Source organism: Triturus cristatus, chromosome 2_2, assembly GCF_964204655.1.
Source record: "Triturus cristatus chromosome 2_2, aTriCri1.1, whole genome shotgun sequence".
Taxonomy (NCBI): Eukaryota; Metazoa; Chordata; class Amphibia; order Caudata; family Salamandridae; genus Triturus; species Triturus cristatus.
This window is the reverse complement of record NC_140582.1, coordinates 547155462-547443819: the sequence shown is the minus strand read 5'-3', so window position 1 is coordinate 547443819 and position 288358 is coordinate 547155462. Positions and strand designations below refer to the sequence as shown.

General features: G+C 46.6%; 1 protein-coding gene across 1 annotated transcript; it reads left to right on the top strand.

Annotated features, from left to right (window-relative positions):
- The first annotated feature begins 71559 nt into the window (after positions 1–71559).
- Positions 71560–273967, top strand: PLRG1 (pleiotropic regulator 1). The gene is made up of 15 exons (XM_085641696.1): positions 71560–71696; positions 104978–105084; positions 108086–108210; positions 116045–116098; positions 139312–139405; positions 152881–152944; positions 163458–163559; positions 165369–165461; positions 166449–166598; positions 166731–166832; positions 195556–195658; positions 196367–196475; positions 199101–199240; positions 236240–236433; positions 273780–273967. Exons 1-15 carry the CDS (start codon positions 71658–71660, stop codon positions 273837–273839), a joined length of 1536 nt encoding a protein of 511 aa, XP_085497822.1. The 5' UTR covers positions 71560–71657; the 3' UTR covers positions 273840–273967.
- Positions 273968–288358: the final 14391 nt, after the last annotated feature.

The following is a 288358-nucleotide window of genomic DNA, read 5'->3' as shown; positions in this document are numbered from 1 at the left end:
ATACATAGCCATTTAAACAGAGAAATTCAAAGAATGACCATGAAGCGACTGGCAGTGATTCCTAATCTTGTGAGCTGTACAGGGTGATTAAGTAAACAAAATATACACATTGAATTTCTTCTGCTACAAAAGAAATAAAGGAAAAAAGGACACTCTTAGACTACTTATAAGGTGCTAAACACCACCTTATTGAAAACTAGCATCACTAGGGCAGTCTATGTTATCAGGCCCATCATCGTTTGTAAATTGTACATTGATGAGGCACCTGTTCATCTAAATCTTTAGTTCTGATACCGACTTTTTTGAGCATCAGTATAGAAGTTGGGTATACCAAAAAAAAGCAATGATGGCTCTAAATTCCACTTATCATTGTGCAATGAATCAAGATAGTGGAGTCTTGGGATCATAATACATGACCGCAGTGGAATATCTGCCAGTACAGTGGTGCCATCATACATTTTTGATTAGCGGGTTGCGGAAGGTGGTTCTTGGAGGTGAACCACACAAAATGCATAACATTTATGGGGATTCATAAACATTCTGTGTTTCTATTCCCCCTCCCTGCAAACTCTTGTTAAGTTACTCTCATAAACGTTAGTGTTATTGTGTTTCTTTCTAGGTTCAGATTTGGAAGACAGTCCCCATATTCCATGAGGTGTAGCAGAAGTAGTAGCTCCACAGAGAACATATTTTTCATGAGGAGAATAGCAGAAAAAAGAGAAAAATGTACAAACACATACATATCCGTGCCACATTTAGTGAAATAGATTTTTCACAGAGTGGATAAAACAATATGCCTGAGACAGCATAAAGAAGTTAGAGGAATAATCAACAGGCATAAATTTCCAAGAGTTCTCACAATTTTTTTTAAAACTCATAAGAGTCATAAATCTACTCCAACATAGGAGGAAACTATACATTTAGTTTTTTTAAATGGGTGTGTCAGTCAAGTCCATTGAGAATATCTCCTGCAGTGTCTTGCTTCCCTTTTAATTCCCAAAGGGGATCCCCCTTCCATTCATAATATTTGAATGGTCTCGAATTGTTATAGAAACACCATCTGCAAATTTAAATATTTATGTTTATATATTTCTGTCAATATACATATTTTTCAGAGATGCTGGTGGTTTCGTCGGTTGGATGAATTAAATGTAAACACAAACACAATACATGCTTATTAATATATATAAATATGAATTATTTTATACAAATTCTAAGTCAGCTGCAATTTAAAAAACCTTTTCTGCATCTTCATAGACCATCTGACAGAGCAGAAGAACTATCAGGGCATTATGGCAAGCTTTAGAATGCATCCCAAATCAGGATCAAGAGTGCTTTAAAGGCAACATGTGGAGGAAGCCATGATGGGCAGGGTACAAGTCAGGGGTATGCGCAGGTTGACGGTGTCAACCCACTATTTTCACAGGGTGGAGACTGTACAACTTCCAAGAAGTTGGGCCTCACTAAAATATGCTGAATTCCTCCAGGTGTTTGTTTCAGGCACCGGGACACTTTCAGCAGCACCTGCGCGTTGTCTGCTTTCCTTCTATGCAGCGTGTTACAGCAAACAAATGATGGACGGAATGCTGACAATGCAAACATTCTCCCCCAGTCAAAAGATCTGGGTTCTTTTGCCCACTACGCCACCCCAGTTCAGACATGGTCATATGCAAAACAGTCTGACCCTGTGCTTCATGGGAACATGTTTCCAGTCCAGGGAGGACCTGGCTTGGCAAACAACTATGGATTTAGGCCCAGATTAAGGGGCCATCAGGCAGTGCTTAATTTGTAAAAAAATAGGTACCGGTGCCGAACATTTTGCCAAGGAGGCCACAGCCCACTTCTACCTCCGGTGAGCCCCAATTTCAACACTCGCATTGCTTCAGTCTCTATCTTTCAACCTTGCTTTGTTGTCTGTCCTCTAAGAACGGCATGGTGAGCAAAAAAACGATGGATTTAGGCCCAGATCTCTGTACTAGGGTGAATGTATGACATTGTTCTACATTCTGTCCATCAACTGTTGTTTTTACAATTATCACCCCGAGTGGGAAGGGTAGGCCCAGACGTGGGTCCCGTGCTCTCCATGCCACTGGAATCAAGCTATCCTGGCTGAAGAGTTACAGCAAACAAATGATGGACGGAATGCTGACAATGCAAACATTCTCCCCCAGTCAAAAGATCTGGGTTAAATCCATCGTTCTTTTGCCACTACGCCACCTTCAGACATGGTCATATGCAAAACAGTCTGACCCTGTGCCTCATGGGAACAGTCCAGCCCGAACTGCCAAGCCATGTCTTCCCTGGACTGGAAACAAGCATCCTGGGACCGGTTTCAGGGTATGTCACCCTTCTTCAGCCAGGCTAGCTTGAATCCAGTGGCACAGTGAGGAAGGGACCCACATCTGGGCATACCCATCCCACTTAGGGCGAAAAGTGTTACAGCAAACAAATGATGGACGGAATTCTGACAATGCAAACATTCTCCCCAGTCAAAAGATCTGGGTTAAATCCATCGTTCTTTTGCCCACTATGCCACCCCTGTTCAGACAGGGCCATATGCAAATCAGTCTGACCCAGTGCCTCATGGGAACTGCCCAGCCCGAACTGCCAAGCCATGTCTTCCCTCGGCTGGAAACAACCATCCTGGGACCGGTTTCAGGGTATGTCATCCTTCTTCAGCCAGGCTAGCTTGAATCCAGTGGCACAGTGAGCAAGGGACCCACGTCTGGGCATACCCATCCCACTTAGGGCGAAAATTGTTACAGCAAACAAATGATGGACGGAATGCTGGCAATGCAAACATTCTCCCCCAGTCAAAAGATCTGGGTTAAATCCATCGTGCTTTTGCCCACTACGCCACCCCAGTTCAGACATGGCCATATGCAAATCAGTCTGACCCTGTGCCTCATGGGAAAAGTCCAGCCCGAACTGCCAAGCCATGTCTTCCCTGGACTGAAAACAAACATTTTGGCAGTTCGGGCTGGACTGTTCCCATGAGGCCCAGGGTCAAGACTGATTTACATATGGCTGGGTTCAAATTGGAACGGCATGGTGAGCAAAAAAACGATGGATTTAGGCCCAGATCTCTGTAGTGGGGTGAATGTATGACATTGTTATACATTCTGTCCATCAACTGTTGTTTTTGCAATTGTCACCCCGGTGGGAAGGGTATGCCCGGACGTGGGTCCCTTGCTCTCCATGCCCCTGGAATCAAGCTATCCTGGCTGAAGAGGGGTGAAACCCTGAAACCGGTACTAGGATGCTTGTTTCCAGTCCAGGGAGGACCTGGCTTGGCAGATCGGGCTGGACTGTTCCCATGAGGCCCAGGGTCAAGACTGATTTACATATGGCTGGGTTCAAACTGGAACGGCATGGTGAGCAAAAAAACGACGGATTTAGGCCCAGATCTCTCTACTGAGGTGAATGTATGACATTGTTCTACATTCTGTCCATCAACTGTTGTTTTTGCAATTCCTTCCATGCAGCAGCGCGCTGGCAGGGAGGGTCTTTCTCATTTTAAATCCCTGCTGGCTGAAGACAAAGACCGATCTTAAAGGGCCATCAGGCAGTGCTTAATTTGTAAAAAAAATAGGTACCGGTGGCGAACATTTTGCCAAGGAGGCCACAGCCCACTTCTACCTCCGGTGAGCCCCAATTTCAACACTAGCATTGCTTCAGTCTCTGTCTTTTAACCTTGCTTTGTTGTCTGTCACCCCGAGTGGGAAGGGTATGTCCAGACGTGGGTCCCGTGCTCTCCATGCCACTGGAATCAAGCTATCCTGGCTGAAGAGGGGTGAGACCCCGAAACCGGTCCTAGGATGCTTGTTTCCAGTCCAGGGAGGACCTGGCTTGGCAGTTCGGGCTGGACTGTCCCATGAGGCACAGGGTCAAGACTGATTCGCATATGGCTGGGTTCAAACTGGAACGGCATGGTGAGCAAAAAAACGATGGATTTAGGCCCAGATCTCTTTACTGGGGTGAATGTATGACATTGTTCTACATTCTGTCCATCAACTGTTGTTTTTGCAATTATCACCCCGAGTGGGAAGGGTATGCCCAGACGTGGGTCCCGTGCTCTCCATGCCACTTGAATCAAGCTATCCTGGCTGAAGAGGGGTGAAACCCCGAAACCGGTCCTAGGATGCTTGTTTCCAGTCCAGGGAGGACCTGGCTTGGCAGTTCGGGCTGGACTGTTCCCATGAGGCACAGGGTCAAGACTGATTTGCATATGGCTGGGTTCAAACTGGAATGGCATGGTGAGCAAAAAAAAAACCAATGGATTTTGGCCCAGATCTCTGTACTGGGGTGAATGTATGACATTGTTCTACATTCTGTCCATCAACTGTTGTTTTTGCAATTGTCACCCCGAGTGGGAAGGGTATGCCCAGACGTGGGTCCCGTGCTCTCCATGCCACTGGCATCAAGCTATCCTGGCTGAAGAGGGGTGAAACCCCGAAACCGGTCCTAGGATGCTTGTTTCCAGTCCAGGGAGGACCTGGCTTGGCAGTTCGGGCTGGAATGTTCCCATGAGGCACATGGTCAAGACTGATTTGCATATGGCTGGGTTCAAACTGGAATGGCATGGTGAGCAAAAAAATGATGGATTTAGGCCCAGATCTCTGTACTGAGGTGAATGTATGACATTGTTCTACATTCTGTCCATCAACTGTTGTTTTTGCAATTCCTTCCATGCAGCAGCGCGCTGGCAGGGAGGGTCTTTCTCATTTTAAATCCCTGCTGGCTGAAGACAAAGGCCGATGTTAAGGGGCCATCAGGCAGTGCTTAATTTGTAAAAAAATAGGTACCGGTGCCGAACATTTTGCCAAGGAGGCCACAGCCCACTTCTACCTCCGGTGAGCCCCAATTTCAACACTCGCATTGCTTCAGTCTCTATCTTTCAACCTTGCTTTGTTGTCTGTCCTCTAAGTCTTTGCTCTAAGAGTCTATCCTCTCACCTGTCTAATCATTTTCTATTGTCTTTGTCACACCTGGTGCTTTACCTTATTCCCTGTATTTCTGATTTGCCCTCTATTTATTCTACCCCTGCCCTTTTTCCTCTTCACTTTTATCCATGTTCTGCTCTCTCTCCCCTTGATCTTGCCTATATTGTAGCAGTGATTAGCTGTGTCTCCGTTTGTATCATTTCTCCGCTTTTTTCTTCTGTCCTGTCCTCTACATCCTTTCATTCTATCTTTTCTCTTCTTATTGCTCTCTTCTCCACATCATGTATGCTTTCTCTTTGTCTCTGATTTGCTCTCCTCCTTTTCTTCTACTTCGCTCTGTTTTATCTCTCTCCTCTCTTGTTGTTTCTTTGTCCTCTTTATCCTTGCTCTCTCTCAACAGAACACAGCTGCTGGCAGCCCTGTCTCCAGTCTGTACATTCCCCTGCTATTGTGAACTCCGAGTTTTCTTGTTGTCATTCCTAAAGAAGATGAAGATGACATGGATTTGACTTTCCTACCTATACCGAGTGCAAGAACAAAATGTACACCAAGTGAAAATGCTTTTTTCCCATATATTAATCTGTGCGGTACGACTGGGTTTATTGCGGAACAGGCGGCTGCCCAAGCACAGCAAGTCGTGTCACTGCTAGTGCTGCCTCTAATTAGTAGGTCCAGGGATGACGAGGACATAGTGCCAATATCGGCAACAGTTGTCACAAAACACATAAGTACATAAATAAACCACACGACGCTGTATTGTAAGTGGAGAAATATTGCTGCAGGTTTATTAGCATAACCAATATGCAAACATGGTGGGTTATCTTACGGGCGATCCCAGGGCAGGCCAGCCCCTATGCCGCCTGCCCGTCTGATAAGCTTAAAGTCACCATGGCAACGCCAAATGGTGTATACCAAATATTGGGAGGGGCCACCCCTCCCATCCGTGGACCCCCAGTCCACTTGCTTCACACGCCCCCCCCCCCGTGAGGGGTGGGCGGAGCATACATGGCAGCCCCCGGTTGCTCAGACCCACAACCGCCTGTCGGCTAACGGGGCGCCGTCGTTCTTCCAGGGGACAACGCTAAAACATCCCTGGGTATCCTGGCTTAGCACCCCGCGGTGCTGCTGCATGATGTACCCCTTGGTATGTGCAGACCCTGGATCGCCCTGTAACTCCTCCACAGCCTAGGGAGTGGCCACCGTCACTACCAGGGCCCCCCACCAAGGTAGGCCTTTTTACTTACAACCTGCTGATTGCCGGGCTTCTCCCAGGTCCAACCAAAACAGGTCTTAACCATTACAGGGCCGGAGGCCAGCATGCCCCGTCAGGACAGGGGCCCCCATCCTTTCTAAATTCCCCGTGGAATTTTGGCCGCATTGACCTGAAACCTAAAAAATTAGGCGATGGTCCAATGTTGCCTTTGCCTAGCTGAAGAACAATGCCTATGACAGGCCACTCCTGCCAGGAAGTGCCAATACGGGTGGAGTTAAGAGTTGACAAGCCCGCTCTACTTCCTCTTTCCTCAGTTATCTGAGTCCCGTACTAGTCGGAGTATGACCATCACCTTCCGACAGTCACCACCCTATGTGAAGCCTAGCCCTCCCAAACCTCTGCCAGCATACCAGGGAGCAGACAGGACAGCGTGACCCAGGGGGGGAGACCAAGGCATAAATACCTCTCTATGTTGAATACTGGGAAAGCCAATAGTTCTCCTGCTACTTTGTAGCCCAGATCTATTTCCGAGGAGTTTCCCCCCAATCATATGGACCAAATTGCCCCCGTTGGAAGGCCACTTCCACACCTGCGTAGCTGCCAGCCAGTGCTGGAGGGCGGGAGACGTCACCCGGTACAGGTACTCACACCAATGGTACCTGTTTCGTCGAACTCAAGGACGGGCTACTAAGTAAGCAACCAGGCTCCGCCCTTTTATCCAAAGGTCAAACCCAAGCCCCTCCCAGTTCTGCTGCTTCACCTGCCTGTTAACACGAATCCCAGGGCAGACCACCGGCCTATAACCCAGGCTTGGCCATGCCTGAGCTAAAACACCTCTGAACAGCCTGGCAACAGGCTAACCACCAGCATTGCATTCTGAATGTTCCTGACACTGCCAAGAAACATGCGCATAACTAAAGCAGCTGGCACAATGCCATAAAAGTATCAATTCAGCCTTCTATGAATGCAAAATGCGCTCTTGTGGCGATCCGTATTAGTGCTCCCTCCAAACCAGCAGCCCTACCCAGGCAACCCGCACCCTCTTGGCACTGGCACACTCACACCCCAGCTGCCCTGGAGTGCCTGGTCGTGTGTAGCCACAGCCTGCGTTTTATCACTGACGTTATATCGGGGTATGATGACACACATCTAACTCTACTGCTGAGTGCCCGTTGCACCATCGCAAGTATGTCTTTGCCTACTCAGCGTCTGGCTGCAAAGTTGGATGACATTAGCAGCCCAGACCCGGGCTAAAAATAGCAGCTTCCCAGTTTCTGGTGCTATAGACGGTACCCGTAGCCTGATTGAACAGAATGCCATTCCCTTGCTCCTGTTCAGCACGAACCCACCCAATTGCTCGCCATGGTTCAATACCTTCCTGCTGCTGATCATTTCCTAGCAGAATGTTGACAAATCTATGTTCTGCAATGGCACTACTTCGCAGCCTGCACCATTCTGCCAGTGCCGAAAAGACCTTTGTCATGCTGCCTGGCCTAATCAATCTTGCCCTGTTCTAGAAGCGCCCGCTTCAGCCCTAGAGCAAACAATTCGCCAGTAACCCGAAACTGGCACTGATGCGAGCCAAACCATGCCAAGGCACACAAGTGAGTGTAATAACTAATAACAGCGTCAACAGGCATCCTCAGCTTACAATAGGAGTGATGGAGTAAGGGTATACAGTGAGAATAAAGATGACAGCTTCCCATCTGACCAACCGTGGTGGGAACCACTCCTGTATATTCTAGTACACATGGTCCCAGTTCACTTGTCACTGCCTGATGTACGTGACCTAGGTACATGGTCCCCTTGCATGGCGGCATGCCATTGAGACCAACGTCCAGTCCCCGATAAGTACCACTATCTGCGTACGCTACAATCAAGCCTGGCGTTCTTTCATGCCCAGATATACCATGCGATGATTGCTCTCCTCCGTCGCTTGACCCGACCACACCTAGAAGAACAACACAGCGAGAGGAAGCGGCCTGTGACCTGCCCCAAGACTCTACGAAATCCTCCTACCGAATGATGTGGGAGCTCGCCACCACCTCTGTCCAAGCCTGCCAGCCCCACAAGTATTTGGACCCCTATTGCTCCAAGAATTGGAGGGGGGGGAGGAGGGGAAGTCCTGTCTGGAGATGTGTGTAATGGAGGACATGTGTCCTAGAGTACCTATTGTTTGGGTGCAAATGACAGTACCACGAGTACCTGATGTGTTTAATACTAATAACAGTAGTAACAACTCAATCAGCACAGGGCTAGTTGCCCCCCCCGTTTTGCAACCGTGTGTGGCAGACAGGGAGATAAAAGGAAGGCTAACCTCCAGTCAGACACAGAAAGACCCATCACGTGGCTGTGCCCAAAGACCACTATCCCGCATCAACCGACCCGATGGAAAGACAACAAGAGCCTAACGCTCCACACCCGCGGATGACCCAGGAAATAACCAAGCGTTTAACAATCGAGTAAATAACAACGGACATCCTTTCAGCATCTGAAGGCCTAGCCATTTCAGAAGTAACCTGGGACCCCAATGCCAGGCATCAGGGCAGGCCTCGGCACCTGTAGTGTGAGTGATCTTTGCCCACTTCCGTGTGAGCCAGGGCCCGCGATGCATACTTTCTTCATGATCGCTGAAGCACACGTAAACCACCCTGGCTGTTCCTTGCAGCAAGGTCATCCTACCCTAAGGATCCCCAAATGAACGACCAGGTTACATTAACACTCACTCAACCTTCGGCGTAACTCTTTGCTTAGCCTAGGTGCTGGATGCAGAGTGACACCTCCCCCTGCTCCCGACCTTAGTGGTGAAGCGTCCCAGGGGTGCCCGGCTAATATGAAAGACCCCGACAGAAACGAGGAAGCCCTGCGCAGCTGCCAGTGTTTTCCAGAGTAAAACTGGTCTGCAGGGCTATCCAGCATGCTCAGGCACTGGCTGTGGCCTACAGACCGGCCACCAACACACCGCGCATTTACTAGGTGTTCCAAGTCCACTTGGTCTCATTTGCCAATGAAACAAGCATTGCAACCAAGCCCCCCCAAAACCAGGCCCAGTCCCCCGCTGCGGCAGGAATACTATCAATCAACCTCCCATCTCTCCTCATCAGTACTGGCTTGACTATGCCTCTTTGTTACATAAGATAAATGAGGCCTCATTGTGGCTAACAGGCATATCCTTTTGAAAATGCCTCTGTTCAGGCCTGGTAACGCCGGGTCACCAACACTACTAGCCAAACTTACTAAAGGTTTACACTCCCCAGCCCTTTCAGTGTAAATATTAATTGAATCAAAAAGCACCTGGGATACCTACGGGCCCCGATGTAATTTGAATGACGCTAGCATGCAGGTAACCCAATAACATTCCAAAATTCCATCTGGACGCACATCCCTGCTCTATAATTCTACTCTTCATTGAATTTACTTGTAGTCACGGAAATTGGACGATATGTCACACACACAGCCAAGCTCTTATGAAGGGAAGGGAACAACCGACCAACCTTCCTAATCACACTAATGTGTCCAGCCTATCAACTGCACACCACCTACTAATAGTGCTTCAATGAAAGCGCTGTAACGCAGAGACCCGTGTAGCAACAGTACCCAAGGTAGAATATACCCGGAAATAAGAAAACGTTGATGCAATAAGGCTCAACCATATCCAGGGTTCAGTTCCCGAACATGGCCTCCATCACCATGTCTAGCACATTCGCAGACATTCCCAACAGACCTCTGCTCAGGGGACCAATCCACAGCTGTCTGACCAGTAGGCGAAGATTAGGCCCTAAGGGCTGCCCGCACGCACGTGGCCGAGACCCAAATCACCAGACTCGCTGCATGATGTCCTGACGTTTTTTTTTTTTTTTTCTAACATACCCATGGATGAACTAGTTCGGATATGGATGGCACCAGAGTGGGGTCAAACACATTGAACAATACTGCCAAAGGTAAATTTTGCTATGTGTGACGTTTTCGCCAACAGTGTGAAGAGCGATAGTTACCCAAGTGTGAGTGACACTTATCGCCAGCATAATAAAGCCAATGAGACATACATATCCGAAAAGGCGAACGAGAGGGACAAGTGGGCGAAGAAGGTGCGGAGACCGTATAAATACCCCTGTCCCCTCCCCGCCCCCGCCGGAAGTAGCCATCTGCTGGGGTCTCCCCTGGCGGACCCAGGGACTAGACCTCTCACCCCTGTGCCTTCCTGTGGCACTAACGTTACAACAAACAATTGATGGACGGAATGCTGACAATGCAGACATTCTCCCCCAGTCAAGAGATCTGGGTTAAATCCATCGTTCTTTTGCCCACTACACCACCCCAGTTTAGACATGGCCATATGCAAATCAGTCTTGACCCTGTGCCTCATGGGAACAGTCCAGCCCGAACTGCCAAGCCATGTCTTCCCTGGACCGGAATCAAGCATCCTAGGACCGGTTTCTGGCTATCAGCCGTCATCAGCCAGGATAGCTTGACTCCAGTGGCGTAGTGAGCACGGGTCCCACGTCTGGGAATACCCATCCCACTTAGGGCGAAAAGCGTTACAACAAACAAATGATGGACGGAATGCTGACAATGCAGACATTCTCCGCCAGTCAAGAGATCTGGGTTAAATCCATCGTTCTTTTGCCCACTACACCACCCCAGTTTAGACATGGCCATATGCAAATCAGTCTTGACCCTGTGCCTCATGGGAACAGTCCAGCCCGAACTGCCAAGCCATGTCTTCCCTGGACCGGAATCAAGCATCCTAGGACCGGTTTCTGGCTATCAGCCGTCATCAGCCAGGATAGCTTGACTCCAGTGGCGTAGTGAGCACGGGTCCCACGTCTGGGAATACCCATCCCACTTAGGGCGAAAAGCGTTACAACAAACAATTGATGGACGGAATGATGACAAAAGTGGGCAAAAGAACGATGGATTTAACCCAGATCTCTTGACTGGGGGAGAATGTATGCATTGTCAGCATTCCGTCCATCATTTGTTTGTTGTAACGCTTTTCGCCCTAAGTGGGATGGGTATTCCCAGACGTGGGACCCGTGCTCACTACGCCACTGAAGTCAAGCTATCCTGGCTGATGACAGCTGATAGCCAGAAACCGGTCCTAGGATGCTTGATTCCGGTCCAGGGAAGACATGGCTTGGCAGTTCGGGCTGGACTGTTCCCATGAGGCACAGGGTCAAGACTGATTTGCATATGGCCATGTCTAAACTGGGGTGGTGTAGTGGGCAAAAGAACGATGGATTTAACCCAGATCTCTTGACTGGGGGAGAATGTCTGCATTGTCAGCATTCCGTCCATCATTTGTTTGTTGTAACGCTTTTCGCCCTAAGTGGGATGGGTATTCCCAGACGTGGGACCCGTGCTCACTACGCCACTGGAGTCAAGCTATCCTGGCTGATGACGGCTGATAGCCAGAATCCGGTCCTAGGATGCTTGATTCCGGTCCAGGGAAGACATGGCTTGGCAGTTCGGGCTGGACTGTTCCCATGAGGCACATGGTCAAGACTGATTTGCATATGGCCATGTCTAAACTGGGGTGGTGTAGTGGGCAAAAGAACGATGGATTTAACCCAGATCTCTTGACTGGGGGAGAATGTATGCATTGTCAGCATTCCGTCCATCATTTGTTTGTTGTAACGCTTTTCGCCCTAAGTGGGATGGGTATTCCCAGACGTGGGACCCGTGCTCACTACGCCACTGGAGTCAAGCTATCCTGGCTGATGACGGCTGATAGCCAGAAACCGGTCCTAGGATGCTTGATTCCGGTCCAGGGAAGACATGGCTTGGCAGTTCGGGCTGGACTGTTCCCATGAGGCACAGGGTCAAGACTGATTTGCATATGGCCATGTCTAAACTGGGGTGGTGTAGTGGGCAAAAGAACGATGGATTTAACCCAGATCTCTTGACTGGGGGAGAATGTATGCATTGTCAGCATTCCGTCCATCATTTGTTTGTTGTAACGCTTTTCGCCCTAAGTGGGATGGGTATTCCCAGACGTGGGACCCGTGCTCACTACGCCACTGGAGTCAAGCTATCCTGGCTGATGACGGCTGATAGCCAGAAACCGGTCCTAGGATGCTTGATTCCGGTCCAGGGAAGACATGGCTTGGCAGTTCGGGCTGGACTGTTCCCATGAGGCACAGGGTCAAGACTGATTTGCATATGGCCATGTCTAAACTGGGGTGGTGTAGTGGGCAAAAGAACGATGGATTTAACCCAGATCTCTTGACTGGGGGAGAATGTATGCATTGTCAGCATTCCGTCCATCATTTGTTTGTTGTAACGCTTTTCGCCCTAAGTGGGATGGGTATTCCCAGACGTGGGACCCGTGCTCACTACGCCACTGGAGTCAAGCTATCCTGGCTGATGACGGCTGATAGCCAGAAACCGGTCCTAGGATGCTTGATTCCGGTCCAGGGAAGACATGGCTTGGCAGTTCGGGCTGGACTGTTCCCATGAGGCACAGGGTCAAGACTGATTTGCATATGGCCATGTCTAAACTGGGGTGGTGTAGTGGGCAAAAGAACGATGGATTTAACCCAGATCTCTTGACTGGGGGAGAATGTATGCATTGTCAGCGTTCCGTCCATCATTTGTTTGTTGTAACGCTTCCTGTGGCACTAAGGCGGCCGCCCTTTTAGGAGGGGGGCTGCTGCGCAACCCCCCCCCCCGGGCAGCCTTACATTGGTATCCGCTGCTCAGCTTGCTGTGACCATGCCTGCTACTGTGCTACAGCACAAGCATTGCCCCCCGGCCGTAATGCTGCATGCTGGGAGGCAGCAGCACCGATACTACAGGTGATTCCATGGCGCAAAAAAAGTTGTGGTGGGCCGCATCGAACACGTTGAAGATTTAGCAGCAATGCAGGGCTGCAGCCAGTTTTACAGTCCTTTAGGGGCTGGCATCAGGAAGCTCTGCTCTAACCCCTTCTGGCACTACAACTTGCTACGCTCTTGTCTGTGTAGTCCCTATGGGTGGCAGTGGCCTGTCCATTTTGGTCATCTAAAGCATCGGTACCCCCGTGCCCAGCCCGAGTCTGTGTGAAGTGCCACAGATCCAGAGACACTCCCCAGTGCAGGGGCAGCGCAATCCTGCCTGGATTTGCATCACCACGGGTCGAGCCTGGAGGTTTGAATAAATTAGCATTTTAATGGCCCGCAGTTATCAGTCTTCGACCTATAGTTCAGGCCCATTAGTCCCTTTGGGTCCCAAATTCCCTTCCTATGTCAGTGAGTGAGCTTTTAAATCACGCTTCAAGCCCAGGGCATTTCAGTCGACTTCCTAATCCGTTAAACAGCGCTGCTTCCAATCAGGAATGAAAAGAAACGCGAGGCGCGCGCCTCTTCCGGGCCCCAGGTTATGCTACTCTGCCTGTGCAGCAAGAAGAAAGTCCACACTTACTTTCATTTATTCTTCCTCATGATGAGCCCTCACTCTCAAGTTTCAAATGCGCTCTCGCAGCTTCCTGGCCTCAACCCCGTCATGAGCCAGCTTGCAGCTACAATTATCCAATTGGAGGCTTAGGCTCAGGCAGTGGCGGGGTGCAGCAGACTCAGGGAATAGAAAGCAAGCTATTGTTTGAAGATAACCTCTTGGATACATGACTGCCAGGCGTGATGACATCATCACTAACGTGGTGATACACGATCATGCCTGCCTGGAGAGGCATACGTCGGCCTGCCTAAGAATACATACCAGCCAGCCACCATGCAAGGTATGTTATTTTTTTATTTTATAATTGAACAATCAATATTGAAACCACCACCTGCAGGGTCAGAAATTGTAGCCCTGGCCCTGTGAAATAAGTGCCGGAGCTGAGCACCGGAAACCACCGGCTCAAATTAAGCACTGCCATCAGGCCTTCTTTTGTTTGAGTACCCTGGCTCAGAGCTGTCTGGAGCATCACACCTAAATGTAATGGAGGGTAAACAAAGGCACACAGTTTATCACTTCACAGGTTCTTAAGAAAGACATGCGTTTGACTTTGTTCAGTCCCCGTATATAAGAATTATGCATGCATTGTAAGAATGTAAAATGTGTTGGTCTGTTCCAGTCCTTACACAAATAACAATTTAAATACCAATAGTTTGTTTTATTTCTTTTATAGCGCTACTCATCCCAATGCAGGGTGTCAGAGCGCTTTACATCATATGTAAATATTATACTATGACAATTAATTATATGTGTGTAAATCCATGTACAGGATGTGTTACATACAACAGAGAGGGCTACAAGGAGTCACATGCCCTTCATAGCTCACTGTGCTATATTAGAATGATTTGACCTGTAAATAACAAAAGGATCTTAGTGTTACCAGCAATAACCCACTTACCTAGCTCCATAAAATAAAAATCTGCCATTCGCATATTACATGATATGCTTTGCAGGAGGCTCATTTAGCTTATATGATGCTTTGATTCAAATCTGGGGCTAGACAACACACAGATCTCTCCAGCAAATGTGTTAACCTCCAGAGTTATGTTAGCATTATTATTATTCCTTGAGATTTACTGGGCAAACTAAGATCACTGCAACATGTGCCTTAGCACCATAAGATATTTTTCAAAGCATACGTTGCAATCAATTAAGCCGAACAGATTTACTGCCACATTCATCCTTGCTGCCAATTTCTTGGTAGCAAAGTTTTAAGAAAAAGTATGTATATGTTGAGGCCCAGATTTTGTGTTGTGGTTGCTTCACTTTTTTGGCACAACCACAACGCAAAATCTCACTAGTTAAATCATGTAATGTGCTCAAATGTTCTTGTGATAGAACTGCTAAACATATGTCTGAGGTGTTAAGATCTGATTTCACTTCTTGTGATGCCACTTCTTGTGAGGTCATGGGTTGCGATGCCACTTCCTGTGATGTCACTTCCTGTGATGTCTTGTGCTATGTCACATGTCGTGATGTCATGTGCCATGATGTGACTTTTATACTGCCTAACTTCGGTAGTCCCCCAATTTCCTTTTTTAGGACTTGTGCACTGATGATTGGTGTTTAAAACACCATATAATATTAATTAACAAGCCTTCTTGTTTAAACAAGTGTATTTTTACATGTCTGTGAAGAGTGGGCAGCTGGCGGAAGGTCTGACGTGCTAGAGAATGGAGTGAATACGGTGCAGGTCTAACCACAGGAAGTGGGCAGCCTCCCTTGTAGAACATGTATTTGCAAAGCAATCGGTCTCACATTTGTGAAAGTTAGACCTGTTGGTGTTGTAAATAATACTGTCTTTTTTTGTTGCTTTGGAGTAGATGTATGTTGCTAGTAGTAGAATTATGTGTTTGAATTGGTATCGTTAGTTGGGAAAGTGCGTGGAGTGAAATTGTGTGGTGTGTAGTGTATTTTTGTAGGGGATTTGTATGTGGTATGGTGAATTGATGGGGTGAGAGTTGTAAAAAATAGATAGAAAGTAAAATTGAGAGGGATAGGTAGTTTGTGTATGAAGTGTTGAATGAAGTCTAGATAGAGTACCAGAAAAAGTGTGTGAGAAAGAGAGAAAGAAGGGGAGAGAAGGTTATAGGTGTATAAAGAGGCTTTGTTTGTGTACGCAAAAGAGACCAAAAGAAGAGGAGGAAAGTGTGTGTTTGTGGTTTGCATTTAAAAAAAAAAAGTTATGGTAAAGAAACTGTGCTGAAAGACCTGAAGTGAACTAAGACCTCCAACCATAGGTCTAGGTCCACTCTCTCCCCGCAGCTCTGCTGTGCCGTCTCTAGCCTCCAGACCCCGACCTCCTCCTTGGGAGGTTCGAGACTGCTGTCCGCTCCTGCGCCTGCTCCAACTGGGACCAGACTGCCTGCAACCACCGTAACCTTTCTCAGCTGTTTTGTTTCTTCATTTTTCCCTGTTGTGCCACTGTTATTGTGCCCATCTGTGTCTTGCTCTAATTCCACCACTGTTTTTTTTTTCTCGTGCCTGCCTGACCCTTTCGCCGCTGCTGCCCCCGTGGCCCCTCCCCCAGAATTCCCCCTGGGAATTCCCCCCCCCGGAATTCCCCCGCTCCCGCCTCCCAGCCTCTCCTTCCTCCCACCTCCCCTATGCCAAAGGCAAACCCGTCTGCGCCCGTCCGCGACCCGACCACGGCCAGCGACTGTAACCCTGGACCTCCTACAACCCATCGCTACGACATCACCACCCTCCTCGCACTCAACCCTGGAAGACTTAGAGAATGCCAACAGGCCTTGTTGACCATGACCCACGGCCAGTTCTCCTGCCTCCACTGCCGCCAGACCCTCACCGCCACCCCGGCCTCCAACTCCGCCGACGCCAGCACCGGCGACACCCTAAAATGCATCCTCAACGTACGTTTCGTACACAAATACGCCATGGAAATCTGGAACCTACTCCACTCTCTATCGCCCGACATCACCTTCTTCACAGAGACCTGGACCAACGCATCCTCTACCACCGACATCAGCACCGCCATTCCAGACGGATACAAGATCCAGAGGAAAGACTTCCCCAACCACCCAGAAGGGGGCCTTGCCATCGCCCACAAGAGCACCCTCCACCTCACCACCTCCAGTGAAACCTTCCCCTCTGCTGAACACCTGTACTTCCAGATCCAGACCACCCCTAAAGCCACACACCGAGTAGCCCTCGTCTACAGACCCCCAGCCCCCGAACACCCTTCACCACCACCATCCCCGATTTAATCGCACCCCACGTCATCCTTCGTGACAACCTCACCAGCATCGGACTTAAACAACTCGTCAACACACCGACCCACAGAGCAGGACACACCCTCGACCCCATCTTTGTGGCAGGAAACAGCATCCGATTCAGCCACACAACGCAGCTGCCATGGACCGACCACCACTGCGTACACTTAACTCCACCCTCACCTGAGACATCCACACCTGGGCACCCAACGCAAACGACGCAGCCAGAGAACTCCACACCTGGATCTCCGACTGCGCAGATGAGCTCGCCCCGCTACGCAACTCCGACAGACAACGCTTCAGGAAAGCCGCCTGGTTCACCACCGCTCTCCAAGAAGCCAGACGCACTTGCAGACGCCTGGAGAAGAACTGGAGAAACACCAAAGACAATTGAAAACTACACCACCTACAAGGACGCCATGACGGACTACCAGATCAGAGCCACCAAGAGGAACTTCATCCTCAACAAAATCCTGGCCAACTCCACCAACTCCAGAACTTTTCAGTGTCATTCAAGAATTCACCAACCCATGCAGCGAAGCCACAGACATCACCCCATCCCAAGACCTCTGTGACAAGCTTGGAACCTATTTCCACCTCAAGATCAAAAACCTCTACGACTACTTCATCGACCATCCACCAGGCGCCATAAACAGCCTCCTGCCCCCCAGAAACACCAGCCAGCCCACCATCTCCAACTGGACACCGATCACGGCCGAAGACACCGCCTCGACCATGAAAAGCATCCTCTCGGGGGCCCCCACTGACCCCTGACCCCCTCACATCTACCAAAGAGCCGCGGCTGCCATCGCACCCGAACTACAACACACCATCAACACCACCTTCAAAACAGGCACCTTCCCAGACGACTGGAAGCACGCAGAAGTCAGACCTCTGCTCAAGAAGCCCACAGCTGACCCCACCGACCTCAAGAACTATCGGTCCATCTCGCTCCTTCCCTTCGCAGCCAAAGTTGCAGAGAAACCAGTCAACAGGAAACTGACACAATTCATTGAAGAGAACGCCGTCCTCGACTCCTCCCAATCCGGATTCCGAAGCAACCACAGAACAGAGACCACCCTACTTGCCGCCACAGATGACATCCGCATCCTCCTGGACCAAGGCCACTCTGCAGCCCTCATCCTACTCGACCTATCAGAGGCCTTCGACACCGTCTCCCACCGCACACTAGTCACCACACTACACAACGCAGGCATACAAGGAACAGCCCTCGACTGGATCCGATCATTCCTCACCGGAAGAAGCCAAAGGATCAGACCCCATCCTTCCTCTCTGACCCCATGAAAATCACCTGCGGAGTCCCACAGGGTTCATCCCTGAGCCCCACCCTCTTCAGCATCTACATGCTCCCCTCGCAGCCATCGTCCGACAACACGCCCTCAACATCGTATCCTACGCCGACGACACCCAGCTCATCCTCTCCCTCACCAAAGAACCCACCACTGCCAAACTCAACTTGCAAGACGTCGCAATCTTGATGACCAACAGCTGCTTGAAGCTCAAAGTCGAGAAGACAGAAATCCTCGTCCTCGGTACCACCCCTTCTGCATGGGACAGCACCTGGTGGCTGACCGCCCTCAGAAGCCCACCTATCCCCTCAGACCACACCAAGAACCTCGGCATCGTACACGACTCATCACTCACCATGAACCGACAGGTCAACGCCCTCACCTCCAGCTGCTTCAACACCCTCGCATCCTCTGCAAGACCTTCAAGTGGATCCCCCCTGAGTGAAGGAAGACAGTCACCCACGCACTCATCACCAGCAGACTGGACTATGGAAACGCACTCTACACCACCAACAAGTCCCTACTCCGCAAACCCCAGACAATACAGAACCATGCCGCCAGACTCGTCCTTGGCATCCCCTGACACGAACACATCAGTCAACACCTACGAAGTCTCCTCTGGCTCCCCGTGGAGAAAAGAGTCACTTCAAAATCCTCACTCACGCCTACAAATGCCACACAACAACGGACCGAAATACCTCAATGACAGAATCATCTTCCACGTACCCAAAAGAAACCTTCGATCTTCCAACCTCGCACTGGCCGCAACCCCGCACATCCACAAAGCCAGAGCAGGTGGAAGATCCTTCTCTCACATTGCAGCCAAGACCTGGAACGAGCTACCGGCAGACATCAGACGCACCCCCTCCCTGAACACCTTCAGGAAGACCCTCACGACCTGGATCTTCGGCTAAACAGATCTGTGGACCCCCCCCCCTCAGCACCTTGAGACCCTCACAGGTGAGTAGCGTGCTTACAATTCCCTGATTGATTGAATATGAGAAATGCTGGATTCGTGGGTGAGTGAGCAAGAGTGGTGTGAGAGAGAGTACGAGAGAGCGAGAGAGGGAGTAGTGGGAGGGGCATTTGAAAGTGTGTAGACCTCCCTTTAAAGGGTAGTCTCATAGATTTTGCCAGTACTACTAGTGCCCGGTTCATTTATTCGTAGGTTTGCTTACAAGCACGGGTGAGTAGCATGGAAAACATGAAACATCAATAAATGACAGTAATTGTGCCTCTCAACTACAAAATGGAGCAGAATGTACAAAATCCATTTACATGTAATTAAGGAACAGTTCTGATCTCCGAACAAATAACTGTTTGCTAGTGAAGTGTTGTTTAGATTATTACTCTGCAAAACAGTTAGGCAAGAACAGAAATGGTTGATGCACAGAAGTTCAGCCAGTTATATCTCATATATTCAGAGGCGGACTGGTCACTGTGCCATTTTGTAGCAGGAGCAGCTCCAATTATTGGACCAAGTGAGACTGAATTACAACTACTGTTATCATCCCTCACAACCCATGAATCACTGAGTTGGAACAATTGGCGCTTCCAGTTGGGGCAACACACATATAAAATACTGTGTGCGCTCACCTGACTTTCCAGCTTTCAGAGCGTGCCCATGCAAACACAAAACAAAGTTTTATGGCATGGGGTGGAGGCAAAGGCATGTTCCGGAGAAGGGATAAGAGGTCATTAATGCCAAACATGCCTCCGCATGTGGAATCCCATCAGGTCCCTCACAGGAAAAATTTCCTTGTTAGAAGAAAGGTGGCGATAAAAGTGCTCAAAGTGTTCATTTACTGCACCCTTATAACATGAACGGGCTGCTGTTCTACAACTCAACAAAGTCCTCACCCTGGGAACAGGCAATGACAGTGGCCCCAGTGAATAATGTAGAGATGAGGGTAGGGTGACCAACCGTCCGTAAATTTCATGGACCGTCCGTAATTTGGATCTCACGTCCATTGTCCGTCAGGATCCTTTTTACGGACGCCTTTTCTCCGTAATTTTGGGCATTGCAGGGAACAGCACTGTTCCCTGCATGAAGCCTCAACTCCCTGATGGGGCCGCCTTGCACTCCTCCTTGGAGCACAAGAGCAACCCCACCCGTCCATTGTCATTCTGTATGTGGCAATCAGCCGCATACAGAATGACAATGGGCCAGTCTGGGCTGCAAAGCATGTGGTTGGCCTCCCCAGACTTTGTCTAGGGCAGGGCATTCTGTCAGACAGAAGAAATGTGCAAAAAAACGCCAATGGTGCTACATGAGAATCCAGTTCAAGAAGAGAAGTTGGTGAAAGAAGTTAAAAAGAAGGGGCTAGAGTTCTTTCACAGTCTCGCCATTTTAGAACTGATACATTTTCAATATTTTATTCAAGGAAGCCATGATTGCTACTTTTTTATTTTATGCAACTAACAACCATTGACAAAGCCAATAGTTCTGGCTTGTTGTAGGTGTAACGTTATTTGTTGTTATATATCTGGATACAATGACAGAAGAGGCAAAATACTAGTCAGGCGGTACACCATCCTAAGCACAGATTTTTTGCTTAGGTGTTTTAAGCCACAACCTTAATTAGATCGAACACCCCCTTTGGAGAGACCCCCAGTTTTTTCATCCCACTTAAAGCCCTGGAAACAACACCATTTCACAGGCACCTCATGGCCTGGCACTGTGCATCATGCATGGCTCATGACTAGATTGCCTATGTGCAAGGGCATAGTGAACCCTACCCCCACCCCACCCCTTGCTTTAGGACCTACAGCAATGGTGAAATTCTTGATGAGCCTCTTCCATCTGCAACTCCGCAGACAAAGGCTCAGCTCATAATTAATATGAAAAGGTGGGCGAGTGAGTAAGTGAAGGGATGGGTGGCTGGCTGGATAGATTAGTGAAAGGCTGAATGGATGAATGAAAGGGTGAATGGATGGATAATGAGGGAAAGGATGGATGTAAGGATGGATGAGTGAGTGAAAGGGAGGGTAGATGGACAAAAGGATGGATAGATGAATGAAGGAGTGAAAGGTTGGATGGATGAGTGATAGGGTCAATGGATGGATTCATGAGTGGATGAGTGGATGGATGGGTGGAAGGAAGGATGGCTAAGTGAAAGGGCCGATGGAGAAAGAAAGGGAGGATGGATGGATGACTGAAAGGGTAAATGGGTGGATGGATGAGTAAGTGAAAGACTGGCTGGATGGGTGAAAGGCTAAAAGGCTGGATGGATTAGTGAATGGATGGATGGATAGGTGGAAGAGTGGATGGATGAGTGTCTCGGTGGATAGGGTGAAAGGGTGGATGGATGGATGGATGGATAATGGATGGATGAGTGAAAGGGTGGATGGAGGGATGGATGAGTGAAATGATGGATGGAAGGATACATGATGGATAGGTTTGCAAATGATTGAATATGTTTGGAGATGGATGGGCTTAATTATATTCTATTGTGGGACCTCCTGGACCGAAGTTTTGTCCTGAATTTTGACCTCCTGTCCTGAATTTTTGACTCTTTGTCCTGAATTTTTACACTCACCATCCTGAATTTGCACCCATGCCATTTGGTCACCCTACATGCGGGGAATCCCTCCGCACCCCAAATGCACACGGATATGGATGCCTGCTTTGTCCCCGGGGGCACCGGACAGTGCACAAAGACACGGGTAGGGTGACCAGACGTCCCGGTTTTCCCCGGACGGTACCCGTTTTCAGAGAAGTGTCCCCGTGTCCCGACACTTCTCTCCAAGTGAGTCAAATGTCCCCGTTTTAGAACAGTGTCCGGGTTAAACACAGAAATGTCCCGGTTTTTTACTGTTCCGCGCTCATGCTCTGTTTTCACTGCGTGTGACTTCACTGTGGTGAGCGCCAGAGGCGCAACTAGAGCCAAATTTCGGGGGGGGGGGGGGCTAAGCAAAAATTTCGGGGGGGGGCTAAATCTTTAAACAGTAGGCAGAGTGGCGCTGAATTCGGGGGTGGGGGGGGCTGAATCTAGGCAGAGTGGAGCTGCAGGGGCTCTTAGAAGGGGTGAAACAGCAGCGAGGCCTCATTAAATGCAAATGGTCTTTTTAAAGACCTGTGAAGTGCTCTGGCATGCCCGGGAAGCAGTCTCATCCCGGGCTGTCACACACGAGAGGGGAGCGGGGGGGGGGGGCTGAAGCCCTTTGAGTTCAATGGGTGTTGCACGCCTGGTGAGGGCTGTAGCAGGAAGGGAAATCCTTTGAAGAGAGACATTTTCTCTCGGGATTTCCCTTCTCTTTGTTCACGCAGCGCAACCTATGTCATCATGACGTGGCAGAAAAAGATGAGATACGGTTGCACTCAAATGTAGACTGGAACGAAGAAGTTAATCGAGGTAAACTGCTTTGGTGCTAGTGAGACCACCTCCTAACCTCGGAGGTGTACGAATGAAAGTGGAAACAGCGTCTCATAGGAAAGACGACCTCACGTCAGCACTCAATAGGCGGAGACTCCGCTTTAAAGAAATAGTAAACTGTTTTCGTAACTCTTTGTGATGTCTTTTAATTCATCAGTAATCCAGTATGATACATCTCATACACAAATTAGGATTTCCATGTTAGTAGATCTCAAGGTTGATATTCATAGCATAGTTTTTCAGATGTCCCCGATGCATTTCGGGACTCGCCCTTCGTCAGGGGGGTGTGTTTCTGAAAAGAACTGCCAAAGCTTCTACGAAGTAGACGCGTGAAGAGAAGCTTTGGCAGTTCTTTTCAGAAACACACCCCCCTGACGAAGGGCGAGTCCCGAAATGCATCGGGGACATCTGAAAAACTATGCTATGAATATCAACCTTGAGATCTACTAACATGGAAATCCTAATTTGTGTATGAGATGTATCATACTGGATTACTGATGAATTAAAAGACACCACAAAGAGTTACGAAAACAGTTTACTATTTCTTTAAAGCGGAGTCTCCGCCTATTGAGTGCTGACGTGAGGTCGTCTTTCCTATGAGACGCTGTTTCCACTATCATGACGTGGCAGCCATCGGTCATTGCCTCCATCAGTCTGGCCTGACACCTTATCAAGAGAACACCTTCAGCCCTGCAGTGATCTTTGTTGCTCAAAAAGTTTGGTGCATGCCCGCCATGTTTCTGATGACCGCGGTCCAAACATATTTGTTTATTCGAAACAAACTTCTAAAGTGGAAGATTATTCTAAACAATACAAAAATGCCCCCACACCCTGAGTGTTTTATATCTTGGTGTTGGGTATGATTATTTGTTTTTCTGTTTGTGACCACCAGTTTCTATTGGGCAGTGATGGACGGAAAGAAGGGCACATCATATTGTTCACTCGAAATAATTGAGACCGTTTGATGCCTTTACTCTAACTGCCCATACTCTGCTGGGCGGTCGAAGTGAAATTTCCGTGAGCAGAGCCTGAAGGGGCAATGCCGTTGGAGCGCAGGCAGCCTACTCTAATCAAAATAGAGTGGGCAAGCAGAGGGTTTTGCAGACAAGGTAGTCAGTCAAGTTTCTGATGAAGTACCCTAACCGCAGGACTCTGAATTAGGCCCCTCATGATCTTGCAAGATGTATAATTGCAAGTCTGATGACAATCTTTGTCATTATGTAGCCCACATGAGGTATGACAAAAACTAATATCGTCTGTAATGCTTCATCTAGGTCTGCGGAGGGAGCTGTCCTTGTAGTCCTTTTTCAATGTCTATGACAGCTGTCAAATAGTCCTACTTTTATGTCGATGGTTACGGCAAACCTTAGTCCTACTTCTATGTCTATGACCTGTCCCCGTTTTTTGTTTTGAGAATCTGGTCACCCTACACGGGTGCCCACAACAAGGTCCATGCTTGTGCCCCGGGGGAACAGTGGAGTGCACGCTTGATCAGAGCATGAAACTGACCCGGGCACACACGGTCTGAGCAGCGGAACATCACAGAAAACTGCCTTAAGTGACAAAAGTTCGATTCAAAGGGACTCACGCAGAAGCTTCACAATAGGCTAATTGGGTTGGTATTATGGCGCACAAGCTGCACGAAGAAAAGCTACAAAAAAAAGGAATATTTAGAAAATACATGCACGCTATAGTATATTATTCAAAGAAAGCCATCCAAAACATCACATACAAGCTTCACGAAAACAGTGGAATCCTGAAAAAAAAATGTGCAGGCTGCAACCAAAACAAGCTTCATGTAAACAGTGGCAGCATTCCCAAAACATATTATATATAATATGTATATGCCATAAGGAACAGGAACATTATAAAAAACAAAAAACGTGGAGGCTGCAAATACAAAAAAGAGTGCACAAACACAAAGGGAAAAAGCCTTCACAGAAAAAATACTGGTAATAGGCCAATACTCCAGGGGAGGAGCAAGACACAAGAAGGTGAGACAGATAAGGACAATAAACCATAGAAAAGCAAGCTTTGAGGAGCAACACACACTTGAACAAATGGGCAGCGGGAGCGGAATGAAAGCTCATATACTGAACACAGCATGTCTCAATTAGATAGTGCATGCCCTGCTTAGACGAGACCTAAATAGGAACTTCCGGAACACGTGGCAGAACATAAATGCAGCTTTGGAGTAGGGGAATTGAATTCTGTGAGGAAGGTCGAAGCTGGGTTGCACCGGAACTCATACCTAAGGCAAATGTAAGTTTTCCAAAAACGATACCATGTATAATAGTGCACTAGATCCATCCGATTAATTTGAGCACTAAGCAAATGTATGTAACAGATAGGCACAGTGTAAAGTGGGCCTGCCCATCAGGGCCAGCTTTAGCACTGGTGGCGCCCTGTGCGACAATGTTTGTTGGCGCCCCCCATGGGCACCCGCAACTGATTCCCTCACTACCACCCTTTAACAGTGCCCCCTCAAGTCTGCATATCCACTCTCTCAGATATATTTCATTTTTTATATAACAGCACCTATACAAGTGTAGTGTGTCAGAGCACTTTTCGTCACACACTTTACTAAGAGACCATTAAGCATATGTGTGCAAATCAGTGTATAGGAAATGTTACATAAGCCAGAAGACTACAAGGTGAGTCACATTTCATCCATAGTTTGAGTGCTTTGTCTGAAGAAGCACACACTCAGAATGTAAAACATAACATCATGGTTGGGGGTTACATTTAATAATAAGGATTTTTTTTTACCAGAATGAACGCTTTTTGAAACATTAGAAAAGGAAAGACGGACGAAAAAATCATAATACTCTAATAAATATATATGTAGTTTGCATGTAGCTCTTTGATGACAGTTATTAGCTCACTGTTCCATGTTAGGATTTTCACAGCTACCCTGCTAGTAACAAAAGGATCTCTCTGACAAAGGCACTGACCTATTTAAACTATATGTACTTTGTGATCTGCATGGGACACATTCTTTGCAGCATGCATACTAAACCTCTGTGCTACCATAAAATGAGGAAAAACTTCCACTAGACAAAACTCCTTCTCTCTCCAGTAAGACGATTAATGACTGGAGTTATGTTGACATTTTTATAGTTAACTGAAAATTGCCGGAGGCCAGGAAGGAGCACCAGGTGCTTTTCAAACAATGGTGGAAAACAAGGAGAGAGCAAGGGAAATACGGGGTACGTCCTTATCCCCAATGTAATGCTAGACTAAACAGTATGGACAAACCCACTAGATTGATGCATTACAATCACTACTGTGGTAAGTACATGGACCCATTTGGTGCACTTAAAGGACCCCTCACACACCAACCTAGTTGGTGTCATACTTCATCATTGGGGTCCCAACTGGGTGGCCGAATGCCCCCTGGTTGTGCTACAACGCCTGATTACAGCGGAGCCAGGGAAAGGACGGAGGAGAAGCAATGGCCGGCCAGCAGGTAAGTGTGTTTTTTTAACACCCCTCACCCCTCTTTCCCCCTCCTCACCGCCCCACTGCTGCTTCCCAGGAGCAGCCACCACTTATCCCAATTACTTTTAATTTTTACATCAGTGGTCACTGTATGGGCTGCACCTATCATCTTGCACTTCACATTGCATTTCCACTGTTTTATCTAAATTTTGTTACTCTAGACGACATTTGCATTTCCAAAGACTAAAGTAGGAATCATTCCGGCTACACATAGACAATTTTGGCATTAATTGCATTCTTTTCTGTTGTGTGCAAACAGTTTATCCTTGATTAATATACACAATTCTTCAAATAATTTTCAATTGGAATATTGTCTTTTAAGAATATAGATCTAAGGTGTCATAATATAGAGACTGGGAAAGTAAGCATAGTGAAGTGAGACCTTTGTTTCCCCTGATGGGCTGCTGAGTCTGGAGGCTGTTAAGAGCCATCCAGCACTGATATAAGGCATTGGGACCCCGGCAAGCTGGCAAGGAAAAAAAGGATACTCCAGTCTCACAACTGCCTCCATGAAAGCTGCCGCAGATCACACAATTAATGTGCACAGCTGCCACAACAGCGCTTTCTGCTACATGTGTCAGTGTTCACACATTAATGCACTAGAACATAGAGATAACAAGTCAGGGGACTGTAGCTAAAATTGGGTTCCTGGCCAGAGAATATCTTCCCTGCTCAGAATCAGGATGGTCCCTTCCTTCTGCATTAAGAACAATAACAATTAGGGTAAGAGGGGGTATAAGAAGCTGCCTAATAAGATAAAGGCCAATGGGTGGGGAAAGGAGTTCAGGTAGTAAATGAGCAGGCGTTGCCTGTCCATGGCAGAGCAACTCCATTTAGTCGCGCCACAGGCAAGAGCATACCAGGGGTTTTGCTTCCATCATCCAGGGGTGCCAAAGCAAACAGTGGGGCCTTTAAGAAGGAGGTGGTTCCAGAGTGCTCCCTCTTTGTCCCACGGCCACACGGAGGTCACCATCTCCGGAAGTTCTGGACCGACGGCGAGACCCGCATCGTAAGCAAACAACCATCCACCCACACCCGGAGCATAAGGTGGAAATTTGAGCAGAAGAGAATGGTCTACCTTAGAAATTGGACTGACTGGCTGGCATTGACCGCTTGATGGGGTACTGATCTTATTGGGCACGGGACTGTCTGGAAGGGAACTGACCTGCTGGTGGTCCTGGACCTTCCAACTTACCCTGGGTTGCCTGGAGTGGTTTTTGAATGAGGGATTTGCTTGGAGGACTGTCAGGCCACAGGTACCCCAGCAAGGACGGTGCGTTATGCAGTGCCCTGGAGTTGTTTGCTATGTAGGTAACTCTGTGTACTTTACTACCACCCCTCAGAGGGAAAAGCTTGTATAAAAGATTGTTGATTACATGAACCCCTGGTGGGGAATGAGAATTGTGGGTGCCTAGTGCCTGCACCTGCAGGGGAGGCATATGGAAAGAAGCTGCTTGCCACAATATATGTGTTAACTGGACTGAGGAATCTTGGATAAATGTATTTTGGTTTATTTTGTTTAATCATCTCAAGTCAATTGCTGTACCTGTGTATGGTCTTCCTTGCTTTCCTACCATTTATATATATAGCACTTTATGCCTGTCACTTCATTCGCTGATGTGGTTTTCCTTGATTAAACAGCTACGTCATGGTGATGTGAGCGCTGAATGAGACACAGTTAAGGAGCCAAATGCCAAGATCTAACTGAATGAAACAGATAAGAGGGGGATGAAAGGGACTAGAGCACCAGCAAGCTCCATCACTTTGGCCCAACCTCAAAACCCTCCTACATTTTTAACAGCAAATCACACAACAGCTTCTGCTCCAACCAACACTGTAATCAAGATACTGGGAGCAGACAGTACAATACTGCAGAATGTGGGGTAAGGGGTACTAAGAAAGCGCATCAGTAGGTGGTTGACGGTGGCAAGATCAGGGTGTTGATGGAGGGGGGGGGGGTCGAGTTTTATTATACAAGACCTTTTTATTTATTTTTTTACTTTTAATAATATACTTATTATAAAGGCTTTCAGTCAGCCCTCTTCATCCAATGATCAGTTATTGTGTCAGTGCATCTGCTGCAAAGTGCACGGATGACACAGTTAGCCCTCATTTCATAACGAGGATGAATCTCCTCCACTGCAATGAATGGATCATTCACTATACATTGCAACAGGAGCACTCCTTTTCTTTTGCAACAAATAGATATTTAATTAAATCTACAGAATGTTTGCACCAGCTTCTTCCTGCTGATCAGTCCATTTTTATGAAGGAGATGCAGAAATACCACACCCTGCACTACACTATGCAGCCTTGGCCATTTTTTGATTTCCTCCAACTATCACTCTCACCAAGAAATAATGGTCCTTGTGTAGTGCTGGACATATCACCTAACCCCAAACAAAATTAAGGTTCTCCTTGCAAACCTTGCCCACCTTTCCAACACCTATTCAAGAAACAAAGACCCCTTGGAGCTCCAGCCAACTTCCCGCCAAAAACAAGAGATCACTTCCACCTTCAACCCTCCTCCATCTTAGCCAAACGAGAAGAAATGCACACTTTGCAGCCCCAGCTATCCCTTTTATGCAATGTTTCACAATAGTTTTCCTCGGTTTTTGCCATGATGAACATCTCTTACTGAACTAAGGACAAGAGAAACGTCCGTTTTTTCCAATTAACTATTAAACAGACCGCAAAAATAGCGTACACGTCCATTTTGTTAAATATTAGAGCAACGTTTAGAGGAGAGCAGAAAAAGGCAAAAGAAAAGCCTGGCAAGTCATACAAGTATAATGCAGCCCAACTTTTTTGAGGGTTATGCACATCTATATGCAAACTAAACTGCTAAGGATTATTGATATTTTTTTCCTTCATGGTGCATAGATCAGAGGAACTTTTTGAGATTTTGAAGAGCAATTCCTGATCATGACGCCTGAAAACCTTTTTGGGGTGAAAACAAACTTGTGCGTTTCTCAGCTAAAGCTCATTCTGCAGCGTTTGCACTATTTTCTTCTGTTGAATTTGCCTGATCCGCTCTGTGGTGCAATGACCCCTCGCCGGGCCACGCAGTTCGATATGCCAAGGGCAGGCGGGGGCGAGTGTCAGCACACAGATAAATCTACCGATGGGCACTGGCTGTGTTTTTCAAAAAGTCAACCTTTCCACAGCGAGACAGAGATAAGCTCTGTTTGTTAGATTAAAACGGATTTAGAAATGCATTTCTTTTTTTTTTAAATGGCAGGCATGTTGCAAGCCTCTATTGACCAGTGGACATTTGTGTAAACATTTTGACAATCTCTGGACCGCGCATTGGCGTGTTATTGTTTGCCGCAAATATTTGTTGTGCTGTTCCTAGTGGAGGAAACCACGGGTCGGATGGAGGCTGTAATACACCAGTGGGCAAGGTACCCACCCACACCCGTGCAAACTATTGATCCAGTGTCTGGAATTGGCCACTTTGACGTTTGTGTCACTGCTGGGAAGCAAGGGAAGTTGTCCCTTGGAGCTGTGTGTCTGGACATTTAAATTGGGCCTCTCCTTCCGAATCTTCCGCCTCTCAATTTGACTATCAGGAAGTAATTAAAGATGATGTAGGGTTTTCCCCGCATGTTGGAGGTTTAGGGAAAGAAAAGCACCCATTTTTGGACCTCTGTGTTCAACGAGCCTTGAATGGATAATTCGTTTGCGTGTGTGAGCTGTCGCTTTGGACATAGCAGGGAGGGTCTCACAGATTAATTACCCACTGTTGTCAAACCAAAGCTAAATAACGCTTTGCCCCTGGGTAATCCCAACGGTTATGTCCTTCGGGCACTTCTTCTACCGTACACTTTAGTTTAGCGTCAGTTTGGCAAGCACAGGGGCATGATTCCCTCCAGGCTCAATGCAAGGGAGAAGCTAAGTTGCCAAACAGCTGCCTACTGCGGGCAATGGTTGCCGGGTTCAGCCACTGCTCCTTCGTGCTTCATTATACTGGGAGCAGGAAGGACATACTTCAGAATGGGAGATAGGTGGTGTTCAGAGAGTGCATCAGTAGGTGGTTGGCGGTGGTGAGATCAGGGTTTTGACAGAGGCGAGATCAAGTTTTATTATGTCTGGTGTTAGCCAAGACCTTTGGATTTGAGTACAATATTTATGGCATATTTATTATAGGGACTTTCAGCCCGCCTTCTTCACCCAATGGTCGGTTATCATGCCAGTCACATTGTTTCTGTCCACTACAGCATGTGGCAGTAAATCAGCCCACTTCGGCCATTGACTAACTTCACTGTGAGTGATGGGATTCTGCTTCTTCACGAGGAGCACCTCCGCGCACAAAGAAGCGTCTGGGACAACGATGGGAATGATTACTTTCTGAGATAAAAAAGAAATCTTAGCTTCAGACCAATGTTTTTTTTAACATTGGTGAGGGTCCAGCAGCTTTCCCAAAAATAAAGATTTGAAAACCATGACAAAACAATACAAGCATTACCAAAGCCAAATGTCTGGCAGGTAACTCCAGACCTTTGTTGGTGCTTCTTAAGGTGACAAGCAGTAGTTTGGCTAAACCACTTGAAATTGAAATTTTATTGAAATTGAAATGTGACATTTTTTATTTATTTTTTGAAACCACTTTAAATGTTTTCAATTCCCAAAGGGCACAGTACTCCTAGCAACCTAAGAGGAACTAAGAGAGTTTCATGGATTAAAATATGTTTAGAATACCACAAGGAGTGGTGCTTCTGCAGGAGTATTAAACTGATTGATCGTTTTCACTTGAACATCTCTCTGAGCTCCTCTCTTACTTCCTGTGTCCAGACTGTGACTCTTGAAAACACTTCACTGCATCCTGTTTTATTTTCACATTTGAAAACAGAAGTGGTCAGGGAGAGTCTTCGTTGCAAGTCAGTTAAATAAATAAGGCTTCCATTTTCTTTGCAGCAAATTTGATGAACCAGAGACAGGTCGACCGCGAGTTTAATGCCAGAATGAATTTGATCTGTTACTGGAGTTTGATAACGGCCTTAGCTATATAGCTTGAGCAGTGGTGGTGGGGGGTCGACTGACTTTGAATATATTCAAGCTAAAGGCATGAGAATATAGGGTGAAACTAGAACGGGGTCAGATAGAGAGTGTGGTATTGAGGGGGGAAAGGTGGGAAGTAGCTTGTGTCAATGATACATTCTGCATGAATCAAAAGAAAGAGGTTCAGGGGTGTATAGCTGCTAGGTAGACGGAGGTAGGGGGCAGAGATGAGGAGAAAATGTTGTCATAGAGAGAAATACATGAATGTCGTCATAGTAGAGGTAATAGGAAAAGCCAAATGTGAAGATAATGTTTCCTAGACGTATAGTTTGCAAAGTAGAAGGAAAGGGGCAGCAGAACTCAGCGTTCAAGACACCAATAGATAATAGTGAAGCTGGGACCTATTGGTCCACCCAGAAACCGAAAAGGAAGAAGCTAGCTTAGGGGCATATCAACAAGGGATTTATCTCTGCTTTTTTGGCTTTAAAAGCCAAAAAAGGAGAGATAAAACTAGCGCCCTATCAACAACAGGGTGCTAACACGCAAATTTGCATGTTAGCACCCTTTTACTCTACGCTTCCCCTTGCATCTCTAATGAGATGCAAAGGGAGCGTTCCAGAGTAAAATAATAGGAGAAATGTCGCTAAGCGACATTTCTCCTATTATCAAGAATGTCGCTAACCCTGTTAGAGACAAAAAAAGCAGCGCTAACCGCGGTTAACGCTGCTTTTTTACGTCTGCTAATTTTCAGACTTAGCCATGATATCCTATGGAAGGAGGATATCATGGCTAAGTTTGCCTGTCCCTATCAACAAGGTAACGTGTGATTATCGCTGGGTTTCCAGCGATAATCACACGTTAGCCTGTTAGCGTGTAGATTTTTATCGCTATTGAGATAAGCGTTGCTAATAGCACGCTATCTCAGCGATAAAAATTCACGCTAGCCGGCGATAATTATCCTCACGCTAAGAGCGCTGAGCGATAATTATCGCCGGTTGTTGTTGATATGCCCCTTGGTCTTGTGCCAAAGATGCAAGTGAGGTGAGAGTTGTCAATAGCATTGGATGGACAAGAGTTCCAAATATTGCTGAGAGGGCAGGATGATACAGAGGATAAGTGGTTATGAGAAAGAAGGACAAGAGGGGTAGGGCAGCCTTGTTCTCAAGAAGGAAAGCTCAGAAATCAAACAGGAAGAGGTTTAAGAATTCAAGAGATGAGGGCAACATCATTGAAAGTTCGGGGTTTGAATGCATCAGTAGTTGCACAAGATGGTCTGGCTAGTGTGAGTGGGGCTTTAGCATCACTGTGGATTCTACAAGATTGCATTGGCTTCTAAAGGACTGTACAGATAGGGATAGCCAGTTAGTCCTGCAGGCTACCAGTAATCACTTTCTGCGATCATCTGTAACCCACCTTATACAGAAGGCGTTTCCAAATGTAAGTACTTTATCCTTTTTGGTCGGCACGTAACTGTTTTTCCAGCATCATTTATTGAAACTGTTTTATATCTTTGTCAAATTCTATAAAGCTTTAATGCTGTCATAATGTAAGTAACGAGGGACGAGGGACTTGGAGCATTTAAGAACTGGAACCTTTGTCAGGTTCACAATGGTTGCAAAGTCACAGCAAAAGGTTGCAGAGGAAACATGTTTGCAACTTCGCACACTACTGATTTAAAGCAGTTTACTGTACACCATGGGGCCTACTCACAAACTGCACATTTAACAGTACTACAATAGTACTATGAATGTACTACAAAATGCTGTTCACAAACCTACATTTGGAAACCTCTGCCTCCTTCTCTCCCATCTTTTCGGTAAAGAAAGCTCCACTCCGTTTGTGGAGGTCTCAACACATATATTTAGCAGTAAATGTGGGAGGAGCCTGCGTGTGGCTGTAAAATGAGGAACACTTACTACTAAATGTGAGGGGTTAAGTGGGGACCAGGGGGGTCTTATGGACAGGAAAGGATGGGTTTAGAGAGGAATACCCACAAAAGAATCAGCACATTGCTGTTTACAACCTGTACTTCTAAACTTACTACAGTCAAAATGGATCTAAAAAAGTCATAAATGTACTTCACCCATGCAACACACTCCCATAGAAAACAATGGGCACAGGGACTTAAAAGAACACCCCATACGAAACACAGTTATTTAAAATTTCTACATAAATGTATGTTTAATTCTTAAAAGTTGTATTTTAAAATTAAATAAATTAATAAATATTTCTAAAAAATTAAATAATACATTTAAATGAACAAAGTAAAATTAATTATAAAAATAATTGAATACAGGTCAACTGAAATTTACTACATAAGGATGGGGTGGGAATTAAAACAATTATTGCAAAAATAATAATTTACATTGAATGAATATGTTTTTTTCTTTAATTACTTATAAACCATTTTAAGTTAATGAACTAAAATGCTGTAAAATTGTATTTTGTTAGTTTTAGGTTAATAACAATTATAATAAATTAATTTAGAGTTGTAGCTTAAATTAACACTTTTGAATTGATTTTTTAATTAGGATTAATGTTTATTAATTTTCCCTATACTTTACAATAAGGAGATCTCCACCCCTGCAGCAGAGACCACCGTCAATGGGTGAAAATTTAGTAGTAGCAGCTTTAAACTTGTAAATCGTGTGCAATGTTTTGGTAGTGAAAAACACTTAAATTCATTCTTCTCCATTGCAAGACTTATCTCTCCCATAGGATAACATTGGATTAGACTTTTCATTTTTAGAGTCTCTGGATTCACAATTTAAAATGCAAACTTATCGTGAAGTTTGATTTTAAAATGCAATTCTGAAAATGCTACTTTTAGAAAGTTGGCATTTTCTTACTTTAGCTATTTTGGTGCCTTCTGCCTGTTTCTGATCTGGGGTGGATGACAGTTGGGCTTTGTGTATTCTCCTTAGACATCCGCACACAATGAGAGCTGAGGTGTGACTTAATGGGACATCCTAGAAGGATGGGAAGGAGAAGTTGAACATAGCCTCCCTTACACCTGAACAGGCTGTGTCCTGTCCCCACACAAAGGGCTGCATTCCCCCTTTGGTGAGTCTGGAGCCAGGGCAGGAAGGGATGACCCCTGTTCACTTCAAAGGCCAGTCTTTAAAGTCTCCTCTACTTCAAAGGCACAACTAGATAAGAAGCATTGGTCCTTTGACACCACCACTTGAGTACACTTCTGAACCTATGAAAACTGCCAGGAAGAAGGACTGCAGTCTTGCTGAAAGAACTGCCACTCTGCTGGACTGCTGCTATATTGTACTTCTGCTTTGCTGTGCTGACCTGCTGACTTGCTGCCCTCCTTCCTGGATGAAATGGACTGGACCTGCATCACTTGAACCCAGAGTGACTCCAAGGCTTAGCTGTTTGGCCTACTCATCTGCATTCTCAGGGACATAAAAGACTTACAACCAACCTGCTTCGGCACATAGACTCTGACATCTGTGAGTCTGTCCTGCCAAGTGGCGCCACCCCAGTCTTGGACCTTTGGAAGCAGGGCTAAGGTGTATTTCCATCGGAATTGATGCATCCCCTGTTGAGTGACGCATCCCTGTGCAGAACCGATGCATCTACTTGGCTGAGTGGCACATCTCCAAGCAGAATCAATGCATCACTGCTATTGCGTAGATTGTACTTGTCACAGAAGACTAACATCGCAGCAGCCTCTCGCATCTGCGACTGACACATCACTTTCGGAACTGCCACTGCGCAGCACTTTCCCTGGCTCAAGCTCCTCCCATCGTTCGTTGACAACAGCATCGACGACAGTGTCAACAGATCTGCGCATCGCAGCTTCCACACACATCAGAACCGATGTATTGCCCCTGCTTCGCCTTACATCCTCAACACCCGACTTCACATCGCAAGCCACATTAACAGGATCCTTGATGTTGACGCATCAAGACCTCACATTGCAGCTTCGCCACACTTCAGAACCGACGTACTGCCTCAGCTGCAAGACGCATCTTTGAAGTGGATCTACACAAACACTGTGCAACCAGGATAAAGGTACTTTGTTTCAGAGGGCCTACCTGAGTCCCAGTACTTGGCCCATGCTCCATTGCTGTTGGCCTGAACTTTTGACTTTGTCCCGGTCCGGCACAACCAGATATACCAAATAGCGCTTTTCAATTCTTGGTGATATTTTTACCTAAAAACATTGAAATTCAATATCTTAAGTTATTGGATATTTGTTTTTTTTTTTTTTATGAATGCAAAAAAATGTTTATTATGTTATACTTTGAAATGTGCATTGTATCGTTATCCACAATCAAATACACAAAGTTAAGCAGCATGGAATGGGTTGCATTTCATAGGTGGTGCACACAAGCAGACACTAAAGAGAACGCTCAGTTAGTACCCCAATCATAAGAATTAAAAGGCAGAATATGTACAAAGTCATAAACATAAGACTAATGCAGCCATCTTGGAAATATACTCATTTACATTAATATCAGTTGCCAATTTGCTAAACCTTTTACTATTTGCTCAATGGAAGAAGAAATTGTCTGTTACTAGTAACAATGCACAGGTCAGGCAGACTTTCACTGCATCCCTTTCCAGCTCTCCAATCTATACCTCAGGTGTACAGCACTTCTCAGACAGAAATATGGATTGTGTCGATAAGCACGGCCCATATTCTTATCCCTATTGTGTAGTGAAGGAAAAAAAAGGGGCCCAGACAACACTAGACTTCCTAACCGCATAAATGTATTAATGGTACAAATGCTATGGTACAATTAGCAATCCCGCCGAATGACCCTGTTTATCTATAACACCAGGAGTCGGCTTTTAAAGTGGATTCATTTTTAACATCAGTAAAAATGTCACACTTACATTACATTGTATTTAAAAAGAGCAGCAAAGGTGACCATAGAAGACATTGGATGCCAGAGAGGTGCAGGTTGCCCCAAATAAAGTGGGTTCAAATAATATTGGCTGTGAATCTACACTGGTTGCTCCAGACGTACAAGGATATAAATGAATAGGATTGGCATAGGCAGTGCGTGTGCAATGGATGCTCCACCACCACTACAGTACATCCCACGAACAGCGAGTCCAAAACATTCAAATCAACATTCATTGAGTCACGTTTAACCCTTTCGCTGCGGCGGGAATTCCGCCGCAGCACTGGGGGGTGCGGGGGGGAAGCGCGGTGGCGCTTTGCTCATGACGGAGCCGCTCCGTCACGAGCCACGGCCGAGCCGTGCCCACGACGCAACGGTTCCGCCATGACTCCGCCCATCTGCGCCATCCCCCCGCACAGGCGGGGAAACAGCGCCGCATAGGCGGAGCGGCCGCCAACGGCCTATTGGATATTTGTTGTTTTCGTCTTGTTGTATTAATTAAATTAAGCTCTAGTTGTCTAACCTAGTGTGGATTCTTTTTGTGTGGTGTTTTTACTGTTTTACTGTCTTAAGAGTGGATCAATTACATTACACATTGTCTCTAAGTTAAGCCTGATTGCTCTGTGCCAAAATACTAGAGGGTGAGAACAGGTTAATTTAGGATTTGCCTGCTTATTACCCTGGCTAGGATCGTGGTTTTTGCTTGACTATGGCTCATATCCCATTAAATCCAAGTAAGTGTGCAAGCTGGACTATCCTTCTTGCTAGTGGGAGCACAATTTCATTAACACATAAGTGTTATTGACTATTTTTAGTTCACTTTTCCAAAACGTTTTTAAAAAGTGAACTAAAAATAGTCAATAACACTTGTGTGTTAATGAAATTGTGCTCCCTCTAGCAAGAAGGATAGTCCAGCTTGCACACTTACTTGGATTGACCATACCGACACAAAGGGACAGGGCGTAATAGTGGTTGCAGCACATCATTGGTATTAAAGAAATTTCAGGCCTAAACACTACAAAGTGTGCACGTTGGCAACATAGTTGTATTTCATATCCCAGTAAACCTAAAACCCAATTTCTAATAATCAGTTTAAGTGCAATGTGCAAAAAATCATGAACACAAAGAAAGGATTACCAGACAGACCACAGTTCTCTTATACAATATGAGTACCATCTTGGACTGCCACAGTAAGTTCATCAAATCAATTATCCATAAGGCTCCCAGTTTTCCGTTTAAACGGATGTTTGCATATAAATACAGACAGAAAGATATTTTTCCTTTGTCTGTATTTATAAATATAAACGAAAAAATGCCAGTAAATATGTTTACTGAGATATTTTTTGTTAGCTCCAATAATATCGCATATTTGCCTCTGTGGCTTGCTCGGCCAGGTGTCAGCTAATTCGGATGCTATCTTTTTATTAGGATCCCCTGTGAAATTGCTCTAAAAAAGAAAGAAACACTTTTGCTGGAAATGTCATCTTTTCCGGACATTTTTCGCTTTCAGAGTAGAGTGTCATGACGGAGAAAAAAAAGTTCAGAAATTCAAAAAATTATTAAAGGAAGACACAGTGATCGCAAAGTGGCCAGATTGGTTTTATCCAAACCTAAACATATTAGCACCACTTTACAGAGTTTGCCAGTGAAGCGTTACTTTCGTTTTCTCGTCTTTCTTTCAACAGCAGTTTTCCCTGGGTGGGGAAGTGCACCGTTCCTGGAGTTTCTGAAATAGGTTGTTGCCATAACAAAGGCAGACATTAAGGGGCCATCAGGCCTCCTTATGTTGAAGTATCCTGTCTGGGAGCTATGGGGGAGGGGAGGGGGGATTGCACACCTAAAAGCAATGGAGAGAAAACCAATGCACACAGATGATCACTTCACAGGAACTTAAGAGAGGCATGCGTTTGACTTTCTTTAGTCCCTGTATACAAGAGATGGGCATGCACTGTAGGAATGTTAGATGTGTTGGTCTGTCCCAGTATTTACACAAATAACAATTTCAATACCGGTTATTTGTTTTATTTCTTTTACAGAGCTATAACACTACTCATCCCAATGCAGGGTGTCAGAACACTTTAAACATCACATGTACACATTATACATTGACAATAAATCATTTGTATGTAAATCAATGTCTAGGATGTGTCACAAAAGACAGTGAGGGTTACAAGGTGTAGGAAACACATGTCCTTCAAGCTCACTGTGTTATACTAGAAGGATTACCATTTATGAACTGCAAATAACAAAAGGATCCCTTTGTTAAAAGCAGTAACCTATTTACCCACCTACATAAATCTATCTAAATCTATAACAACCAAGTGATCATTGTCTATTTAAATAAAAGTGAAAAAATACTAGCTGCAGCGTCTTTTTTTGCTTGCGACAAAAATAAATGTGGAAAAATACAGATAAAATTACCCAAAAATAAATATGGATAAATACAGACGTAAATGGTAAAAAATTAAATACCATAAAACCGAGAGCCCTAAGTATCATAAATATCAGAGCTCATTCTTGTCCTGATCAAAGTTCATAATAATAATGCCTAATGGCACTAGCAGCATCAAAATCAGCATAAAAGAGAACTCTTCCAATACATGATAAAAGAAATTGCCTTGTAATGGCAAAAAGTCAGAATTCATCCAAGAAGTCATCTATAGCAACGCAAAACAAGCATTGGCAAAGCAAATAGGTCTCGCCTATGCAAGAGCTATTGGCTTTGCCAATATGTTTCAGCAATGTTGTACACCAGTGTGGTTGCTGTTCAGTGTGGCTAAAAGTTTGTAGGGTAAAGGAGAGTGGAGTGGAGTGTCATAATGGGAGTGGAGTGTTATGGAGTGAGTAGAGAGTCGTAGAGTGGCATTGAGGGACGTGGAGTGGTGTAGAGTGGTGTAGAGTAGAGCTGAGTGGAGTGGCATGAAGTGGATTGTCATAGAGTGGCATAGAGTGGAGTAGTGTAGAGTGTTGTGGAATGTTGTGGCGGTAGTAGCATGTCATAGAGTGGAAGGGCTTAGAGTGGAGTAGAGTTGAGTGCCGTAGGTATGGAGTAGAGTGTCAGAGTGGAGTAGAGTGTTGTAGAGCAGAGTGGCATAAAGTGTCCTGGAGTGGTTTAGAGTGGAGTGACATGGAGGGTGCTGCATAGAGTGGAGGAGGGTGTTGTAGGGTAGAGTGACAGGAGCTGAGTAGATTGTTGTACAATAGAGTGGCATAGAGTGAAGTAGTGCAGAAGAGTGGAATGGCATATAGTGGAGCAGAGTATTGTGTAGCGGGGTGGCATAAAGTGGAGTGGTGTGGCATGGAGTGGAAAGGCATAGAGTGGAGTAGTTTGCCATAAAAAGAGTGAAGAATAGTGGTATGGAGTGGCATAAGGGAGTTGCGTAGAGTGAAATAGTGTTGTAGAGTGGCATAGAGTGAAGTAGAGTGCTGTAGAGGGAATTGACAGAGGGGAGTAGAGTGGAGCAGAGTTCAATGGTGTAGAGCATCATTGATTGGAGTTTCATGGAATGGAGAGTCGCAGAGTGGACTGTAATGAAGTGGCGTAAAGTACGGTGGTGCAGAGTAGATTGGCATAGAGTGCATTGGTTTTGAAAAAGGTGGTGTAGAGTCCATTGTTGTAGAGTGCAGTGACATAGAGTAGAGTGGTGCGTAATAGATTACTGTGGCGTAGAATGCAGTGGCATAGAGTGCAGTGATATAGAGTAGATTGTTTCAGAGTAAAGTGAAGTGACTTAGAGTGAAGTCGTGCAGGGTGGAGTAGAGTGCTGTAGAGAGCAGAGACATAGAGTAGAGTGGTAATGAGTGCAGTGGTGTGGAGTGCAGTGGTACAGAATAGATTAGAGTGGCATAAAGTGGAGTGATGCAGAATAGAGTGGGGTAGAGTGGAGTGCATTAGTGTAGAGGGCAGTAAAGTGGCATAGAGTTGAGTGGTGCAGAGTAGAGCGCAGGGACATACAGTGCAGTGGCAAAGAGCAGCATGGAATAGAGTTTAGTGGCTTTGAGCTCAGTGACAGAGAGCAGTCTTGTAGAGTAGTCATTTCATTTTTGGGCAAACGTTTCATGTGTGAGGGGTTACTCAAGTGCATCCTAACCGACAATGGACCCCAATTCTCCCCTAAAGCATTCAAATCATTCCTTGAAAGAAATTGTATAACTCACAACACCACCTCGCTCTATCATCCTGAAGTAAATGGCCTTGTCGAATGCTTCAATAGAGTCATAAAAGGCAACATACAATTGTCCAGAAATAGCAATCTTAATGGGGAAGCAGACATTTTTAAGCTCATGTGGGCTTACAGAATCGCACCCAGTGCCAGTACTAATGAATCTCCATTTGTCCTCATGAGGAGTAGACAACCCATCAGCAGAGACTTAGGGTGGATGTCAACATAAAAACAAATGTAATGGTCACCTGAAACTATCAGGCGTAAAAAAGGGTATGACAATAAACATGGTGTCAAGGATCATTCGTTTAAGGTTAGTGATATGGTTAAAGTTTGTCTAGAAAGAACGTCATGAAAGGTGAAAGTAGATTCACCTCACCCCTTCACATCTGCAAATTGTACAATAACGCGGCTAAACTCAGTGATGTCAAAGTGTGGCATACGACCAGACTGGCTGAATGCAGCACTGATGGCAAACAGAATAGTCAACAACATGTATGCAGATGGAATAATGATTTATGGGTTGATTATGATGAGCCAAAAAATTTACACAGGTTTATGAATACTTGTGATGAAATGCGTTCAAGAAACATTGACTCCAATGTTGATGACGTCCCTTCTTCTTCTGAGCCAACTGATCATCGCACACCTGACCTCTGTGATGAAATCGATTCACACTCTGATTCGTATGTTGTGGGTGACAGTCATGGTATAACAAGAGGATTCAGTAGACTCATCAACAAACCAAAAAAATTCAACAATTTTGTATGTGACTAACATGCACCTGTTTGTAATGTTTTAAGAGAGAAAGATGTGTTGTATTCACAGTTACTGCCGCATGCCATGACCATGGAACGCACCAATAAGTGACTCGAGGCACACCTGCACGAGAGCAGGCATTACGTGTTCACAGCTTTCCTCCCCATTGGTTCCCCCAACATTCCATGTACACCGTTATTGCCGTCATGATAACAGTTAAATGACAGTTGTCCCCCTGCTGCTGCACTGCGTAGACGTGCATGGGGCTGTCACAATAAAGCTTCATTTTATGCATTTCTACGAACCTGCCTCATTAGTACAGGAAGGAATAGAATTCATATCCAGGTGCTCGTACCTCCACTATGACAGAATGAGGCAAATCTTGCTTACGAGCTGAGAACACGCCCTTGAGGGAACGCACTGCCTTCACCAGGTGGCAGGCGGTGATTGCTCTTTGTGCATGTGTAAGCAACCACCTTTCCATGGCGACACATTTAAAGATATAGGAAATGGACTGTGCCTCCAAATAACGGCACATCAAGTCACTCACGGGCAGGGGCTCACAGTAAATACAACGCACTGCACAAACCAGCCTCCCAAATTAGGTGACACATGCTGCTCTCCCCTGTTATACTCGCTGCCAGTTCACTCACCACCAGGAATGCTGACTGCAAACAGCTCCACCACAAAGATTAAATCAACTCTGCATGTTGTCCAACTGTGTACTATTGAAGTTCAGCGGGTCACTTCGGTATTCGTAGTAAGTTTAGTATCAAACCAATTAAATACGCATCTGACACAGTTCCTACGAGGCACAGCAGGCCTGGCTCAAAACACAGTTACTGCTTGACAGTGTCTTTGTTCATCTATGTATAGTTAAGAAGAACACTCTTTCAGTTTGCAGATTGTCTGGCAGGACACTGGTAAGGACCGGGGCATCTACTTTTCCTCTTCTTGCTTCTCTTTTCTTTGCCTGCGCATTCAATGTTCCTTCACTTCTTTGTTTCATGACTTTTCTTACATGTAGGTTTGTTCCCAGATCATCACCAGTGTTGTAAAAAGATTCCTTCTTGGCAAGCTGGAGTCAGGTAGCCAGGTCATGTAGAATATTTATTGAAGAGGTTACACGTTACATAGTAAAGTACCCCACCAGGAACAGCATCCTCTCTGCCCAGCCTACCCTCTTCTGACACTCCTCAAGGTACTCATCATCATTCCATGACATCACACGCTGGCTGAGCAGCAGGGAACAGAGAATCTATGGAGAGAATGCATTACAACTAACAGCTGGTTGTCACACTGGTCATGGCGGTAGCACGAGTTAAAGTTACTTTTGTGTTCTTGCTCTGGATAAAAGTACGATGAGGGGAACTAAGTGGCGGTCTCCAAAAATGAGTGCAGGTGAGACCCACCAGCCCCCGTTATGATTCTGAATGAATGGGGGAACAGCCTAACGATAAACTCACCTGCGGAGCCCTGCCACGCTACACCATTGCCGCCACCGCCAAGGGTCACACGGACACCAGTATCTTCCGCGTCGCCGCCCCGGGACTACAATTCCCGGCAGCCTCAGCGGCGGCGCGACGTGGTGACGTGCAGCAAGCGCCAGGAGGCGCATAAAAACACAGAGGACCGGCGGAGCGGGGGGGAACAGCCTAACGATAAACTCACCTGCGGAGCCCTGCCACGCTACACCATTGCCGCCACCGCCAAGGGTCACACGGACACCAGTATCTTCCGCGTCGCCGCCCCGGGACTGCAATTCCCGGCAGCCTCAGCGGCGGCGCGACGTGGTGACGTGCAGCAAGCGCCAGGAGGCGCATAAAAACACAGAGGACCGGCGGAGCGGGGGGGAACAGCCTAACGATAAACTCACCTGTGGAGCCCTGCCACGCTACACCATTGCCGCCACCGCCAAGGGTCACACGGACACCAGTATCTTCCGCGTCGCCACCCCGGGACTGCAATTCCCGGCAGCCTCAGCGGCGGCGCGACGTGGTGACGTGCAGCAAGCGCCAGGAGGCGCATAAAAACACAGAGGACCGGCGGAGCGGGGGGGAACAGCCTAACGATAAACTCACCTGCGGAGCCCTGCCACGCTACACCATTGCCGCCACCGCCAAGGGTCACACGGACACCAGTATCTTCCGCGTCGCCGCCCCGGGACTGCAATTCCCGGCAGCCTCAGCGGCGGCGCGACGTGGTGACGTGCAGCAAGCGCCAGGAGGCGCATAAAAACACAGAGGACCGGCGGAGCGGGGGGGAACAGCCTAACGATAAACTCACCTGCGGAGCCCTGCCACGCTACACCATTGCCGCCACCGCCAAGGGTCACACGGACACCAGTATCTTCCGCGTCGCCGCCCCGGGACTGCAATTCCCGGCAGCCTCAGCGGCGGCGCGACGTGGTGACGTGCAGCAAGCGCCAGGAGGCGCATAAAAACACAGAGGGACCCGCTTCGCGGGACGCGTGCGGGACGCGCCGGGCTAAGCCCGGGCAAAGGGCGGGCCGTCTGTGGCCGTCAGGGGCCAAAGGAGGCCGGGCCGGGCTATACCCCTTTCCTCCTAAAAGCAACTAGTCCAGGAAGATGCCCTCTCCAGGACCGTGCAAATCTACTGCCAAGGAAGGGGGCTGCAAGGCAGGGTCGTTGGACAAGTACTTCAAACCTACCAAAGAAGATGTAGGTAAGGAAAAATCACTGGAGAAATGCAGGGCTGAGCGGCGGCGCTCCATTGATTCCATGAAGAATACGCCCCTGCCAGAGATCATCCCGTATCCCATTACCCAAGAGGATGGCACGCCCCCACCTAGTCTAAAACCTCTGACCCCTGAGGACTTTCCTCTCTTATTGCGGGACATCCCCACTTCCCCTGAGTCGGCCCCTGGAAAACTCCCAGATATAACCCCTTCTGGGACTTGTCCTACTCTTGTTAATCTGGTCACCCAAACCCCACCTCCGCATGCAGCCAAGAAAAGCAAGCCCAAACAAAGAGTTGAGGTAGAGTTGCACAGGCCCCCACCGAGTAAACGTAGTAAAAAGTCAACGGGGGGCAGGGGGAAAGCCAAACCGTCGCATCTAGATTTCGGGAAAAAACACACACTTGTACCCCAGCCTGGGAGGGATAATAAGATTGCTCCCACTGCTTTTCTCCCAAAGGTCTCTAGTCCAACTAGAGCTACTATTCTAAACATCCCAGTGGCTGATATACCTAACCCTTCTACAGCTATAGGGAGCCTAGAATCGCTACTGCGTTCTCTTCTACAGCCCATTAGCGATAGTCTGATAAAAGTAGAGAGTAGGCTCACCTTATTGGAAACAGCTTTTACTAATCTGAACATCTTAGTTAGTAAGCAATCCAATAATATGGGACCTTATCCCTCCGCAGGAAACCTTACTAAAAAAGGAACTACGAAGGGTAATAACAAAGTCTCCCCCCAGAGTGCGACTACTGCCCCTCCTTTACAACCATTAATGGCTGTTTCAGACCAGGCACTGCGCTGCAATGTATCCAATAGGCCCAGAGAGACATTGAATTCTGCCTCTCAAAGTTCCCATTTGGGGACTATTGACGGCAATCTAGAAGTTGGTAGTATCTCTCTACCCTCCCCGGGTCGGCCGGCTCCAAGTCCACGGAGACCAGACTTGCCACCAGAGGCTAATAGTCTAACGGTGGTCCTAGCAGGCGTCCCCCGCTTAAGACTAGGGGAGATCGAAGATTACCAATCACTAAAATACAAGGTCATTAAATGGCTGAATTGGAATCGACCCCTACCGTCGCATTTTAACAATGAGATTATTATGGTAAGAAGGGTCCCCTGGTTAGGTAAAACTAGGAAATCAATAATAGGGGACTGTATCCTGACAAGCTTTAAGGACCCGGGCACTGTGCGGCACATTTGTAAAGGAATAAATAGGTCACTGGACTCTACTATCCAGACCATGCCAGTATCCTTTTTTTTCCCCCCTACCCATATGCATCACATCCCGACACAAGATGAGTGGGTGAGGGTGGAACAGAGACATAGATATAGGGATCATGTACAACGCCCAAATTTCCAAGTGCAGGACAGGCCCTACTTCCATTTTAATCGCTTTAATTGCCTGAATGGCTTGGATGGGGTCGATTGACTCTCTAGTCATAAGCCAATGGCTGTGGATTGTGGTGTTTGCAGTTCTCCTAAGTTTCCTACCTCGACTGCTGTCGAATTGGATGGGCCATTGAACAATCGGGCTGTTTTGGATAATTTATTGGCCCATAATGTTACCAACGCCCTTGGAACTTCGATTGACACATCATTGGTGGAGAATGTCCGCAGTAGACCTTTTGATCTACCGGCCCCTACTGTTAGCATCACGTTAGTATCCCCGATTTCAGTGGAGCCCGGAACTACACTTTTTAACACCATCACACCTCAACCTATGGTCACACAGCCTACCACTGTCAAATCCCCAGTTGTATGTGAGGACGTAACATTAACGCCACAAACTAATTACAGGCAGTCCACCTGTGTTAAGCATCTAGGCAGGCCAAGCGGTTATGATCTGTCTATCCTTAGCTGGAACGTTTCAGGCATTGAATCAAGACTGTCTGACCCCCAGTGGGTCCAGCTATTGGACGGCAAAGATATCATTATGTTTCAAGAGACTTGGGCTATAGGGAATGTGTACCTAGAGGGCTATCATTGTTTTAGTGTACCTGCTTCTAAGCCCGCTCACGGTCGAGCAATGGGAGGACTTTTTATTGGGATCAGAATATTGGCTGGTGGCACTTTTAAGGACTTATCATTCGGGAACCCAAACATTCAGGTTCTCGAATATAAACGAAAGACCTTGATTTATTTAATCAATTTTTATAACAATGATTTTAACTCGACACCAAATAGGAATTACGCAGCACTTTCTAATTTATTGGTACACCTTGATACGAATATGAACATAGGCCCAGGCGAGAAGTCAGGGATCCTTATTGGGGGTGATTTTAACGCAAAAATCTCAGGTAAATACCAATCAGAGGACAAAAGTTGCCTCGATCTAGTAGATCGCAGAGGTATTGAGCTTGTTAAGATTTTAAATGAACACATTCTCAGTAATGTTATGGAAGCAAGCCAATCCCCAAGGTTGACCCGCGCCCCCACGTTTAGAGGGAGAGATTCAAAATCGACGATTGATTTCATTTTTACATCCCCCCACCTAACAGACTGTGTTACTGATTCAAATGTGGTAGAGACCCTATATGGAGATCATAATCCCCTTACAGTCACCTTGTATTTGGGCCCTAGTCCAGTATATGCTAAATTCAATGGCGCAAGAGACATCACGCCATCGGGTGACGGTCTCCGTCTTAAATGGAGGAGAATTGACTGTGAAGCCCTACTTGACCGCGTAAAGAACGATCACCTAGCATTGGTAAACTCCTGTCTATCAAAGGATGGGGATTGCCACAGAATAGTCACCGATTTTGGTAAATTATGCGTGGCAATTAAAAACTATTTGTTAGTCCCCATACCCACTGAGACGAAGGACCCTAGATGGTTCGATTCGGCTTGCTCTACGGCAAATAGGGAACTACGTAGGGCATTAACCACCAAACCAAGGAACACAGCGGAGGTACAAACAGCTAGGAAATTTTATAAACAAAAAATAGCTGAAAGGAAGGCGGCACTTTTGATGGAACAGTGGGAGTCCCTGGTTGATAGCGCCAATTTGAAGAGCAGAGGGCAATTTTGGTCCGCTGTTAGGAAAATGCGCGATATGGGTAAAAACTTATCCCCTATTGGCTGCAATATAACTGGCCCTACCTGGGAAGCCCACTTCTCCAATATTTATGCTGCTCCCACTGAAGAAACAATCACCCCGGATTTGAGACAGTTGGGAGATTTACGGTTTGACCTCTCTGAGGTGGCGACAGCCATTAGAGAGAGCCTTGGTAACAAGGCCCCTGGACCAGATGGCCTACCTATAGACTTTATAAAACACAGCTCAGATTTATGGGCACCAATTTTACATAATGTTTTTAATAGTTTGTCAAGAGCGTCCATCCCCGAGACGTGGTCTCTTAGTATTATTGTTCCAATTTATAAAAAGGGCGACAGGTCAGACCCAGCAAACTACCGACCAATTTCGCTTTTGGACAATACTCTAAAAATACTCGGGCGAGTTATTTAAAACAGGGTGGTAGAGTGGGCTGAAGATTCTGACCTATTGGATCCATGTCAGATGGGATTCAGGAGCGGGGTGGGCACGGTCGAGCAATGCTTGAATTTAAAATTAATAATTGATAAGTATACCGTCGCCCGATCTTCTCCTATATACCTCGCTTTCATGGATCTTTCATCCGCATTTGATTTGGTAAACAGATCAAAATTGTGGTCAATGCTTCTCAGTTATGGACTGGACGAGCCCTTAGTACACTTCTTGGCACATCTCCATACCGATCTCAGGGCACAAGTCAGGATTGGGTCGGGAGGAGAAGTTTCTGGTGCTATAAAAATTGGCAGGGGGGTAAGACAGGGGTGCGTTTTAGCACCCCTGTTGTTCATCATTTATATTAATGGTATAGCAAAGGCTTTAAAACAAGTAACTAGAGATGTCCCAACTATTCAGGGGCACCCCTTGCCAGTTCTATTATACGCAGATGATGCGGTCCTTATGGGCCGCACCCCTAATGCCCTCCGTGTGCTTGTGGGAAATTTTGTACATCATATGGAGGGCCTAGATCTGCGCGTGAACTTTAAAAAGTCCTTTGTTATGTCATGCGGACCTGGTAAACGGAAACTTAACACCATCCATATCGGGTCTGACAAACTTGACTCTGTAAATTCTTTTATATATTTAGGGGTGGCCTTCGCTGCGAACAACTCGTGGAGTGGGCATTCTGCCCACGCCACGAGCAAGTTCTCGAAGGCCATCAATTCAATACTGAGTCTCCCACGCCCTAAGAAATTAGGCGCAACCAGTGCTATTTTAAAATTTTTTAAATTACAGTGTGTTCCTGTTGCCACCTATGGGGCCGAAGTTTGGGCTACTGCTAAAAATCCCGGCATCCAACGAGAAGAGACACGTTTTTGCAGAAAAGTTTTGGGTGCCCCAATTTCGTCCTCTGAATTTATCTGCCACAAAGAGCTAAACCTCCCTTACGTCTGTGATTTCATTAGAAGCAGACCAGTTTTATTCTGGTTGAGAATTTGGAGGAATAACGCAGCCTCTCTAACACAAGACATAATTAAAGACTGTCTTAAATGTGATCACGGGCTTTTAATCCCATGGTTAGCTGGAGTTTCAAAATCATTACACGCCGTGAATAAAGGCGATCTCTTTGTAGATCCCTCCAGTATTGGATGTCAAGATAAGGTAGAGGTCAAACAGGCACTATATGCACTTTATGAGGCAGAACGGTTGGAAAGGGAAATATTGAAAGCCACGGTTATCAGATATATTGAGAATGACCTGCCCAGGCAACCTCTCCCACTTTATCTTACTCTTCCTATGACTAGTTGGGAGAGGTCTCTGTTATTTCGATTAAGGGCAGGCTCCATAAAATTCATGTTGGGTTTCCCCTTGGGTTACAATTCTACTGTTGACCACAACCCTTGCCCCTGTGATGGCACCAGTAAGCAGAATGAGTTACATTTTTTATTCTTCTGTAAATTTTATTTAAAATATATTAACTGGTTTTTAACACCCTATTTTAGAAAACACAGACCCCTCTCTCTTATGGAGTCCCGTCAAATGTTACTCTCCCTGGACTCTGAGGAACTGATTTTTCGCACTAGCACCTTTTTAAGATTAATAATCCGTGTACGCAATATGATGGAAAATCCCTGAAAGACTGTTGTCTTAGTTCCTTATAACTTTTAGAGATATTGTGTTGTGTATATTGTAATGATGAATTGTTTTTATGTATGTCTGTACTTTTATGAATTCAAGTAATTCGAATAAAGGTCTTTTGATTGATTGATTGATTGATTCTGAATGTATATATCTAATAAATGATGCTGCATACATTATTCAATTACCTTTTTGGGTTCATAATATTTCTGTATTTGTAAATTCAATTAAGACTTTTCCTTAGACATAATTATGGATACACAGTGATACACGTTCCGCTACATATAAGGAGGTTCTCCAAGTGTTTATGAAAAATGTGAAGGCAAGAATCATTTTCTGAAATACAGAACATAAGTTTCATTCTTGAAAGCTTATAAATAGCGTTCAAATTTTTCTCACCTAGGCTCGCTGCTGCTCTCTGCTGTTCATCACTATTACTGCAACTTATAATTTTTTTTCACTGCTCAAAGCTGGTTCCATCTCTTTAACTCCATGTGCCTATGCTTCTCGGTCTGTGGGGAGCACGCTAAAGCATTTCAAATAAACGCACTGCTTGGCATATCTTTGTTTACTCTCCCCATTTGCCGAAAGTGTGGATATGCACACAAACACTTTCCCCAAACATTCGATGGCAGGAGTTGGAATAATTAGCCATCCTCTCCTCTAGTATTTGTGGCTACCTCTACGACTTCCCTAAGAATTTCGGATGAAGCATACAAAATAGGCACTCCAGGTCGCGTAGACTGACAGCGGAGTTTGAATGCTTAGAACAACGGGTTAAAAAAACCTGGGACCTGGATGGATGGATGGATGGAAGGTATGTAGGTATATGGCTCATTTATTCTATCCTCTCAATCTTCCTTCTGTTGCTTAATGCTCTATGGCTCAGGAGATCCTCTTTTTTAGATGGCATACTAGAACAGGCTACTTGGTCAGAAATGTAGGTCAGCTGACTCAGCCAACAACAGTAGAAAAGTGCCTACAGCTTAGTGTAATATGTTGGATTTTGTTAGACAGTGCGTGGTGCAGCTCGTGTGACATGTTCCATGCTCAAGCTGCACCACCACTGCTTGTGGTATTTCAAATGTAATGTTACTGTTCAACTTAGGCCTGTGCAGGCAAACAGAGTGGCAGGCAAGGATTCCAGTGAACGACTCAGTTCATCTTGGGATGCGAGCCGGCCGGCCACTGCCTGTCGTGGACGAGAATATGGAATAAATCTTCAAACTCATCTCCTGTCTCCCGGGATTTCATTTACAACATTTTGGCGATGACTGGTCCTCGCCCACCGACATCCCTCGTCACTTCACTTTCAGCAGTTGCGGTAGATTTGGGCTTGGAGCGCCCCGGCTGCCTGAATTTCTTCATTTGCCAGGCTGAATATCCGGAGGGTGAACAAAGTGGGGACCTTCTGCTTTCAACGCCACGGAGCACCTTTTGTAGCATTTTATATTGTTTGGGTGCCTGAGTAAGAGTAGGGCAGCGTGGGGTTCAACCAGAGACGCAACGAACCAAATTTCAGGGGAAGGGGGGCTAAAAAAATATCCGGGGAGGCAAATTCTTCCAGCAAAAAGCAGAGTGGAGATGCAGGGGCTCTAAGAAGGGGTGAAAAACAACAAAGCCTAATTAACAAGCAAATGGTCTTTTAAAGACCTGTGAAGTACTCGGGTGCGGCTGTGTGTGTGCCCAGGAAGCTGTCTCAGCCCGGGCTGCCACACACGACGGGGCTCCTTGACAGGGTCCATCCTCTAGGAACCAGGAGATCAGGAAGTAGAGCTCTGCGGGGAAATAAGGGGAATCAGATACCAGCGAGCACTGCACGACCCCAGGGAATACCCTGACCACGTAGCATGGGCGCTTGCAGGAGTGCGTTTCAATGCTTATATGCTCCACTTGTGTTTTCCTTTATCACCTGGCAACTTTTGGCTCACTCCTTACGCTGGGTAAGACGCGGTTGCGTGTGTCCTCTTTCTTTGCATCTGTATTTATTAAGTAAATAAAGAGAGAGCATAATCCGAAGCCTCCGGTCCTGTAATAGAATTTCAGCTACACACGCCAACGTGAACAGACCACTTCACAGTCTTCACCGCTTGGGGCATAAGTGGTCCACAGTGCCTCCACTTGTCAGAGACACAGTTTTCAATTGCAGACCACAGTGATTCTACAAGTTTGTCAACAACTTAAAGTATTTTCAATCTTTCATTTTTAAAACAAGCAATGTTATTGCTATTGGTTTAGTTTTCAGTTGCCATGGCTACTCCTCAACAAATAACACAACCACCTCCCTTCTTGGCTCACCTGGCCAAACCCGCTATCAAATTGGCACAGTGGTTTCGTCTTTTTGAAAATCATCTAATTGCTATGGATGCGGGGAGGGGGGGTGGGTTACAAAGGAAGTTTGCACTTTTATTTGGCAGTTTGGGCCTTACAGCACAGCAAATATTTGACAATTTACCACCTTTTCCCGCCCCTCGAGCGACAGCTGGTGATAATTTGAATATATATGTGGAAGCTATTAAAAGGTTCAAAAAACAATTTGCAGAGGAACCTAACGTCTTGCTTGAAAGACATAATATTGTAAAGTGAAAACAATTAGTTGATGAAGGAGTCAAAGAATATGTAGCTGCGCTTAGAATCAGTTCAATTTGGCTAAAAGTATTGAAGGTTCCTTCAGTTCATCACAAGTATTGAACACTGATGCCACTGTCAGTGTCATTGTTGACTTCACCTCTGCTCAGGAAGTTGACTCAGTGTGCGCTGTGCAAATTAAGGCAACATTTCAAACAAAAAAAGGAAGTGGAAAGAGGAGCTTTAAAATGCATTACAGATGTGGGTCGAAAAATATATTGAGCAACTTTCAAGGTTATGTCTGGCTTTGGGCAAATGTTGTCTTGATTGCAAGAATCTAGGGCACTTTCAGGTGGCGTGCAGGAGCAGAAAAACACTGTTTGCTTTAGCAATGTGGATTTGGAACTTGAGTCTTGCATTGATTCTGTTAACAATGTAGTTTTAACTATTGAATGTAACACCATTCGTACACCAGTTAAAGGTCCCAAATGTGATGCAATTATTGATAATGTGTTGTTAGAGATCATGGCAGACTCGGGTTCGCTGATTTCCATTTGAGGAGATACCACGTTTCATAAAAATTGGGGTTCAAACAAATCGCTGACATCCCCTGGGATCTGTCCAAAAGCTTTTGTTGAGCAACCAATTTCTTCATGGGAAAGGTTCAGTGTATGGGCAGAGAAACATTTACCAATATTTACGTTGCTGTAAAAAGTAAATACATATTTATTTGGGAAGACCTTGTCAGGATGGGTTTATATCTCATTCCTGGTTCCAGCACTCCTATAGTTGTGGGTGAGCTATCTACAAGCTCAGTGTGTAGTGTAGATGAAACCATTGAAATGATTCTGAATAGGCATAAGGAACTATTTTCTGAAGAGATTGGGACAGTAAAGGGTGTTGTACATCACTTTGGGCTTAAGCCCAATGCCCAACCGTTTGTACATAAAGTACAACAAGCTTTTTGGTCAGCCAGAGGGGAACTCAAAGATGTGAAAATATTTAGGTACCCAATGTATCATTCAAGATGTAGAATCATCCCAATGGGTCACCCGATTGTCTTTGCATGCAAAAAGCCTGGCGATATCAGTTTGCATACTGACTTACGCTTGTTAAATTCCAATATTTTCATTGATTTTCACCGCCTGTCCAGAATACATGAAATGTTGACTAACTTAGCGATTGCCAAATGGTTCTCTGTTATGGTCAAGGATGGCATTATTAAAGAGGCTGAGCCATCTGAGTGGGTGAACCCCATCATGATTGTTTGCAAAAAAGGATGGGACATTAGGCTCTGTGCTGGCTTTTGTAGTCTAAGCAAGAACATTATTGTGAAGAACTTTTAGCTAACATTGATGGAGCAAAATCTTTTTCACGTCTAGCTTTAAAATCTACGTATCATCAGATCCCATTGGATGAGGCTTACCAAGAACTCACTACTTTTGTCACGCCTTTTGGGACATTTAAGTTTTCTAGACTGCCGTTTGGCTTGGCTTTGGTGGCCAGACATTGATGGACACCATCTTGGAGGGCATGGCAGGTGTTCAGGCCTTCCAGGACGATGTTCTCAACTTTGCTGAAACATTGGTTGATCACAACAGGATCTTAGTGGAGATCTTTGAAAAGTTTAAAGAATTTGATATTACACTGCGAGTTGATAAGTGCAAATTGAATGCTCAGAATGTTGACTACTTGGGGCATAATATTAGTCCCAAAGGGATTTCTCCCAAATTTTCTTTGATCAAGGCCATTCAGGATGATCAGCCGCCCAGGGACCACGACACTCTTTTTTTTTTTTTTAAAAACCTTTATTCGTATCAGTCGGGTACACAGCTATTCAGCCGACATCCCGGAGGTTCGGCAGCGCATCAATCGACACAGGAAGTCATTCATAGCTCTTATACAGGATAAAGACAAAGGTTTCATTTTTGAAAACTATCTAGAATAAACACAACAAGCAAGGCAGTATACATCGTAAGTTCGTGTCAGTTCCCAGCGAGGGGGCGGCCCCATTTCCAACATCAAGTCAGAGCCAGCGATCGAGAGGATGAGGGAGAAGCAGAGGCGCTAACATTCTAACGGAGGTGCATCAGAAAGACCCAAGTCGGAAGTGAGGCTAGGGGGAAAGTTGCTCCTCTGGTGGTTCAGCGGCAGGGGGCAGACATATGCCGCCCCTATACTGGTTCCAACCTCCCCATACCTTATGCCATTTCTTAGGCCTCCCCCGCGCACTATACACTGTTTTCTCCCGAAACATGCTCCAGTCCATGTTGTCCTTCCATGCATCCAGGGTGGGCGGGCTGTGAGAGCCCCACAGTCGTGCTATATCTCGCTTAGCCACCATGTTGCCTAGGGTCACCCATTGAGTCTGCGCAGCGTCATAATCTGTAGGACCCCACACATTCAAAAGACAGCGCCGCGCCTCTGGATGCAGTACAATACCCGTGACCTCCTGCATCACAACGTGAATCCGCTTCCATAACTCCGCAATCACACCGCACTCCCATATAATATGTAGAAAGGTGCCCACCATCCCGCAGCCCCTCTTACACAGCCCATCCTCGGAAAAACCCATATGGACCAGCCGGGGCCCAGTGACATAAACTCTATGCAGTATCTTAAGCTGGACCAGCCGTAGCCTGGCGGGGATCGCGACCTCCTTAGGAGAGGAGACGGCGTACTGCCAATCCTCATCGTCCAGCTCAAGGCCGTCCCTGGTCCACTGATCCCGCACCCCCAGGAGGAGGTCGGTCCGAACGTTCACAAGCTTTTTGTAGATTAGGGAGATTGTGCTCTCCGGCATATGGCCGTCCAGGATCCGGTCCTCCAAGGGAGAGGACTCAGGCAACTTTTCCCCCTCGACGAGGACCGACCGCAACGCATGGCGCACCTGCGCATACCGGAAATATTCCGTGCCCTCCAGCGCATATTCCGTCCGCAGCTCGTCAAACGACTTAATCCGCCCCTTGGTCAGCATGTCCCCCACCCTGGAGATGCCAATCAGATCCCATTTCTCGAATCCCTTAGAGTGCCAAAGTTTCCCCAGCATGTCGGAGTCATACAACGGAGTGGCGAGGGTGAGCCTGTCCTTCCAGCCCAGCGAGTTCGTGACTGTCTTCCACACATGCACCGCCACCCCGGTCGGCCCCGTAAGGGACCCAGCCGGGGGCCTCGAGTAAAGTGCTCTATAGTAGCCACCCCCACGCAGCAACCACCGGTCCATAGCAAAGCCAGGGCTAAGCGCCGGGCCGTAGACTCCGTGATTGATCGCACTCAGTTGGGAGGCCCAATAGTACCTTCTGATGTCGGGAAGCGCGATACCCCCGTCGTACCACGGGAGAGTTAGTTTTGCTATCGCTATACGCGGCCGGCCGTCCCACAGCAGCGAGCGCTGTAGACTCTCAACCTCCCGAAAGTAGCTGGCCGGAACCAGCTCCTGGGTGTTCTGCAGGGCATAAAGAAAACGGGGAAGAGACATCATTTTGAATAGCACAGCACGGCCAAGGAGGGAAAGCGGCAGCCGCCGCCAGCCCGCCACGTCCCGCCGCAGGCGCGCCAATGGAGGGAGCAGGTTCCTCTCATACCGTACCGTTGGGTCGGCAGAGATATAAATCCCAAGATACATGAAACCCTCCCGGGCGATCTAGATCGGGCAATCCCGCGGGGGAACCGGGACGTCTCCACACAGGGCATACAAATATGACTTCCCCCAGTTAATGGTTAGTCCCGAATTCCTCCCAAAGGAAGTCAAAATGTCGCAGACAACTATGAGGGACTTCCGGGGTGAAGTGAGATAGAGCAGAATATCATCGGCATAAAGGGAGATGCGATCCTCGTGGTCAGGTGACCATCGAATCCCCCTCACATCTGGGTGCCATCGTATCCAGGCCGCCAGCGGCTCAAGAGCAAGAGCGAACAACAGCGGCGACAGAGGACAGCCCTGCCTGGTACCCCTCCCCAGGTCGAAGGGACGGGACGCCCTACCGTTGACTGCGACTTTAGCGAGAGGTCCTTCATATAATAGTCTCACCCAGCCCACAAATCCGGGTCCGAAGCCGAATTTCGCAAGCGCAGCCCACAGATATGCCCACTCTACCGTATCGAAGGCCATCGTGGCGTCGAGCGCTGCCACAATGGCCGGCTCCCGCATCGTCCCCACCCTTGCGATCACTCCGTGGATGCGCCGAAGGTTCAACGCGGTGTTACGATGCGGGATGAAACCAGATTGGTCCGGGTGGATCAGATCACCGATCACCCTGACCAGACGGTTAGCGAGGATTTTGGCGAGGATCTTCGGCTCGGCATTAAGGAGCGAGATCGGCCTATATGAGCTGCACCTGTTCCTGGGCTTGCCATCTTTATGAATGACCACGATTGTTGCCAGGCGCTGGTCGAGCGGGAGGCAGCCCGTCTCCCGCGCCTCCACAAACATAGCTCGCAAATGCGGAGCGATCTTATCCGGCCGGAGTTTGTAGAACTCAATTGGCAGGCCATTCGGGCCCGAGGCCTTGCCCGGACGCAATGAACGGATAGCCCCCGCGATTTCGTCGACTGTGATATCACCATCAAGATCATCCCTGTCTATGTCGGAGAGGCAAGGCAAAGCAAGATCACGCAGGAGTTCACACGAATCCCCCACTGGCCTGTCCGACACGGAGGTATAGACCGTGTGGAAGTAATCCGCAAAGCACTGGACTATGCCATCCGGCTCCGCGACAACGACGCCATCCTCCGTCACGAGGTCCGGCACAACACGATTGACCCGCTCCTTTTTATCCAGCCACGCGATTAATTTCCCGGCCTTGTCCCCGACGTCGTACAGACGGCCCCGCTGTTCCCTACTCAAGGCTTTGGCCGCGTCCGTCACAAGGGCCTTGTACTCCGACTGCTTAAGGCTCAAGTTGTGCAGCGCCGCCGCCGTAACCTCCCCCTCCAGCGCCAGCTCTAGATCCGCGATCTCCGCCTCAATCTGGGCGACCTCCGCGTCTCTCCGACGCTTGGCCGCTGCTATCAGGGAGAGGGCCTCACCCCTAAGCACTGTTTTGAACGCTTCCCACAACGACACCGCAGACGTGACCGAGCCGAGATTTTCCTGGAAATAACGATCGACCGCCTTCAGCACCGCACTACGAGTCGTAGGGTCCCTGAAATACCACGGGTTAATTGGGGCCACCCTACCCCCCACTCCTCTACCAACATCCATACAGATCCACAACGGCGAATGGTCAGAGATACCCCGTGCCATGTGCCTGGTCTCAGAGACAAAGGAGGCGTGTGCAGCTAGGGTAAGCACATAATCAATTCTGGAGAGACTGCCATGCGCCCCTGAATGGAAAGTGTATTGTCGCTGTGTGGGGTGCAACAGTCTCCAACAATCAACCAGACCAAGGGTATCTACAAAATCAGGAAGCCACTTCTGAGCCCCCCCCGAACTCCTTGGCGGGTGTCTGTCAAGCAATCCAGAGCCAACCGCATTAAAGTCGCCACCCACCACCAACATTCCCTCTGGGAGATCCAACAATGTCCTCTCTAAGTCCGCAAGTGTAGAAAGCTGCAGTGCCGGAGGGACATAAACCGACACCAGGACCAGCGTCCTGCCCTCCCACCTCCCCGCTACAGCCGCAAAGCGTCCCCTATCATCAACAGTAGTGGAGTCGACCTCGAATGGCAGAGAGGACCTGACAAGTATTCCCGCCCCTCTAGACCCCGAGGAGAATCCGGAGTGTGCGACAAATTTGTAGCCTTTCCTGTTGAGTGCATAGCACGTGTTACCAATCAAGTGCGTCTCTTGCAATAAGACAATATCAGGGGTACATCGCTTCAGAAATTGCAGGACAATCCCACGCTTAATACGATCCCCCAAGCCATTTACATTCCAACTGAGTATTTTTAGGCCCCTACCCCCCATCCCAACATGTAAGGAGACCACCACCCCCCGCGTGGAACCGCACTCGAGTCACAGAAGCTTGCATCTTTACGCCTTGCATAACCAAAAACAACAACAACCCCAAAAACAACCCCCATCCACCCCCCACCCTGCACCCCTGCGTAAGCTCTAAAATGCCCCCCAACTTGCAGTGTGCCTGTCGCCCCATACAAAGACTAATCTACAAAAAGAACCCCAGAGGAGGAAAAAGCTCCCATACTGCCCCCGCTACCCCCCGTACTATCACCCTCCCGGGGGAACCGGAGTTCTAGTACTTAAGTCCTGGCTCATTGTTCATCCCCACCACCGTCTGCTCCACCGGAGCGTTCCGCGCCAGTCCGTCCTTGGGGCAACGTGTCCAGCCAATCTCCGACCATGTCCGGTGACTCAAAAAAGAAAGTCCGCTCTTCGAACACCACGCGCAACCTGGCCGGGAAGAGCATGGCGTATTTCAGTCCCATCTCTCGTAGCCTTTTCTTGACCGCCAGGAAGCCTTGTCGTTGCTTCTGCACCATCTGGGTAAAGTCCGGATAGAAACTTACAGTAGTGTTCTGGAATGGCATCGGGCCGGACACCCGCGACGCTTGCAGAATGGCATCCCGGTCCCTGAAGTTAAAGATCCTGGCGACAATCGGCCTCGGAGGGACCCCCACCCTGGGCCTCCCGCCAGGGACTCTGTGGGCCCGCTCAACAGTAAAGAACTTACTGAGGCCTTTAGGCGCCAGATGGTTCACCACCAGGTCCTCCACAAACAGGTCCACCGACTGCTCCTCCGAATTTTCCGGGACCCCAATAATGCGCACGTTATTGCGCCTTGCACGGCCTTCGAACTCTTCCAACCGTCGGGCAAAGTGATCATTTGCAGTCCGCAAGGTACGGACTTCCAGCTGAAGGCCGGAGACGTCGCCCAGGAGGCCGGCAGTCTTGAGGTCCAAGGACTGAACCCGCTCATTAGTTTTCCCCAGGTCTGCCCGAATCAGGTTGACGTCGATCGATATGGCGTCCACTTTATGTGCCAGGGTCTCAAATTGTTGCCCGATAGAGGACTTCATCCCTTCAATGGCCCCCATGATATCTTGCAGGGTTGGTTCCGCGGAGGGGGGCGACACGTCCTTCAAGGCCTCCAGTGCCTGGCCCGATCCGCTCGGAGACCCCTTCTGGTGGGCATAGCGGTCCATGTTGTTAGTCTGGGTGCAGCCTCCCCGCCTGGCACTCCTGGGCTTCTGTTTTTCGGCGTCCGATTTGCTCGACATCGCAATCTGCCGCGGAGACAATCTCCTTGCCCATACAGAGTAGACAACCGTGCAACCAGTGACTGGCACTTCTCACTCCCAAGCCCAGGCGCGGTGGAGACAGGAAAGCGAAAGTGAAAGTGAAAGTGAAAACACCCTCCTTCCGACGACTCGCCCCTCGCTCGGCCGCTGTTGTTCAATTAGTGCACGGGCACTGTGCCAACGCAAGTCCCGGGCACCGTTCGGGGAGAAGGCCACAAACTTCCAGGCGGTACAACTTCGGTCTCCAGTGGGCGATTTCGATCCGGACAACGGCTCTCGCCTCAGCAATGGCTCCCCTCCAATATTCCGGGCGTCGAAAGCAGGATAATAGACAGGATAGCTGCCGGAGGGAGCGAGGGTCTCGGGAGCTCTAGGCTCACGCGGCCATCTTGATCACGCGCTAAGCTCCTCCGACCACGACACTCTTAAATCATTTCTTGGGCGGAGTGAGTATTACTCACGGTTTGTAAAAGGCTATGCTGTGATGAAGTGACAGAATCGTTCCATAAAGTAAGCGAGAGGGAAGAGAAAGATGATCCACTCCCTCATTATATTACCCCTCTCCTTTAATTTTAGCCCCCCCTATGCATACCACTTTCTGGGAGAAGGAATCCGTTTCTAAAGAAGACAGCTCCTTAAGGAAGAAGACTTCCTGGGTTCTAAGGTTCTTCCTCTAGTGATGTCACGGAGTCACAAGAGCGAATGCCGATCTTTCCTCACGGGGAGGTCCCTCTTAAAGCTGGAATGGAAGAGAAAGTGCATTGCATCCCGAACGAGGAAGAGAAGCCGCCAAGAGAGGAATGCCGCCGAAAGGACAGTGACCGAAAATCTCCCTCTGAAGAGTTCCGACCAGAAGAGTTGCTTCATCCGGTATCGCTGAAGGAAGAGACCTCCTCTCCGGACTCAGCACTCGAAGCTGCAGGAGCAGCGGCGAGCCAACGATGTCACGAGCTGTCCTGCCACATTCCTGGAAGAGCGTGGCTCTCCCAGGTACGTGCTCGCTTAGGGGGTCTGTTGAGGAGGAAGGAGGAAAGCGCAAACAAATCCGAACTTGGGAGAAATGGAAATGAAATTATTTACTGACAGATAATTCTATCGCTTTAGCAATTAGAATCCTTACATTACTGGTGGATGTATCTTAGTTTGGGTGATGTCCCCACACTCCTAACTCCCTTAAAAGTGTTGAAGGCTAAAAGGGTTAAACACTTATCTCGCTATATATATTATTTCTGGGGGACCGCCACCGTTGGGACCTGAAGGAAGAAGAGGAAACTCTTAAGTCCCTAGAAGAGAGAAGATAAAAAGAGGATTACTTCACTTCCCAAACTCCAGGATTCTCTAATATAAAATAAAAGCAAAATACGCTCTCTGCCTTTTTGTCATTCCACAAAAACGTTACATATGCATATGTAGTGCAACCGTTGAGGAGCCTATTAGGAAAGGGATCCAAATTAATTTGGATGGATAAGGTGTATGAGGCTAACCAAACTATGAAAAGGCATAATATTTCTGCTCCCGCTCTGTCTCCTTTCCTGGCTGGTAAGAAATGTGTGATCACTGTGAATGCCAGTCAGCTTAGGTCGGGCCATTTTGGCTCATTTGATCAGGGCAAAGAGCACACTATCGCCTTTGCCTCAGGTTTACTCAGCTCTGCTGAGTCCAACTATAATATCATTGCACATGAGGCATTGGCATTAGCGTGGGCTGTGGAAAGATTTAACAATTTTATTTGGGGATCGCATTTTGACATGTTCACTGACCAAAAGCCATTGTTGCACTTACTGAATGGAATGGCTAAGGGAGGGCCTCGGCTCATCTGGTCAGGTTACTTCAGAAGTTATAGGAGTATGATTTTTGTCTTAAGTATATTCCTGGTGGGAAGAACATGGGGCAGGTTGTTAATCCAGGCTACCTGTTCTGGGTGATTCTGTTGCAGAATATAGTGGACAAGAATGTGTGGTAGCTTTGGTTGAGGACATTTTACATGGCACTGGGACTATATCACACACACAGTGTGTGGGTTGAGGCTGCCCACAAGGATCCTGTGTTGATAGAGGTGGTATAATTTTTGGACAATGCTTGGCCCGGGTAGAGAAATGTAGAAGCTGCTTTTTAGGCCATGTGTACAAGTTTTCTGAGGAATTGTCTCGTGTTGTGTGTGGATCGGTGTGTGCCGTCAGCATCCCTAAGGGTGGGTTTGAGTAAGGAAGCACATGAAGGGCACCTAGAGGTCAGTAGTACTTGTAAAGCCCTCAAACAATTTCATTTTAGGTGGCCAGCCATGGGATCTCAAATCTCTACATTCATTAATGACTCTACCACTTGTTTACTGTCTGATAAGCATTGAAACATGCATGAAACACCTCTTCAGCCGGTGTCTTTCCCCGAAGAAGCTTGGTCGAAAGCAACATTAGACATTGAGGGCCCATTGAATTGCTCCCATCCTTACAGAGTTACATGATGGTTTTAGTGGATTGTTTTTCCAAGTGGGTTTATGTGGATTGTACGGGTTACTGACAGTGTCACACAAAATGAGGTAATTTGTTGCAGAACATCAGATAGCACACGTTAGAGTAGCACTCTACTCACCAACATCTAATGGTCTCGTTGAGCGCCAAATAGATTTCTCAAGTAAGGTGAACAAATGTCATTGGCTGTTGAATCTGAGGTGAAATCGTTCTTGGATAAGAAAATGTGGTCGTATCTGGTAACACCTCATAGCATACTGGCGCTTCTCCTTTCATTCTTTTGCAAAAAAAGATTTCCCAGGTGCCTTTTCTGTCCTAACTGTGTCACAAGTGTGGGTAAAAGCAAGGCGTTAAGTGGGCCGGGTCTCACCGGGTCTGAGCAACGGCAGTTTTTTAAAGGAGGGCTCAAAACAGGTCTCTATCCGGCTCTGTTTAGTGCCCTGGTACAAGTGGTCCGTTTCTTTTTCTGGACTGCAGTGACAGTAGGCACATCGATGTGCGCCTACTCACACTGCTTACTTCTCACTAGTGGAGATGTTAGGGCCTGAAGTCATGCCGGGTGAGCGTTGTAGGGGAAGGGAAATTCTTTAAAGAGAGTCATTTTCTCTCTGGATTTCCCTTCACTGTTTGAAACGAGGAGCAGCAAAATTGTCCTGGTGTCACCGGGGCTTTAACTGAAAGCTTTTTAAATATTATATACAAGCCATAGTTGCTGCTTATTTATCTTCTACTACTGACAACCATTGATAAAGCCAATAGTCCTGACTTGTTGTAGGTATGATTTTACTTGTTGTATCACATATCTGGATGCAATGACAGAAACAGCAAAATACAAGTCGGGTGGCACACATTGCAAAGCACAGATTTTTAGCTTAAGTGTTTTAAAGCCATGTCCCTAATTACATTGCCCCCCCCCCCCAGCTTTTTCATCCCACTTAAAGCCCTGGGTAAAAGCATGGTTGAAGATCCTGGTTCAGTTGCTGTCAAGGTTGCTGCCAAACAAGGTCAAGTTAAAGAGGTATATGTCAGGAAGAATAGGATGATGATGGTTGGGGAATGGGTACTTGTGAGAGTGCCTACCAGAGTAAGGAAGGGTGAGTCGAACTTTTCCTCACCTGTTCAGGTGGAAAAGGCCTCCAAAAGTTCTGTGTTGTTACAGAATATAGGGTGGTGGAGTAAAAGAAAGTGTGTCTGGGATTTCTGAGGACCAGGCAAAGAAAATTCAGAATGTGAAAGTTGTGAATGTGTGCCTTGAATATGATTTCGTGGGGGGGTCAGCAGGAAATTGTTTTCACTCTGCCGGAGGTTAGTTCCTCTGGTTCCAGGGAGCAGGTTCATGCTGCATCATCCCGTCTGCGCCCGTCCGCGGCCAGAGCCAGGAACCCTGGACCTCCCACTACCCATCGCTACGACACCACCACCTTCGTCGCACTCAACGCTGGAAGACTTAGAGAATGCCAACAGGCCTCGCCGAACACTACCCACGGCCTGTTCTCCTGCCTCTACTTCCGCCCGACCCTCACTGCCACCCCGGCCTCCAACACCGCCGACGCCAGCACCGGTGACACCCTAAAATGCATCCTCCTCAGCGTACACTCTGTACACAAACACACCGTGGAAATCTGGAACCTACTCGACTCTCTCTCGGCCGACATCGCCTTCTTCACAAAGAGCTGGACCAACGCATCCTCCGCCCCCGACATCAGCAACGCCATCCCAGATGGATAAAAGATCCAGAGGAAAGACAGCCCCAACCACCCAGGAGGGGGCCTCGCCATCGCCCACAAAAGCACCCACCGCCTCACCACCTCCAGCGAAACCTTCCCCTCCGCCGAACACCTGCACTTCCCGATCCTGGCCACCTCCAAAGCCACACTCCGAGGAACCCTCGTCTACAGACCCTCCGGCCCCCGAACACCCTTCGCCACCAACATCACCGACTTCATCGCACCCTACACCATCGCCTCAACAAATTACATACTCATTGGAGACCTGAACTTCCACCTCGAAAACCCTAGCGACCGCAACTCCACTATCCTTCTTGACAGCCTCGCCAGCATCGGACTTAAACAGCTCGTCAACACACTGACCCACAGAGCAGGGCACACCCTCGACCCCATCTTCGCGACCACCACTGCGTACACTTCACCATCAACAAACCCAAGGCACCCAAACTAGCCCCACGCCCACCTTGAAGGAACTGGAGCAAGGTTACCAACGAGCAACTTAACTCCACCCTCACCCGAGACAACCACACCTGTACACACGACGCAAACGATGCAAACGACGCAGCCAGAGAACTCCACACCTGGATCTCCAACTGCACAGACGAGCTGGCCCCGCTATGCAACCCCGACAGACAACGCCCCAGGAAAGCCGCCTGGTTCACCACCACTCTCCAAGAAGCCAGACACACCTACAGACACCTGGAGAAGAACTGGAGGAACACCAAGACAACCGAAAACCACACCATCTACAAGGACGCCATGACGGACGACCATAACCAGATCAGAGCCACCAAGAGGAACCTCATCCACAACAAAATCCTGGCCAACTCCACCAACTCAAAGGAACTTTTCAGTGTCATTCAAGAATTCACCAACCCACGCAGCGAAGCCACAGACATCACCCCATTCCAAGACCTCTGCGTCTAGCTTGGAACCTATTTCCACCTCAAGATCAAAAACCTCTACGACAACTTCATCGACCATTTACCAGGCACCACAGACGGTCCTCCGCCCCACAGAAGCACCAGCCAGCCCACCATCTCCAACTGGACACCGATCACAGCCGAAGACACCGCCTAGACCATGAAAAGCATTCACTCGGGGGCCCCCGCCGACCCCTGCCCCCCTCACATCTACCACAGACCCGCGGCCGCCATCGCACCCGAACTACAAGGCACCATTAACACCACCTTCAAAACAGGCACCTTCCCAGATGACTGGAAGCGTGCAGAAGTCAGACCCCTGTTCAAGAAGCCCACAGCTGACCCCACCGACCTCAAGAACTATTGGCCCATCTCGCTCCTCCCCTTTGCAACCAAAGTTGCAGAGAAAACAGTCAACAGGAAACTGACACGATTCATTGAAGGGAACGTCGTCCTCGAACTGTCCAAATCCGGATTCCGAAGCAACCACAGCACAGAGACCGCCCTACTCACTGCCACAGACGACATCCACACCCTCATGGACCAAGGCCCCTCTGCAGCCCTCATCCTACTCGACCTATCAGCGACCTTCGACACTGTCTCCCACCGCACACTAGTCGCCAGACTACACGACGCAGGCATACAAGGAACAGCCCTAGACTGGATCTGATCATTCCTCACCAGAAGAAGCCAAAGGATCAGACTCCCATCCTTCCTCTCCGACCCCAAGAAAATCACCTGCTGAGTCCCACAGGGTTCAACACTGAGCCCCACCCTTTTCAACATATACATGGCCCCCCTTGCAGCCATCGTCTGACAACACGGCCTCAACATCGTATCCTACGCCGACGACACCCAGCTCATCCTCTCCCTCACCAAAGACTCCACCACTGCCAAACTCAACTTCCAGAAAGGAATGCAGTCTGGATGACCAACTGCGGCCTGAAGCTCAACGCCGAGAAGACAGAAGTCCTCGTCCTCCGTACCGCCCCTTCTGCATGGGACAGCACCTGGTGGCAGAACGCCCTCGGAAGCCTACCTACCCCCTCAGACCACGCCAAGCACCTCAGCATCGTACTCGACTCATCACTCACCATGAACCGACAGGTCAACGCTGTCACCACCAGCTGCTTCAACACCCTCCGCCTCCTCCGCAAGACCTTCAAGTGGATACCCCCTGCGTCAAGGAAGACAGTCACCCACGCACTCATCACCAGCAGACTGGATTATGGAAATGCAATCTACGCCGGTATCAACAAGTCCCTACTCCACAAACTCCAGACAATACAGAACACCGCCGCCAGACTCGTCCTCGGCACCCCCCGACACGAACACATCAGCCACCACCTACGAAGTCTCCACTGATTCCCCGTGGAGAAAAGAGTCACTTTCAAAATCCTTACTCACGCCTACAAATGCCTACACAACAACGGACCCAAATACCTCAACGACAAAATCAACTTCCACGTACCCAAAGAAACCTCCGATCTTCCAACCTTGCACTGGCCGAAACCCCGCGCATCCACAGAGACAGAGCAGGAGGAAAATCCTTCTCTCACTTTGCAGCCAAGACCTGGAACGAGCTACCAGCAGACATCAGACGCGCCCCCTCCCTGAACACCTTCAGGAAGACCTTCAAAACCTGGCTCTTCGGCTAAACAGATTGTAGTGGTCTTCTCTATTCTACTCATGTTTAGAATGCCCGCGCCATGATGTTCTGGCTGCGAGTATTCCACTGTAGAATATTGAATTTTGTCTTTTGAATATGCTGGGCAGTTGCTGTTTGGTTGTGGACCAAGCTGGCTGCTGCGCAGCACCTGTGATTTCAAGAAAGCTTTACTTCAAACTTATTCACATCTTTTGGTGTATACCTACTACACCCGATCTTCAGGTAACTGCTGAACCCATGGAAGTTGTTCGCACCTCATTCCTGCTTTGCCTCCGTTGAGGGTATCCAGATTGACAGGAGAAACCAGCTCCGGTGATGTACGATTGATGTTTTACCCCACTGAGAAGCAAAGGATCAAGAGGTACTGTCTGTAGCTTTTATTTTCAATCGCAGCACCGGCACATCGAGGGAAGCAGTTACACCCTCACGACGTCAGGCACGACGTTAAGTCTGCGCACTAGTTTTTCAGCGTAGATCTACTTAGCGCGATCTTTGTAGTGGCTACGCAACGTGGAGGACATTTTAAGGTCAGTGAACCGCATTGCGTTTCAACCTGCATTTGCGGCCATTTTAGAGGTGGTGAAACTACGCACGACGAAACCGCCATCTTGTGTGTGGCGAAAAGTGAACTCTTTAACAAACTTGTTTGTACCACGACAGAGAAGGTGTCAAGTGCTTGTCATCGGTGACACACACACCAAACAAGCATATTATAGTTAGCTTTCAATACGCGCATCACACATCGGTGATACTCACACCAGACGCTCCATTCAATTTACGATCAGCTGTTTGACGTCGGTGGTACTCACACAAGGCATACTATCAGAGCAATTTACAACTGGGTTCGTGCTGATTCTTCATTTGTTTTTCGTCAAAATATAAAGGCATGCCATCTTCACGGTGACATGCACACCAAACCTTTTAAGGACCTGCGAAGAGGTTAATTTTGCTTTGCACTGCGGTGATACGCACACCAGGAGTGTCAGTTGAGTTATTAAACACTCTCCCTTTTCAATGTTCTTGTTTAAAAAACATTTTTTAATTTTGAGTTGTGTTTAAAACATTGGGGCATTATTAGCATCTATAAGATGTATTGTTTTCTGCTTTTTCCTTGTATTACCTATTTGCATATGGTTTCCATTTGTCTTTGGTTTTTCACATTATCTCCTTAGTACTTTACACATCATTTTAAAAGCATACAACTTGTTCCTTTCTTATTTAGTAACCACAATGCAGTCTGTATCTCCACCTCCACCTTTCCTTGAATTACCTGGAGATCCTCCCATTTCATGGAAAAAATTGTATGATGCTGTCATTACCTACCTTGGTGCTATGGGTGCTTCTCGCTACAGGGCTGAAAAAAAAATGTCTGCTTCTGTATGCTCTGGGTTCGAAGGGAGATCGTTGTATAAACATTTGCCTCCTTTAGTACGTGCCGCAGAAGATGAGCATATCGACAAAATTGTTGAGGCAGTCAAGAAGTTAGAGCTGCGTTTTGATGTTCAGCCCAGTCTAGTCGTTGTTAGACACAAGTTTTTCAAACGCGAACAAAAGCATGGTGAAAATGTTTAAAATGTCATATCTGCTTTATGGATGTTGAGCACAGAATGTCAATACGAGGCATTTACGGACCAACTAATAAGAGACCAGTACATTTGTAAATGTTCTGATAAGATCATTCAGCAGAAACTGCTGTCCATGGGTAACCCCTCTCCTGAGGAGACAATCCGCATTGCGAAAAGCATTGAACTTTCAAAGTCTTCTGTAAAGGAATTGGATGAGAAGGTCACAGTCATGAAGGAAGAGCCTGTGACTCTTGTAAGGGCAAAGGATGTTAAAAGCAGTGTGTCGGTACGTCCTGAAAACAAGTTTTTCAAACAGTCTAATATATGTTTTAAATGTGGTAATTTCCCTCACTTCAAATCAGGATGACCTTCTCCTGCTAAAAATGTGGTTTGCAGAACATGCGGGAGGTTGGGACATTTTGCAAAAGTATGCCAGAGTGGGAAGCGTGGTTTTTCCTCTTCAATAGATGGAAAACATGTTTCAAACACTTCTTCTTCTTCCATTGCAAATGTGTCTGTCTCTGAATGCTCTGGTGACAATTACAGCAACATACAAGATGACTTGAGAGACATGGTTGTTGTTGTGAGAGAAATGAATACCATTACAGGTGACATCTCTGAGTGTGTGGATCCATATGTTGATGTTGAGATCGGTGGAAGGAATATATGCCTGTTAGTCGACTCGGGGGCAAGGATAACTATGTTAACTCAGGAATTGTTTAATGAGGTTTGGGGGTCTCATTTTTTAAGCCTCTGGATAGGTCTCCAGTTTTGTACGAAGGGAGGAGCATTGAACTAGCTGGATATTACGAAGACACACTGGAATTTAGGGGTAGGAAGATACTTGGGAAAGTGTATGTGGCGCTTAAAGGTTTAAACATTCGTGGGTGGTTCCACTAGGAAATGTTCAAGAAGGTACTCGAGATCAAGTTTCCATTCTCCGTTCAGATGACTTTGTAGATAAGTTGACAGAACGCTACCCTTCTGTTTTTGGTGAGGGTCTTCGTCAAGTTAAAGGATTTACTCATGTCATTAAGGTCAAAGATGATGCCATACCTGTCAAGCACAGGCTTAGAAATGTTCCGTTCAGCGTGAGGAATCAATTGGAGCAAGAACTTAGCGGTCTTTGCAAGAAAGGTATCATTGAGCCAATTGAATCGTCCCTTTGGCTCTCCCCCTTAGTCGTCGCAAAGAAAAAAAATGGTGAACTTCGCTTTTGCCTTGACACGCATTCTTAACAAGAATATTTGGATAGATTCCCATCCTCTCCCAAAGATTTCTGACATGTTATCGTTAATCAATGGTTCAAAGTGGTTTAGCAAGTTAGACTTGGCATCAGCTTACCACCATGTGGTTTTGGACCCTTCTTCTAGGCATCTTACTGCATTTGTCTCACCCATTGATTCTTTCCAATACTCCCGCATGCCGTTTGGGCTAGCCTCTGCGGCGGCAGTATTTCAAAGAATTATGTTGTCCATGCTTAAGGGGATAAAGGGTGTTGTTGTCTTTCAAGACGACGTGTTGATTCATGGTGAGTCATGTGACTCGCACAATGACACCATTTTTCATGTTCTAGATATTTTGCAAGAAAGCGGTGTTGTCCTAAAGAAGGAAAAATGTGTATTCAGGGTGCAGAAGGTGGAATACTTGGGGCATGTACTTTCTGAGCATGGTGTTGAGCTGAGACCAGGTCTTGTTAAAGCTATTGTCGACAGTCCTGCTCCCAAAGACAAAATTGGCCTTAAATCATTTGTTGGACTGTGTGAGTTTTACTCACGGTTTATACCGGACTATGCTTCTAGAGTTCAACCTTGTCTAACATGCTTAAGAAGAATGTTTCTTTTGTCTGGGATGACCGTTGTCAGGAGGTATTCGAGAGGATCAAGGATCAATTAATTAGCCCTAATGTCCTCAAACCTTTTGATCCCAACGCAATGTATACCCCTACTGTGGATGCTAGTGGCCTTGGCCTAGGTGTTGTTCTCACTCAGAGTATCAACGGGACCGAGCACACGTTGGGTTATGCCTCTAGGGTGCTATGTGGGTTAGAATTGAATTTTGCAGTCATTGAAAGAGAACTATTAGAGTGCTGGTGGGCCATAAGGAAGTTTAGTCCTTACATCTGGGGCAAACACTTTCAATTGCGCACAGATCACAGCCCCCTAGTATCTATTCTCTCAGGAGATAAACTCAAGGAACATACCCCAAGGATTGCTCGTTTGTCCACCAAGTTAATGCAGTATGACTTCGAGGTTTCGTACATTCCCGGAAACAAGAATGTGAGGGCTGATTATTTTTCCAGGTTTCTTGTTGAGGGAGAGAGTGAAGTCATTCATAAAGATGATGGTGATGATGATAGTTTTGTTGCTTCCCTGGTGTTGGATGACATGTGTGCTATGAATAAAACAGAATGGAGGGATGAATTCTCCAAGGATGTGTTACTTTGTGAAGTTGTCAACTGCGTTAAGAATGGTTGGCCAAGAGAGAAGAATGCACACTACTCCATGCAGACTTTTGTTAAAGTCTCGATGGAACTTTCTGTGGAGAATGGTCTATTGGTGTGTAGTGACAGATTGGTTCCCCCTGATGTGATTAGAACTAGGTTAATCAAGGGTGCACATGAGGGACATTTGGGTAAAACTTTTACCAGAAGAGGATTGCGTGAATATTTCTGGTGGCCTCAAATGGACAAAAACGTTGACAAGTTCATTGGTGAGTGTGTGATATGTTCTAATTCTGAGAAGAGTTTCAACGTCAGAACTCCTCCTCTTCAACCCATTGACTTACCTGCTAAGCCGTGGGAGAAGATTGGCATTGACCTTGTTGGTCCCTTCAATATGCTCCCTTCTCCTTCAAGATGTGCGATTGTGGCCATTGGTATTATTCAAAATGGCTCGAAGTATGTTTCATTAGTGAACCTAATTCTAAGAATGTGATTGACTTTTTAAAAGATCTCTTCAATTTGTCAGTCAGGAGTTTGAGTGTTTTCTGCGCCAAAGAGGAATATCACATTCCAGGAGTGCGCTCTATCATCCACAAACCAACGGTTTGGTGGAACGCATGAATAGGGTTCTTAACAACTGTGTACAGTGGGCGTTGGCTGGCAAGTGTAATTTCCAGAATGCTGTCAGGTCCATGTTATGGTTCTATCGCATCACACCCCACTCGTCTACCAAAGTGTCTCCCTATGAACTCTTGCGAGGCAGGAAACGTGTTTTAAAGTTTGTTCTGGATGGATGTCTAAATGGGTGAAGATGGATTCCGTGAGTGATGTGGATGGGTTTGTGAGAGACAATGTGTCTCAAACAAAATTTCGCCAGAAATCTTATTTTCATGCCAGGAAAAGATCTGTTCCACAATCATTTGTTGTTGGTGATGTAGTACGTGTGAAAATCCCTGTTCACAGGAAAAAAGGAAGCTTGAAATTCTCTGAACCTTTTATTGTGGTTAAAGTTTGCGGTAATGCTGTTAGAGTTAATCATAAGTGGTGAAACGTCTCTAGAATTGTAAAAAACACTGGATTTTCTGTAAATCAAGATTCACACTGTGGTCGAGCTGAGGGTCTGCCCTCTCCTCCTTCTTCAATGGTCGGCTTACGTAGAAGTTGCAGACAATGTTTTGTTCATGCTAAGTACCGTTAGATTGTATTTTCTACCTTCTCTGTTTTCCTGCTTTTCTCTACTCTTGTTCTACTTGTTCTACTCTACTTCTCTTCTTTTCCTTCGTCTGTTTATGAGGAGGAGGATAATGTAGTGGTCTTCTCTATTCTCCTCATGTTTAGAAAGCTCGCGCCATGATGTTCTGGCTGCGAGTATTCCACTGTAGAATATTGAATATTTTCTTTTGAATATGTTGGGCAGTTGCTGTTTGGTTGTGGACCGAGCCGGCTGCTGCGCAGCACCTGTGACTTCAATAAAGCTTTACTTCAAGCTTACTCACATCTTTTGGTGTTTACTTACTACACAGATCTGCGGACCCCCCTCACCCCCCCCCCCCCCCCACCTCAGCGCCTTGAGACCCTCACGGGTGAGTAGCACGCTTACAATTCCCTGATTGATTGATTTGTTAAAAGGGGGAAGGTGTTGTAGCTGTGGATTTCTGATGTTTGTTCTGGGGTCGCTCTCGAGTATGTGCACGCGTGCACTTGGGACGAGCAGCTCGGGCCATTCCATATCTTTACAATTGTTATGGTTTGGAGGTCTTATTCTTGTGCATTGTGAACTGTTTTTCACCCGCCTACTGTATATATTTTACTGTGATTTGAAATGTGGAGCTTTCCTGAGTGATGTAGCCAGCGCACAGGTTGAGTCAGTTTTACCTGGCTGTCTGGGGTGGTGGCTGTGTCAGCTGTGGGTTCTGTTACTGTACCACTAAATAAAGAATTTACTACCAATCTGGATCTCATTCGCTTTTATTGGTGGGAAGCGTATTTTCCAATACAAAGGTGCTCATGTGAAGAGGTATGTATACCTTGGCGCTATACAAAACAAAGACTAAAATATTCGTCTTCATTGTTGTTGAAGACAGCAAGCCCGGACACTCTAAAAAGTGTCCATAGAAGTTAGAGGATGAGCGCTTCGGCCTCTGCATCTGGTAGGAAAACGCTTTAATGATACAGGGCACAGAAAGACAGCATCCTTGATCCCATCACTTTCCTTTCGCCAAAAAACAGACTCTAATTTACATCTACTGACGGCATACAGACGTGAATCAGACATAATTGGATCCATTTCTTCCTCCCGTGCAGCAGGTGGCGCTGGAACTAGAGTAGAATTCACAGCCTTTTAATTTTCTTTAAACCGCTTCCGTATTGGGTCACTTCCGGTTCAAGGACCCGGTTGTGAAAAAGAAAGTAGGAAAACGCACAGTGTGTGTACTGTGTTATCATCAGCTGTGGCACCTTTACTATCTCTATGTCTCAGCGCTCGCAGCGGGAATGGATCAATGCAGAGGTGAGAGTCTCGGTAGCACAACTCCCAAACCCACGCTGGGACTCGTATTCATAGCATAAGGTTATAGAGGCATTTCGTAAGCCATTCCACCTGATCTTACCTTTGCTTGACCTAACTACGTAGGGCTTAATCACTGGTACGGTTCTCTATGAACGGCGGGCAAGATATCCCCTGTCTAAACACTATAAACCCATTACGACATTCTCTCGTCTGCCCTGCTTTGACTCTCTTACTCCAATAGCTACTATAGCATCCATATGTATCCTATTTAAAACTGCCCGTAAGTCGTGGCCGTCCAACAAAAGTACCTTCCATTCTGGGGTTTTGTGCCAATACTCAATCTGTCACCTCAACTTGATTAGCGGGTGCCCCCCTATTTTTAGTAATACGCACTTTCCTAAAAAGCAACATACCTGTGTACACTTCCATAAGATCACACTCGTTGGAAGCTTTTATCATCCTAGAGAACTTGTTTCGAAAGCATTTCCACTCAGTAAAATTGAGTAAATCTGCATAGAACACAAATGCTGTTACGAATGGGGTTGTGTCCTCCCCCCACCCCCCACCCCCCCCCCATTTTGACGTCTTTCTAATTACCATTGGTAACATTGAATAGGTTTCAAGCTGTTCGCTGTCGGTGTTTCTATGCCTCCTTAGGGCTTTGAAAAGGGTGAAATGGCGTGTCAGTGTAGAGAAGAAAACATTAATGCACTTAGTGTGCCCTTGTGTTCGTTTTTGTGGACCTACACGTATTTTTCCTCATGTTAGGTTGACCAAGACTAAAGGAAAGAAAGCCAGAAAATGGAGAAAGAAAGAAGGGGTAACAATGACAAAGGGAGAAAGCTAATGTAGTGTGGTACAAAAAAGAGACATGAGGTGGAATCAAAAGTAGGCAGCATTGGTATCAGGCCACCTCCACGTAAAGCAGGCCTAGCCTGGTTGAAGTACTCCTTTTCTGTACAGTGACAGTAGAAGGCATTTGGGAGTCTCTCAGTGCTGAAACCAAAAGGGTGTATTCTGGAAACTCCCCCTGTTGAGACGTTGATTGGGGTTATTTTGAAGAGGGTGAGAGGTCTGCTGTAAATGAGGAAGTTGTCCAGTTCCAAGGTAGGTTAGATAAGTTAATTTATTAAGATAAGATGTGAAGAGCCCCACCAGAAGCAGCCTTCCTGCTGCTCAGCCCATACACCACTGCCAACCTCACTCATCCTACATTCCACAGCATCATCACGCTCCCAACATTCCACACCACATTCATACTGGCTAAACAGGTCGTTCTGTGTGGAATCTTAGTGGCAGTCGACAACATTGTTAATTTCTTCCCACAGACTTGCTCACTTTAATATACATGCTCGGAGTGTCTGTTCTCTCCTCCTGTCTTAGTCGTTGTGTCCTTGCCTTAGTGTCCCGGGGTCAGTGACCTTGTACTTGTTTCAGTGCCTTTTAGTGACCCAGTGTCCCTGTATTCCCATGTCCCAGTGTTGGGTCTCAGAACTAGTATCTCAATGTCAATTCCTGTCACAATGTCCGTCTGTCAGTGTCTCCCTTTCATTGTCCTAATGTCAGCCCTGGATCAGTGCATGTGCCTATGTGTGCCTTTACCAATTTGTCAGTGTCCTTGAGCCAATATCCTTATCTCAATGCCTGTGCCATTGTTCCAGTGTCACCATACCAATGTCGAGTATCAGTGTTGATTTGCCCATATCCGTATCCTAGTGATTCTGTCCATTTGTCAGTGCCCCTGTGTGCATGTCCCATTGTGAGTACACTTGGGTCTGTCCTGTTTGTCAACATGCCACGGCAATGTCCCGTTGTCATTGATGAGTACCTGTGGCAGTGTGGCAATGATGGCGCCCCTTAATCTGTTTATCTTTGTTTTTGTTGGTGTTTCTGTGTCGGTTTCCTAGTGTCAGTGCGGGTACTCTGTGTTATTGTACTAGTCATATTATCTTGCATGATGCCATTGTTTGCCTATAAACGACTTCTAGCTTTCTAAGTCCACTCCAAAGTACTAATTGGATGGAAGAGTGCTGAGGGTAAAGATGGATTAGGAATCTCGTGATATAAAAATGGATTAGGGCAGAGGAGTGTTTGATAACTTGAAAAAAGTTGTGAAAAAAATGTTTGCTCGAAAAAAGCTCACTTCAAAAAATTGGTGCATTGATAAGTAAAACGTGCAGTGCAGTGACTCGTGCAGCCTTACAGGTTATCACCCATTATACTAACTTAAGTAAATGAACTTGATGGATGCAATGTCATTGATAGTTTGTTTCTCAGCGGACTGCTGGTCTAATTTTAGCCTGCATTCTGATGGTATCTAGAGTTTTTGGAAGTGTTAACACGCACTAAGCTTTTGTTTTCAAAGTAATCTCTGGCCAGCTGCCAGTGCCATTTACGGTGGCAAGCATTATTATGAGGGTGCGCAGCCCTAATTGGCCCCCCATTGGCTACCTCTTTGTGTACTAACACATCCCAGACAGGCATGCACTAATTCACACCGACTATTTGTGGAGTGTGTTTGTTCAACCTGCTACAACAAAATATTTAGGTCTGTGCTAATTCATGAAAAGTGTCATTTTCTTTAAGAATTTCTGAGGGCATATTACCAAGGAGTTGCGATAAGTATCGCAAAGCGAGCTTAGCGCTGTTATTTTTATCGCCGGCTATCGCTGGATTTAATCGCCGATATAGCGTTGTATTATCAACGTTTATCTCAAAGGCGATAAGAAATCCAGCGGTAGCGGGGTTTTCTATGGAACATCGCTGGTTTTCCAGCGATGTTCCATGGAAAACGACGATAGGCGTGATAATAAGGCCCTGTGACCTTAGCCTCACAATCCACCCCCCATGTTAGTTATGCCTTAGTCAGGAATTTAACAGACGTTAAATTCCTGCGTTAAGGCAGAGTTAGTGCAATTAAAATTATCGCTGCAACTCGTTGGTAATATCGCGAAGCTGCCTTTGCGATATTTACCTGTGTTGTTTCGACAGCCACGCCTACTTTGCATCTCATTAGCGATGCGATAGTAGGCGTGCTGGAAACGGATGCTAAGTAAGGAAAACACACACTAGCGTGTCCTTGATGATAGTGCAATATAATTTTTGCTGCTTTTCGCCTGAAAACGGACGCTAAAGCGGCGATAATTATATCGCCAGCCCTTGATAATATGCCCCATGGTTTTACTTTTAGCAGTGTTACTTTGCCACACACCCAGAACAGATGGTAATCAGTCTCTAGCTTCAAAGATTGCTATATTGATTTCTTTTGTACCAAAAACTTTTTCAGTCTATTCCAACACCTGGATACCCTCACGGGTGATAAGCAATGCATTACAAATCAACTGATTGATTGCAAAACTGTTTCACATCATGGATCAACTTATTATTTCCTTCAACATAAACTCTCTACTGACATGGCTTGTTTCAGCCTGACAAATAGTCCTTTACCCGGAAATCATATGAGTTACGTCACATTTTGCCTCTGTGTGAGTAGAAGAAATACATTTGTGCTGGGTAATGTTTATCAAATCAATTTGTTTGTCTACATGTTATCCAGTGTTGTTCTCGATCATGTGGTTTACAGTATATGCAGGGCTGTCTATAGAGGAACACTCTCCAACGTGACTCTCTTATCACCCCACCATTAAAGGCTGTCCCACATAGGTGACTAGCTTCCGACTCTTACAAGGACAATGCATGTGTGGCCCACAGTGACACCTGCTGATCACCTGGAGAGTTTTGTTGAACTCAGAATGGAAAATCCACCTGTAACCCTAGCTCGGTTCTAGGTCTCTCTTGAGAATTCCTTTCAATATTTTTGCCAAGTGGTGTATGTTAAAGCACAAGGTCCAGTAACATTTTCCTTTCCATAATGTAATTTCTTCTGTATTGTCTGTTTCCTTGAGTTACTCTTTCTCTAAGTTCATCTGATTGTCTTCCTTTTACTTAATCTCAATTTCTACATTTTACATTTAGTTTTCTTCTCCTTACATCTACTTTTTGTCCTCCCTCTTCTCTCTATACTCCCCTCCCTGTCTACATCCCCCTCTGGTCTTCATTCGTGTTTGTCCTTCCTCTGCTTCACCATCCATCCCTTGCATTATCTCCCTTTCCTCCCCCTCCATATGTTAATGTCTCTCACCCTTTCACTTCTTCTTTCTGTTGTTGCTTATTTTTCCCCATTGTCATTTTGTTCCCCCATTGTTGTTTTCTCTCTACGCTTGTAATTTCCATTCTGCCTCTGTTACTCTCGCCTTCTCCTTTTGTCTCCATTCCATCATTCTACCAGCTCCTCATCTATCTTTAAGTCCTCTCCTTGACTTCCAGTTGTCTCACATATATGACATTTAAAATGCACACAAACTGTATTGTGCTTCTTTCTGCTAGTTATGTATGCCCGTGGTCCACATAATTGCACTCATTCTAGAATAATGTGCAATTCTTAGCTCTACACGATGATGGAAGGCCACCGAGCACTAGATGAGGACACTTTTTTGAAGTAACTTTAACTTACCCCTGACAGCTGGAATTAGTATGCCATGTGCATGTAGCCTGTACAAAAAACAGAATCTGGCACAGCTGAGGGTCTCATAGTTGCCTTTCCTATGTTTGAAGGGCTGTTTTCTATGTATTCCAAGTCCAGAGCACATTCCTCAGTTACAAGCTAGTCCCATAAAATACGAGACTGTTGGTCCCCAAATCCCTTTCTTCTCCAGCTAAAGCCATCTAAGTCCTGGACCTGTCTTGTGTTTCTGGAATTCCTAAATAGGTAATTACTGTACAGTCAACAATTCAACTAATATAACCTCAGTTCCATGTTGATAAACTCTGAACATCCTGTTTACTGTATTAATTGCTGTATATAGCCTTTCTAATATAAACAACAATATATATATATTGAAAAGTAGAAATATAGTATATTTAACACAATTCTAATGTTTCACTTTTGTACTGTTCATATTGTTTCTGGTTGACAAGTAGGTTGCAAAAGAAAAAATGCAATATTTCTGTTAGGTTTTATAAAATGTTCATAAACCCTGAGTTTTTTTTGGTTCTGGTGAGATGTTAGAAGATAACCACAAGCTGTGATCTAATTAATATATTGAAAAGACATTACATTAATGGTGTTTATTTTTTATTATCTGCAAAATTATTGAAGTCTCTAGTTTCATTCGCAGACTGCAAAAATATCGCACATGAAAGGAGTCTTTCATATGTTTCTTTTATCTAGTCAAAGAAAATTAACCATTATTCTCCTTTGGTGGTTAAACAGTGTTCAATAAGTTAACCCATATTCCTGCACTGAACATGTTGTCCCCTTTCCCTTAGGTCCGATACTGATAGTACATTGAATTACTTAACTTATAAAATTAGGTTATTGATTCCAGATCTACTGAGGTGTACACAACCCACAACCCACTTCTTATGAATTATGAAGATTTGTGTTAAAATAATTAAATTGGTGCATATAGATAAGCAGGGAAAGAAGGACATTGAACTGTATGATGTTTATAATGATTCATGACTTGTAATGGGACTGGTGGTACTCCTCAACTAATGATTGATGTTCGCATAGAGGAGGTGGTTGCTTGTTCTACCAGATTAGCATTCTCTAATATACCCTGATTGATATGTGTATTTCATGAAATTTATGTTATTAGAAATTCAGTTGGCATATTCACTAGGTGCTTAGAGCTATGGTAGCTCTACTGAAGTAATTGACTGCATTGGGAAACATGTTCTATTTGGGACATGTGTTGTGTAAATGTATAAAATACAAACAAAGGATGTTGGACCTTATAAATAATGTCACTGAGCTACATGCAATAAAGAACTGTAGTAATATTTGTCAAAAGAATTGTAGAAATATTTGTCAGAAGCAGTTATTTAATAGGTGTACAACCACTTTAACAAATGTCCGTTCCCAAAACTAGGCAATAGATGCTCAAATTTAGTTCATCACAAGTTTCATTGTTCATTATTAGCAGATAAACAAGCCATTTGTTCCTTCCAACATTATGTAACTGCTTCAGACCATTAAATGAATGTAAAGTGCAGTGAAACAATACATGCTTCGGCATTGTAAATATTCTGGTCTGATGATTCAGTCTCAGTCTCACCATTCTGTTCCACTCCTTATGCTGTTATCCTTAAGGGCATGTCTTCCTTGTACCCTAACCAATCTGAGAAGTGGCCAGTAGTTTATTGGCTGTCCAGAGGGGTTGGTAATACGCAGATTTTTATTGCTAAATACTTACGATCAGCTGCGTCTCATGGGTTGGAAGGTCCAGAAAAACATATCATGAAGACTGTATTGTAAGGAACTTTAGACCCACCCCCCTGCCTTTGTTAGGTATTTCCTAAAAAGGATTTCCACCATACAAAGGCTCGATGACCGCCTTAATGACAAATTTGAAGCGTTGCCCATGGGTTTCTTGTATAGGCAAGAGTATTATAGAATTTGGGGTAAGACCCTTTGTATTCCCCCCTGAATCCATTAATGACTTCGATTGGCTTGCAGAGGGTTGGCCTGAGGTAGTTCCTTCTGTCACTCACAATAAAAATGAGATACTTTTAGAGGCAACTAGTTTGGGTCATGTTTACCTGGTTTACCTTAGGCCTCAACCTAGATTAATGATCAGTGTAATACTGAATTTCAGATAATATACTTGCAAGAAACAGTTGATAATTTTCACATTGAGAATTTTCTGGCTTTTTTTACGCCAGCCGTACCATCAAGTGCAGAATAGGCGAAAGAGGGGGGTTGCTACTTGGTTTCTACCTTACTTCTAGTTAAAGTTCGGGAAACAGTTACCGATTCATTATATGATCAATTTTTAATATTGGCAATAGAGGACAGCCCCAATTTGGTTATATTTAACTATTAGCAATTACAATTAACAGTAGATTTGACACTTCAAATGCAGATGTTGTTAATGCTTCTGAGAAGGAATCGGATCAATTCTTACCATCTTTAGACAGAGACGTCTTTTTAGTATGGGCGAGGGGTTTAATTCTAGCAGTTGCTTCGTCCTGCCTAAAAAGATTTGTGAGATATTGGATGCCCAGGTAGAGAGACAATCTAGTTTTTTACAGAATCGGTCTGTTGATACTTTGCACAATGAATGTACTTGTTAGGTTTAATTTGTCAATGGCAAACAACTTATGTTCCTCTGCTCCCAAATTACTACTCACATTAATTGGTAGGTTCAGCACCATTTATTTTTGGGAAAAAAAAAAATATATATTTTTTTGTACTGGTGTACCATAACCAACTAGTATCCATCGTCCGTTTCACAGTAAGTTCTAACTGTAGAAATAACCACAATCCCATAGTGTTAACTATTTATGAAAACATCTCCTAAATTCATTGTTGTGGAAAATATTGAGGTTGTTAGAACAAATGGCATGAGAACACAGTAGGCAGGAGTGGATCAAAGTACTTTTAATACCTCCCAAATTTAAAACAAACATAGACTAGACATTATTTGCCTTTTGGAAAGGGGGTTATTGGCACCCAGAGACTGTCCTGAAGCGAAGGGACTCTGTCTTCCATCGCAACAGGAGGTGATTTTGCTAACACTATGAGAGAGGGGGCGTGGCCTAATCGTGCTTCAAAGCGCTGCTGCAGTCCTGTATTGCGCCTGGATGAGGCTGAGCTGGGCCATCCCTCTGACTACTTCAAGACCAGAAGGTATTTGTGTGTTCTACTGTACATCTGTTTGATATAAACAATGGTACTTGACATGGGAACTTTGTGGGTTGTTTGACCGTTGTCGCCTGTGCAGTTGGGGTGTGACGATTTTTTTTTTTTTTTGCTCCCTACAACTGGCAAACAATAGACTTTGGAGTGGACATCCCACATAAGATTGTGAGGGAACCTATTCACGGTTCTACAGGCGCATCTGGTCAGGTTTAACTGACGATCGAATTCTATCGCTCCCCAAGTTGCCTTCTCCCAGTTTATCTGTATCTGATTGTCGGGAAAACTTGGCCACCCAGCCCTCGCGGCCAGAAGTTTTAGGGCACACAAAGCCGTTGGCCTATTTGGGCATTCTCGGGTGCAACCCAGTAAACCAGTTATCCCGGGGAGTCAGATGTTGCAAGTAGAAAAGACAGTCCAGGACCCTCTCGAGTAGTTCTTATTCTTCCTCCTGCCTTGGCCCCCTATGTTGTGGTACTGACTTTTGTTGCCATTAAGTTATGGGGTAAGAGAAAACTACCACAGCCTAAGAAAAAAAAGTTAGCCACTGGCTTTCCCAAATGGGCGACGAAGGGCAAACTTTGGCCTAGAGGGTGGACTGGTTGGACTAACGCTCAAAACCTTTGATAGGAATTGTGTAGTCATTAATTTTGACTGTCCCAGAGCTGTCTCAATGATTTTGAATCTTGCTAGGCAGCCTATCCATTATTCGGGCTTTTCCTCTCGGATGCTTTTATTGCTCGCTGGCAGTTCTAACTTGATCATGGATTGGGGATAGAACTAATTATTGGGGCTATAAGGCCACCCCAGGTCAGTGACATGGTTATACACACCTGTAATAGATTTGAGGTTCTGGGGGCAGATGTACTCGACTGACTGCACGTTTTGACCTTGAAATGCCCCCCACCTCGGAAGAGCTATTGGTTTCGGGTTAGTAGGGTGTTGACCCAGATAGCTGCACAGGGGTCCTCACAGAATGAAGTACTTTGTGATCCAGATGAGTGCAGCCATGCTGTTGTGATAACAAGAACTCTGGTTATTGCCTCAACAAAGGGCATGGTCTTTGTGGCCAGACAGTAAGTTGTATCAGTAGGGGGACTTGTGGTGGGGTACCTACTGCTAGGAATGTTGAGATGCTAGGTGGAGCCCATCAAATGGTGTAAATCTCACCACAGTAGAGAATAATGCCTGTAGGACTACTGTCACCCCAGAAACTGAGGCCAAACTAATTAGGGTCATTTCTTTTACTATTTATGCCTGCCACATTGCAGGAGACTAACCTGAGGGGGTTAACAGTGGTGTCTTCCTTAGCTATAAGGCAGACAACACTGTTGGCCCCCTAAGGTTAGCCTCCTGGTATGTGGCACCATAAATAGTCAAATAAATTACCCCAGTTGGTTTGGCGTTTCTCAGCTCTTTTTCTATAGTATGCCTACAGGAGATGTGGGGAGCTCCTTTTTTTTCTCTCGAGGGCTATAAATCACATTTCCATCCTGCAGTACCTTTACTTAGGGGACACCATAAGGAGGAGTTTGTTGACTTATGTCTCTCTTTCCCTAAACTGTAGGATCGAGCACATGGCAGTTAGTTCAGCTGATTTGCAAGTATTCAGGCTAACCTCCCCTGCAGTGGATGATCTTGTTTTGTTAAACTTTTATAATACGACTACTAATTTAGCCTTTAGCAGCACACTCTCCACTCTTAGGGATCAATTGTTGAACATGGATACGTGTAGCAATGTAAACGCAGGATTTATTTTAGTGGGAGATTTTAATACTCACCCTTAATCCTTTGCCCCAAGTAATCAAGTGCATAAATAAGATTTCTTGAACCTTGGAACACATTCAAGCGAGTGACTTTTTAGATAAATTACTTTTAGAATTTAACTTGGAATGTGCCATGACCAATACCTTCCATAGCACAAATGGTAGTTTTGCCCTTACTTTTAGTGGATGAGGCTTATACTCCACAATAGATTTTATTTTTACTTCTGTATGTTTGTGGGATTAGATCATTTTGACTGCAGTCTCTGGTTTTAGTGCTCACTATTATGTCTCTGTCCATGTTACCAACTTGTTTATGCGAACCTCGGTTCAGGGTGTTTTTAACCATTTGGAGGGTGTAGCACCTGATCAGGGACGAAGCTTGAGGTGGTCGAAGATTGTTTTTTAACCCCTTCGGTGCTCATGACGGAACGGTTCCGTCATGAGCCACGGTTGAGCTGTGCTCATGACGGAACCGTTCCGTCATGACCACGCCCGCGCAAGATTCCGTCAGCACAGCGGCGGAATCTGCGCAGCATGGAAGGGGTTAAGGACTTGTGAATGCTAGACGAAGAGAATTTGATCTGTGCTTGGGGGACTTATGAGAAGATAGCGTTTTTCTGAATGCTTATTCAGTGACTGGCGCAGATATTAAAGCCAGGCTATCCCTCCCCTCTAAACCAGTAGCATATAGTAATCCCCGTTGCTTTGACGAAGATTGCTCGAAAGCTCATAAATTATTAATGTCTGCGTTCAAAGCTCAGCCCAAAGACCAGTGTAAAATAGCCAATAGACTCGTTGCTTACAAGGAGGTGCTAGACTTAAGACAGAGAGCAATTAAAGAGTAAGCTTAGGCTGATCTCACAGAGGCCTCTCTTACGGCTGATAGCAGTAAAGTCTGGGAGGTTGTTTATTGTCCTTTATTTAATGATAACTGGGCCGACACCACTTCCTCACATATCCTTCCGGACAAGTTGATTTGGCATTTTGAGGTTATCTATAACTATCTGGACATTGGTCTTCAGGATGAGCCATCTTTGTTAACTAGGCATCAATGCAGTCTTACACTTAATGTCGATGATATCATGCTCACCATACAATGCATGATTGGTCATAAGGCTCCTGGACGGGATCCCTGCTGGCTTGGTTAAGATATCACCTGAGCTCGGAGTCCTAATTCTCTAACTCGTATGTTTAACCTGGTAGTATGTAGAGGCCTCCCACATTCCTGGTCCCAGTCCGTCATTTATTCCAGTATACAAATAGGGGTCCAGAGACCAGCCTAGCTGTTACAGGCCTATCTCCCTGATTGATTCGGTAGTCAAGGTGATGAGCAGTATTTTTTGGAAGGGGACATCGGCATGGGTGGAGGACGGCTCCATTCTTTCCAATCTACAATTTGGGTTTCGCCCGTGTTGAGGGATGTGTGACCAGTGCCTGAACATTTTTCTATTAATCAGCAAGAATATTGTGGTGAAACGGGGGTCACTGTTTGTTTATTGCATGTTTGAATCTGTCCTCTCTGCCTTTGACAGAGTAAAAGACCCAAGTTCTAGTCCATTTTGCTGGACATGGGAATGGACATATATATTGTTTATTTCCTCAGCGAACTGCACAGGAATATGATTGCAGTCCGATATAACTCAGATGGGTATTGTACGAGTGCCTTCCCCTTAAAGAGTGTTTTAAAAATTATTTTTATTGATTTTCTTAGCTGTTTGATGCCATTCCAGTAGGGCAATACAACATTTTCGTATACATACAAATCATAAGATTAAAATACAACACACACTTTAAAAAGCACTCCAATCATCTTAAAAAACATACATTTTTCCACTAAAAAACAATTACGTCCAAAAGCCAAGCACCAATCATAAAGATATTCTGAAATCCGTAAAACTGAATTAATCATACAGTTAAACAAAAAGGACATTGTCATTTTGCAAAAAGAAACAACTTATTTTGTACTAGATAGAACCACAGCAGTGATTAACGTACAAAATATAATTATATTTGTGCAAAATGCAATTTTAACTAGAGAGTCCATCCAAATTCAAAGTGGGACACATCCATTAAAACTGGTTTTACATAGATCTATAATTAGCCATCCAATTAAACAAGATAAACATTATCATTGTACAGAATACAGTTCCTTTTGTACAAGATAGAACCACAGCAGTAATAAATGTACAAAATAAAATTATATTTGTGCAAGATGCAGTTATGACAAGAGGGAAGCTGAAAATCAGTTCTCATTACGGTGTAGGCCCAATTCTAATGAATTGCAAATGAAAACAGTGGTGGACCATCCGACTACTAGTTCAAACTGGAACACTATTCCTTGGAACCTATTTCACGATAACCATCCATCATGCCCCATTTTACAAGCCTCAGTGTTCCCATAATATACCTGTCATACGATAAGCCACAACTGATCTGTTAACTGTTCAGCAAAAGCACACAAATTTACGAAATGGCACAGCACAATTGTATACTTTCACATTTTAAAATCACTGTCACTAGATCACATGTATGACAACCCTGTAAGTCTTTTTTTTTTAAACATTTTTTAGTTTAGTAATTTTATCGAAGCTCAAGAATAGTAAGGCTTACAAAGATATAATACAACTTTACCTTATTAATAAATTGTATCATTAGTAAGAACGGCTGAACCAAGAAAACATTCTTAACAATATTGGAATATTAAATTAAGGTATAGAAATAAACATAATGAACAATGAGAAGCGAAATTATACATCTTATTAAACATATTACTTTTTTTATTTACAAAAAGAAGAGCAAGAAAAGGAAGAAGCACAAATAAAGAATAAGGAAAGAGAGAATGGAAATTAAGGAAAGAAGAGAAAGATAATTAGTTATTAGGAGAGTGAAGACTAGAAAATAGTCAAGGGGAGCCAGAGTATATCAGATTTGATTTTCCGAGATGAAGAAGAAACAGTGAATATTCTATGTTCATCACAAATAAGGTTCCACCAAGTCATGGTAGATAATGCAGAATTGTCTTTCCAACATGATAAAATAATTTTAAAGGCAAGAGCAATAAATCAATCAAATAAAACAGGTTTTGGAGATAAGCAATCAAAGTCAGCAGATATGGTACCAAGAAAAACATTCTGAACAGAAAATGGAATAGTACATGAGAAAAACAATAAACATTTTGCCCAGTTAGATTTCCAAATAAAGATTAACTTTAGAACAATAAAAGAGGATGTGACTCAAAGTACCATCAGATTTAAGACATGACCAACAGGAGGGGGGAAACAGATGAGTACATTTTATGTAAAAAAAGAAGGGGTAATTATAGCTCTACTGTTTATAAAAAATAAAGATTGAGTTATATTGGCAGCCTCAGACGTTTTTAATAATTTACTCCATAATAAGTCCCATTGATGGATAGACAATGATTGAGATAAATCACTTTCCCATAATAGTTCCGTAGGTTACTTATGTCTAATAGTAAGAGGGGAAGAGATAGACTTCTAAATAAAGGAGGCTTTAGGTGAGGAATCAGCGGAAAGATCAAATAGAGGTGTCAAAGGAGTAAACTGAGAAATATCAGGTGTAAAATTATTGTTCAATAAATAGTTCAGTAGTAAAGGGATTAATTAATTGTATTGTTGGAGCGAGGAATCAGAAAGGCCGTATTTCTCCTGTAGTTGTTAGAAGGATAAAACAGAATTATGTGAAGTCAAGTGATGGTCAAAAAAAAATACCCTTTTCTTTCCAATGTTTGAAGTAGAATGATTTGTGGCGAAATTGAACACATTTGTTGTACCAAATAGAGGTTGCAAGGAAGGATTGTTGAGAATCAGATCCCTGGTTAAAAAGATTACGTAGTAGAGTATCTAAGAATAGGGTGTTTTGATATGAAGGTACAATTAGAAATAGAAATAAAGTTCCTAAAGGAAAGTTCATTTAACAAAGAATGTTCAAAAGCAATCCATTTAGGTATAGGAGCATCACAATAATCCTTAGAAATAGCAAAATATTGACAAATAATTAAAAAGGCAGTACGACGCAACCTAAAATCAGTTCAGTTTTTGGTCTAATTAGCTTCGATATGGCAATACGAGCACACCTATTATTCCAAAGGAACTTTATACATATAGAATTAATTTGGAAAAAATAATAATTAGGAATTTTAAAGGGTAGCATAGAAAGTAAAAAGAGGACATGAGGGACAATCATCATTTTGATAGTTTCTAATCTTCCCCACCAAGATAAAAAACAGAGGAGACCAGAAGGATAATAACGTTTGGATTCTGGATTTTAGGACAGTAAAATAATTATAAGCAAGTGCATCGGGCATATTAGATGAAAACCAGATTCCTAAATATTTAATCCAAGTAAAATTTGTCTTATGAAACATATAATGATAACAAGAGGCATTTAGTGGTAGGATTTCAGTTTTGGAAAAATTTAATTTATAACCAGAAACCTTGGAGAAGTAAGTTATCATCAAGTGTTGCATCTGATTCGTTCCAGGAAGGGTTCCAAGCATAGGAGAACAAGCATTGGCATAGCCAATAGGTCTCGCCTTTGGGACCTTATAAGTGTTTAGCCATGCAACACTTGATGTTGTTGCACCAAGGATATTGTGCTTGATAACTAAACACTTATTAGGTCCCAAAGGCGAGACCTATTGGCTATGCCAATGCTTGTTTTGTCTGGTATTACCTCCTTAGTGAGCCCTGAACGCTGCCATTCTAGGCTTATGTTGGACACACAGCTGTTCGTAGTGCACATATGATGTGCCTGATAATCTTGCACTGCTGTAACTTGTGAATCACCACAATACGTGTGTGAAGGGAATGCTGCATTACTTACTTGTGTCCATGGCATGTATGTGATATGTGCGTGAGCCCAGCGTGTACTGCTGTAACATGCGATGTACCATTTGTGTGGTCCGTGTACGGGAGGCTGCAATACTTGTGTCAGTGGTGTGAGCGTGACTCGTTTTCACTGGCAACTAGCGATGTTTTAGACTTTGTGTGAGAAAAGTTGAATTGCTACTGTCCGTGTGGTATGTAGGATGTCTGTAGGGGTGAAATGTGCACTTCTGTAACACGCGGAGTTGCTATATATGCTGTGTGTGACGGGAGCTCGCATTGGTAATGTGAGCGAGAGAGAGGGCGAAGCCTGCGACTGACAGGAAAGCCATCCATTCATGAGCAAAAGTTGACTCTGTGGTATTGTATACAATGCAGTCTTCAACGGACAGCTGGATATTTTTGTAGCGAGATCCCAAAAAATAGTCCAGCATCCCAGTGCAAAACAGTCAGTGGATGATGTGGGCTGGTCCATTGCTGTATCGTGAGGTGGGTAGAAGCAAAATGTGAATGATTCTTGAACAGACTAATGGATGATATATTTGCTGCTGTTTGAGATGCTAAAGGTACAATACAGGCTCCGCCTGATGATAAAGTGTGCTGCTTTAAAATAAAAGGTAGTACTTTAGGACCGCACAGGGCAGTAGAAGGAGACGGTGTTAGTGTGGATTGGTTCTTTATGTAGGTCTTCTGTTCTGGGACACTTTGCTGTAATGTTTGCTAGAGCGTGGTGATATAGATTGTGATATGTGCGTAAATAAAAATCTATGTCTGATTAGGGTCTCCTGGCTCGTATTGTCAGTGGCGTAGCCAGTGTGTCCTGGGACCTAGCGCAAGGATTGATATAGGCCCCCTGACCGCTCATTGAACTGTGAAATACACCAATAATCAAGGTTAGTGCGCCCCTCAGTGTCTGGTCCTGGTGTCACTGCACCTGCTTTACCAATGGAAGCCACGCCACTGTGTGTCGTCTTCCAATTTCTTTGCTTCCTGCATAGACTCTTTGTCTCAAGCTCTCTATTATCATTTACCTTGCTATCATTAGATTTATAGTAAACTGCACCTTATTGCAACTGTTAACAAAGTAGTAACCTGGTGGAAAAGTAGCAAGCACAGTACCCAGCACAACATGCATTGGCAAAGCCAATAGGTTTTGTTATGCGAGATCTATTGGCTTTGTTAATGCTTGTATTACTATTGTTTAAGTATTTTGTGACCAGTGCATTGAAATAAACTGCATTTTGAGATTTATTAATAATATAATTCGATATGCGCATGGCTACTCCAGAACATAGTGTTCCAGCGCTAGGGAGCGGACACAATAAGCACGAGATAACCCAGTTTAAGGGGGGTTGTACTCTAAATAAAATAACCAGGTTTAAAAGATTTTTTAAAAAAATTCTAGTACAGGGGGATGAGTAAATTAACAGCGAGGAGGAAAGGAGGTGGTGATTTAAAATTGGGAGATTAGGTTGTTAAAAACAATGGTGGTGGTTTAACACGACTAATGCATGTCGAAGGCAGAGCTGCCGACCTTGGAACTGGGGGACTGGGTTGGAGTCTTGGCGCCGGCTCAACATCCAGTGATCCTGGACAAATCACTTAATTCCCCCTTCACCGTGTGCAATAGGGATAACATAAAATGAAAGTGCCTGTGCTCATGTAAAACACTCAAATATCCAATACTTTCGGGAACATGAGTGAGGAGATTCACTTACAAGAGACTTCTTCCCCATTCACTGAAGTGTTGACAATAAACATTTAATGGAGGCAGCTCCTCGATTGTCTCCAGACAGAGCCAGGAAGCGTTACACAGACCCTGAGCTCAAGCTCCCCTTCAATGACCTCTCCTTGCACCGCCACATTATAACAAAAGGATCAAAAACAAAAAAAAAATACTTTTTCCCCTTTTCTGTAAAACATGCACATGCTCTCAGCTCAGGCACCAGCACCCAGGTCTCTCCAGTCAGTACTGGAAGCCTCCCCGTTTCCGATCACCGTTGCTTAAGAAAATGTTAAATACAGTTAATGCAATATTAATCGCCTTTGGTGATATAAAATGCGATATTTGCAGGCGGCTATCTAGCTTTTGTAGACAGTGAGCCAGTGCAAACAGCCACAGCCCATTAGTGAGGAAGACGAACCCAGTATTTTCAGCTTTTGAGTGGATTTTGGGGAGCTGAGGCCGGTGCAGTCAGGGTAAGACTTTATTCCCTCAGCAGTCCAGCGCCGGTCAGCAGGTGGGCCAGAGAACCTGTCCAGGGCTAGTTAAGAGAGAACCCCAGGACTAATAGTAATTTATGGGGAGGGGGCACACTGGCAGAGAAGGGCACGCTCTGGGCAGGAGGTGGAGGGACGACTTTAGAAAAGAAGTTCGATGCGTATCCTTCCCGAACTTTCGAGACAATGGGAACAGCAGTCGTTTGGTTACTTTTCTGACTCGTTCTAGTTGCCCTGAATGAAAATTATTCGACAGCAATTTGTGGCCCCAAGTCGTACCATATAAGTAGAATCGGGGAATATTTTGAGTTGAAGGCGAGGGAGGAAAGAAGACGGTCTGCAGGTGTCCTCGTATGGAGTGCTCCATAGCAAATAAAAAAAAAATGTATGCCGCGCAGCTGCAAAAGTAAAGTGGCCGGATGAGAAGGGCGGAGGGAGAAAGGAGGGGGTAGTGCAAGCAGAGCAAGGGTTAATGAGATAAGCATGGCAGATGGCTGCACACGTTCACGCACACATGCACGCAAGCGTTGGGCCAGGAAACGCTTGTGGGTAGGACTTTGAAAAGCCCCTTACTAAAAGTCTAGCAACAGTGCATGCGCTGCTGTAGGCTCGACCTAAAAAGTAACGGGGATAAAGGGCAACCTTGTCTAGTTCCTCTATGGAGCTTAAAAAGGGGGGAAATGACCATTAACAAACACAGAGGCACTTGGGTCAGTATATAGCAATTTGATTAGAGATATAAAAATAGGACCAAAGCCAAACCAATGAAGGGTAGAAAACATAAAATTCCAATTCATACAATCAAATGCTTTCTCAGCATCAAGTGACAGAGCTGCTAATGGAGAGGGATATTTTTTCCCTATGGTAAGAATATTCGAAAACATTCTGGAATTATCAGATGCAAGTCTTCCTTAATAAACCCCAATTTGGTCAGATTGATTAAAAAGGGGCATAATATAATTCAGACGGGAAGCTAAAATGTTTGCAAAAACCTTACAATCATTGTTAATTAGTGAAATAGGTTGGTAATTTTTACATAGGGCAGGATCTTTATCGGGTTTAGGAATAATAAAAATAAGGGCTTATAAAAAAGATCCACTGGGCTGAGAATTGGACAAAAAAGAGGTGTAAAGCTCAAGTAATTTGGGAGCAAAAACAGAGGAAAAACACAAGAAAAGTTCAATAGTGAATCCGTCAGGGCCAGGAGCTTTGCCCTTTTTTAGGGATTTGAGGGCCTCAGTAATTTCTGAATGAGAGATGTCTTTTTCTAAGGAAGAAAGAGTTTCGGGAATGGAAGGAGGTGAGGGGAGTCTTTGAAAAAATGATGCCATGTCATCCTCAGTGGGGTCTGTATCTTTAGTATATAGTTGCTCGTAATTGGACTGAAAGTCATTGGTGATGTTGGGATCTGAGTGCAGCATCCTATTACTATGTTCACAATGAATGGGACCAAAAGTTTTCCTTTCTGATTTGATTTTCAAATAATTGGCTAACAATTTACCAGCTTTATTTTGGCCACCATGATACTAAGATTTTATCTTAAGGAGGATATTACAAGCATCCATCTTGACAATTTTGTTCAAGGTAGATTTAGCCATAATCAAATCATGTAAACATGAAGAGGATTTAGTGGTATAGTTAGTGTGTTCTAGATTTTTAATCTGTTTAAGGGTAGAGAGGTATTGAATATTCAATTTTTTTTTCTTTTTGGCCGAGTAAGCAATTGTAAAAGCTCTAAAAGAAGCTTTAAAAGTAGCCCTATTGTTATGAATAGAGGTATCTTTAGGCTGATTAAATTGAAAAGAAAATCATTAATAAATGTGGTCACTTCAGCAATAAAGGTTTGGTCCAATAATAAAGAATTATTGAAGCGCCATCGGCCCGATTTGGGGGAAATGAAGGACACATCCAAGGAAGATAGGACAGGAGCATGGTCAGAGAGAAAAATAGAACCAATCTCAGATGATTGAATAGCGGGAAGTAGGGCTTTGGAAACCAAAATATAATCAATACGAGACATAGTATGATGTACGTTTGAAAAAAAGTTGAATTCATATAAATCAGGATTACAGGTTTTCCCCACATCAAAGAATGGACGAGAGGAAATGGCAGCCTGAAATGCTCTGAGAATTATCAGGTTTGAATTTGCACTTGGATTTTCTATCAGTAAAGGGATCTAACAATTCATTAAAATCACCAGTGACCATTATATTAGGGTTAGAAATTGAAGAAAGTTTAACTTTAATACTATGCCAAAATTCCGGGTCAGCCTTAACTGGTCCATAAATATTTTTTAAAGTTATTTGTTTTTGGAATATAATAGCATCAACCAAAATCCATTGTCCATTCGTATGACATTCAGTGGATAAAATCTGAGTATTCGAGGATTTATGGAACCAAATAGCAACACCGCCTTTACGATTAACAGCAGGAGAAAAAACAACTTGATTAACCCATCGACGTTTAAGTTTGAGAGATTCAATATCATTACAGTGCGTTTCCTGTAAAAAAACCACATGGGAATAAAGTTTTGATAAATGGGAAAATACCTTTTGATGTTTTACAGGGTGACCAAGACCACGGACATTCCACGAGACAACATTAAACATGTTGCGGTTTGAGGAAGGGATAATAGATGTAGGTAAAATGGGCTGTAGAAACAATAAACAAGACAAAAAGACACCATTTAACGACCACTACCACAGAATATAAAGTAAAAATAATAAAATGGCTGAAATAACTATTTAGAAGCACACTCATGTGAGAACAAGAAAGAAGCAAAGAGAAAGTAAAGAAAAAGAAAGTCCAATATAAGATAGGAGGAGAGAGAGGGGAGGAAATAGGAAAGAGACAAAGAGTAGGCAGATCAAGGAAAAAGATCCAGATATGAAGTGAAACAAGCAACAGGTATGAGAGGAACATGTTAACACCGAGAACAAGATGGCGACAAGAGAGAACAAAGAGTAAAATAACAAATAGCCTCTTGAAAAATGGAGATACAATGAATAATGAAAGAGAAAGTTGAATAACAAGTACTAAGAAACAAGGATAATTGGTGAATAATATGTCAAAGAAAAGACGTAAAGGAACCTTAGAAGAGAAAAGAGGAAAAAAAAAAGATTAATCGAGAAAAAAATAGAACTATATTATATGAAAAACATCAACAAACTGAAAAAGGATGTAATCATTAATCTCCATATTACGAGAAGAAATTCTACTTATAAAGAGCTTTGGTTTAGCTGGATCATCAAAAGAACGCGAGTTTCCTTCATGAGTAATCTTGCAGAGACAAGGATGAAGAATTCCATTTTGAATGTTCAAGTGTCTCATCTGGGGGCGAAGAGCAAGGAATTCTTTGCGACGGGCATTCGTTCCATTAGAAACATCCTGTGAAATAAAATGATTATGATGAGACCAGATAAGACGACGTTTAGTTTTAACAGCCTTCAGGACACACATAAAATCAGTAAATTCAAAAAAGACCATTATAATGCCACGTGGCTTATTTGAGTTAGGTTGAAGACGACCCAACCGATGTGCACGCTGTATGTTGAGAGGCGGTGATGATTGAAGATCTAAGAGATCCGGGAGAAACGTCTTAGAAAAGGATAACATATCAGAGCCCTCAATATTCTCTGGAAGACCATAAAGGCGAAGATTATTCTTTCGATTTTCAAGGTCTTCGGTGTGGAGTTTGAGTTTATGAATTTCTTGCTTTTACATAGGTATTTTTGTAGAAATATCATGAAGATCTCCAACATGTTGTTCTTGTTCCAAACACCTTCCCCTCCATGACAATCCAGCGGTCTTCTATTTGTTGTAACTTCTCATTAGTAGCGTTCATAAATGGTTGAAGACTGCGCACTTCATCCAAAGTCCAAAACAGGATTCTGGGAAGATAAAATGGGAGAAGGCGGGTCATTTTTCGCTCGTTTTGGTTTCGTGCCTGAAGATAATGACTTAGAAGATGCGTGTGAGTCACTGGCCATCGTGCTGTGATGAGTAGGACAATGAGCAGGTAATAGAAAAGGACTGACACTGCCCATAAAACAAAAAAGAAAGATTGAAGTACAATGTCCGTCGAAGTGTAGGTAGATTTAAGAGCCTTGAAGTAATCAGGAAAATAGAGGTGAAGTACTTTAAACTGCAAGAAACGTAGACCAATTCACCAGCAGGACGAGATTGATAGCATATCACAGTTAACGCATATCAATGGAATAAAGTCTAGTTGGGGCTAAAAAAGCGCAACAGGAACAATAAATGTAGAAATGTTCTGGTAGACAATCCACATCCTAAATGTCTGATTGTAATAATGACAACAGAATTAGGAGAAGTCACTGCTGCAGTTTTAAAAAACCAAAATATGCCCTTAACAATGAGAAGTGAGACAGGAAACACATGGCTAGAGCCTTAAAAAGGTTTTTAAAAAAAAGCATCAAATTTTATAGCTGTAGCAGCAAAAATATCACAGCAGGCAGCAGTTCTGAACGCGAGCGATTCAGCTCAAAATTGTGTCCACTCGTGTTTCAATGAGGAGAAATCATAGCTGTGGCTCTTGGGTTAGTAAAGGCATCTACGAGGCGCTGAAGCGGCAAGTAGACTTAACTCCGCATTCAAATAAAGGAAGCCGGAACCGGGGACTTCGAAGACTGCTCAGGAGAAGCACAGCATGTCAAGAGGCTCCGCGTCCTCATGGAACTCATGGGAGGTCCGCCATGTTACTACGGCGCCCAAACCACGCCCTCCAAACCTGTAATATTCTAAAAACCAATAACAGGAGTTTTCTCCTAATTTTGTCACAGCATGTGCAAAATAAGAGTAAGTGCTAAAAGGTCAATGAGGCATTTTGGCAGAAGGACCAATTTTCTTGTTCTGCCCCTACCTATATAGCCAACTTCTACCTTATGAAGGCTGGAACCTACCTCAGCCTAACCTTCCATGCCCACCTCCTTATATAACCACTTTTTAGGTCTCGGGACCATCCGGTCGGCAGACCGGAAGTCCGGAGATTTAATGTCTTTGAGAAGAGGGGCTTGCACCCGCCCCTCTTCTCACCTGTTCTCCATTGGCTGGCCTCTTCAATGCTGGCCAGCCATTGGAGAAGAGGTCCCGTCACTCCGATCAGGCCCCGTCCTTTTCGGATCGGGGGGCGTGTTTTTTGCAAGAAGTCTCATTCTCTCCTCCAGCCAATGGCTGGAGGAAAGAAAAGACAAACACGCCCCCGAATCCGAAAAGGACGTTGCGTTTCTCAAAGGCATTTCTACTGCGCCTCGGAGAAAGGCAGTGGTTTTAATGGCGTCCTCTCCCCCTGCTCTTGGCTCCCGTGTTCGGCACATATCTTGTTCTCTCTCCCCCCTCGCTGATATCACCTCTTCTCCTCTCCAGGTTGGCCTTTCATTTTTCTGGCGCCTCCGTTACCCATTCCGCTCTCTTTATCGGCGGATCCTTTAATTTCTTCGATAAAGCCGGCGCAGGGTCCGTTAGTGCGGGTAGGTGGGGCCCCTTGTTTGTTTTAACTATGCTGCCTTGCTCTCAATTCCCTTCCGTGGCTGAACATTGCTTAACAAGTCCCCGAGTCCCCGTGCTATAAATATGACATTTCTTCCAGCTCTTTGTGTCCCCGAATCTCTCGCCCTGTGCCCCTCACTCCGACGGTTCAGAGACGCTGACTGTACGTGTAACGCCCCCACCCCTACAAGCCCCCTGCAGCGCTTTAAAAGTATGTTTCTGTATACACAAGCATCGGACACTTACAGAGGAGCTGAGGTCTGAAGCTGCGGATCGGGGATTTAGTTAAATGAGACATATTCAACATTATAAGTTCACCGCCCTCCGCTAGGCGCTATTAAAAGCCATGTTGTTTGTTTCCTTTAGAAACAAGCCTTTGACATTGACAAACATACGGGGCAGAGGTCAAAAGCTGCAGTTATGATATGAAATTATATTTTATAAATTGATTAACATCAGAACACCAAAAACCGCGCTGAAAAGAGTCCTGTTTTTGCGGCTCTTGTGTACATAAGAGCCGGGAGTCCGAGGCTCCGTTTCTGGGGCCAGCTAGAATTTAAACAGTCCATAATATAAGCACAGCAACTTCCAAAGTAACACAAGGCTCGGATACACACGGGCGACGGGGCCAGCGCTTGGGGGCTGGGGTTGAACTATTATTGAAATACTCCATAAAAAGAAGCGCGCCAACCTCCGCAAGGCGCTATAAAAAAAATTCGGCTCTTCTAACACACGCCTCGGAAACAGACACGGGTTGATGGGTCCAGAGCTTTGGTTCTAGAATGCAATTTTGATTTATTTTGGATATTTACATAATACATTAGAATTTCATCTCAGAAGTATACCGATGCTTGTATTTACTGGAGCCTGGAAACTGGTTTTATAGCGTTTCGCGGAGATCGGTGTTCGTATATTACTGAATATTTAAAATATATTTTCATTTCAGAACCGGAGTGTTGAACTCCTGAGCCCGTGTATCCGTCCGATGCATGTGTTTACAAGAGCCCAGAAAACGTGGCTTTATAGTGCTTTACGGAGATCGGTGTGCTTTTATTACTAAATATTAAAAATATAAATTCATTTCAGAACCGGAGTGTTGGACTCCTGAGCCCGTGTATCAGTCCAATGCTTGTATTTACAGGAGGCTGGGAAGCATGGTTTCATAGCGCTTTGCGGAGATCGGTGTGCTTACAAAGCTTGTATTTACAGGAGCCTGGAAAGCATGGTTTTATAGCGCTTTACAGAGATCGGTGTGCGTATATTACTGAATATTTACATTAAAATGTCATCATAGAACCGGAGAGGGGAACCTCTGAGGCTGAGCCCGTTTATAGTCCAATGCGCACCTCGGGGAGACAAGGGGTGAGTGTGGCTGGGGCCGGGGGTGGCAGAGGCTGATACGGGGTAGTAGGGGCTGTAGGAGCAGGGCCGCGAGTGACGTCACTGGGTTAGCAGTGGGAGTGGAGGCTTCAGTGAGCTGCACTCACCCAGGGCACTGGAGTTCTGCAGCCGCAGCTTTGTCCACGTTATGTTATGTTTACGATGCTCCATAAAGCGCACGCAGACGGTTTCTTGGTGCTAAACCACATACATGTACATTTGCCGAACTGGTGACTGGTCACATAACCCACAATCAGCTGCATAATTAAGATTTCAACACAAACTTGTTTCGAGTACGCAGGTAACCAGGAGTTCGCCTAACGGCTAGGGCGCTAGGCCGGGGAACTGGGTTCGAGTCTCGGCAATGACGCTGAACCTCCTGTGATTCTGGGCAAATCACTTAATCTCCCCGTGCCTAACAAAACAATGAATGTTTGTCCTCATGTAACGCAACGGGTGCTTGTGTAAAGCGCTCCAATACCTGATTGGATTCGGGTCAATATCGCGCTATATAACAAGCATTTACAATGCAATGGTCTCGGCATTGGTAAAATTAGAGCTATTGGCATTGCTCATGACATTATTTTTGTTTATGTTTTTGTTTTTAAAACATATAAAGAAACGGCATTGTCATGAGCAATGCCAATAGCTCTAACTTTAACAATGCCGAGACCGTTGCATTGTAAATGCTTGTTTTATATCCCACAGGCAAAATATGCTCACCAAAACGTGAATCCTTCAGATGATGCAGATTATCTCTATTACATATGTTCTCTCTATCACGCCTCCTGGAGCCCTCTTTTACTCAGTGCTTTAATGTTTGTTTCTGCTGAACAACAGATATTTTTTCAAGTTCAACCCCAGCTGGAACACCCAGGGATGCCTTGAAATGAAGGAAATTAATAGCCCATCAGCCAGTTTGTTTCTCCTCCAAAAAGGATTTTATTATTTGACTTCAGGACCCTCCTTCGCTTTAAGGAGACAAAACCGGTAATTAAGGATCCACTGTTTATATTTAAATATGACACTCGTAAGGCCAAGTCCTAACCTTAGGGCATTTTTTACGGATCCCCTGGGCAGACCAAGACATTTTTTCCCCGGTATTCATTTAAATAGTTTACTACCTCTTCAGGTATTTTACTGGGGGCTGGAGGGTTGGGTGGGTGGTCCTTGTGGGGGGGGGGAGCTAGGGGGGGGGACAGGCAGATGTATTGTCCTCAGGCAGGTGCCTGACAGATCCCTGCGCTGTTATATGCAGATGACACTGTTTTGATGTTGAAAACCATTCTGGGTCTTCAGAAACTGCTTGATGTTTTTGTCACGTATATGAACAGCCTCGGATGATGGTTTTGGGCGCTAGGGAGACAAAGTCAAGATCCTTTCATGTTCAGGGCCACAAGCTATTTCATGATCTAAGTATTTGTTTGATGAATGCTTGTTTCTGTATTTATGAGTATTTTTGCGGTTCAAATCATCAAAAATGCTTACTCTGCGGTCCCCGGATTGCAATAAGGACTCAGTGGGGGTCCCCCAATTCCAATAATTATTCATTGGAAGTCCCTGGATTTCAGTAAAGATTACGTGGGGGGTCTTCAGCAGTCAAAAGGTTAAGAACCACCGACTTAGGACATTACTCACAGATTTGCACCGAGTCGGTGCCCTGGCCCACTCATCTTACTTTACGCAGTGATGCGGTTTTAATGGCCAGGACTGCAAATGGATTTCAACAACTTAGCAACTGCATTCATGGAAACCAGAGACATCAAGGTTAATTTAGACAAATTGTTTAAAATTACTTATTTGGGCTTGTAATTTGATCTCCATGGCAACTGGGAACATCTTCGAAACACTGAACTCTGGCAGTTTACACAATCAGTGGAGCGTGTGTTCAGATTTGTGGAAAAATTAGATAACAAGCCTGTTAAGGAAGTGTGTGTCGTGCACAAAAGCAAATGCTTGTCTGCTGCCATGTATGGGGCTGATATTTGGGGGTTTTCTGTTACAGCTACCCTGCAAAGACACAAGTCTGTTTTTGAGAAGAATCCTTGCTGTCCGACAGTGCACATCCGGGTATATTTTACATAAAGAGTTAAGGTTACCTTAATTTGAGGATGCTATGAAAATAAGGCATGTACTACTATGGCACTCAGTCAAACCAAGGTTGAGATTTCCTTTACTAAGGCCATTATCAAGGACTGACTCGTCCTTGATCATGTATTCAATATCACTTTGTTTGCACAGATTAGAAAGTCATTGTATTTTTAATGATTCCATTGACTTCGACACATAGGAGTCCATAGCTTATTATTAAAAATAAATAAATATTTGCTTAATATTCTATTCGGCAGATTTATAAAGCCCATGGCAACCCTACCAGGGCTTTCCAGCACAGTCTGGACTAGCGAGAGTAGGAGTACCTAAGGGAACTGAGGGAAAAGATGGGGTTTTCATTTCTTTATGAAGCTCAGAAAATTCTCCAAACTCAAGATGATGGGCAAAGAGTTTCAGAGTTTGGAAGCAAGAAAAGAGAAGGAGCGGCCTCCACTTCTAGTTCTTCTAACCCTGGGAACAGTGAGAAGGCACCAGTTATTGGATCTCATAGCTCTATTGGCCAATTGGGGGCTGATCAACTGCTGCAAGATCTGTGGGCCCCCCTTTTAATTTTGCCCGGTGTGCGATGCAGAGTGCCTTCAATTGTACTCTACAGGTAATGGGCAGCCAATGAAGTGAATTAAGAGCTGCTCTAGTTGACTGTGTTTTAGGAAACCTTAACAGTATTCGAGCAGCCGCATTATGAATGGCCTGGAGTTTATGACTGATATTGGACTGCCCAAGCAAAGTGTGTTACCATAATCAAGGTGCAAGAGGATCTGCCCTTGAATAACAATTCTTCTGTGCTCGAGTGGGAGCCATTTCAGGGTTTTTCTCAAAGCTCCGAGGATGCCGAAACAGCTCCCGGCTACCTTTTTTTCTTGAGTTTTAATGAAGAGATGACTGCCTAGGGTATTCCCAAGGCTTTTAACTTCCTGCCAAAGGGATTGTTGCTCTCCTAGGGTGGGAGGCAATCTGATTTGATCGCAGAGTCCAGGGTTGTTGCTTACCACCAGGACATCTGTTTTCTCTCTGAGTTTTAGACAGAAGCCATCCATTTGGGTACCTTCTCTAGGCAGCAGTTAAGACTCTTAGAAATGAGGTCAGTATTAGGTGTTATGGAGCCAATTAGCTGAGTATCATCTGCATAGGATACCTTCTTAAATTCATATGAACTGATGGTCTGACAACAGGCGGACATACACATTAAAAAAAATGGGACTCAAGGAGGAGCACTGTGGTACCCCACAATTCAGCTGATGACTCATTGAATAAAAGGGATCCTCGCTTACTTGAAAACTGCGGTTCTCCAGAAAAGACTCGAGACATTTTAGAGCATATACTGTTATACCCATTTCTTCCAGTCGGAGATGAAGAATAGAATGCGAGACGTGTTGAACGCCCTACTTAGATCAAGGAGGATCCGAGCTGCTGACTCCCCGATCCATGATTCCTTTAAGATCTTCCATGGCCCATAGCAGTGCAGTTTCTGTGCTGCAGCCAGAACGAAAACCCATTTGAGTGGGATGAAGAATGTTATTGACTTTCATATATTTTTGCAGTTACCTGTTTATTATTTTTTCTAGAATTTTGCTGATGCCGATAACTTTAGAAATTAGCAGAGAGCTGCCAAAAGGACAAAAAAACAACAGTAAACTACATTTCTCTCCAACATAGTAGTCGAATTAATTTGTGTCTCTCTTTAGTAGAGAATACGCAACATTGGTATATTGTGACACATTTCCGGTAAAACATTGTACACCATTTGGTTGCTTTCCAAAAATGGGTCAGTGGTGTTAGGATAGGCCTATTGCCCTTGTGATAGATCTAGTCAGACTATGCTGCACTTTGCACTTTTTGGTAATTTTGATATGAATATAAGAAGGTGCTTTTTAAAACCAGCCCTTCTAAAAAAGGAATTCTAATGATCATGGATTGACCTTTTATCCCTGTGTAACGTAGATAAACCAGTTGCTTCTCATACAGTGGTGTCTTTTGTTCTACAAGTGATTTATGAAAGGAAACTTATTAAATACTTGGAAACTTTCAGTTATGAACAAATGGTTTGAAGTGCTTGATTATTGTTTCTATATTTTACAGTTTATTCACCAAATGTACTGTAGTTTCTTTTATGGTTTGTTTTACATATAAAGATATTAAATACTTTTTTGAGAATAAGAGTGTTAGGGTCGGTGGTGGAGCGATCCAGATGGTGGAGTTTTCCACATGTGACATTCATTGGAATCTTTATCTGGTTGGGTAGATGAAAAGGAATTTGAGATAGGAATGTCATAGCCTTCGGGCAGTTCTGTACAGGTATGTATCCAAAGTACTAGCCATGCAAAAGTTCATGGCCCATGCACAAGGTCTTGAATTGCAACATGTATTTAGTTGAAAGCCATAACATGTCTTATTGACCAAATGTTCAAAGCAGTGAAGGCTCAGTAGTCGTTAATCCACAGGCTTTGGGCTTTCCAAAGTTTGAAGAGTGCTTTGTTGGGAAACTATGTGTGAATTCCGGTCCAAAGCCTCCGAGATCATCTGCGGCGTCCCTCAGCCCGACACTGTTCACCATTTACGTGGCCCCGCTCGCACACGTCGCCCAACAGCACGACCTCAACATAATCTCCTACGCCGACGACACTCAACTGATCCTCTCCCTCACCAAGGACCCCATCACCACCAAAGCCAACCTCCACGAAGGAATGAAGGCCGTCGCTGACTGGATGAAGACCAGCCGTCTGAAGCTGAACTCGGACAAGACAGAGGTCCTCATCCTCGGCACCAACCCTTCAGCCTGGGACTCCTGGTGGCTGACGGCACTGGGAGCAGCCCCGACACCCACCGACCACGCACACAACCTGGGAATCATCCTCGACTCAACGCTCTCAATGACCAAGCAGGTCAACACCGTCTCCTCCTCCTGCTTCAACACCCTCCGCATGCTCCGCAAGATCTACAGATTGATCCCGACAGACACAAGAAAGACAGTCACCCAGGCCCTCGTCAGCAGCAGACTTGACTACGGAAACACTCTCTATGCGGGAGCCCCGACCAAGCTCCTCAAACGACTACAACGCATCCAAAACACCTAGGCACGAATGATCCTCGACGTACCACGTCACGGCCACATCACCCCCCACCTGAGGGACCTGCACTGGCTCCCCGTCAGCAAGAGGATAATCCTTCAAGCTCCTCATCCACGCGCACAAGGCACTCCACAAGACCGGCCCAGCCTACCTCAACAGACGGCTCTCCTTCTACATCCCCCAACCGCCAGCTACACCGACCTCTCACTAGCCACCGTCCCGCGCATCCGAAGAACAACCACCGGTGGGAGATCCTTCTCCCACCTCGCCTCCAAGACATGGAACACCCTCCCACTGAGCCTACGACAGACCCAAGACCTGCTGACCTTCAGGATGATGCTCAAGGCCTGGCTGTTCGATCAGTAGCGCCCCCCCTCCCCTCCCCCCGTGCCTTGAGACCCACCCGCGTATGTAGAGCGCTTTACAAATGACTGATTGATTGAATTGTATTGTATTGCAATAGTCTGCTCAGGACATTGCTACCACATATAGCAAGACAATTTGATGAGCTGTTAGTAAGGGTAGAACAACCTGTCATAACTGGCAAAGATAATCAAAGACATTTCTGGATGTGTGATTTACTTGAGACATAGTGTAGACGTTTTTGTCAAACAGAACTAGGAGTTAGATGGAGTTGTGCATGTAAAACCAGGTATTATATGCTCCAGTGAGGTAGTTAAACTGTTAAAGATGGTCGGAGACAGGGATACCTTTTGATGAACTCCAAAGATTATGCTAAAGGGTTTGGACAGGAGGATACATAATTTGACTTGTTGAGTATGATTTTGTAAAAGAGAGATGGACAGAGTGGGAGCTGTCCTTCCAGTTACTGCTAATATAGGTAGTTGTCCCTTGTGGATGAACAGTGGTATCCGTGGCTGCTGAGTGATCCATTAAAGTGATTGTATATGTATGGCCCACAAAACCGGCATTTTGCAGGGTTTTTTTTGGTTTCTGTTCTCCATCCAATGAGTAGCCCATTGTCCTCTAGGTGCTCCATGAGTTGCAATATGATTACCACTTCCATATTTTCCTTATGCAGGCTATGCCTGTAATAAATCTATGGTCAGCTAAGATCTCTGGGATTGCAATTTTTGTTATTCCTCTTGAGAGGACAGAGACTATGACTGGTTTTACTGTCTGACACTTCACATCTGAGGTCAGATCTCCTTGGGGTGACAGCAGTCCCAAAGACCCATCCACGCCCCAGCTTGTGTAAGACGGCATCGCTACGCATTGGTGCACTGCTCACTCTGGGAGCTCCTGACATAAGGAAGCTGAACCAAGCGCTTTATATTTCAAGTCCCATCTGACGACAGTTCGAAATAGAAGCGCTTCTCGGTGCTGCTCGCTCTGGCACATCCTGAATACAGGACAGTGAGTGTAGACGCTTCCTATTTTAAGTCCTGGCTGGCATCAGGTCGAGGTGTTACTTGGTGCTACTCAATCTGGTAGCGCCTAATGAGAGGCGCTGCAAGCCTTTTATATTTCACACCCCGGCTAAAGTCAGGCAGCTTTGCTACCAGCTTCTCATTCTGATAGCTCCTGCACTGAATGTGTTTTACATATCAAGTCCCATCTGGCGGCAGGCTGCGGTACTACTCGATGTCCCTCTGATATCGCCTGACTGCGGGACCGTGCATCAAGCACTTCTTTTTTCCACGTGGATAGTGAAGTCCTGCTCCAGCGAGTGGCTGCTCAGGAGTAATCAAGCAAACCCTCCATGACTGTACAGGAAGCAGTGACCAGGCAGTCAATGACCCAGTGCCAGGAAGGGGGCGGGGGGGGGGAGTGAGTGACCTCCTGAGTGACGGATTGCTAACATTTGCAAAGCGTGCTATATGGTGCAGCATGTGTCGAGCGCTGTGCAGTGCAATTCCGCAGTGACATTTTCATGTCCCATTCATTACACATTGCACTGGGCAAGAATGCAGTGCTGTACCTCCTACTGGGCTACTGCTGCGCCTGCCGGCGCTATCCTCGCCGGGGCGCTTCTTCGGCACTTACTAAAGGACGTGGTGTTTTTTCTGTACTGCGCAGACCTATGTCACAGGCTGCTCTCTGTACACACCTCACAGGACTGTTACCTGAATCTGACACTGCTGCTCCCGCTGTACCTCACAGTGTGCTACTGCTGCGCCTCCTAGCGCTATACTCTGGACGCCTCCTACATGAACCAGTTAGACTCTCATTGGCGGATGCACTCCTTTCTCTGTACCTCACAACACTGCCCTCTGTACTTCACAGAAATGCTCCCGTACTTCCAATGACTGCTGGTAGGCTGAGTTGCTTCCGCTGCCTCATAGCGATATCCTCTCAGTACGGCCTCCGTATGCAATCTCACACATCAGTGGAGGCTTCATTTCTTTCTCTTCCTCACAGTGCTCCTCCGCCTGCCTCTCAGCGCTATCCTCCGAGTACTTCGTCTACGTGCAACTCCTACCTCAATCCTACGCCTCACTGGAGGCCACTCTGCTACCCGCTGTCCCTTTCAGTGCTGCACCATGTATGACACAGGCTCCCTCTACGCACCTAACAGGTGTATTGCATGTACCTCACACCAGTGCTCCCGCTGTACCTCCCACTGGGCTACTGCTGCACTTCTCGGCGCTATCCTCGCCGGGGCGCTTCTTCGGCACTTACTAAAGGGTGTGGTGTTTTTTCTGTACTGCACAGACCTATGTCACAGGCTGCTCTTTGTACACACCTCACAGGACTGTTGCCTGTATTTGACACTGCTGCTCCCGCTGTACCTCACAGTGCGCTACTGCTCCGCCTCCGAGTCCTACATGAACCAGTTAGACTCTCCCTGGAGGATGCACTCCTTTCTCTGTACCTGACAAGAGATGCTCCCATACCTCAGATAACCACTGCTGGTATCCACAGAGCTGCTCCTGCTGCCTCTTAGCGCTAGCGCAGTGCCTCAGTGCCTCCTCCATATGCAAATCTCACAATCAGTGGAGGCTTAATTTCTTTCTCTTCCTCACAGTACTCCTCCACCTTCCTCGCAGCGCTATCCTCAGAGTACTTCCCTCAGATGCAACTCTATCCCTCCCCGGAGGCAGCAGTGTTTTCTCTGTACCTCACAGTAAGATATCCTGTACCTCGCAGCGCTGCCTTCTGTACCTGTCAGTGCTGCTCCCGCCGCCTTTCAGCGCTCCTCACGGTGCCTCATCTATATGCAGATCTCATGCTTCAAGGACGATCTGAAGCTATCTAAAGCACTTCTACGTTTTTGCCTCGGGCAAACGCAGCGGGTCATCCTGGAGGGCGGAAAGAGTGGGTAAGAAGGCAATTTGGACGACAGGCCCTCAGCTCAGGAGTGCCTACAATTGCAGACATGAGGCTGGAAACTCATCTTGCGTTCACACAAGGACTGTGTGCACTTTATGTCTGTGAGTTGTGTCTGTTTAACTCACGCTCAGTACTGAATTTTCTGAATGCAGGTATTTCCATGTTTCCAGGTTTCGTTGCGATTTTGCTCAAAGGGGCAGAGAAAGAACTCCGTGATTTGTTGGATTTTGGGTGCGCGGGAGTAGACAGCCTCTCGCCCAATGCGAACTGTGGCGGCAGTGCCTGGGTACGAGCCCCGCCTCAGCCGCACACAGGCCTGAACTCCTTACCCCTCGCAACTCCAACTCCAGTCAATATCTAACGCTCTGCTCTCACTTGTCCCAGCTCCTACACGTCCCTCCCAACACTAGCGAGTGCAGGCTCGCTCACACATCGTGGTAAGAAATTCAAATATGCTTCAAGTGAAGCCTTGGCTTGTCGAAGTAGCGGTCATTGCTTTCACTGTGTGCAGCGTAGTCCGTGCATGTTCTTGATGGAGTGCCGCAGGCGGGAGAAGGGCGGCGAAGGCCGCAGGGCCTCGGACGGGCTCTGCATCTGTGGCAGCACTGTTTTGTCTCGCATGCGTACGATGTAAGGCATCGTGCGCATGCGAGACAAAGAGTTCAAATCCATCCACCAATCACTCGCCAAACAACCATTGAAAATGCAATAGGACTCGTATTTACAGGAGACCTATTTCATTTTCAACAAAAGTGCGGTTGTGAAAGAAGGCACGGACGAGAGGGAGTGGGGTGAGTCGTGATGGTCCAAGCAATTACGGACTACGGGAGGAAACTGGGAGAGGCAGGGGATCAAAACTGTCTTGGAAGTAAAGGGGCCGATTAGCCTCGGAAGGAGGAAAATGACGACATGGCCGTCAGGAGGCTCGATTAAGTTCCCGAAAACCAATCAAAATGCGGCATTTAGAATTGCGGCCAATGAAAATGATAGGCGGAAAGTGGGCGGAGCTTCCCCCACTATACTGTATACAGCATCTCTCGACGAGACAGCGCATGGGCTGCCTAGCCGAGACCTAAAAAGTGCCTTCCTTGTTGCTGTGAGTTTTTTTTAACCTCCTGAAGTTTTTGTTATATAAAACGTGCTAAGTTATATCCCTTATGTGAAAGTGGATGACAGGCTAGGTTTTTTCTAAACTGAACTGACAGGATGGAACATATCATCACTGAAGAATCATTGTTATGGGTCCATATCCTTTCCTAAAGAGTTCCCTTTGAAAGTTCATCAACACACTTTTACCCCACACTTTAAAAAAAACAAAAAACGAGTTAATTGTAAATGTGAAATAATTCTTAATATTTAATTGTGTGGTTTTTGTTTCCTGCAGGATGTACAAAAGCACTCTGTGCACACACTTGTTTTCAGGTCTTTGAAAAGGACCCATGATATGTTTGTGGCTGACAATGCAAAGTCAGTTGCTGCAGATGAAACCAGGTAAGGCCGTAGTTGTCTTATTTTTTGTACCAAGTGCCTTTTCAGATAGTTTGAGTGTCTCGTTTTGCATGGTTAGCCCCTACTTTTTGCCTGATTTTGATGTGGTTTCATTTGTAGTGCAAAGGGTCCCACCCAACCAGGTCCCCTGTGCCGGTGCTTCATCCCCAAAACATATCCACAATTTGTACTTCTGCGCCCTGTAAGTACCTAGTAAATGGTACCTAGGGCCTGGTAGCTGATGAGGGTCCCCTGAGGCCCTCTCTCACTGGGCCAATACCACTGCCCTTGCAGCTTGCATGTCCCTGAGAGGGAGAAAACAACAAAGTCGACATGGTGCCCTCTAGCACTGTGTGACGGTATAGGTAAGTTGCCCCTCTAGCAGGCCTCACAGCTCTAAGGCAGAGTGCACTATACCACAGGTTAGGGCAGATCTGCATGAGCAGATATGCCCAAACCATATTAGAGTCCATTCCTTAATATTGTAAGTGGCAGTGAAGTCATAGAGAGTACATAGGCTGGAACTATGACAACTCGAGTTCCACACACCATGATTGCTTCACTGAACAAAGGAGTGTTTGGTACCAAACTACTACGCCTCAATAGATCACACTGATGTCAGTGTGGGATTTATTGTACCATTTACTTAGAGGGCAACTCATAGGTGCCCCCTGAAAATCCGCCAACCCTGGTGTGGTCTCTGACACTCTGTAGGCAGCTAGCCACCACCAGACTTGTTTCTGGGCCCCTGGGTAGAGAGCCCCTGCTCTTTGGGACCAGAAACAATGCACATCCTGGGCTGAGGTGTCATACCTCCCCCAGGAAAGGCCAGTGCTTGATGGGGGAAACTTCAAAGGCCTGCCGTCTTTGTAATGCGACCCCCAGCCTCTGCTGCTAGCAACAGATGGCAGCCCCTGGTGTACACCCCCACTTTAGGTTGAAAACGGGTGGAAAATCTTAGGAGAATAGGAGGTGTGCCCACCTCTGCCAACTCCACTCCTATGGTGGGGGAGGCGAGGTTAAACACATCTTTCAGGCCCCATCATCTTGAAGATGGGGGGGAAAGGGGGACCGTACCCTGCACCCATTCACCCCTGTGCCGCTGGCGGTGTAGGTTTGGTGCTGGTTTGTTAGTCCCCTTTGCTGGTCCTAATCCCCAGAGCTTGGCCCCTGCAACTGATCCACTTACCTACTAACAGTGTTGCTCCAGGAATAGGACACTTTACCCTGCACACTTTTACTCCGCGTGCCACCACAAAATCTTTTACAACGCAGAGCTTTACAACACAATCCATTACAACGCATTCCCCATTACAACACAATTTACTATTTTAACTCCACAGCGGCGTTACTTTGGGGAATGCATTGTAATAGTTTGCTGTGTAAAGCCCTGCGTTGTAAAAGATTTTGTAGTGTAAAAAATACGGGTTAATGGCATGCGGAGTAAAGCTTGCGGGGTAAAAGATTTTACCCTTGCTCCAGGCACCCACAGTCTTGATTGAAATGCATTGGGCCAAACTCCGATTTCGACCTCTGTACCTTGTCGCGCCTGTGGTGGTGCTCACCTGACGCTTGCCGACCTTTAGTCCCAAAGACTGGAATTGTAAGTGTATTACTTACCGGTTTAACCGCAATATTGTATTCCCCATAGGATAACATTAAACTGTTCTGAGAAATTTCTAAGTGTCGATTTTTAAATGTGAAAAGTATTTTTATTTAAAAACGTGTTTACCTTATTGCGTAGACCTTGGTCTTAAAATAAAATACAAACAAAGTTTATTTTTCTAAAATTGGTCTGGATCTCCTTCTTGAACCGTGTATCCATTATTAGTCGTTTGTTGTGCATTAAATGTCTTGCTCCCCTATGTGTTAGTCCTAAGTCCGCTCGCCCACACAACCACTAATAGAGCACTTTGGGTTTTACATTGAGTCCTGTACACTTTCAGGGAACCTTTGGGCTGTGTGCACGGTATAACCACCTAGTGACAATACCATATACAGAGCCAGCTCCCTACATTGAGACTTTCTCTTTTGGGGTTGTATGGTGTAGATGGCTGATTAGGCCCTTTCAATTCCTTTAGTGTCTAAAGGGAATTGCCCTTAAGTGCAGTATGTGCTGCTTATCAATTAGTAAAGTACCTTTCCTAGCATTTCTGTTCTAATATACTCGGATTGAAAGTGATTCTCTAGTTACTAAATTCCTGCAGAGCTACAAAAGACTAAAGGAATAACATCTGTCTTCTTGTAGGTGATTTTACATTTTAAAACCACTTTTCTTCTGTTGCTATATTGTAATGTTTAGCTGCTTATTCAAGATACAGTGTGGGGGGGGGGAGGGTTCAGTCGAAACTGCACAACTCTGCAGTTTTGGACTCTTCACCTTGTTGAATTTCACAATTTTATCGAGAAGTTTGCCATATGTCCTTTGTGTTCTGTTTGATAAGTCATTGCATTGTACTGTTGCTCATTACATGCAGGTGTCTGATATTACTTTAATGTCAGTCTCAGGGAAGACCTTCACCTTGCATGCCTCAGAAATAGCTTTCAACCTTGTAGAACACTAGGAAAAAAGTGGGATACAGGGGCAAATCATGTGGCCAAAAGAACGCTTAAGTTGCAGTGTTAAAAGACTAAGTGTAAGTGAGGTTTGCTTACTGCAGTGGTCGGGTGTTATTGTGACTGATTTTCTCTGTAACCAGGGCAAGTGGGCTGCTGTTGCCACATGATCTGAAGAGTATCTGCCCTTTCCTAATTTGCTATAATTTTCACTGTTCTGTATCTGCCCCCAATGGAAGCTGGCGAGAAAAAGCTGAATACTCTTGTCACAAATCTTTAATGGGGGCCTAGGTTTATGCAAATAAACCTCTACAGTACAATCTAAAAGAAAACAAAAACTGACTGCTAGTTATAACTGCTCAAGTGAAAACCTGATGCAGTATTAAGAAATATTTCATTTAACATGACTGTGTACTAACAGAAGAGTGTCTCTTTTTGTTCTCTGCAGTCATAACCTGAAGATGTCCATTAAGATGCGCACAGAGTATGGACCTGTGCTGCACATGCCAGTGGTGAAAGAGACCAGAGAGAAGACTGCTGGGGACCCTTATCCGCAGTATCCCACTAATCAGGGTGCGTTTTTCTTGGTGTATTTGTCATTTTAATTTTTTAGGCCAAGGCCTGTTGATTTGTATTAAAATAATATGTATACTATACTTACTTAAAGGAGCTCTCTGTCTCCTCTCCGTCCATTGGTATGTTCTCATTCCCAGTTTGCTTCCTCCCTCCACAGCATTAAGCATGGGGCAATAGGTCAGCCTACTTAAAACCTCTTGTTACAGCCACCGTAGGAAAGTAGCCCTTTTTGACATGGTCACCCCCACTTTTTGCCTGGTAACTGATGTGATTTCGACTGAACGTGCACTAGGTTCCTGCTAATTGGGTTCCAGTGCCAGAGCTCTTTCCCAATGCTGTACAGTTGTTTTCACCAATTGGCAACACCTTTGGCACCCTCTGTAAGTCCATAGTTAATGGTACCCCTAGTACCTGGGGCCTGAGGTACTAAAGAGGGTCCCTGCAGGCAGCATCACAAATTGTACCCCCCTAAGGGACCACTCACCAAGCACATGCAAGACTGGCATTGTAGGCCGCGTGTTTTGGTGCAGACAAAAGTGAAAACATGAAATGTCACACATCTCTCTGTGGTAAGTATCAATATGAGAGGGAGGAAAGGTACTGGAGCCAGTTCGCTTCCCCTGGCATATGTATGAGTATTAACAAGAACCAGCTCTGGAGTAGGTGCTCCTAGCGTTTGTATGTGATGAGGAGAAAAAACATTGTGTTTTGAAAAAAGCCGTCACTCGCCAACCTAGTTGGTGACATGCTTCATCATAGGGCCCCACCCAAGGTGCCGAGTGCAACTCGGGTGTGCTACGCGAGATTTAATGACTTTGAGAAGAGGGGCTTGCACCCGCCCCTCTTCTCTCCTGTTCTCCATTGGCTGGCCTCTTAAATGCTGGCCAGCCACTGGAGAAGAGGTCCAGTCACTCCGATTATGCCCCGTCCTTTTCAGATCGGGGGGCGTGTTTTTTGCGAGAAGTCTCAGGGAGGAGGCAACAGCAAAACACGCCCCCAAATCCGAAAAGGACGCTCCCTTTCTCCGAGGCATTTCTGCTGTGCCTCGGAGAAAGGCGGTGGTGTCTTTCGGTGCCCTCCATTAAATTCGATCATTTATGTAGCAAAGAAAATAAAAGTAATTGTCGCTTGCAGATTTTAACTCTCAATGTCTTCAGTCTCTCACATCAACATTTGTGCACGCTCTCTCGGCTCGCGGGTCATCGTTACACAATTCAAGCTGTTTTACCGAGCGCCAGGCACGTTTTACGAAAACCACCCCCTCCCTCACGAACATTTATTTTATCGAACTCTGGTTTCTCTGCCACAATGAACCGTGCTTGGACTATGGTCTCCGCTCTGGCAAACAGTACTTTGACCTCCTTAACTTCCTTTTATGTTGTGGTGCTACAACTCGGCGTCTTGCCTCATTTCCGGTTCTAGTTTTGCGTCGAAATGAATTTTGATGGCAAAATGTGGCATGGAACATTCACCACTCCAACTCGACAGATTTGGAGTCTGGGCCACTGGCATTTTGCGATGCTGCGGTGGTGTCTTCCGGTGCCCTGGGCTTGTTTTACACTATCCCGCTTTGTGCTCCTGCGGAGATCCCACATAGGCAAATAACCAAAGATTACGGCCGTGTCAAGCCGTCCTATGTCGACAATCACAGCCATGGCTCGTCTGCCATTTTGCGACGAACCGCGTACTTCCACCACAGCCTCCGAGTGCAATGGCCAATCCGTCCGGGTTATTACATGACTCGGGACCAGCACGTCCCCGCACTGTCCCCTAGTGCACTTCAGTGCGGATCCGACAAGCTCCGCAGTCCGGGTCCGGAATCGGCAGGCCCAGCCGATAGCTTTACATTCGGCCGTTCGAGGCTGTAGAGTCAGTGTTGAATGCCTGCACCTCGAGGTGACTCGGGTAATTTGCTCTCCAGGTCCCGCAGCAACTTCGGTCCTCTGGGGTTGCTGCTGGTACTTCGCTTGTTGTTTCAGGCCGCAAGCACTCGCAAGTTCGTATCCTTTCAAAGTTCCCTTTTCAAACAATCATTATCAACGCCAAGTCTGGCCCTGGCACGGTAGTGCGATTTTTGTTTAGTATTAATAAAATGTGACACTTCAGACAGCAGTATCAGCAGAGAGGACAAAGAAGGAATGGGCATGGAATCCAAATACAGAAACTGAAACTTCTCTATCCAGGGGAAACATCACTGCCAAAGTTCAGAGCTTGTGAAAAAGCGACCAGTGAAATCACTTGCTAGTTAATGTTCGGGGGGGGGCGCTGAATCTTTAAACAGTAGGCAGAGTGGCGCTGATTTAGGGGGTGGGGGGGGCTGAATCTAGGCAGAGTGGAGCTGCGGGGGTTCTTAGAAGGGGTGAAGCAACAGCGAGGCCTCATTAACATGCAAATGGTCTTTTTAAAGACCTGTGAACTGCTCAGGCGCGGCTTTGTGTCTGCCCGGGAAGCGGTCTCATCCCGGGCTGCCACACACGACGGGGGGGGGGGGGGCTGAAGCCCTTTGAGTTCAATGGGTGTTGCGCGCCTGATCACAGGTAAATGCGGGAGAGAACGGGGTTGTTGAGCAGGGCCGGGCTGGCTTGCCCGGGCATCGGGCGTTTCCTGTAGCAAAAGTGCTTCACAGTTAACCTCCCCCATGACCCTGCAGCTGGTCCGACATAATTGCCAGGCCTACTTTGGGGTTCCAGTTCGGCCCTGTTGTTGAGTATCCTACCCAGGGCTTTAAGTGGGATACAAACAAATGGGTGGGGGTGGGGGGCGGTGTTGCGCGGGGTCTATACGACTTGTATTTTGCTGTCTCTTTTGTCATTGCATCCAGGCATAATGATACAACAAGTAACATGATACCTACAACAAGTTAGGACTATTGGCTTTGTCAATCGTTGTTAGTTGCATAAGATAAATTAGCAGTAACTGTGGCTTGTATATAATATTGAAAAAGCATCCATCCACTTGAAGCCCTAGTGACACCACGACAATGTTACTGCTCATGAGTTTCAAAAAGAGACAACAATATAATCATGCAGTGGCTGAACTCGACAGATTAAGAAATATATCCCAAATTATATATAACAGTCGGTAGACGCATGCCTCTACAGTGTTCTCTTATATTTTGAAACCAGAATTGGTCAAGTTTGTATCCTTTCAAAGTTCCCTTTTCAAACCATCATTATCAACGCCAAGTCTGGCCCTGGCACGGTAGTGCGATTTTTGTTTAGTATTAATAAAATTTGACACTTCAGACAGCAGTTTCAGCAGAGAGGACAAAGATGGAATGGGCATGGAATCCACATACTAATCATGCATATTAGTCTGGGCCACTGGCATTTCGCGATGCTGCAGCGTTTTCCTCATAATTATGGATTTGCCAAACTTCCCAAATAATGCTCGCATAATAAATCTCGCTTTTGAGAGTGATTAAGCTATTGACATTGTAAATAACAATGCCGTTTCTTTAAATGTTTTAAAAACAAACAAAAATAATGTCACGAGCAATGCCAATAGCTCTAACTTTAACAATGCCGAGACCGTTGCATTGTAAATGCTTGTTTTCATGCTGCTAGTCTGTGGCTTGGCTCCTTCAGTGCCATGGCTGCCGATCTTTCCTTTCCATGTCCTACATCGCTTGGAGTCTAAACGTCCACTTACCTGCATGGAATTCAGCCTTTTATCCTGCCTGGTGGAGCGGGCGGTTCTGAGGAAAGTGTGGATGAAGCCCATTGCACACAGCCTGGAGTACATGGATCCTTATTCTAAAATATATTCACTTAGGGCTGGCTGCTTGTTTGTATTATTGTGTAAAGTGTTCATCTTTTATGAAGTGGGCTCCCAAACATTTTGGGGCACATGTCAGTTATTATATGGTTTCGAGCAGCTCCTCGACACTCAGAAGTACTATGGCCAAATAAAATATAAGGATTTTCTTCTTAACTGAAAAGAAAAGCAGCAATGTTCACTGACATCAGGTAGATCTCCTGGCAAAACCAGGAGGGCATGCTCAGAACTCCCCTTCTTTTTCCAGCACCAAAGCATCACTCAGCACCACCTCTGACTCGCCCAGCACCACCTCTGACTCGCCCAGCACCACCTCTGACTCACCCAGCACCACCTTTATCGAGAGTTAATTTACCACTTCGTGCACCATCTACCTATCCCTCGCTATCTTCCTTTCTATCGATTCTATGTAGTTCTCACCCTTTCTATGCACAATGTCGCTTAATTCCACTACACAAATACACTAGTCATCACACAATTCTACCTCACACAATTACACAACTAACAATGTCAAATCAACCCACATACTTCCACTCCAAACCACATACATCCATTCCACTCCAAAACAAAACACATACATAAAAGACATTGTCATTTACATTCCCAATAGTTCTAACTCTCATTCATTATAACTTTTCAACATGCAGTACAGCAGCCACAATGCTCTACAGCATAGTTTCCAGACATTGGCACAGCCAATGGCTCTGGCTAAACATGTATAAGGTCCCAAAGCCAAGACCTATTGGCTATGCCAATGCTTGTTATAAATTGGTTTGGAGCTTCTTCTTGAGTTGTGTCTCATTTATTGGCCGTTTTGCGTATTTTTAGATGTCTTGCACTCTTCTGTGTTAAGCCTATGGCTGCTCGACCACACTACCCCTAACAGAGCTCTTTGAGATTTCATAGCAAGCAGCTGTCCCCTCATAAGGGAACCCCCGACTCCTTGCACGGTTTATCAGATTTTTGATATATCACATAAAGAGCCAGCTTCCTACAGCCAGTTTGAGGGACTGCATATTGCTCTTTCACAGGGCGCACGTCCCACACAAGGAGTTCCCTTTAGGGCCAGAATTGCCTGATTTGATAGTAGGACCCATTTGAAGTGAGCACAGGGCTTATTCCAGCTTTATCAGTTCATGCCTCCTTCCGCTGCTGTTGTAAATTCCTTTTGAAGTGGGTTGCTGCTATTTCACAACATACCATAATGTGTTCTTGGACTCTGCTTTACCAATGGTTCTTTGATAAACTTTGCCCAGAAAGAAAACCAAACCTTATGGCGTTTAATTTGCGGCATACTTGTAGCAGATTTATTTAAACATAGGTGGGGTGTAATTTAGTTTTTAATATCTAGTATTATATGTTGTGAACCATCTTTCCTTCCTTCTTTTCCATCTTCTTTCCTTCTTTCCCTTTTCTCTTTTAGTTTTTTGCCTTATTATATCTTAATTCTTGCCTTCTTTCCTTCATTTGTTGCTTCTTTTTTTTCTCTTTTGCCTTTCCCTTTTTTCTTTCTTTCCTTCTTTCCCCCTTTTCTTTGCTTATATTCTTTTTTTCATTAAGTTCTTTCCTTTCTGTCTTTCTTTTTGGGCTTTTATTATTTATAATTGATTTTTGTGCCTTATTTACTTTTCTTCCCTTCTTTTTTCCTTCTTACTTCGTTTTTGCCTTTAATATTTTTTTCGGTTTTGCCTTTTCCTTTTCCTTTCTATTTTTTTTGTCTTTTTTTCTTTCTCTTTTATTTCTGGCTTATATTTCCTTCTTTCCTCCTTCTTTCCCCCCTCCTTTCTTTCCATCATTCTTTCTTTGCCGTCTTTTCTTCTTTCTTACTTGCCTGAATTCTTTTCTTTCGGTCTTCCTTCTCTTTTCCATTTTCCCTCCTTTCCTTTTTTGCCTTTCTTTCTTTCTTTCTTCCTTTCTTTCTTTCTTTCTTCCTTTCTTTCCTTTCTTTCCTTTCTTTCCTTTCTTTCCTTTCTTTCCTTTCTTTCCTTTCTTTCCTTTCCTTTCTTTCCTTTCTTTCCTTTCTTTCCTTTCTTTCCTTTCTTTCCTTTCTTTCCTTTCTTTCCTTTCTTTCCTTTCTTTCTTCTTTCTTCTTTCTTCTTTCTTCTTTCTTCTTTCTTCTTTCTTCCTTACTTACCTTACTTACCTTACTTACCTTACTTACCTTACTTACCTTACTTACTTACCTTACTTACTTACCTTACTTACTTACCTTACTTACTTACCTTACTTACTTACCTTACTTACTTACCTTACTTACTTACCTTACTTAACTTACTTACCTTACTTACTTACCTTACTTACTTACTTACCTTACTTACTTACTTACCTTACTTACTTACCTTACTTACTTTACTTTCTTTCGTTCTTTATCAAATGTGAGGCTAGCAGCCAATGCCATACTGATGAGTTCTTTTAGGTCTGTGTTAGTCAAGACTTTTGATTTTACTGAAAGTATGTTGGACATAGTTACTTATGGAGGTTTACAGCAAGGCATTCTCCATTGTTTGTGATTGTCATTCATATTTCTCCCCCACCCACTCCAGCATGCACCAAGAAGTAATGTTAGCCCACTTCAGCCATTGACTGAACTCAAAATGAGTTACAGCATGCTTCCCTTTCACAACGAGCACATCAACACACAAGGTAGTTTCCTTCGATGCTGGGTGCACCATGGTAAGGTGTAGTTTTTTGAGACAATTGTTTTTTTAAATTTGTTTTGATTTAATGAGGACTGGTACCTTCCTGAACAATAACGTTTTTGCAAAAACCATGACCAAATAAAACAAGAATTGCCAAAAGGCTGGCAGCCAACAGCAGATCTATTGGCTTTGCAAATGCTTGTTTAAATTTTAAAGTTGACAGCTGGCACAGTTTTGCATTCGACTTCCTGAGTCCCCCCCCACCCAAAGGGCCCCCCAACCCCCAAAGAAAACACGATCTTTTGTAGTCTGTGCTGAGCTTTGGTATTCGTTCCTGTCAGTGCTGCAATGAGTTCATAGAAAAGCACTGATAAGGTTTCTTCAGGAGCATGTGTTAGGGTTTTGAATAGTTGCTACAGGTGTGCCCCAGCCCAACTGCTGTAATAAAGCAACGTGTACAGTAAGTTTCTCCACATATTCATGGCATTGTTAATCAGTCCTTCATGCCAGCCTCTCTTTCTTAAGGAATTCATCAGTTTGTACTAATGAAGTTTACTGTGGTGAGTGGAGGTCACTGGAGAATGGTTTAAATCATTGCTTAAGGACAATGGATCAAAACTATGAAAAATGTGGATCATATCTATATGATTTTACAGTCATTTGTGTATCCCGACATAGTTCACTGGCTACCTAGCTGTACAATTGTGCTGAAGATGCACAAACCATTTTTCAGTCTCTAAGATCATTTTAGGATTCGCTTTGTAGCATGAGCTGTCTCTGGCGAGACATATTGTTAACTTACAGAGGCTTGGCGCACCTCCCGTTGTTTAAGCATTGGTTGGCTTCATTGTCACTCATTTGCTTGCTCATGTTTTCCAGCAGTCTCAATTGTCTACTCCTTCCCCCCTGCCAAGCTTGCCTGTGTTGCTCTTTAGCTTCCCCAGTACTTCTCCTCTGCCCTCCTACGTGTACCTTTGCGTGACTATACCATCTGCATCCCTTTTTCGCCCTTGTGCCCCTACCCCCCTCCCCCATGTTGCTGTCTGTTATCCATTTTCTCCTCCGCGTTTCTTGCGCTTTGTTTTGGTCCCTGCCACCCACACTCATTGTTGCACTGCCCGATCAGTGATATTATTTTCTTTAAGTCTTCTCATTATATCCTAATTCTGTTCTACAAACCTAAACAGGGGGCAGGAATAAAAAAAAAACTTTTTAATGTTTGTTTTTGCTTTGGGGTCTTTGTCTGAAATGTATTCTGTACTATGGAGATTGACTGGTAACTGGGAGGGCCTTTTCTTCAGTTTATAAGGATATATTTCATTGTGTGATGTAAATGATGAGTGAGAGCAAGCTGTTGGCTATGCTACAAGCCTCCTCTAGTTGAGGATTAACTAGCTTTTATTTTTTCCTTTTAGGTCAGGAATCTGAGTATGCAGCGACAGGAACCCTTCCGTATCCATCAGGTCCTGGTTAGTCTGACATTAATTTACCTTTGTTTTATATGGTATTTGATTTCGTGACTCAAGATGGAGAAAGGGCAGATGATCTCCTTCTACTGTCTTGCGTCTAATGCCGCTGTGTTGAGAATTACCCCTTTCCTCTTTTTCAGAAAGGACAGTTTGCCTTTCCTCTTTAGCTAAAATAAGAGTTGCATTAGTAAATGTAGATTTGCTCCCTAAAAGAAAATCTGTTGCCTTTATTAAAGTAGAATACATTCTTTCTAACTGTTTGTATTACTTGTAGCATGCAAAAGCATTATTTTTAGCCCTTCTTGAACCTAAACTATTTTGCATTATAATATCCCTTTGCAAGAACAATGGAAATTGCCTTTACAATTGAAGTTGAGAGAAGGCTATTTTGGTCTGCCCCTCTCGATTGATGTACTGCTTGTCTGTCCCTTATGCCCAGTGGACCTTCTCTGTCTTGCCCCTGATTTGAATTGCTGTTTATTTTCTGGTGACCAAGAAGTTGTATGACAGTGCCTATGTTGCTTTTAGTTTGACCACGTTTGTACCAAACTGCTGGCTAACTAGCAGTATTCATATTTTTTCCTTTTATTTATCTTTCCACCTGGCATCTTTGCATAAGTTCCTCTTGAGCAGCATTTAACCCTTTCCTGGTAAAATCCAAGCAGCTGGTCCTTCACAAGTTTTGTTTTTCTACGGGCCCATTTACCAAAACGACTGCGGGCTCCAAAGAGGGGCCTGCAGCTCCGCATTTTGGCTGTGATTGGATGCCCCAGTTGTCTCTGATGGACAGCACTAATCGTCTCGGGGGGGGGGGGGGGTATCTCTTTGTCTACGACACTCCTGTATTGTTAGTGTGCTCAAAAAATGGGGCCTCCTTTTGTTTCCCATGGCTTTCTACTAATGGGATGGGTACGAAAATCAGCACGCTACGCACTAACTCTTATAAAGAGGGTTAAGAGGGCTTTTCCATATGCCACCCTTTCCCCTGGAACCCAGGTAAAGAGGCCCATTTTCATGTTCTTGCCAAGTAAAGAAAATGCCATTTTGGTACCTCTCACTACCTTTGTTTCCTCTGGTAAGGACAGATTTCATCTCTGTTCCACTCATTTGTACTGCTTCTTATCCCTGCTTTCCACAATGCCATGAATAGTCTCATGGTTCCCATCGAGTACACTGTCTTCATTTGTTCTGATACTACAGACTTAAGCAAGGAATGACCCAGACTAAGTCCAATAGGTAGCAATAATATCCCGAAGAGCTGGCCACTAAAGAATGTAGAAGAGACTAAAAATACTACAATTACTTCAGGAGAGTAGATCTGTTCTTTTCTCAGATGAAAAGTTCTTAGAGGGTGGAGTATGCTGTGTTTCTAAAGATGCATTCCCTATTTTTCCAATCAGTGAAGATAGCCCACCTCCCCAATTGGAGTGTTTTTCTTTGGAAATGAAATTGTTGAAAATGCATTCTCGTGAAACAACCATGGAGCTTAGCATTACGTAACTTGTTTAACACAATATCATCTGGTAGTAGTGCGGTACTACTATGTGAACAAAGTCTTTTACAGGTAATTCTGCAGGACCATAAACCATTTATGTTGATGTGTTGCATAGTGTATAAAATATTCGAAATATGAAGGTTGGCTGTGTGGTGGCGATCCCATACGGAGAGCAGTCCGGCAGAGTAGTCCTTGCAGGGCGCTTAGGACGTTTTCTATTATTCCCACCTCCACCCTCTCATGGGATATTTCTAGGATGCTCCTGTGGTATATGCTTATGGACACACCACTAACCTCCTTCAGACGGACCCATCAAGCTTGCTGGTGTTCCATAGTTTTCTGGTAGGTGAGCCGGGCTTCTGTTGCACCAGGAGGTTCTATGCGCTCTCACAATGGCTTTCAAGGGCTGGCTGCCAGAGCTACTGCTGGATCTTGTGGAGTGTAAGCAGCCCCCCACCTGCAAGAAGGTTCTGGAAGTCCATGGCTGATCCACTGCTGAGGGGAAGGCCAGTATTGCCATTTGCAATAGGACACTCGCCTTCTGTTATGTTAAAAAGGTTTCTAAAGCGCTCGAATACCCATGGGTGTCTTGGCGCTATTTGAATGGCAGTCAGGTTAGGGTATTAGGTGCTTAGAAATAACTAGGCACCTAAAAATTGAGAAGCCAGGTTTTTATTAGCTTCCTGAAACCCAGCAATGTTGGAGCTGCCTTGATGTTTATAGGTAAACTATTCCACAGGACAGAGGCCTCATGGTAAAACAACTGCCTCCCCATTTTAATCTCTTGAACCTGGGACAGGGCACTGTCAAGGTATTTTGGGATCGAAATTCTCTATTTGGAACATACCATGAGAGATGTTTTTAGATAACGGGGACCTACATTGTGCAGGGCTTTGAAAATAAGGCATAATGCCTTAAATTTGATACGGTTAGGTACCGTCAGCCAATGCAGTTCCTTGATGGCCGATGATACTGGGTGGAATTTGGTCAGGTGGAAGACCAGTCTGTCTGCCGCGTTCTGCAAACACTGAAGTTTCTTAATGTTTTTGAAGTTTGGCAAAAAGACCATTACAGTAGTCCAATTTCGATAAAATTAATAAAGAGAACTGTTTTTCTGGTGGTTAAAGGGATGAAAGAGAGAATCTTTCTGATAATCCTTAGGGTATTAAAACTGGCCTAAACAACCAAGCTGTGTTTATTAAAGCTTAGTTTGCCCTCTATTATTACGCCCAAATTTCTTGCTTTTTTTATAGGAGTGGGGAGAGTTCCCATCTCTGTTGGCCAGCAAGCCGGGTTCCAAAAAGAAGGATTATTGCCAAAGAGTATCACCTCAGTTTTCTCATCCTTTAGCTTGAGACAGTGCGTTTCCATCCAACCACTGACTGCTCTCATACAGATGTGAAACTAAGAGGTAGTTGCTTCTGTGTTGTTCGAGGCTGCCACCACAATTTGGGTGTCGTCTGCATAAGACATAGGGGAAAAACCAAAAGATCTTATCTGAGGGGCTAGTTCTGAAACATAAACGTTAAAAAGCAGAGGACTCCATGAAGATTCCTGTGGGACCCCACATGGGAGTGAAAAGGAATCCGAAGATACGTTCTCCAACATAACTGAATGATTTCGGTTAGAAATTATTTGAGTAGAGCCAAGGCTTTGTCGGCAATGCCCAATTTACTGAGACAGTTGACAAGGGTGAAATGGTCAACCGTATTGAAGGCTGCCGACAGATCCAAGAGGATGAGTGCTGCAGAGCCCCCTTATCCAGGATAGTTCTTAACTCATCCGTTGTTTTTATTAGAGCCGTCTCGGTACTATGTTTGGCCCTAAAGCCGAACTGAGAAGGATCCAACAGATGATTATCCTGAATAAACTTTGATAGTTGTGTGTTTATCAGTTTTTCCACAAGTTTGGCCGGAAAAGGTAACCTGGAGATGGGACGGTAATTGGCTGGGTTATCTGGGTCTAAGTTTGATTTTCTTTAAGAGTGGTAGGATAGAAGCCCTTTTCCAAAGATCATGAAAGATACCTGTGCTGAACATCCCATTAAAGATGTCTGCTAAAGGTGTTGCGATTGGAACTGGAATTTGTTTTAATACAGAAGGAGAGCATGGGTCAAACGGTGATCCTGACTTCGTGGCATTTAATTAACTTTGAAACTTCATCCGAAGTGATGACTGTGAGTTGTTTGAGGTTGGCAAAATAACTAGTATTATCTACATCAAGGGTATTTGTGGAAGCTTTGCTAATTGGAAGGTCACTGGAGATAGAAAATTTATTATATATTAGTTCCACTTTGTGACCAAAATGTTAGGCAATTTCTTCACAAAAAGATTGGCTGATGTTATTGCTTTTCGTCTCGGGGATTTTAGTCAATTTGTTTATGACCAGAAAAAGTTTTTTAGCAGAGTTTTGTGATGCTTCTATTTGCTGAGTGAAAAAAGATGACTTGTTTCGGATGATAGCTGCTTTGTAGTTGGCCAGGGCATTTTTATATGTTATTTTATCAACGGGTCTGTAGATTAGTCTCAAAGTCCTTTCCAGTTTTCTGCAACTTTGTTTTTGGAGCCTGAGAGCATCCGAGTACCTAGGTGCAGATTTTTTAAGTTTATTTTTATTTGTACCTTTTTTTGGAACCGCTTTTGAAATGGCCAATTTAAGCCAATTGGTGTACGCCTCTGTGGCTTGCGGGTTCTGTTGAACGCACAGAGAGGTGGTTAGCTTCTTGGACTGGGGCACTGCTTCTGGTATGCCACCCTTTGCTTGAGACGAGGTACATTAGAATGAGGATCCTGCTCAATGGCAATAGACTATGACTGGCAATACGGATAAACAAGGCTCCTCCAGCAGTGTCTTGGGGACTGCACTAAACGTAAACAATGAGAGTCCCAATCTTGTGCCAAGCGATGCTATTGACGATATCAAAGAACTATCATAAAGCCTGCCTGGTAAAGATACTGATAATGAGGAAAATAATGCACACATTTTTGAGGCAAATCTAACCGAGATTTCACAAAAATAGGATCACCAAAATAAGTTTTAGAACTCACAGCCCAGTGATCTGAGGAAGGTGCAGGGAGCACAGGTTTTGGGCATTTCATGTCTGTCTGCAAGTTGTATCACCTGTCATAACATCAACCCGTATTCCTACTGGCAGCTCTACAGACCTTGCATGCTGTAGAAATCCTCCATTAAAACCAACTAGTGCCCATGACATTGTTAATACTGTAATGCAGTGGGATATCTACCGAAATAACACACAAACGTAAAATATATACATCTATAACTAGATCTAGTTTCCATAGGAAAAGCATTTTTTTGACTTGCCTATAACTTTGCTGCCTTTTGACGAATCGTCACGAAATTGTCCCAAAAAAGTATGCCGCCGAGTCTTATTGTGCATGGAATGTTTCAGAGTGATCCGTCAGGCGGGGGCTAAGAAAAGGGGAGGGTCAAAAAAAGGGCTTTTCCCATGTTAATTCCTATAGGGATTTTGAACACGACTACAGCCCGAACTGCTGGACGGAATGACATCAAATTTGGCAGAAAGCTAGCTCTTGGTCCAGAAAGAATGATTTTTGTTATTTGGAGTAAATTCGTTCAGTAGTTTTTAAGAAATTAAAGGAAAAACAAATGTGTATAGCTAGCTTAGTGCCCTCTCTGCGAATCCTCCTGATCTTGTGCAGAGATATGATTGACTGCCAACATTTCAACCTGGAAATGTTGTCAGCCATCATGGGACTCTGACATAGCCGAATCCCAAGCAAAGAGATGAAAAAAGAGAAGGGGATAGTGTAGGAATACCCTGTCCCACTAGGCCTAGTGCTAGGACCCCGCCAGTGCCCAAAAGTTTTTTATTTTTTTAATAAACATTCTGGCTCCCGCGCCCGTTTTTGATAACGTCTCCTGTGTGGGGCAGGTCCCACCAGGGGATAATTTAGCCTTCTTAACCTAACTGCATCAGGAGCCTTACATTTCAGTAAGAATAAATGTATCACCTGTAACATGAACACTACCATAGCAAGTGTTTTGGAAAAGATGGCCGACACGTGCTTCCGTTTGCTTGAAGTGGTGCACCCTTGAGAGCTGCATCAGGGTTTAAGGTGTAAGTGTTTCAGCATCTAGTCCAGAACAAACTGTATTTGAAGAGCTTTGTGTTTAAGGCAATTTGCTGCCAGGAAGTGCATCTCCCCCACGCTGCTAAAGTATGCTCTTATGTGTTCACATTTGCACACTTATTAAAAAGAAAAAAAAAAGAAAAAAATTGCTGAAGAGGCTCACAGATGACCAATGAAGGCGCAGCAAGTAACCACAAAATTAAAAAGCGTGTGTTTTAGCTTTCCTGTTTATTCAAAAACATATTGCCAATTTTAGATCAGATGTCTTAATATACAATTAGGCTTTCCTGTTTTCAGTTTCTATTTTTGGTGAATTCTGGTGGTGTTTTTTCAGTGTTTTCCAGTGATTTCAAAACCTCAAAAAAACAGTGCTTTTCAGTGGTTACTCATTTTCGCCCCCAAAAAAACAACTGAAACGGTGTTTTACCGGTGTTTTTGGGACGCTTTGCTTTTATTATTGGTTGCTTTCTTAATTGGTGCATGGAATATAGACAGTCTATGTACAGTGTATAAGAGGTTAAAGTACATCTTTACAAGTCGAATTTATTGTAGTACACCATACAATATTTCTTCAGTGAATCTTTGGTCATTCGCGCTCTCTCTTTCCTACCCATGTACATTTTGATTTGGGAAAAGGCCCTCTCGACATTGGCACTTGAGACTGGCAACGCCAAAACAGACAATGTGCCAACTCTGGCCACTGACTTAGCTTTCCATGCCAGTATTGGTGCACCTCAAGGTTGACATTCTCTGGGCCAGGTTCTACGACATATGCGTTGAACTGGGTGCATATGCCCTCCGAGGTGTCAAAGTGGTCAAAAATGAAGCTGTACTTTGCAAAATCTGGAGAAAATTCCCCTTTACGGAAGGGATCTAACACTTGCGCAGAGTACCAAAGTGAGGCTTCATTGGCTTCAAACGCCATGGTTGGTGAAGGGACATTTCTATGCATCATAGCTAGCCATTTCTCATGCATTGTGAAATAAAATTTCCTGAATTGGTCCTCAACACTTCTCTGCTTACCAAGTGGCAAGCATTCTAACAGGGAACATGTTGCAGTGCCAAAGTCACTAAAAGTGTCACCTAGCCTACTCTCGAGGAGATGTTTGACATCTACACCAATGATGCTGAACACTTGGTAGACCAGGGTGTTTTCTGACTCTAGTTTTTTTATTATGTCCACTACAGCAGTCATATTTTCTTGTAGGAATCTAAGAATGCAGTACAATGTACTTTTTTTTACATCGCTATCAATATGCACCCGAAGATCCTCACATTTCTTGCCTTTTGCATCATCACTAAGCAAAAAATCAGTAAACGGTCGCCACATAGATAAAATTGCATTCACGGCCTCTAGGACTGAGAACCACCGACTAAATGACACAGTTGGGATTACTTTTTCTTTGCTGCCACACAAAACACAAAAAGAGAAATATTTGCGTTTTATTTCCCGCGCATACCGAAACAGTGCACCTGAATGGACTACAAAATCAATAGCATTCTTCATTAGCTCAGAAGATTGGAGAGCTGCTTTCAGCATACCATTTAGCAAATGGCATGGGTCTCTTACAGGGATTAATTATCTTCCTGGAGAGAGCTCGGTGTTTTGTAAAGTTGAGGTTTTGACTTAGGTGAAGTTAGTGCAGAGGATTAATATGCCTGCTGCAAACAACGTGTACCAAGTAGATTACAGAGTGCATATGATGTAAACAGATCAGCAGATCATTGCTTTCCAAACAGACTTGCAACACATATTTTATCCATGCGTGTCAGTGTTGTATGCTGTGTATGTTGCAGGCAAGGGCTAGGGGTAGCAATGCTAAGATGAGAGTGAGTGGACCAGAGCAGCTGAAGCGAGGCACTTCGCAAAGGTTGGCTGATCACGTTTCTGTTGCTTATTGTTATATTTTGGTACACAACTAGTACTAATGTGGTGGGACCTGTGTCCAGACAGGGTTAATGAGCAAAAAATGAATTGAAGTAATACGATCACTAAATGCGAGGCTTTACTCTCTTCCCTGCTGCTCCGGTCAGGATGCGCCTGCTCTCCACCGCCTGCCCCCGAAGTGACCCAGGAGCGCCCACCCCACGGATCTGGACTGCTGGAGCCCGGGATGCGTCGCCTGTCAATTGGAGGATGGCACAGCGCCTTCCATCTATGCGCACTGCCCGCCTCTAGGCGCCTGCCTTCCATCCATAGGCATTGCGGAGCGTGTTTGGGGGAGGCTGGTGCCCCACGCGCCCCCTCTCTCTGCCCGTGCCCCGCCTCCCACGCTCCAGGCACTTCTGCTCCGCCGCACGGAGGGACCCCTGCCCCGGAGGCGGGCACCGTCGGTGGGAGTTGCAGGGGCTCTTAAGGGGTCAAATAACAGCGAGGCCTCATTAAAACTTGCAAATGGTCTTTTAAAGACCTGTGGAGTGCCCGGTTGCGGCTGTATGTGCGACGGTTAAAAGTGGGGAGATTCTCGCAAAAATGAAATACAACGGCAACATTTGCTCTTAAGGGGTCAAATAACAGCGAGGCCTCAAAACTTGCAAATGGTCTTTTAAAGACCTGTGGAGTACCCGGTTGCGGCTGTATGTGCGACGGTTACAAGTGGGGAGATTCTCGCAAAATTGAAATACAACGGCAACATTTGCTCCCTAGCTACCAAATCTAGCCACCACAATCTGCTACACCACGCTGGCTAGTCTTACAAAACAACATGCGGGCACTTTCCACTTACCTGCTGGGCCTTGGAGCACTGGCGGTCGTCGTCTCGTCGTCGTTTCGTCGTCGGGGGGTCTGAAGTGCGCTGCGGTGTGGTGTGTGGGGCCAGACAAAGTCCGGACAGCATTTTCAATCGGACCTGGCCCCACCCACCAACCTTGCCAACCAAGGTGTGTCCCTGAATTTAAGGGGGGTGACACACGTTCCAAACTGCTTCTGTTCCGGGGCTTTGCATCTAACGCTTTGGCTCCATCAAGTGGCCAAGCGGTGCAACAGCAATGAAAATCAGTGACACTCGGTTTAAACCGAGTGCGCTGATTTTCATCCGGTAGGGTAGTGTCGGTTAGATTCGGTTTAAACCGAATTCCGGACAGCCTATATACAATGTATAAGCATACAGTACAAGGGGAAAAAACAAAAAACGTGTGGGTACTAATCATACTTAACAGCCCACGTAATCTTAAAGGGTATGGACAGTAATGGCTTGTTATATAGTTGAAGTTGTCGGTGCTTAATTATCAGCTCATTTAAAAAACTGATTTTACACTTGACATTTCAGCCTTAAATAATGTTCAGTGGCAGTAAAAAGAGAACTAGAATCTCATGCAAACTCAAAAGCACAGTCAATAAAATTGATGAGATGGTTCTGCAAAAGGCGAGGTTATGAGTGGAAAAAGCGATAGGATCCTGTTTTCAGAGATGTGCGAAGATGGAATTTAAAGAAAGAAGCACTGCCAACCTATTTAGTGAGACAGCAACAGCACTTCTCAGCAAGCAGGAACAACACTTTTCAAAAAGTCTTCTTTAGTTAAGGACATTAAATCACTTATCGGTAGGGTTGCTATACCCATATAGGACAGTATCAACACCTATTTATGTAATGGTATTTATTTATATAGTTTTCTATAGCTTGTACTTGGCCCAGTGGAACTAGAGCAATACATAAAGGAACCACGAAGAAAAATAAATGTGGAATGCAAGGGAATAAACCATTATTAGTGAAGTTGCAAGTCATATTCATTGTCGCAGTAAAACTCAACCACAACAACATTTAGGGGGTCAGAGAGTGGGCAAAAAAGATTTAGTGTAGTCTATGCCCACAGTAGTTCCTCGGATACAATCGAAATGGCAATGACACAGTAGAAGTTTGTGTTTCTTTTTGAAAGTTGTAAGACATGTTGAGGTATGGAGCTACACAGGAAGCAAATTACAAATTCTTGCAGCGCTGCTCAAAAATGATTGATTGATACTGCATTCAAGTTTAAATGTTTGGGGCTGTAGGAGAAATGATTGAGCATATCTGATAGACTACTAGCCGCAGATTCCTTAACGTAGAATTATCCCCAGGCGTGAGACTGGACCCGGAAAACTTTCTTGCTCAGCATCTCTGCACGCCGGGGGGCACGCGACTCTGCCCGACGTCATCCACGGGCGTGACGTCAGCGAGGTCACATAAGCCACACCCCAGCGCGCTGACGTCAGTTTTCTTCTTTTCCGCGTGCAACGCGGACCCGGATCGTGTTCCTGTCCTGTTTTCAGGCCTTCTTTTTACGCTTAGCATTTTCTTGGGTACAGTGTGCGAATGCCTTCGGGCATCAAGACGTGCTCGTCTTGTGCGCGCCAGATGTCAGCAACGGATCCTCACCCCATCTGTATGTGGTGCTTGGGGGAGCACCATGACTCCGCGGACTGCGAGGCGTGTCAGCAAATGAAGCCGAAGTCCCGGTGGGAGCGCCGGATATAACTCCTTTCGGCCTGCATGCCCAGGTCGGCGCCGCGTCTGTCCCGTGTGGAGGGCTTCAAGAACTGCCGCTTCCGTCTCCGACATCGTCTCGCTCCACGACCGCAAGGGCGTCGCTCAACTGTTGGTAAGTGTCGCAGTTTGTCCCCGTGGCCCGGTCACCGGCCTGTTGGGGGCGTGGGTTCTCCGCAAGTGGTGCGGCCCCGCACGTCGTCACCCTATCCGCCGACCGGCGACCAGAGCCCAGGTGGAGGCCTGTGCAGCGGCCTTGCAGGCCTTTTTGGCACTTCCCTCTTCTTCTTCTCTTCCTGGGACGCCTGCGGATCCCTTGCCATGTGGGAGGACTCCTGCGGCGTCGCCGGCGCTGACTGGTTCGGATCCAGGTTTGGAGGATGTGGTGCCATCGGAGTGCGGCCCTTCGGGGTTCCCTCCTTTGGACCACGGCGCCTCCGCGTCGCCGCAAACCCCCGTGGGGTCCCTGTGGTGTCACGGGAGGTTGCCGGGGTTGCCGGGGCTCGAGCCTTGTCCGAGGCTGAGGTGACGCTGCTCAGCCGCCGGCGGTTGCTGGCCCTGGCGGTGCCGCAGAGGCCGGCTAGGGGTCAGGCGTGTCTCCGGGCCCCTCTCGTCCCTCCACGCAGGCGGCTACCTCATCTGAGGTAGAGTCGGCGCCGTTCCTTAGCTGCCCCGGCTCCGACCCAGCCCCGGTCCGCCGCGCGTGATTGCGGAGGTCGTTCCGGTGTCCCCTTCTGCGCCGGACGATGTTGACCTGACGCCGGTGGCGGACTGTACGACGCCGGTCCGACGTTTGGTCGTTGATTCGTCTTCGGACACTCCCTCTTCTCCAGAGGTTCGGCAGCTGTTTGTTTCATCTTCTCCAGAGACAGGTCGCCGCGTCGTGGCTTTTTCCCCGGTGTCTTCCAAGGACGGCTCTTCGCCGCGGCCGCAGTCTTTGCCGGAGGCGCCTCAGGTCCACCTTCCCCAGTTTCGAGCTTGGCCTTCCCTTCCTCCGATTGGGCTGGGGCACGGCCGCCTTAGCTTGCAGCCGTCGCCCACGGACGAACTGCTTTCCCCGCCGCGGGGCCCTACGGAGGCGATTGCTGCCTTTGCTCGGGCTGTTTCCACGGCTGCGGGCATCTTGCGCATGGGCGATCCAGTTGCCCATTTCCCCACGATCATCTGCTGGAGGTTCTTCACCAAGTCTCTGGTGCACGGGAGCTGCTTCTTCCCTTCGAGGCTGCGCTCCACAATTCTCTTTTGGGGGCCTGGGGGTGTCCTGTTACGGGGGACCGGGTGCCCCAGCCTCTTCTGTACCACCACTGTCCCACTCTGCATGATCCTGTCTGTCTTTCCCTCCACCCTTCTACCAGGGGCCCTCTTTTACAGACTGCCTTTCCCTCCTTGCCATCAGTATTGTCTCCCCTGTCGTGGGAGGACCGCTGGTTGGATTCCTGGGGGCGCAACATCTTCGCCTCCTCCAGTGTTGCTTTGCGGGCCCTTAACACTCTTTGTGTATTAGCCAGAGCCACCTCTTGCTTATGGGTCTCGGCGGAGTCCCTTATGTCTTCCGCTTTGCAGGAGGGTGCCTGCGTTGATCTGCGGCACCATGTGTTGGATGGCCGAGAGCTGGCGGCGTTTATTCTTTGCTCGGCTCTAGCCGTTTCGGAGGTGCTTGGTCGTTCCATGGCTACTTCGGTGGCCCTTCGTCGCCATGCCTGGCTACGGGATAGTGTTTTCCCTGAGAATGTTAGAGAACGGCTGGTTGACCTCCCCTTTGATGGCGCTCTGTTGTTCCACGCCCCTGCGGATTCTGCCATTCAGAGGTTACTTGCGGGGCTTTGCCCTCCTCCTCCCCCCTCAGTGACTTGACTGTCGGTCTGTGTTTTGGGAGATGTTCTCCCGTTGTTTTCCTGGGGCCTTGTAACGGGTAGCCCAGGTTGTGTGTTATGTCTGGTTGATGTGCCTTGGGGGTCCTTTTGTGGGGCTCTTGGTGCTGGTCCGGCTCTTTTGTCGTCTTGTGGTTTTGGCTGTTGGTAAGCCCGGTAGGTCCTGAGATCAGGCCTTCTGTCTCTTCTTTATTGGCTGCTTCTTAAGCCGTCTGCGGGTATTTTCTGCAGGTCTTTGTATTGTCCTCTGCTGCGGAATTGTTTTCCTAAGAGGTGTTCCCATGGTTCTTGGGACGTAACCTACCCTATGTGGGGTATTTGTAGCTATTAGATAGCTCTGTCATGTGCTGGGGAGGTGTGGTCACCCTTTCGGGTGCCTTGCTCTCCGTGACGTCACGGTATGTCGCAGGTGCAATCTTCTTGCCAATTGTCTTGGTGCGGCTTGCGCTAGGTCCGTCCTTCTCCTTGTTGCCATGCCTCTCGGCCGGTCTGGCCTGCTGTCTACGGCATCGTGTTGTGTCGGTTCCGGACTTATGTCCTGTGTTTTGGCTGGGTCCTCTGCCGTCTGCTCCAGAGGGTTTGGCTTTCCTTGGCCTCTGTGTTCGGATGGCCGGCTTGGGCCATCCTCCGTCTCCCTCTTATTTTCTGCCGGTTTCTCCTCTTCTTCGTGGTCAGTGTGTGGGTGTTCTGTCCCGGCCCCTCCCTTGGGGTGTGTCCTAGTCCTCCCGGGCCTCTTCCTTTGTTTGGCGTCTGTCTTTTCCTGTGTGCGCTGTTCCGTGGTGTTGCCTGTTGCTGGCGACGTTTGCCCGTGCAGGGCTGCTTGTTCTACTCCCAACGTGGTGCTCTTGCTGTGTTTCCTTGCGCCCCTGCCTCTGGTTCAGTTGGGGCTTCGTGCAACGGTGCTTTTCTTCTGCCTGTGCTGTTGGCGGTGGAGCCGTTCTGGCCTTGTCCGCTGCTTGCGGCCACGGTGTTTTCCGGTTCTTCCAGTGGGCCCTGCCTCTGGCTCTGCCTCTTCTCACTGGGTTCGAAGTGACCCTTGTGTTCCTTGAGGTTTTTGGGCGCTGTCTGCCACTGTGGGGTGTTAGGCACTCTATCTTGGTTGGGCTAGGATCTCCTGCCCTTTTTCCTTCTTGTTCTTGTGCCATGTCCCCTACTGGGGCCCGGTCTCTCCAAGTGGGGAGGCTCTATCGCAGGCCCTCCTCCCTTCTGGGTATGGCTAGGGTATCTATTCTACCTTAAGGAATCTGCGGCTAGTAGTCTCTATCAGGTGTACAAGTTACTTACCTTTGGTAACGATGTATCTGGTAGAGACGATTATAGCCGCAGATTCCTTTTACGACCCGCCCTTCCTCCCCGTTCTGCGAGGACCCTCTGCTTGGGTTTCTGCAGTCTCCTCCCTCTGGGTGGCTTGTGTTCTGTGGGTGTCCTCTTTGTTTTCTTCCGGTCAGGCTTTCCTCCAGATGGTTTCTCTCCAGCATGAAGGCCTCCTTTTGCTCTTCCCACTGTTGTTAGAGTTTCTGATCCTCATCGGTCTTCTTCGTTGGGGGTTCTTTTACCTCTCCTTTGACCTCCTACTCCGTTCGGAGGTTATAGCCCTCCTTGGCAATGTAGTCTGCCAATGGATTACCTGTCCTTGCCCTTCTACTCCTTTCAGGAACTATGGCCATCCCTGGCAGTGTACTCTGGGGATGGATTGCTGTTGTTCCTCTGTTCCGGGCTTGGGCCCTTCCCTTAGTGGTTGCGGTTGCCGACCCTCTCTCTCCTTTCTGTCACGGCGCTTTCCCTTGCTTATGCCTCCGGGATGGCTTTCGCCTTGGCTTGCTAGGTGGTTCCATGGAGTGGTGCTCTGAGCTTTTCTTGCTCTGGCTTCGCTGCTCTGGCCTTCTGGTTCTTTACTGCCACCTGGTGCTTTCACCTTGGCTTGCACAGTTGCCCCTCAGGGTGGTGCTCTGCTCTTTTACTGCTCTGGTCTGCTGTTGTCACCTTCTGGTGCCTTGGTGCCACCTGGTGCTGTTCCTCACCTTTTGGTTCTCTCTTGTTTCTCTGTTTTTTTTCGCACACTGTTCCCATGCTCTCCTCAGTTTTGTTGTGCTTCGAAGCAAACTGACGTCAGCGTGCAGGGGTGGGGCTTATGTGACCTTGCTGACGTCGGGGCGTAGTCGCGTGGTACCACCCCCCGGCGTGCAGACATGCTGGGTAAGAAAGTTTTCCGGGTCCAGTCTCACGCCTGGGGATAATTCTACGTTAAGGAATCTGCGGCTAGAATCGTCTCTACCAGATGCATCATTACCGAAGGTAAGTAACTTGTACTTCTCTACCTTGCTTGTTCAATGCCGATTTGTAACTCTTCTGTTAAATAAGAGGGAGTGGATGTGTATAGCAATTTTAGGTGAGGCAGAATGCATGTAGTAGCATATTATGATGTACTAGTAACTGACAGTACCAACACTACTCGGGGAGCTTATTTTACCTTTAATGAGCCAGGACCAAAACTTATTGTCAGGGCTGTTGTATATTTAGGGGACTGATGTAAGTAAGAACAACAAGGGTATTTACGCATATGTCCTTACAAAGACGCTGGAGCCACAACAACGACCTTTTTTGACCATGAGTATGCCTTTACTATGAAAACAAAAGTATTTTACAGGTGTTGGGCCCATACTGCGTTTCCCCCATGTTATATTAATGGGGATTTTTATTTTATTTTACACGACTACAACCCGAACCGCTCAACGGAATTGCACCAAATTTGGCAGAAAGCTAGATGTTTGTCCAGAAAGTGTGCTTTACGTGATTTGGTGTGAATCCTTTCAGTGGGTTCAGAGAAATTTAAGTTAAAAAAATATATAGATATCTGGGAGCCCGAAATCCTACTGAAACCCTACTAAAATTTGATAGGCTGCCAACACTTCAACTAGGAAGTGTTTACAGACATCTTCAAGCAGAGACCCCTAAAAATATTTTTTTGAAGAAAAAAAAAAGGGGTCAGGGTACCCCCCCCAAGGCCTCTTGGCCACACAGGGACCCCTGAAAAGTAAAAAAAAAAAAAGTAGGTGTAGGCTCCCAGACATAGTTTCTAATCTGCCCCGGGTGGCCAAATCCCATGGGCATTTGTGTAATAAGGGAGTGGGGGCGCTTAGTCCCCCTGTTCTGGGGCTTATTGCCCCGAGGACCACCACCTCCCTGGGGTTTATTGCACTAAAACCAGGGGGCTTCTCAGACCCCTCCAGGCCCGGGGACCACCACCTCTCCTGGATCGCATGCCAAATAGAAATAAGGGGGGGGGGGGCTCTTGGACCACCCAGCCCCGGGGACAACCATCTCCCTGGGTCTTTTGACAAATTGAAGTAGGAGGGGCGTCGCGGCTCCCTTCCTGGAGCTATAGATGGCCTTTGGCCCTTGGAAGGGGAAGCACGCAGCTCCCCTTCTGTTAAAAAGGAAAAAATGAATTAAAAAAACCAGTGGCAAGTTGCCAGAGGCCCCGCCCTCTTTCTGCACCACTCTGCAAACACCACTACTAGTTCAAAAAAACCCATAGAAATTCACTGAAAAAAAACAAGGTTACAATGACGTTATAGTTAGTATCAGGTTTCACTTGTACACAACCAGTGAAATTCAGCAATTATAGTTAGCTGAGCTAACTAAAACTCCCTCCCCTGCAATGCACTGCTTATGACCTCACATATTACATCACTCATGACCTGGTCATTGACACCACTGATGACCTATAATTTGTGTAATGGGTTTATACTTACTTATAAAATACTTAAATTTCTGTTGTAAAAGCATGCATGGTAAAGGCATATGTGTGGTAGTGTTCTCTCCCTTCCTTCCTGATTACAGGGAAGTTCTGGTTAGGGTCAGATTTCACACGTACAAAACCATAGAAAATCAGCAGTTCTACTTATCTGAGCTAACTATAACTTACGCCCCTGCAATGTACGGCTTATGACCTCACACATTACATCAATCATAACATGGTCCGTGACACCACTGATGACTGTGTTTCGAAAACGTTTGAGACTTAAAGACAAATAATAAGCTACTGCATAAGTTAAATTGCTATTGTTAGTGTGACTGTCAATGTGGGAGTGCTGTATGAGTGGCTGTATAGGTGAGAGTGACTGTGAGTGAATGTATGGGTGGGTGAGTGGTTTTGTGAGTAGCTGTATTGGTGAGTGAGTGGCTATGTGAGCAGCTCTTTGTTTGAGTACGTGGGTGTGTGAGTAGCTGTATTGCCCAGTCCATGTCTGTATGAGTGGGTGTATATTTGAGTAACTTGGCGTGTTTTGATGTGCAAGAGGGTTTGTAAGTGGTTTTGTGAGAGAGAATGTATATGTGAGTGGCTCTGTTAGTAGCTTTATAGGTGGGTGAGTAGCCGTACAGGTGAGTGAGTGGCTTATGATGGAGTGAGTGGTTAATTATCAGTAGTTTTATGGGTATGTGAGTGGTTGTGTGAGTGGGTATATGAGAGGTTATATGGGGGTGTGAGTGGGTGTGTGAGAAAGTGCTATGCTTAGCCCCCACTTTTCGCCTGGACATTGATGTAGTTTTGATTGTAGTGCACAGGGTCCCTGCCAACCTGGTCCCCTGTGCCAGTGCTTCTTCCCTAAAACCAATTCTGCATGTCCATACTAAACGTGTACCAAGGGCATTGGGGCTGAAGACTGTCCTCTAAGCACCCCTCACCTAGGCCATGTAGTCTGCCACTGAAGCATGTATGGCCTGATACAGACAAAATGACCAAGTCGTCATGGCACACTGCGACAATATTCACTGAAAAAAGCTAAAGTTACAGGGAAGTTATTGTTAGGCTCAGGTTTCACTTGTACAAAACCATTGAAAACCTGGGGTTATAGTTACCTGAACTAACTATAAATTACCCCCCCCCCCCTCCCGCAATGGACTGCTTATGACTTCACATATTACACCACTCATGACATGGTCCGTGACATCACTGATGACATCATCCAGTGAGTGTGCTGCGTAGACGTATCTTGGCTTTACTAAGCTACTGCATAAGTTAAATTACTAATTTTTTCTGTACTACTAATAAGTGATAATATTCTAACATATGTCACCTGAGTGGCTGTGTGACTGTCTGAATCTGTGTGCCAGTAGCTCTGTTACTAGCTGTATGAGTGAGTGGCTGTATTGGTGGTGGGTGAGTGAGTGGGTGTGTGTGCGAGTGGTTGTATGGGTGTGTGAACGGGTATATGAGTGTGTGAACGGGTATATGAATGATTCTGTTGTTGTGTGAGTGGGTGTATGAGAGGCTGTAAGGGGGTGTGTGGTTCTGTGGGTGATGTCATCAGTGATGTCACTGCCCAAGTCATGAGTATATGTGAGGTATAGTTATCTCTGGTAACTATAACTGCTGAATGTCAATGGTTTAGTAAGAATGAAATCTGAACCTAGTTATATCATTCCTGTTGGACTTGGCCCTTTTTGGCAAGTTCACCCCTAGAACTTTTTGCATTTATCCTAGCCTTTTTCCTATGTTGCATTATTGGTTTTATGCCTCTAGGCGCTTTCACACTGTGTCCCAGTGGGAAGTGCGTGCGCTCTGTGTATGTTTTAGTGAGACTGACCTGCCCTCCCATAGGAATGCATGGGGGAATCTGAGTGACCGTGTTAAGTCCTGATGGGAGAGGAGTGCAGGGTCGAGTTTGGTATGTGTGAACTCGTGAGATTGAATGCAGTGCAATGATGTGTGCGGCGTTGCTGTGTCTAGTGTAGAAGGGCCGCTTCTAGAAGCTGGCATGTCTGTGTAATCAATGTGCAGTGACTGTCTGGCTTGTGATTGGCTGGTGTGTCTGGCTCCAGGAGTCAGGATGGGTCTGCCCCGGTGGTGAGTGGAGAGATCTGCATGTTGATGGCAGGGAGGAGTACACCTGGGACCTGAATAGGGCTGGGCTTTCCCTACACAATGCTGGCTCCACCCCCTGTGTCCCTGGCCTGTCCTGTGAATAGGGAGAGGGGCTGAGCAAAACAAAGTGCTCAGGAACCAGTTGCATCTGGTTCGCCCCTTCCCTGCACCTTTGGAGACAAAGGATTTGGTGTATAAAAGAGGGGCTGTGACCCCATGAAAATGTTCTTGTTCATGGACTGGAAACTACCAGGGGCGTGCTGCTGCTGGGGCCCAGAGGAAGGTTTGCCTCCCTGGGCCCTGCTCAGCCCCTGGATGCCTGGAGGACTTCTTCCTGGGACCCTTATGCTTTGCCCCTCTTTATTTCCAGGACCTCTTTCTGCCTCCAGCGCCCTGGGAGCGCTATCTTTAATGATTGGGCCAGCAGGCAGAGAGCGTGGGCGTCGCAACGTGAAGCTGCCACCTGTTATGAGGGAATCCCAACGTAGGGATTCCCCCACACTTTGCCCAAAACCGAGCGGGTGCCCACCCCGCTGGTATGCCTAAATGCTGGAGCCTATCCCGCTTATCGTGGTATCTACATGCGGGTGCCCACCCCGCTTATTTAATTATTTTTGTGCGGGGGTGCCCACCCCGCGACTTTGCCCGTAAACCAAGCGGGTGCCCCCCTTGCTCTCGATTTATACTTGGGAGGGAGCCTACCCCTCATACTCACTGCCGCGGCCACGCCGCAAAAAGCGGAAGTCAGGCAGCGTCGTGGGGCGGGACTTCCACCTTCCAAGGGAAGCCCACAGAGTAATGCAGAAGAAAAGAAGGCGGCGCGGAAGTCTGTGCGTGCCTCGCGGGGCTCCCGTGAGTTGAGGGAGCCCCGCGGCATCAGGAGAAGTGCTGCCGGCCCCGGTCCAGCTCTGTGGAGACCGGAGCAGCACGGCGGGAAGAGTCCGAAGTCCTGAGTCCCAGGAGGGGGCCCAGGTGAAGTCAAAAGGGAGCCCCGTGAGCAGCCCCAGCCGTCCGGAGCCTCGCCGGCTCCAGGTGAAGTCCCGGTGAGTGGGGGCAAGATGGGCAGTTTGGTGCCAGTGAGGGCACCGTGTCTGTTTTCGTGAGCGAACCCGCCGTTGCGGGCCGCTCCAATGCTGGGTGTCAGTTCCTCGTGTGGGGGCATGTTTGTTTTGAGCGCCCGGGCGCTCCAACGGGGGCCATATTGATTTAAAGCGCGAGTGCTTGGGGGGGCCTGATTTGTTTTAAGGCCTTGGGGATTCCATAGTGAGGGCACAGAGGTGCCCAGGTTCCATAGCGGCATTTCGCCCAGCTACCCCGCCCGCAGCGGGCAGCTGCACCTCAGGGCAGGTTTATTTTTAGAGCCTCCGTGGCTCCAACAATTGCATATTTTGATTCCAGAGCCAGATGGCTCCAACGTTTTGCACAGTGATTCCAAGGGCCACTGAGAGCCCAGGCCGCCTTTTCCTCACTTCCAGCTGCCCAGCAAGTAGTGGGCAGCTGCACCGTTTAGGTCTTGTTTTCTTTTATGGGACATGGTTAAGTTAGGAGTGAGATGCACTCCTTTACCCCTGACATTCACAGCTGCGCAGCACTTAGTGCCAGCTGCAACGTTTAGGTTTTTGCGCAGTTTGCGCTTCCTTGACTTTTGCTGCCTTTGCGGCGCGCCTTGACTTTGGGGGACACAGGGCATTTGAGCCCCTTTCTGAGATGGCCAGTTGGCCAAGGGGGGATTGTTAGGTTTATAGGGCCCCAGGCCCTAATGTGATTTAGGTGCTATTGTGATTTATATACTAATGCTTTGGGTGTTAGGAAATGTACCGTGTGAGTATGTTTTGCGCACCCTGTGTTTTATACCTCTAGATATGATTTCTGCATAGGAGGTTGTTTTACCTGTTTAGGTTTATGTTAGGGAGATTATACTTCCCTGTGTGATGTACGCCTCTAGTGTAATTATACTTAGGAGGTAGGGTCTAATGTGTTAGACTTGTGAGAGATTGCATAATGTGTTTATGCCCCTGTGATGTATACAGGATAGGTTTTATACCTGATTCTATTGTGATAATGCTGAGGTCATTATTGCGCCAGTAGTTACTGGTTGTGCTCGACAGTTAAAATTTGTGTTACAGTTGGTATATGTTCTACATTTACAATTGGTGATTTGTGCTAATTCTGACAGTGGTCCATGTGGCCCTGTCTTGTGTAAATAGTCCCCTGTAAAATTCTGCCCAGTGCCAGTTGGCACAGTGTAAATTATGTGATTATCATCTAATGTGTTTATTATAATACAAAGGCTATTTTTTATATATAACCTTGTGTGGAGTTTCTTTTGTGGTGGGCCTAGGGTGTTGTTGCTGTGTGTGCGCGCGCAAACACTTTACACATTGCCTCCGGGATAAGCCTGACTGCTCGTGCCAAGCTACCAAGGGGGTGAGCAGGGGTTATCTTTGGCGTGTAACTCCCCAGCCCTGACTTAGAATGGTGGTCTCTGCCTGGCTTTGGCGCAAGCCTTAGCCAACTAGAGATCCCATTTCTAACAATTCCCATAACGTTTGTTTTTCTCAGTGAATTTCTAAGGTTTTTATTTATTTTAGTTCCTAACTATAAGGTCCCTATAACTTTTTGTTTTTATGTGAATTTATACATTTTGAAAAATTCTATTTCTTAACTATAACATCCCTGTAACCTTTATGTTTTTTTTTTCCTTTCCACTGGAAAAAAATATATATATCATGTGTTCAAGGCCCGTTGGGGTTGAAACACGTCATGCTGGTGGTTGTATTTTGGTGAAATAAATTAATGAATCTGCATCTATTTTGTGGTCCGTGCGCCTGTTCTGGCAAAATTCGGGAGAAGGTCTGATAGCAATTTAGCACCTGAGGCCATAGAGTTTTGGGTACCTTCATCTTCCTAGGCAAGCATACTACGCTGCCAAGTGGAATGGATTTATACACTGTTGCTTAAAAAAACAAGCAATACTTACACACTTCTGTACAGGAATTCATCTGCTATTTGCTTCATGACGAAAAACCAGGTGCTACTTCTATAGGCATCCATTTAGCAGCAGCAGTGGCCTACATGCAAAACAGACAGTATCAATCTTAATTTGAAATTCCTATTGTTAAGGTGTTTGTGGAGGAGATTAAGAGAGTCATTCCATAAAGAAGACCACCGGGTCCCTCATGAGACCTCAATATGATTCTCATCCTGCTCATGGGCCCCCTTTTGAAGCATTACACTCTAGTCTATTCCAGTTTTTGTCATTGCAAGTAGCCTTGCTGCTTGTAGTCACGCTTGCGAAGAGCCGGTGAGCTGCAAGCTCTGACTTTGGAGAGGAACCTTTCTTTCTGGTGCACAAAGATTGGCTCGTTCTTAGAACTAACCCCCACTTTCTCCCAAAGTTCATCTCCACGTTCAATGTCAGTCAAACCATTGACTTACCAATGTTCTTTACACAACTGCAGCCACTTGCAAGAAGAACCTTACACACTTTGTATGTCAAGAGGGTGCTCATTTACTATATTGACTGCACCAAACATAAGTGCACCTCTCTATTGCTATTCCGTTAACTTTTTCTAACATGTCTTTTCTAATTCTGGTGATTTTGACATAATTGGCAGTAACTGTGTTTTGCCCACCTCTCCGGGCCAAGAGTTATATTGCAAGAATTTGGATTAAGATAATTTATGGCATTCAGTTTTTAGTTGCCTTCATACAGTTTTGATAGTAGTTCACTGCTAGAGAAATATATTTTTCAGTTTTCAAAATAATTTAGATATCCGCGTACATAAAAAATGAGTACCCTAAATATTTTCTCAAGTGTGCTAATTGAAGTACATTTAGGTTGAAAAGTAGTCTGAATAATATGGACTCCAGGGGCATCTCTGAGTTGACCGTGTGGTGTGCATTTTAACCTGTTGTGCCCTATCACTCAGAAAATTTTAATTGATGTAAGAAATGTGTCTTGGACACCGAGGCCGCTCAAATTACCCAGAACAATAGATTGGTCTTTGTGTAGAGGGTACTGGAGCTGCAACAGAGTTACTAGAGTGGCAAACTTTAAAGCAGGAGGGGGTCCTTGCCAGATAACCTTGAAGCTATAATTATAGCAAATATATATTGTTGCTTGCTGATTTTCACAATTATGCTGTTGATCTCCGACTGCGTAAGCTGTTTAAACTTAGATAAACATTGATTTATTCATTGCTAGCTGGAAGAGCAATCTTACCTATGTAAAGTTTTAACTGAAGCCTTACAATATTGTTTCAATTGGAGCTAATTTTTCCTGAAGAGATCTGGGAGTCTTGTTCTGATCTGTACAACAATATGGAGGTTTGGCCTAGCTAATTCTAAAACTTTGAGAAGGAACTATAGCCACTTTAGGGTCAGAGAGGATCTTTTTGGTATAAAAGGCTGCATTTGTTGATTTTGTATGTTGTTTTGTAATTGAACCATGTGGTTTTAGTGTCAGTTATTTTATTTAGACCCTATTACATTTTAAAGCTCAGAGTTTTTGTTTTGCAGTTTTGAGGCCTTATAAAAACACCGGTTTGGAGTTTTCTATGAAGAATATCATCAAAGGCAGCAAATTAAGTTATTTTCAAGTATAGCATTAAAATTAGATAGTGAGCACCTGAGGCTTATCCTTGGAAGAACGGGGACATAGCCCAATTGTAGATGCTAGTCTATTAGGGATCAATGTCATCTTACATCTTATAGCTATGATGAAAGGTGGTGAAGCAGAAGGAGGGTCCTTCTCCAGGAAAGCCCAGAAAAAAGGAATGCCATAGTTTAGTCCATTGAAAAGGTTTGGGGTATGATTAGGAATATCATGTGGCTAAAGGAACACATGCTTTTAGGGCAAAGAAAAAAGGATATAAAAGCTGTTTTGCACTTGTAGAACGAATGGGAGAAGACTAGGTATTTAAATTGCTTATTAATATAGTGAGAACTGTCTAAAGTTGAACATAATTGGAGTTCTAAAGAGACACAGTGGTGTCGATGGACTTTAGGTGAGAGGTAAATGAGGTCTAAATTCCAGCAATAGGGTGTTGACAGATTTTCTCCGAGAGGCTTTTTAAGTAACTGCCGGAAGATGCTTCCAGGATTCAAGTTTGTAAAGATATTTTAGCAATGATTTCTAATCCTCTTGCCATTTCCCCCATGAGGTCAGGTTGTGGAAAGACCCGTAGTCACTTGTCAGTATTTAGACAATAACAAGTTGAAAATGCCTAATAAAATCAGTTTTCAGTGTGCGTTATCTCTGTGAATATTTAAGCAGTAGCTTAAGAATCTGTATCCAAATGATGGTTATTTTATTTCACTTAAAGACTTCTAGACTTGCTGTAATGAATGGTGAGTTAAAGTTGCTTGTTTGATGTCATTGTTTCTCTTCTTTCCAAGGTGTGGCTTTAACAGCAGATACACAAATCCAGAGAATGCCCAGTGAATCAGCAGCACAATCTTTGGCCCTGGCTCTTCCTTCCCCTCAATCCAGGTTTGTCTGAATGTGTTTCTGATAAACTCAATGAAAGTTATTTTTGTGTGATCTCCAGTTGGTCACAATTCGGCTCACCGAGTTTTTGGGTGGAAAAATCAACCTTTCATTTTTCTTCAATTTTTTTTCCGTTTACTCATTTGTTGATTTCCGAATTTTATGTTCTAGGTGTAAAGGATCAGGTCCCATTTGACTTGTCATAAACATAAAATCGATTTGTAACATCACAGTAATGCCCTTTTTTAAAGAAGCAGCTGTTTCCTTTGCCTTCCCTTCCATGTGTGGTTTCTCTGAAACCCCATTCCATAGGGGCAAGCCTGTTTATCGGCCCTGACTCCACCAGAAAACCACATTAGTTTTGCTTTTAACTGTGTTCCTCCTCCTACCTTGTTCCCTTTTTTCAGATCACCCTCTTGTATCTCTCAGCCTCTTCCCTGGCACAGTTCCTATCAGAGTGCCTCTTTTTGCATGGTTACCTTCTAACTTTTTGCCAGATACCTGATGCTAACTTGACTGAGTGTGTTCTGGGGCCCTCCTAACCAGCCCCCCCCAGCTCCTGTGTTCTTTCCCAAACCTGGTCCTTTGTTTCCACAATTGGCACACCTCTGGGCCACTTTTAAGTTCCTTGTAAAAGGTACCACTGGTACCAAGGGCCTTGTGACCAGAGAGGGTTTCTGATTGCTGCAGCATGTTTATGCCACCCTCCGAGACGCCTCACCTTCACACCCTCACACTGCCATTGCAGACTGCATGGTTTGGTGCAGACCAAACTGAAAGGTCAACATTGCACACATCCCTGTGTGCCATGCCCTCCACCATTGCCTGTGGCATGGAATAGTCACCCCGCTAGCAGGCATTACAGCACCAAGGCAGGGTATACTATACCACAGGTGAGGGCATAGCTGCATGAGCAATATTCCCCTTAGGGTCTGTGCCATTCACAGACGTAAGTACAGCGAAGCCATTCTGAGTACATGGGCTGGGAGTTTGTAATCACAAACTCCGCAGCTCCATGATGGCTTTACTGAAGACTGAGAAGTTTGGTATCAGACTTCTCAGCATAATAAACCCACACTGATGCCAGTGATGGATTTATTATAAAATGCACTCGGAGGGCATTATTGAGATGCCTCCTGACAAATGACCACTTCCTAGTGTATTGGCTGACCAGTCCCTGCCAGCCTGCCACCACCAGACAGGTTTCTGACCTCATGGAATGAGAGTCTTTGTGCTCTTGGAGCTCAGAAACAAAGCTTTCTCTGGGTGGAGATGTTTCACACCTCCCCCTGGCGAAACAGCAATGCTTGGCGGTGAGCCTCAAAGGCTCTCAACTAGTGATGTGCTACTTTGGGCAGCTCCAACCAGAGGAGATGCTTGCTCCTTTGTCCAAGTCCCACTTTTGGCCGCAGCACAGGCTGGAAAATAAGTAAGCAGAGTAGGAGTGTCCACCCTAGCCTGGCACACCCCTAGGGTCGCCAGGAGCTGAGATGCACCCCTCGTTTAGAAATTCTCCATCTTAAATTGGCGAAATAAGCGCAGTAGGAACAGAGATGTGCCCCTCTCCTCAAAGGGAGGGGCCACCCAGAGGGTGTAATCACCCTAGGGCACAGTAGTCTTTGACTACTGCCTCCCGACCTCAGTAACACCTTTAAATTTAGCATTTAAGAGCTCCCATGAACCTTGTTCCTCAGGTCCGACGACCTACGAAGAAGGACCGAAGTGTTGTACAGCAGTGGAGAAGACAATGACTGACTTGGCCCCAACTCTACCGACCTATCCCCTCTTTCAGCGACCCTGCTCCAAGAAGCTGGAGTGGCCTGTAGCCAGCAACCTCGAAGAACCCCGGGGATCTGCACTGTCTTCAACAAAGACTCTTGTCTCCTGTGGATTTTTCCAGCTGGAAACTAACTCAAGAACTCTGCATCCATGTAGATCTGTGGCACTTACACCACTCTGCACCTGATGCCCATGGCACGAGTCCAGTTGGCCTACCGACCCAGTGAAGTCTCCCCTGCGATCCTGAACTGCGACCCAGCATTGGATAACCTCTCCTGACCTCCCCCTCGATGCCTGCAATCTCAATCTGAAGAGTTTCCATGACCGCGACCGGATCTAGTGAGAAACACCCAATGCCTAAAGACACTCCTGCACTCGCAGCCCTCAGGCCTTGGTCTGCCCAACCGACTGTGTCCCTTCATCCCCCTATCCAATTTACTTCTCCAATTCCCTCCGCCACCCTTCGGAACCGAGCCTGAAGTTGTTTTTTTTCCCAATCGAGGATCTCCATTGGTTTCAACATGGCGCCCGACGCCCCCTTTGCACTCTGCAACCGGCTGCCCCTGTGCCGACGGTGGTGCAGTCTCAGTTCTCTTTGGTGGCCCGTTCGGTGCTTACATCAACCCCAAGGGCTTGTGTCCTTGAACCGCAGTTACTTACCTGTATCAAGGTGCCGCCAGCCTCCATAGGATACCATTGGGCCCAGTGACCTCTGCACCCAGCCGCTGGTTGTGCAGTACCTACCTTGGTCCGACCCTTGCCCAGTGTGACCAAAACCCCCTGAGACTGAATCTCAAACCCGCTTACTTGCCTGCAAGTCACTCACCTGTCTTATCTCCCATAGGATTGCATTGGTCTCTCACTGTATTGTACTGAGTGCGATTCTGAATACAAAGTATTTTTTCTGTAGTGAAAAGCATTTCACGCCTATGTAAAGTGTTGTTTGATGCTATACAAACCTCTTGCCAGTAACCTGAAAGTATTGCATAAAAGTCTACTTACCTGTAACTGAGTTCAACTTGGTTCCTAGAAATAAAAGTAACTAACGTAATTATTTTTTTACAAATATTGGCCTGGAGTCAGTCAATGAGTGTGTGTTCCTGCCTTGTACGTGTATGTACACCAAATGCATTCACACTACCCTCTGATAAGCCTAACTGCTCAGCCCAACTACCACTAAATTCAGAGTAAGGTGTCATCTACTTTAACCTTGCCATACCTTTGGGGACTCTTTGGACTCTGTGCACACTAGTCTTCTTTTTGATAAAGTATATAAAGAGCCAGCTACCTGCAATCACCTGATGCAGTACTGCTTCTTTTGCAGTCACTAATTCATTTCTTAAACCTCCTTGTCCACTGTCTTCCCCCAATACCTGTTGACCTGCTCCTGCCCCTTTCTTTTATAGACCTACTCCCCTGCTTCTGACTTTGTTGCTCTCTAGCTCTCTTCCTACTTTTGCTGTTGCAGTCTTGTTTTCTGTCTGACTGGGTGGTTGTCAGAATGCTTTTTTGTGTGTGTACACCCTAGTATCAGACGTTTGTTTTCCAGGACTCAAAATCACACTTGTTTTCACACCATGTGCTGACAGCCCATATGACCCCCATTTGCTCTTTCACCATTCCGGTCTTTCATGTGTAGCTGAATTGTCATATGACCAGAAATACCTATTGTCGCCATTATTATCAACTGTTGAGCTATGAAATTCTAACTTTGGCAAAGGGTGTACTCTTCAGACACTATTTTACAGCAGCCATCGCTTCTAATTGACTCTTGTTTGTTGAGGCTAGTGAATTTTGGTTGGAGTGAAGAGCATACACGCCTCTCATGTCTGCAAGTCCAGTGCGTGCCAGCATTTTCCCACCTTCCAGTCAGACCACAATATCTCTTGTTGGATTGTGGTTGGTAGCCACTTGAAATATCGGTAGTGGAAGAGGTGAGGATGCTGCCCTACCCCTATTCTTTCTGGGGCGTCCACACAAACACCGATTCTGTTTACCCCTTGCAATTTTCAATGAGCAGGTGGTTCCTTGCGGCTATGCATGCCCATTGCAGCAGTGACATTTGTGTGAAATGGTGCTGAGACTGACATGTCCATAAATAGCACGTTTTGCCCTGTAGTATTTTCAGCCACAGTTTTGTAATTGTGCAGTGTTGTTGGCAGTTGTTAATATCCCTTTATTCAGTGATTCTTGCTTATTAGTTACTCAAAATTCAGTATTGTGATCTGTAGTATATGCCTAGCTTAGAGAAGCATTTTAAAACACACATTTTAGATAGTTCTGACTTTTTGCCGATTATTGTGAGACACACTGGTTTCAGATATTAAATAGCACAGGACGGGTCCTTAATGTGTGTCACGTTTACTACTGCCTTCTATTAAAAGAGATGCTTTGTCTGATGTGTTTGTACTGACTGCTGTTACTACAGCAGTCTGCAGCCCAGAAACGAAATGTGTAATTTTATGTTTCGACTCTTTCAACCACCACCAAGATGTCATTAGCTCAGTCCCTTGCATGATGTGGTCAGGGCTGTCGGAATCATGGTGCAGTGCAGCGGCTGAATTCTACGTTGTGGAATAGATTTATATACTACATGTCTGTCTAAAGGCAATATTAAGCATGTTCTGTTATACTTTTATCAATCATTATATTAAAAACTTGGGTTTTAATAACACACAGGTCTGCATGCCTTATAAAATGCAAATTCATTTAGGATTTTTTTTTTTTACATCCAACAGATTATTAACATTTCTTTCACCTATTTGCTGCGCCTAATTCAACGTAATAGTTCACATACTTTATTTTGACCATGCTGGCTGAATTTAAAAAATTGTCTCTTTGAAGCAAGTTAGAGGTTCAAATAACGTTCACATTGTAGGAAGCACAGCTTTTAACAATAAAATGCTCAACAAAATAGTAAGGCATTTTGTGTTAGTATCACAGAAAGGCGATATAGAACTGCTGAATTTTAGAAAGGGTGTAAAACATTTTCTCTTCTTGTATACTTTTTCTGCCTTCTTGTACTGATTGCTGATGGGCAAAATAGTGTTGTAAACATGAATTTACTTTATAAGGTGTCAATAGAAACGTGAATATCAATATGATATGAAAGTTTACTCAGGCCGGGAAATTGTTTACAATAAATAATTCATTCTACAGTCTTTTTAATGTATTTATTCAGATTTTCCTACTTTTCTTTTCGTTATACCTTTAACAAACAGGCAAAAAGCCAACACTACAAATATAATTGGCTGGTATAAAATTCATACAGATACAAGGCATATCTGTCTACCTCTAGCTTCCTTTTGTGGTTCACAAGAACAGATACATATTCACTGCAGACTTTAACAAGCATTTGCAATGCAATAGGTCTCGCATTAGGAAAGTTTGAGCTTTTTGTATTGTAAATTGACAACTTTTTTATTTAGGTGTTGGTATTGAAAATATTGAAATTACTAGCTTTCTCATGTACAATGTCAATAGTTTTAACTGTTGCAAATGTGACACCTATAGCATTTGTAATGCAATATGTGTTGTATTTACGTGACTTAGATGTATTGATATTACAAATAACAATGGCTTTTAATTTTTGCAAATAATTAATACTTAAATAAAAGTTAATGTAAATTATAATGGCAATCGTTTAAACTTTTGTTAATAACTCTTGTGAAGATTAGGTTTAGTGTATTTAATTGCGCCTAAAATCCAAGAACAGAAGTTAAATATTATCATTTTTTTTGTGCCATTTGTAATAAAGCCTAAATATTGAGAGAACATATTAGAGCCAGTTGTTGTTGAATGGTTGTACAGGATGATACTGTGGTGACAGTGAGTGATGTTGTGGTGGTGTCGAGTGATGCTGTGGCGTTAATTGATGCTGTGGTAGCGCATAGTGATGTAGTGGTGCCCTTGAGTGATGCTGTGGTGGTGCTAAGTGATGCTGTGGTGATGCGATAGATAGATAGAGTGCAATAGTCCGATAGATAGATAGATAGATAAGAAAGATAGATAGATAAGAAAGATAGATAAGAAAGATAGATAGATAGATAGATAAGAAAGATCGATAGATAGAGAGTGAGGGCGATAGATAGATAGCTAGAGTGTAATTATGTAGAATATAATTATGTGGCACTGAGTGGTTTTGTGTGGATTGTATGTTGATTTTAGTGGCGTGTAATTATGTGGCATTGAGTGTTATTTTGAGTGTATCTTGCATTGTTTGCATTGTAATTAATTGGCACTGAGTTTTATTTGGAGTGCATGTGGCATTGAGTGTAGTGTAATTATGTGGTGTGTAATTATGTGGCGCTGAGTGGTATTTGAAGTGTATGTGGCATTGAGCGCTGTGTAACTATGTGGTGTGTAGCTATGTGGCACGGATTGGTTTTTGGAGTGTCTGTTGTATTGAGTGCATTGTAGTTATGTGGCATGTAATTATGTGGCTCTGAGTGGCATTCGGGGTGTATGTTGCCTTGCCTTGTATTTCTATGGTTCCTTAAACCCTTAGAGGCAATTCTTTTATTTTAACTAAAAGGATGGTAGTTAAATGGTGTTTACGGCTGGATGGTCATTAAATGGTGGCTACGGAGAAGCTGTGTGCTGAAAGGCAAAGAGAACACAGGCATGAAAGTGAAAGCGAGGATGACAATGGAATGAGTGTGGCAGGATGTTAGTTAAATGGTGGTTACGGGGAAGCAGAGTGCTGAAAGGCAAAGAGAACACGGGCCAAAGCTGGAAGAAAACACGAGATGCGAGAGGCATGTGTGTGTGGCAAACACTGGTGGGGCTCAGAGCATTCTGTTGCTGCCTTGATGCCTGTCTGTGTGAGCAGTGGGGCTGTGTGTGTGAAGTGCCTAAAGTTGCAAGAAAACATATGGTTATTTAAATCCTTAGACGCAGAATTAATGGAGCTAATGTTATCGACCTTAGAAGGATGAAAAGGGAATGAGCGCGGCATATGTTAACTTTGTAAGCGCAGAAAGCGTGCAGGGCAAACGTATTATTTTGGTTGTTTGAGACTCAGATCTGGTCAAAGCTGCAAGAAAACACAGAGGGGGAGGGCGGGCTGTGTGCTGAAAGGCAAAGAGAACACTGGCATGAAAGTGAAATCGATGGATGGCATGCGTCCGTGAGACTAGCCCTGTGGTGGGGGAGGGACAGTTGTGAGAGGCGCCATGAGGGAACAATCCTTCGGCATGCTGGGGCGGGGGAGCGCATTCCAGGCGGGGGAGCGGACCCTTTGAAGTATGATACCGAGGCTGTGGCTACACGTGCACGCGCCAGTGGGCTGAAGCGCTTCCCCAAACGGATTGCATGGCGGCACGATGCACGTGATTGTGCGCGTGCTCGCCATGCAATCTACTTTTGGGAGCACTTTGAAATGCCCCTCTTACTAGAGTCTCGCATAGCGATTGCCTAAACGCAATAGCTAGGCGAGACCTAAAAAGGTAGGGCGAGAGTTAGCAAGGAACTGTGAGTGACCGAAAAGTCTAACATGTTCCACTGTGAAAATCAGAATACAATTCAGGTTCCAAACATAAAGGAGATGTGATATATTAAGTCATGAACCTCATTCAGAGATAAAGCAGAACATATTTAAAAAATAAGGATCGCATTAAGGTATGTTAGTTTGAGCTCCGTCTCTAACGGACTCCCTAATAATTGTGACTCTCAGCCAAAAGATTTTATATTCGAAGGCAAAGTCTGGGTAAAAAAAACAAATTTATGTGTGTGTGTGTGTGTGCAAGAGAGCATATGGGGGTATGGAGTTTTGCTGAGGCTGTCCATTTTCTAGCATAACGGAACATACTAAACCTAAAAAGGAAAATGTAAACCGTGTTACTGGCTCAAGGAAAGGACAATGTTGTACCCTGCTTCTGACAAATGAGCCGAGCCTGTCCCTAAAATACAGTGGAAGGTATCTAACTGATCTTGCAGATTGTAATTAAGTATCTGCAACAAATGTTGTTATAGGGTGCACTAATCCCCAATCTGATGTTGATTTTGGAATATACAAATAACCAACAGGAGAGGAAGGGATCAACACGACTAGTCCCCTCAAGGAATTATTCAAAAACAACAAAGTCAGTGTAAACCAAGTCTGTAAAAATAAACAAGGCACTACTAATCAGGAGAGCACTGATCCACAAGTTCCGAACAAACCGATATGTTGTTGAGAAGAATGCAGACCTCCATAAATGTTACCCAGTTGGTATAAAAGCCCTCACTCGCCAACCTGGTTGGTGACATGCTTCATCATCGGGCTCCACTGGGATGACCGAATGTCATCCCAGTGTGCTACAACGCCAGGTTACTGCGGAGCGGGGTTCGTGTGAGGTGGTAGTGAATTTTTAAAATTTCCAATTGAGTAAAAAAATAAAGTTTTAATAATTTTGCTAATCGGAAAAGAGTAAAAAGGAGTGAAGGTCAAAAAATAGAAGACCTGTTTCACTCCATGGCGGTCAACATGTTTCTGCCTCAGTGTATGTTTAACAGGCTTTCATCAGGACCAGAGTGGGAGTGCGGAGCCCCGGTGGTATGAACGCGCTAAGGTTCACCCTACCGTGGACTGCTGTGTGAAAAAGTATTTACAGTGAAAAAAATCCGCCACAAAATATATAATGGGGGAGAGAAACGAGTTTATTAAAGAGGCCAATCCGTTTGATGCCTCAAGGATCCCGGGAGGGGGGTGAGAGCAAAATGGCACACCGCCCTTGCTGCTCAGCACCCGTATGTCACCTAATGAGCTTCTTGCTGCCGGGTCCGGAAAGCAAGTTGTTTAATCTTGTACCCAAAACACACAGTGAATCCGGGCATGGCTCCACCTTAAATTAATATTTTTTTAGCCTTTACGTTTGGATCTAAAGGTTGGTGCTCTGTCTTTGAAAAGTGTTTAATGATGAGAAAATTTGGGTTTCAAGCATAGCAACAAAGACTAAATAGGGAATTAAGTAAACCGCATCAGACTCTATTGAGTCTAAATAATATATTGGATTACACATTGACAATCAACAAATCCTGAAGCTTAATGCTCACCTTCAAATTGGACGAGATATTTCTGATGGATACTTCTAACCGCAGATTCCACAACCTTAAGTGCCACCACTATGCACAATGTACACCTTCGAACGTAGACCAGGAGCTCCGCTCTCACTTTTTGTCTTTCAATGGTTTTTATTTACGATATCCAGTATGCAAGGTACCTGTGTCCCCTGCTAAAACTACAGGGTTCAAACCATGGCGTGACTGCAGAAAACCAATGTAGGTCATGAACTCACATGAGATGTGTCTTTGCTGTTTGGGCATGTGACACAACTCCACATTGTTCAATGAGTGTGTAGAAAGCTGGTTCTGTATATGCTATACCAAAGTAAGTTATAGTGTGCACAGAGTCCAGAGGAGCCCCAAAGGTAGGCAGAGGTAACAGTAGATAATACCTTACTCTCTATTTGTGGTAGGGTGGGTGAGCAGAAAGGCTTTATCAGAGGGTAGTGTTAAGCATTTATTTGACACACTCGGGCAAGAAATTATGTCACACACTCAAAGACTGAACTCGGTCCAATTGTTTAGTATAAAAATATAGTTATATTGTATTTTCTAGAACCAAGCCAGGTCTGGTACAAGTAAGTATAATAACACTTTGCAGGAATAATGCAGTTAAATACATTTTGAATGCAGTAGGATTGGTTACAGGTAAGTCATTTGGTTGTAAAGCAGTTTAAATTACTTTTCAGTTATTTTACATATTACTTTTCAAGTTACTTCTTCTATTCAGTGTGATATACCGAGCTATCACAACGGGACATTTCCTAGAGAAAAGGTAAGTAAGTCAGTTTTTGTATATTTGAAGTCTCTAGAATAATTTTCACAAAAAAGCAGTTCAATGCAGTCCTATGGGAGAAAACCATGCTATTGACTTAGCGGGAAGTTCTTAGGATTGGGAGTGGCTTTCTGGGGTTAGAAGCAGGGTTCCTGCGGGTCAAGGATACACTCTCAAAGCACCCTCAGCGGCACTAGGGCGGCCGGGTTCAGAGTGCTGAGGCCCAATGTTATCCAATGGGGGCTAGGGAGCCTCCGGTTGGTGGCTGCTCACAAGCAGGCCACAAGGTTGTGAGAGCAAAGCTCCTGGTTTTAGGCTCAGGGCAAAGAGGGGTCCAGTTTAGCACACAAGCTGCACCCAGAGCAGCACTGGGGCAGCCAGGGGCAGGGTGCTGTTTTGGCATCGGGCGCCCTGTTTTTTACAATGGGGATTGCCGGTTCAGGTCCAGGAAGTCTTCCAGGAGAAACCAACAGCTGGTCAGGTAAGCTGGAGGGCTCAGGGACATAGGTGCGCCTCGTGTTCTCTTCTCCAGGGTGCAGGGCAGCGGGATGCAGAGGTGTCTTTTGAGGTCGGATTTCACCTTGCCGGGCCACTCGCGGTTGGGGGGGGATGACGGGGGTGTCTCAGTGCAGAGGCTGCAGGCAACATCGGGGAGTCCTGGAGAGGTCAGCTCACGGTGGACTCGGACGCTGGAGCACTTGGGGACCTCGCTGGGACTGGTGGGCCACTCAAATTCAGGCTGAAGGCATCGGGTGCAGTGGTGGTTCCAGGCGTTGGTCTTTGTTCTCTGCAAAGTCTGTCTTGGGAGTTTATTTTGCCAGTAGGGCTGGGGCCAAGTCAGTTCTTCTCTGCAGTCCATCTTTTTTCGTCCTTCTCTGTAGGTTGCGGGAATATCCCTTCTTGGTTCAGCGCTGCCCCCTAAAAACTGTATTTAGGTGGCGTTTTAGGGGTTCAAGGTCAGTAGCCAATGGGCTACTGACCGTAGGGTGACTAAACCCTTGGTGTGATCACCCCACGTGGGGGAGTGGGCACAATCCCTGATTGAAGAGTGCCTGCCATCTGAAAGATGGCGGGCACTGAAGAGTGGGCTTCACATTGGCTCCCTCACCTGAGAGGTGGTGTTGGCAGAGGTGGGCACACCATCTGGGCTGTCCTAATGTTTCCCACCTGTCTTCCCTCCGAAAAGGAGGGGAGACTGGAAGGGGGCCTGCTCCTGATAGCAGGAGAGGCTGGGGGTCGCATTACAGAGGCGGCAAGGCATTTGAAGCTCCTGTGCCACAGATGGCTCTTCCTGACCTGTGGGAGGTGTGACCACCACCGCCCAGGAAAGGCTTTGTTTCTGGGCTCAGGGAACGAAGGCTCACACCCCAGGGGTCTAGAAACATGTCTTGTGGTGGCAGGCTGGTGTTTAGCAGTCGAGGAACCCACCAGAGACTGGTCGTTTTTCATGGGGCATATCTAAGATGCCCTGTGAGTGCATTTTACATTACATCACACACTGGCATCCGTACCAAACTTCCCAGGTATTAGTAAAGCCATTATGGAGTTGTGGAGTTAGTAATGGCCAACTTCCAGACCTTGTACTCTTTATGGCTTTACTACACTTACAATGTATAAGAATGAACTTAGACACTGTAGGGGTACAGGGCTCATGACACTGTACCATCACCTGACGGCTAGTGCACCCTGCTAGACGGGTGGCTTACCTAGACCTCAGGCAGTGGGGTGTAGGCATGGCACACACTTTTCTCTGCACCAAAACACGCAGTCTGCAATGGCAGTGGGTGGGTATCAAGGTACAGGGCCTCTACGGGTGGCACAGTAGGTTCTGCAGCCCTTAGAGGCCTTCTATGGTCACTGTGCCCTTGGTACCCATGGTATCTTTAACAAGGGACTTGCATGTGGCCAGAGAGGTGCCAATTGGGAGTACAAAAGTACAATCTTGAGAAAGAACTCCGAACCTGGGAACCGGATTGGCAGGGACCCAGGGCACACAAAGTCAAAGAGCATCAGAAATCTGGCAAAAAGTGGAGGGGTTACTGCCACAGAAACCCAACTTCCTACAGTGTGTCCTCATGCACCTTAATGAGATCCGGCACCTTGAAGCAAAGCTGTATGTGGCTGAACACAGGCAGAAGCCACATGCCTCGCGCAAGTCCCCCTGTTGCTCCAAGTTAAGAGCCATAACAATTTGCAGCTGATCCTGATGTGCCCCAGTCCCCCAACCATCGGTGATGGTGTTGCAGGTTGAGGCTTTAAAAGAGTGCATACTGCGTATCGTTGGTTTCTGTAGAGGCCCTCACTTTAATTACCTCCAGTGGGCGCATCTTCAGCTATGTCTGAACCCCTTGAACCTGTCCTGTATTCAGCAACGACTCCGTGCAAATTTCTACACTGTCTCCAAGACCCACTTTAGTCCCTCGTGCATTGATGCCAGTGCCAGAGGAGAATCTGATACTGGTTTTGATGTCCAACCTGAACAGGCATCTGCTCGGCCCTAACCAAGATCATGCTCCAATTCTACTGAAGCACAACCAGTCTCCACACTACTTGTGTGTGACCCTACGCTTCTACTGCAGAAGTGCCTTCAGAGACTCTGTTGGCTTTTTTGTTCCGACTCCTTCCAGAGCTTGCTGCCACTCGGAGGTGACGGTAGTAGAGATGGGAGATTATTTATTCTCCAATTCAATTGAGGGTTGGATTGGGAAGCCACTAACATCAGACTAAAGGAACAATAGCTGAATTCTATTGGCTTTTAAATATATTTCACCACAAAGGTCCTTATTACATACAAATCTAAGTGGGTGGTGGGGTCAGCTGCTGGGCGGTGACAGCAATGTCCAAGAAGACCATTTTTAGGCCGAGCCTTCCAGACAGTATAGCTGTCTGGTTGCAAAAAATCCATTGTGGGCTTAGCAAGAACCTAGAGCGTCTTGCAGCCCACCCATTGATTACCGTGGTTGGCTTTACTGCCATTCTCATTTGCCTGCTTCGTATTCAGTCGCTTGCCTTTTCCATCTTCTCCGTCCTGCCCCTGGAACATACCCAGTTACTTTCTGTCCTTCCACTGCTCACTTTTAGAGAAATACTTTTTTCTTAAGCACTATACAAGTGTGTTTCCAGCTGCCAGCTGCCTCCCATAATCCCTGCCTTATTGCATGTTGCGCTTATTCGCATGTGTACTTCTCTATGTCCCTCTCTGTTATGCACTCATGTGCTTCTCCCGCAGTTCTGCTTTCTCTCTCATTTGCTTCTCTCCCTGTCTGTATGTTACATTCTCTCTCGCCTGTTTTTTTTTCTTTGCCCTCTAACCCGCTCGGCCAGTGTTGCTTCCAGCCCCCAGTGCTGTCTCTGCAATCCTGTGTTGCTTCCGCCCTACCCGCTTTGGGAAAAAAAATATGCTTTTGCATATCTTTTTTCTTTTAATTTGCAGCTCTAACTGATTGGTTAACAAAAATAGAAAAAAATGTCTGTCATTTTGTAGGCCGTGCGTGTGTGGTTAAATGCCTGCAGATCGATTAGGATCACTGCGTCGTAGGCTTTTTAAAAATTGTATTCTTCTTTAGCCATGCTGCACAGCTTGGGGGATACTGTACTGCATCATTAAAAACAGTTGGCAAAGATAGTGGGTCTCAAAGGTGACTTCTGCTGGATTTGCCATCAGAGGCTGTAGATAAGGGTATTAAGATTTTAATAGCAGCATTCCTTTACGAATATTCATAGCTTCTGATGCTCTATTTTCTTCAATGGGGCTGCTTAAAATTACAATAATTTTACAACAAAAGCCATGCAGGTTAGGTAATCTTGAGTTATTTAAAGTGATATCTGTGTGAATACAGTTGTCTTAAAAGAATGATTTCCTTTTCATTTTCGCAAACAGGATAGATGCTCAGCGAACCACTTCTGGAGTAGGTGAACGTTCTCAGCCTCTTGGGGTGTCTCTGGTGAGTGTCTTAATAATGGAAAGCTGACCAGGTTTCATTTGTCATTTTATAAATTCATTGTTGGTGTGGATATATGTTGCAAAAGTTCAACATTACGTATTTTGAAGATTCTTTGCTGGTCTTACCTGGTTCAAAGCAGGCCGTATTTATTTAAGGTTTGTATATAAAGAATGCAGATATGCCTTCGGTACAATTGGCACTGCAAGCTGTGTTCTTGTCAGGAATGGAACTAACAGTGCTCCAAGAGAGGCAGTTATGTTTATGGGCAGTGGCACATTGAACTTATTGTAGATGATCCATACATTCACATTTACTTGATGAGAGAATCTATTCCTTTTCAGGTCTCCTGTGGAGAGTTGGCTGTCACGCCACCTTCATGTAATAACATGTGTTCGAGGCATATGGGCTGCAGATCACACACTAGGATAGTAGATCGCCATCTGGTGTTGTGCTCGGATGCTTGCAGGTTGTTGTTGTCTTCGGAAGAAGTCTTTGTGGTCACGAGATAGGTGACACCTCCCTTGGACGACAGTGCGCATGGGCATCAACTCCATCGTCAGATTGTTTTTTTCCGCCATTGGGTTCGGATGCAACTTTTCCGCTCCGGTTGGAAATCTCAATTCCAAGCTTTTCAAAGCGCAAAACTTCCACAAAACTTCGAAGCACCTTCATCCTCGACATCGATTTAATCGGCTCGATTCCGGACGTCGACGCGGGCCGCTGGGCCTATCCACGCCGTGAGGCCTACGGCTCATGGAAAGGACGCCATTAAAAAAATGCCCCCAGTGTGGAGCAAAATTTCCGCACAGTGACCACCACAAAGTCTGCAGCCTGTGCCTATCACCTGAACACGACGAGTCCAGCTGTCCAGCCTGTGCATCATTTCAATCCAAAAAGACCATTCGAGATCGAAGGGCTCGAGACACATCATGGCACAAAGAACAGCTCCGGAACCAGAGGACATCTTTGAAAAGGATTCTGAGGATCTAACAAATCATCTCCGAAACAGACAACTCAGACGACCCCATCACTCCTGGGCAAAGTGTGAGTACTATTGCCCCTGCCCCAACCCCTCCAAAACCAAAGTCATTGGTCAAGACTTCGCCTGCTGGCCCCAGTCGAGACCGAAAACATCCTTCAGAAGCCCCGCCTCCGGGCTCGGCTCCGAAGAAACATAAGCCTTCCGGTAGCTTGGGACCGAGCAAACCGCATGTCATTGTTCAACCGGCACCGAAGACAATCGGCACCGAAATCGGCTCCGACGCCTTCGGCCTCAAACACCAAGGCCAATAGATAAACCGGGCACCTAAGGTTCCCAAGCCTAAAGATACAACTTCGGCTCCGAAACCATCATCAACACCGAAACCACCGGCTAAGGACTCTCATACACCTCCTAAAGCCAAAAACTCCACCGATCAACCAAAACTTTGATCGGAACCGAAAAAATCAGCACAAAAAACTGTTCCGGAGGAACAAGAACTTTTTCATCCAGATCCCATTGATCCAAGGCAGAAAAAGATTTATATTAACCCAAAGACTGGACATGTCACCGCGGTGCCATGTAAAAAACGGAAACTGGACACACCACCTGCCCCAGTTCCTATAAACAGAAAGGACTCTGCAACATCGCCTATGCCCCCTTCCCCTCCTATACTGCCTTCTAACCCACCCCCTCTGCCTACACCACCCTTACCTATACCCTCTTCATCACATACACTACCTCCACAGGATGATGATGATGACCTAGGGGGTGGGGGTGACCCTAATGATCCGTTCACAGACCCAGATACCTCACCACTTGATGATTGGGCATTCCCTCTACCAGACATGCCTGACCCTCAGCCATGTCCCTCCAAACCATCGCCTCCAGACGATCACCTGGGGTTTGGCCAATTATTACATAGAGCGGCACTTTACCACGGCGTCACAATGCACTCCGACGCACCTGAGGAAGACTTCCTATTAGATACTTTTGAACAATCTCAAAAGTCTGTACAAATTCTGCCTATGATTAAAGGAGTCATAAAACACTCTGTGCCAGGGTTCTTAACCCACGGATAGAAAAGAAATATAGGTCTGCCCCTGAAGATCCTAGTTACATCAAAGTGCAGCTCCCTTTGGATTCTTTGGTCGTTTCCAATGCTAGGAAACGCGCCAACTCCCAAACCACAGGAGATACACCACCCCCGACAAAGAATCCAAACTGTTAGAAGCCTCTGGCGAAAGAGTAGCAGCATAAGCCGCTAATCATTGGCATATTGCCAACACCCAAGCCCTACTAGCAAGCTATGACAGGGCCCACTACGACCATTTCGAGAATCTATTACAACATCTGCCAGAGCAATATAAAACCCAAGCAAATTACCTTATCCAGGAGGGAAAACTTATTTCAAAAGCGTCAATTAAATGTGTGCTTGACGCCACAGACACCGCCTCTAGAGCAATTAACACCAGTGTGCTCCTTAGACGACATGCCTAGCTACGCATTTCAGGCTTTAAGCCAGAGGTACTAACTACCATACTTAGTCAGCCATTCAACCAGGAACAGCTATTTGGGCCAGCAGTAGACACTGCCCTTGAAAAAATGAAGGAGGACACTGAGACTGCTAAGTCCATGGGAGCATTACAGTCTCCACAAACACGTGGCTCCTTTCGGTGCTCCTTCTACAGAGGAGCCTCCAAAAATATGGGAGCGGACACCTCCTCTCCATTCAAACCCACTACACAAACATCCCCCAGTAGAGGATATTTTAGAGGCGGATACAGGGGAAACAACAACAAGGGGCAAGGTCGAGGTAATAACAATACTCGTACCTCCCCTGCCACAAAACAGTGACTTTCCTCCACTCTCCCCAGACCATTCCACTCCAGTCGGGGGAAGACTAAAACAGTTCCTACCTGTCTGGAACTCCATCACAACAGACAAGTGGGTAAGACAAATTATCCAGTATGGTTACTGCCTGGAACTCACAACTACCCCCCCCACATATACCACCCAAACAGCGTTCCATGTCACCAGACCATCTTACGCTCCTCAAACAAGAGGTTCTCTCATTGCTTCAAAAACACGTAATAGAGCCAGTTCCCTTAGAGCATCAGGGTACAGGGGTATACTCACTCTACTTCCTAATCCCTAAGAAGGACGGGACTCTAAGACCAATACTCTACCTCAGACCCCTAAATCGGTATATAAACTCAGATCATATCCATATGATCACTCTTCAACAAGTGCTCCCACTACTGCAACAAGGCGATTTCCTTGCCACACTAGATCTCAAGGACGCCTACTTCCACATTGCCATACATCCTGCCCACAGGAAGTATCTAATGTTTGTGGTCGACGGACAACACTACCAGTTTACAGTCCTTCCAGTAACAACTGCGCCCAGAGTATTCACGAAATGTCTGGCAGTAGTAGCAGCACATCCCAGAAGACAACAAATTCATGTCTTCCCGTATCTAGACGACTGGCTAATAAAAGCCAAGTCATTCAACAAATGTGTTCTACACACTCCCCAAACCATCCAAATCTTACACAACTTGGGATTCTCAATCAACTATCCCAAATCTCATCTCCAACCCTCTCACATACATCAGTATCTAGGAGCCAGCATAAACACCTCCACAGCCCTAGCATATCCCAGCCCAGCCAGGATAGCCAATATACAACTCTTATCACGAAATTTCACATCCAACACTCTCTTCCAGCAAGAGTGTTCATGCAACTCATAGGCATTGATGGCGTCGTGCATATTCATTGTGCCTTATGCAAGACTTCAAATGCGTCCCTTGAAAGAATGTCTTGCACGTCTGTGGAACCAGGCTCATGGACAACTCACAGATCTGGTGTTGGTGGACAGCCGCACACATCGCTCTCTGTAACGGTGGACCATAACAAACCTGTCCAAAGGGCGGCCGTTCCTAGAGCCCCTTCCACAGATAGTGCGGACTACGGACGCATCACTCAAAGGATGGGGAGCCCATCTCCTCGGACACACCACTCAGGGCACATGGACCACTCAACAGAAAGTGCTCCATATCAATTACCTGGAACTGCTAGCAATGTTCCTAGCACTAAAATCATTCCAACTACATCTCCAAAACAAAACTGTCCTCATCCGGACAGACAACATGACAGCCATGTATTACAATCAAAAACAAGGAGGCACACATTCTCTCCAGCTGTCCCAGCTCGCACAGAACATTTGGAGATGGGCCATTCCTCAGAACATATACCTACTTGCAGAACACCTTCCAGGGGTTCACAATCAGATTGCCGATCTGTTAAGTCGACAAACACAACAGATCCACGAATGGGAACTACATCCCCAAGTCCTACTGCCCTTTTTCCAACAATGGGGCCAACCAGACATAGATCTGTTCGCCACACACGAAAACGCAAAATGCCCAACCTTCGCCACCAGGTTTCCCCACCCGGAGTCAAAGGGCAATGCGATATGGATGAACTGGTCAGGCAGATTTGCGTACGCTTTTCCGCCTCTCCCACTCATTCCATTAGTGGTACGCAAGCTCAGGCAACAGTCTCTCAAACTGATCCTAGTAGCTCCCACATGGGCACGCCAGCCGTGGTTCCCAACACTACTGGAACTCTCGCTAGTTCCACACCAAAAACTGCATCTCTCCCCGTTCTTATTAACCCAGAACCATGGAGAAATTAGACACCCAGATCCAGGTCAACTGAATCTGGCGATCTGGCTCCTGAAGTCCTAGAGTTCGGTTACCTCAACCTGCCACCAGACTGCATGAACATTACAAAAGAGGCCAGAAGACCTACCACTAGAGCTTGCTATGCTGCAAAATGGAAAAGATTCGCCATTTACTGCACTAACAATCATATAAACCCACTGGATGCATCCATCCAGGACATCATTTGCTACTTACTACACTTGCAAAGATGTAATTTGGCATACTCATCCATACGCCTCCACCTAGCAGCATTAGCAGCCTACTTACAAAATCGACAACACTTGTCACTCTTTAGAGTCCCTGCGATCAAAGCCTTCATGGAAGGACTTAAAAGGATTATTCCTCCCAGAATACCACCCTCTCCAGTGTGGAATCTAAACATAGCTCTTACCGGGGTCATGGGACCCCCATTTGAACCTCTGCATAAATGCGAGCTACAGTTCCTCACATGGAAAGTGGCTTTCCTTATCGCTTTCACATCCCTCAGAAGGGTAAGTGAAATCCAGGCTTTAACCATACAAGAACCATTCTTACAATTACACCGTAACAAAGTGGTTCTTAGGACAAATCCGAAATTCCTTCCAAAAGTCATATCGCCGTTCCATCTTAACCAATCAGTAGAGTTACCAGTATTCTTCCCAAATCCAGACTCGGTAGCTGAAAGAGCTCTTCATACATTAGACGTTAAAAGAGCCCTTCTTTACTACATTGACATAACCAAATCATTCCGCAAAACAAAACAATTGTTTGTAGCTTTCTCTCCACCACATAAAGGCAACCCCATTTCCAAATCTGGGATAGCTAGGTGGATAGTTAAATGTATCCAAATAAAGCTAAACGCACACTAACAGTTCCCCCTAGAGCGCATTCCACACGCAAAATAGGGGCTTCCATGGCATTCTTAGGAAACATTCCCTTAGAAGATATTTGTAAGGCAGCCACATGGTCTACAACACACACCTTCACTAAACACTATTGTGTTGATGTGCAAGCGAAGCAACAAGCTTCTGTGGGACAGGCTGTCCTTAAAACTTTATTTCAAACTGCTGCAACCGATACAGGTGACCACCGCTAGGGGAGATACTGCTATATAGTCTATCCTAGTGTGTGATCTGCAGCTCATATGCCTCGAACGGAATATGCTACTTACCAGTATGCATCTGTTCTTGGCATGTAGAGCTGCAGAGCCACACACGCCCACCCACCTCCCCGGGACCTGTATCTGTTCCAGCATTGTCTTACTTAGACATCACACATGGACATCTCTCTCTTTTCTACAAACTCCATCATTTCCCATCATGGCGAAAAACAATCTGACGATGGAGTTGATGCCCATGCGCACTGTCGTCCAAGGGAGGAGTCACCTATCTCGTGACCACAAAGACTTCTTCCGAAGACAACAACAACCTGCAAGCATCCGAGCCCAACACCAGATGGCGATCTACTATTCTAGTGTGTGGCTGTGCAGCTCTACATGCCAAGAACAGATGCATACTGGTAAGTAGCATATTCCTTTCCCTTATATTAAAATAAAATGCATACATCTAGCCATATGTGCCCTCTCCAGCCTTTAGTCTGTTCAGTTGCCATTCACATTTTTCTTCCACCCACCGCTAGAGATCTGTATATGACAGCATGGGGTGACGGCCAACTCATCTTTTTATTTCCATGACATGTTTGCAATATAAAATAGCCTGCTGGTTTTGCCAAAGAGCCTGGTGAAGTAACCCTGAGGGATCGACTGCCTTTTTTGAAAGGAGGTACAAATGTATACTAGCTATTTTGAAAACCATTCAATTATTCATGACTGCTATTGGTAATAAATTCAGCAACATGCAGGTTATTTTTGTCAGTTATAGAGAAATTATATATGCTCTTCTTTAGAATCCCTAATCTCTTATTAAAGAAATTGTTTTATATTAGTCAATTAATGCATGAACTATTTTTTCTTACTACCTGTCTTGTTATTGGGTTTCTTTCAAGCATTGCATCTATAAATGTCTTGTGACACGTATTGAGTTCTATTTGTTTAAAGCTATTCAGTTTCTTCTGATAGGGTGGATATCCAATCTGCAACAGGGAGCTTTCACATCAGCACTCTTAGTGAGTTTGTGTAGTGTAGTGCAGATCAGTGAGGCAGCTAATTTAAGGCCAAACCATATTTTCAATGATGTGACATCTGCCTCCAATCGGAGCAGCCCTCTGATAATCCATTGTCAGCACAGTAGGGCAAACACTTTTTATTTTTATACTATTGTTGCAAAGTCATCCTGTGCCCTGGGCACCTCCTAACTTTTTTCTGACTGATGCTGGTGGTAACTGACTCTGACTGACTCTGGGCTCTGCCTAACCAGGCCCAGGGCCAGTACTATGCTGAAAGAAACACATTAGAATACAGTTAAAACACCTACATACACTAGGGTACACAATGGTATGGTGGGGTACCCCTGTGATTAGCATGACCTACCCTATAAGCCCCTAGTGTATAATAGGGCAGGGGGATTGAAACTACCTAGAAGTCCCTAGTCCCTAGTACGCTGGGTCATGGCAGTTTAAAGGCCAGCAACTCTTTTTGCACTTGCATGTGTGCGCTGCTGAAGCCTGAGGTCAGTTTAAAAGCAGCACTGGGTGCCAGGACTGCTTTTAAAAAGTAAATTGTGCCCAAACTGGACTTTGGTGTTTGGGGCACCTAAAAATGGATAACCTACAATGTTTTGGCATATTAGGGACCCCCAGGGTCTCCCCTAGGTATCCCAGGGGTGGGGGGGGGTCAGGTATTTATAAGGTACGCCCTTATAAAATCATTTTTATATGCCTGGTTAAAGTGAAATTTCACATTTCACTTCCCACATTGTGGTACAGTGCTACTCAAATTTCGACTCTCATGCTAGGAACACTGTAGAGGGAGAATCTGCAATCTTTCTACAGATTCAGTACCCCTAAAGTCTCCCCTAGTTGCACATGGGGTGGGGTCCCTGTAGATATAAGGCAATTACTTATAAAATATGTTTTTGTAAGTCCTACTGCTGGAAAAATGGCCTGTCATTTTCCCCATTGTAAATCCCTTGTTACATAGGTTAACATGGTAGGAAGTTATTGATGAATAACTATTGATAGGAGAGGGATAGAAATGCCATTCAAAGGCTTCCCAGAATGGTATTAATAAATCCAACAATATCATATTGTTGAATTTCTCCTAAAGTGTACATACAAGAGGTTATAAGACTTCCTTGTTTGTAAGTCTAACTTCAGCCTTCCAGTGGTCTGCCCTGATTGGTCAGAGTTAAGTGGATTCGCTCTTTATCACCTCTTCAAGGCTGCCTTGAAGAGGTGATAAAGAGCCCCTGGGGTTAACCAGCTCTGCTGTTAGGGCAGTGTGCTGTTCCATAGGAATGCCAGGCCAGGGGGAGGAGTCGTAAACCATGGTCTTCAAAGGCAGAGGGATGGCCACAGTGTCAGTTTTCACTTTACACTTTTGACACCCACCAGACCCACGATTAGGTAAGGTATGTGCAGATGATAGGGGAGAGTCTATGGAAATAAGCCTTCCTAGGGGGGGTGTTTAGCCAGCTCTTACCTCCTTGCTGGAAAATCAGCCATTATGGATTTGGAAGATTTGATGCACTCTAGGACAAAATAATGCCACACTCTACAGGATGTGGTCATAACTTTAAGGAGTTACCCTGCCCTCCTGCATGACCCAGGGAACTTGGGATAAGTATCTGAGAGGGGCAGAGCCCTCCAAGTCTGCTGCTTGAAACTTACTGAAGCAAGAAGTGCCCTGCTGAGGAGTTTTGCTGTGCAAAGATTTCTAAGGCCTGACCTCTGAAAACTGCACCATCTGAAACTACAGCCCTGTGGATTATTTTGCTGAAAAAGAACTAAAGAGTGGACTCCCTGAAAGCTACAGGTTAAAAGAGCTCAAGTGGAACATCACCAACTAAATCTGCACCTTGGAGAACCATCAGTGGATTTGTAAGGGTTATGTACCAGTGGATTGTGGAAACTGACGTCCTCAACTTTCAAGGACCATCTTGGAGCTTCCAGACCCTTGGAGTAAGTTTGAGACACTTTGGGACCCCTTGAGGAACTTCAGGAAGAAGTTTGGAGAACTTTGGAACAACTTTGAAAAAAAGCTCCATAGAGGGACCGACTCAACCTGGTCAGCAAGGTCACATGCCTTCAACCGCGAGCCGGCCAAGCCATCCAGGTTCTTCCCACAAAAAGCTCCATGGGTCCAACTTCCAGAGATTGACCGGGACTAGAGAAAATGTGAAGCCGGCGTACCCTCACCGTATCCGGCTACATGAGGAGCATCGAGAGACCCGGCGAGGAAAAAGCTTCAGAAAAGTTTCTAAGTCCACTCGTTGAAAAGATGACCGGGAGCAACCGCGAGAGCCAAGCCGCCTGCCTTCCATCACGTGTCAGCCTGGATTCCTGGGTTATCCTGCTGAAGCAATCTTGAAATATTTTCTAAGTCCGCTCCAGGGAAGTCGACCGGAACCTCGTCACAAGTCAAGCCGGCGAACTTTCACCAGATCTGGACTGGCTGGGTGCTTTGTGGACCCTCGGAAGAAAAGCTCCAGAAAAGTTTCGAAGTGTGAGGGTAGAAACTGAGACTGGGAGCTGTAGCTGCTCATGGCTCCATCGCGCCCGGCCTGAAACTTTGACTTTGGTCCTGTCTATCGCGAGCAGGTATCACAATATGGTGCTATAATCTTCTAAGTGCTATATTTTATTAAATCTTTGAAAATTCATATCTCCGGTTCCCTACATTGGATTTTTGTCGTTTTCATGTTATTTTAAAGATAAAAATATTTCCTATGTTTATAAATTGGTTTTGGATTTTTATTATGTGTTGTGTCTTAATTATTTACTGAAATGGTGTTTTTAAATGCTTTACATACCTGTCTTTGAAGTTAAGCCTGTCTGCTCGCAGCTACGTTACCAAGGGTTAAGCATAGGAATAATTTTCTAAGACCTATGCTGAGCCCTATCATGTGTTAGTGGCCTTATTGCCAGTGGCAGACCTACATTTACCCCTACCAATAACCCACTTTCCAACAACCATTGTCAAGCAAATACTGATATTACCCAGGAGGTGTTGTTACAAAGTATAAACGCTAATCTGACTTCACCACTGACCTCACCTGAGAGATCTTCAAGCTGGAAATAATTGGGGTGAAAGGACTGCTTTTCTTTCTTGTTTTCTCTCTAAATATGACTAAACATGGACACGGCTGGCCACATCACAAAGTCCAGGGAAAAGTTGTTATATTGTAGAGAAAATATTACCAATAGGTATGTCCCATAAATTGCTTATCCTGCAATCTGGAGAGGATGCTAACACAGGAGAGTTTGAAATTTTGTGTTGTGTTTCTTTTGACAACCCATTCAATGTCTTATTGTGGCTTAAAAGTTCTTCATAGCATAACTGTAATTGATGTGCATCGGTTTTTTACATTTTACTTCTTCCCATTTCACCTGCTAAGCATTTAACTTTAATATGTGTACAAGGGTAGTAACAGATCACAAACCATTCACATTCCAGCCCCTAAAGAATTTCACATTTCACTTTTAATTCGATGAATCTTTCACATAAAAATTAAGTCGAACTTTCTAAAATTGTTAGGAATTTTTGTAGGCTTTCTGCTGTTACAGCAGTGGAAGATATGCACATACTGTAAAAGTCTGGCAGTGTTTGCTTGTTTAATGTATTTTAGTCTCTTTTAATTAAGTCTTGATAATGCATAGAAAATAACTGATCTGTTTTACCCAACCATTATACACATTCTTGATTGTTTAGATGCCTATGGAATCAGGTGGAACCAAGAATATGGCCTTGATGGTAAAGAAAGCTCAGACTATGCCAAAACCCCAGTGGCATCCACCATGGAAACTTTACAGAGTAAGTTCTGAAATCTCTTTGGTCGAAGTGAGTATACTGAGCTGTATCACATGTTGACCTTTTTAACCTGCTTGTTCTTTATTAAAATCTGCATTGTATTTGCTTGCTACCCCGTGCTGTCTGGTCATGCACAAGCACCTTATTGCTAGCACATTTCTTGAAAGCATCGCCAAATCCAAAATATTTCCCTTGGAGCACATGAAATGTTGAATGCAGGAGAATGTTAACAGAATGAAGATGATGGATGTGCTGATTTTATTTGTGCCATTCTGTTCATAATGTTGTGTGGGCTACTGAAGGTTTTTACAGCAAATGAGGGTACCTGTGAGCCTATTGTTTAAATTGTATTACTATGGTTTGATCCCCATTCTAGCCCAGTAGATGTTTTCATTGGAAAACTATTTAATGTGCTGTAGTGGATGAATAGTTTTCATATGTGCATGTTTTTATGCATTGTAGTTTTATGGTGATGTGATGGTATGTTACAACACTGTTAATATTTCACTGGTAAGGATTCAGTTCATAACGCCAGGGGTTTGTCTTGTTGTATAGTATTGTTCTGATGACATTTGACTGGTTAGTGTGCTATAGGTATGGTAAAGTGTTTGTGCCAGCTTGTTGAGTAGGAGTTATAGTTTGGGACTGTTTAGGTGGATGAAGATGGATTTATTCACTTGTTGGTGTGCTGGAGCTGCACACTCAGATTGAGTATGACTAAATGCTATCAGTACTATAGACCTCAAGCTAACAATGTGTAATAATTTCATCTTAAATATTGTTGATTGCTCTTTCAAAGCTGTAGAGTAATACTATTTTTGTAGGTCTTGGAATAAGAAAAAATTGTTGCTTAGTTACCCTGTATGAAGCCGGTTTTCCATTGTTTGATCAACTTTTCTTCATTGTTTGATCACCTTTTCTTAATTAAAGAATTGGTTGTGACTAACATTTGATAGTTGACGATTGTAACATATTACAGTTCTGCTGCATGATGTTTGTTGTTGTAAAGTTCGATATTTAGGGGCCGATTCCGATCCGGGTCGGTAAGCACTCCGACCGAGTCGGATCCAGAGTGTTTTCCGACCGAGCTCGGTTCGGTGGGACTTCCATAGAAGTCAATGGGAGCCAGTTGTACGACGCGTACATGTGCTCCCATTGACTGAATGGGTACATCTCGAACAAGTGTGCCCCCTACAGTGGGTACGCGTTGGTGCCATCCACACCATACATGCCTGTGTTGGGGAGACCCATAGGTCTCCCCCCTGTGTCCGAGTCGTAGGGCTGCGGGTGTCGGGGGGGGGGGGGGGGGAGGGGGGGTCTGACGCGAACCCCTGAAGTCCGACTCCAGGAGCTTTTGCGAGCCGGACACTGCGGCTCGCACAGGCTGTCCGACGCGTGCATCGTACTGGCTCGGTTGTAAATCTCATCCATTGCACGCCACGTTTAGCTTCCAACCGAGACGTACGGAGCAGTTCGGACCCGGAAACGACTCAGTCAGTGAATCTCACGTAGCTCGCATCGTACTTGCTCGCTCATACAGCTATACGAGTTGGCCGGAAAACATGCGTACGGCTCGTAGTTTTTCCGGCCGGATCGCGTTCGGTGCCCTTCCGACCCGGATCGGAATCGGCCCCTTAGTCTCGTATTCCATGCATAAAAGGCAGGTACTTTGACATTGTTTTGTCACTTATTTCCCCCTGCTTTTGGTTAAAATAACCAAATAAAGGTGCTTAATTTATAATCAACTGTTTGTGGGGTTTTTTGTACTCATTTTGCTTTCTTATGTTTTGCTTTCTTATGTTTTTTTCACAGGTCATCAGTGGCCACCTGGGCTGGGTGAGGTGTATTGCAGTGGAACCTGGAAATCAGTGGTTTGTTACTGGGTCCGCAGATAGAACCATTAAGGTTAGTAAAAGAAATCAATGATACTTGGAATTTAATCATTACAGGAAAGACTTGTACTGGGGAGAAGAGGCGGGGCAGGAGAGGGGAGACTGGGGACAACGGAGGTTAAAAATATTTTACAAAAGAGACTGGGTGAACGGGACAACGAATAAAAAATTAAACTTACCTGCTCCAGCATCGCTTCACGCTCTTCCAGTCCTCTCTGCCGCTGCAGGCAGGCACAGGCTTCCAGCATGCCCTGCGGCCAATCCTGAATTGCTCTCACATGAGACCAGCTTCAAGATTGGCCTGAGCGCCGATGATGTGCCCTCCAGGACAGACTGGGAGGCCGTGCCTGCTCTCCAGCCCCAGCAATGCAGCTGGGGTTGAAGAGGGTCACTGCACATGTTGTTTTCAGCCGCCCTGAGACTGCCGGCCAAAAACCACATGCGCAGTGTAGGTAGAGCCCACCACTCCCTCTCATAACCCTGGCTCGGCTCCAAGCTAAATAAAACTGGTTTTAAACACTTTTTATGTTGTTTTTATTTTTTTATTTTAAATACTGGCGGGGTGGGGGGGGACGCTCTTCCACCATAGCGGAGGAGCCTCAGCTGAATCATTATATCTCTGTACCTCATATTTCTCTCTTTCTAGTTTCATGTTTAACAGAATGTTATGTTTCCGATTTTATTTAGTAAATCTGTTACAGCTGTTGTGGGAACCAATCTCCTTAATGCTTTACCAACAGTACTTGTTGCTTCATGAAAAACCTGTAGAATCGCAAATATAGTTATACCTTCGTTCACTCATTCAAGCTGACATGCCTCCTCTAGTTTTCTAGTTGTGTTCTTTGGTTGCTTCCTCCACTTTGACTGTTATAATAAACCAATCCCATCTTATTACGTAGCTGCTTTGCAAACTTTTCTTTGTTACATACCTAGATTGAGCTTTCTTCTTGCCATACGCTATCTATTACACTGATATTTTTTCTTTCTTGTATCAATTCAGATCTGGGACTTGGCTAGTGGCAAATTGAAGCTGTCTCTAACTGGGCATATTAGCACAGTGCGTGGGGTAATTGTAAGTGCGAGAAGCCCTTACCTTTTTTCTTGTGGAGAAGATAAGCAGGTGAAATGCTGGGATCTTGAGTACAACAAGGTACCTTTCTTTCTTTACTCCGTCATGCAGTGTCTGTGCTCTGTTGTAAACTGACTTTGAACTAGCTGCATTGCAATCTGACATTGTTCAAAACAATTGATTTGACACAGATTGATTTTCTTTATTGTTTAGGTCATTAGGCATTATCATGGCCACTTGAGTGCTGTATATGGCTTGGACTTGCACCCAACTATTGATGTCTTGGTGACTTGCAGCAGAGATTCTACAGCAAGAGTAAGTGGAAAAATTCTAATATAACCTGTAGGGGCCTAATGTGTGTTTCCAAGTATAATGTTTAATTGTGTATGATTAAAAGGCGACCACGTGGGAAAAGCTAAAAAAAAAAAAAAAAAAAAACCCAGGCAGTCGTTGACAAATTTGAATTTGTTTTCATATAGTGATCATTATTTCTGATTTGCTATTTCCTAGTCTTCTAAATAACAAATTATATTCTCCAGGAGATCATTATTCGTCATAAGCATTGGCTAGTCCCACTCACTTGTGGAATCCTTGCTTCCTTTTTTACTAAATATATACATACACTTACTTTTTGAAAAGCCATTTTCAGATTTTAAGTTTATTTTTAGCAGCCTATAAATGTCAGTATTGGCCGTTTTCACTTATATACTGCAAAATAGAAGCCAATTTTGAATGCAGAAAAATGATCCCTAGAAATAAAATATTGACTAAAAACATTTTCACAAACTTTTTTTAAATGGAAATTTGAAAGAAAATAGGGACCATGTCGCCTAATAGACTGAGGCGCGAAAGCCTGTAACGCTGCCACCCCAAACTGGTTCTGAAGCTTCAGACAATATACGCACATTCCCTATCTAGAACATGTGTATAAAAGTGGGACCAAACCACCCCACTTTGTTGCAATTCTTTGTGAACAAGGAAAGGTTTACTTTAAGAACTGCTGTGTGACGAGGCCTGGTATCTTCCTTAAAACAAGTATCGCAGAGATGAGGGACATCACCTGAAGTCTGCAGTTTTCGCTGGAAGAGTGGAGGTTCTGCCTAGCGCCCAGGAGCTTCCTACTTGTTCAGAGAGGGAAGGAGCCTACTTAGCCGTGCAGAAGGACAGCTGTCCAGAAGACCAACGTGTTCTTAGCTTGGGAATCACCCAGAAAAATCAGAGTGCCTTTGCGAGTAAGGCCTCTCCTCAGTTTACTCTGGGAACTACGCCCCAAAAACCTCTGTTATCACTCATATGTCCCCTGAGAATTGCAGCTTGATACTGCTGCTGCCTACTGCTTGGAAAACCACAATACTGGGTGAGACCCTATCTGCTTAAGAATCTTGCAGCTTCCGGATGCATCATTTCAGTGGAGGGATGCAGATACTTTGCCTGAAGTATTTGTGTACTCCGGGCCCAAAAGAGGGCACACTCCTGCATCGGCTTTGAAGAAGGCAGCAACTGCCGACGGTGCTGGGATTTCTAAGCCAAAGCCTACGGAGCTGCATTTGTACTCTCCTGGTAGGCTGCACCTATACCGAGCCTTGGATTTCCACTTGTAGTTCAATGATACTCAGATGGCAGAGTAATAGAAGAGCAAAAGGAATTTGCTTTTGGAGATACGAGGAGGGTTCAGGAGAGTTTAGCTTCCTTTTTGCTTATTAAAGTCATTGTTGATAGATGTATATAGTTATCAACAGTGTCAAGGCTCCTTCCCAGTTGCCAGTGCGGATTGAAAAAGATGTATGTGCCTGTTACAAATTGGTGTTATGAAGCAGAGATGTAAATGCAGGTTGTTTCCCTGTAGTACAACGAGGGGCTTCTGATTGGAGATGATCAGAAATTGTGGGTTACTGTGTTGGGTATACTTCTGAAACTGTTTCTATTGTTTTGGAGAAGGGCTGGCAACTGGATGTTTTTTGGTAAATGTACAGGTGTTGGGTAATATTTATTTTAATGATGTGAACAGCTACTGTTATTATGAAGCATGTGGGGATACATATGTGAGTTTACACAATAAAACTGACTAGATTGTGATTTGAGTTTGCTGTGCGCTTTCAGATTTTTGGGGTTCATTTAAAGGGTTGGAAGAGTCACAGAGAGCAGGCCCAAATAGAGACTATGGTAACTCCCCTTGGAGAAAGGGTGGTGCTAGCTAGTATTGGTAGGGTGCAAGGATCATGGAAGAATCTGACAGGGGACAAGAGGTTAGTTTATATTGTTTATGTTTTGGTAGCGAAACTGGCTGCAAATTGTGATGTAAGATAAAATTTTCTTCTATATGTTGTGCAAGTATAGATTGCAAGATTGTGCCACTATTAATAACTGTTGTAGAGGGATGTGAAGGTTTTGGTTGGTGTCTAATGGATAACTCTAACAATGGATTCCTTATCTGGTGAAGCTCCTCCGGTGCCAGACTGGATCCAGAAACTCTTACAGTAACTCATGTATGGTTCAAGGTAGCGGCATTGAACTTGCATTTCTGGACCATACCTCACCGAGCCAAATGTGGGCACCAACCCTGCACACTGATGCCAGTTCTTTTTCCACACCGTCCGAAGAAGATCTGGAGTCCCACTCTTTCTGATTTATGTTGGTATGGACTCCATTTTGGAGTATTTTGTTTTGGCAGTTTGCAGTGATGTCACTCCAGTAGATGATAAGTTCCAAATCATGTTTCATGTTCTGGAAATGTCAGCTGTGGACCTCATTTGATATCTGCCTGTGTTGCTTTTCAACAAAATGTGCTTCCATGTCCTGTGACAAATGGTTATTGGTGCATTCTAAAGCCAATTGGAATTGAGAAGCAAAAGATTATGTCACCAAGCACAAGAAGTAGGGCACTTTTGAGCCAGATCGTGAAGCTGGTCCTTGTTACATTTGCCGTCTTCATGTAAATGTAAGGCAGAGTCAACCGACTAGTTGGAAAAGAAACATCCAGACGCTCCCACTCTATAGAGATCAGACATGCAGCATCCCAGAATCCTGATGCTGCTTCATCTTCAGACACAGTGCGGAAGTTGATGCTGGTTTGCCCCAGTTTCCCGGGACATCATCAAATCTGCTGCAGGTTAAGGACTTCAGATTGATTGAAGATCCCTCTGGTGCACCATCTGGCTCTAAAGACCCAGTCCGGCCCCTAGTCTAACTTCACTGGTGGGTCCTTCCCAACACAACTGACCCCGAAGGAAGGCAACCTGCTTAAACTTTGGCATTGGGCCATGTATCTACCACTGTTCGACAAGCTTCACCAGTCATTTCTCCATAGTCTCCAGCAGTACCAGCTCCAGATGCAGTTTTGGCTCTGGCTTCGGTACCATTTTTGACTAAAGTTCACCCTGTGCCATGCTCACCCTCTAGTCTCCCCCACTAGTGACTCCCTCCCATTCCTCATACTGGGCTCCTCTATGCATTTCTCTCTTGCTCTGTCAAAGTCTTTAGGGGGATGAATACTATTTTTGAGCCGGACTCTGATGGTATACAATACTTACCCTGGCAACCTGATGAAGATGATGAGAGACTTGCTCCCTCTTGTTATACTGATGATAACTTCTATCTGCACTTGTGTAGGAAACAGAGTTTTTGTTGCAGTACCCCCGCACTTTTTGCCTGGTAATTGATGCAACTTTTACTGAAGAGTACTGGGTTCCTGATAACCAGGTCCCCGGTACCAGAGTTCTTTCCCTAATAACTGTACAATTGCTCCTCCAATTGGCAAAACCTTTAGCACCCTCTGTAAGTCCCTTGTAAATGGTACCCCTGGTACCTAGGCCACTAAAGAGGGTCCCTAAGGGCATCAATACGAATTGTGCCACCCTAAGGGACCCTTTACCAAGCAGATGCAATACTGCCATTGCAGGCTGCATGTCTTGGTGCAGACAAAAGTGAAAACACAACATGCCACACATCCCTGTGTTCCATGTCCCCTGCCACTGCATGTAATATTTGTAAGGCACCCCTTCAGCAGGCCTAACAGCCCTAAGGCAGGGGGCTGAATATCACATGTGAGGGCATACCTGCATGAGCAGATATGCCCCTTATACTGGTCAGCCCTATTATTGCCAGTGCAAGTGGACAGGGATGCAGTTTTTAAAACATGTGCTGGACGCTGGTGAAAACGAGTTCCTCAGATACATGATGGCTTCCTTGAAAATACGAATGTTTGGTATCAAACCTCTTGTATTGGTTAACCCACACAGATACCAGTGTCGGATTTACCAATACATGCGCCCAGAGGGCGCCTTAGAGGTAACCCTTGAAAACCTACCCACCTTTGTTGCACTTGCTTACTGGTTCCTGCCAGCCTGCCACCTGAGACGCTGTTCTGACCTAGGGTGAGAGCCTTTTACTCTCAGGAGACCCAGAAGAAAGTCTGTCCGGGAAGAGGGTGTAACATCTCCTCCCAAAGGATGATCTGCTGATTAACCTCCTTGGGCCGGCGAGCTTCTAAGAAGCTGCCGCCTGTGGAATGTTAATCTGCCCCCCTCACAGGAAAGGAAGAGTCCCCTTGGTACCTGGACAGGCGGGAAAATTAGCTAGTCAGGTAGGTGTGCCACCTCCAGGCTAGTACCACCCCTAAGGTGGGCTACTGTGAGGTGGACACGATTTTTCAGAAGTAGCCATCTTTGTGATGGCATACTTAGGAATTCTGGGGCTGGGTTATGCCCATTTGACACAGGCAGTGGTCATATAGGGGGTGTAGTGACCCCAAGGGTCAGTAGCCTATTGGCTACTACCCTACACTCTAAATTCAGTATTTAGGGGAGCCCATGGCACCAGAGAAGCAGATCCTGACTACCCAAGAAAAGAGGTCATTGAAGAGCCAGAGAAAAAGGAAGAACCAGCTGACCTGGTACCAACCCTGCTGGCCTGTCTGCATCCCTCATCGAAAACGGCGCCAAAGTCGCCCAATCCTGCAGTTGTTACTCCAGAAACATGCAAGGGCAGCCAGCCTTCAAAAAAGACTCAAGACTCCCTGTGAACAGCGGGCCTGTTCTATAGAAATCTCCTAAAGAGACAACCGAGGCCTCCTGAACTGCCAAATCCCAACACTCAAAGCTACCACTGCATCCGTCGCCTCCGGTCCGAGTTGAAGTGGGCCCCCGGTTTTGACAAGGTTCCCCAGCCCTCCAGAGCTCGAGTCCATTGTGGTTTCACCCCTCCTGGACTCCCCAACGTCACCTGCAGCCTCAGCAGGGCAGGCCCTCTTTACCGCGACTGCTCCAGTAAGGAAAAACCAGACGGCTTAGGGCACCCATTGCCCCTGACCTTGGTGAAGAGTACCAAAGGTGCCATCCACCCCGAGCATTGCACGGCCTTAGCCCACTTGCTGGTTCAGCCCAACTGGCCTTCTAGCCAGAGCCTACAGCCTCTTTTTACAGAGACAGATCCTCATTTAAACGCATTGCGCTTGTGGTGCTGATTTGCACACTGCACCTGACTTCCCTTGTGCCGCTGGTGGTGTACTGTTTGTGCCGCTATAGACCTTGCCCACCACTCACCTTAACTTCTCAAGATCGGTCCTGTAAGTCGATGTACTGTACCTGTTTGCGGAACTTGTTCTTCCTTCCATAGGATAACATTGAGAACTCAGAAATTGCACACAGTGTCCACTTTTTGAACTGAAAAGAATTTATATTTAAAAACATACTTACCTAAATAATGTTTCACCGACGCTAAATCATAATCAATCAGCGGAGAGGATGTGGCGCAGTGGCCAGAGCTGCTTACTCGAGAGCTGGGGATCAGGGTTAGAGTCTTGGCGTCTGCGCAACATCCTGTGATTCTGGGCAAATCACCTAATCTCCCGTGCTCATGGACAGCGCCTGGATACCCTCATGGGTGCTATATAAATCTACAAATGAACTTCTATATATAAAGTTACTTGGTATTTCTATAAATTGGTGTAGATCTCGTTCTCGAGTCATGTTGTCATTTATTAATGATTATGTTTGTTTTGCAAATGTCTTGCACTCTTCTGTGTTAAACCTAAGGCTACTCGACCACACTACCCCACTTTGGGATTGCATAGCAAGCCCCTGTTGTAGGAAGCTGGCTCTGTATATACTATACCAAAGTGAGGTATAGTGTGCACAGAGTCCAGTGGAACCCCAAAGGTTGGATAAGGTAATAGCACGCACGCGCGCTATGCTGCTGTAATTGTAGGCTGCAGCGCTGGTCATTTTTAAAATTACCGTTTTTCTATATACTTTTGTTTTAATTTCAATCTTACCCTGTTTTTAACTGTTTTTGTAGCGTCCACACACCTGCATTTTAAATCGGGCCCCTCACCGCGTTTTGAGCGGATTTGTGATCTTTCTGCATTCGTTTTGGCGCGTGGCCGCCATCTTGGGGGTGGCTAGTGTCGACTGTGCCACTTGTTGAGCGCTCTAGCGCTTATTACGACCACAGGTGAGCCCTACTTAATGCTCGCTATACCCGTGCAGCGGTGACGCGCAGCGGCAGCGCCTGACTCGCGCCGGAGTCAAGCCAGAGTCCTGCCCGTCTGCGCCCGTCAGTGTCCCGGAGGCGCTCCGGGCGGCGGGACAGGCTCGGCCACCCAGCATGTGCCATACAGGGCCACTCGCGCTGCGTTATACTGCTGGGGAGCTCCGCGCTCTCCTCACTGCTTCCAGTGGCTGTTGTACTGTCTTTCCTGGGCGTCACCGTGGTAAGTCCATCTGCCCCGGTTGCGGATGGCGTCCCTCCCGTGCTTTGCCTCGTTCCCCTGGCAATAACTTTGCCAGTGTGGGATATCTCTGCATGCTACTAAACACCAGATCGGCGTGCAGACATGCACAAGACGTCTTTGAGCTTCTTGACACGGCTAAGCCACTGTGTCTTATGCTCACCGAGACATGGTGGGGAGAACTTTCGAATCCAGACGTCACCATGGCAATTCCGCCTGACTATAACGTCTTCAGGAAGGACAGAGCGAAGGGAAGGGGCGGTGGAGTGGCACTGGTGGTGAAGAAAGGCACGGCTTGTACTATCTTGCCAGTGGAGGATATTCGTGGCTCGGAGTCCCTCGCTTTTTCTATCGCTTTGGCTCCGCATCAATCAGTCAAGGGATTATTGGTCTATAGACCGCCTGGCCCACCCGGAACGTTCTTTGAAGATCTTGACTCCGTCTTACTGGGACCGGCCCTGAAAGCAGAACACTGCATCGTGGCCGGAGATTTCAACTTCCGGATGGATGATCCATCCGACGCGGCCGCTATTAAAATCTCAGAGACCATGGCACCGCTGGGATTGCTCCCCTATTTGCAGGGGCCGACGCATGACAAGGGGCACACTCTTGACCAGGTTTTCTTGACTTCCCTTTTGGGGTCCTAGAGACTATCCCGGTACTATGGTCAGACCATTCGCTGGCTAAATTTTCGATCAAAGGCACAGTTAAATCGGCTGTTGCCGCCCCACAGCAGCATGGTCGCACCCATAGGGCGTACCATCGAGTGACCCCTGAGATGCTGGCTCAGGCTACCCTGGATCATCCCTGCCCCCTCTCTGGCGACCTGACGAAGGATCTGGAGTCCTTGCAGGCATGGCTTTCTGACAGGCTCAACGATCTTGCCCCGGAACTGGCTCCCCGTTTTACTCCCAAACGAGTTTCCGCCCCTTGGTTTACCGCAGCACTGTCGGCCAGGCGGCAGCAGTGCAAGGTAGCTGAAAGAGCCTGGCGGGTAAAATATGACTCGGATGCTAAGTTGACCTATAAGAGCGCGGTTAAGGAGTATCACCGGGACATTCGCCTGGGTAAGAAAGCCTACTTGGCAGGGAGGATAGAAGCTGCCTCCAACTCCTGTAAGGAGATTTTCTCTATAGTTAGAGAATTTATTTCTCCCCGGACTAACATCTTTGAGGAGAGACCCTCTGACTCTTGGGCCTCTGATCTTGCTAGTTTTTTTACTAGCAAGATCCAACTTATACAGGATTCTTTTCCATCGGCTGTACCCGTGGAGCGAATTAATTCTGAGGCCAACCGATCGCCCCCGGCTTCGCCAGGCTTGACGCTGGGCGTATTTCCACCTATATCTGCGCCCGCCTCTTTAGCACTTTTGGGCAACTTGAAATCGGGCTCGCCCCTGGACCCATGCCCTGCTAAAATTCTGGCGAAATTGGCCGAGGTGGTTAATCCATTGGCTAACCCGCTACTGAATCTCTCGCTGAGCCAGGGAGTGGTTCCGCAGGCTTGGAAGCAGGCAATGGTCATCCCGCTGCTTAAGAAGCCTGGTCTGGATCCAAAGGCCCCAGTCAACTACCGGCCTATCTCTCTGCTGCCGGCTCTCACGAAAGTTGTTGAAAAGCACGTGCAGACGGTGCTGTCCAATTTTCTAGAGTCGAATGAGATTCTGCATGCCACCCAGTCGGGTTTTCGCCCAAATCTCAGCACGGAGACTGCGCTCCTCGAGGTCTCAGAAACTATTAAAGGGGTTCTGGATACTGGGGGCAAAGCCATGCTGGTGATGCTGGACTTGTCGGCGGCTTTCGACACCGTCCCCCATGACGGTCTTCTCACAAGACTCTATGAGATTGGACTACGGGGGACGGTGTTCAGCTGGTTTTCCTCCTTTCTAGCGGGCCGCCGGCAAACGATCTGGGCCTCGCAAGATTCCGCCGTGATGCCGCCTCTGGGAGTCGGGGTCCCTCAGGGCTCTATTTTGAGCCCGACCCTCTTTAATATCTTCATGACCCCTTTGGCGGCGTTGGCGGAGTCGTTTGGGGCCCGGATCGTATCCTATGCAGACGACACCCAGCTCCTCTTCTCGTGCAAGAGAGGAGGAGACTTTGATGGGGAGAGTATCCGGGATTGCCTTGGGGCTGTGTTTCAATGGTTTCAACTGAACAGCCTCAAGTGCAATTCCGATAAGTCCGAGGTACTTTTCTTTGGGTGTGACACGGAGCCAGACTGGCAGGCTTGGTGGCCTACCAATATGTTCCCCCCAACTTGTTCTTCCCAAATGGCTAAGAACTTGGGGGTCAAGATGGACAAGGGGTTGACTATGAAGTCCCAGATCCTGGGGGTGTCGGGCACTTGCTTCGGCCTCCTCAGGATGCTACGGAGGTTTCTTCCCCTCTTATCGGAGGAGCACAGGAAGCTGACTGTGCAGGCCCTGATAGGCTCTAGGCTAGATTATTCAAATGTTCTGTACCTGGGCCTGCCAGAGTACCTGCTACAGCGGCTCCAAATTGTGCAGAATGCTGCGGCGAGAGCGATTTTTGGATTGAATAGACGCGCTAGTGCTGCGGGCTTGCTCCAGACCCTGCACTGGCTCCCAATCCGCAAGCGGATCGCCTTTAAGGCTTTGACCCTGACATACAAGGCCCTCCATGCGACGGGAGCAAAGTACCTCCAAAGGAGACTTGCCTTCTACCGACCGGCTCGCTCTCTGAGATCAGAATCCCTGTTTCTGGTGACCGTCCCGTGAGCGAAGAGAGCGCGCTTGGGAGGTCGCTCCTTTGGACTACTGGCGCCACAGCTGTGGAACTCTCTGCCTCTTACACTTCGGGGAGCCACCAGCTTACTAGCTTTTAGAAAGGACCTCAAAACCTGGTTGTTCACCCAGTAGGTCTTTTTTTGCTCGTTGTTTTCTTTCTGTCTGCGACACTTTCTCTTTTAATGTGTTATGTTAGTATACTGCAGCCTACCCTAAATAAAAGCGCCGGGACACTCTTTTTGAGTAGCCGTGCGCTCTATAAAAGCCATTTTAACATAACATAACATAACATAGTTAGATAGAACCTTACTCTCTTATTTGTGGTAGTGTGGTCGAGCAGGAAGGCAGTATCAGAGGACAGTGTTAAGCATTTGTTGTACCCGCTCAATCAGCAAATGATTTCACACACTCAAAGACTGAACTTCAGAACAATTGTTTTTTTAATAAAAATATTATTTTAGTTATTTTATTTCTAGAACCAAGCAAGCCTGGCACAGGTAAGCAATAAGTACATTACAGTAGTAATGCAATTGAAATACAGTTTGAATGATAATTGTATATGCACTTTGATTTGATTCACAGTATGGATGCAGAGAAATGCAATACTTAGTAAATGCAGTACGTAGACTTGAATAGGCGTTTTAGTAAAATAGCAGGTAAGTAACTTTTGAGATTCCTAGGCTTACACGGAGTACTGTACCTAGATACTACTCTGGAACGTTCCCTGAAAACAGGTGTGTAAAATCGTTTTTGTTAGATTATGCAATTTTAAAGAATTTCTTTAGTTTCTCAAACTCCAGACTTAGAAACTTTTCTCAGAAAAACAGTCAATGTTATCCTCTAGAGGAAAATAGGGTTATCGGTTTGGCGATAAGTAATCGGTCTTTGGAGTTGAGGTTCTGGGGTTAGAACAAGGGTTCCCCCAGGGTCAAGGATGCACTCTTGTTACACCCTCAACGGCACTAGGGCGGCCGGGTGCAGAGTGTTGAGGCCCAATGTTATCCAATGGGGGATAGGGGACCTCCAGTTGGTGGCTGCTGGCAAGCAGGCTACTGGGTTGTGGGAGCAAAGCTCCTGGACCCAAGCTCAGGGCAAATGGGGAAACAAATTGGCACCAAAGGTGCACCCTCAGCGGCACTAGGGCGGCTGGGTGCAGGGTGCTGTTTCGAGGTCAGATGCCCTGTTGTTTCCAATGGAGAACCTCTGCTTTGCAAAAGCACTGCAGGAAGAGGGACGAAGGACTTCGGGTTGCGACCACCACTTCGAGATGTAAGTTGGGAAGTTAGGGGTTGGTTAGGCACCGTTGTTTGGGCACAGAAGGCTGTGGGGCGTTGGGTGTAGGGGTGCCTTTTGGGGGCGGATCTTCTTACCAGCTCCTGGTCGCGGTTAGAGGGGCCTTCTGGATTTAGTCTGCAGGCGTTGGCTGGAGGCTTGAGGCAGGTCAGAGGTCACTGAATCTCAGTTCAGGATCGCCGGGGGAGACCTCCTTGTGGTATTTGCCCACTTGAGCTCGGGCCGTGGACGGCGGGTGCAGAGTGGGGGGGGATTCGCCGTCTCCGGCTGCTGCCAGAGGTTGCAGTTGAACAAATCCGGTGTTCACGGGAGAAGCAGTCTTTGGAAGTGAAGGCAGGCAGGTCCTCCGGGGTTTTTGAGGTTGCTGGTTGCAGGACACAACGGGATTTCGTAGGAGCAGGTTTGAGGGGGTGACAGGCCGGTAGGGCTGGGGCCAAGTCAGTGGGCGTCTTCCTCTTGTTAGCTGCTGCACTGCTGTTCGGTCCTTCTTCTGCTTTTCTTCTTGTTTCTTGTCTGAATCTGAGGAAGCAAGGTACAGGGGTGCCCCTAAATACTAGATTTAGGGGCGTTAAAGGTAGGTAAACGGCAGGGACTAATGGGTCCCCTCCCTGGGGTCGGTTCACCCCCTATTATGCCACCCTCCAGTTGGAGGGGGGCATGAGCCTGTCCCTGGTTGACTGAGTCCTCCCATCTTCAAGATGGCGCGGACTGAGAGTTGTGCTTCACCTCGCCTCCACCACCTCAGGGGTGGAGTTGGCAGAGGTGGGCACACCTCTCTTCCTCACTTGTTTTTCCAGCCGGTTCTCCCACCCAAGGTGGGGGTCAGAACCAGTGGGGATCAGTTGCTGAAAGCAGCCATTGGCCTGGGGAAGCTCCCAAAGGCAGCAAGCCTTTGAAGCTTCCCATTCGTGAACCCTGCCCATCCTGGGGGAGGAGGCTTGGCACTTCCTCCTAGGATGTGTATTGTTTCAGGCCCCAGAGAGCAGCAGGCTCTCGACCCAGGGGTCCAGAAACATGTCTGGTGGTGGCAGCTGAATGCAACCACTCAGCCTGGACACTAGTGGTGGGTTAGTTTTCAGGGGGCATCTCTAAGATGCCCTCCATGTGCATTTTTCATTAAATCCCACACTGGGTTTCAGTGTAGCCCTTATGGTGCTGTTGAGTTAGTAATGGCAAACTCCCAGTACCATATACTCTTAATGGCAGCACTGCACTTACAATGTCTAAAAATTGACTTAGACACTATAGGGGCACAGGGTTCATGCACCTGTACCCTCACCACTGGTATAGTGCACCCAGCTAGAGGGGTGACTGACCTATGCCAGGGCAGTGGGTTGTTGGCAGGGCACACAGAGATGTGCCATGTCGACTCTTCACTTTGTTTTGCACCAAAACACGTAGCCTGCAAAGGCAGTGTGTGAGCGTAGTGGTAAAGGACCCCTAAGGGTGGCACAATAAGTGCTGCAGCCCTTAGAGGCCTTCTCTGGTCACAGAGCCCTGGGTACCTGTGGTACCATTTACCGGGGACTGACCTGTGTCCAGATATGCCAATTGGATTAGTTTTGGGGAAAGAACACAGTCCCTGGAAACCTGATTGGCAGGGACCCAAGGCATATCAATTAAAAGTGCATCAGTAGTTTGCAAAAGGTGTGGGGGGGGTTACTGCAACAGAAACCCACTTTCCTACATCTGTTCACTCCTAAAGGGAACCCCTGAACATTTTTTTACATGGTATAACAACTAATTGATATATGACATAAAGAGCCCGCTTCCTACAACTTGCCGAATGCCAGTGTCCTAGAGACCTCTCAAGAATCCGTCATGCATTTTCATTTGGAGTCTCCAACCAAAGAAAATGCCTCTTTTTGCAGTTGTAGTTAGGAGGGCAGCAGCATATTTGTAACTACACCTTCTACTGGAGAGGATAAGGCTAACCCCTGACAGAGACTTTGAAACCTGGACTTTCTACTTCAGAAACATTTAACAAGGCTGTGGTTGACTTGACTATTGCAACTTGGGTGAAACCATTTTCTCTGCCAGTGGTTTATTGGCAGTGCCTAGTTCCATTATTCTATAAAACTGGCAGCTCTAAACATTTTTAACAATCCGGTACATGATTGCTATGAGAAGTCTGGTCTCCCTGAATTGTAAATGTATCAGCATGATGATCCTTTATCCGAAATGAGCACTCAAATTTGGATGGTTATTTGGTTTCCCCATACCCCTTCCCTACACCTACTTGCATCCTGGACAGAGTGACAAATGTTACTGATGGAGCCAATACAAAGTGGCTCACTGTTCTTTTCTGCGAAACTCACAGAACTGTGTTCAGCTTGATGCTCTTCTTGGCCGTTGCCTGGCACCTCCCCTGAAATGAGTTTAGGCCAAGGACAAGCACACAGCTAAGCCAATTCTTGGTCTGACCTAGACATCGCTGACTCAATTGATTGTGCAGTGAGTACCAGTGTCATTATCAGATACCATAACTGGAAGCTGTCCGCTGGATTTTCCAGTTATGTCCAGGCATCATTAATGGGTATGCCCATTGGAGAGAAGGCCTTTGAGTTCCTCCTGGAGAGTTTCAAAAAGAGTAGGGCACTACGTCACTCATTGAGGATGCTATCTCTGCCCCCCATTCCACCCCCAGTGCAGGAAGTTCAGTGGTTACTCTTTATGCCTTGCCTTTGTTCAGTGGCAGCTGTCTTGACCATCCAACGCCCAGCGCAGAATTTTTGTGACAAAGGGGCTGAGGCAGCACCAAAGGAGGAGTACAATAGCTGCAGCATAATTCCAAACCGTTTTATTTGGCCCTCGAGTGGGCATCTGGTACTCGAAGGGAGCAGGATGTGGCATTGCTTGCCCTACTCGTACTTCAGACCTATTGGTTTTTTAGTTTGTCCAGCTTAGTTTTCCCTCACCTACTGAACACTCTCCTCACATTCCCACGACACCAGTGGCCCACGGCGGTCTCATCTCCCAAGAAGTGTTGCTGTTGCTTGCCAAAGGGTCTATAGAGTTTGTACCGAAGGAGGAAAGGGGTAATGGGTTGTTATTCTAGTTACTTCCAGGCCGCCAAATGGACTTTGGCTTGAGACCATTCTTGGGCCTCAGATTGACTAGCATGTTCCTCAAAAGAAAAAGTTAAAGATAATGACCCTCCTGCAAGTTTTTCTGGCCTTCGACCGTAAGGACTCAGTGGTGTTCCTGGACTTGCGGTATAAATACTTTCATGTCCTGCAGTACCACAAGAAATGTGCCTGTTTGATAGCAGGATCAACCAATTCCATTTCACCTTGCTGCCTTTTGGCTTTACATTGGCTTTTTGGTCTTTACCAAGCTCCTGTCAGTGGTCACAGCCCATCTTTGTGGATCGCTATACATGTATTCCTGTACCTTGATGAATGGCTGTTGAAGGTAGACTCGCCTTAGCTGGTCTTAAACCACCTGTAGAAAAAAAGTGTTTTTCAGTATAAATGTTTTCTGGATTCACATTCTGTGCATTATTCCACCATCTAGGTGTTTGTTGGTTGGGTTTGGAATTGCCTCTTTGTAGTCTCTGTCTATCTTTTTTTTTTCTTGTTTATTCACCTGGGCGTTGTCTGCCATTTGGACTATGCCCCTCCTTGTGGTGCGCCCCAGAAATGTTTTGACGCAATCGCACAGTACCAAGGAAGCGTTCTCGTGCACTTCCTGCAAATGTTCATGCACTGACACATACCAAACACTTACTGCATCTACAGCACCCCACTCTCTCACACAGTCCTGCAACCACCCACACGACACTCCTCACTTACATGGATGTTTCTCCAAACCCTTGCACTCACCAAATGCGCCGCAAAGATCTAGGACCTGCTACACTACAATCGTCTGGACCTACTTTTCCTCAAGGAAACCTGACTGAACCCCGCATCGGCACCTGACCTCAAAAAAGCTGTGAAAGATTGCCAGGCAGGACAGACTTCAAAAGCCCAATGGCTAAATCATTGTCGTTCAGTAGAACTGTGCCAAATGCACCACGTCATCCACCAACTCCGAACACCTGTCATTCAAGCTCCACATCACAGCTAACCACCACCTGAACCCTCTACCAACTTCACCAACACGCACTTTGTTGCACCACTCTCCCTCGACACAAGCAATTACATCCGACTTGGACTTGAACTTCCACCTGAAAGACCACACCGAGCCACTCAACTCAGTAGCACTCCTCAACGATCTGGGAAGCCTGGGCCTCACCCAACGAATAAAGGAACCTACTCACATCGTTAAACATCTCCTAGGCCCTATTTTCACCACCTTCAACATCAGCCAAGTCGAAGACCCCACACCAGTTTCCCGGACAGACCACTCTTCCCAGTCCCGGTCCAACGCACATACACCACTGCCTAAACTGGAGCAGCATCACTGACAAGGACTAGAACGCCTTTTTCCAACACCGACCGACCTGAACAGAGCAACAAAGCCATCATGAATTTCAAAAACTCCCTTGCCCTCTCAAACACTAGCAATGAAACAAGATATAGACCTGAGACCATATGGTACCCAGAGGAACTCGGACTGATGAAATACCACTGCAAACAACTGGAGCCCAACCAGAGAACGAGACAGGACATTGCAGACAGGCACACTTTTAAATCCGCCCGAGACTCTACCACCAAGTGAGCCTCTCTGGTGGACCGCATTGATGCCAGCACCAACAGCAGCAAAGAAATATTCACCATTACGAAGGAATTTGACTTTGCCAGTAGCCTCTTCCAAATCTACCACTCCCTCACATAACCTCTGCAACAGTCTCTCTCAATTATTCAGCAACCAAATCCCAGCCCTTTACAGCAACTTCAACCTGCAACTGGACTCGACAGACCTTATCAGATGCCCCCCAGTCTTATCCAAAGAACCAATGCTAACCACATGACCTGTAATCACCCCAGAAGAAACCACCTCCATGAACACCATCCAGTCAGGGACCCCCAATTGTCCCCCACCACACCTACTCCATAGGACTGCAATCTATTAGAGCCTTGCTCACACCCTTTCGGAATGCCTCTTCTGCGACCTTCCCAGATGCTTGGATACATGCAACTGTCCTCCTATTACTGAAGAAATCCTCAGTGGAACCTTCAACAATCGCCAACTACAGACCTATCTCATTGCTGCCATTTCCGGCCAAGACATGGCTTGGCAGTTTGGGCTGGACTGTTCCCATGAGGCACGGGGTCAGACTGATTTGCATATGGCCATGTCTGAACTGGGGTGGCAGAGTGGGCTAAAGAACGGTGATGGATTAAACCCAGATCAGTTGACTGGGGGTGAGTGCTTGCAATGTTCAACACTCCGTCCATCATTTCCTTTGGTTTTGCTTTGTTCGCCATAAGTTGGCAGGGTATGCTCAGACGTGAGTCCCTTGGTCACTTAATTTAATTTAATAGCGATTTCTAGAGCGCCTGGTGACCCAAGGGTATCCCCGCGCTGTGAATTTGCAATCCTGTTGAGGGGAAAGGGTGGGGGAGAGGTACTCGTATGGGAACACTATTGAGGGAAAAGGTGTGTTTTAAGTTTCTTGCGGAAAGCCAGGTAATTAGGTTCAAGTCTGAGGGTACGTGGAAGGGCGTTCCATCCAGCAGCCGCCTGTACGGAGAATTGTCGTCCTCCTGTGCGAGTCTTTTTAAATCTAGGTATGCTGGCCAGGTTCTCATTCTGAGATCGTAGAGATCTGGTTGATGTGTAGGGGGTAATTATTTTTCTGAGAATCTCGGGGCCAGTGCCGTTGATCAGCTTATGTGTTGTGCACATCGCTTTGAATTGCACCCTTTGGCGTACAGGGAGCCAGTGCAGAGCTTCGAGGGCCGGCTTGGTGGACACTCTGGGGGGGAGGTTGGTGAGAAGGCGTGCCGCAGCGTTCTGTGTCCGCTGAAGTTTTGTTAGGGTGGCCTCAGGAGCTCCTAGGTAGATCATATTACTGTAGTCCAGGCGGGATAGTACCAGTCCCTGGATGAGTAGTTTCCTAGAGTTGGGTGGCAGTAGGGGGAGAATCTTGCGGGTTGTGCGTAGGAGCCCGAAGCAGATGCCTGAAGTTTTAGCTGCTTGTGTCTTCATAGACAACTCGGGTTCGAGCCACACGCCGAGTGTTTTAATTTCACGCTTTGGGGATGGGATTTCCCCAAATACGTCAGGCCAGAGTGCTGGGGGGATAGTCGTCCATTGTTTCCCTAGGAGCATGACCTCCGTCTTTGACCCATTGAGTTTTAATGATGAATTATTCATCCATTTATGAATCCCTATAAGACAATTGGTTAGGTTTTCTGGGTGGTCTATCAGTTGGGACAGGGAGACGACCAGCTGAGTGTCGTCAGCATAACTTACCATTTTTATATTAAATGGTTTCACCACGTCCTCAAGGGGGGCCATATACGCGTTGAAAAGCGTTGGACTCAGGGAGGAGCCCTGAGGGACACCGCTTATGAGAGGAAAGATGGATGAGTGGTGATTATTGTCCCATACTTGGAATGTGCGCCCTGTCAGGAATGACTCAATCCAACTGTGTGCCATCCCGGTTAACCCTGCATCCGCCAGTCTATGAAGAAGGACACGATGGTTGACTGTGTCGAAGGCTGCGCTTAGATCCAGGAGGATCACTGCCACTGATCCTCCTGAATCCAATATGCGTCTTGCTTCTTCAATGACGGCGAGAAGTGCGGTGTCTGTGCCATGGTTCGGGCGAAATCCAGTTTGAGATTGCCTGAGTATTTTGTTAGTCTCAAAGAACTGAGATAATTGTGCATTTACCAGTTTCTCAGCTACTTTGCTGATACCTGGGAGCAGTGATATTGGTCGATAGTTTGCCAAGTCTGCTGGATCTAGCTGGGATTTTTTTTGCAGTGCTTTTACAACAGCACTCTTCCAGCTATCGGGGACAGATCCGTGTGCGAGCGAACTGTTGATAAGTTCTGTGACGGTGGGCACGATGACCGAGGCTACGGTTTTAAGGAACCTGATCGGTGCTGGGTCCAGAGGTGAACCGCTTTTCATTTTCATCAGTGTTCTTTCCACCTCTAAGCAAGTTACTGGCCGAAATGTCGGCAGTGTGGGGCGCGGGTTGCTTTTGGCCTGGTCGAGAGATAGTCGTTTTTCCATGTGACTGGTGGGGTCGGGGGGTGGGAGAGACGCCAGGATTTTTATGATTTTATCTTTAAAGTAGTTAGCTAGTTCATTGCTACGGTCAACTTTAGGGGTGGTGGAGGTGGAAGAAATGGGGACTTTGAGCAGTTCCTTTACAATTAAGAAGGATTCCCTGGCTGAGTTGGATGATTCTTGTATCCTTGTGTCATAGTGTGAGGCTTTGGCTTGTCTGATGGCCTCTTTATAGTGTCTGACTGTGATCTGGTATGCCTCTTTATTGGCGTGCTGCCAGTTTCTTCTCCAAAGCCGTTCGGCTTTTTTACAGTTTTTGCGGAGTGTGCGAAGATCCGTAGTATACCATGGGGCTGACCCAGGTTTCCCGTTTTTGTTTTCCCTAGTTCTGATTGGGAGTACTGAGTCCAGGGAGGAGGTAATCCATTCTCTGTATTGTTTGTCGGCAGTAACCGGGTCTTCCGCGTGTGCCGGGGTCGTCCTTTCTAGGGTTTTGGCCCATTCTTCCGTGGGGAGTCTAGACCAGGTCCTGTCTCTGCTATAGGTGGGCGGAGTTTGGGGTTTCCTGAAAATTCCAGGAAGTTGGCAGGAGTCTAAAAAGTGGTCTGTCCAGGGCAGGGGTAGAGCCTCTTTTGCTAAAGAACGGTGATGGATTAAACCCAGATCAGTTGACTGGGGGTGAGTGCTTGCAATGTTCAACACTCCGTCCATCATTTCCTTTGGTTTTGCTTAAAAAAAACTCAACATATGCCCTACAGAATACTTCAGCGAATACTAACTACTCAACACCACTCCGTCTGGTTTCAGACGCAACCACAGCACAGAAACTGCCTTCTGTGCCACCATGGATGACATTCGCATAACCCAGCGGTCCCCATCTCCCTGGAATTCTCTGCATTGTTTGATACATACTCCTCCCCCATCATCATCCAATGCCTACATGACAATGGAATTCAAAGAAATGCACTCCAATGGACCTGCTCCATGCCGAGTGGAAGGACCCAGTAAGTTAGCTTGGCACCATACTCCTCGGATGCCGGCGACCTCATCTGCCCAGTTCTGCAACAATCTTCCCAGAGTCCAATCCTCTACAACGCATACATGATCCCTCTAGCCAGCATCATCTGTTCTCACTACATCAACATCCTCTATTGCCCTAACACACAGCTCATTCTTTTCCTCACCGACAAGACACCTCATACCCGGATCAAGTTTGATGCCTGTGTGGCTTGACTCGCACACTGGACAAGACCTAAATCATGATCTTGGGGAAAAGCACTTCACCGTGCAACTCCACCTGGTGGCCAACAGACCTAGGACCAACACCCATGCCAAGAACCTTGGCCTCATTATTGACAGCAAACTCGACATGACCACCAAAGTCGAAGCCATCACCACCTACTCGAACTATCTTTATTTGATTTTTGCAAAAAACATAAGAGCTCATTCATATCCCATACATATACAATAAATTACTGTTATTCATTCATAAAAACAATAAAAACCTATGAGTTAAGATAATACAAATAGTAAACCTATAAGTTATAAAATTCTACTATAGGGTGGCCAAGAATGGTTAAAGGTGGACTAATATGAAACAATTTCTCAAGTTCATTTCCCCAGTAATAATCATTTTAACATCGAGAGCACTAGTATTTGTCTTAATGGACGTGCATGTAGAAAATATTCCTACATAAAAAAAATATAAAATTCCATTGATTAGATGAGATGTATGTCGCCACAGGCTAGTTCAGCACATGATCATTAACATCACCTTATGCTTGCATACCCAGAAGATGCTGAGCAAGATTTTCAAATGGCTCCCAATCACACCTGGATAACCCCTATGCCAGAATCCTCAAAAAACTCTCCAGAAGGCTGCAGACCATTTAAAACTTGGTGGTTAGAATCCCTTTCAACCTCCCATGTTGCTCTCAAATCACACTACACCTGAAGGAGCGCCACTGGCTCCCCACACACAAACAAGTAGAATTTAAACCTCTCAGCCACACCTTTATGGCACTACATAACACTGGCTCAATATACCATAACAATCGCATCTTCTTTCCCAGATCTTCCAGACACCTCTGCTCATCCGGACTCCTGTTTGCACGCATCTCATGCATATGGAAAACCAGATCATGCGGTTGAACCTTCTCCTACATTGCTACTAAAGAGTGGAACGACCGGCCGCTATTTATAACGGCCTCCTCCTCATTTCTTGAATTATGCAAGAAGCTGAACACCTGACTTTTTGAGTAGTCCCACTAGGCCCTAGGTTTTGCTAGACTCACACTCACCTTCTCAACACCAGGATACCATCCCGGGTGATGCTATGCTCTATAAATCTGCATAACTTAACATAACATCAGATTTTTGTTTCTCGAACCATTGTGTCTGGAAGCAAAGGAGATAGCTCTGGAGTTGAAGAGAAAAAGAATGCAACACAAAGATTGAAAATTGCAGAGGAAAACTGTTGAAAATAGGAACCTTAACATCATCTTGGGATAGTGGAACAAACACTGAAAAAAACGAGAGAAACACTAAAGAGGCATGGAATCCGATGCACAGCAAGACCACGAGGGTCGGAGAACAAGAAAGGAGTATGGATAACACCCTATTTAGATTTTGTCCAAAGTGCCATCATAAGTATGTTCAAAAGGACAATCACTAGGTGTGTAACCGCTGCCTTCCTAAAGACCACAGTTCAGAGGATTGCGCAGCCTATGCAGAATTGTTATCCAAGAAAATCAAATCAAGACAGAAGCAGAGGTGGGCACACTATGCCATGGCATCCTCCTAGGTAAATGAGAGGGTCCTTTGGAGACCTAGGCCTGTCAAGCGAAGAAGAGAACTCCGTCAAAGACACCCAGGAAGTAATCAAAATCCAGCCTTATCGGAGGTATAAAAAGATGCTATGCAAGGTAACATCACAAGGACGGCCAGCGGCTGAGGATCAGACTCGAAGCATGCAAATCAGTTGTCGATGTTGAAAATCCTGATGCCGTAAGGCAAGAGAAGACCAAAAGAAGCCCACAGGTCCAAGACAAAGAATACCACTGTAGGCAAACCCTCACAACTAGCCTCAACCTTGGTTTGATCGAGGGATCAAACTGAATTTGCAAAGACTGCCTCACAGCCGAACCTGAAGACAGGCCAGACATGAACGTGGAAAACTAGTTCAGTGCCCATGCCAAAGACTGTCTTGATATTAGCAACCAAAAATGTCTCAGCAATGAATTGGTTCGCCTCCGACAGCCAGGAGCGCCTTTCAATATCTAAGAAAAGAAATGAGGAAACAGAGTTTTTTTTTTTTTTTGTATTATTTTTATTTGCATTTTTTTCCTGGTCACAAAACAAGAACAACCAAACAGACAGGTCATCACATCCACTTTGCTTGTCTCCCACCGCCCCCCCTCCCCCTTCATACGAGGAGCCAGTTCAATAGTTGCTCCGCACCATTGCACCATCGTCCGTAATGTTCGTATCCGCCCATGCTTCTGGGCTATCCATGCCCTCCGTGGACCGTGTAGGAACCCCCTCCCAGCCACCCTTCTCCAGGCCATGATATTTCCTCCACCTAGACCACACCCTGCTAAATGTCTTGGGACATCCCCGTGCCTTGTATGTAACCCTTTCTGCTGCCATGTAAAGGTCGAGACCCCTCCTCCATTCCTCCAGTCTGGGTGGCGCGTGCGCTCCCCAGTATTTCGCCACGTCCCTTTTAGCTACCACTCGGGCCAGAACCAAGAAGGTCAGCAGTGGGCGAGGGAGATCTACATCGTTGGTCATGCCCAGTAATACCAGTTTGGGATCTTCCTGCAATGGAACCTCTAGCACTTTACCCAGTTCCCCCAGGATCCCTCGCCAATACGTCTGAATCTGTGGGCACCTCCAGAGTATGTGATAAAAGTCCCCCCCTTCCCTTCCGCATCTCAGACAGGTCGTGTCCCCGATCTTCCCCATTTTGTACAACCGTATTCTGTCAAAGTAGGTCCTATGCAGGATATTAAATTGTATCAGCCGCAGCCAAGACTTAATCGCCACTTCTCGTGGATGCATGAGAACTGTGTTCCAATCCACTTTGTCCATCTCACCCACTTCTTTCTCCCAGGTAACTCTAAGCACCCCCAGAGTGTCGGGCATGTTGTTCATGAGGGTCCGATATGTGAGGGACACCGCTTTCTCTATCATGTGGTCCTGCAAAAGGCGCCCCTCCAAGGGTGCTTATTCCGGGAGTGAGGCCGTCTGCAGCCCTTCCGCCCTCCATGCATGCTTCAGCTGAGCATATTTGTAATATTGCGTGGGGAGTAAGCCAAATTCCATCCTAAGTACCGAGAACAACTTCAGTTCCCCTCTTACTAGCACGTCCCCCCTGTCGAAATCCCAATGGTGTCCCAGTGTTTGAACCCTTTCAACGTATTCAGTTCCGGTAACCAGGCGCAGTGCCATAAAGGCGTTTGTCTAGTAAGATGAGGAAACAGAGTTGAACACAGAACAAAGAGCCATACAAGTCGAGCGGAAATGGAGGCGACTTGAAACTGCACTTGAGGCGTTCATTCATATGTAGAGAGAGAGTTCTATGGCTCTCTAAGGAGCTACAGGATACCACACAAACAACAAGCAGATAAACGGGGGAAGGGGGGAAGGGGGGGGAGGGAGGAAGGAGAGAGAGAGAGAGAGAGAGAGAGAGAGAGAGAGAGAGAGAGAGAGAGAGAGAAAAAGCAGAAGTACTGGAACCGCCACTCACTCCAGAACCACAGGAAGAGGTATAATAAGACAATTTCAAAATGGAAGGGGGGACCAAAAGTTCAGAACCTGGGATCATTGCATACGTCACGGAGACTCTATAGAGTGCTGACAAATCTTTTACTTTGAGTCACCAGGTGAGGGGGTAGAATTCTACCTGTCGAAACCCTTGCCACCAGGTGACCTTACTGCATACAGTGAAGTGATTTAAAGGGTTCGAAAACATGTATGGGGTACAACTGGAAGAGGAGCAGACAGAATTGTATTTCCTCCTCAAGACACTACTACTAGACCAGAAGAAAACACAGTTCCTCACAATGTTGCAAGTATCTCAGGCCAAGGAAGGGAGGCCATCAAGCAACCAGCAGCAGCCAAGGTCATCACTCCGAGGGTGGAAAAGAAGTATTGCTTTACCACCAAGGACCCCACAGACCTGCCTGGCCTAGAATCTCAGAATTTAAGTAGGAAGTATAAGCCACCATAATAAACATGCCCTTCACGAAAGACAGCCTTTTCAGAGAGTTTGTTGATGAAGTGCTTCACCGCTTGAAAAGGAACGACAAGACTGCCAAAGCCATGTACTGTACAGTAAAATGGTCCATTCAGAGGAAACATGATGCAGAGAAAAAGAGCTCCCACAAGAGGAAGCATGCTTCCACAAACCAGCATACAGCCTTCAGTCGACAAGGTACCTCCACTACTTCACCATCACAGTGGTTGTATGGAGGCAGTACTTTCGAGGAAGAGAAGGCACCCCCAGAGTGAGAAACCATAAAAAATAAATGACTCTGCAAGAGGTACCCGCCTACACAAGTTACCTGTAGGATCTGAATGTTTCTGAGGGAATTGAGAAGTACTAAATATCATATGTCCAGGCTATTGCATGGAGTTAATAAAGCTGCCTCCCACAGTACCATCAAAGAAGAAAATCAAAAAGGAAGAGCATTGACTAAGACAAAAAATATGACCTACAAACACAGTGGATTAATGTCCTGAGCAAACGTTATCCAAATTATTAGAAAAAGAGATCCACATCAAAGTTCGTGACAAGCTTCTTATTATCTTCTTTATTCTCTCTCGACAAGATTCAACAGTTCTAGCAAACACATGTTTCGTCTTATAATGGTGTCAACCAAAGACGACTTCAGGGCTAGAACATTAATTAACAAAAATAAGCACCCAATGTTTCTGCTGAACTGGTGTGTACCGAATACAACTCTATATCAGTACAATCACAATTTCCAAATTTAAGTGCCGAACATAACAGACAAGAAACCCAATGAGACGGAGAAGACACCAGAAAGACATCCAGAAGGTCAAACCTGTTTATTAGACAGGGTAACTATAAGTGAGAGTCTTAGAAAAGCATTAGACAGCAGCATTCGACACTGTCTGCCACCGCACCCTGGTACAACGCCTGAACAACACCGGAATCCAGGAGAAGGCCCTAGAGTGGATCACCTCATTCCTCGCCGGAAGAAGCCAGAGAGTCCGCCTCCCCCCGTTCCGGTCCGCGGCCACTGAAGTCATCTGCGGCGTTCCTCAGGGGTCATCGCTCAGTCCCACCCTCTTCAAAGTCTACATGAGCCCCCTCGCAGCCATCGCATGCCAACACAACCTCAAGATCATCACCTACGCCGACGACACCCAGCTGATCCTCTCCCTCACCAACGACCCGGACACCGCCAGAGCCAGCCTACACGAAGGGATGAAAGACGTCGCCGAATGGATGAAGAACAGCCGCCTGAAACTGAACTCAGACAAGACGGAGGTTCTCATCCTGGGGCCATCACCCTCCGCCTGGGACGACTCCTGGTGGCCCCCTGCCCTGGGCGCCACCCCCAAGCCAACGGACCACGCACGCAACCTGGGCTTCATCCTGGACTGCTCCCTCTCAATGTCCAGACAAGTCAACGCCGTCTCGTCCTCGTGCTTCAACACCCTGCGCATGCTGCGAAAGATCTTCCGTTGGATCCCCACCGAGACCAGGAAGACGGTCACCCAGGCCCTCGTCGCCAGCCGGCTGGACTACGGGAACGCCCTCTACGCCGGCACCACCACCAAACTCCAGAAGAAACTCCAACGGATCCAGAACACCTCAGCTCGACTCATCCTGGACATCCCCCGTCACAGCCACATCTCCGGACATCTGAGAGACCTTCACTGGCTCCCTGTCAGCAAAAGGATCACGTTCAGACTCCTCACCCACGCACACAAGGCCCTCCACGACCTGGGCCCCAAGCTCCTCAACAACCGCCTGACCTTCCACCAGCCCACCCGCCAGCTCCGCTCCGCCAGCCTCGCTCTTGCCGCCGTCCCACGCATCCACAGAGCCACCGCCGGAGGAAGATCCTTCTCCTACCTAGCGGCCAAGACATGGAACTCCCTCCCCATCCACCTCCAGACAACCCAGGACCATCTCGCCTTCAGGAAACAACTCAAGACCTGGCTGTTCGAGCAGTAACGTTCCCCCAACCCCCCCCCCCCCCCAGCGCCTTGAGACCCTCCGGGTGAGTAGTGCGCTATACAAATGCCGCTGATTGATTGATTAGAAAAAACATCCCCACTAATCACCACTGTACTATGTTCTATGCAAAACCTACCCATAGTTAAAATCTTGCCAAAAAGTAATAGAAGTCAGTATAAGGGAAAAGGAGAAAACTAAGGCAAAAGAGTGAAGAACACCTCGAGTAAAATTCACGAGGACTCACCATAAATGATATGCCAAGCTCACATAGAACAGTAAACACTCGCCAACTGAGTAATCTGGAAACGTCAAGTCCTGCAATAGTAATAAAACAGCAAAGTGCAGCTAAAAATAGAAACGAAAAAAGTTGTAGCACCAATAGAAAAGGCGACCCCTATGTAGGATATCTTGACTCTACAACAAGTACTTACTCAATTTGTGTGCATATCAACCGTACTAGAATTATATGAGTGGTATTTCTTGTAGCAAAAAGGCCGTAGGTAAGTATCACTTGCGTGAAAATGGGGTGAAGGAAAAACACCACCACGACCATAAACGGGGGCACGTTAAAACGCTGAAGGGGAGAAAAAGAATCTGAAGATGGGGAGTACTTTGAGGAAATAGTACAAGGAGAAGTAAAGCCTAAGTGGCAAAGGGTTGACAATTCCCGTGCAAAAAGAGAAGAGAGACTACAGAGATAATTTCAGACCCAGCAACTAGATGGTGGAATAATGCATAGCTTGTGAATACAGAAAATTCTTCAAGCGGCAAAACTACTCCTACCGGTAAGTAACCATTTCCTCATTGTCCACTCTAGGGTTTTCCCTCAACAAGTTAAAGTCTCCTCTTCATCCTTCACAGAGGCTGCAATGTAATCAGACCATTTTGGACCCACCCCTTGAAGGAATTTCCACCTCCACAGCTAGTCTGGGACATTGAGGCTATGATCCTGATGTTTCAGGTGAGAGCTACTATTCCAACCCTGATGGTTCTGAAGCTGTTTGGGCCATGCATCCTGCTGGTACCTCACACAAGGTGGCACATGAAATCCTTCAATGCAAGCACCGTCTGCTGGGAGCCAAACATTGAGAAAGTCTCTTACATAGGATCTGTGTTTCTGACGAGGCAGCTCAAGATCTCCAGTGGTGGATGACAGACATCCATCTTATCTGCAGAAAACTTCTCTTTCCCTCCTCTGGAAGTCACAATAGTAACCGATACATCTTCCCTCAGTTTGGGAGGTCACTTCAACGATGTGGGGATCATAAGCCTCTCGTTGTCCGGGTAGCAGTGCTGTCACATAAATCTGCTATTGCTGCGTGACCTCTACTGCCTCCGAAGGCCTTTATGTATTCCATCAAGGGCAGGTTGATTCAGGTATTGATGACAATGCGGCCTCCATGTAGTACAGCAACAAGCAGGTGGCATGAGGTCGTCGTCCATCTGTCTAGAATCATTAAGGTTTTGGTGATGGCTGGTGCTTCATGGGATCTCCCTGGTTGTCGGGTCATTTTGTGGAATACTTCTACATCAGTCCAACAAATTCAGCAGGTATTGTCTTTCTGACCAAGCATGGTGTCTGTCTTTGCACAGTGGACCGCATCCTAGGTAGTCCTTTTTTTGCCACCTCCGAAAACACTCTGTGCCCCTCTGTAAGGTCTCTAGGCCTTCGGGGGACTTGAGCTACCTTCAAACCTTTCTACCTTTGATACTATGGGCAATAAAGTAAGGAAGGCAGTTTTAAGTAGAGCTCATTTACATAGCCCAGGACTGGGCTTTGAGCCTGTATTACTCCAAACTCCTGGCTCTAAGCATATGCCCTGTACTTCAGCGGCCTCTTTTAGAGTAACTGTTTTACATCCTAAAACCACAATCTACACGTTCATGCATAGAGATTGAGCGGAACCAATTAAGGGATTCGGAACTTCTGGTGGAATTGAAGAATGTCATTCTGGAGGTTTGCTCTCTCTTCTACTAACTCTGTATATTCAGGCCATTTGGCTGAATCTCACATGGTGTTAAGAGAAGCAAGTCGACTCCCTATAGGTAAAACTACCTTATTTTCTATGGTTTGTATTGCCTTTAACCTCGCAAGACTTTGCTGTGGGCACAGATAAGGGTTAATTAATGTCCCTTTTGGACTTTCTTTGTTTGCCTGCTCAGCCCATTTTTGTTTCCGGTCACCCACTGTTATGTGTTTCTTAACCCCTTCAGCGCGGCGGTAATTCCCCCGCGGTGCTGAAGGGTTCGAGCGCGGGCGGGGCCATGACGGAACGGTTCCGTCATGAGCACAGCTCAACCGATGCTCATGACGGAACCGTTCCGTCATGAGCATGGAAGGGGTTAAAAGGGCTTTGACATATATTTCCCACTGCTCACTTTACTATGCCACAATAGGACCTAATTTGACCATGTCCTTGCAGAAGTGTGTCCCCCCCCCCCCCCCCCCCCCCCGACCCTTTCCACAGCTGTGCTCTGAGAGGCATTTCTCATTGCCATCACTCTTGCCCATCACGTTAGCTAGATGCAGGCATTATTAGGTATGCCTCTGTTTTCTGCTTGTTTCTTGACAAGCTGGTGCTTAGGACCCATGTATCCTTTCTTCTGAAAGTAATGTCACCTTTGCATGTAGCACATCACGCTCCCTGTGTTCTTTTCTCCAATGCATCCAATTAAGAAGTGGCCATTCCGATTGGACCCTTAGCAAAGGAGTATTCTGTTGATGAACAATTGTTTGTTGTGTGCGATAGTGTGACCAAAATACCTTCTTGCCAGAAATGGACTGTATTGAGATGGATTTTCCTCTTATTCAAAATGTGTTATGCATTGGCCAAGAGTTATCCCTCTGAGGGCTTTAGGGTTCATTCCACCAGGACAAAAGCTGCTACTACAGCCCTAGCTTTGCTGGCATGGGTGCAGGGGGGTTAGGGTGCAAGGGCAGTGGGAGGGGTTGGGGGCGTGGTGGGTAGTATTTGATTATCTGCTAGGCAGTCACTTGGACATCTCTCTATACTTTCACAAAGCACTACTGCATCATATCTGAAACCTGCAGTGTTGATTCTGAAATCTAAAGTGATAGTCATATTCCTCTCTTCACCCTACTAGACTTCCTGATGTAGGTCCACACCTCAGACCACCTCCTTGGAGGAGGCATTACTTTGGGACAGATTCACAAGGTTACAATTTTGCGTTTAGAAGTATCCATGAGAGACAAGTTATTATCCTTTGAGTGTGCATTTGGATTATCATATGAATAGGGTGGGCGATGTGTGGGTGAGAGTGGGTTAATGGGATAAATGTATATAGGAGACCGGAAGCATGGAAAAACGCTTTTTTGATGCTTTCCACCAATTACTATGTTATTGGGTATGTGTGTCAGGAGGGGCAATTGTTATGGTCTTGAAGGGGCTTCTTTAGACTGGAAAATGTTTGTGTTTGGAAGCTGTTGTGACTGTTGATTCGAGGATTGACTGGGAGTTAGGTGAATGGGAGAATACTTTACTACAAATATGATCCACCTGTATTAGGAAGAATATTGACTCATTTAACAGACAGCAAAGCTGCTACAGTTGTCTTCAAGCTGTGATAGACATGTACAAAGCCATTACATCTACTTCTTTCTATCTGTAAACAAGTGGATGAAGACATCAGGCAAATGCCAGCTTTATAGGGCTGATGTGCTACACTTGTACATATACTTTTGTTCAACTTGTAGCCATATTACTTCAGCCCAGTGACATGAGTGATTTTTGTTTGTTAGTGACTTTAAATATGTGGTGCTCTCGGAGTGGGACTTGATGAATTGAACAAATTTCAATTACCATGAAATGTATCTAAAAAAATCTGTAGATCTTGCTGTGCTGCAAAGTGACTCCTATATGAGAGCTAAAGTGTTTTACTTAAATGTACTCTTCTATGTTAGATTTGGGATGTGAGGACAAAAGCTGGAGTCCATACCTTGCAAGGGCACACAAATGCAGTGGCAACAGTGAGATGTCAAGCGGCAGAACCACAAATTGTAACTGGTAAGCTGGAGCTCTACAGAGATTTATACTACAATATTGATTTCCTGTTTTGTAATGGGAAATTTACCTTTAAAATTCGATTCACAGTAGCTTGAGTACATCTTACATGTTCAGTTTAATATCTTTACTATGGTGCACCTTCATTTTGATGAGGAAATAAGGATTAGGGCTTGTAGGTTGTACAAAGCATTCATTTGGTGGATGGTTTTGGCGATAGGGGAGAATGCTGACTTTATGGTGAAAGGTTAATAAGCCTTTAGACTGAGCCTGCCATTGTTTTTCTTTCTCTGATTACTCCTTCATTTGGGCTGATGACAATGCAGTAACCTCACACCTATCTGGGCCTCCGTTGTGTGATCTCCTGCTGTGAGAAGCATGACCGTTTAAGACAATGGAGCCACATCTCTTACATTTGTGCATAAAAGTGTGCCAAAAAACATTCAGTGTTGATGTCATAGTTTAGTTTACCATGTAGACAGGCAAGTGTTTACCTCTAGCCCACTGACCGGTGGAATTCCTCAATTTGCCCTGGCATTGTGATGGGGAGCCATATTTCCTTATTTTCTCTATTTAATTAATTTTCTTTAAACAAACTGGGCAGAAAGCAATGTTTTGTGTTATTAGTTCTTTTTATAATAGTAGGTTTTTGCATAGGATTATTCTAGATGAATTTTGTTGCTTTGTTTACATTGTTTCTTTATTTTGCAGGAAGCCATGACACTACAATACGATTATGGGACATGGCAGGCGGAAAAACACACACAACATTGACAAATCACAAAAAGTCTGTGAGAGCAGTTGTTTTGCACCCTAGACAGTAAGGAATTGTCCTCATTTCAGCTTTCCCTTTCTACGTCTTAATGTTTGTTTATGGCTTTTTGTACTTCTGAAATGGAGATTGTTCTGTCTGAATACACAAAACCTATAACAGGATGTATCCCATTGCCTTGATAACCAGATGACATTTCCTCATAGCAAATAGTGCAGTGCTCTTTTCCCTCTGGGTTTCTCTAAAGAATAAAGAGCTCTGAAATGGAGATATGCAGCAGAAAGATTAGAAGGGAACTGCAGCTGTTTTTATTTATAAGGAGCATGCAGATGATCACAACTCACTGGTGTAGATGCATGGCTTTACTCATCCGAACCTTGATTTTTAGTGGGTGCCCTCCAAGTAATGAAGACCTTTAACTCAAGAGGTGCCTTGACATCATATAAGACTTGAGCTCTAGAGGGTACTCGATTTCATGAGGGTCGCAGTGCAGAGAAGGATATCAATGTCACAAAGTCCTTGACATTGGAAGAATCACTTAAAGACCTTCGCTTGTTCGACATCATATATGATGTCTGGAGGTGAAGGTGCAGGCTCATAATGCCAGAATGGGCAGCTGCCCACAAGTAAGTACTATAAGTTGAAAAAACAGTAAAATGTACCGTGATTTAGACCCATACCCCAGGGGCTGCTTTTCCACAGGGATATACTTTTGGAGGATCAGCCCTCTTAATGGTTCCAGGGGCCACATGGCCATACTTTGAGACTGCTATGCATCCAGAGAGTCATGACAGCAGAAGAATAAAAAATCATGTGCTAATGACATGAGCTCAATGCTAAACTGAATTGCGTCACTGAAAACATATGACCGCATGGAGACCAGTACATTCAAAATAGCTCGTATTCATGTGGTTTCATATGATTAAAAGTACTAAGGGAGTCATAAAGACTCTGAAAGTCCTGACACTTCATCAGGCCACAAGGTTGTAAAGACTTGTAAGCCAACTGGGATCCACGGCCAAAGGTGCCAGAAGGCGCTTTGGTGTTAGGCTATGCCACCAGAACATCGACATTCTATATAACAATAGATGCTTTTTTACGCATGTGTCTGTAGTATCCAGAGTTGCCATGTCCTCAAGAAGAATTTACCATGAAACTAGTTAATTGATAATGCTGTGATCTTGATGGAAGGAGATGGGCACCGTAAGGTTCTCATGAGAGCCATAAAAAAATCAACACTTTGCGTAAGAGTATATTGGTTTGAACAGAACCTCAAAGTCCATTAACCATTTTGAAGAACAAAATGGGCATGTGAAAGTGATTTACTTACATGCCCTACTGAGCATTATTGCTGTAGGTTAAACCACAGTGAAGCTTTCTGCACTTTTAGAGAAGCATGTTTTCTTATCCAACCTTACATATCTACAGATTAATACTTAGTTCCTACGTGTTTTGGAACTTTTAAGCTGCGTTGATTGACTTCATTACACTTTACAGTCACTTTCAATGTAGACATCTGCGTGCTTCTACCATTTTTCCATGCCAAAGGATGATTCTAACAGTTCTGAGACTATTCCGTCTTTATGCACATACACTATTAATATGAAATATGAAAGTGGCCTTGACGGTTGCATGTTAGTCTTGAGGGATCACAGTTGTAGACTCTGGGGATTTCTAGTGTTATAACTTAAACAACTACCTGATATGGTAATTTTTGTGTTCAGGTACAGTCTGTGGAGAATGCACACGCTCACTTGTCCAAACGTCTGTTTTAGTGAATAGATTTCTGTTGGCACAGCCAGGAGACACACATTGTAATAACAGATTCCAAACTTGACAACATTGTGTGAACTTTAGCAAATCACTTTCTGACCCTGTGCCACAGTACCCTTATTTTGCAAATGTGAATTTATGGGACTGGCTGCACAAACTTGACCATGTTTGTTTAAACATCCAGTTGGGATATGTGTGCGCTTTCTCCTTTTTTGTTTCAATAAACAAAATAATGTTCCAATTATTCAGAGACTGTTAGCACAATGTAAAAAATAAATTGCCCCTAAGCGAAAGAAATAATAACTTGCACGTTCAACTTGGGTTCAACTATTAACCACTAGACTATTTGAGCTTGTACTAAGTTGAGCTGATCAGCAAGGCCTTGTAATTGCACTCTGCCTTTGAGTATTACTCTGCTTGTTCTGCAAAGGCACATGTCTGGTGAATGTCTGTTTCCTGTTCCACAAGTGACACGACTGACATCTGACAAATGCTACATAGCAAACATGCTGTCTGGTGCTAGTGACTTCACTGCATTTGAAGTTCAGAAAAGTCATTGAAGATACATTGCAGGCATAACCACATAACTGTTTAAGAAGCTTTACTTGTTTTTTTTGTGATTATTGCAAAGCGTGAGCGATATTTCAACTGTGATGACATTTTGTCTGTGAATTATGCAAACCAAGTCCAACCTCTTATCTTTCACTACATAATGCCTGTGTTCACATTTCTCGAGTCCCTTCTCTAAGTTTTTTTCTTTGTTCACTATGGCTTGCTTGACATGCAGTCTTTAGTGGAAAGAAAGGCTGTGGGAAGTACAGAAAGTATTATTTCACTGTCTATTAGAGAGTGTACCATTTTGTCCCTTTTTCCCTCAATCTTGATGTAATTTTCTTTCAGGTATACATTTGCGTCTGGCTCTCCAGATAATATTAAACAATGGAGGTTCCCAGATGGGAACTTCATTCAAAACCTTTCTGGCCATAATGCGATTATCAACACGCTGGCAGTCAATTCTGATGGAGTTCTAGTATCTGGAGGTAAGACATTGAACCTTTTCATAAAAACAGCTTGTGATAGAGGCTACCTGTTATACTACTTGGTGAATTTCGCAGGAATAGCGTTGTATGACCACAAAAAAGCATGATGGGAATCCAAACAATTTTTTAGTATTTATATCATATGTACAAACCCATTTTGTTACTTTCACGATGAGTGGGTTTGTTTTCCTTTATATACTATATTGGCAGTGCAACACGCCTCCTGCAAAGCTAATTTTCCTGCCTATCCGGGGGCCAGATGGGCCTAGGGCAGGTGGTTGGTATCTCCCCTGTCTAGGGAAACCTTGGGTCGCATATCAAAGGCGACAGAGGCCTTTGAAGCCTCCTGCCTTGATATGATTTACCAGCTTTCCTAGAGGAGGAGAAGTAGGAAGCGAAAGAGGTATGTCATGCAAAGAGTCGACGTATTCCCTTACTAGTGGAGAGGGGCTTGCTTTAGCAATCCCAATGTGCTTTTCTAGGGTGTAGTTTGGTCGAGCAGCCTTACGCTTAACATAGAGGAGTGTTAGATATCTGCAGATACACACAATAGTCAATAAATGATGCACACAAGATCCACAGCAATTTATAAAAATAACGCGCATCTTTATATATATTTAGGCACCAGAATCAGTGCAATTAGGTAAGTACGTTTTTCAGTAGAAATACTTTTACATTCAAACAGTTGACACTTGTGCATTTTTTGGAAGCTTCAGTGTTTTCTTTCGTATGGGAGGAAAAACAAATACTGCATTCAGGTACAGTACAGCGACTTACGAGACCAATCTCCTGGACTTAAGTTGAGTGTAGGGCAAAGTCCAAGGCATACCCACAAGACACCACCAGCGGCCGGATGCAGGGGTGCAATACAGCGTTGGGTGGTCAATGTTAGTCTATAGCAATTGGTCTTCGTGTAAAGAGGCTGCAGGTTTTCCCCGGGTGGCCAGTCGGGCTGAACCAACTGTGGGGCTCAGGCTTCACGATGCTCAGGGACACTTTTGATTATCTTCTACATGGGCCATGGGCGACTGGTGCACAGTTGTCCTTAGGCGTCGGGATTTTCTTACCCAGAGCAGTCACCGTAGAGGGGGCCTGCAAACAGAGGCTGCAAGCGATGTCGGAGAGTTTGCGAGGAGTCATACCACAGTGGACTTGGTCTCGGGAAGGCTTGGGAACCACGCCGACACCATTGGGCCACTTCAACTCTGGCTTGGAGCAATGAAGGCAGTGGTGCCCATAGGAATCAGGTTTTCATGCTCTTGAAGTCCTCTCAGGTCTTTTTGGGTCCACTACTTCATGGGAGTTCTTAGTTCCTGGGTGAAGTGCTGGCAGGTCTCAGAGGCTTTGGATACAAGGCAGCTGCAGGACAAGTCGTCTTTTCGTACAACTGTCAAAGTCAGCAGGCCGGCAGGGTTGGCGCCAAGTCAGTAGGGTTCAGGGGGTACTGCTAATGTACCCTCTGGGTGCATTTAATAATAAATTCATCATTGGGTTTATTAATACGATGTGTCTAATACCAAACAACATAGGTTTCAGTGAAGCCATTGGGTGGCTGGGAAACTCACTTTGACCAGTGCCCAATACATACCTTAAGATGGCTTCCCTGTTCACTTACTGTCAGTAATTGAACTGGCCAGCAGAGGGTCATATCTGCTCATCCAGATATGTCCTCACATGGAATATAATGCACCCTGCCTTAGGGCTGCTGTAGGGGCGCAAGAGTGTGTCATATCGTGTTATCACTTTTTAGAGCACCTTGTCATGAAGCCTGCAGTAGCAGTCTGTATGAATTTGGTGCTGGTTCCCTTAGAGTGGCACAAACTATGCTGCAGCTCTTCGAGGACCCTTCTTATGCCCTAGGTACTAGAGGTACCACTTACTAATGACTTACAGAGGTGCTAAATGCCTGGCCACAAGAGGATCAAGTGACAAGTTGTCTTGTTTTGGGGAAGGAACACTGGTACTGGGGACCTGGTTAGCAGGAACCCAGTGCACCTCAGTCAGAGTTACATTAAATACAAGGCAAAAAGTGGGGTTGGGGGGGGGACAACTGCAATAATAGCCAGTTTGCTGGGTGCTGCAGGGATTTTTTTTTGTGATAACATATTGTTACTTTTTCCACCAACATGCATGCAACAGTGGCTACATTCTTAATTCGAAACAAGGAAAATATTAACAATATTTATAGGTAGAGAAACAGGGAAAATATTAACAGTATTTATAGGTAGAGAAAAAGAGCGATGTGTCGCCGTTGATCACCTGACCAGTTCTAACTCTTACGATGCTTGTAGTAATTGCAGGTGGAGGGGTCATTTCTTTATCTCAGATCTTCCACCTGGGCAGTATTTTCTGAGGTGTGGGCATCGTGGGGGCTAGGGGCTGCTGGATGATTTCTCAGCCCTCTTTCCTCCTCTCTTTCTTCTTCATCAAACATATCTTCAAGCTTCCCTCTGAGCCTAATGCCATCTCTCGCTTTTATTGTCCTTTTGGGCATTTTTTGGCAGATATGACATTCTTTAGTTGAGTGGAAAAATTAGCACACTACACAGACTTTGTGTATGTCTAAAGCTGACTTTGCCTGCATTAGTGGAGTACTTAATGAAAAGTGAAAGGACTGTGATAGCAAAGCAGATTAAATCTTTGGAAAAGGAGGCTTACTTGGTAAATTGTACCTGTAAACTTCGAGTATACAGTTGTTTTCTCAGGAGAAAACCTGGAAAACATCCAGATGTTCTAGGATTCCTCTCTCAAGACCCCCAAAAAGCACTGACTTAAGTAGGCAGCTACCAGTGAAAATGATATAAACTGGCTCCATTAGGTAGAACCAACCAATTTAATTTATAACCAAAATATTTTCAAAGAGAAAACGACATGTACTATCTAAATTTGTCTGTGTTGCACACCAAAAATGAACAGACCTCATTATCTGTAGTGTCAGAGATGACTATCTTTTTTATTTTATTTATTTTATATGTCTTATTATTCAATTTTTCTAAAAAGGCTGACGGACAAACAAAAACATATAAATAGTGACTGATGTAACAAATGGTGAAATAAACCACAGTAATATCAAATTCATAAAAAAACACAAACATAAATACACAGGATCTCTGTCCCCTTTTGAATTTCAAAAACCACAGTTGATGGACAAAATGCAGAACAATGTCATACATTCACCCCAGTACAGAGATCTGGGCCTAAATCCATAGTTTTTTTGCTCACCATGCCATTCCAGTTTGAACCCAGCCATATGCAAATCAGTCTTGACCCTGTGCCTCATGGGAACAGTCCAGCCCGAACTGCCAAGCCAGGTCCTCCCTGGACTGAAAACAAGCATCCTAGGACTGGTTTCGGGGTTTCACCCCTTTTCAGCCTGGATAGCTTGATTCCAGTGGCATGGAGAGTCTGGGCATACCCGTCCCACTCGGGGTGACAATTGCAATTGAATTTCAGCAATAACCAGCAAAAAGCAAAACTCCACCATTGTTTCGAAAGACTCTATTGACGAGGACTTCTACATCAACGTTAACCATTCTCCATACCAATACCATCAATGCCACATCCTCCTCCTCGGGTGCCAGCATGCGGACCACAGCCTCCTCCTGCTACATGACACCTGCTCCAGTTCCATGTCCTTTTCCTCCAATACATATGGACATGGGGGAACCAAACGCGTCTGAATGTCGTATATGGAAGAAGTTGAATTTCCTTTTTGGAGAAGGACAGAAAGATAATGACTGACTTAATGAAAAGTGGAATTTCTACATTCTTTCTAAAGAAAGCAACACATCATCTACACATCCTGATTTGCCTCCAGATGATATTGCCACATTTCCTTCTAGAAAGACCGGCAAAAAGGATTGACCTCCCCATGACTTTCTGGAGCAGCAGTGTTTTCTATATTATTTTAAAGAAGACATTTGAAAATGTCTATGGTTGGAGAATCTCAAACAAAAGCATGCGCCAACCACTATTCAGGAAGTTGCACCCAGCGTGTCTGGCTTTCCACATGAAACCTGAATTTCATCTTTGTGGCAGGTACCTGCGTGGATCAAAAAAATCTTGTTAATCTAGCTTCAGCTCCTCCATACAGGGATGACATGCACATAGATAACTGGAGGAACAGAGTTAGCTCCGTGGCTGCGACATCCATAAAATGTGCACGTGCCTTGGCCATACTGCAGTGAGGCAATTGCCGGATGTGGCACAGTATTTCACTCCTTATCAATATGGCCCCAGATGATAAAAATGAAGAGGCCAAGGCCATTATCAATAAAGGTGCAATGTGTCATCAATACAGCATTATTTGTCTTCAACAACTACACAGGCTCCCATTAGTTCAGAGAGGCAGCAGTCCCGCAGAGGCAGGAATGTGTTCAGTCAACATCCTTTCATCCAGATGTTGATGCAAAGATTTTGGACGTGACTTTTGATTACTAACTTTATTTTGAAAACATGTATATGATGCCGTGAAGAACTTCAAGATGGTTATGGCATGCTCCCTAGGAGCTTTACAGTAAAGACATCAAACCACCACTTTCTTTTTATGGCTGAGAGAAAGCTTCTCTCAGTACAGAGGCCTAGGAAGAACGTATTTCCTTCAAAGATAATTAAGGTACGATCAAGGCTACTCTTCAAGCAGAAGTCAGTGACAAGGCTATAGCAGAACTTCCGTAAAGAAAAATACGTTTACTAACCACTCCCAGGGCAACCAGATTAGAGCTTTGACTTTCACCAGCTGCCCCCTATATACTGGAGTGCTTCCAGCTGGGGAAAGCATTTTACTTTTACCCCTGCTTGGAAAGCAGTAACTACACATCTCTGGGTGCTTCAGGTAGTGCAGTCTGATCACAATCTGAATCCACAATTCATACAGAAATGAACGGCTAGAGATTTTCAATATTGGAGCCATAGAAAAGGGCCCCCAGAAATTAAGGATTCTTCTCTGGTCAAGAAGAAATTAGGCAAGTGGAGGTTGATACCGAACATTTGAAATGTGAATAATTTCATGAAAAAACGATCCTTACAAATATTAACCCTCCAAGACATTTTTCAGATTTTTCAGGAAAGGGAGGACTTCACCTCCCTGGATCTTCAAGATGTGCATTTTCACATCTTTATGTATCCAAATCACAGGCAGTACCTGTGATTTGTAGTGGCAGGGAAGCACTATTAATTCAGGGCTCCTCCATTTGGTCTGAAAGTCTGGCCCTCGCATCCTTACAAAGTGTCTGTCGCTGGTAGCTGCCTTCCTTTGAAGACAAGGTCGCCAATCGTACCTGGCCTGTACTTGGATGACTGTTTGTCAGAGTTATATCAAGGAAAGAGGCTTGTGCCGTCTGCATCAGCCTATTGCAAAACGAAGACTGACCCTCAACAATCCTCAATCCATCCTGTCATAAAATGGCCGGTCTTGGGGGCACTTATGAAAACTCAACTCGGGATGGCTTTGCCTGTGAAAGAACCTTCACAAAACTTCAAGCTATGGCAAAGATTTTTTGCTCCAAGGAAACCGTGCCAGTCAGGATATTCAAATCCCTCTTCGGTCTCATGTTGACTTGCATTGACCTGTTTCTTTTCTGCAGGCTCCAGAAGATGCCTGTTCAGGGGCTACATTTCCAGTGGAAACATGCAACTAGCTCATGGACCGACACTGAAAGTCAAGATAGCTCAAGCAAGCCATGCTGTGCTGTATGTTCCCATCAAACTTCAAAGAACATGTAGGAAGTTGGCTCTTTACATAGTGGACCAAAAAGAGGTAACCCGGGTAAAGAGTCCAGGCAAACTCCAAGAGTAACTACAGAGGAACAAATGACACCCCAAGTGCTCTTTTTTTATGGTAGTGTGAGCGAGAAGTTAGGCATATCAGAGGGTAGTGCTAAGCATCTATTACACACACAAAGACAGTAACTGACACAAGGCTCAAAGAAATCCAACACCAATTTATAAAAATAACATACTTTTATATACCAAGATCATCGGAATCAAGTATGTACTTTTCGAGGTATGAATTTCTACAGTTTTCAAAAATATGCACTTAATGCAAGTTCTGAATTGGTATCCTATGAAGGAAAAACATGCATTACATTTGGCACTTGTCAGCAACTCACAAGACTGTTCTTGTGGACTTAAGTTGAGTATGGGGCAAGGTCCAAGACCACACCCAACAGGACACCTCAGGGAGCTCTGGGTGCAGATGTGTGTCATGGCGTCGGGTGTCCTACTCACTTCAATGGGAGAATGGCCCGACTACAAGCAGGCTGCAAGCTGGGACTGGGAAACCAGTCCAGGGGAACCCACAGCGGGGCTCGACCTTTGAGATCCTCGGGCACACAGGGTCCCCTTTGCTCCACTTCTCCTTGGGCTGTGGGGCTCGGGTGCAGTGGTGTGTTTTGGGGTCTGATTGCAGTACAGGAGTCTCTTGCGGTTGGAGGGGCTTGCAGAAAGAGGATGCAGGCGGCAACAAAGTGCATTCTGGCCAAACCCAAGCGTGGGCTTAGCTCTTGTGGGTCTGGGAGCCCTGTTGGCACCATCACCTCCCTTGGAACATGGGCTCTGGAACATAGGTGGATTGATGCTTCGGGTGGCAGCAGTCGCAGACTCACTTATTTGCTGTATTTTGCACTGGAGGGCCAAACAGGACAGCTGGGCCACTTACAAAGTGGGTCTCACTGTCCCTGAAGTCCCTCGACGTGCAGGTCGGTCTTCATCAGCATTGGATTCCGGTCTGGGCACAACTAGCATTAGCTGCTGCAGGGGGACGTGTACCCCTGGGATTGGTACTGTGCAGGTCCAGTCGGTCCTGGCGTCGCCACACTTGGAGCGAAGGTGGATCTGATCTGTAGGAGCACTGCTACCTCTTCCTAGGTGGCTGCTGCTTCGGTAGATTTCATAGGCTGCAGGTCCGTGTTCTGGGTCTTGCTTCTTTGATGCCTGCTGCGACCAGGGAGTTGTTCCTCTACTCCAAGGGAGTTTCTTTGGCAGTTTGCGAAGCACTGGTAACCCTCTGGTTTCTTGAGGTCTGCACAGCGGCAGGACGAGTCCCTACGCCCTCTATATGAACACTTCTGTTGGAAGTGGGCATAACCCTGTCCCAGAATCCCTGAGTTTGCAATCATCAAGATGGCCTACTCTAAAAAAGCGTGTCCACTTCAGGTACTCAACCTTAGGGGTGGTACTAGCCAGGGCTGGCCACCTCTCAATAACTGGTTAATTTTCCTGCCTGTCCAGGTGCCAAAGGGTTCCGGACAAAGTGGGTTGGCTTCCTCTCCTGTGCGGGAATACAGACCCCCATTACATAGGTGGTGGCTTATTTGAAGCTCCCCTGTCTTGGAATGCTAATCAGCAGGTCATCCTGTCAGGTGGGGGGGTGATCACCCTATTCTCGAGCAGACTTTGTTTCTGACCTCCTGAGAGCAAAGGCCTTCACCCTTGGGGGTCAGAAACTCGTCTCTGGCGGCAGGCTGGCAAGAACCAGTCACTCAACACACCAGAGGCTGGTAGGTTTTTATGGGCACCTGTAAGGTGCCCTCTGTGTGCATTAATTAACAAATCCAACACTGGCATCAGTGTGGGTTCAATAATACAATATGTTTTGAACCAAACATCCCTACTTTCAGTGAAGCCATCATGTAACTGGGGAATTTGTTTTCACCAGTGTCCAGCATATGCTTTTTAAATGGCTTCCCTGATCCCTTTGAGCTGATTTTATCTGATGTTGAAAATAATTTAACCCGTGTTATACGTAACGGTCATCGTAAAAATTGTAGTTGGTTCGATGAGGACTGTGATAAAACATTAAAAAAATCAGCATATCGTCTTGAAGACCAAACCTCGTAACCCACCTTTGGTTAAGTCTTTGCGTCAAGCTTATAAAAAGCAAGGACAACTAGGATGAAAGCCCTAAAGGAAGAGTGGTGAGAAAATGTGCAAAAAGCTGCTCTACTAAAAAGTTCACAGGCATTTTGGTCTTTGCTTAACGCACCTTTTTAAAGAGATCAGCAGTCCATGACCACAGACACACATGTTGAACAGGAGGAATGGGTGACCCACTTTGAAAATCTATTTGGAGCTGATGAAATGGTAACTCCTCAGCTTATTCCCATAAACTTGGCAAGGGCAGGGAGTGCTGCTAGTTTTACACACGAAGAAACAAAGTATAGTCTAAATCAGCGTAAACGTGCAACGGCACCGGGACTGGATGAAGTCCCTATCGATCTGTTTTTAGAGAACCAAGATCTTTGGGCCCCGCTTTTAACAAATGTTTTAAATAAAATTGCCCAAATAGGTGCCCCTCCGTCGTGGTAGACCACTGTAATCGTTCCGATCTACAAAAAAGGGGATAGGTCAAGTCCAAAAAACTATAGACCTATTTCTTTGATAGATTCTACCGCAAAATTAATGGGTTGGCTGCTTTTAAAACGATTGGAGGAATGGGCCCTAGAAAAGAATATTATAACCCCATGTCAGTTTGGCTTTAGAAAAGAGAAAGGCACTATGGGTCAGTGCCTGAACCTTAGTCTAATTATAGCAAAATATACGGCAGCCAAAAAAGGCCATCTCTACCTTGCCATCATGGATCTGTCCGCAGCCTTTGGCTGCGTGGCACAGCCTAGGCTGTGGCAGATCATGGAGGCAATGGGGATTGATCTGAATATTATTAAAATTATTTGTGACTTGTACTCAGGTGCCTCAACATGTGTTTGCTATGGAAAGGGAGGTGAGTGTACCAGGTATTTTAAAATTGCTAGAGTTGTGAGGCAGGGATATGGTCTTGCCCCCTTTCTATTTGCACTCTATACTAATGACCTAGAATCTGCCATGCTGGGATCTACTCCAGATGTTCCCTATATTGATTCATTCCAAGTACCAATACTAATATATGCGGATGACTCAGTAGTTTTAGCCCGCACCTGTAATGCGCTGCACCACTTATTTTTGGAATATACACAATGTATTAACAATCTGGATATGAAAGTTAACTATTCAAAGTCCTTTATCCTAGTGGCAGACACAACACAGTGAAAACAACCCCAAATTAACACTGAAGGGGGAAAACTGGGAGTTGTCAATTCTTTTAACAATTTAGGGATTATATTTGACCGTCAAATTAATTGGCGAAACATGATTGTATATAGGGGGACTCAGATGGAAAAGAATATTGGGGCCCTAACTAAATTTATTTTAAAAACTAGTTTAAAACCTGTAGATGTAATAAAAACAGTGTATGAAGCTAAGACGTTTCTGCTGCCACTTTTGGAGCGGCTGTTTGGGGAACCAGAGATTGCACGAAATTGCAATCTATGAAAGATAACTTTCTAAAAAAGTTAATTTCACTGCCAAAGTCATGCTCCAATTTTAACTGTCATATGAAATTGAGAGCCCCTTATCTAACTGATAAAATCTCTGTGGCACCAATTTTAATGTATGTAATCAGGAAGGGGGGGACACGAGAGCTGGTTGTTTAAAGAGGTCCTGTTCTAATGCTCCCAGGGGTCTACGTAGGAAAAGACAGGTAAGAGCAGTTCCTCTGAAGGTAATTGTTAATCTGATCTGAGAAGGGAAAAATTCAATTTCAGATCTTGTTGCCCTCACACACCTGTTAGGGTGTCATGCTTCATCATTGGGCGTGCTCCTCGTCGGACCGGCGCTGCAATGTCCGACGGGCCTGGTGGCATCTTTATCGGAGATCTTTTGATCTGAGAACGCCGTTTTGTCAGGGTAGCCTATAGTTCATAGGTAAAGGAGTAGCAACCGGACCACTGGAACGGTCCCACCAAACGCTGGCGGGGGGCAGGCCAAAACAGGACGTGTCTGCTCCTCACCTGAATATTCAGGTGAGGAGCAGACACGTCCTGTTTTGGCCTGCCCCCCTATGAAGCTCTGAACCCCTCACTCTGAGGCGGAGCCATTTATTCTGTACCATACTTTGGTTCAGTTTTACATGTGGTTGACCTCAAGTACCCCGTTACAATAAACTGTGATATATGTACTGACTATTGGTCCCACGGTCCTGAAGAAGTGTCGCTCGAACTTGAGCATCGATGACACGAAACATGTTGACCTCTGTCAACTATAGGCTACCCTGATACCTAGAATCACCCGAGTAGCCTCCCTGGTTTTACCTAGTCCCAGCCCTACCTAACCTAATTAAAACTACTGAGGGGCCAGGGCCTATTTTAATCTTTTCGAATCCCCACATTCTTAGGAGTTATTACCCTCCAAAATCATTTACATGGTCTTCACACAAAACGGCGTTCTCAGATCAAAAGATCTCCGATAAAGATGCCACCAGGCCCGTCGGACATTGCAGCGCCGGTCCGACGAGGAGCACGCCCAATGATGAAGCATGACACCCTAACAGGTGTGTGAGGGCAACAAGATCTGAAATTGAATTTTTCCCTTCTCAGATCAGATTAACAATTACCTTCAGAGGAACTGCTCTTACCTGTCTTTACCAATTTTAATGTGCCACTCAATATGGCGAAAGGAGACCCTCTCACTGACAAGAGATATTGTAAGGGATCTTTTGAAATTAGATGGGGTGGGTAATATCAGCTGGCTACATTATGTCGAATCGACTCTGAGAACAGCTGGGTTACATCATCTCTTTGTAGACCCTACAACTTGCTGGTCTATATCTAAGAATGACTTGAAAGTTAATTTGCTATCTAATCTACAGGCAAGAAGAGAGGCTCTAAATACTAAGCTTTCGACAGTTAAAGCATACCTGGCTTTCCCTAGCACAATGCAAATGGATATAAATTCCACATATCACTCGTTTGTCACTAATTTACAACACCGGTAGATCTTGGTGAGATTCCGTTTAAATTGCATCTCTTTGATGTTGGGTCTTATCCGTAATATCTATGTTGCCTCCGATCTCCCATTTTGCACCTGTGATGAGCGATCTATTCAGAATGATATGCACTTTCTGTTTTTCTGTAAATTTTATTGTGATGAAAGGAAAAGGTTTATTATCCACCTCATGCGTAAAATGAATTTTAAACCGTGTTGTGTGGCCCTTTACTACCTGCAGTTACTGTCTGATCCTCTTACCTGTCTATCTTTGGCGTCTATCTTCTTTTCTGCCCTAAAAAAGAGACGTTCAATCTGTTAATCTTTTATCTTTAAAAGAGGAATCAATTTATTGAACTGTGTTCATAATTATGTGTGTATAGACTTTTAATGTGGTAAACCTGTATAATTCTTTGTATTTTTTTAATTTTACTGTAACTCTGTGGAATGTTTTATTTGTAGTATACTTTTTATGCCTTCATTGTGTTGGCGAAATAAAGTTATTCTGACTGACTGGCTTCCCTGATCACTTGCAATATCTAGTAATAGAACTAGACATCACAGGGGCCAATCTGCTCATGCAGATATGTCCTCACATAAAATATAATTGTTAGACGGCGACCTCAGAGGAGCCCGGAAAGGGGTCCTGACTACCCTGAGACCCACCCTCAAAGTATCGTAGCCGGGCACTGGCGGGAGACTCCTCAGGGGGAGGAATCTCGTATCTAGGATCGTACTTCTGGCACCACACGACACAGAAACACCACACCGTGCGTTCTTAGGAATCAATCTTTTATCAATCAGGTTAGCACTGCAAATATGTACAAGGAGAGCGCGGGCTCAATGAGTCTCGGAAGGGATAGGGGGTAGCGGGACAGTCTCTGGTAAAGGTTCAAGGCAGGGACGTATCCGGCGCACAGCTCACAATCCTCGAGCTGGGGGATAGGTGTGTTGTAGATGGGGTCCAGCGGGACCGTGGGAGTCGGTGGAAGCCGCGAGTCACTCAGCGGGCTCAAGTACAAGTTCGGAGGTCTTACGATCTTCAGGGAGCCGCGAGTCACTCAGCAGGGCTCAGGTACAAGTTCGGAGGTCTTACGATCTTCAGGGAGCCGCGAGTCACTCAGCAGGGCTCAGGTACAAGTTCGGAGGTCTTACGATCTTCAGGGAGCCGCGAGTCACTCAGCAGGGCTCAGGTGCAAGTTCGGAGGTCTTACGATCTTCAGGGAGCCGCGAGTCACTCAGCAGGGCTCAGGTACAAGTTCGGAGGTCTTACGATCTTCAGGGAGCCGCGAGTCACTCAGCAGGGCTCAGGTGGTTCTAAGTTCCAAGAGCTGCGACCGCGTCAGCAGGCTCTCGTCGTTCCAGCGTCGAATCTGCTGGACAGTCCCAGAGCACCCCTTGTTATAGGTCGACCCCTCTTTGATGTCCGGAGTCTGTCCAGGCAGGGGTCTTGTCGCCTGGGGGTTGCTTGTCGAGGTTTCCTGCCATTGTCTTTTGATCCTTTCAGGGCCGGGTCGGGAGGAGTCCCAGACACCCAGCAGGCATGGAGCCAGCCCTCAGGGAGGCCGGAGGGCCGATCGAAACCCATCGTCCCAGGGGAGTTCAGAGGTGCGATAGAAACTGCTCCTCCCTCTCTCATCCCCTGGCAAGCGTGATGTCCTCCAGCCGGAGTGGCGCTGCTAGGCCCGGGTCGCGCTGGGGCCGGGCGGCCATCTTGGTGCCTGAAGTGGGCACGCGGGCCCGGGGTGGCCGCAAGGAGAGAGGCCATGGACGAGGATGCCCGGGTCGAGTGCGTGTCTTCTGGTGGGAAGGATCAGCTAGGCCGTGTGCTTGGGGCTGCAGGTACCAGGTTATGTGGTGCGGGGGCAAGTAGGGCCATGCTTACGAGGCCGGGTCCAACACACGTCCCCCCCAGCTGAAAGCCGGAGAGAACTGCCCATCATCTTGGGGGGTTCTCTTCGCTGAGGCGGAAGAACCGGGAGAGGCCGTCAGCGTTGGCGTGGTCCGTGCCAGGGCGATGTTCTACGGTGAAATCCATCCCCTGGAGGGAGATTGACCACCGCAGTAGCTTGGGGTTCTCTCCTCGCATCTGCCTGAGCCATCGCAAGGGCCGATGGTCGGTTTGGACTTTGAAATGGGTGCCGAACAGGTAGGGGCGTAGTTTCTTGAGTGCCCAGACCACGGCAAAGGCTTCGCGCTCAATGGTGCTCCATCTCTGTTCTCTGGGCAACAGCCGCCGGCTGAGGAAGGCGATGGGCTGGTCTAGGCCTTGGTCATTCACTTGGGACAGGACGGCCCCAATGCCATGCTCGGAGGCGTCGGTTTGGACTACAAACTCTTTGGAGTAGTCGGGAGCCTGGAGGACGGGGGCAGTACACATGGCCTTCTTTAGGGCATCGAACGCCTCCTGGCAGGCAGTCGTCCACTGCACCTTCTTTGGCTGTTTTTTGGATGTGAGTTCTGTGAGGGGTCCGACGAGGCTGCCATACCCCCGGATGAATCTTCGGTAGTAGCCAGTGAGGCCCAGAAAGGCTCGGACCTCCGTTTGGGTGGTGGGTGGTTCCCAGGCCAAGATGGCGTCTATCTTCGTCTGTAGAGGGGCGACCTGGCCGCTCCCGACCTGGTGCCCTAGGTAGACTACTGATCCTTGCCCAATCTGGCACTTGCTGGCTTTTACTGTGAGGCCTGCCTGGCGTAGGGCGGTTAGCACCTTCCGGAGGTGCTGGAGGTGCTCACTCCATTCGGAACTGAAAACGGCGATGTCGTCTAGATAGGCCGTGCTGAACTGTTCTAGCCCGGCCAGGACTCTATTCACCAGTCGCTGGAAGGTGGCCGGGGCATTTTTCATTCCGAAGGGCATTACGCGGAAGCGGTAGTGCCCATCTGGGGTGGAGAAGGCGGACCGCTCCTTGGCTCCCTCGGTGAGCGCAATCTGCCAGTATCCGCAGGTGAGGTCGAAAGTGCTGAGGAACCGGGCTGCCCCGAGTCGGTCAATGAGCTCGTCGGCCCGTGGAATGGGGTGGGCATCGTCTCGGGTGACGTCATTGAGCCCCCGGTAGTCCACGCAGAATCGGAGCTCGGGGGCGACACCGGGGGCTGCTGCCTTCGGGACCAGGACCACGGGGCTGGCCCAGGGACTGTCAGATGGCTCGATCACCCCCATGGTCAACATCTTTGAGACTTCAGCTTGAATGCAGGACCGGACCCGGTCAGGGACCCGGTATGCCCGGTGCTTCACCGGCGGGCTGTCCCCGGTGTCCACGTCATGGACACACCAGTCGGTGACTCGGGGGAACAGGGAGAAGAGGTCGGAAAATTGTCCTAGGAGCTGGCGGCAGTCCTCTTGTTGCTGGGCAGTGAGGGTTGGTGAGAGGTTCACTCCTTCCACGGAGCCATCCTGCTCCTTGACACACAGGAGGTCCGGGAGGGGATCAGACTCATCTTCGGCCCCGTCATCGGTGGCCAGCAGGAGGCTCAGTTCTGTCCGCACGAAGTGAGGCTTGAGGCGGTTCACGTGAAGGACCCGAAGGGGATCCCGAGGCGACTGGACGTCCACCAAGTATGTGACTTGACTCTTCCGCTCAATCACTTTGTAGGGCCCGGTCCACCTGTCCTGAAGGGCGCCTGGCTTCACAGGGGCCATGACCCATACTTGCTGGCCCGGCTGGAACTCGACCAGAGTGGCATTCTGGTCGTACCAGCGCTTCATCTCTTCTTGGCTTGCCTCTAGGTTGGCCTCGGCCAGTGCTCGGAACTTCCTGGTCTGGTTCCGGAGGGTCAGAACATATTGGAACACATCTCGTGGGGTGGTCTGGGGTGCCGCCTCCCACCCTTCCTTAACCAAACTGAGGGGACCTCGGACGGGGTGTCCATAGAGCAACTCAAACGGGCTGAACCCTAGGGACTTCTGGGGGACTTCTCGGTAAGCGAACAAGAGGCAGGGGAGCAGGACGTCCCACGTACGCCGGAGGGGCCCTTCTAGGCCGGTGATCATCCCTTTCAGAGTCCTGTTAAACCTCTCTACTAGGCCGTTCCCTTGGGGATGGTACGGGGTGGTGAACTTATAGGACACTCCACATTGTTGCCACAGGGACGTCATGTACTTCGAGATAAAATTAGTGCCGCGATCGCTCACGACCTCGCGGGGAAAACCCACCCGGGAAAAGATTCCCATCAGGGCCCGGCCCACCACGGGGGCCGTGACGGTGCGTAGGGGGATAGCCTCAGGATAGCGGGTGGCGTGATCCACTAGGACCAGGATAAACCGGTGACCTTGGGAGGTGGGGGGGTCCAGGGGCCCCACGATGTCGATCCCGACTCGTTCGAAGGGGGTACTGACGACCGGGAAGGGTTGGAGGGGAGCCTTGTGCTTCCCCCCACTCTTCCCACTCGCTTGGCATGTGGGACAGGACTTGCAGTGGGCTTCTACGGCTGCTCTCATTCTCGGCCAGTAAAAATGGGTCACGAGACGACTGTAGGTCTTGTCTTGACCCAGGTGGCCGGCGAGGGGGACGTCGTGGGCTAAGCCCAGGAGGAAGTCTCGGAAGCGGAGGGGTACCACGAGCACACGTCCGGATCCCAGCTCCACCGACTTCTGCTCACTGTACAAAATGTTATTCTCCCAATAAATTCGGTGCGTTCCGGTTTGGTCGCCTGCGGCTTGGCCCTCGGCCTGGCGCCGCAGTCCGACCAGGGAAGGACAAGTGGCTTGCTCCCGGCAAAATTCCTCCCGGGTGGGCCCGCCCTCGGGGCGCCATTGGGCCAATTCGGGTAGATCGCCTAACTCGGAGACCGGGGCGGTGTCGGACGGTGAGGGTTCGTCGCTGGCGACTGACCCTTCCGATGGGGGGACGGGAGGACCCTCGGCGGTTACTGTTCTGACTTCTTCGGTCGGGGCGTTTTCGACTTCTCCCAGGGGGGTGAGTCGAGCTGACATAGATCGGGTGGTGGCGCACACCCACTCGGGGAGTCCCATCATTCCTAGGTGGGCCTTGCGCTCGACGTGCTTCCAGGGAGAACTCTCCAGGTCGTTCCCTAAGAGGCAGTCGACCGGCTGGGAGGTTCTTACGGCAACCCTTAGTTTACCTGTCACCCCACCCCACTCGAACGGCACCAGGGCTACCTGACACATACTCTCTCTATTATCTGCGGAAATCACCGGGCAAAAGACGTTGGGGAGGATCTGCTCCTCGGGGACTAAGTGCCTGAGGACACCGGTGATGCTGGCCCCGGTGTCCCGCAGGGCCTCTATTTGGTGGCCATTGATCTTGACGAGCTGCCCGTATTTCTTCGTGTTGGAGGGCAGGAGGCTACCAGGGACCATCTCTCTATCTCCCAGGGATACTAGGGCCATAGCTGCCGGTTCCCACTCTCCGGTTTCCTCAACCTCCTCCCCCAGAGCTACGTTGGCTATCTGTCTCGCAGGGGTGATTTGGGTGGCCAAGGGGCACTCTTGGTCATTGGCGTAGTGCCCGGGCTTCTGGCAACGAAAACAAGTGACGGTTACCCGGTGTCCCCGTCTCCCGGGGGGTCCGGTTACTGGTGGGGGGGGCGCTGGGAAAGGTGGAGGTTGGGTCTTTGGGGGGCTAGGTTGGGACTCTCGCTGCCCTCCCTGATTCCCTCCTCCTCTCTGGCGGGGTGGTCCCTGACTGGCTCGGGGGTATTCTCCTACCATGCCCCGGGGGACCCGGGTGTTGGTCCAGCGGTCTGCTTCCACAGCCAGCTTCCTGGGATCGGTGAGTTTGCTGTCAAGCAGATGCTGGCGTAGTTCCACAAAGCAGTTCGCAGCCAGGTGTTCCCACAACATGAGGTCGGTGAGTTCCTCAAGGGTGGTGACTTTGCTGCCCTTGATCCACCCATCGAAGGCCCGACTGAAAGAGTTTACATACTCCACCCAGGTGGTGCCCGGGATTTTCCTGCAGTCCAGGAATCGCTGACGGTACATCTCGGGGGTGAGGCCGTACCTTGTGAGTAGAGCCTCTTTCATGTGGCTGTAGGAGGTCTGCAGAGAGCTGGGTAGATCGAGCAGGGTGTCTCTTCCTTCGCTCAGAAACCGTCCCCACAACCCTGCCCCCCAGTCCTTCTGCGGGATCCGATGGGAGGTCATGGCGACCTCGTAGGCCCTGAACCATTGTTGAATGTCATCGTTTTTATAATATTCTTTGACCACGTCCTTGGGGATGTGGACCTTCTGCTCCGCTGGGGAGGCCGCCTCTCGGTTTCCCGGGGGCCTCCCTTCCTCGCTTTTGGCCTTGAGCTCGAGTTCCTTCAAGCTGCGTTCGTGCTCTAGTTGGAGCTTCCTTCCTTCGTGTTCCCGTTGGAGCTTCTTCTCCTCTAGCTCGCCTTGCACGCGCATTTGCTCTACTGCTAGCTTTTTTTCCGCTAACTTCAATTCGCCTTCGATTTTGAGTTTGGCTAACTCGAGTTCGTGATTGCGGCTTCTCTCTCTGTCCGCGAGTTCTTCCGGGGATAGGCCCCCGTCTGGTACGATGCCTCGCACCTGATTGCTGCTGCTTTCGCCTTGGGGGGGTTCGGCTTCGTCGGGGCGCTCCCCTGTGCCTTCTGGGCGGGAGGCCCCGGCATCCACCCAAGCTTTCAGTGCTTTCTGCAAATCTTCTTTGGTGTTGAGACCGGTGGTAGCGATTTTAAGTTCTTTGCAGAATTGCTTTAGTTCTTTGTGGGTGTATTCTTTTAGTTGTTCCACCTGGAACACCCTGTTGGCGTTGGTTTCTGCGGGGCTCATGGCGCTTCCTTCTGCCATCTTTGTCGGTAGTGCGTCCGTCGTTCACGGTACGATCTCTAGGTGATGGGCCCGAATCCCGTCGCTTGCCACCAATGTTAGACGGCGACCTCAGAGGAGCCCGGAAAGGGGTCCTGACTACCCTGAGACCCACCCTCAAAGTATCGTAGCCGGGCACTGGCGGGAGACTCCTCAGGGGGAGGAATCTCGTATCTAGGATCGTACTTCTGGCACCACACGACACAGAAACACCACACCGTGCGTTCTTAGGAATCAATCTTTTATCAATCAGGTTAGCACTGCAAATATGTACAAGGAGAGCGCGGGCTCAATGAGTCTCGGAAGGGATAGGGGGTAGCGGGACAGTCTCTGGTAAAGGTTCAAGGCAGGGACGTATCCGGCGCACAGCTCACAATCCTCGAGCTGGGGGATAGGTGTGTTGTAGATGGGGTCCAGCGGGACCGTGGGAGTCTGTGGAAGCCGCGAGTCACTCAGCGGGCTCAAGTACAAGTTCGGAGGTCTTACGATCTTCGGGGAGCCGCGAGTCACTCAGCAGGGCTCAGGTACAAGTTCGGAGGTCTTACGATCTTCAGGGAGCCGCGAGTCACTCAGCAGGGCTCAGGTACAAGTTCGGAGGTCTTACGATCTTCAGGGAGCCGCGAGTCACTCAGCAGGGTTCAGGTACAAGTTCGGAGGTCTTACGATCTTCAGGGAGCCGCGAGTCACTCAGCAGGGCTCAGGTGGTTCTAAGTTCCAAGAGCCGCGACCGCGTCAGCAGGCTCTCGTCGTTCCAGCGTCGAATCTGCCGGACAGTCCCAGAGCACCCCTTGTTATAGGTCGACCCCTCTTTGATGTCCGGAGTCTGTCCAGGCAGGGGTCTTGTCGCCTGGGGGTTGCTTGTCGAGGTTTCCTGCCATTGTCTTTTGATCCTTTCAGGGCCGGGTCGGGAGGAGTCCCAGACACCCAGCAGGCATGGAGCCAGCCCTCAGGGAGGCCGGAGGGCCGATCGAAACCCATCGTCCCAGGGGAGTTCAGAGGTGCGATAGAAACTGCTCCTCCCTCTCTCATCCCCTGGCAAGCGTGATGTCCTCCAGCCGGAGTGGCGCCGCTAGGCCCGGGTCGCGCTGGGGCCGGGCGGCCATCTTGGTGCCTGAAGTGGGCACGCGGGCCCGGGGTGGCCGCAAGGAGAGAGGCCATGGACGAGGATGCCCGGGTCGGGTGCGTGTCTTCTGGTGGGAAGGATCGGCTAGGCCGTGTGCTTGAGGCTGCAGGTACCAGGTTATGTGGTGCGGGGGCAAGTAGGGCCATGCTTACGAGGCCGGGTCCAACAATAATGCACCCTGCCTTAAGGCTCAAAGGTCTGCTCATAGGGGGACTTACATATATTAGATACAGTAACTTTGGCATGACACACAGGAATGTGTTATGTTGTGTTTTCACTCATGGTTTGTACCATGTCACGCAGCCTGCCATAGCAGTCTGTGTAGAACTGGTGTGTGGGTTTCTTAAGGTGGCATTAGATATGCTGCAGCCCTTAGGGATCTACTTTAGTACCCATGCCTTGGGTGCCTGGAGTACCATTTACTAGGGATATACAGGGCTGGTAAAGTCCATTGCCAATTGTAGCACAATTAGACAAGACCTTGTTTTAGGGAAGTAGCACTGGCACTAAGATCTGGTTAGAAGGCCTCAGTGCACTGTCCGAGTCGGAAATCAGCATCAAGTTCCCTTGAGCACGTCTTGCATTCAATCCTTAAATGTTAAATGAACAGGGTAATAATGAGAAGGGATATGTCACTTCAAGGACAGGGCGCACACATGCATGAGTTGTCCCTGAGAGGCATGTGGTCAGAGGCAGAGTAGGAACTCCACATAAACGTTCTGAATTTATGGGCCATCAGGCTACGCTTGCAGTTGTTCCTTCAGGGGTTAACAAAACAAGGTGTGTTCCTTCCTTATGGACAACGCAACCTCAGTTTAGTACCTTGCGAAAGCTGACATTGCCATAGAACATCTCCCAGTATGCAAACATGATCAGGCTGATGGTTTCAGCCACATCCTTTTAGATTGCAACCAATGAGATCCCCACTAGGATCAAGCAAAATTCAGCTTTCAAAAGTTGGGCCCCTCACCCTGGAGTACGAGAAATGCTGGTACTAGGTCAGCAGTTTCCATCAACTGGGATCTGTGGGAAGTGCCTTTTCAAAGATATGATCAAATATCTTTGCTTTTGTACCTTTCTCCAGTTTTCCCTCCTCCCGAGTGCTGAAGCAGATCAATGTTCCCTTATTCTGATTGCCCCAACATGGCCTCTTCAGTTTTGGTACAGTGACCTACTGAGGCTGACCGTGTATCCCTTTCGCCTGCAGAATCGTTTTAGCGCAGGTAAGTGAACCATCCACAACTAAGAGCTACTGTGCTAAGTGGAAAAAATTCTGCACATGGTGCAAACATAAGTGCCTTGACCCAGTCTCCATGTGGGATCATCATTTGCTACTGTACTTTCTAGAGCTAATTAAAAATGGCCTTAAGTATTGAACGGTTATGGCCTCTTGCTGCAATTTCTAGATTCCAAAGAACAGAAGAGAATTCCTCATTTTTATTCCTATAAAGAATTATAAATCAATTAATAAAATGACTGTAATAAACTGGCTCTATATATACTGCAAGTGAGGTAGTGTGTTTATAGAGTCCAAGAGTCCCCAAATGTAGGCAGTTAGATAGAACCTTACTCTCTAAAGTGGCAGCTTGGTCGAGCAGTAAGGCAGTATCAGAGGACAGTGTTAAGCACTTGATGTACCCACTCAGTCAGCAAATGAATTCCCACACTCAAGAACTGAACTCTAGGCCAATTGTTTTTGTATAAAAATATACGGTTGTTTATTTATAGAACCAAGCAAGCCTGGTACAGGTAAGCATTAAATACTTTTCAGTAATAATTTACTGGCTATAGAACAGTTTGAAAATGCAATAGAAATTGTACTTTGTTTGATTTACAGGGGAGCAGTAGTATGCAACACTTAGCAAATACAGTACATTGAAATGAATAGGCTTTTCAGTAAATTGCAGGTAGGTTACTTTTTACGTTACTTTTCTAACTCTGTGCTGGATACCTAGATTCAGCACTGGGACATTTCCTAGAAACAGGTAAGTAATTACGCTTTGGTTATTCACATGATTTTTAAAGAATATTTTCAGTTTTCAAAACTCCACACAGAAACTTTTTGGAGCAGTACATTGAAATGAATGGGCTTCTACAATAAACTGCAGGTAAGTTACTTTTTACGATACTTTTCAGATTTCAAATCTCTACACTTTGTAGAGAAAAAGTGTCAATGTTATCCTATGGAGGGAAACAGGTTAACGGTTCTCAGGTAAGTAATCGGCTGTGGGAGTTAAGGTTCTGGGGTTAGGCTCGGGTGTCTCCCAGGGTCAGTGATGTACTGTTGTTTCACCCTCAGCGGCACTAGGGCGGCCGGGTGCAGAGTGTTGAGGCCCAATGTTATCCAATGGGGGATAGGGGGCCTCCGGTTTGTGGCTGCTGGCAAGCAGGCCACTGGGTTGTGGGAAGCAAAGCTCCTAGGGTTAAGCTCGGGGCAAGTTGGGGACCAAAGTAGCACCAAAGGTGCACCCTCAGCGGCACTAGGGCGGCCGGTGCAGTTTGCTGATTTGAGGTCGGGTGACCTGTTGTTTTCAATGGAGAACCGCCAGGACAAAGAAACACTGAAGGCTCGGGGACGAGGATCTTCTGGGTGCGACCACCACTTACGAGGGGTAAGTTGTGATGTCGTGGCTTGGTTAGGCACCGTCGGTTTGGGCACACAAAGCTGTGGGGTGTCGGGTGCAGGGGTGCCTTTTGACGTCGGATTTTCTTACCCGCTCTGGTCGCGGTAGGGGGGTCCTCTGGATTGCGGCTGCAGGCGTTGTCTGGAGGCTTGAGGCAGGTCAGGGGTCGTCGGATCCCGGGTCAGGATCGCTGGGGGGGACCTCGTTGTGGTGTTTTTCCATTCGAGCTCGGGCCGGGTTCGGTGGGTACAGAGTGGGCTGGATTCGCGGTCCCGGTCTGGCACCAGAAGCTGCAGTTTAAACGCGTCCGGTGTTCACGGGAGAAACAGTCTGGAAAGTGAATGCAGGCGGGTCCTTCTGGGTTTGTGAGGTTGCTGGCTGCTGGACACGCCAGGATTTTGTAGAAGCGGGTTCGAGGGGAGACAGGCTTGTAGGGCTGGATCCAAGTCTGTGGGCATCGTCCTCTTGTTAGCTCTGCAGGGCTCTTCGTCCTTCTTTTCTTCTTGTAGGTAGGCTGAATCTGCCTTCTTGGTTCAGGGCTGCCCCATAAATACTGTATGTTCGAGGCATATGAGCTGCAGATTACACACTTTTACATAGATCGCCATCTGGTGTTGGGCCCGGATGTTTGCAGTTTGTTTTTCCTCTTGGAAAGTCTTTGGAAGTCACGAGGTCGGTGACTCCTCCCTTGGTTCGTATTGCGCATGGGCTTCGGCTCCATCCTCAGATTGTTTTTTCCCGCCATCGGGCTCGGATGTAATACTTCGCGCTCCGGTTCCGAACATTCCAGTTCGACGATCAAAGCGGAATCCTCGCTCTCCGCGGTATTGTTTAGATACTGATCTCCTCAATCACCTTCTTCTTCGACACACCTTCGATTCCAGTCATCGACGGCGGCCTTCGGGCCTATCCAGGCTCCGGTCCCGGCTGATGGAAAGAACTCCATTCAAGAAGTGCCCTCGATGTGGGTCCAAATTCCCCCACACCGATCTTCATGAGGTGTGCAACCTCTGCCTCTCCCCTGAACACGAGGCTCGAGACTGTCCCGCCTGCAAGTCTTTTAGATCCAAAAAGACTATTCGAGATCGAAGGGCCAGACGAAAAATGGCGCACTCCTCGATTTCCGTTCCAGTCGACATCTTCGGGGACGACGTCGAAGCTCCGGGACAGCAGCACACCGAAGAGGACCTAGTCAGTGCTTCCGAAGCCGACGACTCGGATGTGGAGGACATCACCCCGGCGCAGAGGGTCGTGAGTAAAATACCCCCTCCCACACCCGCGCTGACACCCAAAAAGGCTTCGGTCACGCCTTCACCTCCGGGCCTAGGCAAGACCAAAGACACTGTTTCGAACACCCCACCTTCGGGCCCGGTGAAAAAGCCAAGTAAGCCTTCCGGCAGCTTGGGCTCGAGCCAGCCTGCCAGCGGTGCCGAAAAACACCCTTCGGCACCGAAGAAGAGATCGGCCTCTACCTCGACACCGACCCCCGTACCAAAGCCCTCGGTGTCCAAACCCAGCCTCTCGGTGCCGACCAAACATCATAAGGCCCTCGGCACTGACACTCCCATGCCGAAGCCTGTCTCGGCACGAACAAAAAAATCGGAGGTTCCAAAAAAGCACGGCACAGACAAGCCTAAAAAGCCATCGGCCCCGAAAACGTCGGCACCAACCGAACAACCAGTGTCGCAAGAACTTTTTACACCGGATCCTTTGCAAAAGACACTTACCAAGGATCCAAAAACTGGACATTTGGCACTGTCTTTTAAAAAGAGACCTTTGGACAAACCAGCTCCACCTCCACCTCCAAAGAGGAAGGACTGTGCTACCTCCCCTTTCAGAGTGCCTTCCCCACCTCCTCCACCCTCTCCACCTCCGCCCCCTCCACCTTCTCCACCCCTGCCTCATCGCTCTCCGACCCCGTCTCCAGACCATGATGATCAGGGGGACCCATACTACGACCCAGCAGATGTGCCACAAGACCCCACCCCTACAGGATCCCCAGACCCCTGGGATGATTATAATAATCCAGACATTCCAGATGTCCCACAAGATGACCTTTATCCATCCAGGCCATCTCCACCAGAAGACTCACTAGGTTTTCACCACCTACTTCAGAGGGCGGCACATTATCACGGGGTAGAGCTACACACTGATCCAGTAGAGGAAGATTTCCTCCTAGACACCTTTGATAATGCACATAGGTCTACTGCTATACTACCTATGCTCAAAGGGGTAATAAAACATGCGCCAGAGGTTTTTAAAGACCCAGTCAGGGCTAGGGTCCTAAACCCACGCATAGAGAAAAAGTATAAAGCTGCCCCCACAGATCCTGCCTACATCAAAGGGCCAGCGCCATTGGATTCCCTAGTGGTATCCACTGCAAGGAAGAGATCAAATTCCCAGGCATCAGGCGAAGCACCACCGCCTGACAAAGAGTCAAAGCTCCTGGACGCGTCAGGAAAACAAACTGCGTCACAGGCAGCCAATATATGGTGTATCGCCAACACTCAAGCGCTATTGGCCAGATACGACAGAGCGCATTATGATGAACTAGAAACCATCATGCACCATCTCCCAGAAAAATATAAAAATAGGGCCAATGAATTAATTCAAGAGGGTAAGACCATAACTAATACCTCTATACGCTGTGCCTTAGACGCAGCAGACACAGCCTCCAGGGCCATTAACACTAGTGTCCTCCTCCGTCGGAACGCTTGGCTGAGAGTTTCAGGCTTTAAACCCGAGATACAAGCCTCCATATTAAACCATCCATTTGATCAATAACATTTATTCGGTCCAAAGATAGATGAGGCCCTCGAGAAGATGAAGAAAGACACAGATACGGCGAAATCTATGGGAGCCCTACAGTCACACCCTCCTAGGCGCTCCTTTCGCCGCTCTTCCTTTCGGGGCACGGCCAGAGGCTACTCCTCAGATAGCGCGTCCACGCCCTACAAATCCCCTCCTCAGTCCACCTTCACAAAAGGTTATCAAAGAGGCGGATATAGAGGCAATAACAATAAAGGCAGAGGCAAAACAAATACCGCCCGCTCTGCCACACCGCCTACCCAATGACTTTCCCCTGCTCCCTCCAGACCATCCCACTCCGGTCGGGGGCAGACTAGAAAATTTCCTTCACGTCTGGGAGTCCATCACATCAGACAAATGGGTGACCCAAATTATTTGTTCAGGGTACTGCCTAGAACTCACATCTACCCCCCCCAACATTCCACCCAGGCAACGCCCAATGTCACAAGAACATACCACGTTACTAAAACAGGAGGTAATCTCCCTCCTACAAAAACACGCAATAGAACAGGTCCCCCACAATCAGCAAAATGTAGGGGTCTACTCCCTATATTTTCTGATACCAAAAAGAGACGTGACTCTACGACCTATCTTAGATCTCTGGCCTCTAAACACATGCATACATTCGGACCATTTTCACATGGTAACACTTCAGCAGGTACTTCCGCTCCTCTCCCAGAACGACTTTCTCACCACACTGGACTTGAAAGATGCATACTTTCACATTCTGGTACACCATGCACACAGAAAGTACCTCAGATACGTAGTGGACGGGCAACACTACCAGTTCAAGGTGCTCCCATTCGGGGTCACAACAGCACCACGGGTATTCACCAAGTGCCTAGCGGTAGTGGCGGCACATCTCAGAAGACCGCACATTCACGTCTTCCCGTATCTGGACGACTGGCTGATAAAAGCCGCATCCTACAACCAATGTGTACACCACACCGCCACTACAATCCAACTACTTCACCAACTAGGCTTCACGGTGAACCACCAAAAGTCCCAGCTAACACCATCCCACATAAAGCAATACCTCGGTGCCACCATAGACACCTCAAAAGCCATAGCCTACCCCAATCCGGCCAGGATTGCAAGCATTCAGGCTTTGCGTCAAAAATTCATACTTCAACACTCCCTCCCAGCAAGAGTGTTTATGCAACTGATAGGGATGATGGCCTCTTGCATTTTCATAGTGCCTCATGCAAGACTCCAGATGCGTCCACTCCAAGAGTGCTTAGCGCGCCAATGGAACCAGGCCCAGGGGCAACTGACAAATCTGGTGTTGGTAGACGGTCGCACCCATCGCTCTCTGCAGTGGTGGAACACCACAAATCTTTCCAGAGGTCGACTGTTCCTGGACCCGGTTCCACAAATAATCCTGACAACAGACGCATCGCTCTCCGGCTGGGGAGCTCATCTACTACACCTCACAGTGCAGGGCACATGGACGCCGCAACAAAAGTTACTCCACATCAATCATCTGGAGTTACTGGCAATCTTTCTAGCCCTAAAATCCTTTCACACACAGATTTTAGGCAAGGCAGTCCTTATCCGCACAGACAACATGACCGCCATGTACTACATCCAAAAACAAGGCGGCACGCACTCTCCACAGCTCTATCAACTAGCACAGAGCATATGGAGATGGGCAATTCCACACAAAATCTTTCTCCTAGCCCAGCATGTCCCAGGAGTCCAAAACACCATGGCAGATCTGCTCAGCAGACAGACGCAGCAGATCCACGAGTGGGAACTTCACCCGCAGGTTCTTCACCCGTTCTTTCAGATGTGGGGGCATCCACAGATAGACCTATTCGCCACCCACGAAAACAAAAAATGCCCAAGCTTCGCCGCCAGATACCCACACCCATTGTCCAAAGGCAATGCGATATGGATGAACTGGTCAGGCAAATTTGCATACGCCTTTCCACCTCTCCCACTAATTCCATTAGTGGTGCGAAAGCTACAATAGCACTCCCTCACACTCATTCTAGTAGCTCCAACATGGGCCAGACAACCGTGGTACACCACGCTGCTGGAACTCTCTGTAGTGCCACACCAAAAATTACACCTCTCACCATGCCTCCTAACCCAGAACCATGGAGAGATCAGACACCCGGACCCAGCTCAGCTCAACCTTGCAATCTGGCTCCTGAGATCCTAGAATTCGGATACCTTAACCTTCCCCCGACTGTATGAACGTTATCAGAGAGGCTAGACGCCCTACCACTAGAGCCTGCTACGCTGCCAAGTGGAAAAGATGTGTTGTTTATTGCCATAACAACACAATCAACCCTCTAGACGAATCCATACAGCACATCATATGCTACTTACTACATCTACAAACATGTAACCTTGCATATACATTCATTCGGCTACACCTCGCAGCAATTGCCGCTTACCTACAAAACAGACAGCACCTATCACTTTTCAGAGTGCCTGCCATTTAAAGCCTTCATGGAAGGCCTAAAACGAATAATTCCCCCCAGAGTGCCACCCTCACCTGTGTGGAATTTAAATATAGTGCTCACAAGGCTAATGGAACCGCTTTTCGAACCTTTGCATATTTGCGAACTGCAATTCCTCACCTGGAAAACAGCTTTCCTTGTAGCCATCACCTCCCTTAGAAGGGTCAGTGAAATACAAGCACTTACTATACAAGAACCTTTTCTCCAAATGCACCCGAACAAGGTTGTCCTCCGTATCAACCCAAAATTCCTACCCAAAGTCATCTCACCCTTTCATCTAAACCAATCGGTAGAATTACCGGTTTTTTTCTCGCAACCTCAAACTGTTGCAGAAAGGGCTCTACAGAAACTGGATGTTAAAAGGGCCTTGCTTTACTATATCCAGAGAACACAACCTTTCAGAAAGACAAAGCAACTGTTTGTCTCTTTCTCTCCACCTCATAAAGGCAACCCCATCTCTAAATCAGGGATAGCTAGGTGGATTGTAAAATGCATACAGATTTGCTACCACAAAGCAAAACGCACGCTATCTGTTCCCCCTAAAGCCCACTCTACAAGAAAGATAGGGGCTTCTATGGCTTTTCTAGGGAACATCCCATTAGAGGATATCTGCAAGGGAGCTACATGGTCAACACCGCACACTTTCACTAAACATTACTGTGTAGATGTGCAAACCAAGCAACAAGCTAGTGTGGGCCAGGCTGTACTAAAAACACTATTTCAAACCACTGCAACAGATACCGGTGGTCGCCGCTAAGGTTGGGAACTGCTATATAGTCTATGCAAAAGTGTGTAATCTGCAACTCGTATGCCTCAAACGGAATATGCTACTTACCAGTATGCATCTGTTCTTGGCATGTAGAGCTGCAGATCTACACACGCCCACCCGCCTCCCCGGCTACCTGTATCTGTTCCAGTCTATCTTATTTAGATACAACACACATGGGTTTCTTCACTGTTATTACTACGCTCCATCTTTCCCTGTTGGCGAAAAACAATCTGAGGATGGAGCCGAAGCCCATGCGCAATACGAACCAAGGGAGGAGTCACCGACCTCGTGACTTTCCAAGAGGAAAAACAAACTGCACACATCCGGGCCCAACACCAGATGGCGATCTATGCAAAAGTGTGTAGATCTGCAGCTCTACATGGCAAGAACAGATGCATACTGGTAAGTAGCATATTCCTTAGGGGGCGTTTTAGGGGTCAATGGGCTACTGACCTTAGGGTGACTACACCCTTGGTGTTCTCATCCCACGTGGGGGAGTGAGCACAATCCCTAGTCCTGATTGGGGAGTACCTGCCATCGAGCACTGGAGAGTGGGCTTCACCTCGCCTCCCCCACCTGAGGGGTGGAGTTGTCAGAGGTGGGTACACCTCCTGGGCTGGCTAGTCTTTCCAGCCGAAAGGGAGGGGAGACAGGAAGGGGGCCTGCTCCCGATAGCAGGAGATGCTGGGGGTCGCATTACAAAGGCTGCCAGGCCTTTGAAGCTCCCCTGCCACAGATGGCTCTTCCTGGCCTGGGGAGGTGTGAACACCTCTGCCCAGGAAAGGCTTTGTTTCTGGGCTCAGGGAGCGTAGGATCCCACCCTAGGGGTCCAGAAACATGTCTTGTGGTGGCAGGCTGGTGTGTACCAGTCAGGGAAACCACCAGAGGCTGGTCGTTTTTCAGGGGGCATCTCTGAGAATGCTTCTGTGTGCATTTTTCATTAAATCCCACATTGGCATCAGTGTGGGTTTAATGTGCTGAGAAGTTTGATACCAAACTTCAGTTTTCAGTGTAACCATTATCGTGCTGTGGCGTTTGTAATGACAAGCTCCCAGCACCATTTACTCTTAATGGCAGCACTGCACGTACAATGCCTATGGACTTGGACACTGTAGGGGTACAGGGCTCATGCACCTGTACCCTCACCACTGGCATAGGGCACCCAGCTAGAGGGGTGACTGATCTATGCCAGGGCAGTGGGTTGTAGGCATGGCACTCAGGGATGTGTGCCATGTTGATTCTTTACTTTGTTCTTCACCAAAACACGCAGCCTACAAAGGCAGTGTGTGTATGTAAAGGTACAGGGCCTCGAAGGGTGGCACAATAAGTGCTGCAGCCCTTAGAGGTCTTCCTTGGTCACAGTGCCCTGGGTACCTGTGGTACCATTTACCAGGGGCTGACCTGTGGCCAGAGATGCCATTTGGGTTATTTTTCGTGAAAAAACACAGGCCCTGAATGGCAGAGACCCAGGGCACACAAAGAAAAAGTGCATCAGTAGTCTGGCAAAAAGTGGGGGGGTTACTGCAACAGAAACCCACTTTCCTACAATGACTCTCTGTGGCCTTCCCTCCAGTGAGGCATCCTCCATTTCTGTGGGTGCTACACGCTGTGTTGAACCAACTTGTGTTGCCTCCTTTCAAACCCATCCACTGAAATTCTTTTTGTGAAAGACCAGGCTTCTGCTCACTCGTACTTCAACATGGAGAGTCTGAGAATTGCAGTTGCTCACTGTAAAATGAGCTTCACCAAAGATAAAGTGATTTTATGGACCAATTCAAGTATTTATGAAATAAGTTCCTACAGTTTTTCACTTTTACGACCATGTTCTTTTGTGGTCTTTTTTCCCTAAACCATCCACTTCTGCAGAGAGAAGCTTGCACTTGCTGGATAACTGCAGGTGCATCAGTTTCAAGCTGGACAAAACCAGGTGGTTGCGTTCTTCAGATCAATTTTCTCTTTCAGCCATTCAAGAAGAGGCCACCCAGTGTCCAAACAAGGCATTGCATGCAGGCTGTCTGCCTATATCTCCTTAAGTGACAATAAAATAGGGTCTGCTTCAGGGCTGAGTGAGGGAGAACTCCTCCAGAAGCATGGCAACCACTGCTGCACTCTATACCGGAGTGTCTTTACAGGACATTTGCCTTACAATTGTGGCAAAACAGGCATAACTTCACCTTTATGTGGAGTTCCTTCTCTGCCTCTGGCCGCATGCCTCTCAGGAACAGCACATGCATGTGTGCGCCCCATCCTTCAAGTGGCGTATCCCATCTCTCATGATTACCCTGTCCGATTAAGGATTGAATGGAAGACATGCTCTAGGGATCTGGCCTTTTGCAGTTACCCCCCACACACACACTTTTTGCCCCCTTTTTTAGGTCTCGCCTAGCTATTGCGATAGCAATTGCTATGCGAGACTATAGTAAGGGGCTCCCAAAAGTGCTTCCAAAAGCGGATTGCATGGCGAGCACGTGCACAATCACGTGCATCGTGCCGCCATGCAATCCGCTTTTGTGAAGCACTTCAGCCCACTGGCGACGGGCGTGCGGTTACGCGCACAATGACAAGCAGAGGCAGCATATGGCTTTCCTCTCTCATCATGGTGCGCGCACATCGCACACCACTCGCCAGCCAGCCTGCTTTGACTTTTGCACCTCAATGCTCCTCCCCCTCCCCCACCACAGAGCGCGTCTCGCGGCCCCTTCCTGTATGCGAGGCTCGCCGGGGCCCGCTTGTTTTAACTTGTTTATTTTTCGGAATACATAGCAACAATGTGCAGTACGAGCATATACATCATGCATATAGTACATTATTCTAGTTGCAGACATGTGACAAGTACTTGCCAGAGCCTGAGTTACGATCCAGATGCCAAAGGAGCTGCACATCTCTATTTTAGGTGAATAAGTAACAGTGATACAATTACCAATAAACACAAAACCATTAAAAGGAACAAGTGGGCAGCGGTTGGCAGAGCAGTACTTCTCTTACGTCTCCTAACTCCTTTCAGGTAATTTAACCAGGTTGCAGGTGTAGTATTTTTTTTACTTCTATGTCCAGTGCAGATTCGGCTTTAAAGAAACTTTACAGTTCTCACTTTCTTTGCTCTTTTGTTAGATCTAGTTGGCTGGATCCTACTAACTTAATTAGCACGTTGTCCCTGTGCCATGAGGGTGGTGGGGCTCGCTGTGTGCTCTGATTACGGGGCAGAGGAGAGCTCAAAAGACTAAGCCCCTGGCCACACACAGAGAAACAGCGGGATTGTTATTCTGCCTGCCTGGCCTGGTACATCAAGCAGGGTTTAAATCTGCGGCGGAATGCTGTCCGGCGCGACCCTGCTCTCTGCCAGCAGGGCTGGCACCACCCTCCACCAGCCGGAGCCAGCAGCTGCCAAAGAGGACAGACTGGGTCCACTGAGGCCTCGTGTGCAGGGACTTCAAACCTCAACCTCACCGGAAGCTTGTCCTCTGCTTTCCGCTCCATGCTGGCTGGAGATGCATGGAAGGGCAGTTACGCCTCATAATTGCTGACTAGTGCATTCAAGTATTTCTAAGGCACTAACGCGCGAAGCCAGGGGTCAGCACATGCAGTGTGCAGCAGAGTCAGGATTCTGAGTGTGCATGCACAACTTTCTATCAGTTGGTGCACACTGAGTGTACTCATGATCTACAAAATGAGCATCACTGGATTGTGATCTGATATCCCAAGTGTGACTCGTTCTATCTGATTGTGACCATGGTGTGTACCGCATCCGTACTCTAAACCGCAGCGCTATCCTCGTGTGCAAAGGGGGCGTGTCTAAAGGGTTCTAAATGTGTACAATGTGCTCAAGCCCGCAGGTGTGCCAGGATGTTTATGTAATGTGTGCACAGAGATTGGCTTATATAATTAAGCATAGGTGTCTCTTTGCATGGTTACTAGTGATTTTTTACACTCTCTTACAGACTCGGTATATATAAATCCATATGCATATGCACATATGAAATCTATGAACTGAGTTTGCACACAAGTTCCAGATGAAATATACTTTTATTCAATTTCATTTAAAATCATAAAAGGACGATCCAGTTTACCCACAAAACTGCGTAAAAATTATTGCAGAGTACTAGTATAATTATGACATTGCATTAAACTCGTTAAAATGTGTCCTAAAAAGGATGTTAAAAACAATTTACATTAATTACATGTTGGCATATGATGTCAGGCCCTACTAGAGGAAGCGGGCTTCGAATACAGTTGTGTTAGGCTGAGAGCAGGCTAACCACACAAGTTCCATTACTCTTGTAGGGCGCTACAATCCGGTCGGTTCAAACATTTGATTGTTGTGTTGTCATGCGCCAACTCCCAGTTGTGTACAGATTCAGTCCAAGGTGACTGTTCAAGCAGCTGGGCCTAAGTGCTGGGGCATTCTGGGAGTTAGTTTGGGAAGGCCTGGCACAAAGGACAATTTGGAAGTATTTGATAATTCATTAATGCTCATTGAAGTGTCACACGGTGGAACCTGAAGAGACATTTGCCCCCGAAAAGGTGCAATGTATCCAGGGGAAAATGCCTGGAAAGAGGGGAAAACCAGTGCAAGCTGGTGCGCAAAAAATGATTTCTGTGACAATGCTTCATTCCATGAGCCACAATGAGCCCGGCTCTGGTAATATTTGTGAGAAGTTGGCCTGATGTATGATGTCACTAGTTCTAGTGTACACCTTATATCAGTCCAAATACCCTTATGGTGATTGGTTGTAAAGTCAACCTTATAGACCAGCTATCCTAGTGGTAGCATGGACAAGAGCAGTCTTACGCTAAACTCTGAATGGCATGTGAAGCCAGCTGTGATACCATATATAATCCCTTGAATACCAAATGAAAGGACACCACAACAGATATATATATAAAATAAAGTGTATTTATTCTAGTCAAACCCTCAGCACTCTTTATGAGATTAGAGGTAAGTACAACACAGTCTTATTTATGCATACATTAAGTCACACAGGTAAGTAATACAGTTAGGCCCTAGGGGCCTAAGTAAGTGGTATAAGGACCACTGTCACGGAAATAGGATAGGCCTAGTCCTAGGGAATCGCTGGGGCTACACTATACTACCAAAGGTTAGGAGGTGGGAGGCCCACGGGATTCAGGTGCAGAGTGGAAACACTCACGCGTAATGCTTAACAGTCGATAGAAATAGTAGTTGTTAGCAATTAACAGTTTAAGGACACTTCTAAAGCAGCTAGAGAGTCGAGACTCGGAAACTAGACCCTAGGATAGTCACTACCCTTGTGAGCACCGAAGTACCCAAGTTACCTAGCCCACAGGCTGCGGGTGCATAGGTGTGAACTTGCGTCGGGTTTCGTCGTGGACTTCTATGGATGCCTGAAGGAAAGATGCTGACAGGCAGTCAGTGAAGAGTGTCCGGTGGATCCCAAGGCTGGGATCAAGAAGAGAGGAGACCTGCAAGCAGAAGGGACAGAGTCAAGGTCACTAGCCAGTGACCACGTGGAACCGGGAAGGAACCAGGCGATGTCGTGAAGATTGCAGGTGAGGGTGAAGCTTGTCGCTGCAGCCACGAGGACCAGGGAACGTCGAGGACGACCAGGACCAGGAGGCGAGCTGTCCCACGAAGGCTCTTGCTGTCGGCGGCGTCGAAGTTGGACTAGGACTCACCAAGCCTTGGCAAGCGGAACCCACGAAGAACGGAGGACTTGCTTCTGGTGCAGACCAGGAAGGTCTGGGGTGCTTCTCTTTTTCAAAGGAGCAGGAGCCAGTCTGGAGGAGCCAAACCAGCGCTGAAGATTACGGGATGCGTCGTCACAAAGGCCACTAGCCAGCGGGCAAGCAACCGGACAGACGCGGCAAGCAGGAAAATGCAGAAGGGCCCCACGCAGGACTCGTGGAGTGTGGGGGGCTGGTCTTCGGTGCAGATGGTGCTTTGGGTTGGGGCTTCTCAATCCCCGGTGCACAACTTCGAGGGTGCCTCAAAAGCTGCGCTTGAAGATACTAGCCACTTTTCCCAGGTAGCCGGTCCCACGTCTCTCGTCGCCTCCACGGATCTCAGCTCGGCTGTGGATGTGGATCAGGGTCGGAGAAGTCTGGAAGTCAAGGCTCTGGTCGGGCTCTGCAGTCGGTCCCTCGTAGAACTTTAGCAAAGCAAAGGGTAGTCTCTTGATGGTGCCTGTTTGCACAGGGTAGCCACTCCTTGGCCACAAGGGAGATTCTTGAGTCTTCTTCTTTCGTCGAATGTCGAAGGTCCAGAGTTTCTGTTCAAGTTGCAGGTTCAGGATAATCTAAAGTCTTGAGGCCCAACTCCCACTCTTACTAATCTGGGGGGCTGGGTTACCTGCTAGGTCACGCCTTATCGGTGGGACCTGGGAGGGGGGTGGTTACACCCCCTTCCCTTTGTCCAGTTTCGCGCCAGGACTGGGGCTGGTGTGCCCCAGCACCGGTTTGAACTGGACTATGCATGGGACACCTTGTGTGCCCCAGGCATGTCTCATTCCTTTCAGCCCTCCCTGTCCCAATACACTAAAGTCTGTCTGGGGAGGTGCTAGCACCTCCCCAAGCAGGAAACCTATTGTCCAAGCCTCCCTTGCCGGGATCACTCCCAGCAGCAGGAGGTCAGACTTGTGTCTGTGGCAGCAGCATCCATTTTGTGATGCTGAGGCTTTGGTTAGAGTTAAACAGCAAAGTAGGATTTTAGCATGTCTCTCCCTCTAGAAGGGGGGAATAATATCCTCATCACCAGAAATGGTATGGGGGTATTATTCCCTAGTGTTAGACACCTTACACGACATGTTTTGATAAAGCCAAACCATAGTTACCATAACCGTTTAAGATTATAAGGCACTTTAAGAGTATATGGTAGGCTATATCATAGAACAGCTATAAGGACATGATTCCGAAAGCTGCAGACAGGCTCAGCTCGTGCTAGAGCACCATCTCACATGTTACCAAGCACTCTGCCTCCAGGATTGTTAAGGCCTGCCATAGGAGTGACTGATAGGTACACATGTGTCTATATATAAGGGTAGATATAGGCATACTATATCTAAGCAAGGGGTGATTACACGACCTTGCCCCAGCTGAGTGATCAGCCAGTTGTGTCTGATTGGAAGGCCAGACCAGGGGTGGCATAATACATGCTGCAGCCCCTGGGAGGCCTAGGGTACACCTATGCCCTGGGTACCTAGGGTACACTGTACAGGGTCCAATAAGGTGATCCTGACCAATTGGGAATGTACCTAGGGTACATGGAGTCCATTTTAAAGAGAGGGCAGACAGCCTGAGACCCTGAATGGCAGGATCTCAGGCCAACTAAGTCGAAAAACCAGCTAGACACTAGGCAAAAAGTTGGGGGTAACCATAGTCAGATATCCACCTTCCTACACAATTTTACACAATTTCACCCAGTAATTACTGTACATTGTGGTATTTCCGTTTGTGGTATAACACACTGAAAGATCAGGACACATCTTTTCCAGGCTTTAGAACCTAGAGTCCGATGTTTTTCCACCAGTACTCATATTGCTGAAAGGAGGTTGTCTGATGCTGATCTAAGGTAGTCGGGTATCTTGTTATGGTTTAGTGTCACAAGGTATTTTGGGCCTTGAGACCTGTGTGCTCTTTGGGATGTACAGAGCATCCTGAATGTAACTCGTTCTTCTTTGGGCACCTAGACACATGAATAGCATGTCAGTAACCTGTGTTAAAAGCCCCATGTGTTCCTTCATTGCCAAAGGTAGAGTGTTGACAAACCGCTTGTCTGCTCCTTGCAATTTGATGACTATGTCAGCACTTGAAGGCAATGTAAAAAAGTCCTTGAAAAATATAGCACCTCATTTATAGGTTTTACCGTAGGGCAGCACCACAGGCCTCCCTGCGGCGCTGCCCTACAGTCAAACAAAAGGGCAGGGATGCGCCGTATCTATGATATACTACACATTCCTGTCCTTTTCCTCTGCGCCGGCGCATAATGGGCTGCTGTGCACCAAATCAGGCAACTTTGCACCATGGTGCAAAGGTGCCCGCGTTGAGGGGATGATTGTATTTGTGCAGGAAGGAAAACGTTCCTGTACAAAAACAATCACAAGAGGCTTTTTTCCTTTTTCTATGTGTGTTGCAGAATGCAGCACACATAGAAACAGGAACAAGCATTGGCATAGCCAATAGGTCTCGCCTTTGGTACCTTATAAGTATTTAGTTATGCAGTACAATATCCTTGGTGCAATAACATCAGCTGTTGCATGGCTAAACACTTATAAGGTCTCAAATGCGAGACCTATTGGTTATGCCAATGCTTGTATCTACTAGATGCTGATTTCCGACACTTCCCACAGATCCCAGTTGGTGGAAACTGCTGACCTAGTACCAGCATTTCTCGTACTCCAGGGTGAGGGGCCCAACTTTTGAAAGCTGAATTCTGCTTGATCCTAGTGGGGATCTCATTGGTTGCAATCTAAAAGGATGTGGCTGAAACCATCAGCCTGATCATGTTTGCATACTGGGAGATGTTCTATGGAAATGTCAGCTTTCGCAAGGTACTAAACTGAGGTTGTGTTGTCCATAAGGAAGGAACACACCTTGTTTTGTTAACCCCTGAAGGAACAACTGCAAGCGTAGCCTGATGGCCCATAAATTCAGAACGTTTATGTGGAGTTCCTACTCTGCCTCTGACCACATGCCTCTCAGGGACAGCTCATGCATGTGTGCGCCCCGTCCTTGAAGTGACATATCCCTTCTCATGATTACCCTGTTGGTTTAACATTTAAGGATTGAATGCAAGACGTGCTCTAGGGAACAGGGGTTTTGTTGCAGTTACCCTCCCACCCCCTACACTCTCACTTTTTATCCCTTTGTATCTACTTGATGCTGATTTCCGACTCGGACAGTGCACTGAGGCCTTCTAACCAAATCTTAGTGCCAGTGCTCCTTCCCTAAAACAAGGTCTTGTCTAATTGTGCCACAATTGGCAATGGACATTAGCAGCCCTGTATATCCCTGAAATTACTGCCTGGATGTGAATGTTTCAGCAGACTCAACAGTGGGACAGGCAGTTCTATGCAACCTGTTTCAGTAAGGTAAGTCTGCTTCCCATTCTTTTTAAATTGTGTGCATTGCTTGCTATTCTGATTCAAGCCTGTCAATATATGAAAGATCCAATGCTGGATGAGATTTCAGTTGTGTAACTCTGGTTCTCCAGGATTGGCATATTTTATATATTTACATGGACTCTCATTCCCAGTCAGAGGCTTACTGCTTCGAGCAGACTCCGATATGGTGGCGTCTGGGAGGAGTAGAAAGCTCAGTCCTTACTCCTCATTCTCTAAAAATGAGGCCGTTTCAAATGAGGTTAACATACTACTAACTAAACACTGTTGTTGAAGCCTATCCCCATTTTAACACTTTTTTATGTTACCTAAAGTCACTGGGGATTCCCAGCCTGACGACGGGGAATGATTCAAGCATGTGAAAATAAAGATATCATCACTGGAGAACTGAAGTAACAAAAAATAATTAATTTCACACAAGGTGGAGAGAAAGAATTACTATAATGTTAATCGTATAAAAACTACATACTACAATCTTTTATCCTGCAGGCCATGCCCTTCTGTCCTAGTTCTTAACTATGTTTTTAATTGTTTCAGCTGATAATGGCACAATGCATCTTTGGGATTGGAGAACAGGTTATAATTTTCAGAGAATTCATGCCGCAGTACAGCCGGGCTCGCTCGACAGTGAATCGGGAATATTTGCATGCACTTTTGACCAATCAGAAAGCAGGTTAATTACAGCAGAAGCCGACAAAACAATAAAGGTGTACAAGGAGGATGACACTGCGGTATGTATGACTCATATTCAGCTCACAGTGATTTCTTTTTAAGGAATATTGCATTCTGTTGTATTTCTGGTATGAGTAACTTGTATTTACTAATGGTTTATTTCATAAACCTATTGTGTAGTGATGCACGTCTTAGTGTAATAGCTTGGGATGCATGCTTTCAGTAAAAAGTAATATGGCAGATCTGTACGAAAACAACTTTGCACCTCTTTGAAATAACTATCAATGTAAAGAATTTTTCAATGTTATGGAGTTTGAAATCAAGCTTTTCTGAGGCAAAGGATGTAGCTAAGGTGTCATAATATGGAAGAATGATGCGTAGCTATCATGATTCATTCTCTCTACTTCTTTCCCCATTGAAAGGCATCTCCTGTAGTCAATCATATGGGAAGCACAGTTTTCATTAAATAATAAGTACAGGGGGCGTGGCCAACCAACATGGCCGCACGAACGTAATACAGCGCGGCTCCGCTCCGAGCCCCGGAGATCTGACCGCCACAATGCCCGGAAAGTGATTCAAACTGCACAAACTGATGGCGTAAGACGTGCACCACCGGAAGGGCACAGTGACGCCTTGAAACTCCCGCTCTTCATCCATCGCCTTTTGTCCCGGTAGACAGACGGACCCGCGGAGAGGCACCCAAGATGGCGGCTGCCGCATCTTCAGAGTAAGAAGGAATGCGAGCGAGGCACGCTCTGTACCCCTGTGGCAGCTGATGCACGCCCCAAAGCACAGAGCACGTCTTCTCTCCACCCAGGAACAGAAGAGAATAACAGCAGTGCAGAGACGCGTTTCAAAACTGGTGGGTCCGGCGCGAAGATGAACACGAAGATTAGCTGACACCACGGCACTCAGGTGGGAGGCCTGCATTGCAGCAGATGAAGGTTAGGGGTTAGCCTGGGGTCCCCCCAAGAAAAACTACTTTAGTGGTGCGAGATCCCTAGCCTCGGTCCTGTTAATGGTGACTGACCACAATATGGCACCCAACAAGCCTCCATGTTAACAAGGGACAATACATGAAACTACTGAACAGAGCGAACTAGAGCCACGGTGTTATACCCTGAGAGAATCGAACCAGAACTATTAGCGGTGACTGCAAAGCAAGGCGAACCAGAGTTGTGAGAGAGGCTCCCACCCTGATGCAAGCCGCCATGGTCGAACGGCAGGTGCCCTGGTGCCTATTGATGCCCACGCAAAGCCCCCTAGCAAGTTGGTGGGCCCCCTGCTAGACCCATGCTTAAACAAGCAGAGGGCTTCTCTGCGCAGACCGAGGACCAAATCCCTATGCCTCCGAGGAAGGCTCAAGGCAATAGAGTCTAACTACTTAGCCCCATTGGATGCCCGGGTGGAAAAAAGAGAGCGACAGGGGGCGCAATGGCTCTCACTCCTGAAGACTTAATGGCGTCGCTGAGAGACTTTAAGAAAGAGCTGCGGGAGAATATTAAGGCCGACATAAGCGGTGGCACAAAAACAAAGCCAGTGATACTCATGGTACCACTGGCCCCCTGACATGAGACTCAAGATGATCCCAGGGTGCTCCCCATGGTTATCTGTGAATGCGACAAGGTAAAGCAAGTGGGGGGGGGGGCTTTTGGGGTGGATTCTGCATGCACCCGAACGCTGTGAACTCGTGAATGTGCCCACAAGGACCTTGGGTCCCACAAATAGACTGGTGATGATGATACTCTCTCTATATTGATGGTGGAGGCTTACTAGACGGCCTGTGTCCCATAGGGTATACTAACAGGGCTCTGAAAGCAGAAATGTGCTCATCCCCGGAGCTAATGTTTGTGAGGTTCCTATATTATCTTGGGAGCCTCTCCGCTCCAGCGTATTGTTTATTCTTGATGTTAATGTTTATCACCGTGGTATCTTATGGTGTAATTTTCATGCTTGGTCTAAGGGGGGGTGGGGGGCGTCTCTGAGACTGGCCATTGGCTAGCTCTCCTATGCAGAGACAATGGGTATTGCATGAGGAATGGCGGTTAACTAAATGTCTTGGAATGTGAGGGGCGTTTACTTCCCCAATAAGAGACAACGCCTGTGGAAATTTCTGGGAGATCATCTGCAAGAAACTCACCTGAAAAAAGGCGACGATCTTCATCTGAAACACAAAACGTAACCATTAATTTTTCGCTCCTCAACTACCACAAAACAGAATGGGGTCGCCCTTCTCTTCCACGTCTCGGTTCACTTTCATCCCCACAACACTAGGACTGACAGGGCAGGGAGGTTTGTTATGGTCCGGGGTGACCTGAGGGGAATGACCATGCACCTTAGCTACGGTATACGCGCCCAATACAGGACAGCTGGAGTTCCTACTCACATGTCTAGCGACACTTCAGAAATTTGCCGGAGGGGACATGTTATTAGGGGATTTCAACCCTATATAGGATCCATTCGTGGATACGACTCACCCCCACAGATGAGCTGGTGGGGTATTTAGTAAATCATTAAAAGCCTTCTCACAGCGCATGGGCCTGATGGATACGTGGAGGTCCCTTAATCCCTCAACCCGAGATTACTCATTTTTCTCCCTCTCCCATAGAACATACTCCAGGATAGACCACATCTTCACTAGTATGGCGCTCTCCCAGTCGCTTCTGGGAGCCCGCTTCCACCTGATGTCTTTCAGACCATGCACCATTGGAGATATCACTCAACTGGCCTGCCCCGCGCACGAAACACGTCAGATGGTACTTCCCCCAACTCCTTTAGCAGAGATTGGCTCATTCGGGGCGAACTACGGGTAGCGATCAAAGAATTCTTTATCATAAACGACCCCACAGATACCTCCCATGTGAAAAATTGGGATGTTATGTTATGTTATGTTATGTTATAACAATTTATTATGCGCACAGCGACTCCAGCGAAGGAGCATCCCGGCGCAGAGACACGGAGCAGTCATAACACAACATGGAGATAATGCTACAGAAAAGTACTAAAACAGGGAAGCTAAAATAGGAAGGTTTTTATGGCTCTACGAAACGACAGCAAGTCCTCTATCAGCCGAATTTCAACTGGGAGGGTGTTCCAGATTGACACGGCTCTCACCCTGAAGGACCGGCCCCCCATCCTGCTGAGCCTAAATCTGGGGACAACAGCAAGGTCCTGACCTTGAGATCGAAGATTGCGGGTAGGGACATAGAAAGAAATGGAGTTGGCCAGGATCTCAGGGCCTATGCCTCTAAGGATTTTGAAGGTCAGACACAAGACCTTGAAGAGAATACGCTTCCTCACTGGGAGCCAGTGCAGGGAGCGGATGACATGAGATACCGGGCAGAACTTAGGAAGTCCAACAATGGCTCTCGCCGCGGCGTTCTGCACCCGCTGCAGACGGGTTAGCTCAGCCTGGTTAGCCCCCGCCAGCAAAGAGCTGGCGTAGTCCAGACGGGAGATGATGGTTGCCTGGACCACAAGCTGTCTGGTAGGGGCGTCGAAGAACTTAAGCACCGGCCTTAACCCTCTTAGGAGACCGAAGCAACAGGCTGCGATTTTTTTGGTGTGCCCTATAAATGTAAGACCAGCGTCTAACCAGACCCCAAGGTTCTTCACCTCCGACACTAAGGTCGGAGTGGGGCCCAACTCCGAAGGCCACCACTGATCGCCCCAGAGCTCCACTCCCTTTCCGACAACCATAACCTCTGTTTTTGTGGCATTAAGCTGGAGACAGTTACCTGTCAACCAGCTGGCCACCGCCTTCAGTCCGGACTGAAACCTGGGGGCATCCTGTTCCGCATCCCCGCTGAGAGTAACCGCCAGCTGTGTGTCGTCGGCATATGAGACCATGGTTAGGCCCCACTGCCATGCGACATCAGCCAGCGGTCTCACGTAAAGATTGAACAGCGTGGGACTCCGCGAGGATCCCTGCGGAACCCCCATGGCCAGAGGCTGGAACCTGGACTTGAAGGGAGGGATGGCAACACAGAAGGAGCGGTTGTCTAGGAAGGAGCGGAACCATTGCAGCGCCTGGCCGCCGATACCAATCTCCTCGAGCCGCCTAAGGAGGATGCTGTGCGATACAGTATCGAATGCGGCGCTGAGATCTAACAAAATCAACGCCGCCGTCTGACCAGCATCCAACCTTGCACGGAGATGTTCCACCATCACCAGAAGGGCAGTCTCCGTGCTGTGGCCAGCACGGAAGCCATTCTGTGTGGGATCGAGGGCATTGGACCGGGCTAAGTATTCAGACAGGGCCAGATTGACATGGGCCTCTGTCAACTTAGCTGGCCAGGGCAGCAGCGAGATGGGACGGTAGCTTTCCGGCTTAGACGGGTCAAGAGATGGTTTTTTAATGATCGGAGACACCACCGCCTGCTTCCAGCTGATGGGAAAGACCCCAGTCTCTAAGGAGAGATTGACAAGAGAGCGTATAGCCACGCGCCCCACAAAGGTCTGGTCTCGAAAGAGGGCAGGCCTCACTGGATCGAATGAGGACCCAGATTTAACTTGAGTAGCAAGTTTGTCAAACCCTTCCAAGGTGAGGGGGGGAAATGAGAGCAGAGCGGGCTGGTAAGGTGTCTCCTTAGGGCTACCCATCGCTATACCAGTGCTCGGGAAAGTCCGATATATAGACTGGACTTTTCCCAAGAAATAGGAAGCGAGGGACTCAGTGTGTGTGACAGAACTCTCAACCGTAGAGATAGACCGCTTAGACATAAGATCTTTCACCGCCTTGAAGATGGCCTTCGACGGGTTAGTGCTATTCCGGAATTCCTCGGCATAAAATGCCGCTCGGGCACGACAGATGGCCCGGTGGTAGAGCTTGACGGACGCGACATATGTAGCTTGTAACTCAGCCCCATATGTCTTCCGCCAGGCCCTCTCCGCCCGTCTACAGGCTCCCTTCAGAGCGCGCAAAGCGTCGTCATACCAGGGGCTTGACACTCGAGGGTTGATCTTCATTGTTACAACAGGTATCAAAGCATCCAGAGCCCTAATGAGCCAAGAGCAGAAGAGATCATACCCCTCCTCTACGTTGTTAAATGGGCCCAGAGGTTCCACTGACAAAAGATGGTAAAAGTCATCCAGCCTGAGTTTACTCCAGGGTCTCCTGGGTACCCGCTTGGCTGAAGAGGTGGAAATGTTGGTAGTCATAGGGCAATAGATGGATACCAAAGAATGGTCAGACCACTCTACAGGAGCCACCGACGTGACTTTAGCCTCGGTCAAGTTGGTAAAAAAAGGGTCAAGAATATGTCCCCCGGAATGAGTAGGCTGGGAGACCAGCTGAAAAAGTTGAAAGGCCTCTAAGTCCATAAGAATACTACGTGCTGTCAGACAGGATGGAGCATCGAAATGCAAATTTAAATCGCCCAAGATGGAAAAATTAGCACAGTCAGTGACCAAGGTGGCGACAGTGTCCGGGAAGACATTCCTGAACGCCACATCACTGCCCGGCGGACGATACACCACCATCCCAGAGAGTGTAAATTCTGGGCTGACAGAGACTTTAAAAGAGGCACTTTCACAGCCAGCGATCTTAAGAATGGTCCACACACAGGAAAAACTAGATCTCACTATCAGAGCTAAACCCCCGCCTCTAGATAGCCTATTCGCAATATACATAGAGTAGCCGGGAGGGCAAACAAGATTGGGAATTGCAGTGTCGGCTACCTGAAGCCATGTTTCGGTTAAGGCTAAAATATCCGGGGCTTCATTTTCAATCAGGTCATACACATTCTGTTGATGTTTAAGGACCGACCTGACATTAAGATTCAAAATCCGCAGAGAGGGCGGTAGCCCCCTGTTGTGCCGAACGGCAGAGGGACAAAGCCGGGAAAGGAGCTGCGGAGGGTCAAGCGCCAAACCATTACAGGGACAGCGGTAGGGGCCGCATAATGGATGAACGGGCTGTAGAGTGCAATGACCGCTCACCTTGCCGATGGAGTACAAGCGCTCCCTGGAGTATGTAAGCATGGCAATAATGCTGGGTAGACAAGAGCAGGCCAGAGCCCGCCACGTCCCGCGCGTCCTTAGCGCGGACGGGCAGGACTCTGGCACGACTCCGGCCACGCGAGGACACGCCCGCTGCGCGATCCCGCTGCGCCAGGGGAGGAGCAATAAATACGCGTTCCCCCGCTGGCGCATGCGCAATGCAGCGCTGTCCGATGTAATGGGCCACTCACCCCAGAGCAAGATGTCCGCCACCCCAGGAACCAACCCGCCAAGCGGCGGTGCGGGACACAATTATTGTGCAGGTAAGGGGCTGAGGTAGAGCAAGGGTCAAGCGACCTAAAATCAATGCAATTTAAACAAAATTAAGCAGTAAAATGTGGCAGAGCAGCAAGCGCCGTCACGCTCCTGTCTGCAATGAGCTCCGTGTCAGGGGAGAGAGAACGGGGACTCGCGTTAAATACGCGTTCCCCCGCTGGCGCATGCTACATCGGTGTCCTTTTTCATTGTTTCGAGCGCTAGATTGACTTCATGTCCTCCTGCTAGTCATTGATCCGTTAATTACCCTTCCAGCCAAACAAACTGAACTCGCCCTCTTCGAACGGGCAGCAGGTTTCAAGGTGAATTTATCTAAATCCTTCCTCCTCAACTTAACACCACCCTGAGAGACGATGACAGAGTTTGAGGAAACGTCTCCCTTCACCTGCGTCCGTAAAGAAATCACCTACCTGGGCATAAAGATCACTCCCAAAATTCCGAACCTCTATAAAGCTATCTCCCCGATCAAGATGAATGTTGTAGCGCAGCTCCTTTACCCATTTCAAGGTCTTCCTATTGCAGTGGACAAAGACCTGTTCCCCGAAACTAAAAAAGATGACAACTAAATTTATATGGCAGGATCAAAGAGCTCGCTCATCCCAGCGATTATGAAGTAGATCACGAATGGAAGGAGGGCTGGTGCTTCCAGATTTCAATGGCTATTACAAAGCTGCCCAACTCCAGTTTCTGGCTTAATTGTCCCTCAGAAGGTCTGAGAAACACTGTCTCCCTATGGAGCGGCAAATTACAGGCAGAACCATATGGGAGCTTGTTTGGAAACGGAAGCAAGACAGACTGCCAAACGTATATCTCAGCACCCCCATGGCCACCACCCTTCGGGTATGGGACAGTATCACAAGGACACTGCCCTTGACATCCTTTTCCTCCCCCTACACTCCCATCCATTTTATTCTGGCCGTCCCCCCCTCCCACCCCCCCCCCCCAACGGCTCTCACGGAGGGTCCCTTTGAGACATGGAGAGAGAGTGGACGCCTTACATTATCTGACCTTTTTAAGAGGGGAGAAATGCTTACTTTCCTGGAATGCGCTGCCCTCTTCAAATTGCTGCCTACAGAAAAATATTGTTACCTACCGCTAAAGCATTGGGTGAAACAACCCCAGGTGCATTTGGCCGCGACCAGGGACCTGCTCCCTATTGAAAAATGTATGCAATCAGGTACTACGACTAATTGTTGCATATCATACCTTTACTCCCTTTTGTTAACATCAGGCCACACTTGACCCCGCGGCACCAAAGATTTTGGGACGCCCTACTGCCGTCCCTTTGGAAAACATACAGTGGACATCCCTGTACAAAGACATATAATTGCTCCCTGTTTTTAAGAGAAGCTTACTATAAAACTATGTACGAATGGTTTCTACACCCCTAGAAACTGCACAAGATTTTCCCTGCCACCTCAGATAAATGTTGGCGTGGCTGTGGGATGTTGGGACTCTTTTGTCATATTTGGTCGGATTGCCCCTCTATTCAACCCTTCTGGGAAAAAATACTCTCCCAAATTAAAACTATCCTAGGATACCCAATTCCAGACACCCCGGAACACACTCTCCTGGGGGTGAGGAACCCAAGTCTGTAGTACCAAACCCAAGGGGACCGATCCATCATGTGGCTGTGCTTGGGGTCGGCCAAGATGGCAATAGCTGCAGCATGGAAAAAAACAGAAGCCCCTTCCCTTACTCAGTGGCATGCTCGTCTGTGGCAGGCATTAGCCCTTGAGCGAATGACAGATATTATTTAGGATTCACGGAGGGGCTTTGATTATGTTTGGAATACCCTGGTCAGTTACCTATCGGAGGGTTTACCCCTGTTTGCATGCGGGCCTAGATTACGAGCCCTCCATCTCTTTCAGATTTAGTGACTTGGGCTTCCCTTTTGCCCTTCTCAGTGGATGGGTTTGGCAGTATCTAGGGAAGCACTCGAAGAAGGTAGCCGCGAGGTACCCTGGGGATTTGATAGGGAAGTCCTGGGAGCTTGCCGGCCCCGAAATGCGACGCCTATCCTGACACACGCCCATACCCACTTGGACCAATTATTCACAGCACCACAGAACAGTTGATTTGTTTCAGTTTTTTTGTCTAGTTTATATTGTTTTTTGTTTAAGTTGCACATTACCTGGGGACCCCCAAGTGCACACTGAAGCAGCAGCCTGGAACATATAAGCTTTATACTGAGAATGGTGTAGGGACAGCCCTATCACATCTGGTGGAAAAATGTGAAGTTAAACAAGCTATGTCGAGTACTTGTGAAAATGCTTTGTTTATTTTCAGATATCTGTAACTCTTGACATGTGAACTGTGCTGGGAGGAACTACAATGTGTTGGGAAATTCTTTAAAATCAATAAAAAGTTTTCGACAAAAAAAAAAGTAATGTGGAGGCAGATCCAGGGGAGTCATTCTGTACTTTTCCCGCCTCTGTCCTTACCACTGTGAAGTCGAGGTCAACCAGAGAAGGTATGGCAATATGAATATGGAGAATTACTAAATTGGCTGTGAGGAAACTGGCACAGTTGCTGTGAGATTAATGTACACATTTCTGTCCATTGTACACAGCCTCATTTAGGAGCCAGGGGACGTTTTAATTGTTTTCTTTCCAAAGATACCATGGTTCTCTAGTCATTGTAGCACTTTTGTTCGAGGCATGTGTGCAGTAGATCACATGCTTTGCATACTCCTGCCATTTAGTGTTAGGTCCGGATGTTTGCAAGTTGTTTTTGTTCGCAGAAGTCTTTCCAGTCACAAGGTAGGTGACTCTTCCTTTCGGTGATAGTGCGTGTTGGAAACCGGGCAACCGGGTTAGCAGTCACCAAGTTCCCAGCACAGTGGTAGCTTGGCTCGAGCGGTTGGGGGTCAGGCACCGTGTTAAGCGTACGTCACACCCTCACAATAACCATGCGTTCATCCGTTCCAAAAACGACACTACACCGTAAAAATGATGGAAGACAAGATGAAAATATATATGTCTTTATCTTATTTTCTCTTAGTTGCAGGCTTCACATCATAAATACAATACAATAGGATTTTCCTTCAAAAGAGCAGGTCAAATAAACAATACTACTTCTGAATTTTCACAAATAGGTTCAGGTCATCATTAAGCAAGGAATCAATAGATGTGCAATAAATACAGACGGCAAATAAATACAGTCAGACAATAAATACAGTGCAGGAATAAATTAGTGGAAGACAATAAATAAAGCACCTTCAATAAATAAGGTAAAACAATCAATGACAAATACAGATCAGGTCATTTTCATGAGGTCACTTGGTCTTACTTTGCCCATACACAGCTTATGGTCATTTGGATGGCATGGGGGTGTCCCACCTAGATTGGTCAAGGCTGGGGCCTAAGCTGAGGCAGAACAAGGGTAATCTAAAGATCTGGCCCTCCAAACTACACAGCCCTTCACAGATGTCACTGCACCAGTCTCAGTTCACCCCTGACACTCCCAGGCTGGTTCTAACACCCCTCTAGCCCCTAGAATGGTCTTTATAGGGCTCCACGGGGCCTTAGACGCCCCTTCTACCACTTACTGTCCCTTCTTTGACGATCGGCTCCGCTCGGCGCCGTGAGGCGGCTCCGGTTCGATGTCGCTGGGCGGCCTCGACTCGATGTCGCTGGGCGGCCTCGACTCGATGTCGCTGGGCGGTCTCGACTCGATGTCGCTGGGCGGTCTCGACTCGATGTCGCTAGGCGGTCTCGACTCGATGTCGCTGGGCGGTCTCGACTCGATGTCGCTGGGCAGTCTCGACTCGATGTCGCTTTCCGGCGTCACAGGGTCACGGTCTCCCCGCTTCCGGATGTCTCCGGAGTGCGATCTCCACTCCCGACCTCCGGCCCGCTTCACCTCAGTTTCTGGCGACTCCGGTGGGCGGACTTCACTCCCCCGTCGACGCCTCACCTCGACCTCAGGTGACTCCCGACTCGACCTCCGGCGCCTCTTCACGACCTCCGTCGGCGCCCTCACTCGACCTCGGGTGACTCCCGACTCGGCCTCCGGTGACTCTCCACGACCTCCGTCGGCGCCCTCACTCGACCTCTGGCGGCTCCGGGTACGACGTCTGCCTTCTGTCAGCGCCGCTTCTCTACCTCAGGCCCCAGGTCTCTAGGCTTCTCGACGTCAGGACTTCAGGAGGACACAGCTGAACAGGTCAGGAGCTTGCTGTTCTTCTTCTTTATGGCCTGTTCCAAATGTTCAGATCCTTAAGATGGTTCTCCTGGTCTTGGTCCCACACAGGGCTTTAGGCTGGGCTTGGTCAGTAGAGACTAGCATCAAGGGTGGGTTTCTGGACCCCACTCCAAGCACTGGTTTCCACCTCTGCTGCCTTACTCCGACCTCCTTCTATCTCTGTCCTCTCTCCTCTCCAGTCAGATGCCAACTGCCACTCTGAGATGGCCTCCCAACATTCTAAACTGCCTCCCACTGTCACAGGGTTCTAGAATGTTACAGAAGGTTCTAGAAACCTCCAGTGGGTTCTGGTTATGTCACAGGTGACAATGGGTGGCCACCATTTTGTGTCACAGGCCCTCAGACAGAAGTTCCAGGGGTAGGGAAAATGGCTCCCTGACCCTGCATCAACACTAAAAAATCTGATGGTTCCCAAAAAGGAAAAATTATAACAGGGTTTGAGGCAGAAGTGGGACAAAATAAATAATGATGAGGAGGGACCACCCAAAGGGCTGACAGGTCTAACAGTGCGCATGGGCATCGACTCTATTGTTAGATTGTTTTTTCCAACATTGGGTTCGGACAGGTATTGCTGCGCTCTGCTTTGGAATCGATCCTCCGGTTCCCCCTCGGCGCGTACTTCTCTCTACCTCTACGGTATTTTCGAATGTGCTTTGTCTTTCCGTGGTTCGATTAGAAAGTTCAAGACTTCGACATTTTGACCAGAAGATCTGCAGGCGGCCTTCCGGCCAATCTGCGTCCTTTCGGCTCCTTGTCGATGGAACGGACTCCATTTAAATTCTGTCCCATGTGCCATGTGAAAAATTTGTGCTTGCCACCCGAGCACAAAGGGCAAGACTGAGACGCATGTCGATCCTTCAGATCAAAGAAAACTCTACATGATCGTTGGTCTCGATGTCGAGATATGCAATGGTTGGATGTCACACAGAACCTCTTCGGCAAAGATTCCAAACAAGAAGAGGTATCAGCAACAGAGGAAGCGCTGGCTGCAGCCGCGTCTGACTCCGGATCAGACTTACTGATCGACCTTAAGGGAGATGATGTGCCGCAGGGACAAGGGGACGTGAGTACCGAAGACACCTTCTACCCCGTCCCTAAAAAAATCTTATGCTTCGGGTCCACCTCCGCCTCAAGGCCAAGGTCGGCACCGAGAAGAGGTTTCTCATGCTCCGCCTCATGGCTTGGCACCGAAACACTCTGAAAAGCCTTCTGGCTCGGGACCGAGTCGACCAAAGCCAACTTCGGAGCCGAAATCTTCGAGATCTAAATCCAAGATGGGCTCCGAACCGAAACCTTCGGAACCAAAACCTTCGACACCGAAACTCAAGAAACAACCCTCGGAGTCGAAACAATCTGCACCAAAAGGACATTCCTAATCGGCTCTGAAATCTTGGGTGCCGAAAAGCAAAGACTTGCTTTCAACACAGCCGGATCCAAACATGACACTGTACCTCCTATATTGGATCTGAAACTGAAAAAACTGTATATTCACCCTGACACAGGGCATATCCATGCTAAACCACCATGTAAACACAAGCTTTCTGATGAGGACAGCCCATGCAAAATTCCTTTGAAGAAAAAAAGTGTAGTCCTTTCCATACACTTCCATCTCCTCCTCCTCCCTCTCCACCACAGCTTGATCCATTAAATATTACACCTAATCAGTCTCCTCCACCTCAGTTTGACGAAGGTGACACTGACGATGATGATGCGCAATTACCAAATCTTTGGACGGACTACACAACTGGTCCTCCACAGGATACAGACCCAGATCTTTATCCTGCCAGGCCGTCTCCACCTGATTACAATATGTCATACCAACAGCTTATTGCTAGAGCAGCAGAATACCGTGGGATGGAGCTACTTGAAGAGTCTTTAGAGTAAGATTTTCTCTTTGACACTCTAGGATCACATAAATCCAATCAGACACTGCCTATGCTCAAGGGTATGTAAATGCAAAGATGGCCGATGAACGATTAGTTCAACAGATGCAGGGTGAACAGCCAAGAGATCGGGACGTCGGCCATTGTGACTCCATATTAAAGTTTGAACAAAATTATCATATATTTTCTCTCTATATTTATTCAAATCTTATCTATATTTTTCATCTCAAATTTAAACGAGTTGGGAATTCAAAACTTCAATATTTTATTCACTTTGTGATGTTTAAAATTGTAACAGTCCAAGATGGTATGTTCCTCAATTTGTAACATCATACATTTCATTCATTGTCATAATACTCAATGCATTTCGACAATCTCTTCTTCAGGGGCAACTGTAAAACATTCAAAGAAAACATCCCATTACAATCAACGTAATCAAATCATATCTCCCCCTCATTTTAAAGACGTCGTTGCACTGGTCTGAACACAAAAAGGCATATTACCGCACAACAACTGGCTGAATTGCTTTCTTTTCCTTTACTGCCCAAACTCTACCTGAACATTAAATGCTACTCTGCCAAATAAAGAATAGATAATGCCTTACACTGTGTATGTGAACAACAGAGATCTCCAACCATTAAATGGGCCGAACGTGTTCCTCCACCAACATCTTTCCTTTACCGCTCAGCCACTCCCCACACCTTTAAACCTGAAGCTAATTGATACCTCGTGACCTCAACCCTTCCCGTGAAGGAAATAGATGAAATACCGAACTCATGAACTCTGCGTGCAACAAATAAATAACTGGAAATGAGCACTGAGTGAAAAATAAAACCGCATCAGAAAGTATTAAAATATAATTGCTGAACCACATAATAAAAGTGCTATTAGTGTTCAAAACTCCGCCTTGTGAACACATCAAAATATAAATGAATCCCGTGCTTGCGTGTAAATTGATAACTAGGTGTTTTCAGGGTTAATCATTAATCCAGTTGTTCCTTGAAGTTTGAATACCAGTGTCCAATTTGTCAAAATCCTCTCCCATTTTACTCTTCTGACATTTTCCTGCGGTGCAAACTCGATTTGGACTGAAAAACTAATGAATACACATGAATGGGAGAATGCACACCTCGTGATGCTTTAAATAAGCTTAATACAAAGTTCTCCGACTACATGCACGCTGTTCCTTGCAGTTGGAGAACTTTGTATTAAGCTTATTCAAAGCATCACAGGCTGTGCAATCTCCTATTCATGTGTATTCTAGGGTATGTTAAGGCACACAGAGAATATTTTTAAAGATCCTGTCCGTGCAAGACTTTTCTCATAGAGTACATAAAAAAATATAAATCTTCCCCCACAGGTCCTATTTTATTAAGGGTCAGTTATCACTTGACTCTTTAGTGGTATCAAATGTTAGAAAGAGAGCTAACTCTCAAGCATCTGGGGATGCCCTTCCCCCAGATAAAGAATCCAAGCTTATCGATGCTTCGGGCAAACGGGTAGCTGCGCAAGCAGCTAATCAATGGCGTATTGCTAATACGCAGGGCTTTACTAGAAAAATACGATAGAGCCCACTGGGATGAAATGTAACGATTACTTCAGTTTCTCCCAGAGGAGCATGAGGCAAAGGCTCCGGATTTAATCCAAGAAGGCAAACTAATTGCTAATGCCTTTATCAGATGTGCTCTTGATGCAGCTGACACCGCAGTTAGAGAGGTAAATACTAGCATCTTACTACGATGACATGCATGGTTACAGCTATCAGGATTCAAACCTGAAGTCCAAAAATCTATCCTCAATATACCTTTTGATAAAAGAAAACAATCTTTTTGGCCCTGAAGTCAATCTAGCGCTCGAAACAATGAAAAAGGACACCGATGTAGCAAAATCGATGAGAGCTCTTCAATCTCCCTCAAATACTGGTTCCTTTCGGCGGTCTTTTTGTAGGGGAGGGTCCAAGTCTACAGGCACTGACCAGAACACTTCCTCCTACAAAGGCAATTCCCAATCATCTTTTACAAGAGGATTTTTCACAGGAGGTTATAGGGGAAATATTCCCAGGGGCAGAGGTAAAAACACCACACCTTGCACTTCCCTTTCCTCAAGTAAACAGTGACTTCCCAACACTTCCCTCCGACTATTCCACACCTGTCGGAGGAAGACTTCAAGGCTTTCTCCCCATTTTGTAATCAATAACAATCGACAAATGGGTGCTTGGAATTATTCAATACGGTTATTGCCTGGAGCTTATCAAAAATCCTCCAAACATTCCTCCTCGATCTCACAAAATGTTACCAGACCACCAGCACTTGCTTCAACAAGAAGTGCAATCTTTATTACTCAAAGGTGCTATAGAACCAAGGGTCAGGGGTTTATTTCCTTTACTTTCTGACTTCCAAACAGGACGGCTCCTTTAGACCTATTCTAGATCTCAGAGAGTTAAACAAATACATATTGTCAGAGCACTTTTATATTGTAACTCTTCAACAAGTACTTCCCCTCTTGCAGCAGGGCGACTTTATTTCTACTCCAGATCTAAAAGACGCCTACTTTCATATTCCAGTTCATCCCGCTCATCGCAAATATCTCAGGTTTGTGATTGCAGGCAAACATTACCAGTTTAAGGTACTTCCATTTGGCGTCACCACAGCCCCCAGATTGTTCACCAAATGTCTTGCAGTAGTAGCCGCTCATCTCAGAAGACAATGTATACATGTCTTCCCTTACCTGGACGACTGGCTTATCAAAACGGACACTTAACAGAACTGCATACTACACACTCGGACAGCAGTACACCTACTTCATCGGTTGTGTTTCACAATAAATGCCCAAAAATCTCACCTGTGTCTGGCACAAGTGCAATCTTATCTGGAAGCTTCCCTCAACACTCTCAAAGCTCTAGCCACTCCCAATGTAGCCAGGGTTCACAATATTCAGGCCACAATATTACAATTTCAACCAAATCAATCAATACCAGCCAGAGTCTTCATGCAATTGCTGGGAATTATGGCATCCTGCATTGAAATCATACCTCATGCAAGGCTTCACATGTGTCCTCTGCAAGAATGTCTAGCGCGTTGTGAGAAAGTGCCCTCTTTCTGCATGGTTGCCCCCACATTTTGCTGAACTGCTGATGTTCTTTGACTGAGTGTGCCCTGGGCTCCTGCCAATCAGGTACCCAAGACCTATGTTCTTTCCCTAAAAGTGCATTAAAGCCAAAACTCAATTGGCATCTCTGGCCACAGGTCAGCCACTGGTAAATGGTACCCCAGGTACCCAGGGCACTGTGACCTCTAAGGGCTACAGCACTTATTGTGCCACCCTTAGAGGTCCTGTATCTTTACACTCATACACTACCTTTGCAGGCTGCGTGTTTTGGTGCAGAACAAATTGAAGAGTTGACATGGCACACATCCCTGTGTGCCATGCCTACAAACCACTGCCCTGGCATAGATCAGTCACCCCTCTTGCTGGGTGCACTATACTAGTGGTGAGGGTACCGGTGGATGAGTCCTGTGCCCCTACAGTGTCCAAGTCCATTCTTAGACATTGTAAGTGCAGTGCTGCCATTAAGAGTATATGAAGCTTGGAGTTTGTCATTACAAATTCCACAGCACTATAATGGCGGCACTGAAAACTGTGAAGTTTGGTATCAAACTTCACAGCACATTACGCCCACACTGATGCCAGTGTGGGATTTAATGAAAAATGCACACAGAGGACATCTTAGAGATGCCCCCTGAAAAACGACCTACCACTAGTGTCCGGGATGAGTGGCTGCTTTCAGCTGCCGCCACCAGAAATGTTTCTGGACCCCTAGGTAGAGAGCCTGCTGCTCTTGGGGGCCTGAAACAATAAACATTCTGGGGCTAGGTGCTAAGCCTCCTCCCGCAGGATGGGTCGGGTCCAGGAAGGGGAAGCTTCAAAGGCTTGCCGCCTTTGTGAGCTATCCCAGGCCACTTGCTGCTTTCAGCAACTGGTCTCCACTCATTCTGATCCCCCACTTTGGGCGGGAGAACCAGCGGGAAAACTAAGTGAAGAAGGGAGGTGTGCCCACCTCTGGCAACTCCACCCTTCAGTTGGGGGAGGCGAGGTGAAGCACAACTCTCAGTCTCCGCCATCTTGCAGATGGGGGGACCCAGCCAACCAGGGTGAGGCATATGCCCCCTCCTACTGGAAGGTGGCATAATAGGGGGTGTACCCACCCCAGGGAAGAGACCCATTGGTCACAACCTTTTACCTACCTGTAACACCCCTAAATCTAGTATTTAGGGGTACCCCTGAATATTGCTTCCTCGAACAAAAAACGAAAAGGAGGACCAAAAAGCCATGCCAAAGCTAACAAGAGGAGGGCGTTTACTGATTTGGTCCCAACCCTACCGGCCTGTCCCCACCTCAAACCTGCAGAAGCAAAACTCCGGTGTGTCCTGCAGCCAGCAACCTCAAGAACCCTGAGGACCTGCCCTGCCTTCCAAACCAAAGACTTTGTCTCCCCTTAACACCGAATTTGTTCACCAACAGATTCCAGCTCCGGCAGGATCCGCAAGTCTGCACCACTTTGCACCTGACACCCCCGGCCCGAGTTAGAGTGTCCCAATACCACAAGGAGGTCTCCCCGGCGATCCTGACCCGAGATCCAGTGATTCCTGACCAGCCTCCAGCCGACGCCTGCAGCCTAAAATCAAAAGGTCCCCCCAACCGCGACCAGAAGCTGGTAAGAAGATCCGACCCTAAAAGGCACCCCTGCACCCGACGCCCCACGGCCTTGAGTGGCCCAACTGACTGTGCCTAACCAACCCCCAGCATCCCAACTTACCTCTCTAAGTGGTGGTCATACCCAGAAGACCTCCGTCCCCGAGCCTGCAGTGTGTTTGCAAACCGGAGACTCCCCATTGAAAGCTACATGGCGCCCGACGCCAAAACAGCACTCTGCACCCAGCCGCCCCAGTGCCACTGAGGGTGAACCTTTTGTGCTGGTTTGAACCGCCATTAGCCCTGTGCTTAAGTCCAGGAGCTTTGCTCCCACAACCCTGTGGCCTGCTTGTCAGCAGCCACCAACCGGAGGCCCTCTATGCCCCATTCGATAACATTGGCCTTCAGCACTCTGCACCCGGCCGCCCTAGTGCCACTGTGGGGGGAACCAGAGTGCATCCTTGATCCTTGGGGACCCCTGAGTCTAACCCCAGAATGTCAACTCCCACCACCGACTACTTACATTTGAACCGATAACCCTATTTTCCTTCATAGGATAAGATTGACTGTTTTTTTTTGTGAAAAGTTTCTAAGTGTGGAGTTGGAGAATCTATGAAACCCTTTAAAACTGTAACTAAATAACAAAAACGCTTTTACTTACCTGTTACAGGAAGTGTCCCAGTGTAGTATCCAGGTATACTGCACTGTGTAAGAAAAGTAATCTGTAAAGTAATCTACTTGACATTCTACTAAAAAGCCATAACTAAGTATATGTACAGTATATCAAAAGCACTGCATTACTAGTAGCTCTACTGTAATCAAATCAAAGTGCATATACAAATGCATTTCAAACGGTTTATAAACTGCATTACTACTGTAAAGTATGTATTGCTTACCCGAGCCAGGCTTGCTTGGTTCTAGAAAATAAAATAACTAAAAGAATATTTTTATACAAAACCAAATTGGTCTGAAGTTCAGTCTTTGAGTGTGTGACTTCATTTGCTGATTGAGTGTGTACAACAAATGCTTAACTCTACCCTCTGATAAAGCCTTACTGCTCGACCACACTACCACAAATAAAGAGTAAGGTGCTATCTACTTTTACCTCTTCCTGCCTTTGGTGTTCCGCTGGACTCTGGGCACAATATACCTCACTTTGGTATGGTATATACAGAGCCAGCTTCCTACACACGTCAGTGGGATCAATTGCAGGGTATATTAACCAATTTTGTGTATTTAGACAGCCGCACCCAAAGCTCTCTGCAGTGGTGGAACCCTCAAAACTTAGCAAAAGGGTGGCCTTTCATAGACCCTATTCCATAGACTTTACTGACAGCAGACGCATCGTTAACAGGTTGGGGTGCCCATGTTCAACATTGTACAGTACAGGGGCTGTGGTCGGACAATCCCAAGCGTCTCCACATCAACTACCTGGAACTTCTAGCAATGTTGTTAGCACTCAAAGCTTTTCTCACCCAACTTGTAGGCAAAACTGTCTTCGTTTGCACTGACATGACAGTAATGTACTACCTACAGAAACAGGGAGGGACACACTCTCTCTAGCTGTCGCGCCTTGCACAAAGCATTTGGAATTGATGCTTCACCACAAAATCGATCTCCTAGCAGAACACCCTCCTGGAGAAGACAATCCTATTGCAGACCTGCTCAGCAGACACAGGCAGCAAGTACACGAGTGGGAACTTCATCTCCAAGTTCTGTAGTAGGGGATCTCTGTGTATAGTCATAATCTAGTGAATAGTCCCGCCCATGTGCGTGGACCCCGGAGCAATAAAAAAATAATCTCTAAAGGTGACAAATCATGCAGACCTGCATACACCTTTAAGAGAGAATTTAATTTAAAGACAGATAATGCAGCCTATACTCACAGGCTACACTGTCCAGTACTTCAACTAGAATTCCACCAAAAAACCACAACAGCACTGCCTGTCTAGTTTTTCTCTCCAAGGAAAAAAACCCTGCCTCTACCAGCAAAAGCCTCTGGAATGATAGAGAGGAAGGATAGGACAGACAAGCCCCATAGGCTGCCATTATGTGGCTTAAAACAGGATACTGTGCCTTTAAGAAAACTTTCCAGGCTTCCAGAACTTTCCCCAGTATCCCAGAATGCCCAGCAGGTCCCATTTACTTTCAGTTCTTTTTTCCGGCTCCTGCTAGCAGGACCCTGGAGCATTGAGCTCTACCTTTTTCAAGGTTTTTTCAGTGAGATTTGGCAATTTTTGTCACTTTTGCTTGTGTTTAATAGCTGGTACTGTCGACATGCCTGGCTTGTTCGTCAAGTGCCCTGAATGTGGTCGGAAGAAGGCCAAAACTGACCCACACGAGGTGTGTGTAGGTTGCCTTCCCCAGTCCCACGTGCCTGAAAGCTGTACCATCTGCCACTCATTTTCAGCAAGGACCCTGAGGGACAGGATGAAGAGCAGGCTTCAAGCTCTGGAGGAGCGAAGACTGAAGGCACCAGGTGGGTCTGGAGGGGCTGATTTGGCCCATACTGAGGCCTCTGGGGGGCTCCCCAGGGGCAGGAAGACCAGTAAACGCTCCCACTCCCCGTCGACGTCGAGGGCGTCGACGACGGCGTCGAGGAGAATGACCACGGTCTGCTCGCCGTCTCCCCAGGGCTCTGGGGAGAAGCGGCGTCGACGATCGCCGTCGAGGGACCTGAATAGACCGCCGTCGACTACATCGGCGTCGTCGGTGTCGACGCCGTCGTCGGCCTCGTCCGGCGGTCGCCGTCGAGTGAAGACCCGGCGTCGGCGTTCGGCGTCGAGAGGTCACAGCTCGCCGTCGATGAAGAGAAGGAGATCGACGTCGAGGCGGAGATCGACGCCGAGAAGGAGATCGCCGTCGAGAAGGAGATCGCCGTCGAGGCGAAGGTCGCCGTCGAGGAGTTCGACGCCGAGGAGATCGACGTCGAGACGGAAAACGACGCCGAGGAGATCGACGTCGAGGCACAGGTCGACGTCGAGGCACAGGTCGACGTCGAGGAAGGGAGAGTCGCCAGAATCGGTGTACTCGGAGGTGTATACCCCACCTCGGAAGTCTCCTACGCCTCCGCCGCCTCCTCCACCGCCTCCACCGCCTCCGCCACCGCCTCCACCACCACCACCGCCTCCACCACCGCCTCCACCTCCGCCGCCGCCTCCTCCTCCACCGAGGCCGCGGACGCTGTCCCCTCCGCCCCGGCCGCTGTTGCTGCCAAGCACTCCGGCGGGACCGCCGCCGGTCCCCCCGAGGTCGGTTTCCCTTCCGCGGTACCCGACTCCACCGCAGGGGACCCCGAAACCACGCCGTCCACGGTCGCCTGGACCAGCAAGACCGGCAGAGAGGCCTAAGCCGAAGAGGTCGCGCTCCCGTTCTCATAGGAGGCGAAGATCGCGGAGCCGAGGGCGGTCCTCGTCGGACTCTAGACGGCACCGCAGGAGGTATAGATCCAGGTCGCGCACGCGCTCCTCGGACAGGGATCTTTCACCGACGTTGTCGGACTCCCCGGGGACTAGGGTGTCTCCGGTGGACGACCTGGTCTCATTCCAGGAGGTGCTGCTACGAGGGGCGGCGAAACTGAATATCACGGTGACGGTGCCAACACCTACGACGTCCGTGATATTTGAGACGCTTCATCAACGACATTTGTCTCGACCCCTCCTACCTCTCGTGCCTGGCCTGGTGGAACCAGCCTTGGAACTGTTCCTCACCCCCGCAACGGCGAAGGCCGCTCCGTCCAGGCTCATGAAGAAGTACAGGGCCCCGCAGTCGGATCCGTCTTTTTTGAGAATGGACCCAAAGCCGGATTCGGTGATAGTAACGGCGGCGAGGAAGCAACATGCGACCGCACCGGCCTCCACGGTTCCACCGGACAAGGAAAGCCGCTGGCTGGACTCGGCTGGCAGGAAGGTTTGTGGTACCGCTGCCACAACGATGAAGGCGGCGAGTGCAGGGGCGTTGTTGGGCCGGTACGACCGGGCCCTGTGGGAATCCCTGCAGCAATATGCGGACCTCCTGCCACGAGACAAGAAGGAGGACTTCTTGGAGACGGTGCGCGAGGGCATGCTGGTCTCGAACCAAACGATCAGCGCGGCGGCGGATGTATCACTATTGGCCGCTCACGCCTACTGTCATGGCGTCCACCAACGGCGCCATTCCTGGTTGCGCCTGACATCCTTGAAACCGGAGGCGCAGCAGAGAGTGGCCAACCTGCCCTTCTCGGGGGAAACCCTGTTCGGGAAGCACGCGGACGATGAAATGGCCCGCATGAAGGCCGAGGCGGAAACCCTGACGGCCGTCGGGTTGGAGAAGACCGAGAAAAAGAAACGCCCGTTCCAGAGGAGGTTCGGGTCGTCCGGCCGAGGGCGTGGGCAGGGCTCAGGACAGCAGCAGCAACAACAGCAGCAGTTCCGCAAGCCCTTCCAGAAGCGCCAGAGGGGTAGAGGAGGCCAGCAGGCTACTACCGCAAGCAAGGGCCCGGCCGGGTCTCGGCCCTGAGCTGCTACTTCCCCCTCAACCGTTACCCACTCCAGTGGGGGGAAGCATTCAATTTTTTCCGGCAGAGTGGAGAAAAATTACTCAGGACAAGTGGGTGCTGAATATTGTTTGCAATGGATACAGTCTTCGGTTTATCAGCCCGCCTCCAGCGATCCCGCCGGTCAGCTCTCGCTTCCAGCTGAGGGAGCTCCAGGCGGAGGCAGACATCTTGTTGAGAAAAAAGGCGGTAGAAGACGTACCTTTGTCTCAAAGGGGAAGAGGTCTGTACTCTCGGTTCTTCCTCGTTCGCAAGAAGGACAAGAACGAGTTCAGGCCCATTCTGGATTTGCGACAAGCAAACAAGTGGATTCGCAGAGAGAAGTTTCGCATGCTATCGTTGCACCAGATTTACCCTCAGCTGCAACGGGGAGACTGGCTCTGTGCCATAGATCTACAGGATGCGTACTTCCATGTGCCCATATCGAGGAAGCACAGGAAGTTCCTACGATTCCAAGTCGGCGCCAATCACTATCAATACACAGTACTGCCATTCGGGCTGAAGTCTGCGCCCAGGACCTTTTCGAAGTGCATGGCGGTGGTGGCGGCACACCTGAGGAAGAACAAGGTGTTTGTCTACCCGTATCTGGACGATTGGTTGATCAAGGCATCATCCTTCGAGGAAGCACAAGAACACTTCCGATGGACGTGCGAGCTCTTGACCAAGCTGGGGTTACACGTCAACATGTCCAAATCGGTCCCTACTCCGGTACAGTGCATACAGTACCTGGGGGCCTCCATCGATACACGGTCAGCAAGCGTGTCTCCTTCGGAGGAGAGACGGTTATCACTCCTTCGGAAGGCTCAGGACCTCAGGACTGCTCCATCGACGACTGTGAGGAAGGTGTCGTCTCTACTGGGATCGATGGCCTCCTGTATCTTCCTCACTCCGCACGCACGGCTACACATGCGACCTCTGCAGGAGTGCTTGGAGGACCAGTGGGATCAGAGGACAGGCTCTTGGGACGACAAGATCCGACTGTCTCTACATGCTCTTCAGTCTCTGAAGTGGTGGTGTTCGGCGGAAAACCTCCTCAAGGGGGTTCCTTTCCACAAGGACATTCCCACGACGAAGGTGGTGACGGATGCGTCTCTCCAGGGCTGGGGGGCGCACTCCGGGGACCTGCAGATTCAAGGGCTATGGTCTCCTTTGGAATCGACGTACCACATCAATTTCCTGGAACTCAGAGCTGTCTTCCTGGCACTGAAGGCCTTCCTTCCGTCCTTCCAGACCAACTCGCTCCTGATACAGACGGACAATACAACCACGATGTATTACCTCAACAAGCAGGGGGGGTCGAGATCGCGCACTCTGTCGCAGGAGGCGCAGGCGATCTGGCGCTGGCTGCTGGCCAGAGGATTGACGATTACGGCCACACATCTGCCGGGGGTGCAGAATGCTCAGGCGGACGCCTTGAGCAGGCTGATTCAGGAAAACCACGAATGGGTCATAAACGACGAAGTACTAGGAGAAGTCTTCGCAAGGTGGGGGACTCCAGACGTAGATCTGTTCGCCACCGCCGAAAACAGCAAATGCCGAGACTTCGCATCCAGGTACTACCAGCGGGGGACGCTGGGGAATGCGCTATGGATCGACTGGTCGAACAGCTTTCTGTACGCTTTTCCACCCATTCCCCTGATTCCGGCGGTGCTCATCAAGCTGTCCCGGTCCAGGGCGCGGATGATCCTGATCGCCCCGGAGTGGCCCAGACAGTGGTGGTTCACGGACCTTCTTCACCGGTCTCTCCTTCCTCACATGCGGTTGCCGTGCAGGCCGGACCTTCTCACGAAGTTCGGGGGGCGGATGGTGCACCCCAACCTCTCGTCTTTGAGTTTGGCGGCATGGCTCCTGAAATAGTGCAATATGGTCATCTGAATCTTCCAGACGATTGTATGGACATTCTGAAGGAGTCTAAGCGACCTTCCACTAGGACATCCTATGCTTACAAGTGGAAGAGGTTCTGTATTTGGTGTAAGTCCAAGAACTTTGATCCGACGACTTGCAAGGAAGATGTCATCCTTCCTTACCTTTTACATTTGGCGCAGTCTGGCCTTAATTTCCATTCCATTAAGGTTCATCTGGCTGCTTTGACTGCTTACAGGAAATGCCCTTCACAGACTTCCTTCTTTCAGATCCCTGTGGTCAAGGATTTTTTGGAAGGCTTGAAGAAAGTGTTTCCTCCCGTCAGACTTCCCTCGCCTTCCTGGGACTTGAATGTGGTGCTGTCCAGACTGATGAGGGACCCTTTTGAACCCATTCACAAGGCTTCGTTGCAGCACCTATCCTGGAAGGCGGCGTTCCTAGTGGCCATTACATCGGCCCGCAGGGTGAGTGAACTTCAGGCGTTATGTTGTCAAGAACCTTATACTGTATTTCATGCTGCTAAGGTTGTGATGCGTACTCACCCTAAGTTTCTGCCTAAAGTTATCTCTGATTTTCATGTCAACCAGACTATAACTTTACCTACGTTCTTTCAGAATCCCTCTTCGCCAGCGGAAAGGGCTCTCCATTCCCTGGATGTTCGTAGGGTGTTGAAATTTTATCTGGATAAGACCAAGGATATTCGTAGGTCTGACCAATTGTTTGTTAATTATGGCTCAGTCAGGACTGGTCTTGCGACCTCGAAGCAGTCCATCTCTCGGTGGATTGTGTCCTGCATACAGTTGTGTTATCAAAAAGCTAATAAGACCTTAGGGGGTAAGCCTAAGGCTCATTCCACCAGGGGCAAAGCTGCCACGACGGCTTTGCTGCGTAATGTTCCGATTGCGGAGATCTGCAAGGCGGCCACTTGGAAGTCGGTCCATACTTTTGCTGCGCATTACTGTCTGGACACGGATGCCAGGGCAGATGCTCAGGTTGGGCAGGCTTCGCTGCGAAATTTGTTCGCACAATAGTGGTTGTGTCTTGTATGTTCTCCACCGCTTTTGTTGTGTGGGGATGGGCTTGCCATTCTATTCACTAGATTATGACTATACACAGAGATCCCCTACTACAGAAGGAGTAGTTTCTTTTCTGTAACTCCAGTTCTGTAGTAGGGGTATCTCTGTTATAGTCATAAGCGCCCGCCCTCCTCCCCGGTGGAGAGATACTTATTTTTAGATGGAATGCTACAGGTCTGGCGTGCTACGCCTTCAAAAAGAACTGAAAGTAAATGGGACCTGCTGGGCATTCTGGGATACTGGGGAAAGTTCTGGAAGCCTGGAAAGTTTTCTTAAAGGCACAGTATCCTGTTTTAAGCCACATAATGGCAGCCTATGGGGCTTGTCTGTCCTATCCTTCCTCTCTATCATTCCAGAGGCTTTTGCTGGTAGAGGCAGGGTTTTTTTCCTTGGAGAGAAAAACTAGACAGGCAGTGCTGTTGTGGTTTTTTGGTGGAATTCTAGTTGAAGTACTGGACAGTGTAGCCTGTGAGTATAGGCTGCATTATCTGTCTTTAAATTAAATTCTCTCTTAAAGGTGTATGCAGGTCTGCATGATTTGTCACCTTTAGAGATTATTTTTTTATTGCTCCGGGGTCCACGCACATGGGCGGGACTATTCACTAAATTATGACTATAACAGAGATACCCCTACTACAGAACTGGAGTTACAGAAAAGAAACTACTCCTTCTTCTTCCACACTTTAAAAAATGGGGCTTTCCACAGATAGATCTGCTTGCCACAGTACACCACAAGAAATGCCCAAACTTTGCATCCAGATTCCCACACCGAGCATCCAAAGGCAATGCTCTATAGATGAATTGGTTAGAGATATTTGCTTACGCTTGGACTTGACCCTCACCTCTCAACTTAATCATGGTATTCTAGTGAAATTGTATTTTTGAGTTTCCTCATAAATAACAGACTGAAGAGGACCTCTAAAGCTAAAATTATACTTTCACAGTGACCTAGTTTGCTGTGCCTTCGGGCCGAGTGGCAGCCCCTGTTGTATGAGCTTAAGTGGAGGGATTCCCAGGCTACTGTGCTGGAGACATCTACTTCTGAATTGGAGGTCTAGCATTCCACAGAATTAACCCTCCTATTCAGTCACCAGAGTCTGTAACTATGTATTTGAAAGGTAAGGTGGTCACCTTACTTCAGGTCAGTACTGACACTGTCTCAAGTCCTGAACTTTTCATCTGCAAATCATTTATTTTAGGTGTATTAATTAATTCAGTCAAGGTAAAACAAAACGGAAGCAATCAGAATACATTAGACTACACAAAAGTCACGCATTTTAAAGAGTGTCCGTAATAACCTGGAGGGAGATAGTTCTATTAGAATTGAAACTTGGCCTAATTTATTGTGACAAATTATTATGGGAAATATTAGCTTTCTGCTGTTTCCGCATTTGCAAAGCTTCAGGTAGGGCTGTTGAGGAAGATCTGATGCATCCCAAAATGCCATTTTGAATCCAACACTACCTTGGCTAGCATTGATTTGGAACAATGTCACATTCTTGACTTTAGCTACATCTTTTTAGCTATTCATTTGATCTTGTATCCAACGATAGAAACAGTAGTTGATGCCTTTTTGATTACCACTTCCTTGAGTGAAAAATAGCTCAAGGCCCAAAAAAATTTCAAACTGGAAAATGATAAAGGAATCCTGTCCTTTTTAATTTTTTCTGTAGCTATTCTGTATGTTTATATGTATGTGTTTTTTGTATAGTGTGAACCTAGCCAAAGCATTGGAGCTCTCTATTGGATCAATGACAAAGATCCAGTCCACAAGTGATTTTAGAAGTGGATGGTTTGTGGACTGTTACTGCATCATGATATAGTGTTCTTTAAAGAGGTGTGCCTTCAACTCTTTTCTGATTTGGAGCAGGGCTTAGGCAGTTCTGATGCATTTAGAGATAATATTCAAGATCATTGGTGACTAGATGGAAAAGGCCTCTTGCCATTACTTTTTTACACTTCTTTGTCTCCAGTCTGATGGTGTCCTGCCTGTGGCTGTTCTGAGAGAGCCACCATAGAGGGTGAATTTGTCATCCAGATAGGCAGGGTTGTGGATTGTGATGAGTTATAAATGATGCAGCTGGTTTTAAAGATGATGTGGCCCCATAAGGCGAACCACTGGAGTGCCATAAGGATGGAAGTGATGTGATCAAATTTGTTCAGGCCCTGCAGGAGTTGTGTTACAACATGTAGAATACCCTTTTGGGGTTCTGGAGCAGGGCGTTCCCTCCATCTAGTTGCAAGAGGACAAGGGCTTGAACAGCAGTTATGAATTTGCTTTCTGGGAGGGTGCCCATGAATCCTCATAACTAGGTGTTAGTTGAAAGTTGGAATTAAAATCCATATTCTCTTTGCTGCCATCTAGTTTGGGGTCCTAAAAAGTAAAAGGTTTTGTTCAAATTTTTGTTTGACTAGAGGTGTAACTCAAATGACTCGTCTCCGCTTGAACTTGAAGCTAACTTGCATTGCTTTAGAGATTCCACATTATTCTACTTTATTTCGCCATCATGTCCACAAAGAAGTTCCAGGGCTTCAGTGTAAGACAAATAAATGGAGAACGTTGCACAGAGATTTCAGCCTACACATTTCGTAGTAATTTCACTTGCAGCCTTTTTTTCCTTTTTTTTTTTTTAGGCCCACCATTTTCTTGCAGTTACAGATCATAGGAGAACCACTTTGGGGTTGGTGAATTTAGTGTTCAATATCATATAAAATAATTATTTTAATATCTGCCCCGTTACAACACCGTGCACACTGGAGGAACCTACTTAGTGTCCATAATCCTTGTTTTCCAGTGGCACCAAGGTGTTCATTTCGAAAAGAGGAATAACAGCTTGGACTCGTGCCACAGGCTATTTCTAGCGACCCCATACCCCTACTCCCCTATCTTCCTTTCCCCATAGAAGCTTTGTAGAAAATCATGATGAGAAATCTGCTGAAGCCTGGAGGGGGCTTAAGGGAGAAGAATTTAAGTGGAGGAAAGTGCCAGAGCCAATCCATATCAGATTATTTTTGAGGCCTGGTCCATTGGTGGATTACAATGAGCGAGTCGCCCATTGAAACCAACAAAACATACACATAATCACTCCCTGCAGGTGCCTCATGCAGAAAACAAAACCAAAAGCCACATCAACACTATTGAGGGAAAATTCCCCTCAATGTCGTTGATTGTACATTATTCCACTATCTACTGGTTCTGTCTTTAATCTTCTCCAAATCTTTTTTATCCTTCTACTATTTTTGATTGTTGTTGGTGGGTGTCGACGTACCTCCATTTGGTGCACCTTGTGACGTCATTGTGCTTCCCCCGGAAGCGCCCATCTTTAGTTGCCATCATCAGATTCGGTTTTTCTGCCTTTGGGTCTGGATGTATGCAGGAGGATCTCCAAAGACCTTAATGAAGAAAGTTACTTAAATTCAAAGTGCTGAAATTACACCGGAGCGAAGGAGTCCTTTAAGGAAGATACCAGAGAAGTTCTGGGATCAGAGCAAGGTATTTTAATCAACAAATCCTGAAAATGAGCTTGCAGGGGGCTCCCTGTACTCTGTGACGGAGAAGACACCATTCCATTTTTGCAAGAACTGCCATCATAAATTTGCCAAGAAGGACCAGCACCCAGTCTACACCCTCTGCCTGCTGGTTGATCATCGCAGCGAAAAGTGTAACGCCTGTTCAGCATTTGTCCAAAAGACTCTGAAGGAAAGACAGAGGCAGAAAACAGCCCACCAAACCATACCCTGCGGGGCCAGCATTCAACACCAGATGTGTGCCTGTCTAGCGGCGAAGAGGAGAATGTCACCGAAGGGGAAGCTGAGGCAAACATCCAGATCTTGGACGCTGACCAAAGGGCCAAGAAGACATTGAAATCAGCGTCCTTCAAGATGGTAGCCGAAACTCGACATTCTGAGGCTAAGACCTCGAAGACTGCGCTGGCGTCGAAATACTCTGCAACCGCAAGCATGTCCAAAGATAAAAATACTCTTGGATCCTTCGAGAAGGATACCGCAGTGAAGAATCCAAGACGTCGAAGGGTGGTCGAGGAAAAGACTCTTCAGTGTCGAAACAGGACAGATCTAAGTCGGAATGACACAGTTCAGTGAGCATGTCTCGTCAGCTAAATGGACTCACAAAGATCTCGACAGCCAGCATCAAGACTCCGAGATCAAAGGGAAGAGAAGACTGGCTGAAATGGCTGATATCCTACTAAAGAAAGACTTTGAAAGCCTTAAATACCATATAGCAAGCAAGTCCTCGATTTTGAAAGAGCATAGGGGCGAAGAGCTCAAGGAACTAGAGCCTCCTCTAACCCCCGATTCTCAAGCAGACCAAGAAGGAGAAATGGAGGAAGGGGAAGAAAAAAGAGATGAAAGGAAAAGAACAAGTTTTGCAGGGCTCTGATGCTCCAGGGTACTAGGAAAGAGAATAGCAAGATCTAGAAATGGATTCCCCAGTGGAAGGGGTAGACACATAACCTTCAAGACCATCACCACCTGATGATATTGGTATCTATATCCGGGTAAAAAAAAAAAGGCAGATGAGATATGGGGTACAACTAGAAGAGGAAAAGCCGCAATCCATGTTTTTTGCTCTAAACTCTTCTACGAACACAATCAAGGATCCAATTTTTTACAAATGCGCTCTAGTGTTTTGGATCATGGGAGAGTTGTTTTCAATGATCCAGCTACATGTAAGGTGGTGGCACCTAGGGCTGAGAAGGAGTACAAACATCATTCTTCAAAGTACCCTAGCTACATACTATTCTGGCAGATTCTATTATAGCATGTTCGGCAGGAAAAGAGCCAGTGTCAGAAGCACATCAGGGCCTCCTCCAGATAAGGAGAGAAAAAGAATGGACCTCATGGAACACAAAGTAGAAAGAAGTGTGGCGACCCAGTGGCGAATAGCTAACTCCATCACACTGCTAAATCGCCATGCCTCCCAGCATTGGAAAGAAAATAGGGGAGCTGATAAAACACCTTCCGGAACAGTTTCAAAGGAGGGCGGCTCACTTGGTGGAAGATGGTAAAAACATTACCAATACCTGTTTGAACTCAGCATTGAATGAGGCAGAAACATCAGGAAGGCACAGGATGAAAGGGATCACAGAAAGACGCTGCACCTGGCTAAGAATCTAAGGTTCTTAACCAGAGGTGCAAGACCATACACTAAATGCACCCTTTAATGGAGAACACTTATTTGGGAGTGCAGTGGACGACACCGTGAATCAATTGAAGGATAACGAGACAGCAAAATTGATAGATGCTCTGCAATTCAGAGGTATCAATACCATTATGAAGATCTGCAGGAAGGGGATCCTTTTAAACAGCAACATCTTACCAAACCTACCAGCAGTCGTTTCAGGGAGGTAGCCAGTCGGGGCAGCAGCATCCGTCTCATAGCTGGCAGTACCAACAGGGTAAACAGTCATTTCGTGGACGTCCACGCGGAAGAGGACAACCACGGGGTAGGGGTTAACAAGCAAGTGACTTTGCACAGTTCACAGAAGGCTCCCTGATTACTCCCAAGAGGACAACAACAAGGGTGCAAACACAAGAACTCCTACACTCAGCACCAGTAGGAGGCAGACTACAAAACGTTCTCAAAGAATGGAAAAAGGTCACCATAGACAAACTGGTGTTAAAACTAATACAATTTTGATAGTGCTTAGAACTAAAGTATCTCCAAGCAAAGCCCCAAATAAAAAGGTACATTCAGGACAAGAAACAGCCCACCTACTCAAGGAAGTGAATGAGTTGCGGACTAAATGGGCTATAGAGTTGGAGACAAGACTGGAAAGAAACCAGGGAAACTGCTCCATATATTTCTTAATTCCAAAAGTAGATGGATCGCTTAGACCAATTCTAGACCTCCGATTTCTAAACAAATTCATAAGAACTCAAAAGTTTAAAATGACCACACTACAGGAGGTAATATCACATTTTCAAATGAGGGGTTTTATGGCCACACTAGATTTGAAAGACGTTTTCCTACACATCCTCATGCATGTCACAAAAGATTCCTTGGATTTGTCGTAACAAGGAACACTACCAGTTAAAGGAATTGGCCTTTGGAATACATTCAGCACCAAGAGTATTCACAAAGTGCCTAGCAACTGTAGCGTCACACCTACGGAGGTAAGGACTACACGTTGATCCCTACCTGGATGACAGGCTGGTGAGAGCAAATTCATACGAAAGATGCAAACAGCATATGCAACAGGTGATAACGCTATTTCAACCAGGGTTCTCCATTCACATAGAAAAGTTCTCACCCGAACTGGAACAGGAAAAGATATTCTTGGGTGCAAGTATAAATACAGTACAAGGGAAAGCCTTCTCAAGCGAGAAGTGAACAATAGGTCTCGCACATGTTTCCCAACTCCATTCGTAATGCCTCAATGGGACCTTAATTTGGTTCTTACTTTTCTGATGTCTGCTCCCTTTGAGCCGCTTCATACCTGCCCTCTTAGGCTTCTCACCATCAAGATGGCCTTTCTAATGGTAATCACATATGCCTGGAGGGTCAGTGAACTGCAGGTGCTGTCATTTCAGATTCCTTATGTGTTTTATCTCTCCCAGACAATCTGGTCCTTCGGGCTGAAGCTTCCTGCTTGCTGAAGGGAGTCACTCCGTTCCACATAGGCCAGCCTTATTCCTATAAAGAAGAGGAGAGACTCTCCTTGTTAGCTCCAAAAAGAGCATTGTCCTTCTACCTTGACCGTACAAAACTGTTCTTTGTGGACGATCAACTCTTTGTAGGATATGTCGAGCCATGATAAGGTTGGCCGTACAGAAACAAACCATCTCCTGATGAATCTTACATTAAGATCTGCTACTCATTGGCCAAAAAGCAATCCCCGGAGGGCTTGTGTGCTAATTCCACCAGAGCAAAGGCTGTGACCACTGCATTAGCACATGGAGTACTGGTCCTGGATATCTCCCAGGTAGCAACGTGGGCCTCGCTGCACACGTTCACCAAACACTACTGCTTGGACAATCCGGTCCATCAGGATGGGCACCTTGCCCTTTCGGTCCTGCTGGACTTTATGGTTAAATCATGTTTGCAGACCCACCCAAGGTATTGCTTTGGGTATCTATTCTAAGGTATAGACTCTGCAGCGAGGAGTCTCTATCAGGTTCACAAGTTACTTACCTTCAGTAATGCCTTATCTGGTAGAGACTCTATCTAGTCTCGTATACCTTAACGACCCACCCATTCTGCCTGGTCTGCGAATTGATTTTAGAGTTAAGAACTGCTCCCCACTTCAGGGCCCTAGTTTCACACACCTGTCGTCCGTTTTCTTTGTGGCTCTGCACTTCTGGCCTGGAAATACCTAAAAAGAAACTGACGTCAGCACGCTGAGGTGGGGCCTATATAGGTAACATGCTTGTAATTTCCGATGTGGATGATGCCGATGATGCCACGCGGAGCCGAAACACGCCACCTACCAGCGTGCAGGACTACTGCTCATGAAAAATGTCTGGATCCACTCTGACGCCTGGGGATAATTCTACGTCCAGGAATATGCTGCTAGTTAGTCTCTATCAGATAAGGCTCTACCGAAGGTAAGTAATTGGTTCATAAATAGATAGATAATGACCTTATAAAAGTTAGATCTCTGGATCTGTGGAATACACAATCTCATCGCAAAGATCAGCCTTGGGATTAAGAGCCTTCTACCTCCTAGGGTCAACATTCAACCCAGAAGTGAAAATTGTCCTCAAGCCAGAATTCTATTTCTGTATGAAAACAGCTATTTACCAGTCTCCTGAAAAAGACCACACAGTACAAGTCTGGCTGCTAGGCCCACCTGGAAATCAACTCAACTTTCACATTTTTCATTTCAGATTTTTATGTCCTTGATGAATCCTCCATCAAGACAAAGTATTGTCCCAGCTCATTAAGAGCATAGCTTATAACTTTTGATCTTGTATCTAGTTCATGAGATTACAGGAATCTGTGACCTGGGTCCAGACTAGAGCTGGTCAAGGGCAGAACAGATATTTCTATTTTTGTGTTTGGGGGCAAGCCAATGGAGTGCATTCCATGTGGGCACTTCAGGGGCGAATATCCGAAAATAGGCCATTGCATGAACATTTTAGTTGGCGGAGGTACACATTCATCACCCTTGACTCTACCACTTCGAATTGCTCACTCAGGGACTGTGAATCTTTTTGTTTGGGTTTTGAGGCGGTTATTGGGCAGTATCCTTTGTGGAAACTCCATACCAGTGGTGGCCTAAGGCCACCAATACAATTTCACTCCACACAGATAGCCAAGTTAGGCCATTTACTCACTTTAAATTCCAGGAATTGCAAGTTCGAGCTTTAAAAGCATTTTTCAGACAGTGACAGCGGTTTGATAACACTTGATGCCAGCCAGTGCAGTATCTTGAAAGTTGAAACTTTTACATGCAGGCATGTGACTCTTAAAACTGATACTTATTGCAAATCAGAATATGCTAATGCCTCCTGGGTCCTTGATACAGCCCCCAAAATGTTTTACTTTACACAGTAGGCCCTTAATTTTGAATACAATTTGCCATATGGCCAATGTTTTTCTATAGGGCTGGAGTAGGAACGACATGCAGAAACTCGGCGACTCTTGCTTTACTGCAGTTTTCACCAAGAAAGTTGCAACAGAAGGACAATGGCACTCTTAAAACTGATACTTATTGAAAATCAGAACATGCTAATGCCTCCTGGGTCCTTGATACAGCCCCCAAAATGTTTTACTTTACACAGTAGGCCCTTCATTTTGAATACAATTTGCCATATGGCCAATGTTTTTCTATTAGGCTGAAGTAGGAACGAAATGCAGAAACTCGGCGACTCTTGTTTTACTGCAGTTTTCACCAAGAACGTTGCAACAGAAGGACAATGGCACTAGATTAAAAAACACAAATAGTGTAACAACGTTACTATGACATGTCTAGCCCCCTGTTTCTGTGGTCTTTTGCTCTGGCTTCAACACTGGAAACACAGTATGGTGTTGTCCCAAGTGCTTCTGCTTCCCAGTCAGAAAATGCCAGTAAATATCCCTACACCCAAAAAACCCTCCACCCAGTAGTAGGCATCCCAATAACAAAGATCGCATCCAGAAAAGTCAAGGTCATGGTGCAAGTAGGCTACCATATTGTGTGAACTCATATTGTGTCTCAGATGAAGCTACTCATCTTGCATACTGTTTCATTGACCCACACGTTAATCTAAATGTACTCCACACACCAAGAGCCACACACGAGTCCCATTTATGGAGACTGGTTGGATTGTGAATAAGGAATGCGAGTAGGCGGCTTGGTTGGAGAGTCAACTGAAGAACAGCTCACAAATGTGCAGGTCTTGGGCTATTGTTACTAAAACCTTCAGGTTGTCTGCTAAACCCTTACATTTTCTACCTGGCTTTTTTGCTTATGACTGATTTGGTCCTCACAAGGCTGTCAAAGCTTGTGAAATACAAAAAGCTGTCATAAACTGTTGTTCTCATACCAATCACAGGAGAAAGCAAAATAAATCTTAAAAGAACCTTTCACACCCTCCTCTTCAAAGAAGCAGAATACATCAGACTGTCCTTTGGAGATCATGGCACACATTACCTACTCGGCGAAGAAGCTTTCTGCACCTCTATGCATGAAATGCCATAACCCGTGGTCTTTCCAGATAGTTAGTCTAGGGTTAAGTCTTTCATTGCCTTTGTTGAGCAAATGTGGTAAAACGGAAACCTGTACTTCTCGAAACATCAAATTAATCTTGCAAGCAGTTAGTAAAATGTACTTTAGTTTGAGCAGTATTCCATGCAAATTTGCCTACTAAGATCTTTTGAAATCCCTGTTTTACCAAATTATTGCTAATATATCTCCTTAGCTCCATGTTTACAAATTGTAGCGCTCAAGTCTTTCCATTAAACTTGAGGAATGGGCAGTAAAGCTTACCAGTATATTTATTTTATTTTTTGTTTATTCATTTTAATAGTTTTTATATTGCGAGCATGACCCTCGCGAGTATCATAGAGCTTTACAAAATTACATCTTGCAGAATGGTAAAAGCAGTCATTTCCCATTCAATACAGATTTATTAACAGTCGAATGACATGGAGACTTCATTAATAATAACATATTGTCAGCGATCAGGCTAGTGCAGATACCAGGCAGTGTCGTGAAGCAGGGGGATAAGGTCGGTACTTCGTGGGAGAGTGCGTAAGGTAGCCAGATAATATTTAATCCTGTGAGCGAACAGGGGATATAAGAGTCATGTGATCTAGGGATGAAATTGTTCATAAGGAATTCTTTGACTTCTTTCTTCAATGATATGACTGAGGGACTCCTTCTGATTTCCGGAGGTGATGAGTTCGAGGTTCTTGGGGCAATCCCAGAGACTGCATGGTTGTAAGTTTTCTTCTTGTGGAATCTCTGAGGTTTCAGAAGAAGGGTGTTGGAGCTTCTGGATGCTCTAGAGCCACTGGAGAGTTTGTGTTTTTGGACGAGATATTTAGGGGTGTTGTGGTGGAAGGCCTTAAGTGTCATGCACACAGTTTTTTGCTGAATTTTTACTTCTGAGGGGAGCCAGTTGAGGTATGTGAGATCTGGGGTGACGTGGCTGTATCTTTTTGAGCCAGTGTTGAGTCAAGCGGCTGAGTTAAGCGAGGCCCTTAAAGGAGTAAGTTTGGATCTGGGCAGTCCAAATAGTGTTGTACTAAAATAATACAACCTGGGAATCACTTAGGCTTGTACAGCATGTTTGAAATCATTTGTTGGGGTATGGGGGGGGGGGGGGGGTAATTTTCTTAAAATACCCAATTGGTGATTTGTTACTTTGGTGGAGACACTGATGTGTTTGTGCACGTTGAGATTCTTGTCAAGAGTAAGCCCAATGATTTTGCAGAGTCAATGATTTGTGGAGTGCGGTTGGAGGCTGTAAGCTGTTTTAGACATTTTTTGATGAGCAGTGCCTGATTGAGTGGAGCGATTAGGAGGAGCTCCGTTTTTTGAGTATTTAATTTGAGGTGATTAGTAGTTAGCCAGTTATGAATTTGCATTAGTGTTGTGTTGAGGGAGCTGATGTCACCTGGGGAGTAGACTTTTAGGTATAGTTGGGTATCGTCAGCGTACATGTGGTATTGGATGTTGGATGAGCTCAGAATTTCTGCGAGGGGCTTTGTGAATAGGTTGAAGAGGGTGGGCAAAAGATGATCCCTGTGGAACCCCACGTTTGATCGGTGTGGACTGAGATAGAGACAGATTAAGCTTGACTCTTTGAGATCTGTTAAGGAAGATGGAGAAGAACCAGATAAGGACTAGACCTGTAAGGCCTATGCGGTGTTCCAATAGGTCATGAGATTTGTGTGATTAACCGTATCGAATGCCGATGATAGGTCAAGGAGGACTAGTAGACAGGCTCGGTTTTGGTCCAGCCTTTTTAGTGCATAGTCTACAATGTGTGTCATAACAGATTCAGTGATGTGCCCTGCACAGAAGCCAGATTGAAATTGGTCTAATAGATGGAAATGATCAATGTGGTTGCAGAGTTGCATGTGAGCACATTTTTTTTAGGAATTTCGACATGGTTTGGATATGGGAAATAAGTCTTTAGTTGTTAAAGTCAATATGGTCCACTTTAGTTTTTTTCAGAATGGGGATAACTAGACCAGAGTTTAGGCAGTCCGGGATGGAGCCTTGAAGGAAGGCGGCATTAACAGTCTCGGTCCAGATTGGGAGTATTACTAGTATGATATACTTGCATAATTTCGAGCAAAGGGGGCCACTGAAATTGTTTGAAGGTTTCAGCCTAATTAAGATTTTTTGAATGGTCTCTTTATCAAAGGTTCTAAAAGAGTTCCTTGAGACGTTGTTTTTAAGTAAAAACCTGGGAGAGCATACTGAACTCCAGGCCTGGTATGGGGTGGGCAGGGTTGAGGGGGCAATAGGACGTTGTTCCACAGCCAACTGCAGGTCATTTCTCATGGTTCTGCCTTCTGCAGAAAAGAGGAGGCAAATTCCTCACAGTTTGGAAGTGAATTGGTTCCCACCAGTGACAGATTGGGTGTGCAGTTCGATTGTGCTTTTATGAGATCAAATAGTTTTTTGGGTCAGTTACTGCCTTGATTTGGAAGTTACATACAGTAGTAAGCATTTTACTTGTAGTCTGCAAGTTTATCTGTCTTCAGACAACCTACTCACCCAAAAGGACCCTTTTGTCAGAAGGAAGAAAGAACGATTTGCGAATTACCAGTGCAAGAGTCAGTACTGCAAAATATTTTACCTGATGGCAGTGATGCTTTCAGTGGTGGTATTTTTTAATCCATTTATTATCTTCCTGCAGACTATCCCAGTGTAGCCAGAGTGGTTACTGAGGAATCCACAAGGGCAAAGCAGTGCAGGAGTCTCCATGTGTGGTTGCCAAGCTCACCGTTGATAGGTTTTTGGTGTTGCTTACGTAACCTTGATAGGTTTTTACTGTTAAGAACCTTAAGTTTGTTGCCTTTACACTATTCTTTCTGGAGTGTGGAGGGAAGTACATTAATGAATCCCCGCACAGGAGTCAATGTAGTGAGTAATTTGTACTGGTTGATCAAGCCAAAATGTGCGTAGAGTTTAAATTGATTAGGACACAGTAATATAAAAGTTATATTTAGCAGGTCAAATTGTTTTTCCTTCAGCGCCTTGCCCACACCTTGACTTCTAGGTAATGTACCCTTATTGTGCAGTTACGCTTGCTGGGTAGGTTATTTGCTGCTACTTTATTTGCTTCTGCAGTGGCACAGTGTGTGAAAACTCTGGGTAGATTAATTAAAAATGTCGGTGTGAAATTGAATGGATTGTGTATATAACTTACGGTATTTATATTCTAAATTGGCTCGATTTTCTTTTTAATTTTAGACTGAAGAAACGCATCCTGTCAGCTGGAAACCAGAAATTATGAAGCGGAAACGATTTTAAAAGACACAAATTATAAACGACTTCTATTACCTTTTTTTTGTAATATCTTTCTTTTATGTTATGCTCTGTGCCAGAGTGAAACCTGCATTTGTGTTCCCAATCTTCATTAAATTGGTGATTTGTATTTATTTTGTGACTCTCACTATGGGGGATTTTGGAATGGGTAATTCTGTTTGCTCAGATATTATTTTTTAGGATTGGTTTATGTGTCTAGGGCACTACTGTGTGTAGAATGTAATACATAATCCTAAGGTGACCCTGACTTCATTGTCCACGACAGTCTGATTAGCACAGGATCTTCAGAATAAGCTCTTAAACTTTGGAGCTGCCTGGGCAACTCAACCATTGTACCACAAGGTTGATCAGGTCAGTTCCTCTAAAGAGTGAACAGCTGCTGTGTTCCTTCATGAAGTTCGTGCAAGAGATTAGGAAAGGGGTCTAAAAACAAGAACATCACTTTTTGTACCTCTGTGCTTCTGTCACGTTTATTCTGCGAGAGACTTCTAGCAGCAGATTTCTCACCTTTTGAATATTCCCCAGGTGTCAGACAGGGTCCATGAACTTTTCTGGTAGTACTTCTGAGCGCTGAAAGGCGACACCGTGACGCTCCACATTGACTCCTTTCTGCTCCATAAGTAATATGGGGGCCTATAAAGACACCACTCCAATGGACTGATGTCTCATTGTTTTTTCAGTGCCTCTGGTCATGGATCCAGAGCTTCTCTTGTCTCTCACAGACATGTTCTTTTCTACAGTGTCCCTAGGATGTCACTCCCTAAGGTGACAGGTTCTAAGCCCTGTAGGGACTGTTGCACACAGATGTCTGTGACAGGTCCCCATTAGGTCTGCTTGTGGTATTTGGGGTCGAGCCACATCTCCAAGATCTGTGGGGACTGCACATCAATGAACCCGAATGCCATCAGGAAACGCTAGGCAAACTTTTGTTGTTGAGACAAGACCACCCAGTGTTGGGACTTCTCTGAGTTGAAGGTTTGTTCCTGGCCAGCTTTCGTTCCCCAAGATGACAGGGCCACTCTTGAGACCGTTCTTCGTCACGCTCCAGAAAGTCAAAGCACAGTTCGGCTCCTTTGAGCCATTTCCGCCCTGCTGATGAAGCTCCTGGGCAGTGCCAGCAGTCCCGTTCCAGAATTCAGGCAACTTCGAAGCCCATTCCTCAGCTGGTTGCAGTACAGTCAGAGATTTTTAGCCTTAAACCACACCAAATCTAAACATTTCTTTTAGCTATTCCCCGGCTCTTCGGATCTCTGCCAACTCCCTCTGGTACACCTTTGTTCCCCACAGAGCCAAGCCCCTGTGTTGCTGCTGGCAGGCTTGCCCTCTGCTCCAGCTCGACCCTCTGTGCTGATTCCCCTTTTGGTTTCAGTACCGACAACACCCTCTGCGCCCATACCCGATCCATTCCCGAGCACATCAACTTCGCCCCCAAAAGAGGTAGCCTTTCCGACTGAGACTCAATAGCGGTTCAAATTGTACCAACATCGCAGCCAAATCTAACTCAAGCTTCTGTTCTTGCCTTACCACCAAACAGTCAACATTCCCTGCATTTTTTAATGACACTGACTCTGATAATGATTCTGATCAGGGTGATGAGTTTGCTCAGCTCTATGCTCATGACAGTTGGTAAGAGGACCTACATGATGATAGTGGGCTTGACGTCTCCCCAGATTCGGCCCTTTTCTCCCAACAGAAGAATCTGCATCCTACGCTATTGTTATGCTTATGGCCTCTGAGGATCTTGACCCCCAGCTTCCCAATATGGAGGTGAAAACCAATACCCTGATGGAAGTTCTGCAGCCTTTCCAGCCTGCTTCTGAGCCTCCTAGGGGCTTGGGCTAAACTTTGTTCCAGCCCTCCAGTTAACTGGAAAATTGCTAGATGCATCACCCTGCTCCAGGTGACTTGGCTTTTCAGTTACAACACCTCACTCTGAAGAGTGCTCATGGTGCAAGGTCACAGCCATCGAGTGGGACACAGAATCCACTGATTCTGTCTGGGTTGCAAGAGATCACTTTGGACAGGCGGGTTCTACAAATTGCCTGCAAATGCTATGTCCTGTCCTCCTTTTCATCCCTGCCACACCTTCCATTGTCCACCCAATGGCTGATGGCGAACAACGTTTCCATATAGCGTCAGGAAGTGCAAGCCCTCCGGGCTAATCAGGCTATTGAGAGGGTACCTGAGCGTGTTGTGAGTTGTGGTTGTTAATCCCGCTACTTTATGGTTCTCAAGAGAAATGGAAGTCTGCGACCTATTCTTTTCAAGGAGAAATTCAAAAATGCCAACCCTGTCCCAGGTGTTGTCTGCCCTTGACTCTGGCATTGGAATTGCTGGACGACTATTTCCATTATCCAGTCCTGCCGGCCCATCTGTGCTACCTGCGGTTCGTGACGGGAAAGGAGCAAATTTAGTTTGTTATGATACCTTTCGGTCCCCACCAGTGCCCCTCGGACGTTCACTAAAGAGATGGTGGTGGTGGCAGCACCTCTTCGGAGGTCAAGGGTGTCAGTCTTTATCTCAGCGACTGCTATTGATGGCAGGCTGATCACAGGCAGTCGTTAACCATCTTCGGACTACTGCAAACCTGCTGTCATCTTTAGGGTTCACTGTCCACATCCAGAAGCCACACCTGACTTCTTCTCAGTACCTCCCTTTTATCTGAGCCATCCGTTACACTGTATGGTTGTGTGCTTTCCCTCCGGGGAAGAAAGTCCGGAGCATTCAATGTTTCAGCCTCAGTCCTGGATTTCAGTGAGGTTGACTCCGAGGCTTCTGGGACTGATGGCCTTCTGCATCCTGCTGGTCGAGCACACCAGTTGGCTTGTGCAGGCTCCGCAGTAGGATCTGAAGTCCCAGTGGGCCCAACATTAAGGGGACCTCTCTGATCATGTCCAGAACTTAAAGGAGACTGTGAAAGATATGCAGTAGTGGCTACGGGACTGCAATTGGGTCAGAGGCGGGTCCCTCTCCTTTCCCCTCCTATGGCTGACAGTGGTGACTGATGTATCGCGTCTGGGTTGGGCTGGCTATCTGAGAGAGGCGGAGATCAGAGGTAAAGTCCTGGCTCCATATCAACCTTCTGGCGCCAAGGGCCATCTGTTTGGCACTCAAAACCTTCCTGTGGTCCATTGCGGACAACACTACCTCCATGTGGTACTGCAACAAACAGGACGGGTCGAGTTATGAACCCTGTGCCAGGAGACATGTGCCTCTGGAAATAGTTGGACCCCCAAGAAATTTTCCTGGGCATCTGGCAGAACCTTTGAATGCCAGCGGTTCATGAATGGCAGCTACACCCGAAGGTATCTTCCTCTAATGGTGAGAACCTTTGCTTGATCAGTTCACCGCCGCGGAGAACACACAAAGTTAGCACTTCTGTGAGGTGGAGTTTCCCAGGTGTCTTTCTTGGAGACACATTCCACTTCGAGTGACACTCTGGACTCCTTTATGCCAATACCGCTCCAGTCACGAGCTCAAGACAGACCGGGTCCAAGTCATCCTAGTAGCTACCGTCTAGGAATTGAGAGTAGGGTATTCAGAGTTCCTGGGCATGAGCATCTGCCCTCCGATCAAGCTCCCTCTCTGAGAGTATCGGTTGTCACAGCAGAACGGTTGGGTTCTCCATCCAGACCTTCACAACCTCCATCTTCATTCATGGAGATTGACAGCAGGACACCGTTGACCTTCTTCCAGAGGTAATTGATGGTATCTTGGCAACCAGGTGTCTCTGAATGAAAACCGTATACTCCTGTCGGGACCAATTTGTTGTTTGATGGAGCACTCGCCAGATAGGCTCCCTTCAGGCAAAACTGTCCATTGATTTTTTTTGTTTGTTTTGTCTCTCCCAGGTAGGGCCTTGCTCTAGGTAGAGTCAAAGGTTCTCTTTGGCAGTCTCCGCCTTCTTACCGTTGCCTGATCAGCCCTCCCTACTTAAATCACCTGGCATCTTTTCTCCCAAAAGTTGTGACGCCATTCGATGTCGGCCAAACCAACTCACTGCCTGTGTTCTGTGCTCCACCTCACCCTTCTGGAGGAGGAAAGGACTTGATTGATTGATCATGCCAAGAATCACTGAATGGATGGTCATCCCGGTCTCAGGTTTGCCAGAGTGAAGAAAGGCAAGGCTGTGCAAAAGTGTACCATACCAGGCTGGATCGTATTCTGCATTAAGATCTACGACACAACGGCACCACGTGATCGGAATTCCGACATGGAGAATGCTGCTGGAAGATTAAGGCAATTTGAGCCGTCGCAAGTTTGAAATAGTGATACCGTGCTGGAAGAAGAACAGCAGTGTAATCTATCCACTGAGTGTTCGGCTTCCTTACACGGGACCACTGCTCGATAAAAGCTGACTTCAATCATTTGTTGAACAGGGTTCGTCACGCTTCAATATACAGCTTTAGCGCTAATACTGAGAGGTTTGAGAGGAGTCTTCTCCTGTAGGATCTATACGAAGCATTGAATCCCCTTGAATTAAATGGCGTTGTATTCCTTTTGCCCTTGTCCTGATGAGGCTGGAATTAATGGGCCGAAACACGTCGACCCCATAATATGGAAGAGTCTGACATACCATGAATGATATGAAAAATTTATTACGCGCTCCATGTACTAAGCGGAGGGTTGACTTATCCCCTCAAGTGTGTATCGGACTACTTCTTTTTCCCGGATTGTTTTTTTTAATTATGCCTCTTGATTATAATTATCACCCGTATGTAGAAAGAATGGGTACAAAGGATTTGTACATGTATATGTATGTAGTTACTTGTGCATAGGTTTTGTGTGTTTTTTTGTCAAAGATAAAATATATTTTTAAATATTACTCTTGGAGGTGGTATCTGAGTAACATGAAAAAAGAAAAAAGTGTAGAGATTTAATACTCGGTGATGGGGATCAATTATTTTTTTTCCCTTAAGAAATATAGGTTTATTTGTTCCTCTGCAAATGACTCATTGTCTGGAAACAGACCATGAGTTTGTTTCCACAAGCAACAGCAAAGAAGCAGACTCCAGAAGGCCTGTGTGTCCATTCCACCAGGGCCAAAGCTGTGACTACTGCATTGGCAAGTGGAGTCGCTGTCCAGTGTGGGCGTCCCTCCATATTTTCACGAAGCAGCACTGTCTGGAGAGCCAAGTCCATTGAGAAGATTTCTTTGCCCGCCTGGTCTTGCAGGACTTTCTGGTTTGAGTCCATCTACTGCCCTCCTCCCATTGAGTACTGCTCTGGTATCTGTTCAAAAACTGAGGAGTTTGCAACTAGATGTCTCGATCAGAAGAACAAGTTACTCAGGATCAGAAAGTTTTTGATTGGTGCCAGGTCATATGAGAAGGACTCGTAGGGAGTGGGGTTATGGAGATCACACCCTTTCTGATTTTCTTAAGTGCAACAGTAAGCTCCTGTGGTCGGACAGTCACCAGGTTTGTCATTTTTGTTTGCCCAGCACCCATTAGGAATGCTGCTAACAATAAGATATAGAAGGGAACATCAGTGGATGAATTACAAAATGTCTCAGAACCCTGTAGCACCATCATCAATCTTCAGACATCAAGGTAACCTGCTCAGAAGAAGGTCCGTCTGGTATGCAAGTGGGACAACTAGATTGAAGTTCAGAAACACTCTACTCTGCAGGCTCCGACTATAAAGAGGGACAGTCTTAAAGGGCACCAGTGGCACCTGTAACTAGGATACAGACCATCAGAGAGAGTAATTCCTCAGACTCCATCTGAGGATTGTCGCTTCAGGGTTCCATCTATACAAAGCATGTGAACGCTAGAGCAAGAACCAGTCTCAAGAGAGGTGGACTTTGAACGCCCATACTATGCCAAAGAGACCTTGCCAGACAGCCCCTGAGGCCGCTAATCAAAGATAGGCAAAATAGGTTCCAGAGAAGCCTCAAGCAAAGGCACAGAGCCATGTAGCCATACCATAAACCGCATCTCGATCCTTCACAGGAAATGCACCCAAAATATGGAACTCCATACCAGTCCATATCAGAACCAACCCCTCCTACCTAGAGTTCAAAAGACAGTTCAAAGACCTCCTCATCAACAGATCTCTCACAAATGGATAGCCTTAGCCAAACAAACAAATCATGCCCACAGGAGCACACAGACACCCTTGACACCAGGACATCTACCTCACTCGCCTCATGACCACCTCCTCTTCCCCCTCCCCCTCATTGGTCTCATCCTGTCATGAGTCACTGAGCTCTCTACAAAGACAGTAATGGAAGCAGCATGGGTCAATGTACATACCTATGTGATACTATATATTTCAAGTGACATTTTGTTTTATACAATGGTATTGTTTGATGCCTCTTAATTCTCTGTACATACTAAAATGTTAATGCTACCCTACAAGTGACAATGTTGTGAAGCGCTCCGATACCTTCGGGTCTGGATAGCGCTATAGAAAACTCTTGAAATAAAAATAAATAAATAAATACAATGCCTTACCCAAGGCATAGAACTAACAACACCTTTGGTGCCGAAGGAGAGAAGTTGACCTAACGACTAGTGCGGTCGACTGTGAATCTGGGGAACTGGGTTCGAGTCTCGGCAATGACGCTGAACATCTTGTGATTCTGGGCAAATCACTTAATCTCCCTGTGCCTTACAAAATAATGTGTCCTCATGTAATGCACCTGGTGCTATGTAAAGCACTCTGATACCCGATTCGGGTCAAGTTCGCGCTATATAAAACTCTGAAAAGAAAAAAAAAATCTCTGAAGTCTGCTGCTAGACAAGTTTCGACTGACATTGACACCAAGCAATCATCGATCTGCTTGAACGCCCAGATGACGGGCAGAAGATTTGCATGCACCCGCAATCTGGGAAGGTTTCTGGCTTGCCTCCCACAACACCTCTTAAGAAGAGAAATCTAACATTCGGTGAGATCTGAGGAACTGCACAGGTTCCGTAAACCAAAGCTACATTGACAGGACACCCGAACTGTGCCTCGGCCACCACTAAGCCCTGCTCCGCCACCACCAGGGTCACCATAGCTTTTACCTTCTCCACAACACTTTACACACACTGACTCAGATGAGGGCATGGAGTATGAAGTATCCGTAGCAGGATTATAACATGGCCCCCCAGGATGATACCATCATTGGGCCCTTCCCGGTGAATGCTTTTCTACCACATAACTCTACAGCATAACATGCGGTCAAAAGGCAACAAAACACAACCTGGTGAATCTGAATGCCATTGAGGAAGCAGATGACTTACTGGTAGACGCCCTATTGAAAACTAAGTGGTCTGTTCTGTTCTTGCCTGTTGCTAAGAACATGAAGTATGCGGCAGAGAACTCTAGGATGCCAGTTCAAGTCTGGGTTATTACGCACATGATATAGAAGAAATATAAACCAGCCCCCGATAACTCACTTGATACCAAGGAACATGTACCTCCTGACTAAGTGGTGCACACTGCAAGGAAAATAATCTTTTCACCAGTAACTGGTGATGCACAGCCTTTGGATAAGGACCACTGCTAAATCGATGCAGCAGGAAAGAGTTCCATTAGGAGCAGCGATATAGTGGCACATAGCTAACTCAGTAGGCCTTTTCTCAAGGTATGACTGATCCCTTTGGAAGGGGATAGAGCAGTTGGTCCAAATCTCCTTGATGTATACCACAAGCACTGTAAAAGGTTTCAAAAGTGAATGCCAGTATCATTCTGAGATGGCACATCTGACTCTGGATTTCACCCTGACATCCAGAAGCATTTCATCAAAGTCCCTTTTAATGGTGAACATTTGTTTCAACCACAAGCTAATACAATCATGGAGAAGATAAAGAATGACACAGCTAAAGCCATGAGGGCACTTCAAACGCAACGTGGTAAAACTATTCTCACTGCCAGCACACACGAAAGGAAAGTTGGTTTTGTCAACTTTACAAAAAGGCTACTACTTATTGTTTCATAACATGCTACCAAACAGCCCACCTCGCCGTCACACAATCAGTCTGGAACATCCAAGACTGCTGCAGGAGCAGGTGCAAGCACTTCTTAGCAAGGGTGCAATAGAACCAGTTCCTGTCAATGCCTGAATCTTGAATACAATTCATAAGCAGTGTTGCAAAGTAGAAACTTTCTGCCCTAGTTACCCCCACTTTTTGCCTAGTGTCAGTGTGTTTTGACTGTAGTAGACTGGGATCCTGCTAATCAGGGCCCCAGTGTCTGTGCTCTCTCTCCTCCCACCCACAATTGGTATACTGAAGTACCCCTGTAAGTCCCTTGTATATCTCGTACTAAGGTACTTAGGACACTGGTAGACTACGGTTCTCCCATGGACTGCACCATGTATTGTGCCACCCATGGGAGCCCATGCAAATTGTCTACAGGTCTGCCATTGCAGCCCGCATGAAATGTTGCATGCACCTTTCACTTCAGGTATACGGTTTTCCTTATATCCTGGTCCCTGCACTTACAACCTATAAGTCACCCCTAAAATAGGCCTTACAGCCCACAGGCAGGGTGCATGGTGCTACAAAGCCCGAAGTCATTTTCTGGCTTTGTAAGTGCAAGGAAACCATTTTAAGGTATGTAGTGGACACTGAATGAACAAATTACTTTATTGTTTGATAAATAAGTCATTACAATAATGGACATACAACAGTAAAAACATGTGTCGATACTAACGTAGTGGGGGAGAAGGGTAAAACATGAACTGAGTTTCTATATCCTTGCTTGCATTATTTCCTCAAGTTCTGTTGAAAAACAAACCTAAATATAGCCCTTAATCAATTAATGACATCACATATAAATAGCGAATATTAGGGGTTATGATATTCAACGATAAATAATTGTTAGACCTAATCAGCACCCAGTAAAAAATTCATAATATCTCTAGGTTCATACTGCTTAAGTTTGGACTGCATTTAGACAAAGGGTCCTTTTAGTTCATTCTCAGTTAAAACAGTAATAATTCATTAAATTTAAGCATCATGCTAAGGAGAAGGTGCAAAGCACTAGTCATTACTAAAAGCCTTCTAACAGTTCCACTGATGGTATAATTATATTTGTAAATAAGTAATACCCTGCAAAGAGTTGTAGCAAAAGGGAGTGATGTACAAGTGATGTACAAAATGTTATTTCTCCACTATCGGGGGTGCAATAAAATAAGCAAATTAGCGTTGCTGCGGGATTACAGCAGCCCAGTGAAGATTGACAGTGGCTGATTCACTGGCTCGCAGAGTCAGTAAGCCTAGTAGACACCTCTCCTTCAGAAATAGGTGTCTTGGGCTAGGGTGGGGGTGCTTCCGAGCACCTCCAGGCTACTTTGAAGGGCACATTTGGAGTGTTCCTTGCATAAACCGGTCTGCCACAGTCCAAGAGCCCTTGACTCCCACTCTGGTTCTAAACTACACAAAGGACAGGGGTGTAACTACCCCCCTGTCTAGCTCCTCCCCTTGGAAGTGGCATGAGCTCTGCCAGGTGGCCACTTGATTCTGCCATCTTAAATATTAGATGGACAGAGGCCTCAGGGAGCACCTGAATGGTAGCGTCCCTGGCCCTCCCTGATAAATGGGTCACCACAGAAGTAGTCCTACCCCCTTTTTGAGGGTTAATTAAGGGCTCCTCTGAGGGTGGATCCATAGATTTGTCCAGACTTTGTCTTCAAGAACCTGGTGGACACTGTACTCTGGTGTTGGAACCGAGCCAGGAACCAAGACAAGACTGCCTCTGGTAGGAAGACTCCTACTGCATCTTCGTCTCCGTGCTCTTCCAAGTTCTGCACCTCTGTGGCTGCGCATCCTGCTAAGTCCCCCACTACTCTGCATGCATCAAGATAGCAAGGAGACATTTCCCTTGAAGTGAAGGAGTCACTCCCCTGCATCTGCAGGTACCTCGACGACGATCGACTTTTGGGTCCTGCTGTCCCACGGACACCTCCTGGCTCTACAACACAGATGGTTTGTTGGCTCTCCAGAGGCCTGACCAGTCTTCCCTGCCTCTTGGGAGACTGTAATCCCTCTCCAACCTAACGCAACCCCATCCCTGTACACCACAGCGGTTTGCCATTGCTTGCTGTTTCTCCTGACAGAAGATCTTCAAGCTCCAAGAATCCCCCGCCACCAGCATCACACAGCTCCAAGAGTGACATACTCCCTGCTTCTCCAGCGACGTGGCCATCTATCTTGTGTGTGCTGCCGAGGCTTCCCTGTTGCCAAAGGGTCCTCCTGGGGTCTCCACCAATTCCTGCTGGTTCTCCTGCTTGCTGAGGGCCGGTCCTGACTTACCCTTTCGGGATGAGTCCCTCAGACCCTGCTGGTCTGCAACTAAGCATTTCTTTGTGCAACACGTCTGTTGCATTTGCTAAGGCTTGCTTGTGTTCCTGCTGGCCACTGACATTCCTACATCTAGACAGCCGATGTGGGGGCAGCTCGTGGAAGATGCCTGGGCTCCACAGCTGCAGTTTCAAAACCTATGTGCTACAGTAAAGTGCCTCTGACAAAGGCTGGCATTGTGCTCCTTCTCTTCATGGACCCATTTGGGTGGTTTGGACTCTGTCCCCTCTTTTTGCAGGTACTTCTTGTCCGGAATCCACATCTAGGTTTCACCGACCTGGTCCACGAACTCTGTAGCAGCTGGACGTCCAAGGTTCCTCACTGGATTCAACCGGACTTCCTGGTGTCGGTGTCCTGGTTCTCTGGGGATCTCCAACCTCCCTGGTTCCACAAGGTTTCCTCTGGGTCCTCTGGGAAGGGCCCTGAAACAGTAAAACTTCAACTGTGACTTCCCACGTTAGCCTATGAACATTGACACGGTGTATCACCTCTGCACACATGCGCATAGCAACTCTTAGTTACTTACCTGTGGTGGTTCCATAGTCCCTCTGGTCCCTAGTTCTTAGGTGTTAGTCTGGGTTTGGTACTCGCATCGCATTCCATTTTCTTAGTATATGGATTGGGCCCCTTTAGGGGCCCATCTGTTTTATCTGCTTTACTTATCTGTTTTGAAGTATATTTTATTGCGTATTGATATCTCCAGGTAGGAGATATAGCAAAGCAGTTTTAGTGTTAGTGTATAACAAATACAAGGTATTTTTCTAACACTGGTGTGGTTCTTGTGTGTAAGCTTCACTCACTGACTCTGTGGTAATGTACCTGATTTGCACCCTTCTGAATAAGCCTTAGCTGCTCTCCACACCTACCCCTTGAAAGCTTTGTTCAGGGACCACTTGTACTATCACTAAGGGTTGCCTGTGCTTAGTGCAGTATGCCTCACCAGTAGGTGTACACCATATAGTAAGCCAACTTCCTACAAGCAGGATCTTTCTTTGATGGCGAAGTTTATTCAGGCAAGATGTCTGGCAAAAATCTGTAAATACATGTCATCCAGCAGTGGGAATTTCCTCCACTGTTGTGTTTTCAAGCATAGCAAACAGATAGGTCTTCATTATTCATGTAACATCTTTTTTCTGGTACATTGATAACATTTAGTTAAACAGTAACTGCAGCAGCAACCTAGAGAGTTACTTGCAAATGCCAGAATTAGGACTTAATATCTTCCTCGCTTGTTTTTCCTTGTCACCCGAAGCTGAGCTCTGCAAGATATCCTTGTTAGTTGCAGAAGCTCGTGCATGTATTTGTGCAATAGCAATGCTTTTATGTAACTTGAACAAGATGGAATTGGTTTAGTTTTTGTGTTTGCGGCCCAGACAGTTGCAGTGCCCTTATTTTGGCACTGCTAGCCAACTATCTCACCACTCGTTATTGTTTAAATGTCTGGCCTCCTTTTGGAATTTATACTTTCTCTACATCTTCCTAATTTTCTAGAGCCTGCTTGTAGCATTTGTAATCTCTATAGTTCCTTTCCACATTTTATTACACTGAGCATAAGTTAGGCCCTATGTATATTTGTAAAAGCACATGTAAATACGACAATTGGCAATCCCAGAGGACCTGCAATCTAGCTGATTTCTTATCTTTTGCTTAAATCCTGGTAGACCCATCTTGCGCTCTTTTTGTGAAACGTTAGTTTTATCGAATATAAGATTTTGTACATTTTGTGTATAGACAAGGATGCAAATGCTGTACTGTTGACTAGCGTTTAGCTCCCGTTCGCCTTCATTACAACGAAATCCAGAGCCATTCCTTTTCGCTAAATCATTCTGCGCATAGCAGCCATTTCATCTGATAGAGATCTCCAAGTCCCAGGTTCCTTACCTTAGATTTATCCCCAGGCGCCAGACTGGATCCGGAAACTTTTACAAGCAGTACTCTTCCGTGCTAGTAAGTTGCGTTGTTCGGATCCACATAGCGTTGTCTTCTCTGGAAGTGGCATGTAGGGTACCTCTGTGCGCTGGCATCAGTTGGTTCCTTTCTATGCCAGGTAGTGCTGATATGGTTTGAACTACCACTCAGTTATTTATATACTGATATTTTTGTGACTTTTTGTTGACTCATTTTTAAAATGTTATCTCCTGGTGTGAAGATTGCACCAAAGAAACCAGCTGGTTTCAAACCATATGGGGTCTTTCATAGGCAAATGTCGGTGACAGACCCTTGGTATGTTTGTGGTGCCTGGATCTGGGACACGCCGAGTAAGCGATCCCTCAAGCTACTTGCCATCCGATGTCGTCAACTCCGTTGAATTCAAGGTCCTGTTCATATGGGAGGTCCCGGGACCATTCGTGGAGCCCCTCCCGATGTACATCGTTGCATTCAAAGACATCGGTAAGTCCCACAAAAACGAGACATCGAAGAAATACAAATGCTCGTCGACTTCACTGCATCTGTTGGTGTCATCCGATGAGACAATGGAGTGTCAGCACTCTAGGCTTCGCTAGTGGGCGGTACCTAAATCTGGGTTCGCTCCGCACTTCTCTGATGACCCCTGCCCAACTAAAAGAGTTTTATTAGGTCATGCACGTCAAATTAGGGTAGCACAGCCCCTCTGAAGCGCCTTTGGGCTGCACAGGCACGTTAGGGACCCCTACTGGATACACATCAGTGAATTCGCCCTCAGCACCAGTCAGTCCCCCTGGATCACTTGCGTGATCTGGAACCAAGACCTTCCTTGACACCCACTCCTTGGCTGCCACCCTTATCAATATTCCAAACTCATGGAGCCAGTCCTACTCCGACTTCGACCGGGCTCATACTTCCCACAGCAGAGCCAGTGCCTTATTGGCCTGGCGAAGGAGACCAATGTGAGGGATCTATGGACCCTTATTTATACGGGTTCCCTGAAGAAAAGCAGGAACAGGGCATCGGTTATGAGGAACTGGCGGATGCCAGTGGGTTAGACCCCTCTCCCGATACTGGCCTGCTCTCCTACTACCGTGCCTACCGAGGAGGGAACCTCTTTTTTTGATGCTAGTTCATAGGGTCTTGGACTCTCAGTTGCCCACTGTGATAGTCAAGGTGAATGTCTTGACAGAAGTGCTTCACGGAGTCTCCCCTTTCGAACCCCTTCTCCCATTCATTGAAGCCCTTACAGATGTTCTACTTGGGACCTGGTCCAAGCCCCACACTGGGACTCCGGTCCATAAGATGATTGGCTGCCGCCATTGCCCCGCTTTTCGGGGATCCCAGTTTGTTCACCCAGCACACCACCACGGAGAGCTTGATTGTCCAAGCCTCCAAGTCCAGCATTTACCCCTGCGCTTTTCCTACCAATCACCCAGTTAGGGAATCCAAAAGGCTGGACACCTTTGGTGGCAAGAGAATGTTCTCTTTGCCAGCCTAGCACTGCAGTCAGTGACTACCCCGTGCCATTTGGGCCATACTCACTCAGGCTATTGCGGACGGGCAGGATGAAACAAAGTTCACCATAAGGTGTGGGCTCAACAGGACCGACTCGCTGGGCAGTGATTTCCTAATCAGTGAACTTGATGTGCCACACTTGGCTGAAAACAACTTTTTTTCACAGGATATCCATTCTTCCCTCATGAGCATGCCCTTCTATGGCTCTCACCTCTTAAGAGAGAAGATGGATTCATCTTTGGAGCACTTTAGGGACAGCAGTGATATGGCCAGGTCCTTGGGCTTATCCATGGGCCCTGTCAACCCCAATCTGCCTTTTGCCCCATTCATGGCCAGAGAAGGGGTCTCCAACTGCGCCTTTACCCTTCCAGCACAACCACCAACAGGCTTCCCAGCCTTTTAAGGGCCAACGGTATGGGTCCCACAAACAGCGTGGGACAGATGGTCAGCGGTCAAGTTAGTCATCTGGCCGCCGCTGCCTCCACATCTCTTTAGCTTGCCGTCCGCCTACCATGGACATCCTTTCAGAGGCAGGATTAGCCATCACCTGTCCCACTGGCTCTCAGTGACATTGGACCGCTAGATCCTCCAGTTCGTCCAAGGGGGCTATTCCCTCCCATTTGTGTATGCCCACCACCCATTCCACCCTCGTATGATTCGCTGACGAAGGACCATCTCTCCTTACTCTGTCAAGAAGTGCAGTCTCTATTGGCAGCCAAGGTAACTATAAAGAGAGTATCTGCACAGAAGTAGGCTGTGGTTGTTATTCCAGCTACTTTCTTGTGC

What these genes read in the sequence shown, in the direction of transcription:
- PLRG1 (XM_085641696.1), top strand. Translation starts at nt 71,658, where the DNA reads ATGTCTCAGCGCTCGCAGCGGGAATGGATCAATGCAGAG. An exon ending in AGCCTCTTGGGGTGTCTCTG is followed by an intron (nt 152,945 to 163,457) that starts GTGAGTGTCTTA and finishes TTGATTGTTTAG; the next exon opens with ATGCCTATGGAATCAGGTGG. An exon ending in CACCATGGAAACTTTACAGA is followed by an intron (nt 163,560 to 165,368) that starts GTAAGTTCTGAA and finishes TTTTTTTCACAG; the next exon opens with GTCATCAGTGGCCACCTGGG.